Consider the following 288,358-nt stretch of genomic DNA (forward strand, 5'->3'; position numbering starts at 1 on the left):
AATTCTGGTCCCATTAAAATCAGAAGGAATTTTGTCATTGATTTCTTTCATCAGGGTGTCAGTCTTTGTTTCCGTCATTGCAAATGAAACAGGCATTTCTGTTCATCTTCGCTCCATTGCATTTCAAGTAAAACCCTAAGAAATTATGTTTGAATAGAAATAATAGCTGGAATCCCAAGTTTTAGTGTCTTACTTCGGATTTGGCCACAGACATGCAATGTTAGCAGCTGGAAACCATGTGCCATAAAATCCATGTGACTGTTTTCTTAAAGATTTGCGGATGTTGTGCCAATGCCATGCACTGCCTTGCTGTGCGTTAGCTGCTGTTGTGCTGTTCTACAGAGAGCGCAGTGCAGAATATATGCTAAGTGAAAGTGATAAGCGAAAATAGTAGAGGCATAACACATGACAGAGAGAAGCAGCTACTCGGTCATGAGGAGGAGGTGATGAAAGTAAAAGCAAAAGATGTGCCTTTTCTAAGAAAAAAAATGGGAGAATTGGGAAAGTGTAATGAATAGTAAAAGGCTGAAGTCTGAAGATAGATTTTGACTGAGGTAAAGAGAATAGAAACTGGAAGGAAAATGAGGAAGAAAAAAAAAGAGTAGGTTTTCTCACCCGTGTTACTCCCATTACATTTCCAGAAGGAGCCATTAAGAAACTGTCTGTGTGCAGAGGAGCTTTGTGGAGGGCTGCCCCACGCCAGCCCCCTTGTCTCTGCCAGCTGGAGGGATGCATCAGGCAACAGAGAGAGCAGCTGGAACAAGATCTCTTATCTGATGTAATGCAGTGAGATGCTCCTTAGCTACTCTACGTTGTATCTGAGCTGGGCAGAGCAGTGTTAGGGATCTGCAACCAGCTTTTTGGAAGCTCTCATTCCCTTCCTTTACCATGCCTCTAAGTTCATAGGGGAGAAATCCTCCTACATTTTTTAGCTGGGTGGACTTCGTTTTTTCTGCCACTTTATTTTGCACTGTTGAATTTTCCTTGGAGAGGTATCAATCTGGAGTGACTGCATCCAGCTAGAAGAATTACCTTTTGCCATTGCCATTCCAGGGGCCATTTCCAGTAATGGAAAAAATATGTAGAAATAGCCTGAATTGCCCCAGAATGGCTGTTCTCGCTGCTGTAGGGAGCAGGTGTGCTTGTTTGTTGACCGATTCTTTAAATGTTAACTTTTGTGCAGTGTTCCTAACAAAATCAGCTGGGGTCCATGTGTTCATCAGAGAAGGCTGAGGATGGTCTGAACAGTTGGGATGGTATTGAATCATCTCAGGAAGCTTCCTCACAACCCTAATTATTATACATTTAGGAGTGGATATGGAGCCTATAGGAGAAAACCAGTATTAAAATGTTTTTCAGGCATTCTTGAGTTGGCAGTTCTTAAATGTGAGTGCTTGAGCTTGTGGGAGGCAGTGTTCGCTTTGTGCTTGCTGAAAAAGTCTCTGCTTAAATCCACTTCTACCAAGTTAATGCGCTCTGTGTGTCATGAGTGGGGCAAAGAACAGCATCTTGGGCAAAAATCAACATGATAAATCAGCTCCACAACTGTCTTTGATCTTGAGTGAGTCCTGTGCTGTAAGTACAGTGCTCTAAGTCTAGCCCAGACCATGGCTGGTGTTAGTCAGCATCGAGGAGCCAGCACTCTCTAAAAAGGGGTTTCAAAATGTAATTAATTATTCCTCATAGCAATGAGCCCTTAAACATGAGGCACCTTTCTTAGCAAGTTGGGGCAAGTGCAGGTGCTCTGCAGGTCCTGGGAAGATGTGAAGCTCATGCTGGAGGGGAGCAGAGCCTGTATTTGGGGAAAAGGAAGCTGAAGTTTAAAGATAGGACTGATTTTCTGTACATTTACCTAAGATGTGGGTGTCACAGCTGGCCAAGTAAGCTGCTAATCCAGTCAATAAAAGATGATATCTCAGGGCAATCAGTCTCGCTGAACTGAGACCTTAATGTGGGATGCATTGCGCCTGTTGGGTCCCTCATTGGCACCTGCCTTGCTCAGTGATAGTATAGGGAGTTGTGTCTAAGGATGTGAACCCTGACTTTTGGCTGTCTAAGGTTAGCTGAAATCAATCCTGTCCAAAGAAGCAACAGTTTTTAATCACTTTTGTAAAGTCTAGTTGGTCATGATGTGTCCTCAGGCATTACCATACGCTAAATTAAACATTAAACTGTTACCTTACACTCCACATCTCTCTCTTCTCATTGAACGTGGAGCGTCCACAGGGTTGTAGGAATGAATAAGGAGTGGGTAATCCTTGGAGGACTTCATGTTGAACACAACCAACCTCTTCTGCTGGCTCTTCACTGTTGCTCCTCGAGATGAAGTTGGGCCATTGTGCAGCTAAAATCTCAGTCCCCTGTGCTTCCCTGTTTGGCTGGGTTTACACTTCAGCCCCATCCACGCACCCTCCCCCTGCATGGGGCAGGATCAAAGCAGCAGGGCTTTGAGCAATTTCCCATAATTAAACCAATGCAATTCTGTCATAGCAAGGCACTGCACCCTAAGGCAGATAATAGCTTCGTAAAGGAGGAAGATAGTGCTTTTCTCATTGTAAATTACATGTATCAATTTGCTTCATTTAAAAAACATCATCCTTATTTTCCTTAGGAATAGCCCACCCATTTTCTATTCCATCTCTTGGTGATGCTGTCTTATTTCAGTCGAATCAGAGTATTTCCTCCCTGAGTGTGTTGTTAATACCTGTATTTGCTGAGAGGAGTGTAGGTTTAATAGAGCCTCCCATTCAAATTAGTTGTAAGAAGGGTTCCCCTTTATAGACAGCCAATTTCGACATCCCGCCTGTATGAAATATGTGCATGCTATATAAGTTGGATTTGCACCATTGTTTAGTAGCAAAAGGCAGGAAATTAAAGAGGCAACATTTCAGTAAAAGAGTGTGTGTGCTTTCTCTTTACCTGCTATTGTTGTAAATGACACTGAAGATTATTGCAAGCTTAAGAGTGGATTTTATGCAGAAAAGATTTGCTTTTTATTTGTCAGTGAATGTATGTGCTGCCTTAGTCAGTGCTTTGTATTTAGTCAGCTTTGCTGTGTAGTCTGTTTGGAAGGGAAATATAATTATACAAATTGTAAAACCATAAATGTTTGCAGGAGATTAGAAGGAATTCAAGTTTGAAACCATTTTAATACATTTTTCAAAACTGTCTGTGTTTCAAGTTACTGTCTTTGGTTACTGCTACAGAGCCAGGTTATGTGTGCATTAAACTGAGCATGAGTCCCTGAGGTTTGACTTAGTACAACTTATGTTTAGATTACCATTAAAAGTAATGTCTCGTGAATGGTAGACATTCAATCAGTTATTCTGAATTTCTTTTGTGCAAAATATTTACCCTCTACAGAAGTAGCAGCATTTAATTACTTAAATACAAATGCTGAAGTAATTTTTTTTGTTTGTTTTCTTTTGGATGTAATTACAGAAATGTGGGAAATACTTTTCCAAGGCTTTTGAACTCAAAAGTGGAACAGAAGGAAGACACGGGGGGACATACACCGTTCAGTGTTATTTTCCTTGCACAGGAAAAGAAGATCATTATGAGATGAGCACTAAAGTCTCAAGTTTTCAAAGGTTTGCATAACAAACAAGAGACACATTGTGGGTTGCATCTTGACTTTGAAGGCTTGCCACTGTCAACTGAAATAAAATGGCAAGGTTTAAAGCCTTAACCAAGTTCACAAGGAAAATATTTGGACTAAAAGTTTTGGAAAGTTTTCTCTCTTTGAAGTAGTTTGTCATGTGTTACCAATGTGAACTTTATTGACCTTGAAACATTTTTTTTTGGAATCAAACAGCAACTAGTGACACTTTAGTAAAATCTTAAATCAACAACCATCTCCTGGCGGCTCCAGCTTCGTAGCAAATGCAGGCAAAACAGGGAATCTACAGAAGAGACCTTTATTATTCGTAAATGAAGCCTGCCAAAACCTTCCCGAAATAGCATTCAAAGACCCTTTTAAGGTCATGGATCCTGAACAAAGCCAGAAGAGCACAAAAAAGGCTGAGGAAAGTCCAAGAAAGAGGCTTCCCAAAGGAGAGGCTTTCCAAGCCAGTATTTCATCCGCAGCTACGTACCAGGGCAGCTCTGCTTCTTCGCAAGGAACCCCTCTCCGAGATATCATATCGCAGCAGCACTTTTCTGGTTCTTTGCCGATTCCAAGAGAGGAGTCTCAGGAGAAGACTGGACATCAGAAGCAACCTAAGCCTTCCTCTTTTGAACATCCTCCCCACGTTTCGCAGCTTCAGCAGCACACACTGTCACCAGCATTTATGTCTCCTGGGAAACCAGAGCATGTCCTTGAAGGTCCCACTTGGCAGCTAGTTGATCCAGTAAGACCAGGTCCCTCTGGCTCCTTTTCATCACCCGGGCTTCACTCTCACCACGGCCAGCTCTTACCTTCCCATTCACCAATCATTCCTGGAGAGGACATGCCGTCCGTTCAAAAGGTCTATATCCCTCGCCCTTCGCAGGTTTCCTTAAAACAAGCTGAGGAAGTGCACAAGAAGGAAAAGAAACCTCAGAAGCCAGGCAAATATATTTGCCAGTACTGCAGCCGGCCTTGTGCGAAGCCAAGTGTGCTCCAAAAACATATCAGGTCGCACACGGGTGAGAGGCCATACCCTTGCATTCCATGTGGCTTTTCTTTTAAGACTAAGAGCAATTTGTATAAACATAGGAAATCTCATGCTCATCGAATAAAAGCTGGGCTGGCCTCAGGGATCGGAGCGGAGATGTATCCATCGAGCTTGGAAATGGAAAGGATTGGTGGGGAGGACTTCGAAGAGCCAACAGAAGGAGAAAGCACAGATTCGGAGGAGGAAACGGGTGCGATGTCGGGCCATTCGGTAGAGCTCTCACCCAGGCAGAAGCACACCCTGTTGTCCAGTAGTTTGCTGAGTGGAGGGAGCCAAGGCTCCAGCCATGACCGGTGTTCATTGTCTCATTCCAGTATGTCTCAGTCTCTTGAGGAAAGCACCCAGTTTGTGGAGCCATCGTCAGACCATGCTCTGAGCCATAAATCTGAAGATACCCATACTATAAAGCAGAAGCTTGCACTCCGCTTAAGCGAACGGAAGAAGGTCATAGATGAACAAGCTTTCCTGAGCCCCGGGAGCAAAGGGAGTACCGAGTCAGGCTACTTCTCAAGATCAGAAAGTGCAGAGCAGCAGATCAGCCCACCAAATACTAATGCAAAATCTTATGCAGAAATTATTTTTGGGAAATGTGGTAGAATTGGGCAAAGGACTGCAGCGTTAGCTGCAAACACAACCCAGGGGTTTCCGCACCTGTCTACCGAAGAGAAACCTAGTATGGTACCATTATCTGTGCCTAGAACACAGGTTATTGAACACATCACTAAGCTAATTACAATTAATGAAGCTGTTGTAGATACCAGTGAAATAGATAGTGTTAAGCCTAGAAGAAGCTCTTTATCTAGACGTAGCAGCATTGAATCTCCAAAGTCTGGTGTATATAGAGAACCATTTCAGTTTGATATTAAGTCTGGTTCCAGTAGCCAGTTGGATGCATCAAAAGTGTTGACATCCCACAGTGAAAAAATTAAGCCCGAACAATCATTGTTGTCACTTCAGCAATCCCACAGTGCCACAGAGACAGTGCCTCTCCTAAGAAGCCACTCAATGCCTTCTGCTGCATGCACTATAAGCTCCCCACATACCTTTAGAGGTAGCTATTCATTTGATGATCACATCATGGAGCCCGAAGTCTTAAGCCGCAGTCAAGCATTTTCTTCCCATCCTCGAATGCTAAAACGACAACCAGCTATTGAGCTACCTTTGGGAGTAGAATATGTCTCAGAGGAGGTTAGCTCTGCGAACAAAGAAACTGTTTCCAAACCTCCCGAGGAGCCTGAAACCAAGGAAAGCGATCTTACCAAAAAGTCAAGGAAGGGTCCGAAAGTTAAAGGGTTCATGTACGAGTGTAACATATGTGGTGCTCGGTATAAGAAAAGGGACAATTATGAAGCCCATAAGAAATACTACTGTTCAGAACTGCAGCTCTCAAAGCCTCGCTCTTCCACTTCCCATACCTCTTCAGAGACTGAGAAAAGTGTTGCGGATCCTGACACGTGGCCCCAGATGATGCATTACAAGCTAGGGAGCAGTTTGGAGCTCACCCCACTTCGAAAAAGACGAAAGGAGAAGAGTCTCGGTGACGATGAAGAGCCTCCAGCTTTCGAGTTGTCTGACACTCCCTCCTCCAGTACTGGGCCAGGGACTCAGTTTGCAAACCCAGCATCATCAGATGTCACTTTAAACCTAACCCGTGAATCCATTAAGTCACCAGCAGATCTGGGTAAATCCGCACCTTCTGATGTCAGTGCCAGCTTTCATTCCAGGAATACCAAACCGGCTTCGAGTGTGGAGGGCAAAGAGAGAAGAACAACCTCAAAGGAGATCTCTGTCATCCAGCATACGAGCTCCTTTGAGAAGTCTGACTCTATCGAGCAGGCGAGCAGCGTGGAAGGCGAAGAGAAACCCTTGTCACAGTACTCGTCTCAGCCAACACCCCAGCACAGCCGACCGCCTCACTCCCTGCAGCCCAAGCTGGTACGCCAGCCCAACATCCAGGTCCCAGAGATTCTGGTCACAGAAGAGCCTGACAGACCAGAAACAGAGCCAGAGCCTCCTCCGAAAGAGCCAGAGAAAACGGAGGAATTTCAGTGGCCGCAGAGGAGCCAGACTCTTTCTCAGCTCCCTGCAGAGAAACTCCCACCAAAAAAGAAGAGGCTACGGCTGGCAGAAATGGCTCAGTCCTCCGGAGAGTCCAGTTTTGAATCAGTCTCTCTCACCCGAAGCCCAAGTCAGGAAAGCAGCATATCCCATGGCTCCAGCCACTCCGTGTCGTTTGATCGTGAAGATCACAGCAAGTCGGAGTCGACCAGCCAGCCCTCTGAATCCCACCCAAAGCCTCCTGGTGTAGGCTCACATATGTTGATGGTACCAAGCCACCATCATCATTCCAGGGAAATGCGGAGATCTGCTTCTGAGCAGACACCGAATGTGTCACATCCTTCCCAGATGGCAGAGACCCGCAGTAAGTCATTTGACTACGGGAGCTTGTCGTCCACTCCTGCCTCAACCCCCGGCCCCTCAGCCTCCTCGGCTCCACAGGAGAGAAGGAAATGCTTTCTAGTTAGGCAAGCATCCCTCACTAGACACCCAGAGCATGAGCCAGACTCGGCCCCAACTGGTCGGCCAGAGACAGAAGATCCAATTCCTTCTTCGAGTAAATCTCCTTCGACAAGTTTGCCCCATCAGCCAACATCTTCATCCCCTTTGCCCTCTCATGGTACTTACCCAAGTGAAAAGAGTCAGCCAAAAGACAGCCCTCAGCCAGCATATACCCAGCCATACACAGAAGCTCTGCAAGTGTTTCATCATCCCGTACCACAGCTAACGCTGCATGAAAAGCAGTTCATGTCCCCACAAGTTTCTATCTTTCCCTACCAGCATCTCCTGCCGCAGCCAGGGCAGTCTGCAGAGCTCTTCGCCGCACACACTATGTCTGACATCCTCTCTGCTCAGTTCACCATGCCTCAGATTCCTCCTTCCATATTTCAGACCCCACCACTGCCTCTCCCGCAAACACTCATCCACCCGGGTCCGCTTCATATCGCTCCTCCCTTAATGTCTCACCCTGCTGAGGTGCCGTTCAGGCAGCATCCTTCATTCCTGCCGGTGCATTATCCTGGCTCCTCACCGATCCCTTCAGCCTTTTTCCTGCCTCTTCAGTCTCAGTTTGCTCTCCAGTTGCCAGGTGAAGCTGGTGGACATTTACCACAGATCAAATCCAGTTTATTCCCAGCAGCAGGAACCTCCAGTCTTTCCCCGTGCACAGAATATGGCTCGGACAGTAGGTTGCACCCTTTGACCTGCACAACAAGTCCTTCGGTGTCCATATCCGCATCTCAGCTCGTTGTTCCTACGCGGTCAGACCCAATGGTGTCGCTTGTTGTCCCCGTTCGCATACAGACAAATATGCCGTCCTATGGGAGCGCGATGTACACAACGCTTTCCCAGATTCTGGTCACTCAATCTCAGTGCAGTTCCTCTTCTATTGTTCTCCCAAAATTCGATGATCGCCAACCCAAGGGTACCCTGGTCTGTAGCGCCGATGTTCATGGACTGGGCTTCGATCTGGCACAGATGATCACAGAGGATCAAAGAAGCATTTTCCAGAGCCCATATCTGAGAGTGCCCTTACCCTTACCAGAACGAAAAGGCTATATGCCACTCACCTCCCCATCAGACAGTGTCCTCGGACTGGAAGGAGGCCCATCAACAGTCGGTGGAAGTAAAAGGATGCTCTCTCCAGCTGGTAGTTTGGAGCTGACAATGGAAACACAACAGCAGAAGAGAGTGAAAGAGGAGGAAGTGTCGGAAGCAGAAGAGAAGTTGGAAGTGGTGAAGCCACCCAGTGCAATAGAGGAGGGGAAAAAGCAGGATAAATCTCACTTTCTTGCAGAAAGCCAAGACAGGGTTGAGCTTGAAACACCACCTAGTTTGTCCTTAGAGCAGTCAGAGCCAAAGGAAATCCCAAGTACTTTGCAGCAAGCTGTGTCCCATTCAGGTTCTCCAAGTTTTGAGGCACTGGAGGAGTATAAGCAGCCAGCTGGCAAGCAGTTCCTCAGCAAGGCACCTTTGCAACCCGTGAAGAAAGAAGACTCCAAAGAACTGGTGGAGCAGTCTCCACCAAACCCTCCAAGCCCTGCACCTCTGTCTGAGGTCAGTCATAGTGCAATGAAGTCTCGAGAAGGTACAGATACAAAGAAGGTACTTCAGTTCCCCAGTCTCCACACAACCACTAATGTCAGTTGGTGCTATTTAAACTACATAAAGCCAAATCATATCCAGCAAGTTGATCGACGGTCTTCAGTGTATGCCAGCTGGTGTATTAGTTTGTATAATCCTAACCTTCCAGGTATATCCACTAAAGCAGCCCTGTCCCTCCTGAGGTCCAAGCAGAAGGTGAGCAAGGAAACCTACACCATGGCTACTGCTCCACGTCCAGAGGCAGGCAGGCTTGTCCCGTCCAGCTCCAGGAAGCCAAAAATGACAGAGGTAATGCAATCCTATGTATTTCTCCTCATCCATTTGGATACATGGGAAGAGGGGGACGAGGGCTGGGGAATTGCTGTTCTTAGTTTAATAAGAGTTTATTCATCCCTCTCTCAGTTTAGTAAGCACTTGTTCTCAGTGAAACTTTTAGAATGAAGAAGCTAAACCCCACTGTAATAAAAAAAAAAGGCAAGCCTGCTCCAAGGCAATGGGCCATATTTCAGTTCTCCAGTTTCTACTTGCCTTGTAAGCAAAAGAGCATGTAGGAATCACCACCGCACCATGAACTGCCACTGCTTGAGCACAAAGGATTAGACTTGATTTGCATTTGTCTTGATATTTCAAATAGCTTTACAACTTTTTTTTTTTATAAATGCTGTTATAATTCCCTACATTTTGCATGTTACAAATGAAAAAGGATTACCTTGGGGAAATGGGATTCTGTCTGGTTGTGCATCTGCTGATCTCACATTAATGAACATGGAGAGGCATGCTTAAAAGTATTCAAAAATATTAAAGGGAGATTTGCAAGTGTATTTATGCCCCCAAAGAAGCATAAAGGCATGCAGTGACATTTATAAAAGTGCCTCAGTAGGATAGACATGGAGCCTTGTTAAAACACCCATGTCGGTTTGTCCACTTAGTTAACATCCTTAGCTGTCTACCTGCTTTTTCAGGTAGCTAAGGTTATTTCATACCTGGACTTTAGAGTTAAGGGGAGCAAGGCAAATGGCTTCGCAGGGGCAGAGCTCACCAAAGGCACTGGCAATATGGGCACAGAAGTCTTGAAGACACTTTGGGTAGCTGCCTAGTGTTATGATGTATCTCATTTTGAGGCCAGACTTTTCCCCCCTTGGTTAATGCGGAACCATACAGATCCCTTTAATCCAGATCATGTTCATGTAGATTAGCAAACAGAATTGCTCTAAAGATTTTTGCAATTTGATATTCATCTCAAGTCAATTTATATTGATGGATTATTCATTTTATTTCTGTATGATGAAATGAACTCTGAATATTAAATTTATCATAATCGCTGCTGCAGCTGCTGCTTATAAATACGTCTTAAAATACACAGTAGAGTCACTTTGATTCAATAAATCTTTATTTCTATTCAGCATTTCCATCATTCTTCTGCAGAAATCCACAAGACAGAATTTATAGGGATATAGGGGCAGATAATTACCTGTGTAGTGCAATAACAACGCTAATGCTTGATATTTATGCAGTCTTTTTCAAAGGATTTTATCTGACCGGTGTCGTACCATCCTTGATTTCATTCTCTAATAGAAGTGCCTGTGCTCCTCTGAGCTTTGCTCTTTGACATGGTGCTAAAACGCACACCAAGTGTGTGTTTCAGAAATACGAGACCCTCATACCCTGAAGTTAAAGGTTAAGCTCTAGACAGGAATGGTTCAGCCCTTAGCCATCAAAATACATATTTCACTGCATGCATTTGCTCAAAAGACTCAAAAATCTTTTAGACAAAACCGTATAAGCTGACTGGTGGTGAAAGTTAAGGTTTTCATGGTACAATTTGCAAAAGTAAGAGTTTGTCCTGCCAAATTCACCTAGAAAATGGTGTAGCCTTAATCTGATACTAATACCTGCTGCTTAAAGGAGTGTGGTGTGCAGAAATTGTGTTAATTTCAATGGAGATAAATTAACCTCGTGTCAAGCAGAGAAATAATTTTTGATTAGATGATCAGTGGGAGTGAAATCCTCAGGTTAGTTTTTAAAATACATATGGCTGGCACAGATTAGGAGGTAGCGTTGCTGGTTACTCAGGAAGATGCGATTAACAGGATCTGTGTAGCAGTAGCATCAAAGATTTGAAGTTCAACCTTCAGTTAATTCTGCTTTAACTATTTCCCTTAAATATTTTCTTCTTTATGTAACTATAAGTTGTCACTCAACACAACAGAAAATGTAAAACAGCTCTAATATTTTGTACAATTATGCATGCAGCAAGGTACCAGCAAGCAGTAGTACTGTGTATACTGTCTACATACTTGGCTTGGTTTTTAAATTACCAGTGGGATTTACTGAGCAGATCAATTCTGAAGTGACTGTAGGCTCCAGCGTGCATGTAGGGATGGCTAATTACACTGTATCAGGCTTGCACACTTTGTAAATTAAACAAGATTGTACAAGGGGATAGTAGCGACTGTATGATTGAGGCTCTCTCCGGTGCCTTTCATCTGTCTATGTTTTGTGCTTTCAAAAGTTGCAATAAATAAACCTCATGCTACATCTAGAAAGTCAATTGTTTTGTATTCCTCAGTAAATAAGGAACTGAACTGGGAAGATTATCACTAGCATTGTTATGAGCATGTAGCTCATATCAGGAGGTAAACTCATAACGCCCAAGGTTTAATTTTTGAAGGTGCTCGGTGTGTCTCCTGCCACTGATTTCCTCCGAGCACAGATGTCTCCATGCCTGGAGACACCAGGTTGAGACTGTTTTTGCTGTTAAATTGTTAAAACAGTTTCTGGCACAGTTCTGTCCTGGGCTGATAGCCCTCTCCCAAGCAATTCCCGGGTACATCTAGGGAGATAGGACCAGACAGGGACCATTCCCAGGAGGCATCTGGCAAGGGTGTGTGGGTCTGATCGTGTGGACATGGGCTAATCTGTGCGAGCTGGCCCTGAGGGCAGAGAGCAGTCCTGGGTGCATTTCATGCTCTAGGCTGAGCTCCTCAAATTACTGGGCAAATTTGGAATGTTTGGCCTCAGTTTTGCAAAGCTACTTTTTGGTGAGTCCATCTCTCCTCCTGCTGCAAATCTGACGGTCGTACGAGGAGCGCGCTGCTGGGGAGGCTGGATTACATCCCACTGAATTTTGCATGTCTCAGTTTGAGCTAGTCGCTGTTGGTTTCCCCTATAACCATGGGAGACAAAGAGGCACCTCTTGGGTGATTCATTCCCCCCTTAAGATAAGTGTCTAAGGTAGGGCAGGTGAATCACCCTTGAGAGCTGCCACTCTTTCCAGCAACTGCAAAGAGTCAAGGGTGACCAGCTCTGCTTTAGTCTTCTGCCAGTTCATTGGCTATGTTCAGGCCAAAATCCCTCTAATAACCCTGGTCTCTCAAACGCCTTTAGTTTTTTCCCATAAGTTGTATATAAAGCGAGGATATGGGTAATTCAATTGAACTTGAAAGATATTCTTGCATTTGTGTAAAAAGTAACCTGGGTGAAGGGCAACCTGCCTTCCTCTTTCGGAGCTTTGGAGACCCCTGTTACTTGTACTGTTAGGTTGTAAGGGGGCAACATCCCAAGATTTCATTCCAGGTGTGGGGAGCTCCCCTTGCATCATACAGAGCTAGAGAGGCAGCTCTAATGTTTAGGTCCATATACTATAACAAATAAGATTAAACATCCTAGATGAGATGTCAGTGCATGACTTAAACCTGGGTCTAAACAAGGGGTGACGAGTTTAACAGTGAAAAAGCAAATTTCACCCTGGGAACACATGGGGAGGTTGAGGATTATTTTCTCCCATTGGTTTTGTGCCTTTCTCTGTACTGCGCCCTTGGCAACAGGGTTTTGGTGAAAGGAAATCACACGAGAGCTTTGACTGTCAAGTGGTTTATATAAAGTTTAGATGGCTAAAGTCCAAATTTGTGTGAATGTGCGTGTATGTGGGGGAAACCCAAAGGTTGAGGTTAAATATGTGAATTCTACAGATGCCTCCTCTCTAGACCTTTGTAATTGTATATATTAGAGAGAGAATTATCCAAGGACAGAGCAGCGGAGTTGAGAACAGAGACCTATGGCTCCACCACACGCTCAGAGCGACCCCAGCCAAGACACTTCTCTTTGTGCCTCGGTTTTTCAGTTGGCAAGAGCTGGATAATATGGAGCCACCATATGCAGGGGTGATTTAAAAACTTGTAAGCAGTCGCTGTAAATATATCATAACCAGCAGGGCTCAAAATCCAGAAGCAGAATCCCTGTTTGTTAAGAGGATGTCCTAATTACTGCACTTAGCTGTCAGGAGCAGCATGTGCGGTAGGTTGCTGCCTCTTTCTGAGGCTGTTTGGTCTGTGTCTGTCGTAGAGTGATTTTGTATGTAATCAATGGTTGTTTTGCTCTTTTGGGGAGATAGGTTCATTTGCCTTCGCTCCTTTCTAATGAAGGTCGAAAAGATATAACTAGAGCTGAGAAGGAAGAGGATAAAAGAGGAAAATCAGAAGAAGAGGCTCTTGTAACCAAAAGAGGGGAGCCAGTCCGGATCAAGATCTTTGAAGGAGGGTAAGTGTCTCATTTTATTTCTCTTTTTGTGTCACATTGTATAGGAGTTGCTGGTAACAATGATGGCAAGTCAGTGAAGGTGCCACATGGAGGTGAGCAGGAGAAGGCCAGATGTAGTTGGATTTCAGCTTACTTTCCACAGCTACTGTAAAAACCTGGCCCTTGAGATCAGTAGAGACTCCGGACTGCATTAATTGTCTTTTTTTGAGTTGACATCAAGTTAGCAAGCACCTCGATCTCTTTTCTGAGCGGGTGGTTGAGTGAAGATGGCTGAAGAGCACAAACTCGTCCTGTAGCTCTCTCTGACGTGACGGGGGTGTACTCCATATCTTCTAAATCTTTCCAAAGCTGCCTTCTGAAAATGATGTTCTTAATGGTTGTTACCATTACAAGGAGGATCTGGGGAGATCTCTTCTGATGCCTGGGGTTTGGGTGGGGGAGAAAAGAAGGATTGTATTTATGTGATTTTAATCCCACCCAACCAAAGTAGCTCAAACCAGAATGGATGCAAGATCTAAATTTGATGTATATCTTAATTCTTGGCTCCAGGTAATTGAGAGTACTCTTCAGTAATTCAGCACTGGTCTAATACTACTGTTTATCTCTTCAAAAATAAAAAATCAGCTAATAAGTAGTGTGTCTGTGGGATACAATTAAGTTCATACTTCAAGATCATCCTTCCTGTGTGTTGCAGAGGGGGCCAAAAAGACATAAGAAATCCCTAGCAGGATGCATCAGTTCTGCTCTTGCTATTGGGTGGTCTTGTTTTTTGTGTGTTAGAAAAAGGCTTTAATTAGTCAGTGGTTGTGGTTTTCTGCTGTTACCGGTTGAAATTTGCTTTTATTTTTAAAATATTTCATTAGCAGATGATCAAACTAGCTAACCAAAAGAGTAAAATAGTGCTTTGGGAAAGGAAACCTGCTTGTTTGTTCAGGACAACTCACCTCTCACCCAGACGTAGGCAGTCTGAGCCCAGCTGAGGGTTAGATACATGTTGGTAGTGAGTGGTGAATGCAGAGAGCTAAAGTAGTGGCAACCTGTAATGGTTATGACCTGAAGTGATTTAGGGAGGGAGCCAGGGAATGGCAAGAAAGCAACAGACTGAGAAATACGATGGGTTCAGTACATTGTCATCACCCTCCTGTAGCAGACAGGACCCATGGGACTAACTGAGCGTTGGGTTTTATTGCCTTAAAGCCCACAAGAAGCCTCTGTTCCCCTCGACTGGGTTGTCCCAGAGCTGTGGCCGTTTCAGAGGGGGACTCTTGGACTCCTCCCTAGATGTGATTGAAGAGGCTCAGCGTTAACATGAATGAAAATCACCTGCCCCTCGCAGAGCAGCTCCACAGAGGATTTTTGGGGAAAGACGTGGGGGTGCTTGGTGCTGGCTGCTCCCTGACTATCCCCACCAAAATGAACCGCGTCTCCACGTCCCTGCACTCACGTGGGGAGGCTGGCTGCATCCCCGAGCCCGACACAAGGGATGAGAAGTCACATTTTCTAAACGACAGACACAAAATAAAGCAACTTTTCCAACATGTTCTGTGTAAGCCAGCATCAGGGAATGTATTAGTCATCCTGAACGTATGCTATGTTTTATTTTAAAGTTCCTGTAGCACTGACTTAAGGCAGCCGTCCTTCTGGATGTGAGACAGAATATAGTAGCTGTTTAATGCCAAGCACAGGCACTAATGTAACACACTAGGTCACAGACATAAATTTTATATCTAAATTACATGGCATACGCACTGCTAAGAGGTCAGGCAGGACAGGCTGGTCTCCCGAGGTGCGTGGTGCATACCTGGTGGTCCGTGCTTACTTGCCGCAAGGTTTCTGATGTCAAATTGTTCAGCCTCAGCGGCTTGTGTCTGCGAGGACATTTTCTTGCAGTGAAGGAACAAGCCTGCAGATGAATTCGCAGGTTGTCTAGTGCTTTGTGCAAGGTACTAAATGGATCAGACCCCTTTCCTGGCCACCTCTTGAAACTGTTTTACAAAAAGTGCATCCATTCTCAAGATGTTATTTCACCGTCTTTCCCCCCACCCCCCAAAAAAAAGTTTCCTCCTTGTCTCATTTTTCCCCTTATTTATTGGTTTCACATGGTTTGCTGCTGGCTAGACCCATCCTTCCAGTGGGATGCAGTTGGTTTCACATCTTTTGGAGCTCTCCTGTGCTTTGTTGCCTCAGCCAAGGAGGGAGATTATAAAGAAGTTCAAGTGTTCCCACAAAAGGTGAACTTGCTGCAGCTCTTTTAGCTCCTTCTTCCCCTCAGTTTGTATTTCTTTAGAGCTCGTGCCTTTCTCACTGCCATTTTCAACACTTGCTTTTCCCTCTGTACAGTCTTCTGGCTTCCCCAATCCCATAGCTGCCTTTCCCCCATTGCTATATTGCTTAGAGCACTGACAGGACTGCAACTTTCCCTGCTGCTGTCCAGCCTGCTGGCTAGAATCTTGTTTCTTGGCTTTCAGAGAAGACCAGAAAAGCTGGATTTCATATTTTCATCATACCCACTGCCCATTTTTAAGGAACAAACCGATGAACCCACCAGAGGCTCTCGGAGCATGCGGGGCAGCTTGGCTTCCCTTGCAAAGTCTCTCTCATTTGAAGATGTCTCCTCCCTAGCTATGAAAGTGCATGGTTGCTTTGCTTGTGTTTACCCACTGGGAAGTGTTTTGGAAACAGCAGCTTGCAGATTTCTTGAGCTTTTAGGTACATCATACCTGGGTTTAGGATCAAGGCTCAGTAATGCCATGCATGGGGTGTACTCGGGCTCAGTTTCTTCCCTCATCACTCTTTCCATGAGGGATGTTAGCTGGGTCCTGCGGTGCTGTCTCAGGATGCGGAGTAGTGGCCACTGCAGCTGTCAAGAGGACATGGGTGGTGGAGGTGTTCAGCTTCCGTTGAGTTACCCAGCAATTTCAGCATCTGCCTTCTTTGGCCTCCCGTGAAGAAGAGGACCTGTAGTCCCTTTGTATTGTCTCTGGGGGGTTCTTGGGGGACCACAGGAGGGACGTATGTGGTTCTGCCTTGACTTTTCCACAGTTAACTGTAGACGGGATCCACAGAGTTTTCTGTTGGGCTTCTGTTTAAAGAACAAAATCCTCTTAGAGAGCAAGTCTTAAGATCACTCCATATGTAATTTCAGCAGTGGCTTCTTACCTGCAGTCCTGAAATTTCGTAAGACTGGACATACCTCCATTGCAACCAGCCCCACGAGCACACCCCATGCACTTGACTGCAAAGAAAGTGGGAGGCGTTTAACATCCCACGCACAGGCTGGACGCTGCCCAGTCTCGTTAGGTTGTGTTTGGGAGAACCATGCCATTAAGCAGCCAGGTCAATGTTTGTACTCCTGAAGAAGCTAATAAAAATATCCATTGGACTTGTCCTGAGGGATATTGTGGTGGGTTTGAGCAGTGAGAATGATCTTTGAAGGTCAAGCTGGCCAGCACTGCTTCAGGAGAAGTGCCATGATTCCTTGGTGGCTCTGAGTCACCTTCATCAATCCACTGGTACCTTGGAGGCACTGGGCCCATTCTGAAATCTTACATCATGAAACTGTAGATTGGTATCGACCTGAATTGAGAGTGAGGTCTGTGATGGTATCATGCTCTTGTCAGGGAAATGTTGCCTGTTTACTGTGCATTAGCATTACCATGATGAAATCTGATAGTAGTGGGGTAGTTACAGTCAATATATGTTCTTCTATTTAATAGCCAAACTCTCTGTGCTTTTATGGGGTCCATCAGTTGGCTTATTACACTAGTTGATTGTAACTAGTAGGGAAAGCAAGACCAAGATATGGAAGGTTAAAGACCACTAACCTTAACTGACATACACAAACCAGTGTCATGTAAAATTAAAACTACGTCAAAAGGAAGGCTCTCTCTGGAAAACTGCATTCACACCTTAAAAAATACCTCCCCTTCACACCATCCCATGTGTATAAATCCACACATGAGCAAGAAGAACCCATGGTAGTGTAATGTAGTGTATCTTTTAACTTGAAGAGAGATGCTCATAGTGCTGATGTGACCCAGGCTGCTCTACTCATCGGTTTGGTCTGACTCAGATATGAAGCCAAGTCCTTCACTCTTTGTCCTCACCAATAAGTAACAGAGAGTTGCAGGTTCACCAGCCATGGGATCTTCTGAACTGGGGCCCTGTTAAACCCCCACCTTAAATCACTGCTCCCCTTGAGCCTGGGCGAAGCCCCTTCTGCCTAGTACAGTACAAATAACTGGGGGACTGTATGAGGTTTGACCATCACATTCCCTCGAGAGCCCTGGGGCTGCCCTGGAGCCTCAGGTGGAGGCTGCTGTGTTGCACTGCTCTTTGTCTCCATGCTGCGGGGCTGCTTATGGGATTTTAGGCAGGCAGGAAGATGATGGAGCCGGACATCTGCCTTGCCTAGCCTGCCTAGCAAGAGACTTTCCCCTGGGTTGAAGGAAAATGGAGAAGCCTTGGGACTGTTTTATCAGACTCGAATGTGGCTGCTAATTAGTGGATGCATAAGGGAAAAAAAACCCTTTGGGAGACCCATTAGCTGTATGCAAACCTCCCTTCCCCCAGTGCTCTTCCCAGTTCTTGCTGTTGTGGACTGACTGGGATCTGTGGTCGGCTTCTCCAGGGTGATCTCACTCCATTTCTATGACCAGCCACAGAAACTGCAGCTCCCACCACCCGCTGACACACACCTAATGGAAAATCCCTGGCACAGCAATGTGAGAGCTTTATTACCCTAGAGAAAGCCTCTCTGTTAAACAAGCAAAGTTCCTCAGCGTGTAACTCCAAACCCCTGCAATGGACCTGGTTCGTTCAGGGGATTTCCTTTACTGCTTAGATGAATTCTAAGAGTTCACCATGTTTATTTTGAAAGGAGTCATTTATCCCAAAGACATTAACTTGAGCACGCACATTAGCAGCAAAGGAGGAATCTGAGCAAGCTCGTGTCTGCGGTGCTTCCAGCTGCCCTGTGCACCAGTGTGAGCTGATGGCTGATGCTCCTTCATTTATCTGCAAACCCGCTGGAATCCTGGAGGTGAACTCACTTCACAGCCCCAGGGCAGAGCCTCAAATACATCTCTGCGAAGCAGGGCTGGTGTTAAATACTGATAGTTTACTCTGTTCCTAGATATAAGCAAAGAGTTCCTGTAATCTGCATTTTTAAGCGAAAGGGGTTTTTCTGAGACTGTCCGCTTTGCACGGAAGGGAGAAATTGGTGTTAAAACTTTTCGGTTAGGGCTAGTTGTGCCAGACTGACCACTCGGTGTTAATTTGAGCATCTTGTGGGGTTTGGTTGCTGGATTTTCCCTGTCTTGAGAAGTGCTGAACAGGCATTACTGTGCTCCTTTTGGGCAGCCCTGTGGCTGCACAGCCCTTCTGAAAATCTGGTCCTGCATGTGTCAAGCTGCTGTCTGAAACATGATTTTAAAGTCTCAAGTGTCAGCTTGTGCACAGGTGTTTATCCCGCTTCTGTAAAGGGCCTTAAAAAAAAAGAAGTGCTTCTTATATGCAGATTTTTTTGTTTTTCAGATAGGACTTTACAACAAATGGAGAGGAGAGCTTTCATGCCACTATCTTTGAGACTACCAGGGACAGCCCTGTTGCCTAGGCAGGTCTGAAAACAATTAACCAGCTTGTGTTGGGGATGCTGGGAAAAGGGAAGAGCATACCCTGATTTTGTTAATGTTCATATAAAAAAAGATGTGTCGTGTCACATGCTGGCAGCTTTCCAGGAATCCTCACCCAAGTAGCCAGTCTCCATTTCCCTCTAAGAGGTTGACTTTCTGGTGCTCCATACCCATGGGGTTTGGGTACAGCCCGAAGGGTCGTGATGCTCACGCTCGCCAGGATCCATCCTCGTGGGTACTGGGGCTGCACCCAGGCAGCGTGCTCCATACGGGGGGAAGGACAAGCTTCATTTCTCATGCCCGTTAAAAGAACATAAGGTCTCTTTTGAGCACCATACGTTTACACTCTCTTTTCTTTTTCATAGCACAAGCAAAGCACATTTTCTGCTTAAAAAGCTAACAATCCAAAGGAGACAAGACGCAGGGTGGCAATTTAAGGAAGGACGCATTTGTGAATTTTACCAATGCTGACAAGATGAAAGGAGAAATTGTTTGAAGAGACAGGTTTGCAGGCAGTGAGAAAGGCTGCTTGAAAGATACATTCAGGAATAGCAGCAGAGAAAAATAGCAATTAGAGAAAAAATATTTTCAAAATTAAAGGAATATGTGTTTTTTGCTTTGAAAATCATTGCATTACATTAAAATCATTGAAATCATTACATGAAAATCATTATGTTAAAATACACTTAAAATCTAATATGAAGAAAAGGTTCAATTCGACTTGAAGACATGCTTTTTTCTACCCATAATATGTCTTCATGAAAATTTCGATATTTTTTTTTTCTGTTTAATTTTGGATTTAATTAAAAAAAAATACTTTCCCCTGGTAACTTAGGGAGTAGCCAAACTGAAAAATCAGTTCTTTTCAGTGGTCTGTTTAGGAAATCTTTTCTTGAATCGGGAGCACCAAGGTAGATGGTGGGAAACAGCGCACGGAAGAGGAGGGAAGTGAGCAGATTGCAGGTAGAGTCAGTGCAGAGAGCAGCAAACAAAGGTGTAACTTTCTTGGCTCCGACTTTGGACACCTCAGACTATCTGCTTGCTTCCAGCCGCTGCTGAGATGTGTTAGATAAGAGCTGGTGTGTCTGGAAAAGCTGACAGATTTCCTTTCGGAGGGAAAGTGTGGGACGGCTCTGTAACAGTGCCTGTTCCCGAACCTGCCACTCAGCAGATGGTGCTGCGTGCCAAGAACTCTTGTGTAAGTAACCTTGTATAATATAGAAGTAACCTCGGGTTATTAACTTTAAAACAGGTTATTAATTTCTGTTGGGAACAGCTTCTGGTTGTATAACCACTATTGAAGCTTCATGCAAGATCCCAAATGTTGTATCTTTGGGACAGAGCTCAGGGCCTGAAGCACTTTATATTTTCCTTGCTTTTATGACAGTGCATGCAACCAGGGAGTGGATACCTTCCCTGAGCATTTCTCAAGGGTCTGTGCAATGCAAATCAGCATACAAGAAGGACATTGAGGTGCTGGAGCGTGTCCAGAGAAGGGTGACGGAGCTGGTGAGGGGTCTGGAGCACAAGTCTGATGAGGAGCGGCTGAGGGAGCTGGGGTTGTTCAGTCTGGAGAAGAGGAGGCTGAGGGGAGACCTCATCGCTCTCTGCAACTACCCAAAAGGGGGTTGCAGAGAGGTGGGTGTTGGTCTCTTCTCCCAAATGACTATTGATAGACGAGAGGAAATGGCCTCAAGTTGCGCCAGGGGAGGTTCAGGCTGGATATTAGGAAAAATTTCTTTCCTGAGAGAGTGGTGAAGCACTGGAAGAGGCTGCCCAGGGAGGTGGTGGAGTCACCATCCCTGGAGGTGTTCAAGGAACATGTGGACGTGGCACTGCGGGACGTGGTTTAGTGGGCATGGTGGTGTTGGGTTGGTGGTTGGACTTGATGATCTTACAGGTCTTTTCCAACCTTAATGATTCTGTGATTCTATGTGATTCTGTGATCATCCACATTCAGTCTACTCTTTGCTACCTCCTTTGGTTTCCCCTTATGGATGTGGGAACAAAAAAACCATTAAACCCTGTGTATGTTTCAGTCAACTAAGCACAGACCCACTCTCAGTTATCCTCCTAGCCCTGATACAGCTGGATGAAAAAATATTTGCAAGAGCATGGACCCCTGTGCTGTTCATGCTTTGGGTGCGGTGATGACCGGCCATCGCTGCGCCACCTCCACCTTGGCTCCAAAATGCAGGATGTCCCCATGTGCCTACAGCTTGGAGCACTAGAGACGGCTTTCCTTTAATACCAGCTGTGTTTGTGCTGAGCGGTTCCTGAACATACTGTTCCCTGGCCTCCCGAACATATCCCGGAGACAGCGAATGGTGGTGGTTAGAGCAGATAAGTGTGACTTGGGGATGGTGGACTCGTGACTAACCGTGACTCTTGGATAAGTCATTCTTCTCTCTACACTTCAATTTCCTTGTTTGTGAGAGGGGACACACAAACCTACTGCTAAGCTTGATTATATTATGCCTTTAAAATATCTTAATATTCCTCAGTGGGAATTGTTCACGTTTCCTGTTCTGAATATCTCCTCACCTCACTTGACAAATTGGGTTCATTCTGCAGCTTATTCCTGTTTTCTCAGGAAATTTGACAAACAAAGAAGGCTTTAGTCTAGGTTGTTGTCTGGTTATCTCTATTATTTTTCCTAAATTATTTTTGCCTGTACAACCAGCCTGCTTTCTTGACACGTCCTGCTGGCAGGCGCTCATAATGCAGCTTGATGCTAATTTCCCACAGCCAGTTATTAAAAAATGTTATTTCCTGTTTCCTCTCTGACCTTGTGTGGGATGCTCAACTTTCTGCAGGGATTTCTTTCCTCCTGAGTAAAGATCCCTGTAAGCAGCCAGCCAGCCAGCCCATGGGCTTCCTCAGTGTGACATGGTTACGGTGGGGCAGAGGCTGAGTGTGGTACTTGGGTGGAAGATGGTGCTCTTCCTGAGCCCAGCATTCCCAGTAGGGTTTTGCCAGCCTCTTATTCCACTCACCATGATTTTTATCTTCTCTGTGTTACACAAAGACAAGAATTACCATTTGCTTTTAGCTCAAATCGTGAAAAATACAGACTTAATAAACAGTATCAAGCAAGGAAATGTCTCTGATGCCTTGCACAGGTGCTTGGGGTGCCTGGCTAGGGCAGACCTGCCTTGCTGGCATTGTGCTGTATCTTATTTGGGGAATGAAGAGTGTTCTAGCTGCCAGGCTTGTCAGTCTCCTGTTATAGCAAAAAATGAATTAAAAATCTACTAATAATTGCATTTGTTCTAGCAGTTGCTTTGCTTCTAACACCTTGTAGATCCTAGGATCAGTCCAGGTAGATAAAGAGAAGCAGCCCCTGTTCTGCAGGCTCTGAGACCAACAAGCAGGTGGGTTCCTGGGGTGGGACAGAGCACAATTTTCCTTCCTTCTTCAGAGGAAAGATGACTTCAGGTCACTGCAAGCACAGAGGCATAAAGGGAGCACAAGCCTCGCTTAGGGTATCTCTTCCATGCCCTGCCAGAGACTTGTGACCCTGGAGATCATCTTGGCTCTTCCTCTCTCAGTCATCCCTTTGCAAAAATGAGGGCAAAGTCAAGGATGGCAGTAGTGGGTGTTTCGTTCTTAGACCTCATGTCTCTTCTTGGGGCTGGTTAGACCATTCCACAAGTCTGCAGTGTTGCCTTTTTCTGGGACCTACGTGCAACTTCATCTCATTCCTGGAACTGGGGTTTGCTCATGAAACCCTGCATGCACTACTCTGGAGTCATTCTCTATAGGGAGGGCACAAAGTGTATGGGGTCTGCGAGGGGGAGAAGATAAACACGGGGAAGATGACCCTGTCATCCCTGGTGGGGAGACTCTGAGGATGTAACCTGTGAGCTCACTAGCATACATTTTCTATAGAAGAGTTACAAAGCAAAATGGACAAACAGCATTTGGTGCAAAAAGTGCCAGTGGGTGTTATAGGTCCATGGCTGTTGGCAGAGTAGAGCTGTGCATGAGAGGTGGGAGGATTGTGATATCCAAGAGCAGATGAAAGGACACACAAGAGCATTTCACAGTGTCTTGATCGCACAGGTAAGGGGAAGCCAATGGAAAGGAAGAGTCGGATTTGATCAGACAGACGATTTTGGCAGCTGAACAGGGATGGAGAGAGGTAGAAATTCATTAGAAGGTAAGAGATTGCAATTATTCAAGCAGGAGAGAGTCAGGCTGGAAGATCTGAGCTCTCACAACAAAGAGGGAGGGTGTGGGATGGAGAGAAAAATGCTACAAGTTGGTGCCAGTGAAGAAGTGAAGAGAAGTAGAGGATGAGGGTCAGAGATAATCTCAGGATAGGGAAAATGACATACTTGTAGGAATGAGTGCATGCAGGTACAGTTAATAGTACTTGTGTGTGTGTGCATTTCTAATGTTGTATACGCCCTCAATTTCATAAGAGTAAGCATTTTTTTGCAGTTTAATAAAAGGCAAGCTGGACACTTTCCTTTGTCAGTGGTTTGAAAATGATAATGTAAAAGAATCTGTGTGAAGTCCTGAAGAAAGTCTGTGATCACCTGGGCTGTCCTTCTGCATCTCAGATTCGCAGGCATGACACAATGTCTTATTCTGAGCCGCTGTTTGATATGGGCCAAACATCTGGAATAATAAGCTCTCCATTTTAGCAGACTATTTATGAGCTTGTGGCAAACATCAAGATTGTAGGGTTTTCACTTTATTGGTTCAGTGACACAATCTCTACAATTAATTCAGTGGAAAATTTGAGAAGGCAAACGTTTTTACCAGGTTTACTTAGGATTAGCCAGTTCTTAACATCTGCATCTCTAGGCAGCCTGTCCTATACAGAAATGTACTTTATAGAAGCCCTTTAATAGATTCCAAGTACTGTGCAATCAATTAGAAACCTGATGTTCAAATAGACAGACCCAGACCTAACTGCCTATTACTCAATCCATATTCCACTAGGTAAATGGCAGGAATATGACTCTGAGAACATAATTCTGAACTGGCTTTTTGGGACTTCCTTTTCTGTCCCTTTCTAACGATGAAAACATTACTTTTGACGAGACAGGTCTCTTCTCAAGGCAGATGTTTATCTGATTCCTGTTTGGTGGTTTGTTTTGGGTTTTTTTTTTTAATCTTCCCAAATGCAGTAGTTGATTTTCAATTCTCTTTAGTATTGACTACCAGAGAATCCCAGTGATGACAGATGGGATATGAAATTCTTGGGAACATTCTGCATGATGGAAATGATAGAGGTCTGAGAGTAAAGTGTGCCTAAATTGTGCTTTCAAAAAATGACATGCATTTGGGAGCATGAACCCTGTGAAATCCATCACTGACTAGGTATTTCACCTAGAGAGGGACCATGTTCCTGAGACTGGGAATTAAGTACTCCCCACTCCCGGTTTGGATTCCAAATTTTACTTTTGCAAAAGTTTTACTTTTTTGCGTAATTTGGAAGTGAGCACGCAAGTCATACTGGTGGTAAGAATGCTTGTAAGAACTGAGTAAAACGTGTTACATCCTTAAGTAGTGGGACTGAGAGATCCAGACTCTACATTTACGAAAGATTTTCCAATTCTTCCTGGTTTTTTGCTGGAAGGAGAGCAGCTTAGCTTGTGTGCTTTGTCCTGATATAGCCCATGATGTAACTGGATCTTTGATGGTTATGAATATCATCGTTCATCTGCACAACTGAGGGAGGTGCAATGCCGTGGAAGGAAGGTGAGATCATTCCTCCTCATGGGACGCTGCTGGGCTTGCTCGAGGGGGGAGAGGTTTGAGAGGCTGTGGGATGTGGCAGGAGCAGATGGAAAGAAGACCAGTGGGACCAGAGGGAATGGGCAGAGTCTGCTGCTGCTCAGAAAGCCAGCGAGTTGCTGGAGGCAAGGATCCAACTGCAAGGACGTGGTGGGCAGGGCTGCATATAATTTATTTTTTTTTTAATATTCTATCTTCCCAAGTTGCTTTTCACTATTTAAAAGTTATGCTTCCAGTTTTTTATGATAAAGCCTGTTTACTTGCTTTTTAGTTTTAGTCTTTTTTCGAGGAGGAGCTCACTAGGGACGTGGTGCAGGCAGATGCATCTCAAACCTGTAGCCAGTCTGAGTCCCATGATCATGAAGTGCTATAAGGCGGCTGTCAGCCCAGCTCAGTTTCTCCTGGATGGAGGAGTGGGGAAAAGCTGTGATTACGCACTGCAAGTGTTTAAAGTAATTTCCCTGTCCTGAAGGACCTCCTGCTGCTCAGGCAGTTACACAAAAGCAATTGGGTGAAAAGGGAGGGTGGGATGGGGGGGTCCCTCTTTAAAAACATGTGAGAAATTCACATTATGAATCCAGACTGACTGTAACATCATTCTTCTTTGTGTGCAGAACCTCAGACAAAAGGCAATGTGACCTAATAGCGTATTTTTGCTGCTCTGTTTTGCCGCTTGTGCTGGTGCAGAGATAAGACTGAAGAATTACAAGATTTTTATAAACTGGAAGCAGGGGTGCTCCAGTGGGAGATTACAGGCAGGGTCTTGGCTAACTCTCCTGATGATGTTCAACTGGCATCTGTGCATGGTGGTTCGGTTTCTTGGAAGTGCATGTGTTTCTGAATGCTTGGGTGTTCTTGTCTCTAAACTTTATTCAGGACTTGGTATGTCAAACATGGCGGAATAATCAGATGTGCGTAGCCAAGTTTTTACAAACCTTTCTGTTTGTTGGGTGCTTTGGCTTCTCGTAGACCCCGGACATGACTGAACTGGTTTGTGTAACTCTTGGTTGGGTTAGCAGCACAGTAGCAGCACTTTCAAAGAGCAAATATTTCTTGCAGATGTTTTAGATCAGCAGTTAAACCAGTGGTTTTCAATGTTTGTGAATTTCTTGCCATTCTTATTTAAACAAACTATTTGATGGTAGAACTATGTGGTTTTCAAGGTTGCAAGAGGCTGAGCACTTACACCGCTGTTGTGAGATTCAACTGAATGTTGAATCATCCGGTCGCAAGTGGTGTTCCCCAGGGCTCAGTACTGGGGCCGGTTTTGTTTAATATCTTTATCAATGATCTGGATGAGGGGATCGAGTGCTACCTCAGCAATTTTGCAGGCGACACCAAGTTGGGCAGGAGTGTTGATCTGCTTGAGGGCAGGAAGGCTCTGCAGAGGGATCTGGACAGGCTGGATGGATGGGCCCAGGCCAATTGTGTGAGCTTCAACAAGGCCAAGTGCTGGGTCCTGCATTTGGGTCACAGCAACCCCATGCAATGCTACAGGCTTGGGGACGAGTGGCTGGAAAGATGCCCGGCAGAAAAGGACCCGGGGGTGTTGACCGACAGCCGGCTGAAGATGAGCCAGCAGTGTGCCCAGGTGGCCAAGAAGGCCAACGGCATCCTGGCCTGTGTCAGAAATGGTGTGGCCAGTGGGAGTAGGGAGGGGATCGTGCCCCTGTACTCGGTGCTGGTGAGGCCGCACCTCGAATGCTGTGTTCAGTTTTGGGCCCCTCACTCCAAGAAGGACATTGAGGTGCTGGAGCGTGTCCAGAGAAGGGCGACGGAGCTGGTGAGGGGTCTGGAGCACAAGTCTGATGAGGAACGGCTGAGGGAACTGGGGTTGTTCAGTCTGGAGAAGAGGAGGCTGAGGGGAGACCTTATCACTCTCTACAATTACCCAAAAGGGGGTTGCAGAGAGGTGGGTGTTGGTCTGTTTTCCCAAGTGACTAGCGATAGGACAAGAGGAAATGGCCTCAAGTTGCGCCAGGGGAGGTTTAGATTGGATATTAGGAAAAATATCTTTACTGAAAGGGTTGTCAGACATTGGAACAGGCTGCCCGGGGAGGTGGTGGAGTCACCATCCCTGGAGGTATTTAAAAGACGTGTGGATGAGGCGCTTAGGGACATGGTTTAGTGGTGGACTTAGCAGGTTTATGTCTACGGTTGGACTCAATGATCTTAAAGGTCTTTTCCAACCTAAATGTTTCTATGATTCTATGGTTTATTTCAGTCCTCTCACAAGATGAAAGAGCACTTCCAAGCATGGGGTTATCTGCAAAGCGTTGGTCTGAAGTGTGTCAGAGCAGCCTGTGCCTGCAAGCTGGTTTTGATAAAATAAGAACCTTTCCCAAATGTGAACTGAGCAAAGACCTTCATTTCTAAAAATACAGCCCTCTGCTTGGCAGGAGAGCTGCTGTGGAGTGAGAGACCTGGAGGCTGTCAGGTAATTGGAGTTGGTCACTGGGGAGGGACGCCATACTGCACGAGGTCCCTGCACCAGGTGTCATGGGGATATAGCACTGCTAGAGAAGTGCAGTACATAAAAGAGAGCCTTGGGGAGTTCAGGCTAAAGACTGATCAGTTTTTCACAAGAATTCAAAAAGGCCAAGTAATGTTTGGTGTGTGTTTACTCAGGAGGTGTACAGTGTGGGGGGGGGAAGTGTTGTTTTGCATGGCTCTGGTATTGCCTTGGTTTGTGAACTTTTTCCTTCTTTCCCAATATGGTATAATGCTGAGAACTGCAGTGAGATCTCCTGTGTGTGGGGGAATGTAAGGTCACAGTACAAATAGAGGATAATTAGTCTATTTACCCAGGTTGTCAATGGCTTTGAGTTTTAGAGCTGAAACATGCTAGTTTTGCTGCAAAGTATCATTAATAACAATAATTTATTACTAATTCAGCTCTTCATGTGTCGAATCTTGAGTTAAATTTGTTGACCTGAAAACTGAGCTCATCACTGAGAGAAGGCCTTAATCTTCTGAGGTGCTGATTAATGGGCAGAGTTCGTTGCAGTCATTAAGAACTGCAGGTACTCGTGCCTTTGTGAATTGGACCCTTATGTGGATGTCACTGTATGAGTTTAATAAGCTCAATTGCAGCATCCAAGAAAGAAAACTGTGGCCCTACTGCATAGTTGCACCATTAATGCTGATGGTAAATTAAGAAAGTCCTAATACATTGCAAAGGGTATCTGCAGGTGGCAGCAGCCTATGAAAATAGAAGAGCTCTGGGAGATGCCAGTCCTGTACCATGCTCTATCCGTAGGTCCTGTGGACATTTGCAATCTGCAGCTCAACTTTACCAGCAGAGAAAGTCACGGTAGTTTCTGACCCTGCACCGCTGGGCCATGGTGCATCACTGTCGTGCAGCACAGCAACTCTCCAGGGCACCTCGGCATAAAGCACGCTTGGGTGTCTGCTGAAGCTCAGGGAGTTTTTTATTTCTTGCAGTGAAGAGCAGAGAGATAAAATAGCTTCTAACTCTGCACCCCCCTCCTTCAGAAGGGGACTTCACTGTCCTCCTTTTCCTGCACAGCCCAGAAGTGCTGGAGAGCAGAGGACGTGTCAGCAGTAACGGCAGCCGGTTATTTTTGCACAGACAGTCTCTGCGGCCTTCCTGCCATCTCTTAAGAAGTGTGAGTTGTGTCACCAGAACCGCCGAAGCCTCCAGCAGCCGAGGTCACATCTGGAGCAGTGGGTTCGTGAACTGTGCCTGGGATCAGATGGCTTCAAGTTCCTCTGCAGATGGCCCCGTCAAGGGAACTCCCAGCTGGATGGTGATCCCACGAGTGCTGGTGGTTGTTGGCAGCTTCCTACCACTCAATGTTTATCTAAGAGAGGGGAAGACGAGTGGTTTTGAGGAGGAGCCACCTCGGATTCTCGCAGGGTTTAGTGTCGCCTCATCTTCAGACAGCAGCACGTCTTCCAGCAGAGTCTTAGCTGGAAGCAAGCCCACATGTCCCGCATGAATATATGTACGAGAGACCCCCAGAAGCCTGCGTGTCCCTCCCTGGCTTGGGAAAAGTGCCACAATTGTAAGATAAGCAAGGCTGGCTGGTTTTGTAACTTTCTGGAGATAAACAGGAATGTATTTTGGTCTTAGCAAAACTGAGCATGACATACTGGTACATTTGGCAGACTCCCTTGCACACATGCAAAATATAGAGAGAAAGAGTTCTGGGCAGGGATTTATGTGATGTTTCAATCACTTTTTTAAAGGGAAATATCCCGAAGTGTTAGTGCAGACAGGGGTTTCCTGAAATACATAAAGAATGGTCTTTACGCCTGGGTGTAACACACTCTGAGTAGGTTGGGTCATGTCTGCAGTAAACCATGTGCTGTTGAGCTCATCAAGATCCACTTCCAGGTTCCAGCTCATCTCGACAGAGGGAATGGAGATCTCTTTCCTGTTCCTCAGGGGTTATTCTGGCTCCTGGCACCCCAGCCTTTCTGCTGGGTGGGCAACAGCTTCTCCAGCAGCAGGAGAGGGCTGCAAGCTGCTTTCCTTTGTTGTCATGTAGCTGATCCCTCTGCGGAAAGGCAGCATGGGTGTTGCAGCCTGACTTTTTTCTTCTCTGATGAACATGTGCAAAACCAGCAGCTGTAAACAGGATGATGCCACCAGAGTATTCAGGCCTATGAAGTATTCCTGTCTTCGTGACTAATTTGGCCTGGGTAGGCAGCTTGGAGGTGACTGAGGAGAAATGAGGGGAATCCTGCCCTAAGTAAGCATCAGCTGAACTTGGCTTTATCGGACATGGGGGAAGCTTCTAGCAGCTTCTCAGAGAAGCCACCCCTGTACCCCCACCCCCCCAAAACCTTGCCATGCAAACCCAATACAGATGTCTACAGAAATGATGACAACGTTGAGGTTGCTGTGCCAGGACATCCCAGCACATCACACAGTCCAATGCTGTCCCATTGTTTTCCCATACTAGCCACCAGTATCCATCTGCTGTGTCTTCACGTATCCTTGGGGCAGGAACTCGGTAGGGTACAAAGCAGTTTTTTATTCTGTGTGCAGTGCTTGCATACTGGACTTGTAGGCACCACGTTAAGACAAATAATAAGGTTCCTGTTTTGGAAAATTTTCCTCTTTCATCTGTGCAAGGTACTGGACCTGCAGCACTGGGGAGCAAAGTCACTGTGTGCAGAAGGGGGGCTGGCGGGGCTGAAGAAGACTCGTTCTGACCTGTGAAGGGACGCGAAGAAGAGCAGCCAGTCTGCAGTGCAGAGACAAGATCCACAGGAGCTCAGCTGCAATTACCAGTGTCTTTCTCTTATGAGCTACCAGAAAACTGCTGTCTGGTGACAGCTTTCAGCCACTACTGCTTTGGGCTGAATGTTGAGCTGGAGACTAAAAGTGAAAGCCCTTCAATGTCATCAGCAGACCTCAGGGCTCTCGGGGGACTTATTTTAATATAGTTTTCATCCTGTTTAAATGCTGTCCCCCTCCCCCCAAACCTTATGATCTTCCGCCATTTGCACACACAAACTTTGGCACGTTTTCTCTCTGTGTTATCTCTGCAAGATTTCCATGGGAAACTTTCCAAGGAGGGATTATTTCACAGTCCCTTTCAACCCACAGGGGAGGTGGCCGGACCCACAGCATTTTCCATCAGTGACTTGGGAGCTGGTCTCCCTCTCCCACCAGCTCCGCATTCTTTAGTGAGAAATCCATGCTGCCGGTGTGTCTCTGTGCTGGCGATCGAGGGACTGCATCCCTGCCTTACTCATTTCCCAGCTGATTTGCTGCTTGTGTCTCTGATCTCACCCACGAGCGTGGCATAACGTCTGGGAACGGACGAACCAGCACAGTCCCGCGGCCCTTGCAGGAATGCAGGGGGGTGCCTTGCATCCTTGAAAAGTGTGGGCTCCCTGCTGGAGCGGTGAGACCTGCATCAGCCATTTGCGCTGAATGATGGTCCCGTGAGAACCACTGTGATACTGGGGCTTATGAAAACATTTGTGTGTCATAGATCTGTTATCTGAAGTTGTAAAACTGTATCTGTAGAAATGGTTTCTAAAACTAGCAGGATGTGAGACTATCCGTGGCTGAAGAATATTTAGGGACTTCTAAAAGAAATTACTTAGGGCATGCACAGATACTGCCTAAGCTGCAGAAGAGTATGCTCTTGGCATAATCGTATTTTTTATTATTATTACTATTATAATCATTATACACCGAAACTTCTGCACAGCAATTATCTAATGCACCAGCTAAAAGCAGATGCCTAAGAGAGAGGTGTTTTTGGTTTTTTTTAAATTTTTTTTAAGTTAAGTTGCAGAAAAGTGACTGGGAAAATAGCATTATGGGTTTTCCAGATTTTTTTCCTCAATAATTGTGGTATCTAATGTGCTTTGGTTCCAAGTTAAAAGATGAGGGTTTTGAACTGTAGGTCCTGCAAGCACAACTTTGGCTCTGCTCACCTCCTCACACATCATCATGGGTAATGAAGGCTCTACCCCTAGTTACCCTTGTTCTGCCCTGTTTCCTTCAATTGCTTTGCATGTGTGATTGGAGCTGCCTAAATCATTGCGTTGATTATGTGCAAGAAAGAACAGGATCCAGCTCCCTCTCTCTGGTCTGTCTTGGTTTTTGCAGCAATAGCAGAAGAGGGAAATCTCAAACTTTTTTTAGTTGCTGAAGTCAGAAATTCTGACTCTGAAGATGCCTGAGGGAGGAGCAGTGAGGTGGGAAGGCGCACTTTCTGAGGTACTCCTCACCCTGCAGTGAGTGACTCTGGAAAGCCACAGGGTGGTTGAAACTTTGCTGAAGACTGCATGGCTGATGGAGGATGGTCCTTAGGGATGTGCGATTTTGTACAGATGTGGGAATAGCAGTCACCAAACTCCTTTCAGAGTGCCTGGGCTGGAGGAGCGAGCTGCCTAGCTGGCAAGAATTCAATCGTTTGGTCAATGATGCATTTATGATACACGGACCAAGTTCATGCTGTCTGAAGCAAGCCTCCGCTCGACCCTGCCTACAGCCCGTGTCCAGGCCCTCGCACTGGCTTGAGGGCAGGTTGGATTGGGGCCCATATTTTGGCTGTAGAAACACTAGAAGAGCATCCCAGTGTTCATAGTTTCAGCTGGACTGATGACTTACTGCCTCTTGCCAGCTGTTTCACAACACAGGTCCTCCCTGCGGGTTGGTGATTCATCGTCATTATTAGCGACGAGTAGGGCTTAAAATCTCATCCTGCTAGTCCAGATGAGTGCCTGAAGGTCAAGAGACTTCACTCCAGCTCATCTGGAATCTCTTACCTGTCTAGAATCAGTCTGAAATTTGGTAGGACAAAACTTTCTTATGCAGTTCCTGGTGTTTCTGCTGTTCAGTTGGACTGATGATATCTCAGACCTCCTTGGGATTGGTCCTCATTTCCTTGCTTGGCCTTGACAGGAGACAGGAAGCACAGGAAATGAGAAATAATTGCATCATTTCTTACAAATTGGTTTGCCTCAGATCCAGTTTGAAGGATGGGTAAAGGCCTGGGACGAGTCTGAGGCTCGTGTTTCCTTGAAGCATGTCTCTGTCTCCCAGAATAATGTACAGAATTTCATTAATAATTACAGCCCCTAGGTCCTGTAGAGCAGGATGAGGGTTGACATGATAGTCTGCTTGTAGGTGATAATCTAAGCCAAATCCATTAGATCCTCTGGGATGTCGAGATGTCATAATAATCTAAGTGGCTTTGGGTATTTTGTCAGTGGTATTTATATCTGGACATCAGGAATTCATTAGCCATCAATACCCAATGGTGATAAGGGCAAGAACAGACCAGAAAGTGATACTTACTGGTTTTGTTACTCGTGGTTCTCAGCTTGTCTTTACTATGCTTTTGTATACAGTTTTGTTACCTTTCGGGAAAAAAGGGACTAGGCAGCTGGACTTGCTTTTGTTTACTACATTTCAATATAGCCAGAGGCTTTTTGCCTTCCATGCTGTAGAAATAAATCTAGTCTATTATTATTATTTATTGTTATTACTTATTAAGAGCTTTCACTGGGGAGTTGGACGTCACTTAGGGAAGTGTCAGACTCGGTGGAACCGGTCTATTCCCCTCTGCCTTCCAGCAGCCGGTGGTCAGCAGAGCCAAGGTGCGTAACTCAGAAGAGTCAGCTGGCAGAAACCCCCAGGATCCTGCTAGCAAGGAGAGGTGCTCCAACATCTTGAGGTCAGCTGCAGGTTAGCCCACGGAAACGCACGTTGCAAGAAATCTTGAGGGACTCGGCTGATGATGCCAGTCCCATCCATAGTGCCTTCTCGCCCAAGTCTTTCTGAAGGGCTTGAGACTCCAAAGGGGACCATTTCTCTTGCAAAAACACCCTTTTGCTTCCAACCAGCTCCATGGCTTCTGCTGAAGCTTCGCATGGGATTGGCAGTAGGCTTGTCTGGGCTGTCTTGTGAAGACATTTGGAAATCAAGCATTTGTCTTGAAGAAGTTATTCCATAATGCACAGGATATCATGTTCATGTCCAAGATTCTTTGAAATCAAGGCACTTCCTGTTATTTCATAGCATAACCAGGCCGCTGCTTGGATGGGCTTTGCCTTACTGTTAATGGGAGGCAGTCTTAGACATTCGGTTTTTATTGTGCCAACAGTTTATGGATGGGTATTCATGTTGCTGGTGAAGAAGTGAATGAAATTCAATACTCCCTGCAGAGCTCTTGCTGGAGCTGCTGGAAGCCTTCTATGCTTGGAGGAGAAGTGTTTGGGTTTCTATTGCTAAGTAACAAAAGAATGGGGATAAAAACAGTTCCTCAACAGTACCCCCCTCCCAAGCCCCCATACACCTACAATGACAGCTGAGCACTGTAGCATCGTCATACAAACTAGAGAGGGAGACTATTCCCCAAGGAGAACTTCTCCAATGTGTGATGGTGGAGGCGGAGAAACTTGAGAGGACGTTTTCTTTGCTTTCACCATTCATGTTGTTCTTACGGATTCCTCCTGTGATGCTCCCAAAGTCTATCGCTGACTGAGCAGTGGAAATGAAGATGTAGGAGGTCACTGTAAAAGCATTCTTGCCAAAGTCTTTCAGAAATAAGCTTACATGTAAGGAGGATGGGCTGAAGCCCCATGAGACAGCAAGAGGAAAACAGATGTGACAAAGCAGACATCCATCAGTGAACGGGTTTAGTTTGCGCCATTTTTGTGGCTCATTTGTATAGAAGAATCAGTCCTTCTTACTCTGCCTGTGCGTATCTTAATAACAACATGATTAGCATTGCTGAAGTTGGCCGATACTAAAGGGAAGCTGAAAGTAACAAGTGATCACTGTATTACATTGCAGCCTTCTCTGAGAGAAAGGATTAGCATCTCCACTGCTTGCAAGGAGCTTTTGAAATTTGCTCGAGTGAGTCAGCTGCACCAGAAAATACCTTTTCTTCATCTTGTGAAATGCTTTAAAAGTTTTACAGAAATAAGAATGGCTGAAATTTTCCTGTCTCTTACTTGGAGTACGCAGGAGATTTAAGTATGCGGCCTGGCCAAACAGTAAGTAAAGACGAGGATCCTGTAAGACAGGGCATCCATTGCCATCAGCACCAAGGATGCTAGCAATGAACAGGGGTACTTGGCCAGTGGAATTGTCTTCAAGTTGCTAATGCTAGTAAAATACCAGGTTCTGTAGCTCTGACTGCAGTTCATGTCTCATCCCCTTTGATGAATGCCAAAAGGCTCTTCGTTGCCCATTTCAGTGATTAGAAATGTTCATAATAAAATGCATTTATTGATGTTAAAAAAATGATAAAAATTTGGAAATGCCATATCACATCTCTTCCACAGCTTGTTAACATTAAAAACAAAATCTAAATGATCATCATCTATGTTGTAGTCAGACCTGTAAGACTTACAGTTAAGTGGACAAACTTACATGTAGTATTTCCTAATTTCTAATTAATGAAATTTGTAACTTTAAGTGCGAATATATTTTATTTCATTCTATGAGTTATTTATACAGACACTTTTTATTTGTAATATATACTGAAATTAGAAATAGTGCATAAGGCAAGGAGTCAAGACACTGTAGTCCTGAGGCAAGATTGGTGTGCAGACTTGATAACAGCAGTTAACATCTCCAAGATATGTCTAAGCCATGAAATGAAACCCAGTACAGAGGTGCCTAAAGTCTGGAGTGATTAAATCAGTCCTGTTTGGAGTAGGGCTGATGGACCTACTTGCACAAAGCTCCAGTAGCATGGGCAAACAGCCCTGGCCAATCCATCGCAGCAGTGTGGAAATGCTGGTTCAGGCTGTGTTCACCTTACTGATCCAGATAAATTGATCTCTGGCATTGTTTTGGTTAAAGGTTTGAACTTAGGGCTGAAAAGCTATAGATGCGTAAGTTTGGTCTGTTCAGTTCTTCTAACTCCTGAGTGTTCCTTGTTGTTACTGAGATCTTCTTTGCCATTTACTTGGTCTGTTCATATTGCAGCTTGTAGCTCTCCAGTAATGTTGGCAAGCAGGTTATTTCTAGTACGTGAAATAAGCTTAGGAACCATGAATTAACAGGGGATATTGTTGATCTCATTCTGTTTCTTTGCTGCTTCTTGTCCCGCTTAGTGAAGCGTAAAGTGGTTTTCAAACGCACCGTTCAGACCTGGCAGCGCTGTACCCCACTTCATGCTCCCACTGCAGAGGAATAAATAATCACATGAGGAATGGGACACAGCGGAGCCGGGCTTGGAGTGCCTCACTCCAGAGCAGTAGCAGAACAATGCAGTTAAATTTCCCTTGTGTGGTGTTTGTCTTAATTACTGTTTTTTGTATTGTGCAGAAATTCGGCTTTTTTAACACAACAGTGTTTTAGGCTAAAAATGTGCAGCATGGCTTTTGCTTTTTTTTTTGTTAAGAAAGAAACAACCAACCTTATTAGGTATCAGCTTTATAAGTCTCACCACAAAAGCAATTAGCTTTCAGGCTGAGCATAAAATATGTTTTCTATGTTAAAGACCTTACCAAATTGGCTGCTACACTAGAGATTTCTTGTAAAAGCCAGTAGATGGCTCTTTTTTTTCCTGCCTGCCTACCAGTAATTCCAGTGACCGTAGATGGGACAGCTCCCTTTGTGGGTCAGTGATGTCTAAAAACAGAGGAATTACTTGAAGCAGATTAAGCAATAATTGGATGAAACAATGTAAATATAATTTTAGACAGAATACTTGAAAAAATTTCCAACCCAGCCTTCTGTTAAGTGTCAGTTGAGTTTGTTTCTCAAGTGAAATGATGAAATTCCACTTTTTAATAATTTAAAACTAAGCGATGTAGCAATGGAGAGCGTACAGGGGCAGTGGTGGTTTTTTTCTGAACCTGTCCCTGTCCCCAAGACCCACCGGTGTGTTCCTTTGAGGTGTAAGTTGTAAATGGGATATTTATTCATTTCTAATAGGCTGGAGAACAAGAAGGCTTGTATCAGATGTGGTGAAAGAAGAGAAAATGCATTTCTGTAACGTAGTCACTGGAGTCAATGGTTGCTCACCTTGTCCCATGGCAGGATATTAAGTTTTTTTCACCTTGACTCATGTTAGGTAACCGGGGCCAGTCTGATAACAGCACTCCCCTGTGCTGCATCTTAATGACATGGCGTACGGCAAAAACTAAACCTGGGTCAAAAACGGAACAAGCAGAGCACCGTGAACCCCTCAGGATGGACAGGAACCACGCAGAGAGCTCGAGGAGGAGACAACCGTGTCCAGGAGACAGGCGGCTTTAGGAAGGAATCCTCAAAAATGAAATCTTCTGGACCAGCCCATGCATGAGGCCCAGAGGTGTTGAGCATCCTCCATATATCCCAGTTGGACCAGGAGGGGACTGAGAGCCAGAGAAAATTCATCCACAAATGGAATAAACTTTGAGTCACAGGGAAGTGTCACTCCAGAAAGCAGATTTTTTTGCCAGAATATGGCTATCAAGAGACTCCACTGACACATCACAGATCTACATAATTCTGTAGTGTGTGCATTTCAGCAGTTAATAAATGGACTAAATAGAGACTGAAGTATCAGTAATATTTACCCATATAAGTAATAACCGGCTCAAATGAAGATTACTGCAAGGAATGGACTTGACTTTGAAAAGGACTGGATTTCTGCTGGACTACTGAAAATTCTGCTTCTCAAATGAAAAAGTCAGCAAATGTAAAAAATGCTAATTAATAGCATCCACCTTTCAGTAAATGGTGTAGAAAAAAAGCTGCTTGAAATAAATGTGGAGGTAGATATAACGTGATGGTATCCAACCTGAACAACAAGGTGTCGTGTGTACCCTAAAAGCGGGCTTTTGTCAAAAATGGGTGGTTCTTTACACAGGCACACAGAAATGCACCAACAAAATGCATTAATGTTTATGCACCTCAGAAGCCAAATCCTCATAATAATAATTTCTTTGAATGCTTGTAACTGTGGTAAGATAAACTCTAGAGTATATTGGTAGCAGCTTCAAAATAGAGAGGGGGAGCTGACAACCGTGCAACTAGAGTAGTGGGCAGAATGTATTGATGTAGGCACTTGCTTCTTACATTGGATATTTCCATTCAGCATCCTCAGTACAGTTTGAAATAATTCTTGAGTTGTAACTGACCTCCATCCAAAACAGTTTCTTCAAGGATTTGATGATCTGTTTAGGACTAACTAGTGTTACGGACCCTAACACGCTTCCCAAAATACAGGTACTGCAGGGAGTGCAGTTGGTGCTGAGAAATAAAGCACTGGATAAGGCCATTAGACACAGTCCTTCCTCCTTGACATGAAAAGCAACAGAAGGACAAGAAGGCAGCCTATAATTAAAACGGCGATGGCATCCAGAATCATTCATAGTACTTAGAAAAATAGCTGCAGAAAGAGCTGTTTTGAGAACAAGAAGTATCTGTGTCAGACAAGAGTCACTTAGAGTCAGACGGAGTCATTAATGTCAGATTCTACGGAAATTGTTTAATCAATTCTGATGGGGGTGGAGGAGGAAGAAATGGGATTGAGACAGGTCATCTATGGGGATTTCCATGCTAGACTTTCTCTATGAATATTTTATGAATCAGCTGTATGAGTTTGTGGCGGTTGGGTTTTTTAATCTGGTATTTTATTCTATTTGTATTTGATCTTCAAAAGGGAAAGGTGGTGTTGGAGCAGTGCCCTGAGAACAGCGTGCGTGCTTACCTGTGTGGACTTTTGTATCGTGACCTAACCTGTCTGACTGGTGCTGGGAAAAAAAACCCAGCCTTGCATTAGCAGTCATGCAGCATTGATTTATTCTGATAGCATATAGGGAAATCTTCAGAAATGGGCACGTAGATGTGGAAGGCAGATGTGATGTTTTGTGATGCTGCCATCATGTCCCTGTCATTGCAAAACACCGCAGCAGCTACTTAATTTCTTTTTTCTTTCCTGTTTATACCACTGTGGTGGTGGGATGAGGTGTTCAGATAGCGTGTGTTCTGCAATAACTGTTTGACTTTTGCATGGTGTCTTCTGAGGATAGGGACACATAGCCCAATCATTAAACGAGAAGTGAGAGACTGTGGAAGTTTTTGCATTACCCCTCTGCTCTTGCAATTGGATTTAATGGAAGGGAAGCCCAGAAAGGACTAATTAGCCTGTGCACACAATCAATATAATTTCACATTTCTTCATGCTTAGGTGGCTAAAGCTGACCACCTGGCAGGGACGATGCACGCACGTTCCACTGAAATACTTTCACCTTGAAGTGAAAGTACTTTCATTTTTTCAGTCTGGTTTCATCTCTAATTGCATTTTAGTAATCAATCCCAGGTTTTCAGTTTGTATAAAGCAGAGTAGTACTATTTACATTGATTTTTTTTCTGAAATAGATGTGTTTTTATAGTGGTTTGCAATGACAATTAAATGATAAAAGCATAGAGAGGATGAAGTTGTATAACAGCAGATAGAGCCATAATAACTGTAATTTTACTTCTAATAGACTAGAAGTAGTCTGATGCCACAACCCAAAATTGAATGAAACTTTCACTCAAGCATAACGTTCAGAGAAGTAATGTAAAACTGCACTGTTTTTGCAGTTTTACATCCATATACAATGTTTGCTGGTGTTGTGCTTGCTCTGTGTTGGATTAATTTAATTGAAGGAAGTCCCATGGTCTGTCTTGGACATACCACACTGCTCGAGGGCCGGCTTCAGGATCAGGGATCAGCTACAGTTGTTGGTGGAGCAATCCTCCTGGTGCAGACCAGCTCATGCAGTTGCAGATCCTCTTGTCCCTGTAACCCACAACACTTCTTCAATCACACTAGGTTCTTCTACTGGCAAAAGGATTTGCTTTTGCTGATAGAGAAATGCCATTAAAAGTCATTCTCTGGCCTGTGTTTTTATGCTAGTAAAAGCTTCTTGTGTGGATTTGGGTTGTTTATGCATATTTTCTGTATTGCTTTCACTCTGGCTATTTGTCTACCTCTGGAGACCGCTCTGTGTGTCTTACAGAGGTGTCAACATTTCTGTCAGCTCTTCCAGTGAATTTACAGCAAGAAGCTGTGTCCAGTGAAAGGTGCTTTAAAGGCTGAGCATGCAAGAGGTGTTATACTGCTTAAATCCATGCCACGGTTTTGTGCATGGTAAACCTACTTGAAGGCATTGCCTGTCTTTTTTCATATTTAGCTTAAATTTTCCACTTCTTGTTTTCATTCTGTAGTTCTTAGGATAACTGTCAATAATAAATGTCTCTCCATCCTGACCATCACGTTCATCTTTCCAGATCATTAGCCTGTCCCTAGACCTTTTACTGTCTATGGTTCAGTATGATGTTTGAATCATTCACTTTTTATGTGCTTTCCTCTGAAATTCATCTTTGCATCCATCCTCTTCACCAGAGATCTTGTTTCCCTCCCATTTTTTCTGATTTGCTGGCACCATTTGAATTTTGAAACGCAAAAACCTGGACACAGTGTCCCAGGTGTGATCACATCAAGAGAGATTTCCTTTGACTTGATGTTTCTACACCGACCTCCTCAAATCCTGGTGGTCTGGCTGCCTTGTCAGAGGGCAATGCTATAGGAAGCAACTCTTGTGGGTTTTTTCAATGATATATGGACTGTGCCAGTGGTCATTTTTTGTAGGCAGGCTGGAGAATCACTGATCTGCTTTTGGACGGTGCCTTGACCACCCATGGTGCTAGCATCACTTCTGAAGCAGCTGGCATGTCCCACGCAGCCCCAGTGCCACCGAGGTCGTGCTGACAGAGCTGTGATCCCAAGAAGCACACTGTGGGGATACACCCACTTTATTGTTTCCCATTCAAAGAAATGTGGAAAATCGCCTTAGGTAAAATCTGAGCTGTCAGGACCCACCAGGGATATTATAAAAAGCAGAAAGGGTAACTTAGGCCTGAGCTGTCCTGTGTGATCATTTTTTTTTGCAGTGCCATTAAATTCCTCCTCCTCCTATCTATGCTTAGATTCCCGCAGAGAGGAAATGAGCGGGATGCATTTATTCCTGAAGTTGCCTTTAGAGTTTCTTGCTGAATTGATACGCATTTTGCAGTCATGGTGATCAGCATTGCTGGCAAGCCAAGGGGATGTTTTGCTCTGTGGGACACCAGCACTGCCGAGGAGTACTGGTTCCCATGCAAGCAGACACGCTGTCCCGTGCTTTACGTGTGTGAGTGACGGTATGAATGGTGCCTGTCCTCCAGTCAATGGCTAACCTCATGGCATACAGCGCAGAGGGGGTTTACATGCAAGAAACCTGATGGTTCTTTGGTCATCACCTCTTTTTATCTAAACAGACGGGATGATCATAAGCAACATCTTCCCCTTTGAGGTGCTGCACTTCAGTGAGGCTAAAGATGTTCCTGTGTAAAATGCTTTAAAGGGTTTCTTTGAAAAAGTATGATCTGCTTTTGATATGACTTGATATAGAAATAACAATATTTGGTGCTCATGTAACTTTACCTGTTCAGTTCTCTAAGCAAAATTAGTCAATTCTGGTAGATTTTAAAAACAGCCACAGGATGCCCTTGACTAGTACCTCTCCTGATGTAGGCAGTGGAGTTTCCATTTGCTAATAATGCATTCTTCTTCAGTGCTTTCCAACTATTTCATAAAGATGCCTCCTGATAAGTGACAAATACATGGTGTGCTGCTCTGTACATGGATGGGACATAAATATGAAATGTCAGCAAGTCCAGAACTGGTAACATAGAGAAGAAGATCACAAAAGTGTGTTTGTGAAGAGGTTCCCACTTTACGTAGTAAAATTAAATCTACAAAATGAGTTACCTACCTATGTAATACTAGCAATATTCATTGCTTGGTCATGAGAAGTTTTACAGATCCTAGTGCCATGAAAGCAGCTCTGGGCTTGGAACAAAAGTGCCTCTTCTGGGCTTGGCATGGCATGTTCACAAAGGGCTTGGTTTTAGAGATGATCCTCACTGTCATCTCTATGTAAAAAAAAAAATTCAGGCAAGTTTTAATGCACTGCCCCACAGTTACCTGTGACAGAATGAGATCCTGCTCACTGTATGCAGAGATGTAATGTCCCATTTCAATGGGAAAGCATGGCAAGACCTGCTCTTTGGTGCCAGTGCTGGTGGCCTGTCACACTGCCAAGGCATCGTCCAGAGCACATGCGAAAATTGAGGAATGTCTCCTTGCTCCTGCACTCCTGAGAAATCAGGTCCAGGACTTTTCAGCAGGTCCCCCAAGCCCCACTGATATTCTCTGTCAGTGTGACAGGGCTGGGGAGGATGGGCAGGAGAAGTCCGCAGCCATGTTTATTTACACAGTGCCTTTTTCCACGCAGGTGGGCTCATAATCTCACCACAACCGTTTGGGCCCAGCCATCCAGCCAGTTTTTTTTTCAGAGTCCAGGGGACACTTCTGCAGTTGTTAGCCCTAACTGCAAGTGATCCATGAAGGGAAGGCAGTAAATCCTGGCTTTAGTTTGCTTGATCTAGTGAGTACTTCCTCTGTAAAGACCTGAATCACCCTGGGACCTGGCCCTGAAAATCTGAGCAACATTTTTAATTATATTTGTTTAGTTAATGTGGATGATAGCATGGGTGTCTCCTTTTTCTCCTGTCTCCTCTTTCCTCATCTATTGCTTTACCTGCCAGTCCATACTGTCTCGTGCCAATCCTTGCTCTTCATAAACCAATCACATTACCCACATCTTACTTTATTTTAAAAACACAAATTATAGAAGCCATCAGGTGTCACCTTTTCTCAAAAGAGCATGTGGTTGTTTAGAATTTACTTCTTTCCTCCATATATATGAATATATGATCATATATGATCACAAAATAAGAGGTTTTGATTCTTGGAGAAGTAAGGAAGGAAATTAGCAGAACTGCTCCCTTGGACTTCTGGAGGGCTGACTTTGGCGTGTTTAGGAGCCTGGTGGGCAGAGTCCCTTGGGAGACAGTCCTGAAGGGTAAAGGAGTCCAGGAAAACTGGACACTCTTCAAGAAGAAAGTCTTAAAGGCTCAGGAGCAGACCGTCCCCATGTGCCAGAAGATGAGCCGGTGGGGAAGAAGACCGGCCTGGCTGAACAGAAGGCTTTGGATGGAACTCGGGAAAAAAAGAAGAGTCTATGACCTTTCGAAGAAGGGGCAGACCACTCAGGAGGAATACAAGGATGTCATGAGGTTATGCAGGGAGAAAATTAGAAGGGCCAAAGCCCAACTAGAACTTAACCTGGCAACTGTCATAAAGGACAATAGCAACAAAAGGAGGGCTAAAGAGAATCTCCATTCTTTACTGGCTGCAGGGGGAGACATAGTGATAAAGGATGAGGAAAAGGCTGAGGTGCTTAAGGGTACTGAGGGAGCTGACGAGAGTCCTCACCAAGCCACTTTCAATCATTTATCAGCAGTCCTGGCTAACCGGAGAGATCCCAGTTGACTGGAGGTTAGCAAATGTGACGCCCGTCTACAGGAAGGGCCAGGAGGAGGATCTGGGGAACTACAGGCCTGTCAGCCTGACCTCGGTGCTGGGCAAGGTTATGGAGCAGATCGTCTTGAGCGCCATCACACAACATGTACAGGACAACCAGGGGATCAGGCCCAGTCAGCACGGGTTTATGAAAGGCAGGTCCTACCTGACTAACCTGATCTCCTTCTATGACAAGGTAACCCACTTAGCGGATGAGGGAAAGACTGTGGATATAGTCTACCTAGACTTTAGTAAAGCCTTTGACACCATTTCCCATGGCATTCTTCTGGAGAAACTGATTGCTCATGGCTTGGACGGCTGTACTCTTCGCTGGGTAAAAAACTGTCTGGATGGCCGGGCCCAAAGGGTTGTGGTGAATGGAGTAAAAACCAGTTGGTGGCTGGTCACAAGTGGTGTTCCCCAGGGCTCAGTACTGGGGCCGGTTTTGTTTAATATCTTTATCAATGATCTGGATGAGGGGATCGAGTGCTCCCTCAGCAAGTTTGCAGATGACACCAAGTTGGGCAGGAGTGTTGATCTGCTTGACAGCAGGAAGGCTCTGCAGAGGGATCTGGACAGGCTGGATCAATGGGCCGAGGCCAATTGTATGAGGTTCAACAAGGCCAAGTGCCGGGTCCTGCACTTGGGTCACAACAACCCCATGCAACGCTACAGGCTTTGGGACGACAAGTGGCTGCAAAGCTGCCTGGCGGAAAAGGACCTGGGTGTGTTGACTGACAGCCGGCTGATCCGAGCCAGCAGTGTGCCCAGGTGGCCAAGAAGGCCAACGGCATCCTGGCCTGTATCAGAAATGGTGTGGCCAGCAGGAGTAGGGAAGGGATCGTGCCCCTGTACTCGGTGCTGGTGAGGCCGCACCTCGAATCCTGTGTTCAGTTTTGGGCCTCTCACTCCAAAAAGGACATTGAGGCTGCCCAGGGAGGTGGTGGAGTCACCATCCCTGGAGGTATTTAAAAGACGTGTGGATGAGGCGCTTAGGGACATGGTTTAGTGGTGGACTTGGCAGTGCTGGGTTAATGGTGGGACTTGATGATCTTGAAGGTCTTTTCTAACCTAAACAGTTCTATGATTCTATGAGCAAACCTGGAATGGCCACAGAAACTCAGGGGTGAGATGCGCTCTTTTTCCACGTGTTTCTTGTTGCTCATTGTGCAGAACAGACATAATCAAAGCTGCAGGTTTCTGAATCAGACACTGAGTACCTGTGGTTGGCAAGTTTGTCGCAGTGTCTCTCTGCTTGGCCCTTCCATCCTGCAGCCACAAGCAGCCGTGGACCTGAAATGTGTGAGGAAGCTGATCAGCAGCAGTCCTGAGAGGGAGGTCTGTTTGTAATATTTTAATCTGCTGTGCACTAGCAGCCGTAAGAGGGAGGGCTTTTGATAGGGCACATCCATCCAGTTCCTCTGCATCGGCAAAGAGCCCTGTGCACTGGAGACATTGCAGCACGTGGGGATGGGAGCAGTGGCTGCCCAGCCACTCTACCCATGCCAGCAGCATGTGTTGCTGATTGAGGGAAGATTTAATACCCCCCAGCCTCTGTGAGATTCCCCATGAGTCCAAGCCAGCTACTTATCTTTGGATCGATCCTGATTTGTTATCTGAATTAGAGTCCACTCAGAATGAGGGTCTCATTGCTTCAGGCACTGTGTTGTGCCTGTGGCAGAAGATAGTCCCTGACCCAATGTTTTACCAAGCAGAAGGAGCCCTAGGTTTGCTGCCTGTGAGGTGGTCATTTTGGATAGTGTAATTCTTCCAGTGTTGAGCTGCTGATAGCTAATTCAAGGGCAAGATGATGTTCACTGTAACGCCTTCATACCAGGCTTCTTTGCCTATGTCCAGTCTGGGTGGTGGGGTCTCATTCAGCTCAGACTCTTGTCTTCTGCAGTTTCACTGGCGATTGGCAAGTGCTGTTTGCAAAAGATCCATTACTTCAGACAGTGAAGAGGGGATTTCTGTGCCAGGTCCTCCCATATCCATACCCAGCTCTTTCTCTGTCTTGCTGTATCATTCTTCGGAAGTTCATTGTTTGTCTTGGTGCAATATCCTTGTCTGGTAAATTGGGATGCTAGAAGGTTTTATGATGCTTTTAGAAACCTGGAAATGACATTGTCTTGTCTGGATTTTATAGAGAAATCCTTCTGTTTGTTCTGCTGTAGCTTGGCTTGAGTTAAGGGAGCTCTCATAGTAACTGTCTGGCCTTAAGGACACACCTCTGTGTGTGGTGATCCTTAACACAGGCTGCAGTCTTGTAGGGTCTTGTAGGGTCTCCCACCCTGTGTTTTCCTAGGGGATGCAATGGGGAAGGCTAAGGACTTCTGCTGCTCATGCAGTTTCAGAGTGGGTATTGCAGGTGTTGCCGTGGAAGAAGAGGTCTAATTATCTACTGGGGAGCAAAAGGCAATAAACTTACTAGTAATTAGTGGCATTATAATAGTTATGCATTTATCAACAATCTGGCAAATTTTGCAGGCATAAAACATAAATTAGATTAGTTAATAGGAGGGCAGACTGTCAGGAACTTCCGAAGGATTTAGCCAAGGCAGATGAGTGGGCAGCCTGATGACAGATGAAATGTGCCATCAATAAAACCAGAAGACTTACACCAAAGGCAACAACTGGAGCTACTCAGTTCACTTGACTGTGAACTAAATGCAGCAGCTCAGGAAAGGGATCAGATATCTGATTCCTGTTACTATATACCAGAAATCCAAAAAGCAAACAAGTGAGTTTAACAAATGTCAAAACCAGTCAAGGAAATACTTGTTCAGTTGCTGCAAAACTAACCAGGGGTGTTCTTTACCATAATACATTCTCGAGCTTCAAATTCTGGAAATTCACAAAATCAGGCTGCCTACGTATGACTTGCAAATAATGTAAGTGCAGCTGCTGTGCTGCAAGGTCACATCGGCAAAGACTTTGTAGGGCAAGGTAAATTCCTGGCGGTTGTAGAAAGCAGGAGAGAAGGGGTGATTCAGCCCAACTGTGTCTCATAGTGAAGCAATGAGTCCCCCAGAAACCTGCTCTCCCTTCCTGCCTGCGAACCACCAAACTTCCTTCCGCCTCTGCTCTCCAAAGTTTTATCGTGTGGTTTTCAGCCACGTGAAGATTTTGGATGTGGCTCACAGTGCTGAGAAAAAGAAAAAGAAGTGTCTGTGGCTAAAAAGGATAGTCAGGTATTTGTAACAGCAAATATTAAGAACTAAGCCTCCTAAAGCCTGCAAAGGAATAAATGCTTCATGGTTTTAGGCTTCAACTAAGTTTAAGAGAAGGAGCCGAGACAAAGCTTTCTCCAGGTTCATGTTTTCCCATTGTTGGGTTTCTTGTGACTCTGACAGTGACGGCCTGTTTTGGGGCCATCAAGTCTCCAAATCTGGTACTGCCTACAGCAGCACCGGTGCTACCATGGCTGTGCCAGTTCCTCTGGCTCTGAAAAGTATTTGTAGTGCTTGCACAAAATTCAACAGATGTGCATTTGCTAGCAAAACACAGCAAAAAACCTTTCAAAAAATGCATCAAATAACTGGATTTTTATCTTTTTGTATGTCTGTTTGAAAGAACTATTTCCTAAATTAGTCTCTGAGCTCATAATGGCCAGTTAGCCTCCTGGGTTTCAAATCATCTTGGCATTAGATGAGAGCTGTGACACTGTAGGAGGTGTAAGTTGCTAACTACAGGATTATGAATTCCACAATGCTCTAGAAGAGAAGCCCGGATTTGCTGACACAAACTCCAACTGTGGTTATTAGAGGGATCTGGTTACAGCAAAAGTTATGGAGCAGGAAGATCCTTTGTCCAGGGTAAATCTTCACGTGAAGTGAGCTGTCATTGATTTGTCTTTCTGATGCAAATCATATGAGCGTATTAGATCCACAGAGAAACCAGTGTCATATTGAAGTAATTATCTCCATAAACTTATTATAGCCTTCAATGTAGACAGATGGCATTTGTAGCAGCCTTCCCTGTGTCATGGCAGAATTACCTCCCTTGCTTTCTTCTTCTTGTTTGGTTTGCTATTTCTTTAGGTTGTCTTTCTTTTTCTGTTTCTCTCCTCTCCCTGTGTGTTTTACGCATGGTCTCAGGGAGCTGTAGAAAAATATCTGTGTTGAAGGATGGCTCAGTCTCACAGAGTGTCAGATAAATGGCAATGTCTAATTTCAGATTAAATCATGTGTCCCTTTTTATCCAGGAAAAGCCAGCCCCAATAGCTTTAATGAGGCTGACGAAGGGACTGTTGGACACAAAGAACTTGCTTAGAGATTTCCATGTGAGAGGGTAATTAAGGGTATTGCAAGTAGAAGGCTGATAAAGGAGCAATTTCATTTTTTAAATGGCAAGGTGATTACCAGCATAATGACAGAAAGAAAGGAGGGCAAGAAGGAAGCCTCAAATACAAATTTGAACAGAGGAAAAGAAATCAGGATTCCTAGATTCCTTTTGCTCCTTCTGCTGCTTTAGCGTTAAGTCACTGACTGAATGAAGAAGGGACATTGGCCATCCCTAACAATTAATTCTGTGTACCCTGGTATCTGTACAGATAAATGGAGATAGCTGGATGTACTAGGGTGGAGGCTGGCAGTCAGTGTGTGCTCGTCGCACCAGCTCAGTCCTCTCTGGCCAAATAATGAGAACCTGTGATAAAGGGATTTTTGGGTGGGTTTGTTGTGGTTTTTGGTTTTGGTTTTTTTTTTCGGGGGGTGGGGGAGGGGAGGAGCATGTAGATGGCATTGCTGTGGCTTCAGTTACAGCAGATAAAATACGTGGGAGTTTCTGGGCTACCACATGACCCTGGTTATAGTCTGGAGAACTTCTGCTGACACTGAAATACAAGCTGTTCCTCCACATGTAACTGTTGGACACCAAGACCTGGTTATGTTGGTGCTGCTACTGGTATTTCAGGCTACATTGGGGCTATCTAGACACCCATTTTTCCTCTCTCTTCTCTAGTCTGTGTCTGAACCTGCATAGGGGATCTGCAACCTCATCACCTTAATGCATGAGCAACTCATCCTCTTTAAAGCATCTGCTCACATATCTCCTATAAAGCAAAGAAGCGGCTCAGCCTGTATCTCACAGATAAGAGCTTAAGGCAGAGACACCAGGACTTGGCAGGAGCGGACAGGTTTAGTCCAGAACTCACCTCTACCAGGTGACACCCAGGAAGATTATTTTGAATTTCATGTTGTTTGGAATTGAAATTACCCATACACTTCCTAAGTGAAGGAAACAAAATGGAGCCAAGGCCATGTGCATTCTGCCTGGGTGGGATATCAAGGGGTTCATGCAGTGTGACTTACCTGCTTTTAAATCCACACTTGTAGGTAGCTGGGATGTATTTTCTTGGATGCGTCCTGTGCAGACCGTGCCATTATCATCCTATCAGTTCAGGGCTGAATTCATGATCTTTGTGTATTTTTTACTCAGTTTTGAAGGATTTTTTTTTTTTTTTTTTGCATTATAAATACTTTATTTTTTTAGGATTTACTATACCTTCACTTAAATAAGTGCTCAAATCCCTAGTGCTGCTGTTTCTATTCAGTTTCTCTCCAGTCTGGCTGCAGTTTTCTCACCATTCTGGTTTGGAATAGGCTTTATTGGGAAGATACTAAAAGGTGACTGATGGTGGTATGTGTGTTTGGATCCTCTATTAAGATGCTTTAGATGGCCTGATTTTCAAAGGCGGGTGTTTGGAGATTTCTGAAGACCAGACATAATTCATACTGGATAGAAAAAAATGAGGTGCAAGAAGTACCACGCTTCAAAAATTTGGCCTCTTAAAGATCTGAGGGGACCAATTTCATGTTACCTTATTCTTCTTGTGCTGCAAGTACAGGAAATTACAGACTCCATTTGCTAAATGGCTGGAGGCTAAATGACTTGTCTCACTTTCACAAATATTTTTCAAATCCGCATCATGTAGCCTTCCCTATGCATTAATGCGTGGACAGAAAATAAATGAATATACAATGTGAAGGAAGGATGACCAATCTCATTCTCCTGGGTAAACCTAAGTCATGATGTTGTGCCAAGCAGAAAAGAGCCTGAAGTCTGTGGTGTTTACATTTAGTGTTAGCACAATATATTTAAAAAATGGATGTTTTCTTCTCTTTGTGTCCATTCTGGGTGTCTCATTCTAGCAAGAGTCTGTGCAGGGACCACAACTTGCAGTGTGGCATCACAGTCTTCTCAGATGGCTTTTACTGTTGTCCCAATGGGTGAGAAAGGTTGTATCACAAGAGGTTTAGCCAGGATGTATTTTCTCAGTACTTTGCACGGTGCAGTGACAGACTCTGCATGTTTTAAAACACAGCATAGGCTGAGAGAGAGATGATTCAGGCAGCCAGGCTGGACTGTGACATATCTTATACAGACTATTGCGAGTGCCTCAGTTTGTGTTTGAGGATGGGGAAAATCAGGACATTTGGGTGACCCTGTGACTTGATCTCAGACTTTGGGCTATTTGTCTGTACAGGGAAGATGATGTAGGACATAAAAACATATTCCAGAAGTGGAAGCAGCCATCTGGGCAAACGCTTTTGAAGATACTTTGAATTTAGCCTAATTACCCAGAGCTAGCAAATGGTAAATGAGACCGGTGGTGTCAATAACATGCTGAATTAATCCAGGAAAGTTGTGACTACTTTTGAGGTGGGAATCTTCTTTTTTTTTTTTTTTTATCATGACACCTGTTGCTCATAGGTACAAATCAAACGAAGAGTATGTGTATGTGCGAGGCCGTGGAAGAGGGAAGTATGTATGTGAGGAGTGTGGAATTCGCTGCAAGAAACCCAGCATGCTGAAGAAACACATTCGCACGCACACAGACGTCAGGCCATATGTCTGCAAGTACTGTAACTTTGCTTTTAAAACCAAAGGTAAGAGACAGTCAGCTCCTAGCTCCTCTGCTTAGTATATTGACTTACAAGCCTTCTTGGGGGTGCTGGCGAAGGGGAAGGAAAGGCCTTCCCAGGGTCTGGAAAAGCCCAGGAGTCGGAGGGAGGGGGATGAGGGAGTCTTAAATTGGCTGAGATTTTCAGAAGAGGACCAGCCCTGCGTTAAGCTGCTGCGTGTCACGGCGGAGAGCACTGGCTGCACGTGCCAGCCTGCAGCAGAGCATCTGTGCCATCCTATTTGTGCTTCTTAAAGGGAATGATCCTGAAACACAGCTTCACTGGCGGGGATTTATAAACAAAACCACCCCAGAATGAGAGCAGGAGCTCCTGGGGAGAGGTGAACATCCCTGACCAAGCACCTGGAGACAGTCTTTGGGTGACTTTTTATGCTAGTGCTCTCAAGATCTGTTTGCGCTGCACATTTTCATCCTTTGCAGTTGCATGTAGCTTCAACATTTTCTATATCATATCAATAGACTTTTTCTCTAAAGACCTCCATTCCAGGACATCCAGTCATGAATGATCCACAACCTCACTACCACCAGATATTCTTTGCAAGCGACCTTCATCATTGCCTCAGTGAGTGTGCGAGTGAGCTCTATCAGCAACATGCAAAACCACATGCAAAATGAAGTCTCTTCCAAGAGACTGTGGATAAAGTTTTCAGAAGTTCCAGAGGTGCCCAGGTCCCTTTAATTTCTCAGGAGAGTCTGGCACTGTGGGTTTGACAAATCCACGCTCCATCTTTGGTTGCAGCAAGTCTTGCAATAAAGATGTTGAGTTCAGTTTCTTGATTATAGTTCAACATAAATATAAAATGTCCGTTGTCTGTAGCTCCCATCATTGCAAGTCTCAGAAGATGACACAGCTGGGAGAGTTAATCACTCAAGAAGAGCATCAGCCCCAAAAAAACAGTGCTACCCAAGAAAGTGGCACAGCATGCATGTGGGGAGGAGGCACCAAGTGCTGCGTGGACCGCAGCATGTGTGCTTACCCAGCAGTGCCGATGACGGACATGGAGGGCATGTCCGTGCTAGACAAGTGACCCAGATGCTGGGTGATTCAGGATGGGCAGTGCCTGGGCTTTGTTGTTAAAGTTGGGGGGCGATTTCTGGGTAGCAACGTGTTGGTAATCACTAGGCGTATGGGAGCATGGGGAAGCGATAACAAATTTGAGGCCAAATTATCGTCAGACACATGCAGCAGATCCGAGTGACAGTTCTTTCTCTCCCTTCCAGCCTAGAGCTATTTCTGATTCATTTTCTTTCTCTTTCCTTCTTACTTTTGTTACTTTGTTCTGAGGTTTTCCTTTGAGAGGTTAATCCATTCAGCCTCTTCTGTCAGTTCACCTTGCTTTCCACCATGCTTCTGTTAGGCTTTTATTCAGGATGCTGCGATCAAACCATCCTTTTCACCATCTCTCTAGCTGCTTTGCTCTTCATCTCTGCTCCCTTGAAGCACAGGAGCTGTCAGCACTGACTGTGCCGACTGCGCATTGCATATAGACACTTGCCTCCAAGGGACTTCCCTTCTTTAGCTTTGCAGGAAACTTGCAGGAGGAATGTAGCATGGAAATGCTTCCTTCAGAAAAAGCCCTCAGTGTTGGTATTTGAATGCAAAACTATCCATTTGCCTATGGATGCATGAGGGGGCAAAACTTCCCCATCAGTGATTTCAGGACAAATAGTTGCATGATGGTAACTTGGGATTGCATGAAAATGGCTCTTTGCTGGAAGGGGGTGAGAGTCAGAGCCCTGGCTGTGTCCTGTGGGCATGCTTATACTCCACATCACTTTGCAGCACTTGGGTAAAAGCTGTTTGTTTTGCTGATGGAGACACAAAGGCCTTTGGAAGAGTTACTGGAGAGTGAGAAAAAGATCAGCCTTGTGTACTGATAAAATCATCAGTTAAAGTCCAGTTACAGAAACATTGCTGTTGGTGATGGAGTGCAAACTGGAGGTCCAGGAGGTTTGCAGAACTGGATGTTTCACAGCTTATCTTGCAGACGTCTAGAATAAGTTTGTTTGTGCCCTGATGCATTAGGATCCTCCTTCCTGGTGTGCAGTTTTGCAACCACAGTTAATTGCAGAATGGAGAAGCTGGAGCTCTCGCTACCAGACTGCACTTGCAAAAATATAAGCTGAGTTGAAGCTCTTTTAGAAATCAGCTTTCCAAAGTTAATTTTAGCCTTCAGCGTAAACTCAAGGGGGATATCTGTGGAGCTGTCTTCATTTTGGCTGTGGTAGATCTCTCCAGCATGATCTAATGCTCTAAACTCTCAAGTAGGCTGGAAGCAGTTAACGTTTTTTTATTATTATTTTTAATGAGGATCTTTATCTGGTTAAAATGTACCTCTCCCCGCCCCCCCCCCCCCCCCCCGCCCCAGAAAATCCGTATCTGTGTTCCAAGAACTGGGAAAACTTTTGCAAAAGAAAGGGCTTTAAATATTTTCCCCTTTTCACTAATTATTCTGCTTGTCTGCTTTTTGTGCATTTCTGTCACTGTAAGCGAAGCTGTTCCTTTGGGTTACAGACCTGCAGGGAAATTTTTTTATTATTATTTTAAAGCAAATCCATGAGATTTTTGTGTTCTCACTTAGCTGATGGAAAGAGCAGTCTTGGAAATTTGGTTTGTAAAGATTTATTTGATTTTACATTTCTGGACCAGATATAAACGTGCCTCTTTAATGAGGTGTCTCTACCTCCACTGTAGTAGTGCTCTCCTAAGAGGTTTGTTACCGTGGCCTCCAAGAGGTTGTTTAAAGCAGTTAAGCAGCTTCTTCACTGCTTTCTTACCAGGAAGGAAATGAAGAAAAAGTTGCAGTCCGACAATTTTCCCTTTCAGGAAGGTCAGGGAGAGCTTTTCCCTTGACCACCCTCCCAGAGGGGACATGGGAACCGCCAGCCTTCCCCTGTCACGCATCTCTAGACCCTCAAGGGAAGCGCAGCCTCTTTCTTCACTCCTCCTGGGTGACCTGGGGATGTGGGTCCGTGTTGGCACATCAATTCCCCTCCTGTGCAGACATTATACTTTTCCACAGCTATTTTCTGTTCTCGTTCAGACTCACACCAGACTCTCACATGCTGATTACTTAAGATTTCTTAAAATTTCTGGACGGAGTGTATGGAGCCGCTCACTGTGTCAATGCCGCTGCCTTTGCTTGGAGGTCAGAAGGGACAAGGAGCTTCATATTAATTTAAAAGGTGCTTGTGTAAAGGACGTCAGTGCCTGTTGGCTGAAGATATCCATTTGATAGTCTAGTCCACTCACAGTTTCCAGACACCAGACTTCTTCATGTCCTCAGCCATAGTCATCTTTTAATAAATTAGTTTGCAGTTCCTTAAATCAGCACATGACAGGCACTGAGGTTATTGAACATGTTAATATATTAAATGCATTACCCCCTTAGCCCTTAAAGGCAAGGTTATGGCTGCACAGTTTATTATTATTACTGCTCTCGCAGACTCAGCGCTCTGCTAAGCCTCCTCTGGAAACTACAGAGCAGGTCCAACTGGCGGAAAGCTCCAAAAGAATTAACTGCTGTTATAGCAGGGCAGATTGATATATAGATTTGCAAAATGTCCCTGCACCCTTTGTGTGCTGGGGCTCTTCCTTAGTGGCTGGGAAGAGGGAAAGGGTCCGAGCATCCCTGTGGAGCCACTGCTGGGAGGAGGAGTTGGTCCCCCGGCTCCTCGGCATGTCACAAACCTCCGATGGGATGAGGACAGAGTTATCCTCAAGAATGTGCTGCCTGCTCCCTTACGCAATGTGGCGTGAGACGTGTTGCTGGGAACAGAAAATGACCCAGTGGTCCAGACAGGAGGCGAAACACTGTGAGCAAAAGGGCTCTTTAACTTACCAGGGAAAGGTAAAAAAAAAAAAAAAGAAAGGGAATGAGGGCTGGAAGTCAAAGACTGGCAAATTCAAGTGAAATATTAGCTGTTATTTTTTTAAACAGTGCAGCTATTAAGTCTCAGCACAAGCCTCAATGGGAAATATGCTAATTCTCCGTATTTTGAAATCTGCAAATCCAGCCTGGGTACCTTTCTGGAAGATTAGTTTTTGGCTAATGCAAGCCATCTTCTGGATGGCTAATATTTTATAGCCTGTATCGATACAGGCAGGCAGGCTAGATGTTCAAAGTCTCTTCTTTAATCTTTAACTCAGTAAGTATAAAAGATAATAACAAAATTTTTTAAAATTGAAATCTTTTGCCCAATAAATTATATAAATTAAAGCTTTCCTTCTTATAGAGTCCCACCTGGGGACATTATCTCCAAGCTGAGACCTAAATCAAGGCCTGTGCTTTATTTAAGTCACACGTAAAACCTATTTCAAGGGTTTATCTGGGACGAAGAGTATTCGCCTGTGGCTGGTTCTCTGTGTGTGAGTGCATCTCACAGCAAAACGGGAGTCTGCTAGTTATAGAGTAGCTGTTGCTCTCTTTGCATATTATTTTAAAAGAGGAATATGAAAATAATTAAGTAAGTCCTGGAAAGCTGCGAAGGTTTCTATCACAGTGTTGCCTTGGATGCTGAGATCATGCAGTTTGTCATTTGTTGGGGGTTTTTTTTGTTGTTGTTGTTAAATTGTTCACATTTAATAGGAGAAATAGAAAACATGGTGTATGATCAATGCACACAGGATAATTTTTCCAGGAATCTTAATGTTTCCGTTCCCTATGTTTTGCTTTAACTCCACCACCTTTAAAATATGATAATGGATATTCTGCAAAATTAATTTCCCTCTTTAAATGTAACTGGGAAATCACTTCTAGTCCCTATTAAGCTGCTTTAAGTGCTTTTGGAATACTAGAGTTTCAGCTTTCTCAAAACAACACAAGTATTTAAGCTGCTTTAAGTCCAGAATAAGACCTCACAACATCAGAAGAGCTTAAGCAGCCGGTAATACATAGTTATAAGCAGGCGTAATGAGAGAACTGTGCTGATACTGCGTGTACTCCTCCAGTGCAGCAATAGTTGTGATGGGGTCACAGTTTCCACTGATTCCTGAATTTATTTAAATATAGCCAGTTTATTTCAAATCTGGGAACTTTTGGTAAACAATCCTTAGTGAGGACCACTTACCTGCTTCGGATTCAACATAACTGTTCTGCTATTTAAATCCAGCTTCCCTGCCTGCTAGTTTCTCTTTTGCTCCTTCAACTATGTTTTTTCCACTGTTTCCAAGGAAGCAATGCTATGTGGGTTTTGGGCTTTTTTTTTAAGTTCGGAGCCAGAACTCTGTAAGGCAACAAGTAGCTGTGAGTCCTTCCTTGTAGGATTCATATCCAGCTTTTACTTAGGCAAAGTGGTGTTGATTTTCCTGGAAATTTGCCGAAGGACTTTTTAGCATTTAATCCTGCCAGCATTAATTAAGGGGTCTAAAAACACAAACTGTAAAAAGAACCCTGATAAGATAAGTATCATTGTCCTCCAAATTGCTCCCAAGATGATAACTCAGCTTCTCAGCTGGTATAAATAAGCCTCGAGCTTTTAACTTCCTTAAAATGATGCAAACTTACGTCAGATGAGAATCTGGCCCACTGAGTCTCCATTCCCTAAAAGGATAGCAGAATCCCTATTTTGTTGGAATTTCCTCTTGGTGTGCATGTAGGGCGCTGTGCACGGATAGAGTGTGCACCAGGGGGATTTGCACCGCGAGCTTTGCAGCTTTATCTTGTTCATCAGCGCGGGTGGTTATTACCTTATCTAACCAAATGAGAGTGAAGGAAGATGGAAAGCAGAGTAGAAAAAAGTAGAAGGGGAAAGAAAGCGACACTCGCTATGAATTGGTCCTTTGGTATTTTGCATAAACTCCTTCGCACAGGAGGTTTGGCACTGCCTGTGCAGTGCCTTCCAGCTCACAGCTGTGCAGGCAGCCTGGGTGGGGAAGGAAGAGGAGAAGCCGTGGCGTTGCCTTGCACAAGGACAGTTGCCTCCAGTGAAAGACAATAAAAGAGGAGGTGACACTGATGGCTTCTGGCAGAGCTTGTCAACCCGAACTGTTGCTCGGGTTGCAGCTGAGTCAAAGCAGAGGTGCAGTGAAGTGATGGACAGAGAGCTGCAGGCTGGAGAAGCAGCCGTTTGGGCCCCCGGTGTCTGCCCAGATCCTGCAGCAGCAAAAGGGAGAGTGTGTTCACTGGAACAGCACTGGAGCTAAGGCAGTGGGGAGGACTTGTGTGTATAACCAGCCTTCGGACATCTGAAGTGGCCCAGCTGGCCGCTGTATGCCTCTGAGGACCAGAGTCCTTCCCTTGAGTACGGGGTGGCTGCAGCCTTGCCCAAAACATTGCGTTCAAAAGCTTCCCCCCCGAGTAATTAATGTTATGCCCTCCTGGTTTAGCCAAAGCCAGATGCATATAGGACAGTGAATTTATGAGTTTGTTTTGGGGATGTGGGAGCACCAAAATGCCTGGTGGACCTCCCCTCCCCACTCCTCCCACCATGGGGATCCCAGCTGAATTCCCGAGGTGCCACAGACCATAGATTAACCAACAACCCCCTGCTCACACCAGGCATTTACTTGGGCTTATTTTCTGTGTTTATTATCATTGGAGGGAATCCAGTTAGGGATTTTGCTGTGGTAACTGAGCAAAGATGGGTCATTTTTGCCAGCCAGGATGTGATGTGCCATGATGGACGGGCGGCAGCAGCAGGGTTTGCTTTCAACAGACTGAGTCAGTTTGTCTTTTTGCTAGTTAGGTCCAAAATTAAATTCCAGTTCCATGAGGCCACAACTTGGACTCGTTGGATACTTTTTGGTGAAACAGTTTTTCACTTTAAAACAATGGTGATTTACTGGAACCAGAGGTGTCCATGACACATGCTTTTGTCTGACTGGGTGTCTTTGGGTCCACAACAAAATTCCTCGTCCGAAGTGGAGAAAGAGAGGTCTGATTTGGAGCAAGGACCTGAGCCAAGCTGGCCTTATCCTCATACCTGAGTGTCCTAACCGTAGGGCTAAGGGTATTTAGGCATGGAGTTTAAAAATAATAAATCTCTCTTATTGGAGCTGTTTTGCTCATTTAAATTATTAAATATCCTTTGAATCCGCATCCTAGATGGGTGCCAGATACACAAGGATATATAGTCAGCCTTTGTCGCTCGGTCTTTCCTCTTGGAGCCATTCCATTTTGTATAAAATGCGCTAAATAAATAATTCATGGACTAAAGAGAAACCAACTTGGTAGCTAGATGGTTATGGCACTCTTCTGAGATGTGAGGGCGTCACGGATAATTCTCTGCTCCAATGAATAGTTGCTTATTTATTTATACTACCTGGAGCAGCAGGAGGAGAGGTTGGTTAGAGGCCCTCTATACTCCCACCCAGCTCAGGGACCGGGCGACTCTGTGGACTGCAGGATACCAGCTGAGAGACCTCAGTCCTCAGCTGAAGGTTACAATAAAGTGTGAGAATTCTTTTTTTTCCTCATTTTTTTTTTTTTTTTTTGGTGAGAAAAACAAGCCTCGTGTTCAGCACTACTCTCAAGTATTAGTGAACAGGAAGGCTGATGGCACATCATATTGCCGCAGTGAATTTGGAGTGCTCAGCCAGCTCCTGGGCTGTGCTGGGAAATGAAACAGCCCTTGCTGGAGCTTCAGCAAGGGCCCAGGTTTCTTCTCATCATCAGCTCAGCCCATAAAGAGGTGTGGGAGAGGAAAGGAAAAAATGGGACATATTATTTTTTATTTCTCTTACCCTTTATTTTTGTCTCTGTTCCACCTACCTACCTTTTCTCCCTCAACAAAGCTTCCCCTTTGTTCAGCATTTCCCTTGGATATAAGTAGGGTTAATAACTGTCTAATTAACCTGCCTGTAATTTGGGAGTTAGAATTAGAGAGGTGCCCTGTGGGGCTGGCATGCCCACGAGTTGTCCCATCACACTGTCTCAGAGCAGTAACCTATGGCCCCACATCCCCACCTCCCCTTTGCAGGGGCTGCTCTTTCCATTTCAACCCCGAGGAAGCCTCGTTAGTGCTCAGCAGGTTTTCTCAGTGCTACCAGACCCTAGTGCACAGGGCTTCAGCGGGTATCCATGACTACTCCTGCTCCAGGGAGCTGAGAACTTTTGCCTGGCACTTCGGTGCATGCCAGAGCATCTGAGCCATCCTGCTGGGGGGAGAGGGTGACTGTAGGTTTTTTCCCTACAAAATTATGTGAAATGAATGAAGTGATGCTAGATTATGTGTTTCTCTTCCCTACTTTCCTACCATTTTTCTTTGCTGCACCATCACAGCTGAAAGCAATCCAGGACTTTTCTTCCCCCCAAACCCAAATGTGTACCCCAACTGTTTTCTCAGGTTGCGCAACACCTGAAAGGTCGCACAACCCTGCCAGCACCTCCTCTTCCACCCCAGTGCAGCAGCAAAGGAACGAAAGGGAGGACTTAGCCTTGCGTCACAGGGTATTTGCAAGGCATAGTGGTTTGTGGAGAGTCAGAGACCTCCTTTGTCCAGTTCAGAGCCAAAGTATTAACTTGCTACTGCTGAGCTTGCAAAAGAAAAAAAAGAAAGGAAAAAAAAAAAAAAGAGCCATATTGACCAAAATGTGTTTTCTGCTTCTTTTCAGGGAATCTGACTAAACATATGAAGTCAAAAGCCCACAGCAAAAAATGTCAGGAGATGGGCGTGTTGGTATCTTCACTGGTGGATCTGGAAGCCGAAGAAGGTAAAATCCTTTAACATTATAAACCTGCTATTGCTGCTAAGAGAGGGCAGTATCCATTCAGGCAGGAGACGTGCTCCGCAGATCATCCTTTCAAAGATGTGGAGCAGTTTTGTTCATCCCAGGCTCCTTCCAGCACCCAAGGGGGGATTTCTGCTTGCACAGGGTAGGTTATGGGGCCATCCTGGGAGACTGCATCCGTGGGACAGTCTGTGAGCCCGTGTCTCCCTCCTGGGGATTGTGCATGTCTGAAGTATTTTGGCTGGCGGCAGACAGAGGCAGGAGTAAACAGACAGGTCGGGAGCATCCCGCATTCAGCCCAGTGCTCTGCATGTGGGCTCTATATGTAATAATAAATAGTGGATCCGTGGCGTGAGAAGGTGCTTCTTGGTATTTCGGGGTGTCTCTAGCAGGGGGTTCAGGAGCCTGACCGATGTGCTCTGGAAGAGCCTGGGTCTCTACTGTCCGTAGAGGGAGTCTCCAAAGCAGCAAAGCGAGACTCCCCAGGATGCATCGCAGGAAGCTGTGAACCCCCACTTTGCTGCTGCAAGAACAGTCTGGTGGGTGAAGGAGAACAATCAGTCCTGGCCCCCTGGTTAGGACCTGACAGCGTATTTTACTGGAGCTGAAGTGCTGAGCATGAGCGCGGGGGTGGCCCTTCGGTGCGGGGCCCGTGCAGGCTGTGGTGACGTTCTTGCAGAGGGGATGCACTCCTGAAATACAGGAGTGTTAATGATTTGGGGGATACCTTCCTCCTGAAAGGGGCTCCAGAGAAGGACTTTTCCATAAGTATCATCTTCTAGGGACCTGCCCATCTTACTGTATTTGGCTGATCCCATGGGACTCCAAACTTCCAGTGCAAACCTGGGCTGTGTCTGGGGGGACTGGCGCAAGCATGAGCCGCTCCCATCTCTGCAGGCAGACCCAGCCGGGGCCCTGCAGCGCTGCCAGAGACCTCAGCATACCAGGTTGGGGTGTGAGCAGCATGGCGGGGGCAGCTGCTTGCCTCATCCCTCACTCTCCCAGGTCTTTTCCATGTGTAGGATGAAGGGGAATCACCCGGGTCAGAAATGATCTGGAAGATTTCGCAGTAAGGAAAGAGCCAGCAAAACTAAAATAACATGGTGCTTTGACATTTAATGGCATTATCCTGAGTGCTTTACAAGAAGATACATTTACCCGGACTCACCTGCTTATTTCTTTCATCTACTTATGCACAAACACACACACACAAAGTCTGTCCCAGGCTCTGTAAATTCAGGAGTCTGTCTGTTCTTTGAGAAGGGCGCATGACTCTCTTATTTAGCAATTTCCGCCCTGGTTTACAGTATCTGCAGCTGAATTTCCCTGAAGTCATCCTGAGAAGCAGATCTCCTCCTGGGAGGCTGGGCAGCATCAGGCAGGAGTGGGATAAACATAAGCACTCCTGTCTCCATCGGAAATGTTGAGGGAACGGTGAGGAAGATCTCCAAGCTGCGAGATGAAGGAACATGGGGAAGTCTCATGTATACTTTGCTGTTTGAGCTAGAAAAAGATATTTTTACCCAAATTATTGGAGGCTGCACTCCGGCAGCTGTGAAGGGTTAGGTTATGAGTCTTCAGGGAACAGTTAGATGTTTTTACGATTGTTATTCTGTTTCCTTTAGCAAGACCCTGAGTATTCAGGGCTGGAGCCGCGGCGCAGCAATGATGAGGAAGAAGCCTTAGGCGCAGCAGATCTCAAGTCCTCCTGAAATTTTGGGTCATCTGCATTTGCATTCAGCAGGTTGTTTGCGTTTAGAGTAAACACGGCACATAGCAGCTATAGAGGGAAGAGAGGCTCTGGGAGCACTGGTCTGTCTCTGTCACAGTGTGTTTATTCCTGGATAAAACACTTAGTGCCACAGAGCGGGGCGGTGTTTTCTGTTTGTATTGCGTTGCAGGCCGGTCATGACACCATTGACCCTTCCTGGCTGCCACCCCAGAAATCCTAGTATGAAAGCCGCTCTTGTGACTGTCTTTAGCATTTTTTTTTAATTTCCTGTTTCCCCCCGCCCTTTTCTCACCCCATACAATTCCAATTCCCCCGTCCCTGGGATTCATTCTGCCACAGCCCGAAAGGGTTTTTTGACAATGGGTTAAAATGAACTTCATAAAACACATGGCGCCATGGTTATTTTTATAAAGTGAACATCAGCTGAGCAAGTTCTGGAGACGGCGCTGAGAGCCAGAGAATGTTAACTCGGCAGGAACAACAAACAGTGCTTATCACCCCGGTCCCCTGCTGAGGTCAAGTCCATCACAGGCTTTATTGGGAAAGGGGCTGGTTCCCGGGACATGGGCAGTGTCACATGCTTCCTGCTTTATAGGTAATTAACAATCACTGAGTGTGTTTCCCTACAAGCCCGTGGTGGGAATGGGGTTTGCTCTGATGCAGGCTGCAGCCCTCCGTGCCACAGAGGGAGCTCACGGTGCAGGTGGTTTGCAGGGCTGGGGACGCTGTGCCGCCCGTGCAGCCCTGGCCGTTGGGACCCTCCGAGGTGCTTTAATTCTCAGCTTTTGGATATCAAAGCTCAGAAATGCTGTCCCCCACAGTGCGCTGTACCCTTGGAATATCTCCACACTGTTTAATTAAACAGTGCTGAGGACATTTGCAGGCACTGGCACGCCATCGTCTCAACTTAAACTGCAGGAGCAGTCAACGAGACATCTGTGGTTCAGGCCATCTACCACACTTCCAAAAAAATACTGAGCACAGAATTAGCATGGCCCTGGGATTATTCCCAAGGAGGAGATTGGATGTGGCCATCCTGTTTTGGAGGTGCAGAGGTACAGATGCAGAGCAATCTGATGGGGCTGTAGGGCTTGTGTCACTGCTCTGGGACAAATGTGGCTTGGAGGGCTGATGCAGCTGTCCTGGACCTGAACAGACCAGGTCTCAACTTGCCAGCAGAGAACCTGTAGGAGATATCTGAGAAATCCCACTGGTTAACCAGTCCCACACCTCAGTGATCCCCCAGTGCAGTGGCCATGGCACTGCGGGACATGGTTTAGTGGGCATGGTGGTGTTGGGTTGATGTTTGGACTTGATGATCTTACAGGTCTTTTCCAACTGTAGTGATTCTGTGATTCAGGCTTGGGTTCTGGTTCAGGCCAGGTGTAGTCACCTGGGCGGTCAAGGGACGAGGACATGAGAGAAAGAAAAAGCCCTATGGCATTACCAGACACTCGTGCCCCCTTTGACAGTGCCTTTCCTGACACGTACAGGGATGGACAAAGGGCTCTCCCAGGCCACACAGAATAAACATCTAACCAAAGCTAAGGATGTCTGACCTGGCCGACAGTGTGCCTCAAGGGATGGCTTTCTTCCTTTCAGATCAGCTCAAACTCTTGGCTTTTCTCCAGCTTTTCAGAGCAACCTTTCGGTCAGGCAGAAGCATGCTGTGCTTGGCTGTGGCCTTTCCAAAGGAGGGCATGGCCAAAAGAAAACCTAGTCAGGAATTTTGCAGTAGCCGCCCCAAGGGAAAAGTGTTGGCGTGGTGTGAGTAGAGGGAGGCTGCTCCCGTGTGGGATTGCTGGAGAACTCCTTCAGCTCGGGAACTCCCTTAAAATAATTGATTAGCTGATGGTCTGCAGAAATCTCTCCCTGCTGTTGCACCACCCGTCGGTGATGCTTCTGCAGATCAAAGCTGGACAGGGAAAGAGGAAAGTGGCTCCTGAAATGTTGGTTGCATGACTCTGGAAAGAGCAACTGTTATTTTAAACCTTTCCATTATAGTCAATTAGAACTAATGAATCATATTAATTGAGTGTCACTTTTGAAAACCTGCAAATCAGAAGTCCTATTTATGTTACACATAATTACAGGCTTCTGAGGACAGAACTGCAAGGGCTCACTTCACCAGTCCAGGGGAATGCTTTCATTCATGATTTCCTTCAGTCATTCATCCCCGGGCTCATACAGGGTTAAGAGTAGTGCACTCAGCTGCGTTGTGCGAGCGATGTGAAAGCCCGTCCAGGTGATGAGGCTGAGCTGGTCTCAGCCTTTGGCCTCATGGGAAGGGTAGGTCTAAACAAAAGCCTGGGAAAGGTCTGCCTTGCATCCCCAGGTCAGCTGGGAGAGCACTCAGTGGAAAGGATGGGACCATCACCTGGGGACTTTTTTTTTGGCCACCATTAAATCATTGGTCCCTGACTGCTTGTGGCTGAACACATGGTGGTTGGACACCTGCTAAGCCCAGCAAGGAAGGGCCCTACCTGGACTGCAGAGGCCAGGAACCCATTAGCTTTCAGAAGGGCTGCCGCTCCCATTGCTGCTGTTGGCTGAGCGGCTGCTCACTGGAATGTGTTGCGTTGTCTGGACTTTATTGCATTATGCAAGCAATCCATGTAATTTTAGAATTACAAAAAATGTACAGTCCCCATTTCCTCCCATTGATGAAGACCATTTGCGTTTGTGTAAAGGGGACGGTCTGCCAGGAGGGAATGCAGAAAGGTGAAAACGGGAAGGTGTGGTATGGGAGGATGTGTCCTTTCTTTCCTTCCAGCTTCTTTTTCACCTGGTTAAAGCTAACACAGGATTTCTGCTGAAGTTTCAAATATTCTGCCTCATGAGTAAGGAGGCCCATTGCTCACAAATGCCAAGTAAATACTAAATAAAGCAGCCAAGAAGATGGTCAGAAAATTGTATTTTGTACTGCAATGGTTGGGGCTATTTGGATGGATGAGAAAATAATGTAAAAATGGCAGAAAGGTGCATGAGAAATCAGAGATCACAGCTGTATCCCGCATCCCCTGTTCTCAGAGTAATGGATTGCAAAGAGCCTTCCCCTGTGTAACCAGAGAGTGTCTTCTCTCTCCTTTGCCAGGAGGCTCAGAACAGAGCCTAGCAAGGACTATATTAATTAAAGAAAAAAGAAGATGACTATTTCCATGTGACACAAACCAGTGCAGGAAGATTGCCGTGCTTTCCTTTGGGGGCAGGCGGGGAGGGAGCAGCAGTTCCTAAAACTCCCTGGATTATTTTAAACTAGAGTTGTATTTCACTTGATGATTGTTTTTATTTCTATTTAAGGGGCAGGACAAAGTAAGGGGTGTTACTATAAAAGGAGATTGGAGTACAATTCTTCACTCCTGCACTGTTTTTGCTTGGTGTGATTGCACCAGTTTGGTAGAATAACCTTAGAAAAACAGACGTTTAACCCTCAGACAAAGCCATCGACGGGGCACATTTTCACTAGCTCCCTCTCCCCTTCCTTCCTCCATCTCTCCCTCCCTCTCTGTCTTCTCCTGACTTGTCCTTTCTCTGCCCATTAGCTCAGCAAAATGCATTTCAGTTGCAGGAAGCCAGGGCTCAGGTCTGAGCTCTCCTTCTGCCTGCAAGGAGCGTGGTAGGAGACCAAAGCAAATTCCCTTTGGGCTGTCCCAGGACTCACTGAAATGTTTCCCTTGGTGGCAAATGCAAGCAACTCCCCAGTGAGGAGCTGGCTTCACGTTTCCCTCGCTCCGTATGTCTGACCTTGCTCTCTGTCCTGGCCAGCGCCTGTCCATTGTGTGAGTGGGGCCAAAAAAGGAGACCACACAGCACCAGGCTCTCAAAGCCACGCAGTGGAGGCTGAGGCTATAGCTGCCTGTCCATCCCAAAGCCCATAGATGTCAAACCCCGAAATCAGAGACAGGGACCAGCTCATAGCTCTGCTAGTGAAAGGCATTCCTTTTCCAAGCAAGAAATATGCACAGTTCACCCTACAGCTGGGAGAACTGGTCGTTTGGAATAATATTTGTTCTGAGCTCAGTTCCTTTGGGAGTTTGCAAACAACCCTTCACTGGATCCTGAGTCCAGCAAACACCATCATTATACAAGCATTTCACAATGCAAGTCAGCCTCTTGGTGGAGAGCTGCTGACTCTGACGCGATGCTGTATGAGTTCTGCAGTAGGTCTCGCTTTATGGACTAGTTAACAGACTCTTTTGAAACAGGATGGGGAGCAAATGAGATGCATTTCAGGCTGACTCTTGGATGGATAATCAGCTGCGGTAAAATACATGTCTTATTTCACTGGTAATGCCAAATACTTAATGAGCATTTGCTAGTAAGGCCCTGTTATTCAAATTAAACAAAATTAGACTTTTTATCCATAGATCACAGTGACTTCTCACTGTGTGTCCGTGTCCCCTTCTGAAAACCACCCTGCCTGCTGCAGGCAGGTGTGGTCCAGCCTCAGTGTTAGCTCCATTTAATTTCCCCGCTGGCTTGTCCTGCTGACAGATGTCAGCTCTAAATGGAAAACAATTTCAGTGTTCATCAGAGGAGAAACAGTGCCCTAGGCTGAACTGACAGGGAAAAGAGGCCAGTAGTGATGCAATTAGCTAGCCAGCTTCACGCAGGTGTCAAAGGAGCATCCAGTCACTCTCCTTCCAAAGCCAGGGACCAAGCGTGTCCCGGCAGCTCTGCACCCATCGTCTTGGTGCTTGGCACAAAGTTTTGAGAAACGGGTATTTTATTAGCCCCTCCAGAGCAGTGGGGACTTGCAGGAAAGCCTCCTGATGGTGTAATTTTTTTGAGCTACAGTGACATCCAGTGGCTGTTCCCGATGGACCTCTTCAGGCTGAGCGTGCATTTCTGCCAGGATAGCTGCACATCTGGCGTGGGGAAGTGCAGATTTCTCTCAGTGCAGTGCAGAGCAGCAGGTGAGCCAGCAGCGATCTGCTTGGAAGCTTGGTACTGATCTCAGAAAGCTTCTGCTGGCCCTTAAAGTAGAAGAGAGATGCTGTATTTTTAGCTGCAGATACATTTCAAATCCCTTAGAATTTGCTCTTTGTATACTCTTCACTGTTTACAAGCTCTTATTAACAAAGCCTGTGCAAGGCCTCCCAGACAGACAGCAAAAACCTCTGCTGCAAAGAAGCATCTGCAACATAGCTAGAATTTATCAAAATAAGGGAAAATCCACAGAGGTTCTTTCAACCCTATTGTTTGCTTTTTAATAAAAGTCCTGTCTTGCCAATGTTTAACTGTCACGTAATCTAGGCAGGAAAAGCCCCAAAATGTGGAGGATGGGAGCAGTCATCCCAACAACTTTCCCGTACTTTGGCAGCTGTAGATATTTTGTAGTCACCATTGCAACAAATAGTCATAAAAAGCCCACCAAAGGATAATAGTGATGCTGTTCTCCTCATCTATTAAGGGCCTTTTTTGCATTTTTAGAGAGAGGCAGGCAGGGTGTGTGAAGGTGTACAGCAGAAGCAGGGACTGATGTCTGCATGTGTTGACAGAGCAATGGCTGGAACCAAAATTAGCGTAGAGCGGGAAGTCCCAATCGTGGGATTCACTGGGATCTACTGGGATCATCAGGAGTGGAATTGGCACAGAGGGCAAGACTGCAGGCTTCAAAGCACGAGATGATCAGATCTGGGAAACAGCCAGATCCTCTCTCCTTTTGATGCCATAGAACTTTTGAGTAGATTTAGCACAAAAATAGTCCCTGTATGTGTGTTTTACACTCTCTGTTTTGTGTTTGCCCATCCCTTCAGGAACCAGTGAAGACCTATTCCAGGACTCTGAGGGGCGGGAGGGATCTGAGCCAATTGAGGAACACCAGTTTTCAGACCTAGAGGAATCTGACGATGATGATGATAATGAAGATGAAGAAGATGAGGAGGAAGAGGAAAGCCAAGATGAGCCACCTTTAAAGTTGCCAGAAGGCAAACACACCACCCTCCTGATGCACTCTTCAGGTGGTTCTCCATCTTCTCAAGAGGAAGGCACTGAAATAGCATTGTCCCTAGCCCAAGAAACTATTTCCAGCAGCCAGAAAGTAGGTGAAGGCCAGCAGACCTCCTCCTCAGGGCTGGAAACAAAGTGGTCAGCCGACAGCAGTGACATTGCTGTGTGCCATAGCTTCTTGAGTCTCCACAGACCAGCTTTGACCTCCACCGAACAATTGGCTTCTGCTGAAAGAGAGTCTGTCACAAGGCCACAGATGTCCTTAGTTATGGACCTGTCAACCTCAAAAGACACATCCCCAAGAAAAAGGTGGTCTCCAAGCCAGGACTCTGGCAGAGGTGGTGGCAGCAGCAGACCAATGCTAGCGAGGAAGCACCTATTAACCAAAAATGAAACTTCACCGAAACGGTTTTCACCAACTGGAGAACTGTCTTCTCTAAGGTGCCTGTCTCCAGGGAGAGGGTTGTCTCCTTGCCAGCGCGTCTCTCCCAGGAGGGAGGCATCACCACTGAGATGTGTGTCACCAAGACTTGAGCTGTCGCCCAGCAGGCATCTTTCCCCCAGAAGAGAGCTGTCCCCAAGAACATACCTTCCACCAGAAGGAGAAGTCTCCCCTGTGAGGCACTCTTCTCCGAGCAGAGAGATGTCATCAGTCAGATATTTATCGCTGAAGAAAGTCTTGTCTCCAGGCTGCTCAGAGTCGCCTAGGTATCCATCCCCCGGGAAAGAGGACTTGCCTGGTACTAGCAAATCAGCAGCAGATGACAAAGTTCAAAGCTCATATCAAGCCCAGCATGGGATATTATCTTCGATGCCTCTACCTCACAGGTTTTTTGGCAAAAACGTACAGCTCTACGAGTCCAAGCTGGTAAGTTCAAGTTGCTCTTGCTTTCTAGTCCCTGCAGTATGCTCTTTGATATGTTTTTTAGTGAGGGTTGCAATGCAGAAGCACACAGTGACCTGTGTCACAGGTAACCCAGAGAAAAGTAGCAGTGGACGGCAATGGGTGTTGCACCCATTTTGGTCCTGCCCATCTCAGCTGAAGAGAAATAAAGTTGTCCCTTCTCCAAGGGATTATTTATACTCCTGACCCAATCAGTCTCCTCCTGAGACAAGCAGTAAGGATGACGGCTTAATAATGACTAGTTGTTTATAAAAGGCTTTTTTCCTGGGAATTCATACCCATTTCTGAGATTTCACCAGCGGGGGTGAAGCTGTGACCATTTTTCACTGGTCAGTGATCTGAACCAGATCTGAACTAGCCATTGCACTCTGTTGCTGACTCCTGAGCTACGTACATACACAGGCAACTCTATTAGATTAACTGCTGAGAAATGTTGTTTGGACATCTCTGATTTCATCTCGCTTCTTTCTTCAGCACAGAGAGGTGTTTCCCACTGGGTCCAGAAAATTATTTAATCTCTCTGCTGGACATATCAAATCCTATGGGTAAAGGAAAATCGCATGTTCCTCCCACTGCTACAGGCAAATTAGACGTCAGGTTTGGTGGAACGTTTCCCATTTCTACTGAAGTGCCTGGCGCTCCTGTAATTTATGCTGATGAACCTAAGATTCAGTTGCTGGAGTTACTCTGCTCTGAAACTGGTGTGAGGAGAGACTCAAGCCCTTTTGGACTGCACTGGGAAGGGAGAGGCCTTTATACAACCCCTGGAGAACCTGTCACGGCAGATGCTGACCCAGGTCTTCTCCCAAAAAGCCACGCTGCCCAGTGTGCGTTTCTTCCATGTCTATGATAATGTACCATCTTTTGGCGCTGCCTTCCTTCTGCTTTCCACTATAAGCATTTGTCTTATGTTCTCAGAGACTATCCTTTGGTTTAGGTCCAAAGTTTTGCTTGCTTTAATGCTATTTCCCTTTCCTCTCAATTAACTTGTGGTGAATCTCAGGGCTGTTGAAACCCCGGTGCTTCGACTCTAAAGCATCTCTGTCAGGAAAACTGCCCGCTGCCACTACTTGTAGCAAGTCTCCTAAGCTTGCTAGTCCACAGTAGGAGACAATATTGTCTAACCCTGCTTATCTGCCTATTCATACCTTTTAACTTGCGCTCTCACACACATACCTTTTTGCTCCATTTTCCTGCTCCTTTTATGCACCCAAAGTCACCACTGTTGCTTTTCTCATATGACTCCAAAGCAACAATAAAGACCTGAACAGGAAACTTTCTATTTATTAGCCAGATGGACAGCTGGGCTTTTGTTGCAAAATTGCGTTCCTGGTAAGGCTACAAGAGACAGAAAGATCAGAGGTGGCTTTATCAGATCCCAAACGGAGCTCTGTGCTCAAAACTGGTGCCCTATGCATTGCTTAGAATCTTGGAGATGATTATAGCTTAGCTTCAGTGTAAGGCTTTCTGCCAAGTCTGTGCATCAGGCCTGACTGTGACCATCTCTCTTCCCACTGGCTCTCGCAGTAGGTAGTCTCTCCTTCTGGTGGCTGTTGCACCATTGAGATGATTTGTTTGGGGATTTCCCAGCATCCTTACAGTGACTCTGCCAAGACTTCATGTGGATAAGTGAAATTTAGCAAGTGCTTGGGCTTGTAACTGCTGACCAAGTATACACTATCTTCAGCGGCTCTTGCTTTCTCTCTCTTCTGTTCTCTTTTGCTGCTTTCCTCTGTCACCTCTTCATAGAGATCCAGCTCTCAGGGTCAGGCAATTCTCCATAATCCTACAAAGAAATATGCCCTCCAGTGAATCCTCAAATTTTATAGCTAACCCCATCTTAATGTAGAGTTGACTTCAGCTTCTGTTGCTTCCTCTTCTTGGGAGTCCTATTTAGGGGTTTAGTTGTAATCTTATCACTAATTAATCCATTTCTGTTTAGCCACATATCTCTCCATGATGTACATTAGAAAACTATGTGAAGCACCGAGACAGAAAGAGGAAAAGGTAAAATGGTAGGGTCTTAACCCTTGATTTCTACAGACCACACCATGAGGGTGGTGGTGGGGACCACACTGATGGGTGTGCTTTGTCAGAGTTAATGCTATGTCTCACTCGATCCAAAACATCCTTGCAATTAGCAGCTGTAAGAATGTAATCCTGCTTTAAGAAAGTACAGTAAAAATAAATAACATTATTTTGGGCTCTCAGAAACCCCAGGTACCGAAAGGAATCCAAAGCGTCTTGGATGGCAGGAAATGCTGGCATCTTCTGCTGGGGTTTCAGAGGCAACTCTGATAATAGGACAAGGGGTAATGGTTTTAACGTAAAAGAGGGTAGATTTAGACTAGATATAAGGAAGAAATTTTTTACAATGAGGGTGGTGAAACACCAGAACAGGTTGCCCAGATAGGTGGTAGATGCCCCATCCCTGGAAACATTCAGGGTCGAGTTGGACGGGGCTCTGGTCAACCTGATCTAGTGGAGGATGTCTCTGCTTATTGCAGGAGGGTTGGACTAGATGACCTCTAAAGGTCCCTTCCAACCCCAACTATTCTATGACTCTATAATGATCCAAGCCTGAACCAAAGCCCTGGATCTGTGCCCAAACAGACCGTGGGCATATTTGTACCCAGAAGGCAAATGCTGTGCGTTGTGCTGCTCCTTACCTTAAAGGTTTGGGGCTCCAAATCTTCCTTGGGTGATTGATCTCCCTCAAATTAGAGTAAAACATTAACAAACCCAATCCTTATAGTGGGCGTTCATGATGCTAATGCTGTAACCTGTACATTGCACTGATTCAGCTATTTTTTTCCCCTCTCTGGTGCAGAAGATAGAACCACGAAGCCCAACATGCTCACCTGGCATCACGCAGCCCATCTGCTCCAGACCCTTGCAGGCACCTCATGAAATACATGTCCACACTCCCAGCCGAGGGGAGGAGAATGTCTTCAGCCATCTTCCGTTGCATTCGCAGCAGCTCACGAGGACCCCATATCCTATGATTCCCATTGGGGGCATCCAGATGGTCCAGGCGAGGCCCAGCACCCATCCCAGCTTGGTGCCCAGTTCAGTTGTGTCCCTGCAAGCGGGATACTTTGCCTCTGGCAGCAGTGGCTTCACGGAGTTCAGCCGGGCTCCCAAGAGGGACGAGGAACCTCAGGTCCCGCGGGAGCCGTCGTCGGCATCCGTCTCCCCGGTTGCAAAGGTTTCTAAATACACACTGTCCCCAGAGCTTACGAGCAGTGGTTACTTAGAAGAGAAAATGAGGACTAGTGAGCTTCAGCAAAAGACAGACCAGGAGGAATACAGGGTAAAAATGTTTGCTGAGTCTAGCCACGCGGAGCAGGCAGGCTGCTCGGCATCCCCAGCCAGCCCCAGCACAACCGACGAGCACTCTCCAAAGCCTTCGATAAGCGGGGAAAAACCCTTCAAAAAAACGGGCAAGAAGCAATCTGGCAGCTCGAGCACTTCTTTTGAATCATCCTGCACTTTCATCTCAGATCAACCCTCCCAGCCGTCGGACCGAAGCAGCAGCACTGGCTGCCTCTCAGAGCCCTCATCGAGCCATTCACACGCCCAGCCGTTCTCCGTCCGGAGGAGAAACTTCTCCGGAGAGCCCAGTCGCCAAGGGGGAACCTCCAGGAAGAGCAGTCCACACCTAGAGCACGCAGATTTAGGTCAAACTCAAAAAAAGGTGGATGAAAATGCGGGAAGTACTTAAGCCTCCACCATCTGTTCCACCTTTAGGCTTCCTATGTAAAATCAACAGACATTTTCAACACTATTCCTTTAGTATAATCATCGCTATAAGAAGCACTCTAGTGAATGACCAAACCCATGGAAGATTCCTGGTTTTCTTTGTCCCAGTCTGGTATTATCTCCACATGTATGCAGTTACTTGTGCCTTTTTCTATACCTTTTGTTGCTTGAAATGTACAAAAATGTTTGAGGCTGTGAATATTTTTTTAGAGTTTTTTGGAAAGGGGTTTGTTAGACCTTGTCTTTTTTGCCATTTAGGTGTGCGTAATTATGGGCCTGAGAGATGCAGAAAGGAAAGGGTTAAGCATTTTAAGAGGAAGAAGATGCACTGAAAAACAAAAACAAAACAGAAAAACTTTTTTATATTGATTAAATGATTAAAAAAAAAAAAAACAAACCCTTGCTCCTGTGTACAGAAGTTTATGATTCGTATTTATTACATGCTTTATTTAATTCTCCCACAGTGCTTGTTTTTTTTTTTTTCTCGCATCCCTCTGATTGCCTATGGTTGTGCTTTAAACAGCTGAGACTGCTTTACATTTGAAAAACGTGTTTACCCTGAACTTGTAAATGAAACTAGCACTTCCTTGAGTAGGGGGAGGTCTGTTCCCAGCGAGAGAAATTGTCACTCAAAAGAAAAACTGAATCTTGAGCATCCCTCCCTCCTGCAGAACACATTAAAGCACTTTTCTAAAAAGGGACAAAAAAAGGGTTCTTCTTCAAAGATTTAACTGCAAGAACGTAGGAATGTATCAAATGTAGACCCAGTGCCAGGAATGGTGTCTCTCGCTGGACAAGCCGGCCTCCTGCTTGCTTTAATCCTTCCATCCCCTGCCTGCTCCCCACACGTACGGCCGCTCTGCGATGCCCCCCGCATCGCCCCTGCAAAGTCATGCTTGTGCCTGAGAGCCCCTCTTTTCTGGGGTTTGGAAGCCCTCTGTAAACACCCTCCCTTGGTTTAAAAGTGGAAGTAAACCCAGCCTTGCAACCATTTTTCCTCCGTAATTTTTTAGTTGCGGACAAGCTCCCTCCATCCCATCCCCGCTCGGTCCTGGCTGGTTTGGCTTCGTTGAGCTCTGGGGATGCAGGAGTAGTTTGTGCTCTGCTCATTTGCACGGCTGCGGCTCCGTAACTCATGAGTGAGTCTGTGTCTTATTTTAATTTTATTTATTTATTTAAGCAGAACGTCACAAACATAGCCCTTATTGGGCAGATGGGCCCTTTTTTTGTGTTTTGGAAGAAAAAGGTTATGATGCTGAGTGGTTAATATTTGCAATCAGCTTGTTATGCATGCACAGTAACTTTTTCCAGAGCAAATTTTTAACTATGACCATCCATAGCGGAGCAATGGCTTCTACTGCCAATAGATATGATACCAAATACAGAGAGACCTGATGGAGCCATTCCTCTCTGTCACGTTAACACACTTTTTAAAATACAAATGTCCGAGACATGTTTGCCCTAGCAGACAGCAGGCTCTTTACAACTTCAGAGGGGTTTCTGGTCTATGGAATCTGTACAAACCTCTTTTTTTTTATTTTAACAACAAAAAAAAAAGGTATAAATATTTAACCAGTGGACCAGTTCTTTCTTCTTTCAGAGCTGTTCCAGTTTATCGGGTACGTAATACACTTTTTTATAAAAAAAAAAAAAAGAAAAAAAATTAAAAGAAATCAAATAAAACCCTGAATGAGAACATATTTCCTTGCCAGACTTGATGAGCTATGAACTGTTCCCGTTTCACGGGCAAATAATATAAATTTTTTAATAATCTTCTGTGACGACTTTTTTTGCTTTTCTTGTAAAGGGAATTAAGTATAAAAGAAGATATCATGGAAATAACATTAAGGCTGTGACACTGACCAAAACAACGTCCAGAACCCATTTATACCTTAATTAGCACTTTTATCAAGTTTCCCTTTTTCCCATCTCCCCATCTTGGCCACAAGCCTGGAAGCTGGTCCTGCTTTCAAACCCGGCCAGATCCCATGGCAGGAGCAGGAGCTGGGAGTTCAGTTCAGCATAGCAACTCCGTTCACTGAAACGCTTAAGCACCGCCTTGAATCCTACTCAGGTTTTAAGCGGGTGTTTAATGTCGAGATGACTCAGAGTGGACTGCTCAGCCAGGGTCGGTGTGAGCATCCCTGGAAACCATCCAGCAAATCTAGAGATGGTTTCGACTTTCCTGGCTTCTGCCACTTTTCCCTCCCTTGCCCTTGTCACACTCTTAACATTATTCCAAGGTAGCTTTTTGTATTTAAATTTTATATATATATATATATATAGAAATTGTACATAGAGAAAAATAATGCAGCAGTTGTGCACTCAGTGTCCTGGTTCTGTTAGGTGCATTTGACATGAGCTTTGGGCTAGATCAAATTTGCTCAGCTTCTTTCTGTAACTGGATTTTAATCCTTGACCTATTGATACTTTGCATGGGGTTTTTTTTATCCCTTTGTCATTTCTGGACAGAGGAAAAAAAAAGCCCAACAAAACCCAGACGTCCCTCATTACATTGGTTTCTTGCTTTTCTTGTTGTGGTTTATTTTTTTACTATTATTATTATTACTTTTTAAAGCTTTTCCAGCAGTTCAAGATGAGTTGAAGCTTTCTGCATCTCGGCTGCAGAGCATCTGGGCTGGCAGCCGGCGCTGCGTGGGGCAGCGGTGTGTGCGACCATCCGGATGCCTTTGCCTGTGGCCAAAAAAAAAGCTGGGAGAGGAGTTTGGGAAAGGGCCTTGCAGCAGTGAGGTGCTCCCCGGGTCATCCCTGCTTGGATCCCATACCCATCACCTGGCAGCCGTGGAGCAGGTGCATGCAGGGTCTGCTGAATACTCAGGAGATGGGAAAAAAAAACCCCAAGGCTGTGCTGAGTCTCCACCCGGTTCAGCTTCTCAGCGGAGCTGCTGCGGGCACGGCGGGGGAGGCTCTGGCTGGGGTGAAATGGTGCTTCATGTTATACCTAACGGGCGCAATATGGCCTATTGGATAGGCAAAAAGGATCACAAAAAAAAAAAAATTATCTTTAAGGGCTAATTATCACACTGACAGCTCAGAGCTCCGGGGGAAGGGTGTCCTCCTCCGTGCCGGCACCAGCATCTCCGTCTGCGGGCAGGGCGCGCGTCCCCGAGGGGCTGCCCCAGCCCTGATGTGAAATCATAGCGTGACCTTGTGCAAATCGTATCTCCCCTCTGCCTCATACTCAGCCGAGGAGCACAGCAATGCAGCTCCGCCGATTTTCGTAGAGTTGCGCGTTATTTACGGCGGGGCTGAAGACCCAGCCATCACTGGTGGCTGTCTTTCCTATCTGGAGCACCCGTTGGCTTCCCTGTGTCAGACTTGGTGAAAGCTGTTTGCAAGCCACAGCTTTTAATATCACTCTGGGTGTCTGTTCTGTCTGCAAAATAGGGGTGATAAATCCTGATTTACCTTCCACAAGGGCTGCAGGGGTGGCCAAGTTTGTATCGTTACAGATGCTTTGCAGAGCAGTTAGCAGTATTATTTGCAAGAGAATGTATTAATAATGCAAATAGGCAAATTAAAAACCAAAGCCCAGCCCTTCCTTTTCATCGGCAGGTGGAAGTAAAATCTCCTGCTTTTCTTATGGCAGAGGTTCTTGAATTTGTAGTCCATGAAGGCACGTGGCCTCCAGAGACTGTCTGCTCCTCTTTGTTATATAGCTGGTTAATCAGCCAAAACCCTACTCTGATATTTCCTTCCCTGGTAAGCTGTTTGTGTAGCTCCCATGAATGCAGGTACTCAATGGCAAACAGATGCTCGGGCATCCAAGAGATCGTTCTGCACGGAGGACTTGGCCCATGCTCTTAAATAACTCCTTGAAGCAGTCATGTTAAGTACCAAGCATTATATCCAGAGCTAATAAAGCACTTGTACGTTGGCTTAAGCTTAAGCATTTCTGGAGTTTCTTTGTGCTTAAGCATGAATTTAGCTGCTTTTATCAAGGTTACAGAGCTTGGTGTCTTGCAGGACTGAGCAGACCATGGGAGGAGGAGAGGAGGGCAGTTGGCTCCCCAAAACGCCCCTGCGCCTTGAAGCAGATCTCTGTCAGCTCTAATTATTCACAGGTTGTTGGCTGGATACCCAGGAACTGCAGCAGGAAACTCTTAAAAGTAATGATGAAGTAGCTGTGACATTACAGCTTATGACTGGGAAATGTATTTCATCACCTGCTCCTAAGGGGTGACATTTTCAACCCTGGTGTCTATAAAGTTGCACTTCTTGGCCAGTGCTCGGACTCGCTGATAAAAGCCACCAGCTGGTCCCAAACCCTGCGCTCCCTCGAGCCCCGTCAAAGCCGCTGGGGTTTGCTGCGAGTGCTGGGCCGATCCCGCTGCCTGCTCGCCTGCCGAGCCCTGGAGCTGCCCGCGGCGGGAGATGGCGGCAGGCAGAGCCGGTGGTGCCTGCCTGCAGGCAGCCAGAGAAAAGCGTCCAAGCACCCTTCCAGTCGTTGACCATCAGCTCCGTCGGAGCGATGTCAGGCGCAACTGGCCACCTCCCGTCGCTTTTTTTCATCTCCACCAAAAAATCTGCAGAAGAGTTGGCTTTCTCCTAAGCCAGCTGTCACTTTTCCCTGGTTTTTTTTTTTAAATCCACAGAAACAGCACCTGGACAAGCAATATACTTGGTCACGCAGAAGTCATTAAAATTATTCCAATTTTCATGCAAAATCCTGGACAATTTGATCTAGCCCTTTTCTGCTGTTCTTGCAATAGCTTTTCATTTGCTGACTTGGTTTCATTATGTGCTTTTCTTTTTTTTTTAGTATTTCCATCTATTGCACAGTATTTACAAATAAAACCATACTGTAAATTATTTACAAAAAATAAAAAAAAAATTAAAAAAATCAGTCCTGATGGCATAAAACCAATCTGTTTTCATTACTGAGATATGATGGCACTTACGATCACTTTAGTAAATGTAATGTAAAAAATAATAATAATAATAATAATGTGTACGCAAATTTAATATACATGGTCTCATGTAAGATAAATATTTGCCTTTTTTTCTAAAAGGTGTATGTATTCTGTAAGTGGAATAGTCTGTAGAAAGTTTCTATATGTTCTTAAAATGGCAATACATTCCAAAAAAGGTACTGTAAATATGTACAGCGTACAATGTAATTTGGTAGTTTTGCCTGTAATTTTATTTTAACTCCAGTTTCTACACTTGCATCTTGCAATGTCTGTATGGTTATATCAGTGCAAAAAAAAATGCAGGTAAAAGCACAGTCTGATGTAAAAGAAAAAACAAAACAAAAAACCACAAAAAAATGAAACAAAACAAAAAACAAAAAGAAGAAGAAAAAATACTCAGTATTTGATGTTTGTGACCCTTATTGTAAATGACATCTGTACTGTGAATGAGAAGTTTTTACAAGTATAATATTGCCTTTACTACAGCTCAGATTGTCTGCTCAATCTGAGCGTATTTTTAAAAAAATAGCATGTTGGAATAAATTTTAAAGTCCCAACATATTACTACTTGCATGACTGGCAGTCTTTAATTTTCATTTATTTAGCACAGTCAGGGACCTGGGTTGTAAAATGATGGAGGCAAATTCGGATAAACCAGTGTTAAGTTGCAGCCACCCCTCCCAAGCAATCGCTGCTGAAAACACCCCAGTTGCACGTGAAGTGCTGCCGCAACAAATGCCACGGCTATGTTTTTTTCCATATTTCCTCCTTGCAGTGCTTGTAGTGAAGCGAAGTGACATGGTGGATGCTCTGATGGGGCTCTGCAGAGGCCGGGCTGAATTCAGTGCACTGATGAGAGACCACCTGCAGGAAGCATCCCTGGGCTTGATTTTTTAGGAGGTGTCCTTCCTTGCTGGATTCCCCAAAACTTGGGGTGCTGCATAGCATCCTGTGGTGTCCATATATGCCATGGGGGTCTTGCTGGGCTTTCTGCTGCCAGGGCAAGCAGCGTGCCCTGCCAGCGAGCCGAGAGGGCTGCTTTCCTCACTCCCTCCTTGTCGCGTCCCTCCAGACCATCCTTCCCCCTCCCGGGCACCTCTGGGTGTTTCTCCCCACTGTGTCCTCGCCCAGTTAAACACATCGAGGGCCTGATCCAGAGAGGCTGCGCTCCAACCCCAGCTCTTGGCCAGGGAGATCAGGAGAGGCTTCGCAAGCCCCAGCGGTGCTCCCTCCTCTGCCCCGTCAGCGTGCCGGAGTGCGGGGTGCTGCCTGCCCCGCTGCCTGGGGCATCCACGCCACAGGACCAGCTGGGGGAAAGCAACCCTAAAGAGGGTATTTTGGAGCAGGGAGAGAATCTGCTCCCCTCCCTGTCCTCCTTTGCCCATTCACCCTGCCTGCAGGGAGCAGCTCGGGGGCTTGCTGCAACCCAGCACCCCTGTGAACCCCAACCTTTCAGACCACGCTTTCCAGCTGATGCAAGTTTCGGTGCAGCAAGCGTCACATCTCAGGAGCCAGACCTGCCTGAGGCTGGTCCACCGCCAGCGCTGCTCCTGAAATGAGCATTAGGGGGAAAAAAAAGAAGAAAAGCTTGTAATTTCCCCCTGCTAATTGTCCTTGCAAGGAAGCAAGCTGCCTTCAGCCCAGCCGTTCCCTTTATGCCTCAGTAAACCCTTCTGGGCAACTTCCCGCCTGCTCATCTTCACCCCATCGCCTTCAGCGGTCTGACCAGCCTTTGATGGGCATTTGCAGGCAAGTTCAGAGACTAATGCAGGGGGGCTGGTAGAGGGAGGCTTTGCAAAACAGGCCAAGGAAGGAAATCTCTATCTGATTTCTACCTGTGACCATGCAGCTGGGGCTGCATCAGCCAGCAGAACCAGCTGCTCCTGGTCCAAACATCAGAGCCCATAGCCCGAATATCTGGCTCCTCCGGCACTGGTTTCGGAGCACGGTGGCTGTGTTAGATGAGAGATGAGGGAAGGGGTGGGGAAGCTCATCTGGTCTCCGTTTAGTCTCACAAAAGATGCATTTCTGCATGAAGAGGAGGGAGAGGTGTTGGTGGCAGTTGTGAACCTCTACCTTCCTCCCCTCTGAGAGCTGGATGGCTTTGCAGCGATTACTGCTCTTTCATTTATTCATCACTCATGAAGAAAGAGTGTACCCGTCCCCAGCACTCAGCTGGGGAAGCAGGTCCCTGCTCCATGCCTCAGTTTCCCCAGCTGCAGACAGCAATCATGGCCTCCTCGTAAGGCTATGAGAAAAGTCCAGTGGTTAAAGCATGTGTAACAGCAAGGCCTAAAGATGCCCAGCTTTGGGTGACATCTCCCCAGGGGTTCTCCCACGTTGTAAAGGCTTAGAAAGCTTTGGGTGGTGGGTGCTATGCTCTGCATCCCTCTGCTCCAGGGCGTTCCTGCTCTTGCTGTTGTCCCTGCTCTGAAGGTCTGCTGGGTGCAGTAGAAGTGGATCTAGCATTTTGGTCTGTGCATCCAAAGAGCCTCTGTGGGCCTAGGGAGATGTGTGAGAGCCAGGGCTTGGGGAAGATTGGGTGCTTTACTACACTAATAACACCTTGTATTTTCCTTTACGGTGGTTGAAGGCACAGAGTATTGGCTGGAGGCCGCGGAATGGTGACGTTTGTTCCAGATACGCTGCCAGCCCCTCCAGTGTGTGCTTTAGCCACTGAATGGAGGAATGATTTTTCCTTTTTAAAAAATAGTTTCTCCAATGCTTAAAAACAGAGACGCTTTAAAAGCAGCCAGAGCTGTCTGGAGAACGCTGCAGCTAAACCCCGCTAATCTCCCAAACCTGGAACCAATTTGGTTTACATGAATCTCCAGAGTGGCTCCAATTAATCAGGTGTCCCAAGAAATCCCTTCCCCCTAAAAAGTCTTTGTTTTCTAGACACAGAGACCAGACATTTCCTCCCCTGGGAAGCCAAACGTAGTATCAAAATACTAAGAATCCTTTGGCTGATGTTACAGGCTGGTTCCCCCCGGGAAACGCAGTTACCAATCGCCGTGCCAAGGGGGGAAGGTTGTGACAATGCTGTAGGAGGTTCAAACCAGTGCCTCTCTCTGGCAGCCTGAAATTTCGGCTGTTCTTTTGCAATACCTGAGTCCCATGGTGAAATGGTCTTTCCTCCTCCGAAGGTTCAGCCTCAGCCTCCCAGCAGCTTGGGAGCTTGACTTGAGAACCTGGAAAGATTAATTCCTGTTATAACCAGGCCTTTATGTGCATCACAGGCATAAAAGCACCTTCAGGCATCTTCACTCCTTGACCTCTCGTAGGGCTCCTGGCTGAAGAAGGAGCCAGATTACCCAGCCGAGGGGTGGGTTTTACCTGCACTGTGTTGGAAGATGTGGCCCAGCATCGCTACTGGGGAGAGCTGATGAGCTTGTGTAGAGAGAGAGCAGGATGGCTTTAACAAAAAATCAGATTACCCACTTTCAGTCACTCCACAGTCTTGCACAGAGCTGCACCAAAGGGAGCTGCTGGCGCGGGAGGAGTAACAGAGGGGAAAGGACTGGCATGAAGTAATGCCTCCAGGGAGATGGAGCAGGACTGAAGCCAAGACGGGGTGGAGGTGGGCATAGGCAACTGTCCACACCAAGATTAGCCCTGCAAGCAAGTTTTTGGTTGGTTTCTGGTTTTGCTTTTCCACATTAGCATCAGTGCAAAGAGCCGCGCATGTTCCCGAGGGGTGGAGCTGGCAGGGCTTGCTGGAAAAGAGCTGGGAAGAGAGACTGAGGGCCAGTAAGGAGGGCGTTGGGTTTTGGTCCTGGCATAAAAGGGTCTGGGCCAAATGGAGCTCACACAAAGCTTGCAAGGAATGAATAAAGAGTAGGAAAACCTCAGATCTTTGTTACTTAGTCTTGGTGCTCTGGTTCCTGCTTACCTCTGAATGTAGCAGCATCCCCTTGCTCTGAACAGGCTGGTCTTGAGTGGTTTTGATCTGTTGCTGGCCACAGGCTTCCAGAAGGAGAAACGCCTTTGAGGCCTTGGACTGGATGGATTTTCTGGAACACAGGGTTGATGCCCAGTGCCTCCAGTGCCTTCAGGAGCAGCTCTGGCTGTGCCTGTGGTCCTGGTCCCCCTCGGAGCAGCATGTCCTAGGCCACAGGGAGCCTACGGGACTCCTTAATCTGCACTGAGCTGGTCTTGTTTGATCGTGCCCATGCCTCAGGATGCTTCATATTGGGGTTGTGTCATACAGGGAGGAGAGGAGACCCGAGGGCTGAGAGGGTCAGGGGACCTGGCTCCGGGGATATCAGGACTCCGGTGGGCTGATGGGGAGGAGGGATCGCTGGGGCAGGTTACTGATGTGCACTGCAGATGCACGCGCTGCCTTGCCGTGGGGTGCTGAGCTGGGACATGGCCCTTTCTGCACCTGCCTCACATCCCTTTGCTACGGCTCGGGCAGACAGAGGGAAGGATGCAGGCAAGCGCAGAGGGAGTGGGGCGGTGCAGCAAGCCAACCCGTGAGATGAGGCTGTGCTGCAGAGACCAGCCTGGGGACAGCTCGTTATGTGTGCCTGCGTGTCCAACATCGAGTGCTGGGGAACACGACCCGAGGCAAAATGTGTGGGTGGGGCGAGGCAGCCCCCCATCCCTCTGCCTGGGAGGAGCTCGACCTCCTCCCTACTGCAGCCAGATGGTTTGGGGCCAGGAGCCAGCGCTTTCTCCCATGAGGAGGTGTTTTTGCTGGAAGGGCTGGCATGGCCGCCACGGGCTGATGCTTGTTGTTATGACAACGGGAAGAGGCTGCTGTGTGCAGAGTGGAACAGGGGAGGAAGGAAAGGAAAAGGGATGGCAGTAGAGAAGGTCTTAGCCAGCCAGGGGTCAGGCAGAGGCATGGGGTTAGCATGCACGGTGCAGGGATGGAGGACACCCCTAGGGATGCAGCCATCATGGGACATCAGGAGGGGTTGGACTTTGCACCTTTACCATGGCTCGTGTCACCACAAGAAGGGTCTGGACATGCCTGCAATGCTGCGTGCTGGCAGCCTAAACCCTGCTGGCATCGTGCATGCAGCTGATGGGACCTGTGCACTAGGCAAAAACTGGGAAAATCATGCCCAGTGTAACAGACTCTGCTGATTATTGCAGCAGATCACTCGTGGGGAGCACTGGCAAGCGAAGCATGACTTCATTCTCTTTACAGACATTTCTTGGACCGTTAGCAAGACAAATAAAAAAATCACCTAATAACAAGCTTTGTGTCCTGCTGGAGTCACCAGTGCCCCCTCACAACCTCTCCTGCCCAAACAGGGGTCGGCATAAAATCAAGAGATGCAGGAAGCTGCCGGGGTAAGTCCACGGTGTCAGCTTGTGCTTTTCATTTTAATCAAGTGTCTCATAACGTGCACTTCTTTGTAAAACCACAGCTCCTGGACCCAGATGATTAAGTGAAAAGCTTGGCTTTCATCATTAGAAAGACGCAAACAACCATATCCTCTGGGTTATGGAGGAAAACTTGGAACTGTGGTCCCTGTGTGCTTGCCAAGAGGGATTAACACCCACGTGAAATTTGTGACTCTGACACTGCCTTCCTGTGAGACCTGGTCACATCCCTTAGGAACGTGGACCTGACTTTTCTAAAGGGAGCATAAGCAAAGTTTTCAAGACCAGACCAGATAAAACCCAGAGTAACCTCGTCTGACCTCCTAGCTGACCCTGCTCTCAACTCCCTTCCAACCCAAATTATCCTATGATCCTACATTAATGGGTTAAGGCCTTTCAGGTGTTCAGAAGCTAAGGCGAAGGCAAGACTAGCAGACATTGCTCCGGCACCCCCGTGCTCAGGAGCTTGGGAGTCTGCGAGTCAACCACATCCTACTGCTGCTGCCCTCTCCAAGCCACAGGGTTGAAGGGACACAAGTGACTTGCTCTTATGTTGCACCTTTAACCAGGTATCCAGAAAACACTTTAAACCTCACAAAAAGCCTATGAGATGAGTCAGCTTTATTGTTCCTTTAATTACAGGTCAACTACAGAAAGGGCATCTTTCAGCAAGAGGCAGCTGTGGGTGAGAGCGTATTCTATGTATTATTTATCTCAGAAGGTCTTTCCCCATTTTAGCTGCAAGTTGGAAGACAGCTTAGGCCACAGATATGCCCAGTTGCTTCGGTCCTAAAGAAATGCAGTGTTTCAGCTGAAATATTTGGGTTAGGAGATTAAATACTAAACTCCCGGAGAGAGAGTTGGATTCATGGTCTGAACATTTGGTTAAACCTTTGGTCCTATAAATGTGTGAGCACTGGGAATTCCCAGGCACACACATGCCATTGCTAGCTCTGGATTGTTCAGTCCTGCAACGTATTTCACTTACAGCTTTTTGCTCCTGGAATCAGGTTATTAACTGAGAATCCAAATTTTCACTTTAAAAATAGATTTCTAAATATTGTGCTGTGAGAAAAGGTGGAAACCATGACCTTATATTTCCTAACATAAGGCAAATATGAATAATGTAAAATGTATTATTCTTTTAACCTCATAACTTTGAAGACTTCACTTAGGACTTTTCTATACATAGTGCCAACAGTGCCATGTCTGAACACTAAACTCCAGCAGAGGAGATCTCCAGTTTTAATATCTCCGTAACCCATAAGGATGCAAATTTTTTAAAGGAGTCAGGCTAGATAAAAATCAGGCAGTCTTTTAAGGGAAGTATTGTGCTCAAGGAAGGTCTTTTCATATTTTTTGGCAAGCTCGATACCAGTGCCTTCTGGTCTGGGGCACCTATCGCCCAGCTGGTGGCTGAGCGATGATGGCACGTGAGCATCCCGGCTGCTGGCCCATCCCTCAGACAGTGCTGGCTGGCAGGAGGTGAGTTATGGGTTATGGGCAAGGTACACAGGAGATGCACAAGGAAGAGGACATCCAGGATGGATGCATGGATGGATGGACTGAGGTATGGGGGGAAGCCTCCGAAGTGTGGGTCCATGTTGCTGAGTGCAAGAGCCCAACTTCTTGATGTAAACACTGCAGTGTCTACAGGTTGATCCTCCTCTGGGACAGAGATAGACCAGAAAGTCTCCTCCCAGCTCCTTCCTGACTCTTTCTGAATGTTTGTGTAGTTATCACCCAGTTTCTGAACTCCTTCTTCAGAAAAAAACCTCATAATTCCCAAACTCTCACGTGGCACCGGGAGCTGGTGCTTTAAATTCTTCTCTCACAACCCAGCAAACAGCATGAGACTCAGGCTGCTCACAGCAGAAAAAGTAATGGCTATTACTAACAGCAAACCTATCTTCCGGGTGCCTTTATATATCTGACTGGAGACCTAATAAGCACTGAATTGGTGTGTGATTTAATGAGTCAAACTTCAAAGCTGCTGTTTCAACACCTAATTCAGTCATCTGGACTAATAACTGAAATGGGTGGCATTTTTTTTATTTCCTTCTAGCAATTTATTATTTACCCAGTTGCTTTACAGCTCCTAATTTAATAAGTGCAATAACCCAGGGGTACTGCTTCAGGAAGGAGAAGAAACTGTGAAATCCTAGTCTCTCCTATGAACTGCTTTGGTGGACACCGGCGGTCCCATTATAACATTTTAAGCCCTTTATGCCATTGGCAAGTAAGAGATCTGGAGCACTGTGCATCGTCAGACAGCCTCCATTTCCAAAATGTGCCAGCAGCTGCTGAAAGGGAAGAATGGCAGTGCTGGATCTTCTCCTGTGGATTTGTATCACGCAGCCTGGAGAGGTGTTAAGTGTGGCTGACCACACAGCAAAGACGGGCTGCTCCCCTGGATAGAGCCAAAAGGTACCTGAGGATCGCAAAGCACATCCCCTCCAGGCAGCATGGCTCATTTTTGGGCTCTTCTCTCTCTCTGCCTCCCCTTCCAAGGATGTGCACGAGGGAGCAATGACCTTGTCCTAGCCCAGTTTCTTCTTGTGGGTTAAAATTGTGGCCACAAAACCTACGCTGTCTTCCAGCAAGGCTGAGGCATAAATCCCAGAGGGTGACTTTTAGAGCTCTAGAGGACTTTTTGTTAGGGGATGATCAAGGTCGGAAGTTTCCAGGATCCTTCCAGGGACATGCAGACAGCTCTGGGTATGAGGGAGGGAGCCCAAAGCACATTACGGTTCTTAACCTCTATCTGCCCAGCAAGCAGGCTAAATAAGAGGTCTTTCTGCCCTTTCATTGCACTGACAGCTTCTGCACTGCTGGATCATCAAGAATTGCCCATTTGCTTTTTTGCTGGCTTCATCCCACCTGAAGCATCCTTTAGGTCATGCAGCTCACTGGGTCTCCTTGGATATTCCTCAGCTATATCAGTCAGGAGAAATCTCAGCTGAGCTGTCTCACTGAGATACTCTTCAGGCATGATTTCTCTGAGCTGTTGCATTCAGATATGCTTGAAGCACAATCCACCGTGTTCATAATAACTGCCGTCCCTCCTCTTCCACATTTCTCATCCCTGGGTTTCAAAGCACGTTTGCAGACATTAAAGAGCTGTTCCCCAGAACCCCAGAGGCTGCGGCTAAACTGAGCTTGCTCTGAAACGTTCCCGCTGTTGCTGTGATACCAGTGAGAGCTCGCACCAGCCACCAGCCTTTTTATTACAGCCTAAACTAGCTCAGAGGTTAGGTCATTTTACACATAAAGAACTGAGCCACAGATGTGACTGTGCTAGCATCTTACTGTTAGCCACTGGCAGAACAAGGGATGCTGCTTGGGATTCATCATCTCTTTCAGCAAACTCACATCCTCCTTTTCTGTACTTACACCAACCTTCCTCCCCCCCCGGCAACTTATTCATCCTTTGGGCACTGGCCGTGCTCTTTGCAAATGTGCAGTGTTGAAAGTATTACGGTGTTTTGTAGCCTGTCCATTAATCAGGCGGTTCTGCAGAAGGGGAAAATCCTAATAAACCTGCAGCAGGTTCCCCTGCTGCTAATTAACATTTGATCTATTTTCCTCTGTTTTTAAGTGGGAAAATAGCAGTGATCCTAGCTTGTGCTCTGAAGAGCCACATTCCTGGCCCATGAGCTATTCCCAAAAGACAGCTCTGAGAGCATCCAAGGCAAAAACGCTGCTCGGTTTTCCTGACTGCAGTGCACAATGAAAAGGGGCTGCATTTCCCATTTTGGACTGCTGATAATTGAAGCCAGCAAAAATCACAGCCAGACCTTGATTTTAGAGGTGGGCAGGCAGGGACCTGCCTGGGCTCCAGGCCACGGGGCTGGGCTAAGCTCGGTAGCAGTGCAAGCCATCGCTGGTCCTGGGGCGCATCAAGGGGCCCATGCTTGGGACTCCAGAAGCAAACAGAAGCTTCAATCACAGCCCCCTCTGTGCAGAGCAGAAGGGGAGAGGCACTGATGGTCTGCATCAGCACAGAGGGGTGTGCAGGGCTGAGCTGCTGCCATTATGTCCACATAGGGAAAAAGAGCACAGTCTGGATAGGACCAGGCTCAGCCCGCGCTCAGGCATGTGGCACACGCTGCAAGTCTGGTTATGGTCTTGCCGCACCAACCTTGAGCTGTGCTTGAGCCAGAGGCACCTGGGGCTAATGTGTGCAGTCTGAAAGTCCTGAGCACGGTGGCGGGGTGATGAACCATGCTGGTGTGGGGCTGTGCACCCCACTGTGGTCCGTAGGCACCACAATGAGATCAAGGCTCACAAGCAGTGCTTTGTAAAGCCAGGACATCCTAAGAAAGAGCTCCCCGACCCCTGGCCTGCAGCTGGAATGGGCAGAGAGATGATTCTTTTTTTGACCCTCTGCTTTTCACCCGCGGGCAGCAAAACAGTGGAGAAAAGTGTCAAATCCCACAGCTGAACACCTCCAGCTCTGTGTGTGCCTCCTGGCAGGGAAGGCATGCATCAGGGGCCAGGCTGGGGATGAAGGGGAAGGGAAGTAGCTAATGGACTCTCTTTTCTTGCTGGCACAGATCCCCACCCTGTGCCACCTTGCAGTGGGGTATGGAGAACTGTTAACTGCAGGGTACCTGTGCGTGTAACCTTGTCGGGGTGTGCACCCAGCCAGAGCTATTGGGGTGTGCATTCGACTGCGGAGATCCAGGCTGCAAGGAGCTACGTGTGACAGCTCTGTGTGCATACATGGATAAATATGCATCTGGTTTAGCTCTGAGTCAGGGAGCACCCAGGTTTGTCAGCTGCATCACTGCAAACCCTGTGGTGCCAGCACTCTGCATCACTTGAGGGACCAGCACCACCTGCCAGCTCTCCCTGGCCTGTGATGGAGATTGTCACCTTCTGTCCACTCGGGAGACATCCACCTGCATTGCTCTCTGAGAGCAATGGGCTGGGAGATGTGCAAGGGGGGCTGCAGGTTCAGCAGCCACCTGGCCAGTGGGATGCACAGCTCTGCGATGACAGAGAAGCAGTGAGGGTACCATTTAAGCTGATTGCAACAAGAATACTGCAGATGGTCAAGGTATTAGTGGCTGTTTAACTAAGCCTGGGCAGCCTTTCTAGGTGAGATCACCTGTGTGCTGCTTGGGAGTCCATCCACAGCTCTGCCTGGGAACCCATGGCTCAGTCCTGGGACCTTTGCAGTTTGGGCTGCTGCTCCCACAGCCAGTCCCTTCACTTTCATTTGGCTCTCGGCCGTGGCTGTGCCTGCTTCAGGCCTGCCAGACCATGGTAACTATGATGGCAGTTTCAGTGGCGTGGCCACCAACACAAGCCAGGCTGAACAACCCACCTGGTTCCCCACAAACCATCCATCCAGCAGCAGCCTGACTTTGCTGGCCAGGTTTGAGTGACTCCAGACGCAGTGGGTTGCTTTCTGTGATAACGTGCCTTGTCCCCAGTCTGCCGTGGCACTCAGGCAAGAGGAATCTGAACTTGGGTTTCTTAGGCTGGGACCCACGCAGATCTGGGTCCTTAATTCTCTTCATTCTCCTCCTTACTTGACTAACAATGGTCACAGATCTCCCCAATCACTCTCTATGGCCCCTGTCCCCTCAGCTATCCTGCAAGGTACACAGCCCACCAGCATCCCTGCTCTCACCTTCAGCAGCATCACCTCTAGCAATAAACTCCATTTTTCCACCAGCCCTGCACACAAAACAGCTAAAATCTAACCAGTCATGTCCATCCCCCATGTCACCAGTGTCCTGCCCACCCCTTGCAGTACTGGACATATTTGCCCTTGTTTCTGCAGAGCAGTGGTGACGGCATTGGAGCCGTTGTCATCTCAAAGGGGGGTCGGTTCCTGCTGTCCCGGGCACAACAATTCCTCGACGGCTCGGCAGGGTTTGCAGTCTGCGCGGAGGTGGCTGCCTGTACCCTCCGGCCCCGTCATCGTTGCCTGTCTAATGGCTGGATGGTCTTACAGTGGTGATAAGAGGGGATCGGATTGCTGACAGATGGTATTAAAATGAGCTTGCAGGAATGAAACATGAAAAGACTGGATTAGCACGGGTGTGGGTGCTCATGCCAATTACTGCTGGAGTACAGCCCCGCTCCTCGCAGCCCTGCATTGGGCAGGTGTGTTCAGCAAAGATTTCTCTTTAAGAGAAATTAATGATTTTTCTCGAGCACTCTCGTCTCTTTAATTAAATTGCCTCGGGAAGCTGTCAGTCAAGCCGTGCAAGTTACAGTCCTGCTGCCAAGCAGCCATTCGGTCAAATGAGCATTTTGTGCTTGTGATGCTCGTGAAGGAGCCAGAATTGCTGTTACCCCCCACGGGGGTGGCACCAGGAGCAGGGCTGCTTGGAGGTGTCCCCATGCCTCAGTAGTGGGGCTGGGAGCAGGGCCCATGATGAAGATTATCACCCTAGAGAAGAAAAGACCCTTCTGAGCTCAGCTGCTCCTGCAGGCATCCCTCAGCCTGGCACGCATAGAAATAAAGGGTTTGAGGCCAGATGGAAGAAAGGACTGGGTCTTAGGTTTCACTAGATTTTACTCTAGCCCAAGCCAGATCTTCACAGCATGCAGCAGGTTTCCCTGGTGGGGTCTGGTTCTCCTGTCTGCCCCGTTCACAGCCCTGGCACTGTGCTATGGAGCCAGGAAGCCCCCAGACCCTCTCGTCATTGATAAGTATATTCCCCCGAGCAAAACAGGAGCCTGTTCAGCTCCCTTTAGCCCAGCAGCAACCCCAGGCTGCGCCCAGCCTGTTCTTCCTCTGGCTAAGTGCCCCCCGTGGGTCACCTCAGCCAGGGAGGTGATGCCATGGGCAAGGAGGAGAGGAGGAGGAAGATTCCCTGTTCCACTGTCTCTGTCCTACAGCCACACCACAGGGCAGCTCCCTGGTGTGAGCTATCGATGGAAGGGTAAAAGCAAGTTTTCTGGTGCCCTAACCCAAGGCTGTTTGATGTTGGTTACGCTACAGGGGACACCACTGCCATGCCACCCTTCTTGGCTGGCTGAAGCTCCCTGACTAGAGTAGGGGGGCAAGAGTCACGGTTTCAGGGCTTCTCTCCCCAGCACGCTTCTCCCCTTCATTTCAGCAAATCACTTCCTTGCCTCGGGGCTCAGTTTCCCACCCATCACAGCACCCTTAGCTACATGAGGGGAAGCAGATCCCCCAAGTGATTGACACGAAGACAAACGTGCCATGATGTCAGGTCGGAGGCAGAAACAAGGCTCTGGCACTGAGCACGGATGCTCTGGACGATGCTCGCCGGGCATGCGGTTCACCAGCTCCTTGCGTTGCATCAGCCGCGCCAGGCCGCCGAGCTCTGCGGCAAGGCTGCAGCCAGCTCACGTTTGGCAGAGGGCTCTGCGTGATTTGGAAAGTGAATTATGCATGTCCACAGAGTGCCATCTAGTGGGATTTTATTTTATCATCCATATTTCCTTAAAAAACCTGCGTTTCCTTAAAAAATACAGTGTTGTACATAGGTTTGATGCATGTCCGAGAGGAATTAGCAAACTAATCAATGCCAATTTTCTCCATCATGCACGCTCCCAGCAGCTCCTTTCCAACTGTGTTTTTGCATCTCCCTTCCTTGCATAATGTCTGCATTTTTCTGGCACATTATCAGTCTCGATTTAGAGTGGAAGCTCCGCAAGGAAAATATTGCATGTTTTCACTTGTATTTAAAGGGCCCTGTAAGTCAGTGGTACTACAGGGTGGATAAGTATTGTAAGAGCTAGATCCTCTTGTGAGAGACCCTACAGAAATGACTATACTTCTCTAAACCTATTAGTACATATATACATGCATCTCTGGGTCTGACTACGCGTGACAGAGGAAGAGAGAACAAGAGACAGTGTGAGTGTGTGTTTGCACTTGTTTAAGTGCACATTCGCACTTTGAAAACACAAAGTGTGTCGCTGCGAGCACAGGTATGTATAGGTGCCTGCCCAAGGCACATACGTGGGTTTCTCCAAGGGACAGATGTGTGTTTCTCCATGCTGGTGGCACTCCACATGAAAAGCAGGGGAGAATTTGGCTCCTTGCAGTATGCCTATGCTCTGCTCTGTCTGTGTCCCCTTCAAGTCCAGGAGCCTTGCACTGGAGCAAGCCAGATCATTGTGCTCATGGTTATTCCAGTCTGGAGTCATTGGAGGGGTCACTGTGAAAATCTCTCAAGTACTTTTATAGCCTAATTGTGTCCTTGGAGGTCCCCATAAGTCATGGGAGACGCTGGGCTGCATTGAGAGGACCTGCTTGGAAATCACAAGTCTGGAAGGGGGAGACCAGCACTAGAGACCCACAACAGAGACAAGGGGAGACCAACAATAAAGGAATTGGAGCTGCAAAGGGCCAGTGCTGTGCTAAGGGACAGGTTTAAAGCTGCAGCAGACTTAGCCCCTTGGAGGCCACCTAAGCTAGGATCAGGATTTCGCTGCACTCCTCTGTCGCTCCCTTTACCGTAGGCATCCTCCCAGCCCTTCTCACCCAGCAGCTGCTCTGACAGCAACGCCTGACTCTGCCAGCTGTGGAGTATGCTGTTCTCTGCTGGCTGGTACAGAGAAGCTGGAGGATGTTCCTTCCAAGAAATGCTGGAGAACTGATGCGGGGGATGCACCTTCCAGGGATCAGCCCCTAGACCAGTGATCGGTGATGCTCTCTGCATCTGAGTGACCACCTAATCTGGTCACCTGGGCTAGGAACATACTGCAATATTTTCTTGAAATAAAATGTCATAGAGCAGTGGGGAGAGGCTTCATTTGCTGAAAAAGCCTTAGGTTTGAAAAACATTTATTTTTCTGGTTGAATAAGGAGAGGATGCCATTGTAGCTACAGTATGCTTATGCATTAAATAGAAAATAGGACATTGTGGTCTAAGCACTGTATGTACTTCTTTTTAAATATATGTATACTCACACACATATACAAATATATATACCACATATATGTATATAGGTATATATACATATATGTGTGTGTGTATATATAGGTATATATATCTATATATAGATATATCTATCTATCTATCTATATATGTATACCACATATACATCCTGCACACAGAGACACACACTCACATATATGCATACATATAAAGTACTGTTTCTAATATTTTAAAAATATATAGCAGAATAACTGCTAGAATGAATTATTTTGCCTGCTCTAAAAGTGTGGTGAATGGCTGATATATTTTGGCTGTTGAGAGAGGTAAGAGTTGGCAAAAAAGGTGCTTCCCCTTCGACCTTCTCTTTGTGCTTATAGTCTGATTGACTGAAGTCTTAAAAATTAAAAACAAAATCAGTTTATCAAAATCTATTGTCAAAAATTGACCCTAAATGTGTATTTTCTTTTAAAGTAAGATGATAAAGGTGGGGCTGCCAGAGTGGTGTTGTTTCTGCTACCTTTTGTAGGCCCAGTGAGTCTCTCCGGCAGTGTCAATCCTAGATAGCAGTAATCATATTTTACTCATTACTTACTCAAATCACCACCCACAAATGAATTCTCTGAGGAAGAGCTGAGTAAAGCCCTGAGAAGCTGAAAATGTAAAATGTTAGGTACCTAGCTATGTCCCTGGCTTCATTTGCACACTCACCATCAGGATATCCAAAAAAGACTACATCTGCATCATCACTACACCCAGGAATGCCTGCAGCATCAGACCCAAGGTACGGCTGTGTGGCAACAGGGATTGCCCATGATGTAGCTTGGTAATGCTTTGGAGGGTCGATCCAGGTCAACATGAATTGTCTCCTCTGTGGCATTTCTCTGGTCTGCCTCCTACCCAGGATGGCCCCACGCAAGGGAAAGAGAGAGAAAGGCTTCATTGAATCTCGAACCCAGTTGGAGGTTTGGATTCCCAAGTGGGATCATTGGGCTTGGAAACATTTAGCTTGGCTCTGGCTTTTGTCTCTGTACTTTTGGCTGCTAGCGGTCTCTCTTATTTGCTGTAATTCATCCTCAGATAGTCCCGGTGCCTGGAGGAGCCTCAATGTGAAAAGGCTCCGTGTTTGTTCACTGGATCAGCCTGTCGCTCCACTCAGGCAAATCCTGCTCATGTTTCTTTTGTAGGGGAAGAAAAGAGCAGTTGTTTAATTTATTCCAAGTGAGTTCCCCTTCTCAATGAGGCCAGTGCAGATAGGGGAGCACAGCCACGTACTGCAGGTGTGAGTCACCACCAACTTATCACCACCACTGCTTTCGGATGGGCCAGCAGTGTGTTAAAAGGTCATCACCTGAAATTATCCTGCTTGTTCTTAATATTACACCAAGAAGCAGTTGGTCAGTGGGATGCCACAATCAAAGCAAAAATATCCTGGCTGCTGAGGTTTCTTTTGGGATTAAGGACTTCATTGTGTACTTCATCCATGGTGGGCCCACAGCCATCATCATGGTCCACCGTCGTCTCTCCAGGAGAGCTGGGCTTGCGGGCAGGGTTTGGATTTGAGGTTGGCTCAGGCTGTTGGGCACATGCCATAACCTGACACACTGTTTATCTAAAACATATTCCAGCTTGGACCAGTCTGTTCTCAAGAGACCTTGGCCACAGCCAACATGGAAGCAGTGAAGGGGCCCCTTTGGGAATTTGGCCCAAACGGAGTCAAAACTGTTGGTGGTGATCCAAGAATTTTAATTGATTCTGCCAACACACACACACCCTCAGCACTCGAAGGGGCTCAGTGTTGGCCCGTGTGCACAAAATCTTGCCCCGGGGGCCTGCTAATGCTGTGAACTGTTGGCATGCTCAGCACCCGGCACCGGGGCTTAGATGGGACCATGGCGGAGGGGCCCTGCTTGGCACCAGCTGCCAGCATCTGCTCCCATGGGGAGCCCATCTACACAGTAGAGCATCCAGACTGGATCTGCAGAGAACGATCACAGCAGGGACACCTTTGGCTTTGCGTCTGTGCAAGTGGTGGCATACAACCTTCTTTCACCCCTGGGACAACTGGTTGGGGAAAGCTGCTCCCAGACCTACAGAGAACGAAATCACCAGAGGTGACTAATTAACATCCATGGCCCTCTTAGACCAACATCCTCAGGACCTTATGCTTCACTGGTGTTTTATGCATGCTACATGGTGTATGCAACAGGGACCTGGTACTCTAAACTCAGCACAGGAGCACTTTGCAGCCATTTTGCATTGGCACAGATGACCCAGAGAAGGATCAGCCCCCAGGCTGCCTCATAGTCTCTCCTAATTGAGACGGGGATGAGGGAACGGGGCACTGGGCCCAGATTTGATATCTATAATTAATTAACTTCTTTGACTCATCCCTGCTTGCTGGTGTGAAGCTCCAGCTGCTGCTGCACTTGCTGTCCCTCAAAAAGCGCCAGAAGAAAGCACCTTCATCCCAGGGCTGCTTGGTTGAGGGAATGAAGCAGCTCGGAGGGAAAATAGATATCGCTAATCTGTACGAAGTGGGCATGTTTATAATGGGTTAGTATAAGCAGGCTCTGTGCAGAGGATGTTTTTCTCCAGTCTCCCCTGAGAGAGCTGGGATCCCCTGAGCTCCATGGTGCTATTTCAACAGCCTTTGTCATGTTGATTCTGGTGCCAGTCCAGAATGCAGAGAAAGGAACAAGAACAGGAAAATTAACCAAACTCCTGAAAAACCTCTGATTGATAGGCTTTTGCTTGACAAGGGGCACAGGAGAAAGTTTCACTGCTTTCCTCCAGTGCAATTTTGCCGGTCTCCCAGCATGCTGCTGGGCCAGACAGATGGGGAAACAGCTCAGAAACTGCCCAACTTTCCCTGGAGGATTGCCTGGATCTTTGCTCCCTGTCCTGAGGCTGTGATACCCCAGAATGCCAACGCTTCAGGTAGCTCCTAACTGGAGACTGGAGCCTGTAGCTCTGGCGCGTTGAAGCCATGGGGCATTGAAGCTCTTTTAGCCTGCCTTACATCACCACGATAGAGCAAGCAAACAAAATGCATGTAATCAAGAGAGGCGAACGTGACAAGAGCGATAACTCACATGCCACTCTGCTTGCTCACCCAGAGTAAGTTAGGCAGAAGCTATATATAGAAGTGAGATTGCTAATAACTGGCACGGGAAAGCCTTCAGCGTCTCCATTCAGTTCATTTACACCTCCCACAAAGAAGACAAAGAAAGCCTCTTTGAAGGACTGCCAACCTGCTGCCATCTGAGTCAGTCACTCTCAGCCACAGCCTCTAGTGCAGCCTCTACTACCCGATGTCATGCACGTCGAGGGCCGGATTCACAGCTCGGTTACCTCCGAGTGAACTGCTGAACCAAGGTCATGCTAGTGTTACTAAAATCAGCATCTGGTCTCTCCGTCCCTCCACCCATTATCAAGACCCCCAAATCCTCTGGCTCAGCCAGAAGCTGGCATGGGAGAAGATCATTTGCCTTTGATTTTGGAGCTCCCTTTGCTGGTCAGACTTCACAGGCTCCTTGGTAAAGGTGACCAGCAGTGAGATAACCCCAGCAACAAGCTGAACATTAACTAAGTGCTGAAAAGGTTTGCTTGGACATTTTCTGCATGGCAGTTTTTTAATTGCTGTGTAAATAATAAATATTGCATGTTATAATAGCTTTCTGCAGTTAATTGGTAGTAAATGAATGTTTGAGACTTAAGAATGAATAGTCTCACCTGAGTTTTACTCATACGTTGTCCTCCATGGGACCTCTGTAAATGGCTCAGGCTGGGTATTATGTCAGGTATGACAAAGGTTTGGCATCATTCTGCCAATGTGTTTTTCAGGCTCTTTGTCATGGCTTTGACTGGGGCAGGAGAGCTCAGCTGCAGATGTATGGCCAGCCTGTGACAGCCACAATGTGCACTGTAATGGTGACAGGCAGACCAAGCTGAGATGCCCTGATTATGGGTCAGCAGTCAGATGTGAATAATTTTTGATTCTTAAGAACAAGGCTGGGTTTAAATCTGGTGACATAAAAACAACATGTCCATCCTGATAGCACTGCTGCAGACACTGCCTTGCAAGGCAATAAGGAGACAAATGTGAGCTATCTCCTGGTCCTGTGCCTAATAGGAAGGCAATTAATATCGGAGCTGTGATCAGTGCTGGCCATACATGTCCTGCTGATTTTGGACAAGTCACACAGGACCTGAACAGTAAAGTTACTTGAAGCTGTATGCAGTTTGCCTAATTTAGGCATCTCACTCAAGTGGTACCCTCTGGAAATTTTACATGCCTTGCCTCAGGGATGGTCAGGAGAACTAGATGGCCTTGAGTAATCGTGTCAGTCAGAGGAGAGGCCATTGTCTTGGAGAATCTGCAGAAAATGAGCCAAGCAGCCTAATTTTAGTATTCCTCTCTCTGTGGACAACTTATTGCCTAAGTGATTCCAGAAGTGGCCACTTACCCACTGAGAATATAAGGATGCTACTGGAAATGGCAGTTGTCTTCATCACCTGGGAACCAGCCTTGCTCCTGTTTGAAGATGGTGGGCAGCAGGGTGGGTGCTGGCCACATCGTATGTCACCATCTCTCCAGTCACATACTCGGAGGGACCTGGGACCACTTGGACATGGGGAAGCTGCAGGACACGGGGTGCCCTGGTTTCTATGCTGAACTGCCTGCTGGTTTCAGTGGGGAAATCAGTGCTTCAATAGGAGTTCGGTGCCTGTTTGTGTGGATCTGGACCATTACTTGTCATGCCTTTGCTCCTCAACTATGAAATGAAGATGTTGGGCCTGCCCTCCTTCATAGGTATGTGAAGATGGATCCACCACTGCCCTCAGACACACAGAAACTGCAGAAAGGTTACAGGAGTACTCTAGACAGGTCAGCTATGATCTCCCCCCTATGTTAATTCTTGTCAGCGTCTGTGGTGTGGCTTTCATTTTGTGCATCAATACCATGTATGAGGGAAAACTGTGCTTGCTAGGCTGGGCATGTGACAGATGCCATTAAGATCTCCTTGAGTCTGTGATGGTTAATCTGCTCCAAGCAGAGCTTGTTTTCCAACTCCTACATGGAAAGACAAGGCAAGACGATGCAGTCGAACCACAAGACAAGTCATGGTTTAACCTCCTGAAAGGAGCTGCCCAGGCTAGCTGGAGTCGAGGACGTGGGTGCAGCGTGCTGTGTGTGTAGGAGGTTGAAGACTCTTCTGCTCTACTGTTTTCCCCAGTGGTCCGTGGCTCCATATCACCCCAAAGGAGCCACTCTGGCTTCATTTGTGGATGCGAAGTGACAGCAAGTCAACCCTTCCAGGATGGCAAGTCAACACTGTTCCAGGGATGAACTGTGCTCCCTCTAAAAGCCCTGTACCTTGTTTACAGACATGGCCATAACTTCTCTGAGGTGCTGATTTAGGGAATGGTTACGGTGCCAGCCCATGTACAGGTGAGAGGAGACGCCGACGGTGATCGATTGAGGCGATGAGGGCAATGCTGGAGAGAAAGAAGTGTTGACAGAGACAAAACTGAAATCTGTCCAGAGCCTAACAAAGGTGTGAGGCTGGAGCCACTCCAAGGAGCCATGGGAGAGGCCACTGGGTTGAATGTTGTTTTCTCTGACCCTTTGCCAATACATTTCCCAGATCGTGACAGATGATTTGAGTTTTTAGTTGCAGCATGCACTTTTTCCCTCCTGCCTGGTCCCTCACACTTCCACACCTGACTGACCGGATTGAGGAGAGCAGTGTGCTGATCAGTATCTTGGCAAGGCGGCTCACTTGATGAACAAAGTGTGACCACATTCCAGGGCACGATGACTGTCCCAATAACAGGCTGCAAAAAAGAGCAAAGAAAACATTGGACATGCATTTATGAGACTCCCAGTGGGCTTCTGCCTCCTTTGGGCATCCCCTGGGGACTGATCTTTAGCTTTCTGAGATTCCTTCAGCTATAGCTGCTGTTCTGAGATCCTCATGACCCCAGGTGTTAATGAGGTTTGGACTCAAGTGGGGCCCATTTATCAGCCTCCAAAGAATTCCCCCTTACACTAATTCAATGAGCTGAAGAGAAGCAGTGTCTCAAGAGAACACAGCTGATTCATACCCCGTGGTTTGCATTTCAGCGGCCAGGGAAGCCCCCACACAGTGCCCATGTTAGACAAGAATACTTGCAGGAAAATGGCTTTCACCTTGGGGTGATTGTTGAAAGGAGGAAATCTGACATGTCCAGAGAGCCTGCTTGTGTCACAGCAGGAGCACAAGCCCAGAAATTCTCTCCTCCCCAGCCTGGAGAGTTATCGGGTATGGGATTCATCCGCCTGAGTGTGTTTTTGAAAATCAGATGTCTATGTCCAAGTTAGTCAGCCTTTGCTTCAGTGGTGTGCAGAAGACATCTTCAGAGAGTGGAGGCAGGTCAGAGGAAAGCCTTTCAGAGGCACATGGAGTCCTACACAGGGACTCAGCAGACGAGTCTGATCTCATGTTAAAGGGGATAATGCCCAACCTAACTGACCTTCACATTTCACTGCATTAATAATGGTGACTGCTGCTGGACTGAGAGCACAGGAAGGCACAGGAATTCCGGGCCTGGAAACCTGCTTACCAAGGTAGAACAGGCACAGCAAAAGCAAACAGCAAAGGTGTTTTCTGCACATGGCCTTATTCACATTCAAAATAGGGAAAAGGTGCTGAATGAGAATAAGAATCGGATTGAGATTTGCCACTCTGTGCAAGGCTAAAGCTGGACGGTGATGATTAAAATGGTCCCCTCCAACATCAATAAATGGGAATGGAGATCACCATTCCCTTCCCCCATCCACTAAACTTTTGCTGTCCATGATCTTGGGAAGTTTATTGCTAGTTGTATAGTGTATTGCTAGTTGTAGCACAAAAGCTGGGGCTTTTGTGTCTTGCTAGTGTATTATTGAAATTGTATTGCTAGTTGCTCCAGAGCCTCATCTCCCAGGACCCAGAGTAAGATTCTTGCACACATTTTCACATAAATGAGCCATCTACTCAAAGGCTGAAGCCACTACCAGAGGTAGAAATGTTCACTGGCACCCATGTATGAGAGCACACACTGGGAGGAGGGTGGTTTTGGTTTTTCCAGGCTGTGTGAATGGAAGTGGGTTCACAGATGGCTTCCAGGGGCACAAGCTGAGAGGTGAGCATCCTAATGTCCCTGTTGACACTGAGACTGGTCACAACAATTAATTATCAAAGCTCAGTGTAGACAACAGATACAAACCCCATAAGGACATGCAGGCCAATGGCCATCCCTGTTTTGGTTACATTTCCATTTGACATCCTCACCACTCTCCCTTGCACCCTGTGGAAAAGGGCAGTGCTACAATCCCCTCCTTGAAGCTGGGGAGCTGAGCCACTCTCCAGCAGTGCTGTGGCAGACCAGGTGAAGCTCAGTGCTCTGATTTCCTGGGCAATCTTTACTGATGTCAGTAGAGATAACTGTGAATAAAACCCAGATATGTACATTCCCAGACCTGGAAGCTCATTTTACAGGGACTGCAGAGAACAGACTGTGGGGCAACAGCCATAAGTGATTAATACCCTTTTAGGAAACAAGCCTGATCTGTTACTCATTCTTTGTGAGAACAACAAACAAAACCTTTAAGTCAGGGTGATAACAATAGTGTCCTGCCTTCCAGCCTCCCGGGCACTCGTTGCTGTAGGGACATGACTCTTCATGTCCTTGTGTGCTGCCCATTGCACAGCAGCGGAGGCAAGTCCTTCACACAGCCACAGGCTCATGCCTTCTGCAATCCACTGAGATTGTCCCGGCCTTTGAGCAGGTATTGTTCCTGACTGTGCATTCACTTTCTCTTTGAAGTATTTAGGCTAAAATAATTTCCACAGACCTCTCTGTCTTTGATAGTTTCTACAGCCTGGAATGAGAGGCTCCATGTCCAATGTGGCTGCCTGACTGAAGCAAGCAGAAGGTTTTGTCCACCTTTGTAAGGAACTGGCCAGGGAGGTCAGAGCCCAGCACAGCCTATTTTCCTATGTTTAGCAGACCTCTTGGGAGAGTGCACAGGAGTTCACATCCTTGCTCAGCAGGTAGGTGGAAGCTTTGCTCATGTAGCAGGTAGGTGGAAGCTTTGCTCATGTATCAGTCATTCTTGTGGTCATCAAAAGCAGCATTATGTCAGACAGATGACACAGATATAATTTGTTGAACCAAAGTCAGCTGCCAGTTCATTTTCATGCCTTGTTTGACAGCTTTGTGCTATACCCCAACATCCCATAGCACACAGTGGTGCCAGCTCATCTTCCTTCTACCTCCTTGTCACTTCACAGGGGTATTCCAGGCTCTGGAATAGGCAGGTCAGTGATGGTATTTAGGCGCTGTGAGCACTAAGTGTTGTAATCGCAAACATTTAGGTGCTTGGCTCCTGCCATGGGGGTGAGGGGTTGAGGACTGCTTAGAGACAACCATTGGGGAAATGAAGAGTGTGTCTCAGCTCTTGCTGCTCACTGACCATAGGGATGTAGGGAGGCTACAGGGAAATTCCTCTTCCCAAAGGCACAGCTCTGCCCTGAAATTAGGCAGACACCATTTATTTCAAATATAGAACAAGGGCTGCTCTTGGACAGGACTTTGTGTGGAGCTATTTTCCAGCTTTTAGAAGTAAATCAGAGCTTCAAAGACTTGATTAAACGCTCAGTGATCAGAAGGGGAATTCACATCTCTTCCTTCCCTAACAGCAGACTACAACCTGGGTTAAAACTAGGGTGGGAAAAGGGTACAGCGTTCCCCACTCCTCCTGCACACCTCGCCCACCTGCAGACTTTGCACCTTAACAGCCTGTTTGAAAAATCCCACCTTCAGAGCCAGCTTTCCTCCTCCTCTGAGCACGACAGAGGTGCTGATGGTCCCAGATGAGCCCTTTGCAGGCTTTGCCTCATTGCCTGGCCCCCATGAGCTGTGTTTAGTCAGCATACTGGGGAATCCATTCTTCCACAGGTGAGTGCAACACTGTGGGTAATCAATTATCTCAGTTGCACATTGTTTTCATTCCTTGCCTATGCACATTTCCCAGAGAGCTGATTATGTCACTCATTAACCTTCCAGACCTCTTTATTTTCTTTATGCAAAGAGCCGGCTTTTGTCAGGCCAGCACGTTCATATTTCGGCTGAGCTTCAAGAACAAAGAGTCCCCACTAATTCCTTTCTGCTTAGTCATACCCGAGTCACGTAGAAAGCTATTACCAAAATTGGTACAGAAAGGTTGCCAACCGCAAAGCTCCAGCCCAGCTGCGTGTGGTGAGATTTGCATATCAGCAAGCTGGGGAGAAGGCTCAGTGCAGGCAGCACTTACCGCAAAAGATGTTTTTATTCATTTCTGTGAGTGAATGTTTGTAAAGTCAGAGCCTTTCCCAAAACAGTGGAGATAATCCTCCCATCTGGCCTGTCCTCCCAGAAGCTTTTATCCTCTCTCAGCACTTATGTCAAGGCCAAACTAAGCTGGCATCTCAGTGGATTAAAATCCAGTTTTTTTGGATTGACCACATGGAGGTATTTGCTTCTTGACAGTTGAGGAATGTGGTGCCGTGAAAGCATCCCACGTCCCTTTTCACCCCTACGTGCTGCAAAGCATCATATTGGAACGGTGCTACTATGCAGCGGGCTGCTCAAGATCTGCTGCATGACTGCCCTATTCTAGCCAAGGTTAAGGCAAGCAGCACGTTTTACAGCAGCACAGCAGTGGGGCTGCAAGCTGGGGAGATATTCACGTCTAACAGGTCACGAACCACCCCTGCTTCATAATATATAGAGTGAGGTTTCTGCAGTCGTGATTTCCTAGGTAGCATCACTGCAGCAGCCACAGGTGTTCCTCCAGCAGAAAGTCAGGTCATCTCCAGGCTGCATTCTCAGCCCCTTCTCTGAAGTCATGGAGGAAGCTCCTCCACAAATTAGTTTTTTCTGAGTTAGGATTTATGTTTTCCAGTTTCACCTTAGATCTACATAGACTAAAAAATCTCCCTTCAAACCACGTAAGCTGTGATTCTCACAGCACCACATGAATCCAGAGCCCCGGATTTTAAGGAAGATTTTCATAAGATTTGCAATCATAGTCTTATGTCTGGTGCTGATGCATTCCTAAGGTGAGCCAGTATCCCACAAAACAGCGCTGTACTTCAGCCTGAGCTCTTGTTCTGCTTCCACAGCGTAGCAGGCTAGAGAAGCTGAAGTGCTCCTAGTTGTATCATCTGATGCTGATGACTAAATCCAGAAGTCAGTGGTCTAAAACTGTGGCGACACAGGATATAACAGTAATGTCTCCATGGCTGCAGAAGTCATGACAAATGATCTCAGGAACAGAGTCATTCTCAACCCTTGATTTGGCAGGGGGAACACCTTTATGCTCCACTAGAACATTTTGCCTTCTTCGCCATGTATGTAGTCTGCTCTTGCTGTGACATGGCCATGGAGGAAGTACCTCCAACAGTGACATTGTGCTTGTGGCTTCTGGTTGCAATCACCTTTGGAACAGCCCAGGACACAAAGCACTGTGAAACAACAAAGGGCTGGGTGCAACATGCCCTTCTCAGGCAAGCCCTTGTGCCTGTGTAGGTTTGTGCCTTAGGGTTGCTTTGCAGAGCTGGGTGGGGTACGCTCCTGGTTGAGCTTCTCTGCCTGCAGGAATGTGTGCTCTCCATGAACTGTCATCTGAATAGTTATTGTTAAAAGTGCCTAATGTTAACTAAGATTTGTGTTACATCATCTGTCTGTAGCATATATACCCCTTCCTTAGGTGGCATCTGTCACCACGTAGATAAATAAGATGCCTCCCAGGGCTGCCACAACTCATAATCTTCACACCTCTCTCATTATGCCATTAACCTAGGGCAGATCATCCTCCTAGTATTTCTGCTCATCCCTCTGACACAGCTAGACCAAGGCTTTGCTATATCATGTCCAGACAACCATAGCTCAATGAGGCATCTGCTGCTGCGTGCAATTAGCTGTGCAAAACAGCCTGTCTTGCTGGCACTGAAATACAAAGGTTTGAACCTAAAACCATGATGATTTAAACAACTGCAAAAGAAGGGCAGAGGATGACTGAGCCAGAGCTGAGCCTCCAAAGCATTTAACAGCCCCTCTCAGCTCATAACTTACCAGGGCAAATGTTAACAGTAGGTTCAAAAGCTGTTCCTGATGGACACCTTTCCCTCTTGCTATGCATAGGTAACAGCATTAGGTCCTGCTGAGAATATAGAGAGAGCACTCAGAGCTGTGCTGGAAGTTGCAGGGTTATCAGTGAAAGGAAAATTTACTTTCTGTGTTTTTCATACCAAGTCAGATCAAAGCTGAGCTTGGAAAAACTTTTCTGAAACTAATTTTCATAGAATCATAGAATCATGGATTCGTTCAGGTTGGAAAAGACCTTTAAGATCATCAAGTCCCACCATTAACCCAGCACTGCCAAGTCCACCACTAAACTATGTCCCTAAGCGCCTCATCCACACGTCTTTTAAATACCTCCAGGGATGGTGACTCCACCACCTCCCTGGGCAGCCTCTTCCAGTGTCTGACAACCCTTTCAGTAAAGACATTTGTCCTAATATCCAATCTAAACCTCCCCTGGCACAACTTGAGGCCATTTCCTCTTGTCCTATCGCTAGTCACTTGGGAGAAGAGACCAACACCCACCTCACCACAACCCCCTCTCAGGCAGTTGTAGAGAGCGATGAGGTCTCCCCTCAGCCTCCTCTTCTCCAGACTGAACAACCCCAGCTCCCTCAGCCGCTCCTCATCAGAGTTGTGTTCCAGACCCCTCACCAGCTCCGTCGCCCTTCTCTGGACACGCTCCAGCACCTCAATGTCCTTCTTGGAGTGAGGGGCCCAAAACTGAACACAGCATTCGTGGTGCGGCCTCACCAGCACAGAGTACAGGGGCACGATCACCTCCCTACTCCCGCTGGCCACACCATTTCTGATACAGGCCAGGATGCCGTTGGCCTTCTTGGCCACCTGGGCACACTGCTGGCTCATCTTCAGCCGGCTGTCGGTCAACACCCCCAGGTCCTTTTCTGCAGAGCATCTTTCCAGCCACTCGTCCCAAAGCCTGTAGCATTGCATGGGGTTGTTGTGACCCAAGTGCAGGACTCGGCACTTGCCCTTGTTGAAGCTCATACAACTGGCCTCGGCCCATCCATCCAGCCTGTCCAGATCGCTCTGCAGAGCCTTCCTGCCCTCGAGCAGATCAACACTCCTGCCCAACTTGGTGTCATCTGCAAACTTGCTGAGGGAGCACTCTATCCCCTCGTCCAGATCACTGATAAAGATATTAAATAGAACTGACCCCAGTACTGAGCCCTGGGGAACACCACTTGTGACCAGCCACCAACTGGATTTAACTCCCTTCACCACAACCCTTTGGGCCCGGCCATCCAGACAGTTTTTTACCCAGCGAAGAGTGCACCCATCCAAGCCATGAGCAGTCAGTTTCTCCTGGAGAATGGTGTGGGAAACGCTGTCACAATGCACTGTTTGCACAATGGACAGACCTTCAAAGGAAACAGACAACTTCAAATGTTTTGAATCTTGGGTATCCAGCACTTTAGAGGAACATGGGTTTGGATGTGCAATGACAGACCCCCTCTAAAGGCAAGTCCCTCTAGCTTCCCAGCTCTGGATGCTCAAACCAATGTCAGCCAGACTCTTCAGTCATTTTGATGCTGGAGACAGTCTTTTGGATAGAGTCATCTTGTGCAGACTCTTGGGCTCTCTTTGACGTAGGCTCTTGAAAAAGTCTTGGATTCTGAAGAGCAATTAGTAATAACACAGATCACTCTTCTCTGTACCAAATTTTTCATCTTCCTTTCACAGACAATACAGCTCTAGCTGACCCCAGGAACGAGGTGTCCTGAACATGCCATTCCAGTGGAAGTCCTTGGCTTTTAATTTCAACACTCTCACCCTCTGGTGGGACTGCAAAGGGGAATATGTGCCCATCTTTCCTCCAGAAATCAACTCTAAGGAGTGGTAACACCCAATTACTTGCAATCTGCAGTCGAATCGTGCATGGCCCTCTACAAACACCAACTTAATCCTAGGCATCTGCCCGTGTTTTCTCATGCATTCCCTCACAAGACTGACTTTTCCTTACTGTCTCTAACCCTGTGGGGACAAGGTTGTCCTCCACAACCAACCAACCTTGCATTACACATGCAAACACTAGCCTTCTACTCTTTCAGCTAAAGAATTTCTTAAGGGATTTGGAAGCAAATGAGTGCTATCATGTATGGAGCTCTGTATGTGTTATGACTGTTAATGTCTACAGCGATGTTAGATTTCAATTTAGAGACACAGGCAGCCAATTTATATTCACTTCATTGCAGATTATTACAGAGGGAGCACACACACACACACACTCACACGTTTCTCTAATGAAAACTACTTTTGTTCTTTCTTGTTTTGTTCTCTTACACAATAAAAAATCCTTCTGGCTCAAAGCACCTTTGCTCACCATGTATAGAGAAACACACATTTTGCCAACCACTCTCCTGAAGAGACACCCTGCAGGGATATCCTGTCTACACTTTTCCTATCATTAAGCAGAGGGTGGAAATCTGTATTTGGGGAGCTATCAAACACCCACTCTGTTTGCCACTTTGCCAATGTTATCACTGTTTGTCCCTGCTCTGTTATGTGTCCTTCAATGTGCTGCTGAATTCCTTTCCAAAATGTCATAAAACGAGGGGGACAACTCTGTTGTTTTAGGAAAGAGGAGAACAGTCTGAGTGCGGTAGAGAATGTTTACGCCATGGAGATGTGCACGTACCTCGTGTAGGATGTCTGCCGTGCAGCAGCAGAAATATGAGTGTCAAAAGGCCTGGGGTGTAGACAGTTTTGTGTGCACTCCTTTGGAGGAACGTCAGCACCTAGGAACCTAAAGCACCTACAGTGTTAGGTGGCAGCTGAGGTTTTAGGTTTCTCAAGGATGCCTACATGCTAGGCTTGAGCACTTAATCCCCTCTGGATTTAGCTCTTTGGACATGGTGAGCTGCTTGTGCACAAGCCCTGGAGAGACTCTTAAACTAGGCGTTCCCCACTTTCTGTTTTTTTGGCAAGACCTGATCCATTAGGCATGTGCAGCGCTTGCCAAACCCACACAAAAGACAGCAGAGACGAGCCCTCAGACATGTGTGTGTACTAGTAGACTCAAAGCCCAGTGGTTGCAGCACCTTCCTGGGCTGTGGGAGAGGCCAAGCGTGAATAACTTTACCTGGTTTATACTGTGGCTATTAAACACGGAGCCCTTTTGGTAGGAGACAGTGAGGTTATCCGGGATGGGATTTTCATATCTTCCCTTTTAGTTTGTACACCTAATTAAATACTGGCTAAAGTAGAGGCTTCAAAGTAAGTGGTCTAGTGGATAGAGTGAGAAGGGATGGAGAGACCTTTTTCTTCCAGAACCTCAGCTATCATGGGAAAGGCCTGACCAGTTCTCACATTGGACTTCTGGGGAATGTTCACAGTTAATATTCCTCCTGGCTGCCTAACTCCCTTCTTTGCATTTCCCACTAATTTAGGCAGCTCTCTGCTCAGACTGGCTCTCCTCTGAGTCCTGACACCCCTCACGCAATGCAGTGCTTTTTGGATTTACCATCTGAGACAAAAACACCTCTGAAAATTCTTGTTTCTAAAGCATCTTGGTCTTTCTGTGCTGGCAGGAAAATGCCAAAAATTTTAAAATCCATCTTTTGGCATGTCTCAGGGGTCTGGAGCAAGCTTGCAGCAGAAAAATGAGACTGAACTCAGTTTTCCAATGTAGTGGATTTGCAGTACTTTATATTCATCAATTTAGCAATCTTAACAATTTCTGTGACAGACAGATGAGTATTATTGCAGAGAGGGAAATGAAAGGGCGTGGAAATTTGGGTCTGTGGGAGGGCAGTGAGAAGCACATCTGACTTACGACTGAGCCAAGCTAAATGCGAGCCCACTGGAGAAAATGGTGAGAGGGATTGGCTCGCAGCCGCGCAGGAGGCAGAGATGCCTCTCTGAGAGGGGAAGGGAAAGCAGTGGTGGAAGGATGGGGCTTGCTGAGTCCCTGCTGTGGTGGGCAGCTGCAGAGGGAGCATGGAGGAGTGCAGCCACGGCCAAGCGGAGGAGAGCTCAGCAGAGGTTACTGGGGATTATGAAAGGGCTGGGTGGAGATACGGCTCAGGCCACTTTGCTGTCTTGTTCTTTGGTTTTCAGTGAAAGTATCCAGACCTTTCCTTAGTTAGAGCCCCAAGGACTGCTGGATTTCCTGACACCTCCTCAGGCTACGTCCCTATTTGAAGGTGAAAATGGGATTTAAGCAGGCTGTTCCCTGCATCCAGCACTCTAAGCTGCATTCAGGTTCTAAGTATCTATCCCAATCAGATGCAAGAAGCACCCCTGGGCCATCTGGATGGGCTGGGAGTAGCCCACTCAGCCATCCCTTGGCTTATCACTGCAGACCACATTGACGAGAAATGGTGCCTATGTTTGGGGCTCAGCTTTCTGTATCAGAGGAGCTTCAGCACGTGGGCCATAAGCGGACAGCAGATGAATCAAGGTGGGTGGCAGGTTTGGACTTAGTCGCAACTGGCAACATGATGTAGTTGAAGAGAGGAGTTTGCCTGGAAGTGGCTAAGAAGGTTTTTGGGTGTCCTTCCTCATGGGACCATGAAATCCTCTCTTCCCAAGCCTCCCCCCAGGGCTGGGCTCCTCCATCAGTTGGTGAGACCCCATGACCTGCGGGCAATGTGAAGCAGGAGGAATGCGCATCTCCACATGATTCATGCCAGAGAAAACCACCCCGTAAACACAGCAGAGGCTATTTTGAGGAATCCCTGAGGTATAAATAGTAACAGCTCTGGGGGAGCCGAGCCCTCTCACCTCCTCTGCTACTCATCTGCCTTGTTTTCTCCCAGACTTTCTATTATCTCCAGTAACAAAGGAGATGGTTTGTGGCATCCAAGAGATGTCAGACATAACTAACGCGTGGCCTTCAGAGCAAAACCGCTCAATGGCAACACCGCTCCCTGCTCAGCAGCTCCCGTTGGAGACCTCATCTCTGAGCTGGGACTGGAATGCTCAGAACCATCACAGACAGGCAAGGAGTTTGTAGGATGAATAGACAAAACAACCAGTGGCAAGAAAAAGGACAAGATTTCCTCCTCTCTTCTCCACCATTTTTATATTGGGAAATTGAGACAAAGTGAGTGTTCGAAATGCAACTACTTTGGGTGAATTACAAACACAGCTAGTATTGTTAAACATCCTTTACAAATACACCGATTGTACTGAAACCAACACATTAACAGCAAAGCTAACAAAATTAAGCATTATTTTGAATTAGCAGTATCTAATGTCTACAGTATTGGAATGGATTATTTTGCTATTCTGTTTAAATTTACTTTTCAAAGCGAAACCTTTGCTTTAATATACTAAAATTCTTTATAAGAGACCAAACAATTGCAATTGTTTGCTCAGAATAATACATTTCTGCGACCTGAGATAATATTGCTGATGGGATTATTTCATTTTTTAATATGAAAGTCCTAATAGTTTTATGTCATTTTATGTTGGAATAGAAAATTGCAGAATTTCTAGTGAAGCAGAAAACCTGGTTGCTACCCTCAGCTCTGATCCCTCTGGACTTGCAGTCAGATACCAATAGAGAGAGCATAAACCAGCCTGTAAGAATGAAGTTTCATGGAGAGCTGGTTAACCAGTAACTGAAATTATGGTTATATCTGTCCAAGGGCAGAGACGTACAGCAAAAAGACACTGCTAGCATAGACTGATCCCTTGCCAAGTTCGTGTTGTGATTCCTCAGCACCTAATTACTCCTACTTTAATTAAACTTTCTTGTAAAACTTTCGTTGTTTCCTTCCCTAAATGATCTGCTTCTGCAGACTGGAGTCTCTCAGCTCCTACCAAAATTGCAAATAGAGTTGGATGGAAATTATGACCTTCTTAGTTTGCTGGAAATGGTTTTTGCTTTTTTTTTTTTTTTTTTTTTTAATCAAGTATTTCTGATTTCTTTTAAAAACAAGATTTTTTAAAAGTTGCAAGTCTGATTAAAATGTTGCATTTTGACAGGAGAATTTTTTTCCATTACAATTTTGAGCCCCTGAGTAAAGAAAATGAAACCTATTCAATCATTTTGCAACATATTGCAAAACTGAGAGCTGAAATAATTTTACCGAATGTAACAAACTCTGATTCAAAAGCTCTGGACTTCATTTCTTACTCTACCCCTAATTTGGGGGGAAAACTGAGATATTCTCAGTGTTCAAATTTTTCAGTGTTCCAGCATCTGCACTTCTCATTGGAAAACCTTTGTAAACTCTTCAGACACTGTCATGGATTTGTATATTGTTCAAACAATGGGATCTGTCCTCTAGGTGGCACAAACCAATACATCAATACATCAATAAACCATATCAATAATTAATAATTAACCACATGTACAAGCGCTGAGGTTTAAAGGGCATACACTTACATTTTCTTTGTTTTCCTTGGTTTTCTTCAAACTATATTTAACTTCTACCTTATTGTCTGCATGAATTTCTGTCTCTGACTGACCTTGGCATCTTACTTACCCAAATACTTACCCCACATATGTCCCCCAAAAGAATGACCTAGAAAGAGAGATCTGGAATGGATATAAGCCACTGGGCAAATATAAAAACCAGTTTATTAAAGGGGACTTCAAGCATATGTGTCACCTGCTGGTATCTGAACTGGATGCTGGATATTGCTGTGTCTGCAACCTGGAACACCCTGGCATTTGCAGAAAGCAGCTGTTGCAGAAAGGGGTATTCGCGCCCGTCCGGGTGGTAGGAACCCCACTGAACTTGTCTCAGCTGGAAATAGTTATGTTACACAAGCTGTTCTTGTGCACTTGCTGCAAAGGATTGGTATCATAAAGCAGTTAGCGATAGAAGACAGCTCCGAGGTGGTGATTAATTGCATTACACCTATTGTAATTATAAATTCCAGGTCACTCATCATTCTGGAAATCTGAAGGAGTTCAAGCATCAGGGTGGAGTAAAGGCAGACATCCATATTAAAGTGTTCCAATGAACACCCAACGTACAAGGAATGTCTCCATGGGGCTGTTTAAACACACACTGCGCTTTTCTTGTCTTGCCCTTTGGGCACAGAAACTATGTAATCAGACAGGCACACAGGACAGATCTGTAATTGTCATTCAGTTTAACTCTATAAAAAAAAACTTTCTTACCTGCAAATGTTTTCCTTTGGTGCAACTTTTTCATCCACAGAAAAAGGATGAACACGCTTTGCTTCCCAGGTAGTGAGGAAGGAATAGGATGACTTCACAGCCTTGAGAGTCCTTACATTTTTGAAAGAAGGAATAGTTTGTGCTGAAAATATTCAGCAAATTTCCTAGTGTGGGAGAGTTGCAAGTTTTTACCGGTGCCTCTCTGCAAGAGCTCCCATAGCAGTATGGAAGGGTGTCATCGGGAGCACATTTATTATGACTTTAAAATAACAACTGTAAAACCAGACTAGATCAGGTCTGTGGCCTGTGGCAGTAACCAGCAGAAGATGCTGAAGAGGAGGGTGGACAAGTCTTGCCGTAAGAGACAAGGTATGGCCTGCTCCTGATGGAGGTCTCACCCAGGTCTAATATAATAGGAGAGCCCTGATGCATGAAGTTGAATGTCCCTTCCAAAGCTGATCACACATCCATATATTCACAATATCCCCAGTTTATCTAGTGCCTTCCTGGATTTAATTTGAACTGGTGTCCTACTGGCAAGTCTTGCCTCCTCCCTCTTTTATTTTACTAAAGGACTAGTTACTTTGCTATAAAATTAATTACACTTGTGTAACAGAGTGATAATCATCTTAGACTACAGACAGACAGCTCGCTACATTTCAAAGGTCTCTGAGACATTAAACTCATTTTTCCCCCTTTGAAATCAGCTGAGAATTGCACCTCCCTTTCGCTGCCCTTAAGTTTTCATTAGCAGCTTCCTGAATCACAGCATTGCAGAGGCCTCTTCCTGCCTGACAGACACCCCAAGGCAGTCCATCATTGCCATAACTCCAGTGATACCAAACTGGACCTCTTCAAATTACTTTTGGGACCTCTAGTTAGAGTGGAGAAGCACTGCAGAAAGGGAGCATGATTTTACTCGATGCCTGCCCTCCCCATTGCTGTCTCATAGATGCTCGTGGCTGCTGTAAATTTAAACTCTCAGGCAGAAAAGCGCTACCGCGCCCTACAGAACAAAGCCTATGGCTTTGTCTCTTCTTCAGGCAGTATAGGTCTGAGATAATTCGTTCCGTCAGTTTGCTAGCAAGGATGCCAAGGCAAGTATCAGCCTCATTATAACAGGCTGGCGCGAGGCACATGCAAGGTAGGCAAAGGGCAGCATCCTGCCAAGGGGTCAGTATTGCCATGAAGACAGACACTTTCTGGGTGATGCTACAACCAGGCTGGATGTCCTGGGTCTAAGAGGCAGCCAGCCCAGCTGCTACTGCCTTCCCTCTTCCTACCTCACTGGAAAGGATGGAGACAGCAAGCCCCAGGTTGCAGGGCACGGTATCACCTTCTTGTCTGATTCTACCTTCTCTCACCCCTTTCCTGGGGAGATTTCTGCCTCTGCAGCAGAGAAGTCTTGTGTCTGTGATATGAGGAAATTGGACAGCAGGACATCCCTGGCAGCTTCCAATGGCAGTCACAGTGCCTGGGGCCAAGTTACCTCTCCCCATGTCTGTGAGGGACACTGGGTTTCTCTGGAAACTCCTAGGATGGGGAAAACACAGAAAGAACTGGAAACTGGGAGCAGAGTAAACAACTCGCGGTTGTTGTCTGTGATCGCAAACCACAGACAAACATAGAACAGGGACAAATCTTATCAGTAAACCATGCAAACACTCGGGTCTTAATGCTTCTTTTCTTTAGGGTTGCCATTTCATGACTAGCTTAGACTCATTGAAGTCCTTTTTGCTGTTGAAAGAGCAATTCAATGTCCAGCTCAGCCAAGCAGTCCCACCTCCCCATCGTACTAACACCAACTTTCATGTAACAAAATAAAAGTGACAGCCCAGAGTTGGTGTGCTCTGCAGAGAAGCTGACTGAGGTCTTGCAGAGCAAATCTTGGAGAGGCGAGAGCAGTCTGGATTTTCAGTAATAGCCCAGTAATGATTGAAAGCCATCACTCCCTATGAGGATTGCCTGGCTATCCCAGTCCTCCCAGGAATTCAAGAACTGCTTCAAAACATGCCAGGGTGCTGCAAGTGAACTTCAGGTCACTCTCCATGGAGCTGACTTTAAGCCAAAGTAAGCAAGAGAGTCTGGGATCTGGAGGATGCCCTCATATAGCTCGTGTCATTTAGTAGGCTTAAACTAGGTTCTTCAAACACCACTGTTTGTGCAAGACAGTGTCTCCTAAGCTCCTTGCCGTTCTCAGCACCTTTGAAACTGCAAGGACAATGCTTCATAGTGATGCTGTGTCGGTTCAAAGCCCTAGATAGCTAATGAGACTTCTGCCCCTTTGCCCTTACAAGCATCCATACCCTTGTCATGGTGTGCAATATACTCTTCAGGCAGCCCTGTGCTCAGCCTCCATGTACCACCACTGAAATTCCTCATAGTCAGCAGAAAGCAGTGATTTATAACAACTGATGTGTTGATCTCGGGGTAGGGAGGGGGGACAACGCATCTCCCAAAGGAAGCTTCACTTGACAATGTCTCTTTCCTATACTTCCTAACAGGGACTCAGTGGGGGATGACCAACTGTGGAAAAATGTTGCTAATGTCCCAGGACAAGAATTACAATTATTTGCTGGGCTTCCATCCACCATGGGGAATTCTGGCTCGTGACATCACCCCATTGTTCCGGCCAGTGCCAAGAACATGCTGGGATCCCATCTTCTCAATGGTTAAAGCGCTTTCCTGTTTGCTCGTTCCTTGTTTCCAAACAGCGCGTTTCATGAATGCTGCACGGGACGTCTCTTTTCTTGAGCTGTTTTGTCCCTTTCGTCATGTCTGCCTGGAACTCTTCACAATGAAGTGAACAATGTATTCCTACAGTCAGAAACAAAAGGGAAAAAATAACTGCAGGAGGCAAAGCCCATCTTTGGCATTTAGGACCCTGTGTATGCCTTTGTTCCTTCTTTGGAAGCCGTGTTTGTGTAGCACGGACCCATTCCTCTGCTCCAGCCTGTTGTTTTTCTTAGTCATTTTAGTGTGGTGATAATGCCAGGAGTGTTGGCCCTGGGAAGCAGTGGCCCCTGCTCTTTATCAGGGGAACAGGGATAGTTTCAGGAGCAGTGCAGCTTCTCTGTGTTCAGGAGGTCAAGGAGAACCACTGCTCCCAGTCCGAGCTGAACCCCCCAGCCCGTAGTATGAAGAGGGATTGAACATTCAGCCTAAAATGAGTAGCTACACTTGAAACCACCAGAACAATACTCTGAGGGGATGGTTGATGCTGAGACAGCTGTTTTACCCTATGTCTGGATGTTCTTCTTCGCAAGCCTAAAGACAAATTACTTTTTTTAAAAGTCATCTTTTTTTTCATACATAAATTCCATAGTTCTGGACAAAGCTCTCAGAGCAGGGTCAGTTCAAAGCACTCCTGGTCGATGCAATCCCAACCCCACCTCTTCTCTGCAGGGTTCCTATATCCCTGCAACAAACGGAGACTTTCGTCCATAGCCCCACATCCTTTAAGATCTTTGAAACACTGGTGCCAAACATCCATGCCTGTGCTGGTCAGGTTTGTGCCTGCTCAACGCAGCAGGGTATTTCCTGGAGGAAAAAATTAGTTCAAACTCCATTCAGTAGGCATATATGAACAAAAGGGTGTAACACTTTCTCCATTTTCTGCGACAGTGTAAATCTCTTGGGATTTATGAGAAATGAAGAAAACAAGTGAGAAAACTTGGATGAAAGGTCTGGTTTGTAAAGAAGTTTTTGCACCTGGCATTAAAGACAGATACCTAGCAGATATCTGGGCACTTGCCTTCTTCTAGCCCCACAGTAAGAGCTCTTTACAGACACTTACATGTAGCTTGAGGTGCTTCTTGGAAACTCAAGCTAAGTGACAAAGCTGTGGCCACGAAAGGAGTCTGGTAAAGGAAATAGCTTGAACCCAGATCACCAAAACCTCAGGTTAACTTGAGACTCTTCTTCCTTCCTGGAGACATGAGAGGTCTTCATGTGACGAAGTTCTCTGCTGATCCTTTCAGTAAGTGATCCTGGAAAGCCATATTACTGTGGCTCTGTGTCGTATTCCATGCAAACGACTGGCAGCACCTTTTCTAAGAAAGAGCCCGTTCTTTAAGCAAAATGATGTCATTTATTCCCCAGCCTTTCCTCCGTGTGGGTAACTACTGCTGCATTACCCTCCCCACATTGAGGATATCTTCTTTCACCCTGCAGTGACCAGAACGAGGATCACAGGAACTGGAGCCAAGGGAGATTTATTATGTCATTAAACTGGCATCTGGAATGTCACATAGTATCCGAGCTCTGACATAACTCTGAAACTTGGCACAGCTGGAATATGGGCTGAAACAGGTAATGCCGCTATTGTATTTCCCTATTTTCTTTAGACTGATCGTTACATTGGTACAGAGGTTAAAAACTTCCCTCTACTTGTTTGCCTCTCACACTGAAGCTTTGTTTTATCAGTTATATCTTTGTTTTCTTATTATTTAAAAACAAAATTTTCACTACTCCTGATTTTCCCTGCCTAACATGCCCTCTACCCTGCGATTTTAGCTCCATTCCCAGATGTACACTTTTCATCTGCTCTGGCCTGCCTTGCCCCCTCACTTCATCCCCACTCAGTAAATGGAGCTCTTGACAGTATCTATGCTCTCGTGTGCCACCACAGTCAGAGTTGTTTGGTGAATGGAGCAATAATTTCCCCTGAGCATATCTTTTTGATCCCGCTAAGGGTTTTCCCCTGCACGTATCTTCTGCTTGCATTTTGCATGAATACGGAGAGGGATTCACACTGCTGCTTGGTCTGAGTGAATGTTAGAGCCTCTTGTCATTGCTTGCAGGAATGCAATCGTAACCTGGTTTACTTCCATGAGATGCTGTGAGCAGAAGCTATTGCTCAGATGAAAGCAGTTTTCCACACTCTGGCTCACTGCACTCTTTCTTATTTCTCTTTCCGTTCCCCATGCACGTGTTACACTTTGCATGAGACCTCACACTGATTCACAGTAATTGCCATCATCTTGAATCTGTTTCATGACAAGAGTGCAATAAAACCCTAAACTGTTCATGGTAAACAAATAAAAATACACTCCCTTTCCTAAGAACGCTTTAAAAACACCTTAAGAATGTCAAGTGCAGTAGTTGGCTCTTCTAACCTGCCGCGCTCCTAGGCATACTCCACTCCCAAGATTTACCCAAGATTTGTGAAGCCAGGAGCTGCCTCCCTGGGCTGGAGCGGTGGCCCCCGGGCACACGGGGTGCCTGGAAGCCGTTCTCCATCCCTGTTGCCGTCAGTACCCAACGCCTCTCCGGAGGACAGTTCCCTGCTACTGCATGACACACACCATGGGCAAGACGAAGCTGCTTTGCCCGTCTCCTCGTGCATGACGGGAGGTGACTTCTGTATTTTACATTCTTTGTATCCTAAAAATGTGCAGATAGGGTCGAGTATGCTGTCATTAACATTGAAGCAAAATCAGGCAGCGGTCGGACAGTTTTATTGCAAGACATTTTAATTGCTCAACCTAGCAAGAGACTTTAAACTGATTTCATGAAAAAAGGAGGGGGAGAGAAAGCAGGGACTTTCATGTAACAATTGTATTTTCTGTAATTGAGTAACAATTTTACTTGAAATTTAACTTGTCCTGAATTCTGCCCGGTTCCCCCAGGTTACATCAGCTTTGTCTGCAGCCCAAGTTAGCTGCTCGGCTGTGCAGCTTCCATGGCCCTGTTTTTTGCCATGCCCGCAGGAGCAGCGCGGGGGCTGCGGGCAGCCTGGGGGACCCTCTGCGGGGAAGCGCCTGGGGCCGGGATCAACCCCCACGCGTGGGGCAGGCGGCCGGCGGGCTCCCACGGCGGCACGCGCTGCCTGCACCCCTCCCGCTCCATCTGCCGGCGGCGGCTGCAAACTACCTCCTGCCTTCACCTGCTGCCCGCAGGCCCCGGCCCCCAGCCCCGGCCACGCCGCGGGGGCAGGAGCAGCTCCCACGCGTGGCCCTCCACGCGGTACGAACCCCGCGCTGCAGAGCAGCGCGCACACGCTGCCCCCCGCACCACCGCCCCCCCCGCCTCGCGCTGCATCCACTCCCCGCCACCTCCCGGCAACTTTCTCCCCGCACCGTCCCCACCCCCACTCCGCGCTTCCCAGCCCCGCGCAGCGCGGAGAGCTAGCAGGGCCCACGCGTGTTTTCCCCGCGGCGGGGCTGGGAGCGGGCGGTGGGCGGCGCGTGGGGGGGGGGGGGGGCTCCCCGCAGAACGCCGCCGCCCCCCACGCGTGCCCGCGCCCCGCTTGTTTCCCCGCGGCCGCTCCACGCGGCGGGGCGGAGCGGGGCCGTGACGCGGCGGCGGCGGGGCTATAAAGCACCTGCCAGGGGCCCGCCGGCTCCAGACGCACCGCGGCGGCTCCGGCTGAAGCAGCGCGGGGAGAAGCAGCGGGAGGGGCGAAAAGGGAGGAAAAAAGGAGCCAGAAGCCCCCGCAGGCCCCAGCTCCCTCCGGCCCCACGCCTGCGAGACCCGCGGCCATGCCCAGCCACCCCGCCGGCGCCGTGCTGCTGGCGCTCGCCCTCTGCGCCCTCCTGGGAGACGGTGAGCCCCGGGCTGGAGGGGGGCTCGGCGCCCCGGGGGCGCCCCCGCGGCTGGGGGAGTGGGGCTGCGTGGGGTGCCCGAGGGTGCCCCGGGACTGCCCGGAGGCTGGCTGCGGGGTGGGGGGCCGTGCCCTTGCTGCGGGGACAGCCTCTGCAGCTGCCGGGGTTATGCAAGTCCTTTAGGAGCCCGCAGCCTAATCGGCGAGGCTGCACCGCGGGTGCAACCGCCTGCGTCTTGAAATCCTCACCGGAGGTGTAACTGCAAAGGTGACATACCGACGGGCACTCCAGCACCGAGCCTGCAACTCATCGCTTCCTCCTTCTGCTGCAGGTACGGGCCATCCTCCGCCGGAGTCTCCCCCGGCCCCCGCCAGCGCTGCGCACCCCAGGACCAAGCGATGTTCCTGCAACAGCTGGCTGGATAAGGAATGCATTTACTTCTGTCACCTGGATATCATCTGGGTCAACACACCTGGGTAAGCGTGCGCGTGGCTTTCCGGGCGGGTGGCTCTGTTGATGAGTAAGTGACTGTATTTTCTGATCGAGGTTGGGGTTACGCTAGAGGAAGGTGAGAAGGGGTCCCAGTGCTGTGAGGGTCTTGTAGCACCTGCTCCGGAGAGCACTGCAAGTCCGGCCCTCTCCGACGGCTAGAAAGGGAGAAGCTGTGCTTCTGCTCAGGAGTTTCAGGATAACCCACAGGGGAGGGGGTGCAAGCACGGGGCGCTGCCTCCTCATGGCTTCACCTTTTTCTGAGATTTGCGCCTCTGCAAGCCAAAAGCAGCACCAAGATGTTACAGCTGCGAGTCAGAAAGTTACTCTGCCCGCTTGCAAACTGTAACCCTGCCTGCTGCCTGCCAGTATTGTTAATGAGACAGTGGTGGGCTGGCACTGAAGCCCCGTGGCTGCCAAGTCCTGCCCTCAAGAATGCTGAAGCAGCTTTCCAAGCAGTTTCAGACCAATGGCCATCACACTGCAGCAAAACACATGTACTCAGGTGTGGTTATAATCATGCTTGCTAACGTGCAATTACAACTCACTGCTTGCTCAGAGAATAGTTGCAGTCACTGCCAATCCTAAACCCTCTGGGAGAGTAGATTGCGATCAAAGATGGAGCGGGAATGTGCTAACAGCTCTGAAAGCATGCTGTGATCAGAAGAACCTGTTACCGCCCCAAGACACTTTGATTTGCACTGTGTCCTGTGCCTTAAAACCCATGGCGGGAGGGAAAGCCCTGACACCTCTGTGCTTGGGAAACTGCCTGCTTGGGGCTGGTGGACTGGGGCAGACGTGTTCCTCGTGTGCTTTGCCATGCCGGTGAACTGCTGGCTCACCCAGCCCATGCGTCGACCCTTGCACGGGCGCCTGGGCTGCTGCAAGGAGAGAAAATTCCACTTGCAACCCAGCACAGACTGGCATGGCAATCTTTCTGGGAGGGGTAGGGTGGGGAAAACAGTAGGTGGGAGAGGAGCTGGAGTTTAAAGGCTTAGACATATCAGTGACCTTTTCACCTTTTGTCTGTAGATGAGTCTTTTATTATCCTGGCACTGGCTTGGCTGCCTCCCAGGACTGTGTTATAAACCTGTTGGCTAATAAAAAATTAGTTGCATAGCTGATTTCTTTTGTTTTTAACAGGCACACCGCTCCCTATGGCTTGGGAAGCCCGCCAAGGCGGCGCAAGAGATCGCTCAGCAGGTGCGAGTGCTCGCACTCGAGGGACAGCATCTGTGCCGCCTTCTGCCAGGTGAAGCCTGGGTAAGTCAAGGGGGTCCTGGGGACGTCCCTGGGGGCTGCTCGGCGAGGGTGCGAGCGGGCAGACAAAGCTTAGGAGTTGGAGTAACTCTCCAGCCTCCCTGGGGATGGCTGCACAGCACTTTGCAAACAGCTGGAACTTGTCTAGTGGCTTTCATACCCCTCCCAAGAGGCCCTGGCAAAGTGTCACCAGGGTGTTTTTGTTGTACAACAGTCTCTTTACTAGCTGATGTGAAGCAATGTTACCTCCATCCCGCTGCTGCCAGGAGGCTGAGGAAGTGCTGGGTGCACTGGTGGGGAGGGAGGAGCTGGCTGCTCGCTGGGAGAGTGACAAACGGAGGGTGTGAGGCTTTGGGACACCAGTGCATGGCTCAAGTGGAAGAGGCTGCAGGAGAGTAGGACTGCTGAGAGCTGGGACTACTCTTCTGTGCCTGGGACTTTGGTACCCGGCTCTTTTTACGGTGCATGTGGGCTCTCAGTTGTCTCACTTCAGCCAGTGCTGTAGGAGTGCTTACGCTGTGGGGAGGTGGGGAGCAAAGCCACTGGAGAGATCTGTCATTAATTTCATATCAAGGCAATAGTTAAAATCCCCAATGACTAAATATGACTGAATAAAGCAAGGATAGAAGAGGATAGCGGTAAAAGTGAGCTATAATTAGCTCTCAAATAGCTGCAATTAACCCTTCAAAAACATGCATTCAACTGTCTTAGTCTGTCACTGGTGACGTTAGAGCAACACTCCCCCTGGTACTTACCATAGCATGGCTGGATACAAGTGCTTCATGCATCTCCTCTTGCTCGTTAGGTACGTCCAGACTCTGAAGCTCCCAATGAGCTCTGGAGCATCAACGAAGTCTCTGCAGAGCGGTGGTGTGAGGCTTTCCCATCACGGCTTGCTGAGAGCTCTCAGGTGAGCATGCCACTTAAACCTGCTCTGAACTTCCCTCAAAAACAGTTTAAAATCTGCGGTTGTGACCCCAGCCTGCAGCTGCCACTTGGATTTGACCTGACTTCCCCCTCTTGTCTCCCTTTAAATGAGTAGACTTGCCTATTTCTGGCCTCTGTAGAATTGAAGGCTAACAGCTGAGGGAACAAGGGTTGCTTCTGTCCTTCCAAAACTAGAGGAATATTACATAAAATGTAATTCCTGATTGGAGTGGGAAATTCCTCTGATATGGGACAGGCAAATGGCTGATGTACAAGAAGGGCGGGAGGGATGGCATCACGTAGGAAAATGATTGATTGCGCAGCAGCTTTGGACCAAAGGAAATAATTTTTCTCACATCAGTGAGTTGTGGAACTCGCTGCCGGAAGAAACCATGGACTCCAGGAGTGTAAATGAGTTAAAGGGAGTTGGCGAATGGAAGGAGGATTGGTCCATTGGCGGCAGTTAAATTGGATGCAATGGGAATGATTTCTGAAAGGCAGATCTGGGGAAGCATCACTTGGGTCATGCCCTGCTGCAGGACTCCTTGGAGCCTCTGCCACTGGTGGAAAGGGGATATTGGGCTAGGTGGATCTCCACTGTGGCTTAATACAGCTGCAGCTAGAAATTGCCCCTCTTCCTTCCCCCGTCTTCTGCCCCCAAAAAAAACTTGGCGAGGAGTAGATAAATATAATACAGGCTGTTGATGGGTAGTAGGAAGATGGACTGATGAATGAACGTAGCGTCTCTTCTGTTTACAGGGATCTTGCCATCTCCAGTCTGCGGTTCGGCAAGCATCAGCACCGTTCTCAGAGGAACGCACAGCCAACAGTTTTGCCTTGGAAGAAAAACATCTGGAAGAAGAAGAGATAAGAAACAGGTGCATACCAAGTTCACCAGAAGAATTTGGAGTCCTGTGGTGCCACTAACTCCGCTGTCGGTAGTTAGAGCTGAAGGAAAGGCCATGAGTGGAAGGGGGAAGAAGTGGAAGTCTCCATGCTCCTGTTGTGTGAACCAGTGCTGCATGCGCTCCAGAGACTGTTGTAAAGGGAAAACTGTCTCTATACAGTCACAGATGTGTTGTGGAGCTGAATTGTGCCTTTTTGGATCAGGCAAGGGTCTTGCTGGTAGAGTACTAGCTTAACTCTGTGCTGGAGTCCTAGGCAGAGGGTCAGCCCGTGCTGGGCAGCTGAATCGCTTACAAACCAGAGGGCTCTGTGCAGTTCTGGACCTGTCAGCACTGAGCCCATATCACTGGTCTGCTCTGCCTTTGAGCTGTCTTTGAGTCTGATTCCAGCTTGGCCCCATTCAGAGGTGGTTTGGCAGGGATAAACTGCCTCCAGCGTGACCTGCCTGAGCCCACCTTTGCACTTTTTTTCTCTTACTTGACAGTGTGATGTGCATATGAATGAGACTCCCATGGTAAAACAGCTCCCAATTTTTTTTATTAAAAATATATATGTCATCTAGAAGCCTGAAAGCCAACTGAGTGCTCAGCAGCATTCTTTGGCTGAGAAATTCACTGAAGGGCCATGCTTAAGTGGCTCTTGTTTAGGTGGAGGATAGTTTGCTTACACTGGAGTTTGCATCAAATCCAAGCGTGACCCCTGCCATCAGGCACAGCAGCAGCAGGGATGGGGGGGTGAAGTGGAGCTGTAATTCTGCAGCAGCCCCACATAGCCTGGGGGAGGGAGCCCTGCTGGGTCCGAGGCAGAGCCGAGCTGCTAGTCTGGATGAGTTCAGTGCTGTGAGTCTGTCTCATCTCCTTGGACATACCCTTAGTGGGGTAGAGTACTTCCAGCTCTTAACCTAATATCCCAGCTTTCTTTCAGCTCTGCCTGAAAGGAAAGGCAAGGGGCAGAGAAGATGGGTGGAGGGAAAATAGCACGCAAAGGCTTGCTTGCTGCTTTGCTTAGATCGGGTCTCTGAGTTGGACTTCATGTAATAAATGATCAGGATATGGACAGCATATCACTGAGAAGTCTAACCTGAATAGAGAATGCATTAGGCAAGGGGCAGCCAGGTGGGATTGATGTAGAGAAAAGGATTGCTGAGAAGAGAGCAGAGCACTGTCTGCACAGCTTTAGAAGAAAGGCTTGGATTTAAACTCATGCCAGAATCATGCCTGCTTGCCCAGGCCTGGAGCAGCACAGTGCTGCTGGCCCAGAGGAGGGAAGGAATAATTTGGAAAAAACACTGAGCCCAGGACCTAGAACCCAATCTTGTAGGCAAATACCATCTCAAGGCTCTGGAGCTGTATCACAAATGCACTTTTGTTTGCCTGGGCAGATTAACTTCTATTATAAATTGTGGCTGCAGCTGTCATCTGCTTCGTGCAGATAAAGAATTGCTCTCCTGGAACCACTGTTGGGTCCCCCTTGCTGCCCAATCCAGTATTACACGTGAGCATTTAAAAAGGCTGCTTGAAGTTGGTGGTGGACCAAGATCTGTGGCTGTTGCAAGCATAGTCCCATTGGACATACAAAATACTTCCTTGATTTTGCTTTAGTCCCTAGAGGGGGGAAAATGAGACCAATTGATTGTATCATAAATGAAACAGCAAACTAATCATTTGGTCCCCAAAGCTGCAGAGAAACTTTTTTATATTTGACCTTCTGAAGGTCTGAGTCATTCTAAAAGAAATCCTGAAAGGGTTTGTTCCAGAGGAAACTTTGCACATGGTTTAATGTGAGCCTAGTAATTTAAAATAAAACTACTGCTGTAAAGACCTATGTATATCTCCTTGTGTGTATAATGTCTCATCTTTAAGTGACTTATTGCACACAAGCCATATGTAGCATCCTGAAATCTGTATATTTATTTAAATCTATTGATTTTTTTAGACAGTAATTTGCAAAATTTAATTTGTAATAAATAACGACAAAAGTCAATACCATTTTTCTTCCTCATTTGATGGCTGGGGTGTGGTGGATGAAGTAAAAGAAACTCAGGTGGCCAAAAGCACTGTGAAAGTGAGTGAGGCAGCAAAGCTGTGTGAGAATGGGGAGGCTGTGTTGTCTTGTAAATGGTCTTGAGCAAATTTCAGTTCAAAGTGAATCTATCTAGCTGACTTAAACATTCCTTAACTTAAAATAAATACCTTGTTCCTTTCTAGATGCCTATGGGAACATTGATGTGAAATCATCCACAGCCCTAAGCACAACAGGTTGGGGATTCTGAGACCAGCTTGAATCCTTGTGCCATGGGATCCTGTTAATGTTTTCCCATGGTTTAGTCCTTTGCCTCAAATCCTCTTAGCAGCTCTGTGACTGACTGTGGGTGTCAGCATCCCAGGGACAGAGCAACCACACACCCTCTCCTGCCCCCACTGACTTTTAGATCTGAGTTTTGCTGATTGTTTTTAATTTTTTTTTTTTTTTTAAGTACAGTTAAAAAGTCATCATCCATTTGATGGTCATCTTTGCATGAAGACCATGCCATAGATTATTCTGGTATAGTTAACTCAGTGAATCTCATGGCACAGTTGTGAGAAGGGAATAAAAAAGAAATATTAATGCAATGGCTAGCACTGTGCGTGCTGCATACCCAGAAAGCCCAGCACTCCTTCGTGGGTTTCCATGGCTTCCGGGGAACAGTAGTTCAGAGAGCTACAGCCCCATGCTTTCCTATTGCCCAGCTTTCTTGGCTGAGCTGCATCCCCCATGGCCAAGCCTCCTCACTGTGACTTGGTGTTAGAGTGTGCGAAAATCGGATTCCTTCAGAGGTTTCTATGACAGTAAGTCATAGTTTCTATGACTTTAATGATAAAGGTCTGTGATAAAAAGGAGCTTGAATTACAGGTAAAAGGGAAAAAAAGGTACCCTGAAACACTGCAAATTTCCTATGTGTAATACGTAAGGTGCAATTCTCCCCTCTTCTGCTCCACCTTGTTCCAGAATGGGCCTGAAAATTTTGCCTGTTTGGGATAATTTCCACAGTGTCCTGCTTGGACTGATTTCAGGTGAGAATGAGGAAGCTGAGGGCTGTTGGAAATTCATTCATTTCTCAAGAAAGATTTCCCTGTCACCTGGAATGTCTATTGAGGCAGCCTTGGGCCCAGCCTTTTATTTGTCTCTCTTAAGTCACAGAAGAGCCCCGGCCTTAGTCAGCCCCTGGTCTCAGAGAACAAAGCATCCCTGCTCGGGCAGCCCGTGGCCCAGCCAGCTGCAAGAGTAATAGCACAAGGGGAGCATCGCATTTGCTGGAGGTGTGACCATAAGAAATGCTCTCCAGCCCTGCTACAGTTTGTGGACTTGAAGCAAGACATTCAAACAAGGAGAGAGAAAATTTGAACTAATCCATTTGTGGGTGGGTTGGTTGTTATTTTTTTTTTTTTTCTGACTCTAAGATCAATAAACAGAGGAAAATTTCCAGATAGGGCTGAATGACGGAAAATCTTCCAGGGCAGGCTCTCCACATTCACTTGGGGAAACTTTGGACTCACTGGTGAGTACTACAGAAGGAAATATTGGAAGTTAACATACCTGGATAACCAGTTTAAAAATACCGCAGGCCAGACATCCAGAAAAGTCCCCGAAGGCCCCGATCAAATATCTCAGAAGACTTCCTTGCTAGGATCTTATATGAGGCCCCTCAGGTGTCCCACCCAGTGCTGAGGAACAACCTGAGTCTGGCAGTAACCCCATGGTGTTGCCTGGAACAATGCCAACATCTGTGCAAAGCCCAGCCCTTTGGGTACAGTTTTAATTACAAGAGCTAATTAGGTATCACCCAAGGGAAGAAGAGAAGGGAGATGCTTTAGAGCATCTTAATTAGGGTGAAAAGGGAGAAGAAAGGACGAGCTTATTCTGAGGTTATTGAATTCAGTGATAAGGATTAGCTGAAGTAGGTTGAAGGAGCCATATTTTATAAATTCTCACACGTAACAGGAAAGAACAGAACAACAAAACTTTATTAAAGAGGAAAATCCAGAAAAGCAGGCAACTTCCAAAGCCAGTTCTAAGTGTAAGTTCTAGGGTATCTTTCCTAAGTTACAACTTTTTGACTGAGCAGTCCTTTTTGTGATCGACAATTCCTATAAAAGTGGACCTCTTGTGCCCTGCATGTGACTCTGGCATTCCTTCTGCAGCAGGAGTTCCTGAAGAAAAGACATTATAGATGGCCCACAGGCAGCTAACTTTCCTTCTGTACTGTGGGACAGTTCTGTCCTGATCAGGTTAGGTAATGGGTTTTTTGGTGGGACTTTGTTCACGTCTCACATTTGTTGAACTGTTAGGTTCTGCTCAGAAGATGTGTTGACATAAAAATAGAAGGATGCTTTGAGTGAGAGGTATTTGGGTGGATGCCTTCCAAGGCCAGCCTTCGATGCTTCCATGGAAAGAAGCAGCTGTCCATGGCAGGTATCTGCTTTGCTAGAAGATTCTTCTGCCTGGTGTTTTATAGTTTTGCCCTGCTTTGGTTTGGATCACCCTGCAGAAGAGCTGGGCCTCATGAAATAAGACCTATGGTGCAACAGGAGGGGAAGGGACACTGAATAATGGGTGCAGAGTGATGCTTTGCCATGGCTCAGCAGCTGGTCCCCGTGCCTTTTGTTTCAGCACCTCTGGCCTGAGCTACGAGGTCAGTGGCTCTGTGGAGGTTGAATATGGATGAGCAGTATAGACTCGCCAGACAGTGCTGGTGCCCTACCCCGCAGCTGCATCCCTATCTATAGGATTCAATCTATTACAGAAATTTTTCACTCCTGCATGTGACCAAAGCTGAAGCTACAAGGCAGATATTTTGCACAAGGTCTTCTCTCTGGGAAATACCTCCTGTGAGGATGTGTGCTGTAATGCCAAGTTCAGAATAATGTAGTTCAATAGAATGGAAGCTTCTCAGTGTCCTCCACCACCGAGTGGTTCTCCAGTCATCTTGGCCATGGCCAGGGTGCAGCCTTGTGGTTTGGCTTGCACCCTTCAGACTATGGCAGGATACGGCACATGTCAATGGGTGGCTTTAGCCAAGGAAATAGAGGGCTTGATTAAACTTCTGTGTTTAAAGTTGTCAAATCTTGTCTCTATCTCTAGTATCCTTGGGTATGAAGATTATTGACTTGACTTGTTGTCTTGAGCTGGTTGGAGTGAGGAACAAATGGAACTACAGTGGATGTCAGCCCCATAATTTACACCTTCTGCCACAGGCTGGTGAGCTCTCTGTGACCAGCTGCATCCCACATCTTCAGGGTCTCCTAGCTGTGGGGCAAGGAAAGCCATGGGCTTTTTGGGTGTCATGCCCCGGTCTAGGCATCACAGTAACTGACCACAGCCTGTTTTATCTCATCCAGGCAACAGTGAAGTATAAAACACCAAAATACCTGCCATGGGAATGAGATCTCAAGTTTAACCCTTAATCACTTCCTTTAAGAGGGGATTGGTAGCAAAGCTGAGGCAGGCGGAACTGGCATAAAACTGTTGGGTGAAGCACATCTCCATCCGTCACACCTTCCTCTGACACTCAGCAGGAGTGTTAGACTGCCCATGAGCCTGTTTGAAGTCCTATCCTCAACCTCACACCTGCTCAGTGGTGAGTAACTGGGTGTCTCTCACCCATCTAACTTCTGTAAGACCTTTGAGGAGATCTTACAGCCACTCCCTTGTCCAAAGGAAAGAGTGTGCTCCTCTTCAAACAGTTGCTCCATCAGGTTGCCCTGCAAAGGCGAGATGGTTTCACTGACCTCCCTGAGGGAAAGGCTTCTTGAAGTGGCGAGGTTGACTTAACAACCTGCAATAGGTCAACCCTGAACCCTTCAATCCTTATCCCCCTTTTCCCCCCAGCATTGATTCTGATCCTAGACCAAACCCCAGTGGGCAAACTGAGCTGGTAAGAAATCCAACTCAGGAGAAGCAAGAGAGGAGGTTTCTGATGGTTTGATGACTTCACCTGGGTCAGATGAGACAGGAGCTAGCAGATGAAGCCCCATGAGCAGCTAAATACCTGGCTGAGACTCTGAAATGTGGGAGGCCGCCAGGACCATCAAGCTTTTGCAGGTGGAATTTACCATAGAAATGGCTTCTAGTGATTTTGGTTTCTCATCTCAGGTGACAGGAGGCTTGTGAGAGGGTGGAAACTGAAGCAGAAAATTTAAACAGGCACAGTCAGATTAAGTAATCACATAGTTTTAACCTGTATTCGTTAGCTGTACTGGGTAATGAATACAGGCTCATGCTCCACCCTGGCAATGAGCTCCAGGTAAGTACATCCTTGATCCCACAAGGAGATTGGTGAAGCATGGGAGGTGTGAGCACCCTTAGCAACACACTGTATGAGAAGGGAGCTGAAGCCCTCAACTTGCCCCGCAGCCAAAGCAAGCGGTCAGCAGAGCCATGTCCCATCACTGGACATGCATCCCCTCCAGGAGCACGAGGCTGGTGGTTGCTTTCCCAGGCTCACGGTGCAGATTTGTTTTGAAGCAATGCAGCGGAGGAGTATCCTCCCTTTCACCTTCTGCTGTGATCCCAGAGGGTACACGCTGCTGAGACGAGGAGCACAGAGGGAAAAACTCCTTGTTTTCCGATTTAAACAAACTCTCTTTCTCCAGTTGTGTTGGTGAAGGGGAGGGAGGATGCCACTGGCTCAGTTAAAGAGTCTGCGCTGGAAATTGTCATTCCTGTAGTGCATCTGGAGCACGCTGGAAGTACAGCTCAGTGCGTAGTTGGTGTAGTCTGGAGGACAGGGTATGAACACCTTGCTGAGCAGCCTTTCCCTGTGAATTAATGAGAAAACACCCGAAGAGCTGCACTCCAAAGGAAAGAACGACGAGGCTGATCAGAAAGACTTTAATGAACTCCAGGATCTCTTGTCTGTGCTGGGGTTGTTCTGACAATATTCCTAGGAGTTGTGAGAGTCTACCAGAGGCTAGAAAATCATCCTCCCTTCCCTCTCAAAGACAGAGACCTCCCTTCAGCATAGCCATGCATTCATTTTACTATGACTCTAACAGCACGTTATTTGCAGTATGTGTTAACCAACTCACTAAGTCACCCTGATGGCTTTTTTTTTTTTGTAGTTTTCAATACACGCCATGAAAATCTCCAAGACTCCATTTCAGCAGCGAGACCATAACAGTTTAGACAAGATCTTAAATGGTGAATAACCCTCTCCCTGGAGATTTGATGGCAAATACGAGGTATGCCTCTGTGACTTTATTATTAAAACAGAATGATCTCCCTCCAGCTCCGTTGGAGGGGGCGGAGGAGGGAGCACACATGGAGCAATTAAGAAAAATGTCTTTGACCTTCAGCAACTTAATCAGATGCCAGTGTTCTTCCTAATAGTGTGCTAATGGTTAAGTTCTTCTGGATGCCATAAAAAGTGCTATAACTGGAGGCTACAATAAAGTGCTGATCAACCCATCAAGTGAGTCAATCCAAAAGTAATATCTGTCTTTGTAATGACTACAATAAAACCTATGCCAAAGCCAGGAGATGACGTGAATAAGAATGCTGCTTAATTATGCTGGGCTGCAATGCTGGGTGAATTTGCCACACTTCTGCAGACTCGCTCTTGGGTGACATTCCCACTCCTGCCTAGGAAAGCCAAACTTTCTATTTGTGTGGCCAGTGCTCCAAGGATAGTCCTAGGAGGTTTGCACAGGTGACATCTCCATCCAAGCTGATTAGAGTTTTGGTGCAGAAAAGGCTGTTGAATTTGAGCTGGGGCTGTTCATCCCGGCAGTAACTGCACTGACAAAAAGCAGGATGGAAGCATGGCTGCGATTCCTTTTTTGAGAGGTTGGGGTTGGGAAGAGGAGAAAAGGTGTTTATAAATTTTATGTATCCCAGTGTTAAAGATAGTCTAATATTTAAGGCCATGGCATTAAAAGTAGGTGAAAGTTCACTGGAGCACCCAGCACAGCACCATGGGATGAGGTGGTGGGGTGCTATGCTAAAAGGGCACATGTGTGATGAAGCAGAAAACACCCCTGGCAGAGGGGAAAGGTCTGGATGAATCAGAGAGACCCTTCCTAGCACTGGGGATGGAGCCGAGGAGCTGACAGAAGTTGAACATCGTCCCTGAGTATTTACCATGAGGGTGGCAATGATCAAGTGCCCTTCAAAGCTACCTCATGGGGTAACAGGAGCAGAGGGACTGGAGGATCCTCCCCTGCATGTTGCCTTTTCTTGACCTCCCTGAGAGCTGAGGGCACTCAGCACCCCCAGGGAAGCGCTCACCTCTTGCAAGATGGAGCACAACCCACACTGGGCTTTCTCTCTGATCCCCATGCCTTCAACAAACCAAGTTTTGCCTGTCTTGCCCTTTGCAAAGGCACAGGTGACTAATGGGGTCAGTGCGCAGTGAGTAAACCAACAGTGGGATCTTAGATCTCCCTACTTCGGGAATTGTCCGTCCATGGACAGCACAGGAATCAGATGGAGCATGAAGGGTCGGCGGGTGTGAGGAGCTGAGGCACCTGCTGCAATCGACGGAAGGATGGCAGCTGTTTTCCTACAAAACATAGCTGGTGTTTTGGGACCCCTTTGAGCACAAAGCTGCTCTCAGGATGCTAAGAAGCAGGAATCTAATTCACTAACCCAGCATGGAGCTGGTGGAAAACACGCCGCAGCCTTTCAAGGAATCGCAGAGCGGATTCCTCCCCCATCGGTAAAGAAAACAGGATGCAGGCCACATTCCTGCTCGCATAGACAAGGCTCTCCACACCAGCACAAACACATTTTCTCAGTTCCAATTAAACCCTGGCTTTATATCACCTTGCTGCTGATAAGGGTCTGATTAATGGAAGAATTGTATTTTATTTTTTTTAATAAAGTCTCTGGTGCTAATTGTTTTTTCCCTCTCCCATTTCTTGTTTAAAAGGGTCTTTCGAGGAGGGCTGCTGATTGTGCTGGAAGTTGTATGGGAACACTTAGTCTCTTCCTGGTTTTGTTTTTGGGGCTAACTGCTGCCACTGAGACTAGCAGGTCCAATAGACAAATCACCTCTGCGGATAACCGGCAAAATCCTGCCCTTGTGCCTCCCGATAAACAAGTGCAGATTCATGTGTTTGTTCATGACACAGAAAGCAGCCAGAACAATGATTTGGTGACTTTTTGCCAGTGTTGTTTCCTCTAGAGAGCCGACTTCCCTTGCGGAGCCTCAGGTGCATAGCAACAGCTCAGCAAAACAAAAGCCAACCACTGCAAGGCATTAGAAAAATATTATCCCAGTCCGAAGGGTGGGGCCTGCCTTCCCATCAGCACCCTGGTGCTGGGATCAGCCCCAACGCCAAACCTTCCCGCGATGCAGCTGCCCGCATGCCAGGCTAATTAGCTAACCATTCTTCTCCCAGGTAAAGCTGCCGGAGCGGTACGAGAGACGCCTTCTGCCCCAAGCCCACGGGGGACAGTGCGATGATGTGCACATGTGTCATAGTATAAGCGAAGGGCTGGAGTCTTACTTTAAAATTGTGGTTTCTTCGGTCATCAAAGCACCTTCACTCTCTGCCCTCCGTGGGGTAACGTCAGGTGGGAATGGCTCCATCACCATGTTTGTAGTCCATCCTCTAAGGTGCAGAGTCTTGAGCAGAGATGCAATCAGGGAGCCAGACTGTTGCTCATGCCTCAGCCCTGGTGCAGGTAAGAAGTCAGACCCTGGCTCCTGCAGAGTGGACACCAAGACCTAGCAAGGACACAGAGTACTCGGCCTCTGAAGTGTTCCTGAGCATCTCTCTTGCCTGTGCTGGAGCAGTTCAGCTCTTCATTGTCACTGTGTCCCTGGGGAAGCTCGCTAGGAGACGGTGTTGAAATGACTGATAGACCAGAAATGCCTGAGACCCTGTGCTTCTCTCCTAGACATGTCTGCAGAGGGGAAGCACAGCCAAGGAGCTCGGAGGGACAGGATGTGAAGGAGACCAGCAAAATCAGTGACTGATAAAGCAAATGGAAATTGTGAACAAAGAAGGAATCAGCCAGTCTCGGCCAGCGGGGCTGAAGGTGTCTGAGCTAGTGGGGGAAATGCTCTGCTAAAAAGTCCTGTCTAGTGTGTGGCAGGCTGCTGTCACGCTCTCCGGGCTGGTCTCACCCCTAGGAAACTTTCAGCCCTCACTGTGCTGCTGTGCCCACCTGGGCACCTGCTGTTTGGTGAAGCATTAGCTGTGGGCAGGGTGTGTGTGACCCAGTCCACACCATCACATTTTCTCCAGTTGTGCAGTACTGCCCTGTTGATTGGTCCCCTACATTCGCAGACGGATGACTGGCTTTCCCCGGTCAGGCTGGCCTTTTGCTTTCCTCTTCAGTCTCCACATTTCCCTGATGAATCTTTCCACACTTCTTCTGCACACCTTTCCCCATCTCCATCGTATGGCTGTGGTCCCCTTCTCTGCTTTTCCTTCCCCTTTCTTTATCTTTCTAACTTTTTGCTGTTATGACTATGCCATGATTCCATTTTTTCTCTTTCACATTTTCCTCTGCGCTCTTCCTTGCTCTTCTATTTTGCTTTCCACAGTAGGTGGCAGTTAGGTGGAATTAGGGGCAATTTTTAGATTTAAGTCAAAAAGAGGACATGAGGGCAAGAAAAGGGATGGGTGAGAGATCTAAAACCAGGAGACATGGAGCAATGAAAGAGAGAGAATCAGCATGAAAGGGCAGCTCAGTGACATCTTGTGCTTATGGGGTAAGCAATGATATGAATTTGTCACAATGTCTACATCCATATTGCTAAGGGCACCCACCCCACAGGCAGATTCTCATCTGCTGGCCCAGTGGGGATGAGCAGCTCATGTCCCACTGCTCAGGGGTGTTCCTCCAGGGCACAGTGCCTGGGTCCAAACAGCTCTCAGTGTGGCTCTCCTCTGAGATTTTTTTGAAATATTTTTGGTTTTGTAGTGGTTTCTCAGGTCACAATGATGGCTTTGTCACAGCGTGATGTTTCTGTAGCACAATGCTGAGGACATGTGTTGTGTGTTTTAAAACCCAGCAGGAGGGCATGGGGGAGAGCTCGTAGGCACCTAGTCTGCTGGGAGAGACTGGGATGGAGAACAGCCTGATCCATGCTGCCTGCGGGAAGCCGTCCCCAGAGCACATTGTCCCCAGAACAACATCTGCTTTGCTTCAGAGAGGGTGAGCTGATGCATCTGACAGCACAGACATAGCTGGTATAAACCAGCTAATACGGCATTGGAGGGGTGCTCTGAGGAAGAGCCATGTAATCAGGAGTCCCCTGAGCTGTCAGGGGAAGGTGACACCAAGTCTGAGCCAGCAGCCATGCCCAGCTCTGGGTGGTTTGTTGTGCACGGGAGCCTGCTCGGTGGAAAGGGACCTCACACCACGGCTACAGCCTCTCCAGCCCATGGACAGGAGACTTGGAGACAGGGGCTTCTCATGGAGATGTCTGGAGGAGACTTGACCAAAGTCTCCTTGAGGGAAAGATTTATGACAAGTGTTGGATCCAGCACAGGGCACTGAAAGGAGCTGTGACAGGGAACAGGGGGAATTCTCCAGCCTGGGCTAGACACAGTGTCAAATCAGATCGTTCAAATAGGTCCTTCCAACCTCACAGTCTCTCAGATGTCACTTCAAAGGCAGGTGAGAATGGAGGAGAAATTTTGGAGACGATGGAGTGAATTGGCAAATAAAACTCTTGGCTCCTGATAGAGGGGCACGAGTAAGAAGACAGCACACCGGGACCACAGGGGTTAGGGGTAGATTTCAAGGAGCAGCTGCAGAGCCAGGACTGTCACTGCAAAGTTTTATCCTAGTTTCTTGGGAAAACTGATCAAAACACAGCCCTTGACAGCCTTAAAGCCTGAGGGTAGGTATGGGTTTTTGCTTCCTCATTGTCATCATCTTCCTCACAGCGTTGCAGGACAGGGAGCTGCAGGCAAGAAGCTGACACATTCCCCCCATGAACCCTTAGGACAGGATGCTGCTGCCCCGTTGGGGGAAAAGCTGATTGTTCATGCCACCTGAATGATTTATTTTGAGAAGAGATCTTCATTTTTCTTAGCTGCTAGAGCAGTAATTAGACGACTTACGCCTCTTGTGAAAATGGTTAAAGGTAGGGCTCTCAGCTCTCCCGGCGAACCAACATTTGGAAACAGATGAGGCTGGCTGCCTTCACGTCTGTTCTCACTGCCAGGCAAGAGACTGAGGACATTTTTCTGTGTGTTGTGTACTTGGCCTGTGTAGAACACAGGAATATTTGCACACACGTGCTCAAGGGGATAGGCGCAGAGATGCAAAAGGGCACAGGTCCAAGCTCTAAACGCAAATCCCCCCCTCCACCAATGCACTCTAAGCATAGACAGGCAAATCTTGAACTATAGCATCATCACTCCTAGTAGAGAAACTCAGTTTGTGAACAGCTGTTTCCAGTTCCAAATACTCAGAAAGACATTAGAAGGGGGCTTTGGGTCCAGCCAGAGCTCTGCTGCATTCCCTCTGTTAGCACTAGCTAATACCAAAGGTGCAGGAGACCAAAAAGCAACACAAACAACAAACGAGTTTGATGGCTACCTGCCCTTCACTGAGAATCTGCATGGAGTTGCACAAATTCCCTTGCACAGAGGAACTGAGGCATCTGAAGGTGCATTCATGAGAAAAAGAAGGCAAAGAGCCAGAGAACGGTGAATCTCAGAGATGGGGCTGGGAACCTTGCACTGGCTGTGGAGCAAAACGGGAGTCACCATGGATCTCGGCAACGTGTAGACCTGGGGAAGGCTCCCACCAGACCTCAGAGGTGTTAGAGGGCTGGGGATGTTCAGCGTGCTGCTGCTGCAGTTTGTCTGTCCTTCCTTCTTTCTACCTAAATGACCTCAGGATTGCATTGCTGTTGCTTCTGTGTGGTTGGATGCTGCTGTTAAGCCTATAAATAGAGACAAATATCCCAGCTGCCCTTCTTGCAGGATCACATCCAAATGCTGAATGCTGGAGGAACATCCAGTATGGGATGGTGCATGCACAGACAGAGGTGGGTGTGACAGGCACTTAGAAGTCCCTTGGACAGAGGGGTATGCGTTGTAAGTGAATGGCTGGACACTCAGATTCTTCCCCTTGAGGACTTGTTCCTTCCAGCATGTTGTATGGTGTGTAAAAGCCTGAAGTAAAAGGTGTTAAGCAAATATCAAGCACTCATACACCTCCTAAATACAGGGAGGAAATATCCCTCTTTGTTTCAGTGGGAGTGCGTCTACTCTTGGGCCAGACACGGCAGTGAAGTGGGGCTAAGCACTGCCTGAAGTGTATGTGAGGGTACGCTGCTTCACACGCACCTTGTTTTGCTTGGAGATGTTGGTGGATACACCGGTGTGCTATGACCATGCCATTCCCTTGTAAAAAGAGGAGCCAAAGCGACTAAGGCTGCTACCCCTTTGCATCATCCTCTTTTCACCTTTCTCCTCAACTATACCTTAAGTTGCTCTTGCAAACTCACATCGTCTTGGCTTCTGAGAGATGAGATGGAGGGCTGCAGCACAGGCAATTGGAAAGGTTTTGGGACCACGACTTCATGGCACACAGGCATAAAGCTTGAGGAAAGGTATGGAAGTTGGAAAATAATGAAGTGCTGTCTACTTAGGTAAAGGACACTGCAAAAGTTTTAGGTACTAAGAAGTACACAGTTCAGTTACTGGTTTATTGGTCATATCCCTAGAGGGCTTAGAAATTTAAAGGATCACTAATCTGTATGAAAATTACTTCAGTATAACACTGACTTCAACATCTGGCTGTATAGAAGAATGTCAGTGTGGGTCTTTTTTAATTGCTTTTTTGATGTTGAGCCAGCAAATGTCATGTTTGCAGTGTGCTTTTCAACAGACGAGCTAGGAGCATACTTTAATCTTTGTGAAAAGAACTGAGTATCACATCACACCATGACTCTAGGAGTTGGGGATTTAAGGAAGATGTCAAATACAAGTTGTAACACCGATTGCTATATGCTGGTCTGGGGGAGGGATCCCACTTTCCAGTTAGAAACCTGGAGCTTTAGTCCAACTGGGCAGCCATTTGTATACAACTTGAAAACAGAAACACACTTTTCTCCCTTGTGAAGACCTTCAGCCTTGGATGTGTGTTTTGATACGCTGGATGCCCAATGCCCCCAACTGTCATTGATCTGCCCTCTCAGATCAGGGGTAGCAGAGAGCAGGAGAGTATGGGCAAGTTGGAACAACATCTCCACATCTGATGCTGTCTTCAAGGGCTGCTCTGTCTGTGTCACCTTTGAATTTTAGCCAATTAGCCTCTAGAATGTGATTTAAATACTGTTGCTAATTTTAATGTAGAGAGCGCATGTTTTGATATTTACAGCTTGCCTGCAGGCTGGGAATAACACTTGTCATCCAGAGAGGAGAATGAGCAGCAAGGCCTGGAGACCTGGTAATGAAGAGTAGATGTTTGCTACCCATCAGAAATGTCCAGTTCTCCATGAGGTCCTGCTTATAGCATTTAATCACCTGAATTGGTAACCCTAGCTGCTCTTTCTGCAGAACCTGTTGATAATGGGTGGCAGCACGGAACATCATGCCATATTGTGTGTTTCAAACCTGCCCCAAGCTGCCTTTGCTAGGGAAAGACAGCAAGACAGGCCTTGTTGGTGCTGGTGTCCTTTGCTGTCCTAGTCTTGGAAAAAGCCACGTGTGGCTGGCATCAGGAAGGTGATTTCTTTAGATCATTCCACACCGTGCAGTTCTTGGTCAAAGGTTTAAGTGAACCTCTATACCCAGCATATGGAAAAGCTTTCCATAGCTTGAGTGGGGTGGGAGGGGGGATGATGGGGGAGTCTGTAGCATATGCAGGGTGAATTACCCAATTTGTCTGTGGGTCTTGGCACTGATCCAGAAGAAGGCATTAGTCAGCGTGAGGTTCAGTGCTGCATTGCCTAAACAGGGGTGGAAATCCTGAGCGCTGTTTGGCACCTCGGTCCCCAGCTCAGCAAAGGGGAAAGAGGCATCTTGGATGGGGTTGATGACATTCAGCACCTGGGTGCAGAGCCCAGTCTGTAGGAGATGCTCAGGTGGGGACGGTGTGAGTGTTCTGCACGAGCCAGGCTCAGGGCTGCTTGGAGGTGCTGCTGGGAGATGGGTTTGGACCCTGAAATGGCTGTCTGTGATTCTTCGCCCAGTCTATACCTTTTTCTGCTAAAGTGGGCTCCTCCTTGTGCCTTCTCTAGCAGAAGACTGGAGGAGCTGGATGCCCTGAACCTCCAGACACTCCTCTAGTTGAAGATGTTTAAACCTGCCTCTCCAAAGGGCCTGGCATCAGACTGGGAAGTTTTCTGGGTGGAAGGGTTTTCCACCTCTCTCGCTAAAGTTTCTGTGAAGCTGGGACTCTCCTATGATTCAAATACTTAACAGTCCCACTCCCAGGGTGGGTGCTGTAATGGCTGCACATTGCCACAGACTGGAGAACCAGGGGCAGAGTTGCCTGTTTTCTGCACCCCAAATGACCTTGAGTTGTGAAGACATAGGAATGCTGTTGATCATAGGCAGGAGATGCCTAGGGAGATTTCTGCCTGAAACCTTTGTCCTCTGGGATATATCAAGGGCCTAAGATCAAGCAAAGCTTTCCTGGATCACATTCTACATTTTCCTACCTATTACCACCTGTTAGGTCCTGCCCGTTGGTATTTTCATAACCTTCTGGATTTCACTTGTTGTCTTCACCTAGGAGAAAGAGGCTGTCAAAAGCCTGGTTGGACATACTAAATCAGAACAGCCTTCTCTTCAGCCTCACAGATAGATCCATCAGCAGTGGAAGCTGTTTTGTGCTCAACTTCCCCTTGTGTCCATGCCTTCAGAGGCAGAAGAGGGATGCTGTCACTGGCAGCATGGGGAAGCCTGGTCCTGCTGTGTTGGAGGTAATTCTGAAACTGATAGGACAGTTTGAGACCGTGTTTTGCTTATGACTGTAATCAGCCAGGAATGAAGTGACAGTCAGCAGTGTATCCTTCTGTTGACCTACCTATGACACTGATTTAGAAAATTAGTATTTAAAGAAGTAATTCTGAAAGCAAGGGATGGTGTTTCCAGGAAATTTGTTATGGTTTATCATCAGTCAACCATTGTAACTCTTGTCCTGCTTTGAGACTGTGAATGATTAACTCGGTTTGCCTCGCTGTAGCATGAACGAGTTCTATGCATTTTTTTTAACTACATTTGTTACTTGAAAAGCTAGGCACCAGCTTCTTGGAGTGTAGGCACCTGCTACTACTAACAGCTAGCTGAATTGGACCTTTAACTCAACTAAATAAGCCTTGGCTTCTTGGCTTTTGCATTTATTGCAGAAGACCTGAGTTTGAACATCATTTGCAAGCAGTAATGAACTAGTCGTGGTGGAAAGCAGAACTCTGACACCTTCAAGTCCTGGTCACTGACATCTGCAGCAAGCAGACCAGGCTGAGCCAATCCTTCTTCACAAATGAAAAAGCACTTTTATTTCACTTGAAAAGTTTCAAATGTGTTTAATGAGTCTTTCTTTTACTCCCTTAAAACCTGTGCCATCACCAGGGAAGGAAGCATTAGAGGCTGTTCTCTCCTCTAACATTCTCTGTGGCTTGAAGTAAAATAAAAACATAATGCTTTTTTCTATATGGTTGTTTTGTAAGTGGTATTTGGAGATCTAACTGTTTTGTGTCTAGTACTTTCACTCTAACTTATTTCATAAAAACATACATATAAAATCTAGACTCCAAATCTATGGATTATCCCAGTGCCAAGACAAGTGCATTTATTCTGTCCTGTCCACTTTTTGCATTGGTTTATGCCCACATGATTTAGAGAAAAGTTCACTGAAGTGGTTTAAGGCAGTTTCAAGTGCAGACAACGATATGTTTTTTGGTAATATACTGCTTGGCAAGAGTGTTTAGCCATGTTAATATGTGTATGATGGTGATTGATAGAGGAAGATGGGAAAACAGAAGACAATGATAGTTTAAACCTCTTTAAAAGGTTGTAGCAGCTTTCTGCATAGATCAGAACATCATTATTTGACTGTCCCACACCTCAGCAGCATGTGCCTGAAGTGAAGAGCAAGTGGTTCAGAAGCAGCAGCATTTACATGAAATGTGTGCCTGAGACTCTTTGGGCTTCAGCCCTGCTCTCTACAGAGCCTCTTGCCATTCTGCCAGCCCAAGAAATGGGTAAAAATGGAGTAACTTCTACAGGGAGCAGCTAATCAGAGGCATCTGCTGACAGGACAAGGAAAACGTTCCTGATGATCCCCAGTTCTGTTCTTGGTCTCACATGAAATCAGGCACTTACACCAAGAATACCAGATCTGCCTTGGAAGGCAGGGGGTGGGTGGTAGCGGGGAGGTTGCAAATACAGAAGAAATGCATTCTCGGTACACAGGTTTGTGGGATACCGAGCTTTAATCCTTTCCCAGAGTCGGGATGTAAATGTGTCAGTTGTGGAATTAAGAGTGAAACGCCAAGATTCTGGGTAATCCATTTGGAGAAGAGGAGCGATCTGAAGAGACCACTTCTGTAATATATTATTTTAACTAGGCAACTACCTGAAACCTGCTGACGTCTGAGATTTAAGGAGCAGTCCGTACAGTGCTGAGGTCAATGCCTGAATCCAGCAAGGTGGATTGAGGTAAAAAAAGAGTACAGCTGTAATTTTGGAGCAGACCCACTCGGGTGGCAAAGTTTGTCTGTAGGAAAGAAATGAGCCACTTTGGAAAAAGGAGTTTTCTCTTTGATAATCCGAGAACTGAAGAGTTGACTTGGCACCCTGAGTAGGTCCTTGAACACAAGGGGATGTTTTACAAGAACAGCTTTTTGCCCTTGTTGACAAAACATACTGGCATTCTGTCTTTGGTTTGCGTGTTTTAAGACATGGTGGAGATACGCAATCCCTCCTGGAGGAAATGGGTTTTCTTGCTTTGTCTCTGGTAAAACAATGGTTCTGATCTAATTTCATGCTTCAGGGCTGATCTGTAACTTGACTTTTGCTTTTGGGTTATGAACTCTCTTTTACCCCCTCTAAAGCATCCCAGATGAGAAAGGATTTTGTACGAAGATGGGACAGAGACCCTCCAGCACCTCCTCACAGGCACAGGGCCCCACCTTTTCAGCAGGTTTGAGGTAAGAAAACTTTTCTAAGATTAAATTGGCAGGTTCACAGCTTTCCTTCACTTATTCTGAAACACAGGGAGACGTATCAGTTTCTGGGATCGTCTTTCACCCAAGCAATGTCCTGCTGTCAGAGAGGCATCAGAATCTGGCCCTTAGTCTTCCTAGTCTTTTCTGGATCAGACAGCCAGACATGCTCAGCACAGATATCTACCTAGTTGGAGTCTTTGGGTTTGCTAGGTGTTCTTATTTAGGAAATGTTGATTTAACCCTCTCAGGAATTAGCATTACTCAGGGCAGTGCTGCTTTGAAGTGGTTACCAGCCTAGTTAGAAGCAAGTGCTGGGTGTGGTATGTATCTGCAAGGCAATAGTGTCATTCTGTTTCCTGGGGACTGAACCTTTAATAAGGGGAGTTTCCCTTGTTGCAGGGGGCAGGTGTGAGGCAGCTGCTGTTTTGGGTAGCCAAGTGAGATGCAGAGTTTGGAGAACATGCTAAAATACCACCTTCTGTTAGGGCCACTTCACACGTATTCACTGGCACAAAGCTAGAGGGACCCCTGCAACTCAGTAGGAGACAACATGACTGAGTGATTTGAGCTGAAGTTTTCTGTTACTATTTAGTATGGAATCATACTTGCAAAAAACATCTCTGGTTCCTGTTAGTAAGTGGGCTGCCATGATGCTCGCCTATATCTCCAGAGTCTGCAAGGGTCACAGAATCACAGAATCACTAAGGTTGGAACAGACCTGTAAGATCATCAAGTCCAACCTTAAAAAAAAAAACCAAAACAAAAAAAAAAAAAAAAAAAACCACCACAAAAAACAAACCACAACACACCAAAAACCAACCCACCCAACACCACACAGCACCATGCCCATCAAGCCACATCCCACAATGCCACATCCACACGCTCCTTGAATACCTCCAGGGATGGTGACTCTACCACCTCCCTGGGCAGCCTGTTCCAATGTTTCACTACTCTTTCAGTAAAGAACTTTTTCCTAATATCTAGCCTGAACCTCCCCTGGCGCAACTTGAGGCCATTTCCTCTAGTCCTGTCACTAGTCACTTGGGAGAAGAGACCAACACCCACCTCACCACAACCCCCTTTCAGGTAGTTGTAGAGAGCGATAAGGTCTCCCCTCAGCACTTCACACGTGATGCTGAAAAGTGCACCAGTGGGTTATGCATAGAGATATGCATAACTCCATGGATCAGGGTTTGCGCTGGGAAAACAGAAATATTCCTGATTTGGTTTTCAGCTTTGCCCTACCAGTACTGTATTTGGTAAAACAGCTTTCACCAGAGGTAGAGCTCCAGCTCATCCTGGTTGCAAAATACCGTGCTGGTAATGTCTAAAAGATGCTCTCAGTCTGTTCTGGAGGGGGTGCTTACTCATTTTCTTGAGTGCAAAGTTGGTCTCTGGGCATTTGTGTTGGCAGCAATGCTGTAACACCTTGCCTTTTGGCACTAGTTATGTAAGGATCTAAATATGCTGAAGTGACTCACTTCGCTGTCTGAACAGAGCTGTTCAAACAAGAATAACGCAGCGATTTACCCCAGCAATGGGTGCAGAGGAATCCCAGGAGACGTGTCTCCTGGCAGGACTCCCTTGGTGGCTGCTTCTGATGAAGACCCATTTGCTCTGCATGGGGGTTCGTCTTGTCTCTTCTTCCCCACTGCTATTTGTCAAAAGCCGTTGGGCCTCCTCCAAAGCATATCAGTCATGCCACTGAATACTCTAGCAGTCAGGCTGGGTCTTTAATGGGTGACGTCCCAAGCCCTATCTTGTCTCTAGGAAACCTGCATCCTTTTGTTTTATTTGCTCCCTTTCCATTTTCCTGCTCTCTTTCTAAGGAAAGCTTCAGTCCAGAAACCTCTGCAGTTAAGGAAGTAAGCCTGGATCCAGGCTATTTTCCTTCATCGCTGTGTGCACAATATCTTACTATAGCCACTTGTGGACATCATGGTGCTTAACTCTTCCGTCCTTCTCCACTCAACCTATTCCTTGCCTAATCTGTGTCGGAGAGTCTTGTGCCCCTCTGCGAAGGAGACTCAGTACCTCATGTCCTCTTTCATGAACTATTATTTCTGACTTTTGCCCATATCTTAGTACTCAATCAGGTCCAAGATAGGTCTCTACCAAAGAGGCAAATTTGTACTTTCTGTAACTTTTGTGGACAATAGCTATTTCTCATTATTCCACTGCATAAGCTTTGTACCACTATCTCAAAAAGAGTATAATTTTCTTATAAACAATGAAGACTCGTAATAGTATCACTACTGTATTTGCACTAAAGTTTTCAGCCCATTGTACTTCACAAACCTGAACACCAGTGCTGCCATCTTCACAAACAGAAATAAGTTATGGAGCAGGATTGGTCCCTGCTACTGCTTCTTCCTTTCTAAGAGCTCTAGTCACAATGCCAGTGTCCCTCATACCTGTTCTCCTCATGGCCCCAGGAGCATTTTGTTTCTGGGTACATAGATGCCTATTCCAACAAAATGGGTGGGGAGAGACCTCATCTCACACACTGTGGGGCCAGGAGGTGGAAAAGATTCTGTGCTTCAGCTGGCTTGAAATGTATGAGGAACTGCAGATAAGAAGCCTCAGCTCCAGAGGGAGCTCCAAACTCTGCCTGCTGGTTTGATAGAGGCAGATAACCATGGTCCTCAGCGTCTGCATGCTGCAGAGGAGACAGCCAGCTGCCCACTCTCTGTGCCACTCCCTCTCGACTGGTATTGCAACACAAGGAGGTCCCAGTCCCGGTCCCAGTCCCAGTCCCAGTCCCTAGCTGTTCTCCTTCAGCACGTCTGTGACAAAGGTGCATAATGCAACACCGGGATTTCTGCTCCCGGGGCAACTTCTGCTTCTCAGTTAATGATCTCCAACCTCTTCTGTGTGTGGAAGGGCTCCAGAATTGGTCCTGGATAGAGGGACCCCAACAGAGATTTTAGGCTACTGATTCCAAGCTTGATTTTCTTAGTGACTCTTAGAAGTAGTCATAGTAACCTAGAGTAAAATCCATGTTAAAAGTGCAGGCATGGAGCACAATGCATCACTCGCCATTTCTGGACACAGTGGCATTGAATCTAGGATGCAGGTGGTTTATACAACAGCCCAAATATCCCAAACTTCTACTGGTTTCAGTAGATAGTGAATACCTACAGAGCACAACATAAGCCTCAACTTTCACAAAGCTGAACTGAGCAATGTCCAAATACCTTGGAATTTGCACTGTAGGACTGGGAATTACTTTCACCTTGTCAGGAAGAAAGCAGAAGCACTGTCTGCACTGTAGAGGCATGGATTACTCTCAAGGAAAACATAAAACCCCAACCCAACCACCCTACCGAAGTGCTGGTTACAGATTAAAAAGAGAAGGAGGGAGCTTGGAGGAATGGTCAGGCACTGTGGATTAAAAAAAAAAAAAAGAAAAAAAGAAGAAAAACACAAAGCAAAACATCTAAGACGAGAACTTGGAAACTTTCCTGAGAGTGGAGACACTTGAATTACCTCAGAACAAAGGCTGTTGACTTTCCTCATAAGGGAAGTCTTGTTTCTAAAAACCTAAAAGCTTGGTAAAGAACTGTTTTCTTCTTTATTGTTTTGTTGGAAGTTTAAAAAAGCTAAAATAGACACTTTGGAGTGAAGCAAGATTTAGTTCAGGCAAAATAAATGGATAAAAATTCCAGTTATTTCAACCATTTTAAAGTATTTTGATTCCTTCAGTAATTTATGCGCTAATCTGTACTACAAAAAAGTTTGAGACTGGAGTAATGAAGTACTTTTTTATTCATGTTTTGAGACCTCTTTCTTCCCATTTCTGTGTAAACAATTTTTGAGGTAAGGATGAAATCACAGTTGCCTCCCAGAGAGTCAGGTCAGTGGGCTTATGGACACCCAATGGTGTAACTGGAAGTCTTGATGCAGAAGTCATTGCGCAAAGTCTGCTTGCTCTTGTGCAGGACATGAGAGGAGGGTGTCAAAAGACTCCCTTTGGATTTTAAAACTATGGCTCCATTAGTAAAACTCACAAATTTAAATATGGTATGAAAATAAAGGAGGGGTATGAATAATTGTTCAAGGCATGAATAATGGTTTGAAACTATTGAGGATGGATGCTCAGTTCACTTGGAGTCCTTAGAAGGACAATCATTTAAGAAGACTGTTGAAGGCAATTCAGAACAAGGTTCACAAGTTTGGTCCTGTGAGCACGTTTGGAAAAGGCAGATGCACTGTGAGGGAGGAGCAGCAATCAGACCTGGAGAAGGGATGTGATGGAGGACACATCCCTCTGTTAGCAGGGGGAGAGGCACAACTGGGAAGGTAGAGCAGGACTTCAGCTGGGCAGATCCTGAAGAAGCACATGCATATTGCATCTTAGGGAGTGGGCAAAGGATGGCAGAAGAGAGGCTAGCCCTACTGACATATAGAGACGTAGAGAGAAGTTTCTGAATCCTGTGGGTGAAGGAAAGCTTTGGATTAAAGAGAAAAGTGCAAAGGAGGGCCAGGTTTTGTTGAAGGTGAAAGTAGCACCTGCTCAGTGGGCTCTGGTCTTTGCTTAAGTAATTCAAGGAGACACATATACAGCTCCCTCTAAATCATTCTGCACTAACCCAAACCCTGGTCCCCTTTATGCCTTCAAAGTGTAAGGCCAGGCAAGATTCAAGGGCTTTCACTTTCCCAACACACACTTCTTTCCTTGCTTTTGATTGTATGCCTTAGATCCCCATTAAATCCACAAGAAAATGCATTCCTGCTTCCATAGTATCTGCACATCACTTGTCCCACCACAACCATAATAAAGGCAAACACAAGCTTAGGACCTGCTCCAGTGATTTATTAGCTGTCTAAAGTCAGGGCAATAAATCATTGGAGACAGAGACCAAATCCTTTTCACTAGAATGACTATAGAAGCATAAGCAATACTAGAACAGCTCTCTGCAAATGCCATCTGTCTAACTCAGTACATGTGGGATGGAAAGCAGGGCTCATGGTACAGTTCTCCAACGAGTAAAATGAGCAGAAGCAGAGATGCCTTCTGCATGCAAAGGCATGTCTGTAAGAAATTAATAGCAGCAGGAGGGGGATGAGGAGGGGATCTCTCCCATACCAGGAACACAGCAACTCTCAGTATACTCAACATTTTGACCTTATGCGGAACTTTTTGGTTCAAAGATCCTCACAGTTTTTTATCCTGGGCTCTTGATCATTTTCAGGAGGGAGTGTGCTCACAGCTCTGTAGCTCACTTGTAGCGGAGGAAAGCCTATGCCCAGCTAAAGCTGCAGGAAGTTTTAGGAGATAGTGAGTGATTAGTAGGTGGAACTGGCCCAGATGTGGAGTTAATGCACAGGTATTTGCATAAGGGCTCTTTAATGACTGCCTCGGATCGAGTTTGCTTCGCATCCAGAAATGTGTCTACTGTTGCGACTTGCACAGTAAGCCTCCTTGTGCTGCCAGCTCCACTTCTTCAGCAAGTGCTCACAAGTTGTTTGGGTCAGGAACCTGGTATCTTTTTTTGTATTAATCCGGTGATCTCTGTCCTTGCTCCCAATCCCAATTCCCCCATCCCTTACTGTATCTCAGGAAAGGGAGTGGGTGTGAAGACAGGAAAAAAGAAGGAAAGAACATAGCTAGGAAAGGAGGCTTCTCATTACCCTGCCCAGAAACAATCCCACAGGATGCCTTGCACAAAGCTAGCTACTGCTGCTCTCTCGGGCAGTCCTGCCAAGGTAGTCTCTATCTAGTCTTAGCTTACCATGAGATGTTTATGCCCTTGGTCTTCTCCTGGATGCTCTTCCTCTCCATTTCTCTTGTGAGAGCTTGTTTTACCATGTTTGAAGCTTTAGATGGAGTGGCCACCAAGACCAAGCAGGTAGTGTCATTTGATGACTTCCTTGTGGACAGGTGCCAGCAGCACCAATAGCACTGTCTTGAGCACTCCCCACCAGCAGCCAGCACATTTCTGCAGGCTCAGGGTCTGGCTGATCATTTACGTTGAGGTCAAAGCACAATTGCCTTCACAAACTGTGTGCTTGCTATGAAAATGATCCTTGGCCAAGCAGCAGTATTGCAAGTAGAGCATGTGCCCAGGAGCTGCTGAGAGGGCATCTCAGCCTTCCTCCTGCTCCTTGGAGGTCCTGGGGACTCAGCGAGCACAAGTACCCCATGCACCATGAGCTGCTCCATGCAGGGTGGATCAACAAGGCTGTCATGTTGGTCAGCCTGTTTCCATCCCACCCTCCCTGCCCATTTGTGCTGTGCTCAGGGCTGTCATTGCCCTGGAACCTGCTCTGTGCAGCTGGAGACAGTTCTCTTGGGTTTCATCTGCCCCTTTCAAGAAATTCTCAAGCAGTTTTCATTGCATGTCTTACAGTTGAGACTGCCTCAAATGTGGGAAATTTAATATCTCCAACGTTCTGTGTGGATACATGTTTTAAAGTTGGCAATGTTAATATTAATTCTTTCTCCTTTCTGTATTGTAATAATATATCTCCTTGTCTCATTTTGTTGGAGATAGTACAAAAATGTTCTATCAGCTGATGTGAATTTCTTTATTCCTGGCAACAGCATCTAATCAGATACAGAGAGCAGTGCTGCTTTCATTTTATTGTCACTATTCCCCCACTGCCAGGTCTGCACACAACCTCTTTTCTTGCTTCCAGTGCACCCAGATTTGTGCAAGGCTTCTTATTCTAAAGCCACCGTTCCCAGTGGGTCAGCTGGGAGACCAATGACGCGATACCATGAAACCCCAAACAGCCATTCTGAAAAAGAAAAATTATTTTGATGGTTAAGAGTGGCGGGACGGACAGTAAACAACTGTGAGTGTGAAACAGGACTCAGCAGCATACTGCTTTACGATCACAGTAAGCAATGTATTTGCACACTTAAGCAAGCAGCAAAATTTTGGAGTTTCTACAAGCTCCACAGAAACCTGCCCAGCTTATGAACTGCCCCAGACAACTGTCAGGAGAACAGGAGCTCCCCATGGCAGTGGAAACGGCTCGAGGACATGATAGCAAGGACATCCCTCCACAAATGTGCTGACTCTGCCCTTTCATGGCACAATGTCACCTCTGTCTTGGTCTACGCAGCTCCATTAATGTAGTGTTAATGCAACTCCTTTATATGCTGATATTCTTCCACATTCAGGGAAAAAAGTAAACCATTAACCAAAAGACCCCTAAATAATTGATAAAATAAAGGATGACTGTTATATTATTCAAACGCATGCTTTTATTTTTAAGCTTCCTATCTTGGCTCTATATGCGGACATAATTTACGTTTTGGGTGAATGCCATTTTGCATTTAACTCGTGAGTCTGACACCATCTTAGGCGGCATCGTGTATGATCTTGAAAAGAAAGTGAACAATGAAAGATTTGCAGATCACACAGAATTATTGAGGTCAGTCAAGACCTTGGAAGAATGGGAAAAACTCCAGGTGGACCTACCAAAGGCAGGTGAATGAGTAATTGATGTCGGATGAAATGTAAGATGGATAACCACCAGATTAGGAGGAATAACTTGAGCTTTTTCTGTATGTGGCTGGGCAAGGAAAAGCTGCATGTGGTCAGTTGCAAGACACTCCAACTGAAAGCTTAGTGGTAGCAGAAAAGAAAGAATGAATGTGATGATGGGCTGTATAAAGAATGAGACAGAAAAATGATACTGAAAATATGCTAATATTATTAGATAAATCAATGCTGCCCTCTCACTAGCAATATGCTGTGCAGTTTGTCACCTTATTTAAGGGAAAAAAAACGTGATTTCAGAGAAAAGCAATGAAGATAAGTGGCCTGAAGAAATTTCTGTAAGAGGAAATGTTGAAAAGCCCCTTCCCTACCTCTCTCTGATATGTGCCACAGTCTCCATTTATCTTTTTCCTTTGCCTGCAAGTCATTTTGTTCTCCTTCTGCTTTCCATTATTTTGATTAAGCACTTCTGGGGGCTCTGATGTATGAAAGACTATATGTGAAGTGCACTGGACCAGTGTTGCCCCTTCAGTTCCTGCTTTGCCTGAATTGTACTCTTAGCCCTTTGTTTGGGTATCCACTTATTTCATTTGTCAGGATGTTGGAAAGTGGCCTTTTCTTTGAAAATTTTTTTTAGCTAATTTTAGTTTGTTTTATTACATGCACATTGTCCAAGAAAGTGATTAATAATACAGCATTGCCTTCATGTCTTGCTGAAAAGCTTTGGCTGAAACTTTTTTTTGACAAAATAATGAGTCTCTGAGTTTATGAAACCTTTCCCAGGAATAGTCGTAGCTTTCTTCAAAAGTTTGATATATTATTTTTTTAAAAATTCAAAACCAAAGTGTCTGCAAACTGCAAGTTTTCTTTTAATTTGGAAACACTGTTATTTTGATACCTTAGAGAAATTGTAACTTGACTTTTTCATATCTCTGATGTCTTCTGTGTAAGATTCCCCAGACAGGTTTTTGCATCCCATAAAATTAAAAATCATCACTGACTGTTTAATCCAAGCCATTTGCAGCTACCTCCAGCTAATGCAGCCATGCAAAGAGAGATCTTTACCAACTGCTGCATCCTGTGTCACTGTGAATGGATTTCACATGCTGCAAGTGCTGTAGTAACCATCCTCTTCCATCATCTTCACAATGAATACCCCTTACCTCCAGGGTAGTTTCCAAGTGGATCTAATGAACACTCTTAGAGTACTCCAGCACTGCTTGATTCCTCATTTAGGTGTATCATTTAAAGGATATGAAGAACTTTAAGGATTCACTGTGTTTTAAGTCCAAGAAGATAAAAATCATCTGGCCCTGAGCATAATGGACCAGAGGACCTCTTCCTGTAACCCCTGCATCAAGAGCCACAGTCTGTGGCTGAAACACTGTAGGGTCTCTGTTTGGTTGTCCATCTGAGCTGTCTTTGGGCAGGTGAACCCCTGCACAGTCATGGTGAATATGGGATGGGGTAGGTCAGAGCTCTGCCTGGCTGGAGCAGCAGCTCAAGGCCAGGTGTGACAGTGCCATGTATCTCAAGTGATACAGTACACTGTGTGTCATGACTGAAATGGGCTTTGAAGTGGGATCCAGGTTGCACGTTAAAATACAAGTGCTTCTATGTGAGCTGGGCATCTCCGCTCCCACCACAGCCAGTGGAGAGCAGATCAGTACAGATGGTGGCAGCTGGAGAGCAATCCCACTCATCTCACGCAGGGATCTACTGAGGGTGTGCCGAGCCCCTTTCTAGGTTTCCACTGATTGATCAGATATTGAGTGACTGGAATGGGAACCAAGATACCCACATACAAACACCAACATGTAGCTTTCTTAATCTGTACCTGAATCTCCTCCTAACGGAAGCAGAACTTACCATATCTCTGGGACATTTAATCAGTTACCTGCTTGATCTAATGCAGGTTTTCTCCCACATTGCAATGCCTATGTCCCATTTTCTTTCTTTGGCTGTTTGTATATTTAGCTGGAGGGCAACTGTGTCCTCTCTGTGGTGAATAACATATATGATAGTGGGAGAAAAATGTCCAGTTCCAACTTGGTTTGTAACCTTTCTACTCAAAAATGTTCTACATTTGCTCCTGATGAATTCATTTCTCAATGCAATGATAAGACATTTCACTGTTTCCCACTACTGAGTGGCCCAAGGTCATGGAGGGTCAGTAGTGGAAACAGCAGTCCTGATGTATACATGAATTGATACCTTTTTCCATTAAATCTCAGAGGCTCTGCAAACAGGTTATAAGATCTGGGATCACACTCAAAAAAGCAGTTACTTGTGGTGTTATTTCCTGGTGAGAACCAAAGTAAGAGACTGGAGAATGAGGCTGGTATGTGGTGGGCAGAGCAGGGATCCATATTTATTTACATGTCACTTAATCTCAGAGGTCAGATCACTCCCTGTCGGTGTTTCAGTTTGCCTTTCTATATAAATGCAAAGGATGGTGATAGTGAGAAAAACAATTGCATCATAAATGCTGACCTAGTGTCAGGCACAGTGAAAACAGGGGCGAAGTTCATTTATTATTTCCCCTAAGGGCAAGTTTAATCTTCAGTGATGTTCATTGCCTGGGATCTTGAGATGACCTCTCCTGGGCCTGGTTTCAGTGCTGCCCACCCTCAGCTTTTGATCTGGCCTCAGCCATTCCTGTGGAAGAGCTACAGACCCACCGTGAACATTGACTGAGACTTGCCTGTTGCCTATGGGATATGTTGCAGCTGGTTGCTGGCTCAGGGAATGCAAAGTATGTCTGATGCTGTGGCCCGAACTCAACCTGCCCTGGGGTTTGTTTCCTTCCCACTCGCCTCAGCTCTGGCCTTTTCAGTTCTTTAACACAGAGGCATGGAGGGAATGGGGATGGCAGATCTGCACACAACTCTTGCAGGCAAGAGGAAAGCCACTCAGGAAAAAATTACTGAAAAATGTGGAGGTCCTTCAGAAGGTATCAGCTCCACAAACCCACCCTGGCTCCAGCTGCTCTCCCTCATACTGTAACAAGAGCATACTGAGACCCATGTAACCCAGCACCTCATCTCCAACGGCAGCCAGCACCAGACTTCAAAGCAAAGCCCAAGGAGTGCTCAGAAGAGGATGATCTTCTCCCCTTGTCCCCATATCCATATGAACTGTCGAAACATCTGAACCTGACAGCAGGTTTTAGCCTTGCGTGAGCTAGCAGGAGAAGTTTATCAGCAGCCCCTACCCCAAAAGGAGGAATCTGCAGTCAATCCAAAAACATTTTTTGCTAGCACTGCTTGTCCGCTGCCAGCAGGCGTGGAGTCTCTGTGACCCTGGCTCCACAGGCTCCGTACAAGTCTTGGTCAAGCCTGGTTGGGAAGGTGACCTGCATGTCGCTGCTGATGGAGGGAGGCTGTAATGCTGCCCCAGCACAAATGCCTGGGGTTTGCCTGCCTTGCGAAGTGTCTTTCTACTGACTCTATCAAACCTGGAATGTGGCAAATCCAAGCCAGGCCCTGGCCTTGCAGCTTGGCCCAACGCAGTCAACAGCTTCGGGTTGCTCCACACTGGTGGCAGGTCCCAGGTGTCCCAGGACACGCACTGCTTTGTTTGGATGTGTTGTCTCAGAAAAGGCAATGTTAATCCAGATTTCATTGCTTCACCTAGAATTGCCTTTAATACCAGACATGCTTAAGGGTGAAAACAAGTTTATTCTGGCAAAACAAGAGTTTAAATTCCTAATTATGAAGTTTGAAAGAAGATTACAGAAGAGAAAATAAAACACAATTCTAGACCGTACTAAACAACAGGATTCCTTCTCACCCCTGGTATCTCTCCCCTGAAATCTCTTGGGTGTGTTGCAGCTGTTAGCATGATGGGAGTAAGTGTGCACAGGGCAGAGTGGTTTTGGCTTTCGGACGGGGATTGGGAGATGTGGGTCTAGATCTGAGGCTGGCTGACAGCAAACGCGAGAGGGGTTGTTTTAAAAAACCAGTAGTTTGTCTGACAGACTGGCACGTTAATGGGAAATTTCAGCAGGAGCACTCGAGAGGCCAGAGGGGGTATAATAAATGAAACTGGTGAAATCCAAGTTTGTACAGTGGTTCTGGGAGGAAGGAGGATAAACAAGAGGAACTTGAAGTCACAGCCAACACAGTGACTGATTTGACTTCACAGGCAGTGAGAGCCCACAAGTCTGGAGTGGAGGCAAGGACATCAACAGCTTGTTTGGGAAGGGCAGATGAGGGGGACAGAAGAACTCTTTGGAAGAGTAATAGCCCATAGACTTGTTCAAAACCCAACGGAAGTTAAAGGCAGGTTTGTGCAATGTGTTTAGATGGAAATAAGAGGAAAATAACAAATGTGTGGTCATAGGAGCCAGTTTGCAGGAACAGAAGTTAGTGAGGGGTTTGGGGATATCTGAGTAGCTAACAGAAGGAAGAAACTGCCTTAGAGACAAAGGGCAAAAATCCTGGTGCAGAAGGAAGACAGAAGCAACAAGGTTATCATTATGGAGCCCTTTAAACAAATATGAAAGTCAAAAAAACATTTAGAGAGACAAATCATGAACAAGGAGTGTAAAGCAGATGATGGTAATGTCAGAAACCCTTAGACCAAGTTGAGATATGGTTAGCAGGAGGCAAGTGGTCTTCTTCCTTGTTTAGCGTGATATCATATTTAGAGAAAAGATAATTTTAGTAGGCTTCAGTGTTCAGTGCTTGCTTTGCTTCTGCCTTCATGAAAGTCCTGCTAACATAATTAATTGTAAGAGCAGGAAGAAGGGCAGATCAGAACGGAGAAAGAAGACTCAGGGCACTGAGACGTTGCAAGGTTTAGCACAGAGTGCAGCAGGAACTAGTTCATGGCAGTCCCTGAACCAATTCTCTTCAAGCAGTAATGGGGGATGCTTAAGGTCCAAGAGGACTGAAAAATGGCCAACACAAAAGTACTACCTTTAAAAGCAGGAAAGGAGGACCTTGAGAGCTGCACACGAGAATAATCTAACTTGTGCAGCAGAAGAATACAAGAACAAATTATTAAATAATCAGTTTAAAGGTGCCAAGAGGATAATAAGGTGATAAAGAAACACGGACATGGATTTATGAAGAATAAATCTTGTCTAACTACTTTAATGTATTTCTTCCATTTAGTGGATATGGGAAAAGCAATAAGTAAAATAAATCTTTGGCAAAGCTTTTGAGAGTTTTCTTTGACAGGAACAGCAGTTTGATAACCATTGTCCAGCTCATAGGTCTTGTTATGAAGAAGGCAGTGATGAACAGTTTCTCATGCCTCCTTGGGAAAGAAAAACAGAAATCTGATTAATTTGCAATAAAGAGGATTTAGGTTAGATGCTAAGACAAAACATCCTAGCTAAAAAGGATGTGGAGTACCTAGAGAGGCCACACAGGGAAGCTCTGGAGCCTCCACCATTAGAAGATCCAACGAACATCTAATGGGGCTGGTCTTGGAATTCCTCAGGCAGCATCTCTGTGAGGAACGGTCTGTGGGACTCCTTGGCATCTCTTCCCACCTTCTCCTCTTCACAAAAAGGCAAGTGGCACGGTGCCTGTGGCCTTGCAGGTGGTGTTTCAGGTGTATTCCACTTTTGACCTCCCCGTTCCTCTGATCTGGTAGTGGCTCTGGTGTAGCTAGGACATACAACTTGCGTATGCTCTGCAGCTTGTTTGAAGAGAATACAGACATTTCTCATTGTGATTACAAATGTTTATTGCCTTCTTACTGTCTTTATTGGGCTACTCCGGTTTCTGAAAGACTGTCTCCTGAGTCTGCTTTCCTGAACTGGGTTCTGAGTATTTGATCCAGGTGGAACTATTAAGAGGTGTTAAGAAGTGACTGCAGAGGCTAGTGGGATGGAACAACAGGCTGGAGATGGTCTCATATATATCTGGTAGTGGATGTGGAAAGGGTAGAAAGGCTGGAACATGGCAGGGTCCAACCTCATTCTGGCAATCACACAAGAGCCATCTCTGCCCAAGGATGAAAGAGTCTATGTTAATGATGTAGGTAGCCCTGGGAACAACAGCCAATATGGGTATATCCTCCAGTATCACATATGAACTTATGAGCTTCACTTGTGCTCAGAACATCTAAAAGATGGTTACAACAGTTGCTTGGCCAATCTGACAATTTCCATTGATGATATATATGTTCCTGCTAGCATTGTGCCAAGAAGGACTAACCACCACTCTGGGCGTCCCTGGGCTGCATTGTACAGAAACAGAGAACAAGAAGATGTGCCCCAGAAGCTCTGGAGTGGCCTTGTGGCTTGGCTGTACTCCTCTCTGCTGGGAGATCAAATGTGGAGATGCCAGAGCACACTGAGTGAGCATATTGCTGTGGAGGTGTATGGAGGCATCAACAGACAGGGAAACCAAGGGTCAGGCTCCTCCTGTCTCATTTCCCATGTTCTCACACAAATGCAACATGCTCCCATAGTCTTAGCACAGTAGTTCACCTTCATGCTGAAGTCATTTCACATGAGTAACAGCTGGCAAACCATAGTCTAAGACTGTGGGAAATTAACCTCCTGTGACCATACCTAGTACTCTCCCAATGATGGAGTTACTTCTGTGTAGATGTATGTGTTCAGGAGCAACAGCTGATCAGAGCAACTGAGGGGACTTGTTGTTTCAGCTCTTAGGAGCTTGTCCTGAGGTATCCCTAAGGGGAGCCCGACACTTTGAAAGAGTCCCAGTGAGGCTGTTTAGGTCCCAGAGAGTCTAGCACTGTATGCTCTGATCACCCCACTGTCATCCATCACCAAACTGTGTAAATGAGGCCAAAATCTCCTTTCTGAGCAAAGGGGAGAGCAGGTAGGAGACTTCATGGGCAGGCAGTTTGCAGGCATAGACATGGTGCCCCTGGCAGATGAGTTACCATCCATGCCACTCTGTGCAGCCTCCCCAGCCACTGTAAAGCCCTCCCATGGGGACTGCCAGGCACAGCTGGGTGTTTGAACACAGCAGACTTCACCAGGCATAAATACTGCCACTTGCTTCCACATTTAATTTTCCCTAGAGCAGAAAACAGGCCATTTAAGCAGTTTGTATTTTTAAATGCGAAATGGATTGTATCAAGCTGAGCTGTTTGGATAATAACTCTTGTAAGATCTGTATGAAAATATTCTGACTGATTCAGCCATCACTGGCTGGGAGTCTGCAGGTACTCAATATGACTGTCATATATTGCAAGCCCAGCTCTCGCCACCTGAACTGTCTAGCAAAACAGATTCATTCTCCATGCTGCATATTTAAATACCTAATGGCAGTAGTACCATTGGAGACTGGCCGTTTCAAGCTAATCCCAAAGAGGTTTGTTGTAGAGGACATGCACCTGGTGAACTCTCTCCCTGGGAGACTTTATTGTCTTGCATGTTTGTTCCTTTCCTTTGAAACAAAGCTTGAAGTGTGCAGGTTCTGCTTCAGTCGTGGAAGGCATGTGTGGTGTGTCTGTGTTTTCCTACTCTACCAATTTGGCCTAGTGAAAGATGGGACCTCTCTCCCCCACTTTGTCTTTTTTAGGCAAAGAGGAAAGCTGTCTTCCACAAATGCCAACCTTTGCATTAAACTCTAAGTATGTGCCTCAGCCCAGCTCTCACTATTGGACTCACATTTAAAGGTCACCTGGTCATATCTTTATTAAGGAGCTTTGCAGACATCTGGACATGGCCAAAGACGATGTAAGTCAGGTACTTGCACATTGACAAAAGTTTGTCAAATATAACAGCTGTGGTGGTATGTCTGTGCTGATCATTGTCCAGCCCTCCCAGCAAGCAATGGGTCCTTTAGGCAAACTGAGGTGAACTGCTTGCTCAGAGAGATAGTGATTTTTCATCATTGTTTTTACAAAGTCTTGGTCCTGGCTGTGAAAGGAGAGCTTAGACCAGCAATTACAGCGGGAGCATGCACTACGTAGCTGAAAGTGTCTTCCTAATCCTGGAAATAAAGCCAAGCTTTTCTTCTAAAGGACTCTAAGATGATCCCACTCACCTCCTGCTTTATCCATGCCTTGTCTTCCTCTAGTTATCTTCTTTTATTTTGTTTCAGCAAGGCTGTGAGGCTTAATTAATTTAGGCTGTATTGAAACTGTTACAGGGATACCAAGAAAAGAATAGGAATAGATTTCACTTGGGTTTCTGTGTTGAAATGTTCTTGTTCTATGTGTTTCCAGTACATCAATGACATGAATTTCTAGTATCTGAAGAAGTCGAAAGGACCTACACAGTTATATAATATTTTTCATGAATGTTTTATAAAAGAATGTTTAATCACCATCTTGCACCCATGACACAGGAAACACAATGTTTGGCTGAAATTCCACCAGCAGACACTAAGCCGACCACTCTGAACTCCAGCTCTGTGTTAAAACGTGGTCTCTTTTAACTCTCAACTGCAGGCCTGGGGGCACAATCAGCTTCATCCCTGCTCCAGCTCAGCCCTACTCTGGAAAGTATAAAACAGAGCATCTCCAAGGAAAGACGCTCCATTTGCAAATGTGCATTTCCAGTCCGAGGGCAGGAGGACCCCTCCAATGAGGCGGGAGGCTCCTGAGTAAAGGAATGTACTTCTTTGACCCTGAACTCTTTCAGGCACATCCTCAGTCCCTGCTTACTGCAGAGCTGTTCCAGCACGGCTGCTTGCAATTAACTTCCCTTGGCACCGGGATGGTGGCGGGAAGGCGACAGGGCTGGATGTGTGCAGCTGCGCTGAGCGGTCCTGGACACCCTGCTGGACACAGGTGTCCTCTTTCTTTCCTACGTGACACTCAGTCTGCACTTTTCCATCAGATCCTCTGTGTGTACATACGACATCCTTAAAAAACGTTAAGAGTACAAGCTATTTCCCTGGTTGGCAGCAAACACAAAGAATTGTTCGCTATATCTATTGGCTACGTAAAAACAGGAAATGTTCTTTCCTTAGCGCTGCTTTCTAGCAGGGTGATTCGTACCGAGAGCTGTGCCTGTTCTCCTTGTTAAGGCGAATTTTTGTCATGGCACATGCTGTCTCATTTGCATGAAGTATAGAGCATGTCTCGAAGTAACTGATGTAAACAGAAAGGGTAAGTACAGCATGGAGATCAGTGGGGTGTTTTATCTCAGCTGCGGGAAACAACTGAGATCAGTCACTGCAAAACACAAGCAGCGAGTTGGTTATCTTTTTTTAAAGTTCCCATGTCAGAAAGCATTCCTCAGTTTGCAGCTTTATCTTTGGTGAAAAGGCAGAAGAAACACTCTCCAGGGTCTCTTAACTTTCTTTTGCTGCTCGCTTTTGCCTTCCACCTTTAGACACGTCTGCACATATAGATTACTATTTTCTCTTTGATCACATGCAGCTGTAGGTGTGTGTCTGACTCCTGTAATGCAGAAGATTTGAAAAAGAGCACTTGCGGGGATAGTGCTGCTTTGGAACCCAGTCAAGGGGGGCATTTCATCAACAGGCAATAGCTTTTCTGGAAGCAGCAGGAGAGGAATCAATGCATAAAGTTTCTTGTTTTCTTAATCATGCTCCTATTCTATCTTTCCTGGGAGATTTATGAGCCTCCGAATGTTGGACAAACACCAATAATAGTTACACATTTTTAGCATCTGAATGCTTTGCTTTGCCTGGCTTCATAAGGAAAGACAAGTCCAGACAAGGTGGTCCTCCAGAAAATGGTTTATTGGGACAGCATTCTGGCCCGCAGCCATGGCACCTTGGGCAGTGATCTTATCAGACCTCCTAAACAGAGCAGGGTTGGGCCTGTTTGTTACTTCAGTGGAAGACCTCCGAGGAGAACCTGGATGTTGCAACATGTGGTATTGATTGTTCTCTGGGCGATGCCTTCCCTGGAGAGGAATGAACCTGTACTGCAGGCTACTGTGCTGCTGAAATGTCACCACTTCAGGGAGATGCAAAGCCCACCTGAACTGAGAATGAAAAGCAGAAGGAATAAACAAAATCAGATCTGTATTCTCAGTGGTATTCAGGGAAGTTAGGGAGGAACTGGCCATTGATTTCCAAGGAGATCTGGGTAGCTAAATACTGCAGGTTCCTTTGGAAATCCCAGTCCAACTGTGTGTCTTTGAAGTGTACAGTTGATTTGGCAGAGATATCAGCAAGGGTTTGCTTGTTTCTTATTTTAGCCAGCTTTGATATGTGGGCTGAACTTTACCTTAACTTACAGTCCTCTGGAAGTGCTCTCATTCCATTTTCTATTGAGTACTGACTTGCCAGGCAGGTTTGATGTGATTTCAGATAACCTTCTGCTGAAAACAACCGCATCCATAATGATGACACTTTTGGCCTTGACATGACTGTACCTTTGGGCTTGATTAAGGTGCCTAAACATAGACTTCTAGTGACCTTTGAGACACCTTAAGGTATCTGAGACATCTGCATAGGGTGGCAGATATGATGGCTCTGCAGGAGACCCATTCTCTTCTTAGCTGGCAGCTGGTGGGTGGGTGGGCTGCCCCTACCCTCTTGAGTGGGGCTAGATTCTTGCATGTAGGTTATCGGACTGAACTGCCCGTGTCCATATTTTTTAGGGCCAGCGTGGACTAGCGTGTCTTCAGGATGAGATTCAACTCTTAGTTAAGACAACTAAACGTAGGTGTCTGCATCTAAGATGCTATAGCTCAGCGAGGGGTCTAAGGTCTGATTACAGCCAATGGAGAGCCAGCAAGTAAGTCAGTTGAGTCCAGAGTGATGCAGTCCACCCTAAACAGATACGAGGTGATCACCTGGATTGCTCTTCAGGCTCCATTGACCAAGGGCTCAAGTCATTTGCTTACACGTAAGTGGCTAGTGACATTTCAAATTACCTGTTTATCCCATCCAGTCTCCAGCTCCCACTGTAGAAAAGCAGTTACCCAAGGCTCCTGTGACGTATTTGCTCCTTGTGGATGTTTGGGATACCTTAAGATGTCTCATATTACAGTTGATGTCTATGTAGAGAAAAGTGAAGAGCACTCCACATGTCCACTGACTTTAATATAAACTTAGAGCTACAGTGCACATGGAGTCACTGGATTTTAGGTGTCTTAATTGCAGACTGCATCCCACCCCTTTCTGGCTTTCTGAATAATCCAGAACAGACACTTTTTCTGGTGAATACTGCATTAGATTTTATAAATTCTGGAGTAAGAAAAGGTCTTTTATAATTTTGATGTTATTCACAACAGGCTATTCTATTGCTACAACAAAAAATATTATCATTAATGCTTCTGTATAGACCATCCCCTGGATGAAATGGTAGATGAAGAAACTAGAAGGAAATGAAGCTTGTTAGATGTCTAATGTAAATGATCCTATAAGACAGAGATGCTGTGACTGTTTTTTCTTACTCTTTTTTTCCTATTTTGAATGTAAAGGTTTTGGGGTAAGGGCTTTTCTTACCACGTGCATGCACAGATTTCATTAGCTTGATATGACCTCAATGTTATGTTATACAACTAAAAAATACTAATCTTTGCTGTGTGTTTTCCAGCTCACTCACTACATAAAAGACTCAATTGTTGGTTCTTTCTGCCACTTCCCTTAGGAGACTATTGCATATTCTGTTTGCTCTCATTTGATGTATAATTCTGGCTGATTATTCTTGATGGTGTTGCGTGACTAATTACCAGTATCATAACTTGTTTTCTAGCATCATAACATTTTTTCTATTTGTATCTTTGCATCTGATAATGAGCCATTATCACCCTAAGAAATGATACTATCATTAGAGTATGATGTAGTGGGACAGAGAAGTTTTTGCCAGCTGATGGTAATACTAGATTTTTATTTTTTTTCTTACAAAGCACTTAGTCTAAAGGCCTTTGTTGTTAACTGGTATCTTTCCTTTGGCTTCAGTGAGCTTTGCACTGGGCATAAGTCCAAGATCAAAGTCCAAGACCAATCCAATATCGAAAATATTTAGGGATGTAAGTCCTCTTGATTTTGGTGGAACTTATTTACAGACCTGGCCCTAGCCTCTTCAGCACAAGTTATGGAGAAAAAAACAGCACACAGAAAAATATGGAAAATTTTAAGACTTCTCTTCAGGGTCCTGTCACTGGGCTCCATCATATTCAGTCCCTACTTGGAAATTATCTATTTGCAGCTTCTTCCTAAGTTTCTTGCAGCATCGTCCTGAAAACTGGGATAGTTAGGAATAAAGGTGGAACTGAATCTTAAAGTAGCATTTGCCACACAGACGACATGCTTTTTTGCAGCCTGTTGTCTTTAGCCTGAACACCTTGTATTTTACATGCTTCTGCAGATGATGGGGTTTCATTCTATTGATCCTATCAGAAATCAATGTTTGTGAGCATGTGGTGAGAGTAACTAGACTGGGGTAAAGAAGTTTTCTTGAAGGGACATTTGCTCAAAGTGTATTTGCGGTGGATCTGAAATTAGTTTCTAATTCAGAATGTATTCAACTAAGAAGTTTGAGTAAATAGTGACATATTGAAAAAAATTAATAGATTAGCAAATGGATTGTGATACTACGCTAATCAGTAACAATATTTTGCTGCTGCCAGCCATCTCAAGCCACTGGTGCTCAACGTTATCCACATTTTGGAGATGGATTAGTGAGACCTAGAGTCTAAAGTGAGTTTTTCTGGATCACCAAATGAAATAATAGAAAAACTATGCCTAGAAACTCACCCCAAGCTCGTTGTACTGAGTCTTTCCAGCTTGCGATGTTCACTTCTTTCCAGAGCCTGCTAGATATGTGCCTGTTATGAGAAGAAATTGATAATGTGTACCAAAGTACATCTTTGGGGCAAATCTGTTTATTTACAAGGAAGAGGAACACCACTTTATTTCCTAGAAGGCATTTGGAACAAATACTAATAATTTCCTAGCCTCTGCATTTGCCAATATCTTGCACAAATGCTTAATGCTACTCAGATACCACCATGCGGTCAGTTGTTTTGGATGTCTTTCTCTCTACCTCCTTGGATTGATCCTGAGAGAGGGGTTGATGAGACCACTGATTTAACTCAATCTTTGATCGATGATAACAGAGTCATCCTCTGGCCCAACAGGGTGTAAATATGAAAATAAATGAGTCAATTTTCTGGGGAATCTAAGCTATGATCACTATTGCTCAAGCCTCTTCCATCAGCACTCCTTCTTAGAGTCATGGAGGTAATGCTAGACCTTAAAGACAGGTAAGAAATATCCTCTGGAAGTTCGGAAGCAGTGATAGTAAGAAACTCTAGGCTGAGAGGGTATTCTTTATGTCTCTGTATCAAGACAGATATGAGCATCTTTTGTGTTGTCATTAAAATAACTCTTTATCATTAAGATGTAGCAAGAATAATCATCATGAAAAATGGGGCCACCCTGGACAGAAATGTGCATTGTATCCTGCGTATTTTGAAGGGATATTTATCTGCTTTATTGCAAGGTCACAGGGAAGTTCAGAACATTTTCCTTATAAAGCAGAAAGCTTTGGTGAAAGCAATTTGGTGATCTTCATTTAAGTCTCAGCAGAGCCTGGTTCTGGGACTTGTGTGGCCACTCTCCTTTCTCATGAACACTTCAGCCCTTTCTTTGTCCAAAGTGTTCTGACTGCATGTGGAGAGTTGTATAAACCATTTCCAAGAGTGGGCCCTGAACACTGGTTATCTGGCTATAAAGTCTTGGGAAGATCTGGTCACCAAAGAATGATGTCATCACTGGGGAAGCATCACCTGGTGTTCATCATCTCTATGGTCCTTTTATTGCAGGTGTCCTCCTTTGCTGATGCCAACAGCTGTACTCTCCAGCTTTTTTAAGATATTCCATGAAGAATTAGATTTTAATAAAATTCCTACTAAACAAATGAGTATGACCTGTGAATGGGGTAGCCTTTTTTTTTCCAAACACATCTTAAGAATTTGGCATTTTCCAGAGCTGAGAACACTATTTCCACAGAGTCCTTTGAGACCTGTTCTTTGACTCATTCTTGGCTTTTTTTTTTGCACTGCAAAAGAAGATCCCCACTGTTGTCCCAAGAGCTGTTGAATCCTCTTAGAGCAGACACAGAGACAGCTACAGGGCAGCAATGAAGATGCTGACTGTGACCATAGAATGAACAGCTGATGGAGACCAAGCTGTGACAATGTCATTGGTGTGGACAAGGTGTCAGAAAAAGGTGTATCAGAAGTGTCCAGGGATGTCCTATTTGGGACCCTCTGATAAAGTCATGGATTCTTTTAATAGTGAGGCAGAAGGAGGTGGTGCAGTATGTGTCCAAAGAGTACTGTTTAACTGAAAAGGAAAGTCTCCTATCTTATCTGGGATTAGACTAAGGAATTTACATATCCCCAGGCTAAGGAGTGCATTCCCACCCTGTACCTTGCGCTGCTAGTTGGTGTTATAAATAGGGACTTGAGTTTCATTTTGCTGGCATTCAGACATGGAGGGTTTTCTGTGGGAACACAAGGCACAAGAGCCTTGCAGCAATGGTTTGAGTGTGCTAAGCTTGTTCTGAGTGCAGCCTAAAATCCACGGAGCCGGACTGAGCAGGGTAGGAATTAGGTTTGTGCACAACCAGAAAGATCCTCAGCAGAAGGTTTGGTAGGGAAGGGTTGAGGCAAATGCTGGAGCCAAGCTTCAAGGGGTCCCCAGCCTTCCTGCAGGTCCTGTCCTTCCCAAGCACCTGACCGCTGCAGACAACCAGGCGATGTCTCTGTGTCACTGGGGTTAAGGATGGAGCGGGAAGGTGCGCACTGCAAATAGAGCAGCTCTCCACTTTTTAAATATGGTGTCCCACTGTCACAGCTGAGTGGTCAGGGTGAGCATCCAGACCTCCTTCTCCTTGGTTTTTCTTGCATTCTCCCATTCCCTTTCACCTGGAGGAGGCACATAATAAAGTAGGGATGTCTCCCATGGGATAGGAAATTTTAGGAGCTTTACCACAGCTGGGGCATAGAGCAGGGACCTCAGTATCAGGGACGTCCTGGAATCTTACTTCTTTTATTTCCTTTCTTGAGGGACAGTCAACATCTAAAAATTAAAAATGCTGCCAGGCTTGGGACACTTTCTTTTCTGGGCTTTCCTTCTACTAAGGCTTTGAACTAGCTAGCTAGGAGAGACGTGTGTGGGTAAAGAGGAGATAATTAGTAGAGGTAGGCAGTCAGTGACAAAGCTGAACGGATGGATGCAGGATGCAGAAGGCAAACGAAACATTAGGGAATTGCAGCTTCACAAGATCAAAAATATGCTGATAGGAAAGTGGGTTAGTACTTCTAGAAAGCCATGGTTAGGAAATTAATGAATTACTGAAGGTTTAACTGGGTCAGTGGGGGGAAGTAGGCCTGATAAGGAACTCCTCATACAGGAGTGTTTTGATGTTTGGATACATCTGTTTATTTTCATCAGCAATATAGATAAGATAACTTCAGGCTGTATTGTAAAGCAGGTTAAAATAGTTTAGTAAACATAGTTATTTATATGCATGAACATACTTGCATAGAAACATATATATGGTAACACATATATTAGCATATACTTCAATTCAGGAGATTTTTCAATCATGATTACAGTCTTTCTCATTAGAGAGCTCTTTTATCACTGAAAGCCAAATTTTCCAGACAAATCACTGTAATTATACTTGTGAGATAAAATAGCATTTTTTGGCCAAAACAGGTCCCTCGACCTCTGTCTCACTGCTTTGAGGGAGTCCAGCCAACCTACTGAGGCAGCCAGAAGGCTAAAAAGGAATTGGATGGGAAAACAAATTACTCATCTTGAGGGCTGGACAGACCCCATTCAGGTAGAAAATCCCAGGATCAGCACAGATGAAGCTCTGTGCTGCAACCCTGCGAGCCAAAGCTGCAGTGAGGATGCCCTGTGCAGGGACAGCAAGTGGAGTGGGGAGAAGATCACACAACCCACCCAGGAACACACCACCACTGCCTGTGGTTGTATCTAGGCAGAGTGTGAATATGGGAATATGGAGAGACAGAGAAATGAATGTTCATGTGGTCAAGTCCCTTCAAGCCAGAGGGAGAACGAGGGAGGGAAAGCTCTTCTGTGTGGGAATTGGCCACAGTGATGGAGCCGCATGGCCAGGGGAGACTAAATCCCATGGATCAGGCACAGCTGTGTGTTGCAAGCAGCACTCTTCCCATCCTTAGCACTGCTGAGTCCTGCTCAAACAGCATGTACATGTTGGGTGATCCCACCTCCCTGTCCTACAAGGGTCCTGCTGGACCTTCCAGCTAGGTTAGTCCTGGTGCCCACCGCCTCCACCAGTATCTCTTGTCTCCTCTAGGATCACTTTTTGTCATTTCCCCCCAAGGGCAAAGAACCCTGAGAGAAAGCAGGGAGAGGTAGAGGGGCTTGGACACAGGAGCTCTGGGGAGGAAGTGTGGTAACGTGGAGCAGGGAAATTGCCTGCTCCCATTCACTTCCCCTGTGACAGGGGGAACCAGGTCCCCAGCAAGATTCCCCTAATGCAAGCCAACAGTTTGCAGTGACAAAATCAGAATCTGAGCAAGTCACCTAGGGAGCTCAAGCCATGAAAGAAAAAACTTTCTCCAGGTCCCCTTCTTCTCCTTCCCCCAACCCCTGGCCCAACTCCAGGTCTCACAGGATCGTGTGGGGTCCAATCTCCAGGGCTGATTGTCCCTAAACATCCCCATCAGAGCTGTGACCCAGACACTCTGTCCTTATGGCCAGGGTGGTGGGGGCTCTGCATCATCCCCAGGAACATCCCTATCTGCGGCCCAATGAAGGCAGCCCTCCCCCTCTGCCCTGGGGTGCAGCCCCCTGGGCCCCCAAAGCCCCCTTCCCCAATGCAGGGAGCACCTCAGAAGGGGCAGCTGCAACAGCCCCTTGCATGGGGAACTAGGCAGGGCTCCTTTTCAACTCTGGGGGTCAAAACACACCCCCTACACACCCCTCTCCTGCTGCCAACAGCCTGGTGCTTTGGGGTTTCTGTTCTGCTGTCACATCCTTGTTGCACACAGGGTTCTCTGTGAATCCCAGCCAGCCTGGGTGAAGCCAGGGGATCTGTTCAAGTGTTTCAAACACTTTTAACCATTCATACTTGATGACCTTAACGGTCCTTTCCAGCCTAAATGATTCTCTGATTCTGTGATTCTCTTTGCACAAGTTGTTGGGTTAAGCATCAGTGACAATTTCCAGCTCCAGAGGTTTTACTTTGGCTCTGCTAATCATTCACTGCACTGTTTGGGTTGCCTTCCTGGGACAGGACTATGCAAGATGAACACACAACATGGGCTGCTGCTGCAGAGAGCATGACTGCCACTCATTCCTCCAGCAATGTAACAGGGACAGTGATGGGAAGGTGCTTTCTAGCAGAAGGCTGGAGTGCAGAGCCTGGCCATGTAGGGCACTGTGCAATTACACCCAGAGGAGTAATTGATCATGGACGTTGGGGCAAAGACAGGAATCTTTGCACTATAGGAAAGCAGAAGATAGATAAGAATAAAAGAAGATATAGAGGGAATCAATCCACTAAAATCTTGTTGGAAATCTGATGACACTGTTGTTCAGGCAGCCAAGTGCTCTAGGATGTCCCTAATCTTTCAGCCTTGGCAGAGCATTGGGTGGAGAAGGGCTGGGAGCTTTCCAGGCAGCAGCAGCACCTGGGGGTACAAACCCACATCCAGAACAGGGAAATCTTACAGATGTGAAGCTTAGGAAGAAGGTAAAAAGAAGTCCACATGGATCCAAACGAGGATCAGGTCCTCAACTGTACTGTGGAGAGGGTTCAGGGTGCAGATGAGACTGGAGGATACGTCCTCAATCTGGCCTGGAGAAGGAGGATGTGGGTTCCCATAGTGGCAGACTAACTTCCCAGACAAAGGCAATGGGCTAAAATAGTTAAATGAACAAATTTATTATCAGTAAGACTCTCGCGCTGGTAAAACCCTTCTTTGTTCGTTGGTATCCAAGAGCCAAGTAAAAAGGTCAGTGCACTGTGCCAAGGAGCACTCCAGCACTTCTTTGCTGATCGTCTGGAGATCTGTGGCCGCAGGAGGGACAATATACCAGAGCTCAGGATTTTTGACTAGCTGTCTCCTACTGATGGTACCCCCTCCCTCTTCCACATTGCACCAGCCAGTGCATCCTATCCTGGACCCCTCTCCCCAGCCCACAGACACAGCATGGTGCCCCATCCAGGGGATTCTTCATCGCTTGCTTGAGCTCTTCTCCTGCCTTGCCTGGCCCTCCTCATGGCTAAGCCACCACTAAGCCACCTCTGCCGTCAAAGCAATGTCAGTAGGAGCTGGCTGGTCCCCGCAGAAGTCAATACTGCATGGTCACAGTCTTTTCCCATGCACCTAAACTGGGGGTCCTCTGGGGGAGGCCTGGGTCTGTCACCTTCATCCTTTTACTCGCTGACCAGACCTTCTCTTCTCATCATTGCAGGGTTGCTCATGGCTGTAGCTGGGGCCAGCTATGGCCAGTACATGGGCAGCTATGTGAGGGACCTGGCTGCTTTCATGGAAGAAAGGATGTCTCTGGGTGAGCAGGGAAGGGTGGAAGGAGACATCTTCTGCACAGGGGGCTGGGCTTCCCCTGACAGCCTCCCAGCAGGGTGTGTTACATGGATGAGGTGAAGGAAGGTCAAACTCTTGGATGTCTATGTGGACTTGGTTTGGGAACAGAGAAGTGGAGCTTCCTCCTGGCTGGAGCCCCAGGCCAGCGGTCAGGCTGTGGAGCTGATGCTGGGCTCCTGCTGTCCTTGTCTGGTTTGTCAGAAGGAACCGTATCAACAGGGAAGTCCTGGTGGGTTTGGATGTCTGTGTTCACTTCTGCCTTTCTCTGGATTTGTTGTTGGATAAAATCATATATATGATATCTATGTTGCTTATTCCTTTTTTTGCCTTTATGTTTCCTGATGGAGGAAAACAGGAAAATTTCCAATTCAGGTGAACTGTACCCATTATGTCTTTCTTTTTTTCTGGATGGAGTCTAGATGAAGAACAGCACTAGTTTAAATAAGAGCTCAAATGAATGGCAAAAACCAGACACCGAATGGGGAGTTTTCCTCCAGTTCCCTTTCAGCATTTCTCAATGGGCTCAGCCCTAACTAGCAAAAGAGAAAATGGGAAGCAAAATCCTCATGGGGAGGCAATATTTTTTAACTAGCTCTCTCAATGAGCACTTTTACCCTCCGTGAGTGTGAGGGCATTGGTAGACCTCAATGGCCATAACCTTTCTCTGCTAGGGCCTCCATCCAGCCCCTGCCCTTGGGTTCAAGGGCCCATCTCAGCTCAAACCATGCCTGAGCTACACTGGAGGGGTGTCGATCTCCAGGTCAGCTCCAGCCATGCCCCTTGCCTTGCCATTGGAACCTGTGGATCCCAATCCTGTCCTGTAGGCTAACTTCCCAGTTTGACCTGGGACCTCCCTCATCACCAGGATCTTGTCTGGTGATCTGGACTCTTGATTGAACCTGGACATGATCTCTGGGTCTCTAAAGCTTCTGACAGCATCTCCTGGCAGAACCAAACAAGTCTGGGGAGCTACATCTTTAATTGCTGGGCAGATGTGAAGTGATGATTTAAATATCTAGTCTCTTGGAGTCTGCAGGACAGATGGATACCCCAGAGAAAGCCACAGAGCTTCAGCAAAAAAGACTGGTCCACCAGATGGGAACGAGGAGATCGCTGTCTGAGGCTGGAGGAAAAGGCACGCAGGGAGAGAGTCTGGAATTCAGATCTGACCATGCTGAAGGCACAGTGCCTGCAGAGCCAAGCTCTGCTGCTCTGTACATGCACGAATTCCCCAGAGGAATGTGTTTGCTTGGTGCCTGTTAGAGCAGAGGAAAATTGCAGATCTACATGTGAACCGAGCAAAATTGGCAGCTGAAGTTCCCCATACCACCAGTCATGGGGAGAGAGGTGGGTGAGTCCATGGGTAGTCATAGTATCAAAGTCAAATATCTATAAAAACAGCAAGTAGTTGATATAAATACCCCGGATACCCTACTGAGAAAAAACAGAGGAGCTTGTACCTGCAGCACTTTTTCACTCTAGAGATTGCCCCAATGTTTATCTCAGACTGCAAGTGTAGCAGCTCCAGCCTACGATCTTACCTCTGCTCCATGCCAATGCGTTAGCTGAACTAGGGGAGATTCCAGACTCTGTAGAGACAAACATTAATATGTACAAACATGGGCATTTCCCCTAGTTTTTCTGCAGACTGGAGACTTGTCAAGCTCTGGAATCTTTCTCAGTGCACTTCTCAGGATACACTTGCCCCTCTTGCTTTCCTGTGTTAGATAACCAAGAATAAATCACTTGCAGGTTTTGAAGAGTTCTGCCTGAAATCTGTGGTGAGTTTGGAATTAAAATCCACAGCAAAATGAGGAAGAGGGTTTTTGAGGAAGAGGTGAATCTACATTAACAGAAGTTGTGGGCACAATCTTGAGAGTGTCATTCCTCATTTAGGTGGAGGACTGGTGAGCTCCCACCTGCTTTCCAAGGCTGTTGCATGGCTGGTTGTAAGCTTATCTGAAGTTCTGCATGTTTATATCTTTACTTACTAATTGACTTCAGCACTGATGGTTTAATCTCAGCCTTTTTTTTTTTCCTTTATACATTTAACTGACACCTTCCCCTGGAAATCTTCTCCATCTGCTTTTCTCTGAAAGAAGGAGGATCGATTAGCACAGAGCCCTTGATCTTGCAGGCACTCTTAAGGGTAAGAGAGATAGGTACTTGCTAGCAGACCCCAGCCTGACAGTAGGTCATGAACTAGGGGATCTTAAAAGAAGGGCACATAACGTTTGCCCTCACCCTTCAGGTTATACTGTCAGCACTATGGCCCCAGTGCAAATGGGCAGGGAGCTGTAGGTGTAGGTCATCATGTAAAGGTAGAAAGCCAAAAGTCACTCCAAGCATGGAAGAGTGCACGTGATGGGGGTGTAGATTGGGAACGGGTCACGTAAGCACCTGCTCACACCAAGAGGTAGCACACCTCCGGATCACGCTGGCTCTTACGGAGTTGCGGACCGATGGCCGCACTGCCCTGCACTCCCTGACCCTCTGCGTTTTCCTGCTGGCTTGCAGCAGCCAGGTACGTTACATGTGTTTGGGTGAGTTTTCTAGATCAATGCTTCGCAGTCCACGCTTCGCTGCAGGCATTGTAGGTCTGTTTGCATGTTGCCCTAATAGCTTCTTCCCAGGCTCTGGGCTGGGGTGTGGGAGAACTGCCCTGTGCTCACTTACCAGTGTGTGTTGTGGGTTGCTGACTACATTTCAAGGTGAACAGGGCTGTTTTTTTCTCCAGCTTGCTTTCGTTGCAAAGCAAACTTCATCTTTGAGCACCATTAACCTCGTGCCTTAGAGTAAAAGGAAAATGACAGCTATTACCAAAAGACACAGCACGCTCCTTGGCAGAGTGTGAAGACCAACAACACCGTCAGTGCCAGGAAGTTTAAGGAACACACGTATTTCCCTGGACATGCATTCAGGTGCTGGGGGGGGGAAAGAGGGAGCGTGTTCCTGCCCCTTCCACACCGACAGAACATCCTGTTCCTCCTTCTCCGTTTTACAAAAATGTAAGTTGAGGACTGGGAAGTTTTGCCCAGTGTCACCCCTCTGCTGTGGTAGAGATGGGCTGAGGATCTTTCTTTCCCGGCCTTGTGCCCTGGACTCTAATAGTTAATGCTCCGCAGCGCTTTCAAAGGTTTCCTTCATTTCCTGCCTGACAGACTGGGGGGAGGAACTTGGTCTGCCAGTGAAGGAGAAAGATGTTTTCCTACAGTGCTCGGATCCAGCTCCATCCACACCCTCTGCTCAGAAGGACAATTGTTTCCAAGAGTAGTACAAAAACACACCATTCACATGGAAGTAAGGAAAATAAGGAAAATTGTTTTCCCGTTTCTCTCCACTGGCAGAAGTCAGTGAAGAAACTGCTGTGTTGTTCTCCAGAAGAGAAGCCTGCAGCGAGGCTTGGCGTCAGGAGAGATTTCCACTGGAGGGGTCTTTTTTTAGCATTACTGTGGAGTGTGTCGGTCAGCATAACATGCCCATTGCCACAGCGGTGAGCTCAGGAGAACTCTCCCCTGAGGCAGGTGAAAGGAGGGCATAATTCTCCCTAGCTTTCCCCCAGCATGCCAGGAAGAAGGTGGGAGTAGATGGGTCTCCTGGCTGTGTGCCTGTCACCTTTGGCTTCCCCAGAGCCAAGACAACAGGAGGTCATGTACTCACAGTCAAAACGCTCAGCCAAAACTAGCGTGCAGCCCACCTTTCTCATGCTACTTTCAAACTGCAGCCTCTGGAGTAGGTGCCACATTTCTTGTCCATAGCTTGCCAGCCTGTTATGATTTTCCTCATGGCAGAGGGCAGCCTGCTGTCCACTGTACATTTCTTTTCCTAAGGGTTTCACTCACCTGCAATTCCTAGGAATTGATAAGAGCTAAAAGTATTTTGTGGACAAAATACTAGAAGATGACACAGCTCTAAAGGGTGTTGGTCCTTAGGAGTCCTGGGCTGCAGCAGAGAATGATGAGTTGTAAAAGATTAGGATGCTAACCATTTTTCCCCAGTTAGGCGTTTTCCTTCCAGTGCTTGTTGCCCTCTCTGCTAACCAAGACTTGTTATCTTTAAGAGCTCACCCAGATTTCTCCGTTGGTCATCACCTAGGAACACAGCCAAGTGTGAACCTCAGGCTCCTGTCGGAGTCAAGGCTGGCTCGCCTGCCATCACCTCATACAGGCTGAGAGTCATGGAGAGGGTGCAGAGCTGCCCTCTCCCAGCAGGAGCTTTGCCACCATGATGATGCCTCCTGAAACACACGTCCAGGGGTTTGCAGTACAGAGAGCCTATACTCAGCCTAGCTAACTCTGAACCTCGCTGGCAGCTAGCATTGATCAGATCCCAGGTACAGCCAGCTCTGTTCAAGCTCTTCTGCAGTGGTCAGTCCCTGCTGTGTGTGAAGACAGTCAGAAGGATGTGCAGGCAACATATGTATCAGCATCTTCCATGGGATGGCAAGTGGGAAAGGAAGGCTCCAGGGACTTTCCAATTTTGCAAGGTTGGGTGGAATCTGCTTCTTAAGATTCATGAATTCAGATGTGTGATAACGCCTGGGGGCAGACACTGCAAATTCCTGGGATCAGAGCTTTGGGAAGCAGTGGTGTAATGCAACCAGATGCTGCATGCCACGGGCCACTTGGCCAGCTGCCTCGGACACTGCGGCAAGCAGCATGTCCATCCCTGCCAGAGGACGTAAGTCCTGTGTGCTCATGCTTTGTAGGCATGACCCAGGAGCAACATTCACAGTGCCAGACTATCAGTCAGGAGCCCTTTTTTAAAAAAGAAAAAGAAAACAATAGCCTTGTGTTTTCTTTGGAGTTTCTAACCATGCAGTACAGTTAGCAGCACAAGCCCTGGCTGGCAGCAAGTGCTGCCTGCTCACCCTCCTCTCCCTCCCCAGCAACAGCCTGAGTCATGGCTGTGGTCACAGACAGTGACACAATGCCATTGTCATCCAAAGAATGCAGTGTTTTCCTGCTCTGCAAAAATATTTTGTACAGTGCATTTTCCATGCTCTCCAGAGGAGCACTGTCCGGATTCTTGCTGTAAGTGCCCCCAGGAGCACTGCTGACTAACACTCCCATTTCTCTCCTCGTGTTCCCCCAAGGTCCAGACTTATTTATACTCTGCACAAAGAGCTCAGAGTCAAGGTTGGTGAAGTGGATTTCCTCAAAACAGCACATGCACTGAAGTGTGAGGAAATTGTGAATTTAATCTCTCGAGGTATGATCCATTGAGGTCACGTCACTGGAGCCAGCTCGTGGTTAAGGGTCTGGCCCGGAGGATTTGGCTTGGACATGTATAGGCAATAGCATAGCAGATAGGCAATTTGGCCCCCCTACTCCAGAGATGGCCGTGGGGTGACTCATCCTCCAGAGATGCCTCTCTTGCCATTGCCTCCTGAAGTAATGAGACACACAGCTCAGACAAGAGCCACGCTGCAGGCACACTAACCCCTGCAAAAGCCTCCTTTAATCACCACCCCTCTGTACACACCTCAGGGGACTGCAGTCTCATAACCTCTACAGAACTGTCCGCTCTACTTAGCTTGGAAATGAAATTGCAATTATTTCCTAATACTGCAGTCCTTCTGCCTTTCTCACATTGCACAGGAGACAGAGAAGGACAGGGCTAGCATTTTCTATTGCTGCTAGGTAGTTATCAGGGCGATTTAAAATCAAATTGCTTGGGAATATATAGGATAAATAAATTCAAATGCCAATCTCAGGATGTGGCAAAGACCCCATTCCCCCAAATGTCTTTGTTTTATGTAACTGAAGGACAAATGACGAAGCTGTAACAAGGCTGCTCACTGTGGTGAGCTCTTCAACTCCTTAACTAACACTGAGGGCTGGTGCGGTGCTGGTGAGCATGTAACCCTACACACTCCATAGGCGAAAAGCATGTCTTCAGTGTGACAGCACACAGGGCCTTGCTGGAGTAGGGGTGTAGCATAGCCATGGTGCTTTAGCGCATTTTGGGATGCAGCACAGTTTTGTTGGGATGAATGTGCAGAGTGGGACATGTCAGATAAGCTCTGAAACATGGCCATTTCCTCTGCGTTTCTGTACATTTAGGACAGATGACTGTGGCCATGACATAGTGGTTGCGGTGGTTGGTGCCCATTAAGTAGATGTAAACTCTATGTCTTTGTGGGAGATGTGTTTGTGAGAGAAATTAATCAGAAAAATGAGGTGATCGATTTTGCAGAAATGTGTTGGCTAGGTTTTGGGTTTCCTCAACCTTGCTCAAACCAGGAAAAAAGGAAAAGTCAACATTATTCATATCATAATAATCTACACAAAGTGTATTTCCTCCCTAAATGGAACATTTGTGTGTATCACTGACAGCATGGCAGGGTAAGCCAGGCTGGATCTGACCAGCCAGCCTGGTAAAAGCAACTGGTGGATGCTGCTGAACTCAAGCCTTCGGTGGACAGTGAAAATCCTGCATGTTGCACACAGCCAGTTGTGAAATAGCGGAAGTTTTGGAGCAGATAGGTGATGCAGAAGACTTCCTTCCTCAACTCAGAAGGCAAATAATTTGTATCCTGATTACAAATTATGAGGGTTTGTAGATTGGAAGGTCAGAAACGACCATTATGATTATGTCATTTGACCTTTCCAAATAGTGCAGTCTTGGAATGACACTTGGTGATTCCCAGACTGAGGCCAACTGTTCATGGCTGACCTACAGTGGGTCTTTTCTTAAAGACTCAGACAGAGAGAATTATCTGTCACTGACTCTGTGGCCTGCAAGGTTGTTCCAATACATAACCTTTTTTTCTGCTCAAAATACGCAGCTCATTTCCAGTTTGTATTTTGCCTGCAAGACCTTTGTCTAGAGAGATCAAGTCATGTTCATAATCACCTGCTCTATCTATCAAGTAAGCAACAGTGGATTGTGCCATGTCCCCCTGTTTCCACAACACCTCTCCCCACCTCATTACTAACAACCTGGCATGAAGAAAAGAGAAGACTGCTTAGGAAACCCAGGAAGACTTGTGGGCCCAGGGTATCGCAGTCCCACCAGTACTGTGCAGGTGTCACATGGGAAGATCATTTATGAGTCAAAAACTGAGACTTTGACCTCTGTGGGACGTAAACACATTCGAAAATTGTATCCAAATTTCTTCACTGTTTAAATACTGAAACTCTCTGGAGGCTGCAGACTACAGAGATCTGTATCAGTGCAGAGTGCGCCAACCCCTCGTATAACTGCGATGCATTCTGCTCCGTGATTGTACTGGTCTGGCTTTGGCAGCCACATTTCCCGTTTAATACAAATAACACAGAACAGTTTTTGCAAACATTAAGAAAGCCACTCACCCCCCCAGGAGACAAGTATGTATCATTATTAATTCGGCTGTTTATCGTTTATATTATGGTAGGACCCAGAGGCCCCTGGTCAGGGATGTGGCTCTCATTGCACAGTAACTCGTAGCTCAAATGCAATCGCTACCCAAAGCCCCTGCAGTCCAAGATGAGCAGAGATACTAGCTGCATGCAGAGACCAAAGAGATGCCTTGTAGGGTAACAGCAGGACAAATTCTTATCGATTTACTCTTGTGGAAACCGAAGCACATTAGTAGCAAGTCTTGGCCAGATGTTGGTGCAGAATACAGCCCAGAGACCCTGCCCCTCAGCCTCCCTGGTAGCCAAGTGCGGTGGCACTTCAGCCTTCTCTCAGTGTCTTTGCTGCTTTGTACTAGAGGACTGGAGTCGTGGTTTCCATTCCCAGTTTAAGACTTTTGAGGCCATTCTCTGTAAAGTAGGAAGCCAATGCGGTTTCCTGTCTCACAGGTGTGCAGCATGTTTTACCCCACACAGTGGGACTTGCAAGTTAGGAACTTGATTGGAAGGACCTGGAGACCTTCCAAGCACCGTTATTACATTATTATGTCACATTCATAAAGCAACCTATCTCCCATCCTTTGAGGTGTTCAGCATACCTGGCTGAGAGTGGGTCTAAAGTGCTGTTCCAAACTCACACAGCAGACCCGTGGCAGGGCCAGGAACACCCCAAAGACAGCCCGTGAAGAGGACTCACACCTATCACAGTTCAGGCTGCAACACGAGTGTGGGGCTTTGCTGCAAAAGATGCACAGGCGGTGCAGGAAAAAGTCTACCGAGCACATCCAGAGATCTCGAGGCATGACTCAGGCTTTGCCTTGTCTTAGGAGGGTGCATGTTGTCCTGTTTTAGCCAGGGAGGGCGGAGCACAGTGTCAGCCCCTTCCCCACCACTGTTACCCACCTGGCACTGGCACTGCGCTAGGACAGGTCCCAAGTGCGTTGCAGCTCGGGGTGCTTTTACAGGCTTGCGTAGAGCCTAGGGATGCTGTCTGGGATTTGCATGACCGGGTTTACGCATCTTCTCAGCTCTGCATAAGCTGGCAGTGTTAGCCCTGCTAACTTGGGCAATATTTCAACATGAGGACAGTCCTGGGTGGAGAGAAGAAAACAAAGCAAACCAGCCATTCCCTGTTCCCTGGGGCTGAGCTAGCGAAGGGTGGCAAGGAGATAGCAATAGGACAAGGGCAAGTGAGTCAGGCTGCCCGGGCTGGCAGGGATAAGCGTGCACGAGGAGCTGCTACCTCCCTCCTGCCTGACTCCCGTGCTGCTGACAGCCCTCTTACATCACCCCGTGCCCTTGGCCGTACGGTGACCGGGCTCCTCGGGTGCATCCACCCCAGGACACACTGTTATGTTTGCATGCGTCCTCCTTTTCCCCATGCACAGGCGCTGCCTCATAGGCTCAGCCTGACAGGTCCTTCCCAGGCTGGTGCGAGCCGGGGGGGGGACACGGGCTGGTGACCAGCACTTCTGGCAACTCTTCAATGTGGGACACAATGAGGATTAATCACAGCCTGTCAGAGAGGCTGCTGTATTTTTCTTCTATTCTTATTTGCGTGCTAGAGCCTGGAAAACAGGATGGCGATGTTTTCCTGCCACGCATTCACCGAGACTAAACAAAGGAGGTTGTATTTCCAGTCCCCCCTGCACTCTGGTAACTGTGGAGCTTTCAGGAATCGCTTGGGGAGACCAATAGCGGGGGGTGTTCAAACATCTGCCCCTTCTGCTGGCTGCATAGGAGGGGGGGGCACAGATGTGAGCAGAAAGCCTCTGACATCTCTGGTGAGGGTGGAGGTTTTCCATCTCACTTTTGGGGAAAAATGCATTGCCCCAAGAAAGGCCTGCGTGCAGAGCCTGTCTGGCTTGCCACAGCCGTGCTGGTTTGCTCTCATTAAGATTTGTTACTCATAGTTTGTTAAGGTCTCATTAGTTTTAAGTCCGACCATGCTAGGTGCTTTACAGTGTAGTACAAAAGAGAAACCAGGCCGTTACAGTCTAAAGAGGGAGGAAGTGTTTATTTCTAGTAGCGTAACCATCAGCACCACCCAGGCATGAGTTAGATGCTGGGTCCTTATGCCAACATCTAAAATGGGAACTGAGCTCAACTGGGACTGAAACTCTGCCCTTGCATGCTTTGAAAGCCCAGGCCTTTTCTCTACCTGTTCCAATGCCTTTCCCTCATCCCAGTTTAAACAGGATGCAATGGGTTTCTACTTTTTACCTGATGCTTCATGGGTTTAAATAGTTGCTTTCTCCAACCTCAGATGAACTTTGCAGAGTAAGCAATAACTGGTGCTTATGCAGCTTGTGTGGAACTTTTGGAAGGTCTTAAAATGTTCCCTGAATTGGGAAAATGAATGGTGGAAATCCTAGTTCTGAACTCATTTGGCGAAATTACCCCCACATGTACAATTTCTGCATGAGCAATGGCTCCATGTGTAGATTCCCATCACCAGGAGCAAGAAAACCAGCCAGAGGCAGCTTCTGGGAGAGCAGGACCAGGGAAAAAGAGATGAGCTGAAGAGAGAAAAGCTATGTTAGATGCCTTGGAGAGGGGCTCTGAGTAGCTGTGGAGGTTTTCACACTGAAAATATCCCAATTTCAACTCAGAATTCACAGGGAAACATTTTCCACCTATAGATCATCCTTCTCACCTGTTCCCGTAAATGGGGAACAGTTTTGTTGCCAGGCACTTTTGCTGATATGGAGGACAAAGGCTCAACCCCTTTCCTGGCATTAAATTGGGAATACCATCTCGATTTGTCTAACTCAAGGGGAAGCAATCACAGTGTGGGGCTGATTCCTGTTTTTCAGCTATGCTGTCTCTGGTCAAAAATCCCATCCCCAGAGCTGACATGCCTTAATGAATGCAGGGTGTTCGTGCAAAGGTTTCAGCCAGCTAATATAAAGAAATTTCTCTCTTTTAAAAAAAATCTTCCTGGGAAAACTCTGTTTTCTGAAGTAGCATTGTGATATATATATATTTTTAAAATCACTGCTTTGAGGAAACTGCTTTCCCCTCTTCATGGCTTAGGAAAAATGTTGGGACAGCGCAATGCGGGTCTGACTTTTGATGTCCGCCAACGTGTGATATGGGGACTGTGCTCGCTCCTTCAGGAGTGCTCGACTCCAGCTGGGCTGCGGGTTGTGGGAGGCCAGGCTAACCACAAGCAAGTGGATTCAGTCTGTGCTGCACTAGGGTTAAGTTTTCATCACTTCATTATATCTCTTGGTTTGGCCCTGGATGTTCTGTCCCTGGGGAACTAAAATGCTGAAGAAATCCCCGCCCCCCCCAACATTATCTCAGCGGATTAAGGCTTGAAACCTTATTATAGTTTACAAGATAAAAGTTTATTAAACAGCATGAAAGTAACCTTGAAAAAGAGGATTTCAAAATCTTTGGTGCAAGGTCCTGAGATTTAAATGCTGAGAAATCTGGTTGCGTTATTTTATATTCCTTGATGATGCTTATCTCTATTATCCCCAGTAATTGTCATACGGGAACCTTACTGCATCAAGGACCAGGAAAAATGGGAAGGGCTGAGAGGAAATTGTTTGCATATGTGTTTTTCTTTTGCGGGTGACTCAAGCAAGGAATAAACTGTACTATCTATAAAAATATCTGCAAGATCTTGAGGCAGGGATGGTATCTCAGGAGCACTCTTCATGTCCAAAAACACCCCCAAAAACATGCATCCTACTGAACACTGGCACACCACAAACCACAGGTTTAGCCAGCAGCAAAGCCGCAGAGCACCTGTGCTGCAACCAAGAAGAAGCATCCGGAAAAGTTAGAAGGGAGTTGGAGAGGGAGAAAGCTCACCTGGAAACGGCAGCAACAAAATAATCCCAAACTTTCTCCCTCCTTCCGCCCCCCCACATTTCTCAACAAAACTTGTAAGTAACAGATTTTAAATATGTTACAAATGAATAAAAACTTGCCATATTGCCTGAGGTATGGCAAGAAAGCACGTGCTGTCATGATTGGAGCACTCGAATAGCACGCTAATTACATAACACCCTAGGAATTTGGCAGCACTGATCCAGAAATAGGGCAAGTAATCATGTTTCCCCCACCACCTCCTTCCCCAATTCTCTCTGCTTCAGTTTTCCTTGATTGAAAATTTAATTTTCAAACCCTTCCAGACAGCTCTGTAACCTGGCAAAAGTGAGAAACAACTTTTACAAAAGCTTTGTCATACCTCAAGCAACCCTTTTTTTAAATAGAAAAATCTGCACTAACCATTCAGTAGTATTTTGCTTTAGTGTTTAAGAAGTGCTTCCAAACTGTGGTATAAACTGGTATTAGGGTTGCTTGGCCCCACTTTGCCTTTAGGCAAAGACTTGGCCCAGGATAATTTAACATTCCTATCATTGTAATAATTCAGCACTGCATAAACATGAGGACATTTGTTCTATGTCACTCATGTTTAGCAGGGAAGGAATTTTCCTATTTGATGAAGGAAAAATGGAGACAGAAGTACCGCCCGTGCTTTCCAAGCTGGCATAAACAGATGTCAAGTCCTTGAGGCATGCTCTAGTCCACTTCCACACAATAAGCCTCGACAGCTCTGTGCTTTTGCATTCCCAGGTCTGGACAAAGGAAAAATGAATGGCCTTCAAACACTGCCGATGCAGAGCAGTGATGGGAGTGGGACTGGCACCTCCAGAGCTCTGTGAATGCAGGTGGTCGTCTGTTCACCAGCTTCCTCCTTTCCTTTGGGGTGGCGGCAAGGCTTCTCTGACGTCCAGCACTAAGTGCATATGGGGGAGCATCTTTCTCAAGCTCTGGGAACTGAATAATCATCATTAGTCTAGACCTAACTATTGCAGAAGGTATAATAATGCAGTTAGAGTATGTACTTACAGAAAAAGTCACTCTAATAGTAATAATGGAATTAAAATTGCAACGCACACATGTCTTAGTTTCTGTGTGTTCTCTTGGGGTCATGCACCCTCTTCCATTGCTCCTCTGGGTCTTAAAGTCAGTAGCCTCAGAGGCTGGAGAGGATAACGCCATAGTCTTCAGTTCTCTTTTGGGATGAATTTGATGTTCGTGTTGCTGCTTTCTTCTTTTTCTCTCCAGGATCCACTTGGAGACATTTTTATGTGTTCATTAACATGCTAATAGCTAACATTTATGTGTTAGCTACTAAGCTAGCATGTAACATTTGTTTACACCCAAAGTCAATGTATATGGTGTCCCTCACATACATTAGATGCTACCTCCTTGTTCTCTTTGTTGTCCTTAAAACCAGTTTTCTCTGACTGCAGATCTCCATTTTTTTAACTGACCATTGGTGAATTGCTCATAGCTGTGGGGTCTCCTGTGCCAGCCTATGCCCCTGGCTCTTGTCAGTCCTTGTTTTGTCATCCCATGTCTTATCAACCCACCTCTACGCTGCATCGTGTGCCTCCACTTCTCAGGTCCCCTGCTGTCATACCTGGCTTGTACTTCTCTACTTTATTTATTGTCTGAGAGCCATAAACATCTTATTATGCCTAGAATAAGCACTTGTTAATGCCATCTATAAAAAAACCTCTGACTGTAACACACAAAGGCAACAAAAATAAAAACCAGTAGCCATAGACACCTGTCAATTAGCTAAACTGACATCACAGCAAGACCTGGTGAAATAAAGGTCCAAACAGATCAGGAAAAGTTCAGACAGAGCAGCCCTGAGCAGCCTCAGCCCTGAGATCCTGTGGACTCAGTACAAAGCCAATGTCCCATTGCTGGCAATGGCAATGCCACGTTACAGGGCTACCCTGTTACGATGGGCAGCATCTCAGTGCAGGAGTATTGAGCAGAGGCAAAGAGGTTACAACAACCCAGCATTTGTGACTGCTGCTTTGTTTCTGCTGATGGCAGTTCAAGGAGACTGAGAGCATCCCAGCGAGGGCTCAGAGAAGAGCCTCCCACACAGTGACCGAATAGACAGGAGTGTCTTTGTGGATATCTCCGAAGAGATGCGATCTCTTTGAATATGTACAGCAGAAGTACCAGATGCCTTCAATTGCCAATGAAGGTGGAGTGAAAGTGGAAGGTAAGACCTTACAGCTTCACATGAGCAAGAAGGGAAGGACTGAGCACCAGGAGGGAAACTGCTCATTGGAATGGCTTGCAAAAGGTGTGGATTTCTGGATTCTCCATCACTAGCATTTTTAAAATCAAGATGACAATTTTTTTCAGGATAGTCTCTGCCTCACTCAGGAATTAATCCCCTACAATCTTGATGTCCTTATTACTCAGGAAGACAGATAAGATTCTACAACAACTCCTCCTTTACAATCTGTGAATCTCTAGGCAGAATCCAATGCTTCAGATCAGTGTCAAGAGTGCTGCAGAGAGGAAATCGGCAGTTTCTTAGCTGCTCAGCCAGCCCTCAGTCCTGCTTTTTGGCACAGCACACATACTTCCTCCAGCAGGTAGCAAAAACATCTCTTGTAGTGCTCATCACAGCCATGGGCTGGGATGTGTGGAGAGGAAAGGGATGCTCAGAGGGCAAATGGCACTCATCAGTGTAAGGTCAATAAGCCACTGCAGTAAGCTGTCAAAATTGCAGGAACTCCCCAGTCACCGTCCCACCCATCCAACAGAGAACTGGTTCACCATGCAACATGGATAACTGGTGCTGTGGGTCTCCATAGTCCTTACCCTGATTCATTGGAGCTCCAGGTAAACTGAGACCTGCAATTTTTAATTAAAACTGAGCAGTGGGTGTGTGGAGAATGTTAGATAAGTGAACTTCTCTGCAGTGAAGCATTCCTGGAGCACTCTCTGTCAGCTTCGCAGCCTTTGTCTACAAGGAAGGACAAACCTTGACACCAAAATATATTAGAAAACAAAGCAAAACCAAACTAACATTTTTTTAGGGAGAAATATGCTTTTTATTGTGAAAATGTCAGATTTCTTTCTCACAATCTCCTTCACTTGGCTTCCCAGAAATCTGTGGCAATTTATACTGGTTATTGCTAGGAGCTCAGGTGTCACTCTTGTTCTTGGTGGAGCTGCCATTACAATTGTTATTCCTATGTAAATGCATAGGCTTAGAACAGGCTTCCTGTTTCCACCCAGAAAGATGATCCAAATTCCCTGCGAAATAAGGCTCTGCACCTCAGAGATTTTGCTGTCTGTGTCTGAGTGGCATCAAGCACAGGTAGCAAGTAGGCTGAGGATGCTGCCTTACAATGAAACTCAGACATAAGGATTCTTCATCATATACCAGCTTCATGACCACTACAGATCACTTAGTGTTACTTGAACCTCAGTCTGCTCCCAGGCAGTGAGACATCTGTTCAAACACAGGCAACTACTCTGTATATCTCCAAGGCAGGTATGATGAAGCCACCCCCTCGTGTTTGGGCAGATTTGGATCCACAGATGTTTTCCTCCAGTAGCAGAGTCCACAATATTTTTGAAGTAGGCAAGAGTGCTCTGCCAGACTGCAGGAGTGAGGGGTCCATCTTGTAGCACAGGAAGATTTGGAAAGCTTTTCTCCCAGGCAGATAGCACAGGGTATGTGGAGAGCACGGAGGCCCCTGGAGTTACTAGCAATTAAAGGAATGCCTTCTCCAACACAACCTCTTCTTCAGTGGGCTTTGGTTCAAGCTTCTCCATCATCTTTCCATCATCTCTGAATGAGAGCCAAGGAAAGCAAACAAGGCCCATGTTGCTTGTTGCAGAAGTCAGTCATGTAACTGGCAGCTGGTGATAGCACTGTTTGTATCTACACAAGAAGCTTAACCTGCCCTCAAACCCCAAAAAAGCACCTTGACATGCTTGGCATCCAAATGTAAAAATATCTAATGTTCTTAAAGCTTGGGTTCAGACTGGCCCCCAGGAATATTGAGCTCATGACAAGACTTCTGGCATCCTCAGTCAGGCCATGTAGGGCTAAAAAGTAATCAGGAGTCAAGCCTTGTACAAAAGCATCGCTCAGCCACACTGTCTTCATGCCAGTACCAGAAACAAGCATATGCAGATAAGCTATATCCATAAATCTAGTTGCTTAATACAGGTATTAACTCCACTGTATTCCCAAGTGATTTTCGTCAGGCTACTATTGCTCTTCTGTCTGCCCATCACTAACATCACATCTACAGGCAACTACCACACTTGCCTGCGCAGTGAGGAACTGCAAAAAGTAAAAATATCATCTCCCAGACTGACGGAGAGCAGCTCATTTTCCATTCACATCACTGTCATGTAAGACAGACCCATATTTTTCTGTGGATCTAGGGGATTGATCATTAGCTTTGCTAGTCTGTGTGCAAAATGAAGGTCTTGGACCAATGCTGCAGCCTCCTGGCTATGTCCAGGGTTATTTCTGGAGTGACCAAGCTCTTTGCTGCAGTTCTGAGTTCACTGCACTTCATTGCAGTTTGGCTGAGTCAAAATTCAGCTGCATCCAGGAAAAATTGCTTTCCAAACACTGGGTCACCCAGTTCAGAGATGTTCTTCCCAGCCACGGCACCCACAGGCTGCTTGCCCCCTGTACCTGCTTGGTACAGTAGTCAACATGTATTCCTCCTCTCTCCTCCATCACCCATCTGCTTCCACCCATCTGTTGTAAACTGGATGTCAATATTTAACAAAACCTGTAATGCTCTGGGTTTTTTCTTGGCATCTGCTGGCCCAGCCTTGTAGCAGGGGAGTGGAGCTGCTCCGCTCCGCTCCACACAGTGCAGCAGCCTGGTTAAGAGCTGCCTTTGCAGCCCCCTTGCCCTGCAGGTGATCCCATTTTCCACTCGTACTTGCAGACTCAGAAAAAAACGCAGGGATTTACCCCGAACATTCACGTGTGGGATGGGGCCAAACACAGCTCCAGCAGAGCAGGCAAGTGATGGCAGGGAGTACCTAATGCTGTTATAAGGAAATGCTTTGTCACCTTCATCTAGTCTCACAAACACTGTCCCTTATCACAGCAAATCCTTTATAGAGCATTGTAACTAACCACAGTGCCTTAAAACCCAGCTGGAAACATGACCCTGCCCTGAAGAACCAACAATCTAGTCACCCACTTTATTAGGTAGTGCATTAATATAAAACCAGCTGGTGAGTGGTTGCTGAGGCATGCTAACAGCAAAAACATCTCGGGGACTTCCAGGTAGGACCTGGCCAGCACTGACTGGGGACACTGGAAAAGGGTATGCTGGTGCTTGGATGTGCGGGGTAAAAGTCCCTCATGCATCAACTGTCAAACAAGGAGAGGAGGGGCAGAAGGCTCCAGGTCCCTTTGCCAGCAGCATCCAAGGAACCTTCTCTGTCTGGAGCGGGGTGGAAAAGACTGGAGCACAGAGGGACCAGTGTGCCCTGCGGTCATAGAGGTTCATGTAGAAAGAGCTGGAGCTCAGCAAGGAGAGAGAATGCCAGCAGTGCTGAATGCTGAGAGCCCAGTCTCTTTCCTGTGTGAACCAGGAGAAGTGAGAAGCTGATCTGTGTTATGGGGATAATATGGGGCTCTTTACTGCTCACTTGCTGGTGGTACCAAAACACTCAGTCTACTTGAGGCAGCCAGAGATTTCACCACCCATCTTCAAGTACTCATCTCACAAGGCACCTCAGCAGACATTGGACAGCAATTTAATTCTCTACCATTGAGCGGTAGGAAAACACTTATGTGTTAAGCAAACAGTATTGCAAAGAAGAATAAGCTTATGTATATACAGATGGAGAAACTGAGGCACAGAAAAACAGCACAGAGAAAAAAACAGTAGTGCAGATCCCAAAAGTCCTCTCTGCCACTTGTAACTTTGCTTCTGCTGGCTGTGCCTGGTGAGGAGGAAGGCTGAGCTTGTCTGCAGCCCAAGCCCTTTGCACTACTTCCCCAAATGGCAAACTGAGAGAGAGCAAAACTCGCAGCATTCATCAAAACTGCCCGTTTAAATACATGGGAGAGGTTGCGATTGCTATCTGGGCACGCTCGTCAGGTGAAGGCGTCTCAAGACAGATACCGCAGGAGACTTCCTGGTAAATTGCAGCATCGCAGAGGAGTCTGCAGCTACTTGTACCCAGCCATCATCGGAGCAAAGAACACTCCGATTCCTGGCTGGTACCTGAGCTGATAATTGCTCAGAAAAATTAAGGGTTGGGTAATTCCTCCTGAAATTAATTACCTTGCTAAGATGCCGCAGGGCAGTTACCACAAGAGGGTTTGAAGCAGATGATATAACCATTTCCCTCTTCAGGATTAAAACCAGGAAACAGGTCACAAAAGTCCACCTTTGTCACAAAGGGCTTTTAGCTTTCTGGATTTCTCTTCACTGGAAAATTTTTGGGCTTTTCAGGTGTTCCTGAAACAGATATGAGGGTCCCAAGGAGTTGCAAACATTTATGGACACTCCTATCATCTGCCTTATTTGACATTGACAATTCAGTTCTCTTCAGCAGCTTGCTTTGCTCCTTTTAACACTTTTTGTTAAGCAGCCACTACTCCTTGCAAAATTTTTTATAAACAGAGGCAGTAAATTAGAAGACACTCAGAATATTCACAGTGATCTTCATTCTTCAATTAATTTAAAGGCAGTCCTTCGTTCCCCTCAGACAGTCTGCTTTCAGTTACCTCTTCTCTCTCAGACTATGCAGCTGACTTTGGGCAAAATCCTTTATTTCCCCCGCATCTGCCTTGCCTTTTGTAAAGATTTATCATCCTTCCTTTTTGTGTCTTGGCTCCCTAGAGAAAGATTTCTCTGAGGCAATGGATGGCTTTGCCTGTGCATGCAGGCTACCCCCTTCCTTCACCTCCTTTATCTAAAGAACATCCTCTTCCAGTAAAAGAAATGGTAAAACCATTGATTCAGAAAGGAATGGAGCTGGCATTCCCTGTCCAAGGCAGATAAATTAAATTTGTGTCTCTGTCCCTCTTGAATACCCCCAACGATGAAGTCAATATTCCAATATGCCACTTTTTCACCCATGGAAATTTTCCCTTAGTTTTCTCTTTATTACCAGCCCAAATTATATAGTCTTTCCACACAGTTCATGTCTTCCAGACACCTCCCTACTTCTGTTGCTCCCTGTGGATGATCTCCAACTGGTCCACAGCTCTCCTGAACTGTCACGGCCTCATGGACACAGGACCCCTTCTGAGACCTTGGCAGGGCCCTGCAAGGCTCTGCACGTCCTTGCATCTCTATTTCCATTTATGACAGTACAAATAGGACATTTGCCTTTACCATAGCTGTCTGATGCTCGTACCTTTGTGATCTACTGCAGCCTCCAGAGCCTTTTCAATATTACTGAAGCTCTTTACTCCAAAGTATGAGTAGGATTCCCACCTAGACATGCATTTGTGAGATGTAACTCTGAGTCAGTTACTCTTTGGGTCCCTCCAGTTACCCAGGAAATAAAAGCATCTCAAGATGACAGTTAATCTCATCCAGGCAAATTTGTCTAAAGGCAAATCTCCCTCTGGAGGCACTTTCCTTTGTAGAACAGCACCCAGGGCAGTTTTTGGTTTTGTTCATTGGTTGGTTTGGTTTTTTTTCCCAAAGAATTTGTTAAGCGTTTTGAATTTTGATTTAATCTTCCAACACATTTTCAATCCCCTCCCAAATTCATGTCATCCTCAGGTTTGCATATTCTCTTCCTTCATTGAGGACACTTATGAAAATGCTGAACTGAGCCCTGGCAGCTTCTGGTTGTTAAATCCTGTCATTTTGATAGTCAGCCTTTGGTATGTAATTACAGCAAAATGGTCTGCTAGCACAAATCTAGATCATGTTTCCTTGGCTTGCTTATAAGGATGTGCTGTAAGACAGTGTGAAATCCTCACTACAGACAAGACATAACATCTTATAACCATGCGATAGACAATCTCACCTGAAACTCTCTAGCCAGTGTGTTGAATCTCTGCAATATGTGTTTCTGGTTTCTCCTGTGTTCCTCAATGGAGAAAATCCACAGAAAATACCATTTCCATGAAGTTTCAAATCAGCTGTAACCTCCCTAAGCAATATCACAGTAGGGAACAGCCCCCTCACACAAACTTTCTTTAAGGAAGCTCCCCATGACGTTCCCCATCTTTCCTTCTCCCTCTCCCTTCACTCACGCAGAGTGTAGGAAGTATCAGAAAGCAGTCGGCTCCTGGACTCTGAGGGAAAGCCCACACAGTCAGCAGAAGAGTGGGAAAAGTTGGTTGGACTGATGTTTGGATGTTTCCTATAGGGTCTGGAATTGGGGTCAATTTGGACCCCAGCTGGGAACTTTAGGGGGGAATCTCAAGCATTGCATGCTTCAAAGAGAGCAGGTGAGACAGCAGGGAGCATCGGAGGAGCCTGTCACCTGCCTGCCTGTGTATGCATGTGTAAGTACCTCCTCTTCCTCAGTGCTTTTGAATTAGGAGTCTCTTCTGTATTTCAGGAAAAACTAGGAATTCGTAAACCTTAGAAAAGAATTCTTGTGGTCAAATACTGAGCTGACAAAGAACAGACGCCAGGTCTAATTGCTGTGATTCATTGCAGGTACCTGGTCCTTTCTTCAGCAAACTCCAGTTCCCTCTGGTCTTCTAGCATCCTGACTTATAGATGCACTTCAGAGAGAGCAGGAAATCTAACACCACCAAATAAACACAGCGGGGGGATGAACGCCAGCTCTTCTCCTGGGTTGCCCTTGTTTTGCTTGCTCCTGTTTTTGGCTTAACCCAGGGTTAATCACCAACGGTTCCGAATTCCGCTTGTGAAGAGGGGAAAGGGAAATGAGCAGGAGGGCTTTGATTCAGCACCAGGGCGCTGCATGCTGCCTTGAACCCCTTGCTGCTTCATTAGTTGCTTTTCCATGTTGGGAGATGGAGGCTGCATGAAAGACACGAGAGCTGCCAAGGCCAAGAACCAGTGCCCTTATTCAGAGCACACAAATGCACTTTGCATTGTTCTCATTTCCCCTCATATGAATAATAAAAGCTGTTTGACAGCATGATGAGTAAAACTATTTTCTGCCATAGCTAAATCTCCATAATTTGTTCCCGTTTAAACCCTTAAATCCCCTTAACCCTTCTCTGTCCATCTAACTATAAGGAGCATATAGGTAGACCAGAGGTGATGGACATGGCATCAGCTCCTAAGACAGAGCTTTGATGTCTGAGAGCACGTTGGAGGCATCTCTGGTGTTGCATGCTGTCTGGAAAACTGGAAAGGACGGTGTGTAGAGTCTGGTGGCTGAGCAGAGCCCCAGGGATGCAGATTAGTTTTTTCACTATTCTACTCTGGATTTATTTTTGAAACTAGAAGAGGTTTTCTTGAAGAATGATCTGTTTATATAAGAAAGTTTTTAACCTCTCCATTGCAAAAAGGTCCACTTCAATGTAAAAATGAAAGTACTAGCACCAAAGTTGAATGTTTGCCCTCTGTCTACTTAACATTAAGTGGAAGAGAAAAGCAGAGAATGTTTGAGCAAACACTGTTCCTAATAATGCAGAATCCTTTAAGAAATCTTGGAAATGGGAAAGTAGTGTTTTCAAAGGTGAATGAGTGATAAAGGCACCAGAATCTTATTTTCTACAGTGATTCAGGATCTATGGTCCAGATTCTCGGAGAAGTATAGGTGTCCAGCTCCTGTGAATTTAGGGGCCCAGCTACTTTGAAGTACCTACACCAAGAAGCTCCGTCAACAACACTTTGGGTTAGCACCTTAGTGAATTCTGCAATTGGACTTAACTTCCTAAGTCACTAGTGCTGTTCAGAAGACTGTTCATATGGTCTTCCTAATGTGACGATAGATTTTTAGAAAAATCTTTGAGTTCTTTATAGGCAATCACTGTACCCAACCACTGAAAAGGCATTTTCAAATTAAGCATCAAACCACCCTTATTAAGGCTACTACAGGACTCATTTTTTGAATACCAAAAATCAAGCTCTCTCAGGAGAGGACAACAGGTGGGTAACAGCATGCAGCACGACTGTGAAACAGGTCGGGAAAAGGAAATATCATTGTTATGGGACTAACTTAAAGTAGGATGCTTGTAGCTAGGAAATTAACTGTCTGGAGTAGTCTGCTGCCTCTGCTGTTGTGAAATGCAACATCTTTAGTGAACATATGTGAATCACGGTGGCTTGTTGGTTTCACAGCTGATCTGGAGAAGAGCAGCTCTGTACTGTGTCTCCTGGAAACATGCCTCATCTGTTGGGTCTGATGGTACTGACAGCTCCAGTGTTTGTAGCAAAGGTGCGACTGTAGCTCAGAGGCCCACACACGTTCACATGAAGTGTAGTTTCCTCGGTTTGAAGCAGCACAGATTTAGATTTTAGGGTCAATCAACTTCATCTGTTACCTCAGAGATATTGGGAAGGAAAAAAGAAATTAAGATCAAAGAAGATGGAGATACAGAGCAAAACTAGTGCAGACTGGAGGCAATTCAAACTGAAGAACAGGCATTTTCTGCAGTGGAGAGGGCATGACCTGTCCAACAGTAGGGCCAAAGGGACGGGTTTTGAGTGGACTTAGGTGCCCACGCTGCCATTACAATGTCCATCAACACTATCTGTCAACTAAGGAGTAGGAGTCAGATGCCTAAGTACCTTTTTGACTTGGTTTCACGGTAGGTCATGTTTTCATGCGTGAACTAGAAAGGGATTGGGTTGCAAGAAAAGAATCCTGCTAAAAACATGCTGGATGGTGGTTTGTGAACAGCTTCACTGTGCCATTCCTTCAGCCCAGGATGCTGCTCATTAATCCATATGTCCTGCTGAGCAGTCCCGAGGCCATGCTGGAGCATGTTGTGGCTATTCTACAATCCTGATGTTTCCATGAAACATGTACTTCAAAGCTCTTGGCTGTCTGGGCTGAAATCAGTGGAACTGCCTAGGGTATTCAGATACATAGCTCCAACTAATCCAATGAAACCTGGATGTCTAATTGGTTTTCTCAAGTTTAAATACCAGCTTTTGCATATCGAGGAATCTTTTTACCCATCACAGAAAATGGAGCACATCGTGCTAGGACTTAAGACATCAACAGCAAGGATGCTGCATCCTCTGAATAAGCCAGAGGATTCAGGGAAGAAATCTGCAGTTTGTCAGACTTCTCCAGGCATACCAAGGCTAATTGCTGTCAACAGAAACTGGAGTCCATCAGGAGAACCTGGTTGTCCATTTTTTGTCAGAGAAACAGCTCTCCTGCCAGCATGGGGGCTCTGGTACCACACTGTGGCTCAGACCCAGTGCTGTCTTGCAGGGAGATCATCAGCATTTGAAGCCTGAGCCAACCTCCCTGCAGAACAAGGCCTGGTTATTTTCTCTGAGCATCCTTTCAGGGCTCTTGCTTGGCCCCAACCTGCTGATTCTTGGAAGACCAGTGCAGGAGGAACCCTAACTGCTATGGCTGCTTTCCCTCGTGCTGGCTCTCAAACAATGCATACAACCTGGCACATACAAAGTTTCTGCCCTGGATTTGGTGTGGGGCTGCACAGAGAGATTTGATGGTATGGGGCAGAGATTTTAGTGTGCTCCCAAGCTCACCCTCTTTGCTCTGATGTCTCTGACTGCAGCAGAGTGGCCTTTGCATGTGGTGAAGACTAGAAGAGACAAATTAGTTTCACTGGTGAAACTAGAACTGAGAGGAGATTTTAATTTTCACAATGCTGGGCTGCCTTCTCTGATACGGAGTCATTGAGCCTGTATCTGCTGTCCTGATGGTGTTGCCATGCACCTCCTTTCATCAACAAGGGACAAGGGAGAAAGCACCGCAGGTGCTGGAGCTTCCTCCACAACCTCTCCAGGATTCCTCCCTGGCATCCCTCCCAGCTACACAGCCTTACCTGTGCCATGCAGTGAGTCTGTCCTAAAGTTGGGCTCAAATAGGAAACCTGACTTGTCAGACACGTTGCATCTTCCTACAGCTGTTTTCTCCCATCCCTGCTCCGCTGGTGCCCCAAGCTTTGTGAAGAGTGCAGGCATGCCCCAGTGGCTGCCCAGGCTGTACCAGCCAGTGGCAGTGACACTGGCACAGCTGGCTCCCATGACAGATCACCCCATCTTTGAGCTGTTTCAAATAATTTTGGGGTGGAATAATCCTTCTCTAATAGGAAGAAGTCCCAAAAATCAGAGAGGTTCCTGTGGTTGTGGACAGTCAAGTTTTTTCCTTCTTCTACCACCTTTGTGACTTCAGGTAACGAGATTTTGATCACTGCAGGGTGATTTTGACCTAAGATTCATGATTTTGATCTAAGATTAGGCACCTAATGCCTGGGAGATGGGAGCCTTTGGGTATGAGCAGCAAGTCAGGGTTAACAAGAGGTGCATTCATTGAGGAAAAGGGGTGTTGCTGAAATGCAATAGGTGACAAGACCATATTAAATCCTTAGGTACACAGTATTCACAAGGGAAATACAGACTCTTGGTCAGTGAAGTGCCATATCTCCCTCTTCAGGTTCCTGTTCTTACCTCTGAAAAGTCACAGTCTATCAGACAAATGTCATTCTCCCTCAGCAATAATGTCTTTGGGAAAGAGAGAAATATTATTTTTGGTAAAAAGCATTAACTGAATTAAGTTGCTCTGGGACTTTGGAAGTCTGCCCTGGAGAAGGCTTGCAGGACAAAGTGCAGAAAAAAAATGGGAGATAAATGCATTTTATCACCTAGGAATCATGTAATAAATAGATGTATTGCTACCTTTGCCTGCCTTGCACCCTGCCCTTCTGTTTCTTTCTATAGGATTTACACCTTCCCACAGCTTTAACAACTCCAAGAAGTGGCCAGCTTTGCAAAACAACTCGAACTCCATGTGCTCCTCTATCTTTCCACAGAATTTACATAAAACATGCAGACCAATATCCCAGGTAGGCAGGTGTGCATTATAATCCATTGATCTAGACAGCAAGGCTGAATGTTTTGCTATGCAGAGTCTGGGAGCTGTGCATTTACCTATTATGCCATGTGGCCAGTGTGTCTCCTCTCTCTCTCTCTCTCTTTTGTGTTTTAAGAAATATTTCTTTCTGACAGACCGTAGGTAACCCTGGGCTGGGGTAACCCCTGAGAGCTGTGACAGCTCAGTGAGTCACCCTGTAGGAGGTACTACACCTTGCTGTGGTAATTGCATTTGTGCAAGAACAATCCCAACCTTGAAGAACAGAAGGACATTTAAAGCCAACAGGGAAAGCCTGCTTCATGCCTTGCAACATGCCCTGTTGTTACATATGAATATATAAACCTGGAATGTTTTGAGATGACACCCAGCAAAGATGAGAGTGGGTGGAAAAAGAGGTGGATGGAATTCCCTGCCTGAATGCATGGTCTGCTGAGGAAGGCTGGTGTCCAGATGTTCCCAAGCCATCAGAGAGGATGGTGCCTGCAGAGAGCTACATTGGGGCCAGACGATGTCTGAGGGAGTGAGCTTTGGCTCACTTCTCTCTTTTTACCCCAAATCAGCAGTTTGAAAGAGGGAAATTGGATAAGGACACCAGAGATGGTGCTTCATGCCAGGATCACTGTGGACACAAGAGGTCTGACTCAGGTGAAGTCTTGCTAGATTCATGCAAGCTGTAATTATATGAGGGAGGCTCTACAGCCATACAGGAGTGTCACACAGAGCAGACCCACAGACATGAATGGGAGAGGTTTTGCTGCTGTAACTAGCTGTGTGTCAGCTCCCACAAGCCAGCCAGGACTACGTGGGAGACCACCAAGGGAAGCTGTGATGCTGCAGGGCGAGATGCTGCGTTCTGGCATGTTGGTCTGTGAGTCAGAACTAAGTCAATGTATCTTGGATCTGGAAAGAGGCTGTGACAGGTTACGGTCTCTGAAGACCCCTGGCTATATTTTTTATATAAGGGTACTGAATTAATGTTATCCCAAATTCCAGCAGAGGTTACTATACCTGTCTGACAATTCTGCCCCAAGGCTCCACTGGGAGCCAGGGCCAGGCTGCACTTTTGAAATGACAGCATGAAGTAGTGGAGCAGGAAAAGTTGTTCTGCCTTTTGATATCAGTGGGGGATCTGGCTCCAAATGTATTTGTCTTTTCCTGAACTTTGTAGATTATCTGTGCCCTGTTCATTAGCAGCTGTCTTCTGGCCCGGAAGCCATATCAATCCAGAATGAGATATATCAGTGACTTATGCATTGGAAACCTTGAAAATTATTCTGGAAATATTTTATTGTCATTATTGGCTAACTGTTGGAATGTTTTGGGTTCCCTCATCATCTTTGCTCAGTGTCATGTTGTTTGTTGTGATCATTCAGGGGAATGTCCTGTCACCAAGGTTGAAACTGCATCTTCTGTGTTAGTTGAGATATAGGTACCTATGTAGCTTGGGTAGGGTTTGCAGCCAGGGCTACTCTCACTCCAGCTGTACGCAGCCTTGCTAATACACCTATATGACCTCCTGTAGCCATGGTGCCACCAGGTCTTACTCACAGCTTTCAATGTCAGCCAACTGGAGGAGGCAGTTCAAGTAGTATCTTCGATCAGCAAGGACTTGAGGTCTGAGCTGGACTTAAGGTCTAAGCCGGATGAGGACATTGGCAAAGATACTGCAGAAGAGATTGGTTACTGGAAGAAACCAAAGGATCCCCCTGTGATATTGATTCTTTTCATCATTTGTCTTGTTCAAGGCACTGGGAGTAGAGTCTGGGCCCTTTTTTTTCCTGGAATCTCTATTTCTGATGGCAGTTTGGAAAAACAGCAAGTTAACTGTAATCATGCATTGCGTGCCAAAGGGGAGTGAACTGCACTCAGTAGAGAAACAGCTTAATTAGGGTGCCCTTGGCAGAGGCAGGACTCAGTTCTGGGTATATTCTGAAAAGTAATTATAATTAACAGTTGACTTTTAAGGGTGCGAGAAATGGAAAGTCAGTCTAGGATTTGAGTTCACTGCACACAAGAGAGTAAAGAGACTTTAGGTAGGATAAGGGAAAAATTGACGGCGGCAGATCCTTTCATATCTGGGAATGAGGCAGATGGAGAAGGAATCACAGAATCACAGAATTGTTAAGGTTGGAAAAGACCTGTAAGATCATCAAGTCCAACCATTAACCCAACACCACCATGGCCATTAAACCACATCCCGCAGTGCCACGTCCACATGTTCCTTGAACACCTCCAGTGATGGTGACTCCACCACCTCCCTGGGCAGCCTCTTCCAGTGCTTCACCACTCTCTCAGGAAAGACATTTTTCCTAATATCCAGCCTAAACCTCCCCTGGCACAACTTGAGGCCATTTCCTTTTGTCCTATCACTTTTTTTTTTCTTTTCCAGATCCAGTTTAAGGAGACAGTGGGTTCCTCTTCAGCTCCCAACATGGGAAATGAAAAGGCAAAGCATCCTTTTGGAAAAGGTTATGGTTCTTCCCAGGCAGGTGGAAGAAGCCCCAGATTGAGCAAGAGCTCAGCTGTGTGCCAGCCAGCACAGGGCACCCTGGACCTGGCCTGCAGATGAAAGCATAACTGCTGATTTCTCAGTGTTGCAGTAGATATGAGGGCATGGTACCTTAACAAACCCTCCGATGGGCTGTTCTCTAAACCACCAAGGAGCAGCACTTGCCTTCACTGCGACTTGCTCTCCTATCATTTGTTCTAATGTTTTGATAAGTGGGAAACATATTTGAAGCTTTTCTCCAGCCTGCTCCAGCTATATATATGTGTGCTGGAAAGATGATTTAAAAAAAAAAAAAAAGGACTATTACCTGTAAAACCCTAAAAGAAAATAACTTAGACAAAATAAATGTAAGAAAAGGCTCACAGAAAATTTTGTTAAAAGAATTGAGGCTGGGATCTGGTGAGAAAAAACACCTGTACGTGATGACATGGGAAAGATATAATCATGATACCACTGGCAAGGGACTCAGCTGTGGTTGTGCAGGAACCCACAAGCTTTCTTGAATGTTCTGAGTTTGCAGCCTTGATGTTACTTCAATTTACTTTAACAACCTGAAAGTCCTGCTTCAGGAACATGTTAACTCTCCATCCGGCATTGGAAGGCTTAGCTCTCAGATTGGCCCAGGGTGAAGGATGAGAGAAGAAGAAACAGTCGAGTTGGGCAGGGCTATAAGCAAGAGTTTGGGAATTACAGATCTTTGCCGAGTGAGGGTAGATGGGTTGCAAGGAGCCTCAAATGAATTGTCCTTCATTTCTCTTCGGGTCATACAATAGACAGTTATGACTTGGACTGACCAAGCTGACTGAAACAGCTCAAGGAACAACAAGAGTTAAGAGCTTTCATTAATGTGCAATTCAAGGGTGAAAGTAAAATCATTCTTGTGAACTGAACTTCAGACTTTTGCATATCATGGACAATGGAGAGGTTATCAATCAGAAACTCCTTTCAGTGTGGACCTTTTGCTGCCAAACTTTATTCTGTGTTCAGAATAAACAGATTTGTTTATCACATTGCCATAAAAATAAGTTGGAGGGAGAAATAAACAGAGGAGGAAGATAGAGATGGACAAAGTAGGACTGCAGAAAGGTTAATGATTTTAATAGTATGAGAGTGGAAGTAACTAGAGGTTACTTAGAGGCTTAGAGGGAAAACAAAGTTTTATGAGGTGTGATGAGAAATTAAATATTTTAATTCTGTCAAACTTCTGTTGCACTGGAGCTGGATTAATGTGTTGATGTCTGCCATTAAGATCCCACAGCCTCTAAGGAGATGGGTACCAGCATAGCAGACCATGCACTGAGGCATAGTTGTGTGCTGATTTTTACGGCAGAGGCACTGAAGTCACTATCAATGGTGTGGCGAGTGCTCAGAGGGATCAGTGAGGAGGAGCAGTGGGATTGCTGTCAGACACCTAACGAAACCAGTCCAACAGGAAGAAGAGAAGGAGGAGATGGATGTGAGAAAGGTGACATATTAGAGAGCAGCAGCTGGGAGGGTGAGTATCCAGTCCTGTGCAGCGTGAGATCAATTCCTTCAGCAGCAGTTCACTGAATCACTGACCGTGGCCCATTTCAAAGCGCTGGACAACTGCAGAGCTGCAGCCTGTGAAATATCTGCAGATGGAAGAGCTGAGATAATGACAAAGGTGACTGCCAGAGGGAGTGTCACCTTCCGCTCTGGGGAAGAGCTCACGGTGCAGGATTAGGACAGAAAGATCCCTTTCCATGGCACCACGGACCACTGCCCATTAAGTTTGTGGACTGTTGCTGTGGCCCTGGCCATTGCCAGAAATAAGGTGCTGGACCAGACAGACTAATGAGCTCAAAGATGCAGTCTGAAATACAGCATCTGAAGCAAAACAGGCAGCTTGCCTCCGAGACAGACACACACAGCCATTGCTTTAGTGAGCAGATGTTAGAAATCCATCTGAGGTACCTCGTGAGGATGCACTGTCAGCTTGCAAGGCTGGGGAAGTTTAAATGGAGCTATAAAATGAGGTCAGACTTGATAGACACCGCTGCCAAGCAAACTCATGTGGAAGGGGAGAAGAAGGAGACCTCCTGCTTTCTTGTACCAATCTGTGAGGACCTAAATATAGACAGCTCTGACAAGCCTGCCGCCACTCCCCGCCCTGTCAGCTGTACTTCGCAATCCCCACCGCACCCTCCCAACACTCAAGGAGGGCAAGTTGCAGGGCAGGTGCTAGGAATGGCATTAATTTTTTAGCATTTGGAGCTACACATCCTGGAGCTACCTTTGGTCCTCAGTCCAATTTCCCAGCAGCAGGATTAGTGTGATGCTGCAGTGGGAGGCAGGAATATTGCTGAAACAGGGATAGTAGCTCTTTGAAGGAGACAGTGGGGCAGTACTCCCACGTTTCAGGAACAGATCTTAAAGATGTAGTGCAGGGAATAGAAAGATCTTCAGCAAAGACCCAAGGCAAAATAATTTCTTGCCTTGACTGATTCTTCAAATTAATCTGGTGCTGCTGCATGGCCAAAATCGGTCAATCCACAGGATGCAGGGGAAGCTGAGTGACCTGCTATTCCCATGAAGGGGGAGACTCTGCTTGAACCCTACTTGGATTTACAACAGGAGGAACCACTGTAATATTGCAGTTGACTGGAAAGGTTGAATGGATCTGTGAATTTCAACATAGCACTGTCTGGAGCTCTTCCTATACTGTCCAAAAAGCTTTTTTTTTTATATTGATCTGTTCTAGCAGTGTAGGTCTTGGTAAAACAGCAGCAAATTCACTGCAAAATGTTGAATGCATTTTCTGTAGAGTCTGCAGGAGCCTACAAGCTGATGTTGCAGATCTGTAATGCACACTGTGCTGGAAGGCACACCGATTAAAGTGCACTTTGGGAAGAGAGTGTTATCCTTTGCATGCTGTCTGCAGTTCAAACCCTGAATCCTTCCAAAGACAGAAATTTCTCTTTCCAGCTATGTGGTGTTTTTCCATGGTTTGTAGAAGCAAATAAAATCATGATGTCTGCAGATATCAGGTTGTGTATAAGTAGACCCTGTGATGTCCACAGTGCATGAATGCATATTTATTTACCCTGTCTGCAAAGCTTAGCAGGCTTCACAGCTAACACTGTGGATATCAAGAGGGTTATGAACCAACTTGGTCTGTGATAATGCATTTTAAAGGCTGGGGACACCTGAGAAGCACTGAGTGTTTCTTGGCTTGGTGGCATGACAAATGTTGGTCACAGCCACCTCCTCTACATTCATATGCAGTATGTGAGGAGTGAGCCTCACCCTGATGCTGTTCTTGGGGTGAAGAGGCAAGGCAAAGAAGCCATTTTCTCGAGATGATGAGTCTGAAAGTTTACTAGGTACATTTGCTATCTTAGCTGCTCTGTCTGGCTCTGTCAGCTATTTGTACTGACAGAGTCCCTGATTCTCATGTGCCACTTTAATGGGAGTTAAATGCCAAGCAGAGAAGAACATACCATTTTGCTCCTGACCAATTGTTCAGGTGTAAGCTGAATGGAGAAGGAGCAGCTCTGCAAAGCTGGAGCTTGTCTCCCCTGACTTTAGATGTCTACACTGTAGTCATCTGTGTCTGCATCAGTCATTGCACTCAGAGAATAGAAATTGGCTCTTTCAAGCCTTGATCCACCCGACCTATTTTAAGTTTCTGCTGCAGGATGTGTCATGCCCTCAGTGCTCCTGTTTCTTTCCATTGACAGTATAGGGACTTGAGACGTAACTCAACTGAATCTCATGCTATAGTACACATATTCTCAAGTCTGATGTTATACTACAATTCCCTTTGGAAATACCTGGATGATATAGGTGACTTGTTGCAGCCATCCTTGAGAAGTTTATTCAGGTCTCATTTCACTGCTTCCTGATACACCAGAGGAATGCAGAGTAGAGGCTGCCTGACAAGAACATCCCCTAGGTAAGGATGATCTGATGTATCTGATTATATCTCTTAAGCTCATTACCCTTGGGGAGCACAATTGCATGCTGCAAAGGCAGCTGTTCTCATAGCTTCCTTTCTTTGCATTCAGTGGATACTTCTGTCAAATTGTCAAATTAACCCCTACTTCTTTTGCAGCTAGAGCTGCTCCATAGCTCTTGAATTCTGCCCCTGAAAAGGGCTTTCAGTCATTCAACTCCATCACACCCAGTCTCTATCAATCAGCTGATTTTTTCAATAACTGTACCTTCTGGCCAGGTGCATTATTTGCTCTTATCTGAAATTCACCATTTGTCTGAAACAATTGAATCAAACCTGCTCTACTTTAGCTCTGCCTGAATATCTGCAGCTCTGCACAGTCCAGGTGGTTCCTCTGAAAGCTGCTTCCCCGCAAGGGCATTACGGCATGGAGACCTGCTTTTGTCTGTACTTATTGTGAGCCACCACAAGGACTGATTCTCTTCAGCCACCACGTAGGCAAACTAGAGACACCACCAAACATCCCCAACTCATCGCTTAGGGTGCACACATGTGGCTTGAAGCTTTGGTCAACCACTTCAGCTGGCCCGCAGGAGGGTATCAAAACTAGGTCTAGTTCCCCTTCATTACCACAACTGCAAATCCCTGGCTCAGCTAACTCTAACCGTTCTGAACTTTCCACATTTCCTAGTGACTGTGGGGTTAAAATTTACCTTCCCCCAGTCACCTACATACCTAAGCTTTACCTTCAGAAGTGACATCAATACTTAGGAACCCAGGACTATCAGAACCAGTAGGACTCATGTTCACGTTCCTGTCTCTGAACAAACTACAGCATGCCAGGGGATGACAGTAGCTGTCTGTGGATATGCTCCTAGTCCGTGGCAAATGCAAGGAATGCACCTTCTTTCATGGTGGGTTAAGCTAAGTCATATTGCCTCAGATTTGCTGTGGGCTAAGAGCATACATGAACACTTTTCACAGCTCAGTGCATGCACTGCGTCTTGTTAAGCCATGGTAGCTTGATCACCCTTGTGCAATCCCCAGGCACCATAAAATCACTCTTTTCATGCGGTGCAGATGCTGTCTGCCTGCTGTGGGCTGTATGGTCCTGTGCATTAGCCACAGATAAATCACTTCGTCTCATGCTCAATAAGGAAGGAAAAGGAATTAAATGTGTTTTGTATAGTGAACCCAGGCTTTGGAAAGTAACAAATGGAATCCCAGAGAGAGATGAGTGTGGAAGAATAAAGTCGTTTCTGCATCTGTACAGAAACTGATTATATTAGGATTCCTGCTGAAGACGAGGTATGCCCTGTCTGGAGGAAGAAGGTGATTGAGAACAGCAGCACTCTTAGTTCAAGGGATGCACACTTCCGATCACTGAATTTTCCACCATGTGCCCACAAGAGTGCCGTTGGCAGTGCTGTGGATGGCAGATCTTGTTTCAGCTGCTTCTGGAAAGCAGGGACCTTCTCACTGCTGCTCTGATGCCTTGTGTAATGCAGGAGTCAGGCAGACAGCCCTCTCTTATTGTATTCCTGAAGGCACGAGGAAGCCAGTTGCTCTCCCATCGCTGGAATAAGATGGTCTCAGCCCTAGGCCAAATTCTGAGCTTCCTATTCATACCTTACTTGCCCTTACTGGAGCCAGACCTGGCTACCTCTACACAAAAAAGGGAGAAAACTACCCCAGTCATATCCCTATTCCAGCACAGCCAACCTGAAGGACCCACAAGTCAGACACTGCCTTGATAATAAATCACAAAGGGTTAAACATAGAGGGTTTGGGGTGGGGTGGAGGTGTGGGTGTTGAGCCTTTGTGTAATACCTCAGCGCTTCTCTGAACTGCTGAAATGTTCAAGAGATTACAAGAGATCCAATGGGGGTTTGGAAAGACTGTGTCTCCCAAACCCTTAGACCCTCCTCAGTCAGGGAACAACAGAAAGAAGGTTCAGCATGAGAAGTCTCCTGAGGTATGCTCCCCCTACCCCCTGGGAAGGCTGTTCTTGGGGCCAAATTCATATTCAAACACCCAATGGGCTGCAGGTAAGGTCCCAGGTGTGCCCAGAAAGGATCCATGGTCCTGGAAATGCAGTGTGGCTTAACACATGGTCAGGAGCCTGGCCAGCAGGTTGGTGGCTGTTCCTGCAAAGATGTGGCAGAGAAGGAAGCACAGCCAATGTAAGGCTGCTCTTTCAGAAAATATTACCATGTTTCTTTTCCCAAGGGTGGTGTTGGTTAAAATGTTCTTCAGGTCAAATCTAAGTTGAATTAACACACTATGACTCACTTCATGGATGCTTGCAGACCAGTGTATGAGATGCTGCTATTCAAACTAAGTTCTGCAGCTGTAAAATTCACATTATCGCTGCAACCAATATAGCAGAACGGCATAAGTAAAGCTGCACTGAGATATCACTGGGAGGGCTTGAATCATGAAGGACTGTTGCCAGCTTTCCTGACTGTCCTCAACTTCATTTGACTAGTGTTTTACACCTTGTCCTGACGGTATTGAACTTCTGTTTTTAGAAATCTTGACCCTGAATTTTATCTTCACACAGATACCGCAAAGTCCTGATATCTCTGAAATATGCAGTTTGCTGTGGAGACCTCCTGAGGTACAGTGATACAGGCTGACCAGGACTGATACTGGACTCTTGCTCCAGGAGAGGACATCTTTTGATTGGCATCTTTTGAGACAATAACTAAACAAATCAAGTCTCACTGATTTGCCTATTAGGGATGTTTCATCTAATTAAATTAAGAAATAATTTCAGGGAAAATGAGACACAGCTATTCTTGAGTAGAAAGGAAACACAAACATGAAAATGTGCATGGACACAGAGACAACCTGTGTAGCTGGAGGAACATATTTGGGGAGTGGAGCTATAGCAGGGCTCACAACAAAAGGCTGTTGTTTTGTTTTTATGATGCAAATTCCTGGTTTTCTAAACTTTGATCTGTGCTAAACATGCTACCTGTCCATCTTCTCCAGGAGGCCTTGTCATCTTGATGGGGATGGGAGAAGGACCGTGGAGAGACTTAATGGGTACATACAGATATTGCTGTTTTATACTTTTGGTTTCCCATGAGTCTACTCAGTGCCTCTTCTCCCCTCCCCTTCTCCCTGTTCTGAAGTGTCCTTGTTTGAACAATGGACCTGGTGGGGGAGAGTGTCTCCTGCCAAGTGCACCCAGTGGACATCGAGCTTTCATAGGTCTCTGAGGGGAAGCTCAAGATGGCATTGTTCTGCTCTAAAGAAGAAACGTCATGAAGTGGATTGAGCTTTGGGCTGTCAGCAACCCCTAGAAGTGTCTGAAGTCAGAAGATTTCATCTTTCATCCAGGTACTGTCCTACAACTTCTTCCAGCAATTGATGGCACATCTGTACACCCAGCCCTCTTCACATTTGGGATGCTTGTTGCAGTCCTGTTCTTTAGGCACCCGATGTAAAGGAAAAACATAGACCTGAGCTCCTTATTGCATAAGGGTTATGGGAGGCCTTGCTGAAGCTGGCTTAGCTGTCTCAAAGCATGATTTCTACTATTTGGTTCTACAAAAGTTAAGTAAAGCCTCTGCAGATTTTGTAAATCTCTCTCCTGAGAATGTGGCTACTTGAACAGGCCCCTTGTCCATGATCTGCATCGCTTTCTGGGTTGCTGACACAGGCAAGACTTGGTCCACATATTTCTGCTGGCCCCTCTCAAAGGATTTTAATGCTGGGATTGGAGTTGTCCTGTTAGGGTTGGGGCAAAATGGATCCTTCCAGGATCCCCATTTCCCCATCAGATTTTTTGTCTTTACACTGTTTTCCAGCACCAGATGGGAGGGAAAGGTATCAAGGGGTGGAGGTCACAGTCCTGGGGCCCTCCACAGCTGCAAGGCAGTGTATTTAGCCTCACTGCTTTTTAGGATGGAGTCTTAGTCCCGGTCTATTCACAACATTAGTCCTAAGCACTCTATAGGATCCCAACCCATTCCTCTACCTCAAAGGCTCTCTTCTGTACAATGCTTTTCTTAGAAATCCCTACTCTGCATCCAAATTCTGGCACCAGTCTTCACTTCCCCCACACCTTTTCCACCCTGCCACAGCCCACAAGGAGCTAAGTAACTCAGGGCTAAATGCCATGTTCACTTTATGTGGTGTCACAATAACTGACCTCTAAAAGATGATTCCCAAGGGTGAATTGCAACTGACAAAACTGAAGGAAATAAATACATGAAAATATCTACTTCCTATTGCACTCCTATAACAAAATGAGTTGCCCCTCTGAAGCATAGGTCCCACTTCTTTCCACTTACGTATCAAGAGTTTGGGTGTTGCACCTCCTTCCAGTTTGGGGCACAGGCAGAGATAAGATCCCAGATGACATAGAATACAAAGCAAGTCTCATCAGGCAGCGTCATGGTGTTTGCCATCCCAAAGTTTCTCAGGTAAGTTTACTTATTGACTAATGCCCATTTTGCCCCAGTGAGACTTTTTATTCTCCTTGCAGGAAATTCACGTAACTAAATGCAGTGCGAGACCTTAGTGAAAAAGATGGTATTCATTTGAAGCAAAAAATGACTTCACTTGCTCCCACTCTCAGCACCGCTCACCAAGACACATGTCCAAGAGGTCTGGTCAGGGTCACCTGCATGTGGCATAAAGGATGAGGGCTATTGGCTGTTAGGTCTTCAGTGTCCCTTTGGTTCTTCTTGATTGATGACAACAAACTGGCTATTGGCCACATCTTTTATACTATTTAGGAGCCAACAGTTCTTACTATATAATCTTGTGTACTTCATCCTCCTTAGGTCTTCCGCAGGCTTGCTGCCCTTTGTTTGCATTTCCTTGTTTCAGGTATGTTCATGGCTAATGAGTGTCTTCTGTTGGGATAGCAGGCAGAAGAACGTCACACACGATATGCTGCACCTTGTTGCCGTCCTCCAGTTATCGACCTGATACCATCCTTCCATCGTTCACCTGGTGACTCAGCAGTGCCATGGTCTTTATGCAAATGACACATTCCTGAGTGCTTACCAGTCTGATTGTTGTTGATCCTGTCCTTGTTTATCAATAAATGCCATTCTTCTAACCCTTGCTCCAATGTTTCTTCCGGTGCTTCGTCACAGATATTTTCATTTATGCTCCGTTCAGAGCAGTTGAAACTCTTCTGTTACAAATTGCGACATAATCATGAAACCTTGTGGGGCATTGGATACAAATGCAAAATGACAAACCCTACCCTGTGGCTTCCTCCTAGGAGCAGGTGAATGATTTATTGGTCACCTTCCTGAAACCCAAAGCTGTACCTCATTTTTTGTCACCAAGACTGCAAGAGAGGAAGGTCAGAGAGCCTCAGTTTCTCGTGCAAGCTGGTTTTCCCATTGTGCAATCACAGAAAATGTGGGGGCTGCAGCATCACCTTCCCCAAAAAGCAACCTGACCAGCCCCTGCCTCTGCTCGAGTGGCACTAAGACTGGAAGAGGGAGGGAAGTTCTCCGTCTGACATGCCTGTCCACAGAGGGAGGACTCAGGCCTGTGGGGATCAAGATGCACTGGCAAAGCTGAGAAGTGGGCATTTGTAGGGTACTAGCATGTCCTTCTAGACTATCAGGTCCATTGCTTTAACTATCACTAAATAAATACCTTCGTATCAACAGATAACACGTGGCTGGGCTTGTTCTTGCATCAGAGTGCCCTACTTTGCTTGGCCTGACCTACAGTGAGTGCAGGCTTGGCACACTGGTGCCTCCTGGAATGGGAACGTGTTTTACTTCATCCTTATGGGTCTATCAGATCACTGTATTTTTGCATAGGCATTAACAAGGCTACTGTCGGAGGGCCTCTCCTTGAGATAACAAGGCATTGAAAGGGCTGAGCAGGGATGGAGAGCAAATAGTGTGCAGGGTGAACATTTGCAGAGTGTTGGAGCTGGGAGTGATGGTGCTGCTGGGGGCAAACTTTGCCCTAGTGAATCTGAACTTGCCAAGCAGAACTCAGGACCAACCCTGACTTGCGTGTGTCATTTACCATGAGATCTGGACTTGGTGCAGGCAGAGACTGACAACTGCAGGAGGAACTTCAGGTGTGAGTTCAGAAAGTTTCTTCTGCCAGTTGAGTGATCACCACTTCGTGGAGCCCTGTGTGCGACATGCTGAGCCAAATATTCCTGAGGGGAGACTTTGCTACGCGGAGAGAGCCAGGTTTCTGAGTGCTAAACACCTGACATCTCCTTCTGCAAAAATGCCAAGCGCCAGTGAGGTTTCTCTCTTGACAGGTGCTGAAGTGTCTGACTCTCTCCCTGTCTTGAAGGTACCATGGAGCCAAGCTGGTTTTGGAGCCTGTCTGTCGGTTCAGGTGCTGATTTCTGCAGGCATTCATGTGAAACACAAACAAAGGCATATTACTGAATGCATCATTTCTAAAGTTACTCTAAGGAGACAGGGCATAGGAAAAGAAGTCTGAAGCTGAGTATATTTATCAAAATACAACTTGGGAAGGTTTGCATGAGCCCACAGTACTGCAGGGTATCCAGTGCTTTGGTGCAAGGACTGGGGGGAAATTCAGAAGGAAGACATTAAGAAGCAGGTATAGCTTCTGGAGATAGGGATAGGCTGCCCAGTGTGACTGCTCTGACCGATACTCATCGCCAGTTTTTCAGTAAGAGCAGGAAATATCCATCTGTAAGAGCTCTCCAGGGCTTGCCAGCCCAGAAATGCGTGGCAGAGACTTCAGCCACTCTTATAGACTAGCTGAGATACAAGAGTTGTTAAGGAAATTCCTTAATTTTATATGCAAACATAATAATGTGTTTTATTGTTTTATATTTCTGTAACTTTGTTCCATTAATGCAAATCGATGCTTTCAGGTAAACACATTCTTCAGCCTTTAAATCTCTGCTAGTGATAAAGCTGATACAGCCTCACTTTCTGGTAAGCAAGCACAGCACTTCTGAGGGTGTGGTGGTTCTTAAACCTCGTGCTAGAGGACTCCTGTAATTACCAAGCTCTCAGCAATTTTCTCATGGAAAGCTGAAGAGCAACAGGGATCCTCCCCATGTTTCTTGGACCACCTTGGAGCTGGTCTGACACAGGGAGTGAGTGCAAGCCAGGAAAACTCCTTGTCAGGTGCCAGGAGAGCAGGCTCGGGCACTGGGGTTCATGCAGCAGCTTCTGGCATTTATCTCACTGCTCCTGGCCTGTGTGGGGACACTAAAAGGTGCTGTCAAACTCACAGCTTTATCATCTGAGAGTGAAAGGTCTCCATTTGGAGATTACTTCCTCTACCCTCCATGCATTATTAGCTGGTTGTGTTTTTTCTGTATTTTTTCTTAATTTCAAGAAAACTGCATGCGAGTGCAAGCAGAAGGTGCTCTGTGAGTCTGGAAATAGTTGCATGTTCCCACACTCACTGAGATGGTGTCGTCTCTTCTCCAGCTCAGGACTAGCTGCAGTTAAAATTAGCAATTAAAATATGTAATAATGTGAGAAAATAGTTCTGCAGATTTGATACTCCATCATTTCAGTGGGATTGGGAGCTGCTTCTTCATAGAGGCGCAGTAGGAAGTTTGTTTGAGGAGAAAAAAATGAAAGATAGACCACAGGAAAATGTTTCATTCGCAGTGGAGATCAAAAATCTGATCTGTTCAGGGCAGCATATGATAGTACATACCCAGAGTTGATAGTTCTTTGGAGATGTCCCAGCTATTTACCATCACCCATCTACTAGTACGGGGAAATCAGGCCCGTGTCTTGACAGCAAAGGGTTTGGTCCTCAGCATGTGGGAATGGAAATGACTTCTGCTGGCTTGAGGTTTCTGTTGAGGCTGTGAACTCCAGCCTTTAGGTTGCAAACATTTGACGACCTGATGGCTGCTGAGCAGCCCGGTCTCTGCGAATGACCTGGCATGCAGCCTACGGCAGGATCGCAGCTTGGGTGAGGGTCCAAACACCTTGAGGCTGCCGGGACACTGTAACCCAACTGGTCCCTTTCATGGGTGAGCTGCGGGAACTCAAACTCAACACTGACCACAGTGTCAGTTTGCATTAGATACCCACAAAAGTAATTTTATCAGGTACGTCAGGGTTGTATAATGTCCCAGGTGCTGCACTAGGTCAGCAAATATTCTAGATTAAATTTAAGTATCCAAAACACCCTATGCAATTGTCCCCTGTCTTGTTGGCTGTATTCTTGTCATGACTTGGAGCAAGGCGTCTACAGTAACACATTGAACATCTATGTTAAAATCCTGATTATGTAGTACCACAAATGAACAAGAAAGACTATGGAATAGATAAGATTTAATAAGTGTGTGCAAATCATATCGCTTATGAGATACAAATTAACAGCTTAGAAAGACTCAGAAGCTCTATTACTGCTATCACCAAAAAGAGTCTGGCCTTCCCAAGGCTAAAACTTACCCGTGTTGCAGCACCAAGTTTTTAATGAGGACTGGGAGCAGATTGCAGCTGTAGTTAAGGTCAGGAGGAGCTCTGTCGCTGAGAGAAGCTCCTCTTTCCTTGTCACATCGCTGGTGTAAAACCATCTCACACAAGACAAGCAGATATACTTAATTTGTTATCTGCAGTTAGAGTTAATTTGCTGTCTGCACTTCTGGAAAGTCCCAACTTATTTTTCTCTTCTGACACATATGACATTTTTCCTGCTATTCTGTTTCCTGTTCATGTTCCTTAGCCTAATTTAAGTCAAGCCTACACTATTGGCAGATACAACACTTCTACATTTATGAGCATCTGTCCTATAGATTTAATTTTCATTTAACCTACCCTACTTTAAGGCTTAAAGTATAAAGGTCACAGTGATTACCTACAGCAAGCCAATTTATAGGTGTTGTGAACGATTGGGAGTTTATGCCTCAGGCTGCTATCACAGCACAGGTATGGTCCTGTTGTGTACCTCTGTCCATGTAACAGAGAAATCAGCACTGTGCAACGAAGAAGTTGAGAGGGTCAGATACATTCCCCAGCACCACTGTTGGGCCTAGTGGAAGCATCCCAGTAGCAGAATGAAATCTAATCTCTTATTGTTAAATATAACTCGGGTTTTAAAATATGTTTCTGATGTTGCGTGAATTTGCATGAGGTTAAATAAGGAGTATTTAAGTGGAAATACTTTGGTGTGGATTGTGCAATGAAGGTCTTATGATTAGTAATGGTAAACGTGTGGTTTGCTAAGGCATGGACACTTTCTAAAAGCCGCCGGTGGGGCCATGGCCATTCCAGAACAGGGGGCAAGAGTAAGTCCAGTCTTGCTTGATGTGAGTCTACATACATGCATGTCACTACTCTTCCCGTGCTCTGCTACCTTTGCAAGGACACCTGAGCACACAGGTGAGGGCAGCACGTATGCCACAGCATTAACACACCGTTATCCTTTAGACCAGGATATGCATTTCCCAAGGTTGAAGCAGCTTAAGGAGCTCAGCAATCATGTGCTACATTCACTGAGGCTGTGGCTGTGTCTCTGGACCCAGCAGATGCCATCCCCCTGGGGTAACTGATCTGCCGGTATAGGAGAGAGACTATAGAGACATCCTGTTGCTGTGAGGCATGACTCACCCCCAACTAGATATTGAACTGCAGCCCTGGGATGCTCACTCACACTGGTCTGGCTCCACAGGCGTCGATGCAGCTGCTGCATATTCACACCCCTGTGAAAGGAAAATGATGCCCAGGTCGTGTCCGTACAAGGACAGTTCTCTGTAGCCCTTGAACGAGAAGAATTGCTTAATGAGGGAGCTTGTTTCTGGTATTAGAAAGCTCACCTGCGTTTGCCCTGGCAAGATGCAGCTGGTTGCATGGGTTGGAGATAGCACACCAGCCTCCACCTAGTTGTCCAGCCTCCTGTACCAGTGTCAGATGTGGTGACTCCAAACCTAACATGCAGGGCAGGGGAGGAGGGCAGAGGCAGAAAAACAAGTTGGGAGAAAATTGGTCCTTAGCCGAACTGTTTTTCTTTACTCTCCTGTTTTCATATGTTCCAAGAGCAGCAGGGGTTTTAAGTCTCTCCTCTGGGGCAGGAAAAGGATAGAGATGGCAGCAGCCTGAAGGTGCCTGACAGCACCACAAGACTTCTCAGGTTTGAAAGGAGAAAGGCTTCTTCCAAGGAAGCAGAAACAAGGAGAAATGTCTAGCAGGAACCTGGATCCGTGACTCCCTTTGTATATTTATAAGACTGAGGGGGAGGAAAGTGCCACAGCCTGGGAAACTAAGCTGGGATACCAAAGGAGAGGCAACTCTGCACCCAGAGCAGGTTTCAAAGTGCTAGGCCAGCTGGGATGTCTCAGCCACCAAGGGTCATCATTTCAAACACTTCAGCAGCAGCTTTTTCAAGGGCTCGGCACCTGAGATGCCTTTGACAAACCATGCAGTTCCAGCGGGTGCACTTAATCAGTGGGTGCAGCCCATGCCACTGAAGGCTGGCTGCTCAGGGACAGCCTTGCTGCTCCCACCGGACGCTGAACAAAAAGCCAAGTCATTGCCAGGCTGCAGGGTGAGGTTTGTCTTCATGAAATCTGAATTCCTGCTTTACTGTGCTCTAGGAGAAAATGGTCCTGCTAAGCTTAAGAGCTCTTCTGCTGGCCAATGACATGGAGGGACCAGGAAGGATGGATTCAAGGGCAGAAGTCAGATAAAGCACCTGGCTCTGTTCGTTCCTTTTTCATTCTCTCGCAATGACTCATTTTCAGGATTCGACGTAGTGGCATGAATGACTGCTGGTAACTACACAGGAAACTCTTTTCGGTCCTCACTGCTATTTTTTCAGACACCGTCCTCTAGAGGAAGAGTACTGTTCTGCAAGGGAAATGGAGCAGGGACCACATGCAGACAGAGTTCAGTTGCACACCCTAATTCACACAGCATGGGCTGCAAGGCTGGGTTCCTATGTTTAAAAAACACGTGGGGATTAACAGGCCACAGGTTTTAGAGCTGGATGCTTTCATATCAAGCACTGGAATCCAAATGGCTCTGATCTCAGAGGAACCTGATATTAGCCCTTGATGCTGATGGGATTTGGTACTTGGGAAATGCAAAAAACAGAATTAATTGCAATTGCCTAAATATGGACATGGGAAATTAGCTGTGGACACTCAGAGAGGTACTCAATGTCACATGCTTTGAGACATCTGGAAATAAGATGATTTAATCAGCATGGATCACCCCCGGATTCCTTTCTTGAGAGTCAGGCACCTGTGGGACAGAGTCAGCACAGTGGTTTAGAGGTCGCATTTGAATGGGTACACCTTCTGGAGGAGCTTATTTCCCTCCAAGTGAACCAGAAGGGACCAATGCAGAGCAACATCCAACTCTGAGATGCCATGTCTGAGCAGAGGAATCCCCACCCTCGTGTTTCTTGTTCTGTGGAGTGGCAATAACACAGAAGGATCCTGTCCTTGCAAAGTCAATCTAGTTGTTCACAAAGTACCCAGTCAGCAGAGTTGTGGTGGCAGTAGCGTGTGGTCCAGCCATCTGCATCTTCACGTCCATTGCATCCCAGGAACAGGGGACCCTCCAGCAGAGGCTGCTCGGCCAAGATAGGAATTCAGGCCTAAAGAAATTATAGTATGTTCTGGTGAAGTTTTGGGGTGCAAGACAAATTTCTAGCTATAACCCAAACTCCAGTGATTCATTGGTTTTGAGGCCAAAAGAGACTAAATGATGTTATCGCTCCTCCTGAGACATAAAACACCTGGAATGTCACCAAGTGATTTAAGTTCATAACCCCAGTGATGCTGCAGAAAGCTGCCCGGTCTTGTACTCAAAATCTCCAAGTGATGGAGAATCCACCATACTCTGAAGTTGCGTCAATGATTCATTAACCTTGCCTCAGCTTCCAGCAGCTGTTGGTTTAGTCTGCCTACTATCATCAGAGATCTACTTTTCCTCTGGCTAATTATAGACTGTAATCAAGTCACTTCTTAGCTAGTTAGTCCCCTTTGTGAGCACATACTGCATGCCTAAATTCCCCTTATACCTTCAAACTGGAAGCATCACTCATAGTTATTTCATGTTTTCTGGAATGCTATTGCCCCAGAAAAGGCTGCGTTCCACTGCTGGGTATTTGCATTTTTGGATCAGTTCGTGTTTTGTTGTAGTCAGATGAAGGGTCTCCCTACCAGTGTACAGACACTGCTGTTATTTGTTATTTTAGTAGCTTAGCATTCCTGAAAAGAAGTGATGGAGAAGAAATGCTGTTGTTGGGCAGCAGCTTTCTCTGGAGGACTTGCTTGGCTTCCGGAGAAGTTCCTCCACGTGGCATGGCTCCTTTGGCTATAGACATATGGCAAACACAGAGGACAATCGATTTCTTTTGGAGCTGCATCCAACAGCAGAATGTCACTTCATTCTGGGATATTTGTGGTGGTTTGACACCTCTGTTGTCTCTTCCATTGAGCAATGGAGATGGTGAGTGACAGACTGGTAAGTACTTTAGGATCCTAGCTGGGGTCAGACTCCAACCAGTTGCATGCTATATACGCACATGGAGAATGCAAACCTTTGCACCTAATTAGTTTATAAGCTGAATGCACCAGGGAAACATGTTAACAGAGAGGGAAAACAAATTGTTTAATATTATGTAGTGACTGAGGTTTATAACTTGAAGCATCACCATGACGTCCAGATACTGAAAGCAGAGTCTAGTCCCTTTATCTTCTCACAGAAGGGTTTTGCAACCAGCCTGGTGACAAACTCCAGTGGACCAGCTCCATGCTGCTGAACAGTGGCATTTTCAACATTTGCTTCTGTGCAATTAATGGCTGGGATTTTCTCTTAATCAGCAAAAAAGAAATTAAAACACTGTCTGAAGTCTACAGCAATCATTGGTTACTATCTTCTACTGGGCTTGCCTTGCTGTTTACCAGGCCTAGGATACCTAGCTATTTGTCCAGAGCTGGCATTGTGGCCTGAAAAAATACTTAATTCCTGCTAAATCTCTCTGCCTAACGTGTCTTAGGGCAAGAGAGAGACAACATGCCCCATGGTGAGGACAGAGCCTGTAACAGCAGCTTCCAGGCTGCACCGTAGCTGAAGCTCTCAAACTCCTGGTTTCGTCTACTAGCACATAATAAAAAAATTAAAAACATAAAAACGGGAACTTTGGTACAGTGCTAATTTTAGATACAGTTTTCCCAGTTCTGCAAAGCCCACAGTGATGGGGGGGATTCGCATTTCATGTGTATCATCTATCTGTGTAAGTAGCAGTCTTTCATAATGGGCAACGTTAGATGTTGTAAGCCACATAAAAACATTTAGAGAAGAATTATGCAATTAAACTATGGCTTTTCTTCCTAAACCCAAGAAGAGAGTGCCCAGTGTGAGCCTAGCTGGGTGCTAGGGCCCAGCAATGATGCTGGAGCATAGCAGAGAGGGGGATTATTTCAAGAGATTTCTAAATCTCCTCGCAGTTTTACACCTGTGGCAATGTGGACAAGCCAGAATCTCACCCAGTGAATTAGTATTGATTCACTGATTTCTGGCCCCAAAACTAGCTCATATGCTTCAGTTTTTAAGAGAGATTTATCTTAGTTGCAAGTATTAACTATATAGCACATGGCAGCCTTGTTAAGTCTGGGTTACTGAACTAACTGCAGGCTTGGCAAGAGCTGGCCTTTGCTGTAAGCATGAAGTGTATGGACTACAAATGAGCCAACAGCTTAAAGATACTTAGAGAAGGTAAGAAAAATAAAAGTGTAATTAAATAAGACCACAGCTATGATGACATGTTTCAAACTGCAAGTGGAGAGACAAATCACTCAGAAAGCAGTAACCAAAGAGGCTGTGTTGCTGACTAACAAGTCTTCCAAGCAGTGTCAATCCCCGCGGATTAACCTTGTGCTGAGGACAGGTCCGTTGACAAGTCTCTAGCATGTCCCAAGTCTTTTCTTCCAGAAAAACTGGGAACTCTATCCTACTAAGCAGTTGTTGTTTCTGTCGTCCTGAGAGGGTGCTGGGTGAATCAGTCCTCTCCTCTCAAAGGGCAGCTGTCCTTCCTACATCCCTTTCCCATGCAGGATGATGGGTCCTTTGTTTGATAAAATACTTCATTCCTCTCCCATGGCTAAGTGGAAATTCCTTGCTAGTGATGGTGCAGTGACTCTTTGCTACCGTCTTTCCCAGTGATTTACCTGCATGGGTTGAGCCTGACTCATCTGCATGTATGTGGCTTTATTACCACTGTGTGGGCTTGGCACCCACCAGCTCACACATGAAACTCTTCTCTGAGGGGTCAGACCAGGGCCAGCAGGACTCAGGAGCCAGGCTCTGTTTGTCATGGGATCCTGATGCAATGAAGGGCATTTGATCTCCCTCAGATCTCCTTATTTCTTCCATAAGATCTTCTACCCCTTCTCAAGTTATCACCATGGATGTTAAGATGCAAACACAATAAATCCAGACCTCTGTAGTGTTCAAACACTACAAAAAATGTGTCTTGCCACTGAAGCTGGTGTAAAGAGCATCAATAACACTATTTTGTGATAGCCAGCACAGCAGGGGATGGAAGGACGTGTGATACAGTGCTAGCATTAGGATCAAAATACTTCAGCAAGTGTTGGAAATTAAAGAAACTGTCATGCCAAGCCTTTTGTTTCTGCCTGAAGCCAGCAGATCCCATGTTCTCAAAGCTGTGTCTGCAGCCTGCAGACTCCTGAGCGGAACCAGCCTGGAGTTGCATAGTTTGATTGCGGAAACCAACCTGGATATTAATTGGTCATATCAGTAAGCTCTGGGCTCTGGCATCAGGTCCCCTGTTCAGCGTCAACTTAGCCCAAGGCATGTTGTAAATGCCAGTGGGGTCCATCGCACTGGCAATTCCAGCCTGAGGGAGTGCATCCAGCCTGCTTGCTGTGGATGGGATGATTTGTCCCCTCTGAACTACAGATATTAGGAGCTAATGAGAAATGACATGTCTCCAAGCTCTGCATCCACAGTGGGTCAGGCTTGGTCACACTCAACCCCCTACAAGCATACTTGGTCACAGTTAATGTGGATGCACCTTTCCTGAGGGAAGCTGGCCCTGGTAAATGCTGCCTTTGCCTCTGGAGTGATGGAGGTGGGATGGTGTCCCAGAAAACTTGAGCTGCCTGTCTCTGCCTCCAAGGTCAGGCTCTGGGATTCTTCTGTGTTCAAAGGAAACAGTAGAAAATTTCTCACACAGACACAGAAAAATGACCTAAACCACAGATCATCTCTGTTCCCAGGAGAGGGAGATCTCATTCCAAGAGGATGTCTGGAGCGGTCTTTCTCTGTCCCACACCAGTTTGTTATCCTTCCCATGGTAATTAGAATTATAGAGTTTCATCCTCTGAATGTCATTTAGCATTTGTAATCTTTTATAGTTACTGATTTTGTTCTTTTCTGCTCCTTTTGGTGTGCATCTTAGTCTTTAAGCTCTCAGACACAGCTTGATGTTCTTTGGCAACATGACTTACAACACAGCACTGCATTTTAGGTGAATGGTGAGAAATATTTTTAGGGAAGTTTAAATTATTTTATTTTTTACGTATAATTGAAAATGTAATCTGGGAAACATATGGAATCTGACAAAAATCTGGATTCTGAAAGTCCATTTTAGTTTAAAAAATCTGTTAATTATGATGTCCAGTATTTTTATTTTTGTAAAAATACACATTTTGGAAAAAAAAACCCACTTTATTAAACTTACCATGTTGAGGTAATAGAGTCAAACCTGGCATTTTGCAATAAACATTTTTCTCTAACTGGAAGATTTTTCGTTTAAACTGTGTTTTGAAGGAAAAATTGAAGTGAGCTCATGGGCTTCTTGTGGTGGTAGGATAACAGCAATTTACTTGTGGCTTGGGGACGCTTTGATCACATCTCTAACACCACATATATTTATTTCAACAGGGTGGATCTCAAATTGGTGTTGATGTGCTGTTTCACAGAATCACAGAATGACAGGAGTTGGAAGGGACCTCTGGAGATCATCTAGTCCAACCCCCCCGCGCCAGAGCAGGGTCACCTAGAGCAGATTACACAGGAATGCGTCCAGGCAACTTTTGAATATCTCCGGAGAAAGAGACTCCACAACCACTCTGGGCAGCTTGTTCCAGTGCTCTGCCACCCTCAAAGGAAAGAAGTTCCTCCTCATGTTTAGATGGAACTTCCTATGACCAAGTCTGTGTTTGTTACATCTTCTCCTGTCACTGGGCACCACTGAAAAAAGAGTGGCCCCATCCTCCTGGCACCCACCCCCTCAATATTTATAAGCATTGATAAGATCCCCCCTCAGCCTTCTCTTCTCCAGGCTAAAAAGACCCAAGTCCCTCAGCCTTTCTTCGTAAGAAAGATGTTACAGTCCCCTAATCATCTTCGTAGCCCTTTGCTGTACCCTCTCCAGCAGTTCCCTGTCCTTCTTGAACCGGGGAGCCCAGAACTGGACACAGTCCTCCAGATGCGGCCTCAGCAGGGCAGAGTGGAGGGGGAGGATAACCTCCCTCGACCTGCTAGGCACACTCTTCTTGATGCACCCCAGGATGCCATTGGCCTTCTTGGCCCCAAGGGCACATTGCTGGCTCATGGCCATCCTGTTGTCCACCAGGACCCTCAGGTCCCTTTCCACAGAGCTGCTCTCCAGCAGGTCAGCCCCTAACCTGTACTGATGCATGGGGTTATTCTTCCCCAGGTGCAGTACCCTACACTCGCCTTTGTTGAATTTCATAAGGTTCCTCTCTGCCCAACTCTCCAGCCTGTCCAGGTCACGCTGAATGGTAGTGCAGTCTCCCAGTGTGTCCGCCACCCTTCTGTGTCGTCAGCAAACTTGCCGAGGGCATGCTCTATCCCTTCATCCAGGTCATTGATGAATAGATTGAACAGGGCTGGACCCAGTCCTGACCCCTGGGGAACACCACTTGTTACAGACCTCCAACTAGACTTTGTGCCACTAATCACAACCCTCTGAGCTCTATCTGTCAGCCAGTTTTCAATCCGTTCATCTAACCCACCCTTCCTGAGCTTGCCTATGAGGATGATGTGGGAGACGGTGTCGAAAGCGTTGCTGAAGTCAAGGTAGACAACATCCACTGCCCTCCCCTCATCTATTCATCCAGTTATGCCACCACTCCCTCTTTGTTTGTCAGTCCTAGGTCCAGCAGAACACCTCTCCTTTTTGGCTCCTCCACCACCCGAGTCAAAAAGTTCTCATCAAAACACTGGAGGAACCTCCTGGACTCTACATGCCTGGCTGCGTAGCCTTCCCGGCACAGGTCAGGGTGATTGAAGTCCCCCACGAGAACCCAGGCCTGTGATTGTGAGGCGACTCTCAGCTCTCTGCAGACGGCCTCATCAGCTTCCCTATCCTGATCAGGAGGCCTGTAATAAACGCCCACAACAGTGTCTCTCGTATTAGTCTGCCCCTTAAGCCTTACCCACAAGCTCTCAACTCACTCTTCATCTGCCCCCAGGGAGAGCTGGGTACATTCCAGTTGCTCCCTCACATAAAGAGCAGCTCCGCCACCTCGCCTTGCTGGCCTCTCCTTCCTAAAAAGAACATAGCCACCCATGGCAGTGTTCCAGTCATGTGAGCTATCCCACCACGTCTCAGTAGTTGCAATGAGATCATGGCCCTGCGACCGCACACAGATCTCCAATTCTTCCTGTTTATTCCCCATGCTGCGTGCATTGGTGTATAAGCATTTCAGAGAGGGAGTTGAGCGTGTAGTTTTCTCCCTTGAGGGGTGGTAGGCCTTCTGGTTCTCAAAAATACTAGCACGCTGCCCCACAAGCGCTGAGCTACTACACCCAGGCGCCTCTCTAGCAAGCCCTGTTACCTCCCCGTCCCCCTTCGAATCTAGTTTCAAGCTCTCTGAATGAGCCCTGCTAACTCTTGTCCTAGAACCCTCTTCCCCCTGTGCCATAGGCTTTTCCCGTCTGTTCCTTCTCTTCTCCCTTTTCTTCTCCTCTTCCCGTTTGTTCCTTCTCTTCTGTCACACACCGCTTGGGAGTCCACTGTCTCCTCATTTTTAATGGTGTATTTTATTTCCTGGTTTTGAAGGCTGTAGACATGGGAGCCCACAGTGACCTGGTTCGCTGCTGTGCTGGAGCCCTTCATCTCCTCCTGAAGTTCATGCAACCCCTGACAATATTGGGCAGCCACCTAATTCTCCATACCTACCCAGAAGTGATTAGCAAACGTTTGCAAAGTTTGTTCCTTAGTTCTCGTAGTTTGTTAGTTCTCGTAATACTCTGGAATAGAGGTTGTCCAGACCGATTGGAGTTTGTTGCACAAAGTGCTCAAAGTCATTCCTGTGTGTGAGGCTTTACTTCCTGATCTGCACATCTCACTTTTTGCCAGTGATGAAACTTCTGGGCATGAACTCTTTGGGTTTTGGCATATTCATGTCATTTGGTCCAGTTTCCTGCCATTACATGGACACCCATAGTCCGTCTGTGTGAAAGGCTATATTACATGCAAACATAAATCCTCAGCTGTAAGGAGCGCTGGTTGCTCAAGCACCTCTTCTCTCCATGTACAGATTGCTCTACCATGCCTTAAAGTTCTCCTGGATAGACAGATGCATTGCAGGTACAAGAAAAAAAGTTCTCACTAGCACCAGTGTGCATTCCCATGGCTCATGGTGCTACTCACACCACTGCAGGATTTGGCCCTTTACTGCCACTCCTGTGACAAAGGTGAGACCTGAACTGCTCAGGGGTGAAAAACGAATCTGGGGTCAAGCTCTTAACTGGGATAAAATAAAGCACCCCATTCAATTCCAGCTCGCAAGCACGAGCCGTTGCCAGGGCAAGGTCTGGAGGTGAGGTGAACGAACAGCTCCTGCAGTGAAATGGAGCATGGAGACTGCAGTTTGGGACTTGTTGGTTTAATGAATGAAGAAGCAATTTCTTTATAAGAGGAAAGGACTTACATTGCCTGCTCTACACCTTTCCCACTTTTCCTCAGGCTGTTTAGAGCATGTCCCAGACACCAACTTGGGGTGTGCTAGTTTCTCAGTGAGTGACCAAGTGACCATATCTAGTTGTCCTCAGCAGAGCGAAAATGCGAAGCAAAGGTGACTTTATTCCTCTTCTTTTGTCCCTGGGACTGATTCCTCTTCTTTTGTCCCTGGGACTGCTGGAGCCCAAATAGACCCATAGCACAGCCTGGAAGGTGTCTGTAGTCACTGCAGTGCCCCAGCCTCTTGATCTACACTTTCCACCTCTGTGGTGTTTCTACCTTGGTTGTAAACCAATGTGCCTCCAGGCATCCAGAGTTGAATTGACAGAGGCTTTTTTCCCCCTGCAGCAACTTCAACCAACAGCATGAACTTCTTGGAGTAGCATCTCATGCGCTAGCAGCACCGGAGTGCCAGTGGCAGAAGGGCAGCGAGCAGCTGATCGCTGGCTGGAGATTGCTTCCTCCAGTCTGCACGTCCCTGGTTCCTCTCTCCTGCCAGACAGGCTGGCTGGGGAGGGTGACACAGTGAGCAGGAGCACAGGACATCTCACTTGCCTGCGGCACCTGCCCAAAAAAATTAATCAGAGTCACTTGGTGGCTGCCTTGGAGGAGTCACCTCCGTGCACCCTGCCAGGACCCGTGGAACTTCAGACAAAGAGGACACTCTTCGGGTAATTTGTTGATGCCAAATGCATTCATTATCCGTCTCTCAGTATCAGATAAGCGTCTGGAAGAATTGGTCGGCAGCCATGGGGATGGTGCTTTCTGGGAGTGTCTGACTGCCTGACGAGGGCAGAGAAAGCCCTGGGAAATTGCTGCACAATGAAAAGAGGAGACATATCGAGCGCAAGGCCAAGACTCTGCCGAGGATCACTGTATTTGAAACCCACAGTAACTGAGCCTTTCTTCCCTCTTGCTGCCTGGCAGCAGGAGTTCTGACAGTGCTGTGGGATGTCCCCTGTTCCAAGGGGAGGAAACATGCTGTCCTCTCCACCTCACCTCCCTGCACAGAAGCACTGCAAGAAAAGCACCTTTGGAGCAAGAAAGGGGCAGGCAGGCCAGAGCAGTGCATGTTCCCGACCTGCATCTTTTTATTGTGGTTATCTTATCAGCCCTGGGGCTCACAGATGACTATACCCAGCAGCCTGTAACCATGGCAGACTGGCTGGGCTACAGGCAATGGTGTTCTGTGAGTTATGGAGTCAACAAAGGCAGAAAAATATAAGGATTCTCCCGAAGCCTAAGTACTGATTGCATATAATTAAAAAGGAGGGAGTTTAAGCATCTCATGAATGCTCAGCATCAGCAGTTGTGCTTTGAAACCTACCCGTATTCTGCCTGAATGGTTGCCCTGCGGTTGAGCAACTGGTCAAGCATCTGGAGCCCAGGACTCCCACCTCCGCTCTGTCCACATCTATTTGTCCTCTATCAAATGAGATGGCATTTCCTTTGTCTGTCTAGTCGTTTGGGTGTAGATTAGAAGCAACTGGGACTCTTCAGAGGAGAAACTGTTGATGTTGAAAAGTGTTTGCTTGTCAAAAAAAGATCCTAGATCCCGGATGGTGTCTCCGGTAGGGTGTGGAGAGGATTAGTCACTCCAAAACAACCCAGAGGTTAGGGCATTTGCAAAGGCTGAGGCACATCAGTTTCAAGTCACAGCTGAGCTTCATTTAAAGCAGGAACTGGAATTTCATCTCCCACATGCCTGATGAACATCCTAACCACAGGACTATTCTGGAAAGGACTTACGTTTGTCCAGAAAACGTTTCCAGAGATCTCAGTTATGCTAAATACATATTAAAAACCAACCCTCTATTGTTTCAGGGCTTCTTCTTTTCCCTAAATAAAACTCTTGCTTTCTGTCCCTGTCTTGTATGGATGCTTCTTTGCTGTATGTACATACAGCTCCAGGCACAATGGTGACCCTTCAGCTGAGCAATGTCCCAGTGCCAGAGATAAAATAGGTACGTGATGTGCAGGCCAGACGAGGTGCTCTCTCCAGTTACAAGGCTGGCCTGGATGCTCTCTGGCTTAAGTACCAAAGACCTATCCAATTCTTCTGACAGTGAAAGAGTGCAGGAGCTGAACTGGCACTAAATTGCTATTCCTGGGAAGTGGAATTGATGCTGATATTCAGTTCTTTATAGAGCAAATTCCCAGCTTCACATGCAAAATGTGACTCATCTGGATGAGAATATACAAGAGGTTTTCTGGTCCCCCTGCACCTGCCATACTTTCCCATCTTTGATAGCATTTTGTATCGTAATCACACTCCGTTTTTTGCCCATGCTACACACCATGGTTCCCACCTCTGGGATTCACCCATTCATCAACCATACTGGCTAGATCTTGCTTCTTGGACACTTGGGTAGCTGTGATACTGATACTGCTCTTCATTTAACAAGAACTGATGCCTCAGTGCAGACAGCTACGTCTGTAGGTGAGCAGTGGCAAAACAAAGGGCTTTGGCAAGTCCAACATTGCCTGTCTAACATCAAGTACCCAACACGGGAGCTGGGTGACCACAGCCTGCAGTCAACAAAACACAACATGGCCCAGGCAGAGCTCTGGTTATGCTGGCAGGACACCAGCTATGGTGACTGAACCCTCAGCTGCGTAAATTGCCCAAGGTCTGCAAATTTCCAGGACAAGTTGGACCACCTGGGACTACTGAGAGAAGCCAACAATAGCTCTCTGTGTCTCTACTTTTTGCACCCATCTCTTTTTTTCAGTGGTCACTTATTTGCTGACAATTTTCTGTTGTTATTCACTGACCTGGCTACCCCCTTTGAATCATTCTCACTGGCCAGGAGGGATCTCCTGATAGATACAACCATTTAAAATTGTGATGTCTCTGGGATAGCACTGCCGATCTTTATAAACATTTCAGGAGTTTCACCATCAGTCTCCTGAAATCTTTAAATTGGAATTCTCATGCCCACTGAACAACAATGCGTCATTGACTCAGTCACTGCGCCCAAACCACACCTCGAGCAAAAACCTGAGTGAACAGATAGGCTTGTAATGTGTCCTTAAAGCCAGCACATTCCTGTCTGAATTTCACGTCTGCTCCACTGTCTGATGGAGGAAGTGAATTCCACAGCTGCTGCCCCTGCTGAAAATACTCTGCTCCAGCCACCCACATCTACAGCCAAGTTTTTCAGACATGAGGGGCTTGAGATGCCTTATTGCTGGGAAGCGCAGTTCATCTGCCTGTGGGAAACTTGTTTTCTCTGAAAAATCTCAGGTTAGGCAACCAAAAATGGACCTTCTAGTCATGCATGTAAATCTTAGCTAAACCCTGGGTGTTGCTACCCAGCATTTTCCAAGACGGTATCAGCTGATGGGGTGATGCATATGCAGGGTCTCCAAAATAGCTCGTCTCATATCATAGAGGAAGTTTTGTGCAAATTCCTTTGAGACAATGTACTTCCAAAGTAAAAAGTCTTCCAGCCTTGTACAGAATATAAATCCCCACATGCCCTTTAACTACTGACAAATACAGTGGAGCCGACATACTTTGTATTCACTCATAGTGAAGTTTCTTTAGTGAGAACAACATTCTCTGGGACTGTAAAAGGAATCACTCGACTGATGTTAATAAACTGACAGATTAGAAATTGGAGGAAATAGGAGGCTGAGGCACTGCTGCTGAAAATGCTCACAAGGCTGGAATAGCTCTGCACATTGTGTCAATCTAGTCATTTAACTGGAAGGAAGAATCCAATTTATTCTGAGGCCCAACATGATGAATAAGTCATTTCCCTGGATGGGAGCAAGAAGAACTCCTCGAAACACATTGGACAATTCAAAGAGAGCCTTTTGAAATTGAGTAATAAGTGTGGAGAAAAAAAGAAGGAAAAACAAAAAGGTTCCCTTTTGAGAGTGATTTTCTCCTCTCTGTTGAGGAATTTCATTTTATCTTTACACTTAGAAGCCTGTAAGACAGAGAATTTCCTTTGTCAATCCTCAGATGTTGGCCATTTGCTTGATAAAATTTACTAGAAGGAAGTAGCTTTTAACCCTTAGTTCTTGTTCTCATCAAAAAGGTGGAAGAGCATATGGGACTGCTGGCTTTAAATACCACTGTTCTATTTCTGCGGATAAGATGTTTGATACAATGGGACTTCAGATTGGAATGACGTACGATACTGCCTTTTCAGGGCTGTGAGAAATGGTGACCTGTTCAAACAGGTGTTGGCCCAGAGTATGAATAAGGACTTCACCATCCACCTGAGCATTACATGGGATTTGTCACCCATCATGTTCCCCTGAGGGAGTTGACAGTCTCTATATGCTCTCTACACCTTGGCTTGCATCCTGCAGAAAGAGGGAAGTGGGCTGTCCCAGATGTCCAAATGCCCTTGAACATTAGGAAGTTTTAGTGCTGGATACAGACGGATCATATGCATGAAGGTCAGGGCACTAGACATTGGGATCAGTGTAGAGGTCAGTATATTCACAGAATCACAGAATGACAGGAGTTGGAAGGGACCTCTGGAGATCATCTAGTCCAACCCCCCCGCCAGAGCAGGGTCACCTAGAGCAGATTACACAGGAATGCGTCCAGGCAACTTTTGAATATCTCCGGAGAAGGAGACTCCACAACCACTCTGGGCAGCTTGTTCCAGTGCTCTGCCACCCTCAAAGGAAAGAAGTTCCTCCTCATGTTTAGATGGAACTTCCTATGACCAAGTCTGTGTTTGTTACATCTTCTCCTGTCACTGGGCACCACTGAAAAAAGAGTGGCCCCATCCTCCTGGCACCCACCCCTTCAGTATTTATAAGCATTAATAAGATCCCCCCTCAGTCTTCTCTTCTCCAGGCTAAAAAGACCCAAGTCCCTCAGCCTTTCTTCGTAAGAAAGATGTTACAGTCCCCTAATCATCTTCGTAGCCCTTTGCTGTACCCTCTCCAGCAGTTCCCTGTCCTTCTTGAACCGGGGAGCCCAGAACTGGACACAGTCCTCCAGATGCGGCCTCAGCAGGGCAGAGTGGAGGGGGAGGATAACCTCCCTCGACCTGCTAGGCACACTCTTCTTGATGCACCCCAGGATGCCATTGGCCTTCTTGGCCCCAAGGGCACATTGCTGGCTCATGGCCATCCTGTTGTCCACCAGGACCCTCAGGTCCCTTTCCACAGAGCTGCTCTCCAGCAGGTCAGCCCCTAACCTGTACTGATGCATGGGGTTATTCTTCCCCAGGTGCAGTACCCTACACTCGCCTTTGTTGAATTTCATAAGGTTCCTCTCTGCCCAACTCTCCAGCCTGTCCAGGTCACGCTGAATGGTAGTGCAGTCTCCCAGTGTGTCCGCCACCCTTCTGTGTCGTCAGCAAACTTGCCGAGGGCATGCTCTATCCCTTCATCCAGGTCATTGATGAATAGATTGAACAGGGCTGGACCCAGTCCTGACCCCTGGGGAACACCACTTGTTACAGACCTCCAACTAGACTTTGTGCCACTAATCACAACCCTCTGAGCTCTATCTGTCAGCCAGTTTTCAATCCGTTCATCTAACCCACCCTTCCTGAGCTTGCCTATGAGGATGATGTGGGAGACGGTGTTGAAAGCGTTGCTGAAGTCAAGGTAGACAACATCCACTGCCCTCCTCTCATCTATTCATCCAGTTATGCCATCATAGAAGGCTATGTCATTGGTCAGACAGGACTTCCCCTTCTTGAATCCATGCTGATTACTTCTGATAACCTTCTTTTCCTCCAGATGCTTTGAGATGATGCCCAGAACGAGCTGTTCCATCATCTTTCCAGGGATGGAGGGGAGGCTGGCTGGCCTGTAGATTCCTGGGTCTTCCTTCTTGCCCTTCTTGAAGATTGGTGTGACAATGGCTTTCCATCAGTGCTCAGGCACCTTGCCTGTTCTCCAGGACCTTTCAAAGATGATGGAGAGTGGTCCAGCAATGACTTCTGCCAGCTCCCTCAGCACTCGCGGGTGCATCCCGTCAGGACCCGTGGACTTGTGGATATCCAGTTTACTTAATTGGTCTCTACTTTGATCCTCCTCAACCAAGGGAATGTATTCCTTCCTCCAGACTTTCTCTGTTACCTCCAAAGTCTGGGACTCCTGAGGGCAGGCCGGAGCAGTAAAGTCTGAAGCAAAGAAGGCATTTGGTAATTCTACCTTCCCTGCATCATCTGACACCTTGGCAGCTGTCTCATTCGACAGCGGGCCCACATTTTCTCTAGTTTTCCTTTTGCCTCCCATGTACCTGAAGAAACCCTTCCTGTTGACCGTGACATCCCTTGCCAGGTTTAATTCTGAGGAGGCCTTGGCTTTCCTCGTTTCATCCCTGCATACTCTGACAGCATTCTTGTAATCTTCCCAAGTGGTCAGTCCCTTCTTCCATGTACTGTAAACTTCCTTCTTCCACTCGAGCTTTTTCAGAAGCTCCCTGCTCAACCATGCAGATCTCCTGCTTCCCTTGCCTTATTTCTTGCTCTTAGGGATACACCAATCCTGAGCTTGGAGGAAGTGGGACTTGAATATCACCCATCTCTCTTGAGCCCCCCTACCCTCTAGAGCCCTAACCCATGGGATTTCTCCAAGCAGTTTCTTGAGGAGATCCAAATTAGCCCTCCTCAAGTCCAAGGTTGCAATCCTACTTGTCGATTTGTGCATGCTGCACATGATCCTAAACTCTTATCTTCTCATGATCACTACAGCCAAGGCTGCCCCCAACCTTCATGTCCTCCACCAGTCCCTCTTTGTTTGTCAGTCCTAGGTCCAGCAGAACACCTCTCCTTTTTGGCTCCTCCACCACCCGAGTCAAAAAGTTCTCATCAAAACACTGGAGGAACCTCCTGGACTCTACATGCCTGGCTGCGTAGCCTTCCCGGCACAGGTCAGGGTGATTGAAGTCCCCCACGAGAACCCAGGCCTGTGATTGTGAGGCGACTCTCAGCTCTCTGCAGACGGCCTCATCAGCTTCCCTATCCTGATCAGGAGGCCTGTAATAAACGCCCACAACAGTGTCTCTCGTATTAGTCTGCCCCTTAAGCCTTACCCACAAGCTCTCAACTCACTCTTCATCTGCCCCCAGGGAGAGCTGGGTACATTCCAGTTGCTCCCTCACATAAAGAGCAGCTCCGCCACCTCGCCTTGCTGGCCTCTCCTTCCTAAAAAGAACATAGCCACCCATGGCAGCGTTCCAGTCATGTGAGCTATCCCACCACGTCTCAGTAGTTGCAATGAGATCATGGCCCTGCGACCGCACACAGATCTCCAATTCTTCCTGTTTATTCCCCATGCTGCGTGCATTGGTGTATAAGCATTTCAGAGAGGGAGTTGAGCGTGTAGTTTTCTCCCTTGAGGGGTGGTAGGCCTTCTGGTTCTCAAAAATACTAGCACGCTGCCCCACAAGCGCTGAGCTACTACACCCAGGCGCCTCTCTAGCAAGCCCTGTTACCTCCCCGTCCCCCTTCGAATCTAGTTTCAAGCTCTCTGAATGAGCCCTGCTAACTCTTGTCCTAGAACCCTCTTCCCCCTGTGCCATAGGCTTTTCCCGTCTGTTCCTTCTCTTCTCCCTTTTCTTCTCCTCTTCCCGTTTGTTCCTTCTCTTCTGTCACACACCGCTTGGGAGTCCACTGTCTCCTCATTTTTAATGGTGTATTTTATTTCCTGGTTTTGAAGGCTGTAGACATGGGAGCCCACAGTGACCTGGTTCGCTGCTGTGCTGGAGCCCTTCATCTCCTCCTGAAGTTCATGCAACCCCTGACAATATTGGGCAGCCACCTAATTCTCCATACCTACCCAGAAGTGATTAGCAAACGTTTGCAAAGTTTGTTCCTTAGTTCTCGTAGTTTGTTAGTTCTCGTAATACTCTGGAATAGAGGTTGTCCAGACCGATTGGAGTTTGTTGCACAAAGTGCTCAAAGTCATTCCTGTGTGTGAGGCTTTACTTCCTGATCTGCACATCTCACTTTTTGCCAGTGATGAAACTTCTGGGCATGAACTCTTTGGGTTTTGGCATATTCATGTCATTTGGTCCAGTTTCCTGCCATTACATGGACACCCATAGTCCGTCTGTGTGAAAGGCTGTACAAGAGGTTAACAGTGAAGAAAGTCCAGTAACTCCTGGAGCCAAAGTCTGGGAACAGAGGTAGATCTGCTGAAAGAATGAATTACTGAAGAGAGGAATACTACTAACCCTGATCCGTTAGAGAAAAACATTTCAGAAAGGAACATTGGGGTTCCCTTGAATCGGGCTAAAGGAAGTGCTGCCTTCCCCAGTCCCTTAGCAGCGTAGCTACATAGCACAGCGCAATCCTGCAGGGCATGGGCTTCCTACATGATGTGACTGCATTGGCACTGCACTGTAACCTGGTTAGTCCTTTTCACTACTTGTTATCCAGTGTAGAGCACTGTGCTAGCCCAACAGAGCCAGCTGCACATGCACAACACACTTCAGAGATTATTTGAATTACCTGACCTTTTTCATGTCACAGAAATTATGCAGACTAGCTTTTTAATGCGATTACTGTATCTTCTGTTTCCCATCATGCCTGGAAATATCACAGCAAGCAGAAATGCGGTGAGGACCAGAGTCTGCATGAATCAGGGCAGAGCCTCTTTGTAAAAACAGAGAAAACTTTCTCTGTGTCAGGAAGGAGGGCGAGTTCCAATTTCAGCTCATCTGACGCTTTAGCTCTTTTCACATACACGAAAAGGGAACACTGTGAAATTCCTAGGGCCCAGCCTCCTGCAGTGTTCGTGCACGTTTCCTGAAGTACAGCCTTACTGCCGCTCCTGCACACCTTGAAGTTTGGGCTTGCTTGCAAATGAACACCCAGCTGTATGCACCAGCACGGAGTCCTGGCAACCTCAGGGGTGTATGGGCATGTTCACTCATGCACACTCTAGGGTGTTTTCATCAGATCCCTGCAATGCTTAAAACTGCATTTTCTCCAAAATGACTGGGCCAGGTCTCTGTGTGCAGAACAAGCTTTAGCTCTGTTCTCGGTAGTGCTCCTCACTCATGGTCACACAAATGGGAGGAAGAGCTGGTTTTATATGCATAATTTATTCTCTTTATTGTCCTTCAGATACACTAGTATTCAATTTATTGATGTATTATATAATGTAACCTTAGCTTCAGGCATTGTCTGTCCTCATTCTATTTTTAACAGCCAACCTGATCTTTATATGTTATTTCCTGAACTAAAGGCTCAGGCCTCTTTGCTGTCATATTTGTGAGTATTTTGCAATCTGCACTTGAAAGATAAAGCCATTAACCCAAGTCCTGATGATTTAATGATTAACATTGAAGAATTATGGGCAATGCATCACACTGCATCTCACATTATAGATATGGGAATGTTTTTCCCCATAGCAGAGTTAAACACTTATATTCAGCACATCAGCCCTGATGGCAGCTCTCAGCAGTACTGAAGGATTCAATATAGGCATGAATATTTTTTAAGCATTAGTACTAGCAATCTTTTTGGATGAGACATGCTTTTCTGCACAAATGTAGTTTGCTACAGGCACTTGCTACACTGAGAAGATTAGACTCCAAAGCAAAGACTTATGCTGGAGGTGTCATGTAACTGATTGCAAAATATCATTAGTTTTTAAAATAATAAATGATAATGTACTAGCACAAAAGAGATTGTTGTCAAGAATATGTAACACAGCCCTGGATGGCCATCAGATGGTTAAAGAAGAATTAATCACCAGTTGACTAGGGTCCAGTAATGGTCTATAAACTCACAGTGAAGGTTCTGGCATTTTTTTGTCCTTTTTTGAATGCCGCATGTTACAATATGGGCTGGCCCTTTACAGAGGCTTGGGAGTACCTTAAAGAACAAGTCAGTGACCTACCAAATGCTCCCCCACAAACCAGGGGCAATTGATTGGAAAGGATAAATAGATACAGAAAGCTGAGAATGAAATTAGGAAGTTCTGTAAGAGTTCATTAAAACCCCTTAAAGCCACAAATTCTCAATGAAGAAGGATGCCACTTTTTGCAGAAACACTCCTTTTCTCACTGACGTGGAGAAGCCTGCAACTAGAGATAAAGTACTATATTACTGAGGAATAAAGGACAAATAATGATGAATATCCATTGCATGATCTACTTATGAAAAAAAATGCCAAAGGAAGCTAAAGATAGTGGGAGAAGAAGCAGTGCTTAGGAAAGACGGAAATCTGTTCAGGTTTTGAAAGCACCTTCAGAATCAAAGAATTGAACAGGTGTTACATCATTGAAACAATCTTTAGGAAGCGAACCAAGTGAAATGACAATTATTTTCTTTTTTCTCCAGAAAATATGTCAAAGTTTTCAGGTGCAATTTTTGATCTAATAACCCAAGAGGTGCTCCATGAGAGATATTTACCTGGGACACTTAAGACCAAGAGAAAGTCCCAGAAAAAGCCAAGGAACTCCTCACCCACTTGCTCATTAGGCCATCCCTTTGTGTTTTGTGAAAAAAATGCCTAAGCTCTTAAATTCCTCCCGCTGCACAATAGGAATACATTCAACCCATTTTTAATGCAGTCAAATGTGCTCCAGGAGAAAAGGACTGATACCTGTGGTTGAGACAATACAGGTTCCTGCATTGATGGACCAGAAAAGGGGGGAGATTTTAACTCCGTGCACAGCATAGGTGGGACCAGTATGGAAAAATGGGGTGGGATTCCCCTCGCGTTATGAGAGGTGTCTGCAGAGTAGGTGTCTCTGTGTGCTAAGCTCCCCTCAGAGTCAACGGAGAGCTGGTCAATACTGTTGGTGGAGCTCAGAGAGTAACTCATCACTTTCTGAAGCAGGCACTTACCTTCTCCAAGTGAATTGCATAAATCAGCCCTGTATAGGGGATGAGCAAACTGTGGACTGGGAGCAAAGATCCCCAGTGCCTACAGAGACACCTTTGTGGATGGGACTTTAAGGGAGATGCTGCTGCTGCTGCCATACTGCCTCTAGTGCTGGTGTCCATGGCTCCAAAGGATGCTGGAAAATGGACTGCACACAGATGAGAGCTAGAAAAAAAGACTTTAGAATCAGAGTAAATGCATTTGTTCTAGGGAGAGGCTTGAGAAAGCTCATTTATTTAGCTTCTCATAAATTAAGATTGATTTGATCACGAAGGATGAATACCCTCACTAGCAAGAAGCACTGTGGGGAAAACGAAGGATGAATACCCTCACTAGCAAGAAGTACTGTGGGGAAAACCACTTTTCAAGAAAGGAATCATGTCTAAAAGTTGAAATAAGAGAAATTCAGCTGAGGAGGAGGCAGAAATTTTAATGAATTGTTGTACACATGCGATTTAGATAATTCCAGTAGAAGGCAATTCCAGTCAAGGCAATGTAAAACCACAGAAAGTGCAAATAAATGTAATACGGTTACAAAGGCACACCACCCAAAGAGAAAAGAATTTGCGTGGGGTTGGGGGCAGAGAGGATTGAGAAAAGTAGATTCTTTAGGGCAACTGGGCAGACTCGTTCTTGGAGATACATCACAACGTTATGCATGTCGTATGATTGTGCACAGGATCATCAAAAGCTGAAGGTACAGGGAGGTGAGTGACCTTCCTCCTTCACTGGGCAGGGCAGGGCAAGGTGTATCATGTAGGTCTGAATCAGTTTAATTTCATTTAGGCTCCTCTAATTGCATCCCATTTCATTTCCCGTTTATCAACAAACTTCACTGCCAAGTTAGGGGAAGTTACACTCTTTATCTAATTACTGTTGTGTTTAAATATTTTTGTCTTGGAGAGCTGAGTACTAGGAGGCATAGGTGTGGGTGTGGGTGTAAGTGCTTGTGTGTGAGTGCAGTGGGGAAGAAAAGTTGTCAATCTTAAGTGTCCTGTTTGGGGAGGTGGGTGGGGAAATAAACAGATTTATTTTCAATACAGAATAGTGTTTGTCTCCAGTATTACAGGAATATTTATAGGGAAAGCTTGTAAGAGAGGTGGCATTTAGACCTCTTGCATAGTGTTCATGCTCACACTGTCACTCTGCACCAATGTGAAAAAAAAGTCAGAATTACTCTATTTTTAAGGCTGGCACTGTCAGAAGCAGGCACGTAACTCTGGACTTTTGGAAACACCATCTGTATGTGTCTCTAGTTGAGTCATGGGAACATTTTTAATTAGCTGCATCATTTTATCCCTAGTCTCTCCACGATCCAATAAAACATCAGGGAGAAGCTGAGGAGCCGGACATACTTCTCCTCAGTCCCTGTGGTCCTGACAAGGCGCTTGTTAGTGGCTTTCTGAGTCCCTGACTCTCACGTTCTCGATTATCAGTAGTTCAATAGGAGAGCTGGAGGGGAACTTAAGCAAAAACCTCCCCTAGTCCAGTAATTGCTCTCTAGGCAAACAATGCACTTGTCAGTGAATCACCACAGATTTTTGGTGTATAATAAGGGAAAGACAATAATTTATTATCAGAACAATTCCTTTTGTCTGCACGATGTCATTATTTTCCAGCAATATTTATAGCTTAAGAATGTGTATATTTGCTCTGTGGTTTTTGTTGTAACATTATGTATATCAAAAATATAAATAGACTGTGGGATAAAAGGAGATATGTATGAGCGCAGCAGTGACTGATGAAGAGTGGGTTTGAAACTGGTGGAGCCAGTGGAGGCAGGCATGGCAGTGTCTCATATCCACTACCTCCCCTCTAAAGCATCCCAGTGCATTTGAAGGAGGCTGTCACACTCAGTGAACAAGATACTGTTCTCATTCTTATTTTCCTGTGACTAGGTTTTTTTCAGTTATTAAAAGCTCCAGACCTTCTAGCCCAGCTTTCTTGATCCTATTTGGAGACCACATGCCCATACTGCAGAATTCCTCTTCTCTTCTGAGAAAGCACAGAGCCAGCAGAGCCTGGTCCCAGCCTCCCCTCCTGCTGCAGCCGTGGAGGGTGGAAGAGCTGGGAAGGAGGGGCTGGAGCAGGATGAACCCTGGCACTTCCTACCGGGTGAAGAGGCACTTGGGGGCTGCTGTCTGGGGCAGGCTGGACTGCCGCCAGACTGGAGCCGACTTCTTGAGGCACCTTTTGCTGAGCTGCCAAGTAAAATCTTGGTGAGACATAGGGATCTGAGTCCAGGAGGAAGCCTAGTCTCCAAGAAAAACTCTTTAGGGAGCAGGGTTTTGGATCTCCACATCTGGTGCCCATCTGTTTGATAGGGACAACTCCCCCAGAGAGCAAGCAGAGGCACCTCCCGGGAGCAGTAGCATGTGGAGCTCCAGGTACGCGTGTTACTACAGTATCACGAAGCGGCCCAGCTCAGCATCTTGCTGCAGTCGGATAATTGGGCCCACGGGTCAGGAGGTTGCTGGAAGCAGCATTATTACCCAGGTATGCTGGCTGGTGTAGCCAGGAGGTAAGGCGCAGTAGCATTAGTTCAATGAGAAGGTATGATTAAGTCACCCAGCTTTATGAGAAGTGAACGCAGCCGTGAGGAGTGAGTCATGACTGCAAATGAAATGCATCTGAACTGAGTGAGAGACGGCAAGTTACTGCCTCTGGAGCCCAGATCTCTGGCAGAGTACTACTTGAGACAAAGGTGAACTGAAGCTCAGATACCAAGAGAAAGCACACCAAGAGATCAATAGCTTTGAGAAGACATCTGAGCTCAACAATGATGATAACTTTAAATCCAGACACACTACTGGCTCTCTTCTGTAGCAACCACATGGAAAGCAAAAAGGGTTTCATAGTCCATTCAATAACTGGCAAGGGTGGCTCCCAATGGCTTAAAGCTCCAAGCTATAATGATTAACTAGCAAGGTGCCTCAGCCAGAGGTGTGGCCAGCTTCCATCATTTAATGCAAGAGTCTTAGCCTTCTCTGGCCCATAGGTTAAAGTACTGGGCAAGTAACATGCTGAGGGCCCGGCTGCGTTTGGGTTTTGCTGCCAATCTAGGTTTTAAGTGGTGGCAAATTTGGTGTGTTCATAATCCTGTGGTTATGAGTAACAGCAGAGGATCTTGTGGGCAACATGCTGGGAACCTATTACTTAACTTCAAACCAAGATTAGGAGGTGTTTCTACAAAACAGTCTCACTCAGCCAGAAGAAATGGGATCACCTGTGACAGTCTGTGGTCCTTTGTTTTTTTTGTGTAAAAGCTAGGGATTTCTGACAACGGTTGATCAACCTTACTGTTCACTCATTTCCAGTGTTTCCGAGCTTTGATTTTTAGCTTCCAGCCACTGGAAATTTGAACTGCACAGTCATTTGCTCTAATGCGTCACCAGCCACGCCAATCAACATCTTAAAAAAGACCGAGATCTGGGGTTTGCTGGCAGCTGAACCTCCTCACATGGAAGATGTCACTGGAAAGTGCCTCATAGTTACTTAAAAAATAAATCTTTGAAAAGTCTTTTGAAGGTCTACCCCAGCAGTTTTTATTTGAAACAACTGATGTTGCTTGCAGTTTCAAAAACCCATGTCACAAGATTTTAATAGCCTTGGGATCCCTCCAGCATTGTTGGGCAACTGAATCAGCATAATCTTATAAAAACTCACATATGCTTATGTGTGAGTACCTTGGCATGAGAATCAAATCCCTGGCCACACTGCACCCTTGGCAGATGCAATCCTGACTGGAGCTCAGGGGCTGCACGGGCAGCAGAATCACAGCACAGAGGAATTGTCCTATATGAAAGACATTCCAAAGACCTAAAGGTCAAGTGAATTTGTAGAGCAGAGTGTGCATAGTAGCTGAAAGAAATAGCTTTACAGAAGGAAAAGGAAAAAAAAAAAAAAGGAGGAGAGCAATCCACTGAAAACAAGCTCACTAGCACTGAAGAAAATTGAGGTTGTTCCCTGTTTTGTTGATATTATTTTTCCTAGAATGATCTCATAGCAGTTTGACAAATAAAAGCCTCGCTGCTGGAGAGATGACCATCTGTCTGCCCCTCCCTGCCCTCCTGCTTGTTCTGTTTTTCCATTAGCCCTGGTGCCTTCAGGGCCTCTTAAAAAAGAGAGGCAAATAAGTTACATAACCACACGTGCTGCACACCGGGTGGGACACGATCAGCAGAAGCCTTCAGAGGCATCTCCAAAGGCATCCCCATGACGTGTCTGCTAAGCGATGAAATGGGAAGCACTCACTTCGTGGGCACAGAGATCATATCTATCCCCTTTGTGCCACTTCCCTCTAGGTCTCAATGCTTTTTTTAAGGTGGGAGCGATGTTCCTTTTCTAAGACAGTGAACCTGAGGCAGCAACTTGTCTGAAGTCACCTGATGAGACAGAGCCAGCAGGTGATAGGAGAGGGTCTTCCATAACGTGAGCTGCAGCTGCCTGGGGCCACACCAGCCTGTGGCTGTGTATGGTTAAGGAGAGAGTGTTCGTGGTTTGCCCTTTGCTCTGTCATGATGGGGGAGGGAGGAAGAAGTTTCCTTCCTCCCACAGAAGAGGCTATCTCCCCTTTCCAGAGAGACTGCTTGCAGGATAGAGGTGAATCCTCTTTTTCTTGCATGTCTCAGAGCACAGATGAAGTCAGTGGAGACAGCCTTCCTTCCTCTCCTACATCTGGGATCATTTCTGAAGGAAGGTACCAAAGTGTCACAGTGTCTGGCCTCTTTAGCCATGCCATACGTGTCCCATGGCTTCTTGGTGGAGGAGAGAAAGCAGAGAAACTAACTCAGGATGAGCCCCAGCTGTGCCAGAGGACAGCTGCTACTTGAGGTGTAAGCTCTCTCAGGAGCAACTTCTTGACTTGTGCCCTATTTAGATAGTGGGAAATGTTTGTAGGAGAGAGGATGTGGGATAGGACCTTTGTAGGTGAGCTGCTGGGAAACCAGATGACCCTCCTAGGAGCTCCACACAAAGAGAAGTCAGCCAGTTAGGATGCTGTTTTCTGTCTCGGTGGTACTCAGGGATGAAATACTCCCTGGGTGCTTGGCCTAGATTTTCCTTTGCACCTTCAGCTCCCAGCAAGCAGTGTATCAAGGTCTCTTCTGAAGAGGTGATGATGTGCCAGGAACCTCAGTGAGCTTTTGTGAAAAACATAATGGGCAGAGTGTCCTCTCTGATTAAACTCCTGTACAGTACAAAGCCCTGATTAAACTCTGGTAGTACAAAGCTAAGGCAGTTCAGCAAGAGGCAGGATTTCCAAAGAGAACCCAGCAGAGTCCTTCAGAACCCGCTCTGTACAAAAGCATCCCACAGAATTTAATAGATAATAACCTCCTTTCTTTAATTTTCTTTCTTCACCAGTGTTTCAAAGAGATTTCTAGCTCCATTCCAGGCTTCAAAAAAACATAGAGAGGATCTCATCTCTAGTAAATTCTGGGGGTCTGCAGAGTCTTCATATGTTCCCAAGAACATGACTGACTTCATCCTTATTAAATGCTCTGGGACATTTCCCCCATCAGTCCTGGCCTCCTCCTGCCCAGACATCCCTACAGTTTTCAGTGGAGGCTTTGCTTCCAGACGACACTGCCCTCTCATGGAACAGCAGAGATTTGTCACTGCCGAATTTCCCGGTGAAAGGGGAGTAGGGATGGGGGGATATAGCCTATGGTGGGATGCAGGGAAGTTGGTTTAGAAATGGAGGGGGTTCTTCCCCAGGTTCCCTCAAGAGAGGTGATTCCTACAGCACGAGGCTCATGTCTCTACTACAGTTCCTTCACCTATTTTTTCATCTGAGAACAGGGAGACCAGATGACCAGGATCACGAGGATGGGAGATACAACTGATACATGTCTAGGGCTGATACAAGAGAAGAATCATGTGGAAGATGGAAAATCTTGAGGAGAAAGGGCCATATCCTGGAAAAGAGAGGCAAAGGTTAGCAGGTCTGCTGCTGGTTTGCCAGGCTGGAAGTTGCTGGGAACTACAAACATGATGGCTCCCCTATTCCAAGAAAAATACTTCTGTGCCAGGCATCTGGAGATCTCTGACCACAGAACAGATGGCCAGAGACAATGGTGTAGGTGATGGCATGTAACAACTGAGCAGGAGGTTGGTCTAGAGACATCCTAAGGTCCCTTCCCACCTGAATTATCCTGTTTTCCCATGAACTGTGTTGACTGCCCCTGGATTGCAAGCCTGGGATGCACATTGCAACTGTGCTGGCCTCACACTGCTGGTATTGTAACTATTTTCTATGGGCAGTGGTTCACCTGCCTGATGTTTGAGAAAGTGGGAGGCTCTGCTGTAATGTGGAAATAAGGACTGGCACCAGGTGGTATCTATGCTGCTTAGAGAGAGCAGGTGCTGCAGGAGGGACAATAAGTAAAAGCAATTTGGCTTGTTGGTTCCAGCTGAACAGTTTGGTCTTGGGTAGGCCGTTTCCTTTTGCTAAGGCAAGACAGAGGAGACCTGGCAGAGTAACGGGGCAAAAAGAAGACTCCTTCCACCCAGGACATGTGTACCACTTTTCATTTGAATGGGAAGTGTTCAAGAAGCTCAAGTTCCCTAGAAACTCTTGCAGCCGACAGCAAAGCAACCTCTGTTTTCAAAGCCGAAAGCTCCGATTGTTGCCTTGACTGTCAGCTTTTGCAGCTTTACATGTTGTAAGGAGAGGAGTATCAGCTGCTCAGAAGACAGATTTTATTAAGGCTTCCAGGCTGGGCATCTTTGACAGCCTCCTCCCGCTGGGGCTAGTATTTTTTATTGATGTAATGGGAAAGCTTTTTCCCTTCAGATGTCTTTTTAATGCCTCCCGTCTCATTCTATCATGGAGTCAGAGAAATGAGAGATGGAAAACACCTATGAGGTCATGAGGCCTCTGCCTGTGCTCACCGGTGCTGAATCAAGACCGGCAGATCTATTACATTCCTGTCAGATTTCATGCAGTGGCCACAAGTCCTGTGTTTGCAGTCAAAGAAAATAGTTAACTCAGGCACAAGCCAAAATATCTTCCCCTTTCATCTTAGTCTTCATTTCCAGAGAATTATTAAAACTCCTAGCATGATGAGGTGGTTCCCTTTTCTTATTATAAAGCATCTCATAACATGGCAGCTAAACCTCTTCTGGACATCTCAGAAGCTGTCCTGCTTTGGTTCCCATGTATGTCACTGTCACACATATTCACATTTCTGCTCAGCTGTCAACCCAGGTGGTGTTGGAGGAGTCCACCCAAGAGCACATCCTTCCCACACCTCCTTCTGTCACTCATGGACATTTCCCTTCACAACAGCTCTCCTGGCCCACAAATGTCTCTCCCTCAGAGAAATCCTCTCTCGTGCCCTATTCTCCAGCATCATTTTAATAAACTATAACCAGCCCTAAAAATGCTTGAATGGGTTTTGCCCTCCTAAAGGTTGAAAGCTTGGGAGGCTGGCTGGCTTGATGTCTTGTTAAGGTTATGTACTGCCTGGTACATGAGATTTCTGGCTGGTGCATATCAAATAGCCAGGGAGCAGTGACTTTGTCAGGGAGAGGTTCACGAATGCCCATATGAGAGCATGCTCCAGTTTCAATGCCATTAAGAAGGTTTTCTAAAATGTATTTTCTTTCCATCCTTGTGGTGCGACAGGATAGTAGATGGCTCCTTCATCACCTTGTATGAGTTTCTCTCCCCGTAAGATGGTGAAACTTTTGGGTACCCTCTCATGTACCAATGCACATCAGGATTAAGTGCACTGAAATCAGTGAAACCTCAGCAGTGCCAGGAGGAGTGTGGAAAACGTGAAGGCCACGGCACCAGAGCACAGATTGCCACTGCTCTGTCCAAGCACAGTAGAAGTGCTTTATTCTCAGCTGACTGCAAATAATTCCTGACTCCCTGTGGATCTTCTGGAAGCATTTCTACCCCCATTTCACAGAGGGACAGCTCAATGGGTAGCATGGTGACAGCTCACCAGTCCAGCAGTGTGACCCAAGGAGAGGACAATGCTCCAGGCTATGCTAACTCTGCTTGGCTGATGCATAAGATCATGGTGATGTCATTCACCAGTTCTGCTCCTGAAGTCCTGGGCAGTGTAGCCATGTGCTTTATAACTACAGGGAGGTCTCGTGTCCCTGATAGTGAAGAGGTTCCAGTGTATGAGTTTGTGATCTAGGAATTGATCTCCTATATATCAGGCACCGATCAGGCTATGAGCACTTCTTTCGACATTCAGGGAGAAAGAAATAAAAAGAAGCTTAAAAATCACAAATAACTCTATCCCAAAATTTTCTTGTCCATTTCCCTGGTACATAGAGTCAAGACAGAATAATAATGACAGCTCTGCAATGTGAGTAGACAGAGAATGACATAATTCTGTGTTTTGCTCTAAGTCTATGATTATAAACATACAGGTATGTACATGACTAGTGCCAGGAGATGTAATTCAAGTCACCTCTCCCACTCTGAGGGCAACAGAGACCTGGAGGGTTCATCTTTAAAGGCAGTTCTCAAAGATTTGTTTCAAACACTGTTTGTTGCTTGGAATTCTGCCTCCACACCCGGATCTTGGAGCACCTCTAAAAACTACAAATACGAGTGAAACCTAGTTCAAAACCAAATTACTTCTATGCACGCTGTCCCAAGCCTTTGGGCTAGTTTCTGTATTTGTCTTTCATCTGAGATTCTCTCAGGGTCTGAAAGAATTTCATTTTCAGGTTTCCATGGGAGAAGGGGGTGCATGGGAAGCACATATCTTCCATGGACTGCTTGGCCAACTTCTGTCATCCTTGGGCTAACCTGTTTTTGGGAGTTTGGTGTAGAAACCATGGAGGTGGTAAACCAGGCTACAGGGGGTCAGAGCTGTGGGAGGACTGCATGAGAAGGGGTCTCTGGGTATAGCATGTGGAAGGCAATATGTTTGGGTAGTTGTTACTGGTTCTTATAAATGCTTTAAAAACACCTCTGCAACATATTTTCCCCCTACTATCCAACCTAGTTGTGTCAGTGTCAACATGGCTTGTCTTGCACCAGCCCTTGTATCTCAGTGCAACAAAAATCTGCAAGCCCTGCCTAACCTTTCAGGAGTGCTGGACTAACACTGGGTCAGCAGAGTGTTAGGCAGGTTCCAGCCTTCTGTTCAGTAACACCTGAATGGCTCAAATCAGGTAATTTCACAGGTGAGTTCAAAGGTGAGGTTGTAAAGGAAACCTTTGGCTGAGACAAGATGAGTACCCAAGAGCCATGTCTTTCAGGACTATGTCTGGACAGTAACATGCTTCACATGCTGTTATAAACTCTTCTCTGGAGAGGAGATTCAAAGAAAGGATCTAGAAAATCAAAACCAAAGCAATATAGGTTGAACTCTAAATGCACACTGTCCCAGCGCTACAGCCTTTTCTGTGTGCAGAGAGAACAATCATGTTGAGACATGTTAAGGAGAGAATAAATTAATATATTGTCTGCACTCTCCCCTACATCCCCAAAGGACCCCTCTTGTTAACTCAGAGGAAGGTTGTGCGTGCACACTTAGAACCAACACAGAGATGTCCAATCTAAATTGCTCCCGTGTCCTCCTCCGTTTACATCTCACTGGTAGCTTTGCCCCTGCCCACCCACTCCCTTCCCAACTGGCCAGCTCGGTGCTTGCTCCCTTTGCACTCTGTGGGAGAAAGTGGGATTCTTCTGGAGGGTTGTCCAAGACCTGAGCAGGTCTCCCATTCCCCGCTGCCTCTGCCCGTCCTCGTCTCTCTGTTGACTGCAGCAGCAGACGCGGGACAAGGTGCCTGACTTAGCAGCTTGTGTGACGCAATACCCCTCCAGGGCTGGACTCTGCACTGTGCGCTTCTTAGATTATGCTCTGAGCAGGTCCCAGCATAATTTTGGATGCCACACATGTGAATGAGTAACTAAAAATACCAATATATTCAAATGTGAGATAATTTCAGATGGCATATCCAACTGGTATTTTAAAATCTGAAGCCAACATTGCTGAAAGATACACATTTGCTGTCAGGAGAGTAGGGACTGGAGTCTGCTTCCTGAACTCCCACAGAGCACAGGGAAAGCAAAAACCACTTCAAAATGCCTTTCCTAAGAAGTCCTTCCTATAGATGAAACTCCATATTTTCCAACTCTTGTCCTGAAGCACAGACATGCTGAATGTTTTTTTCAGTGTGCAAATTACATTTAGCTTCCGGTTTAATTTAAAAAAAATATATATTTTGCTGAAGGAAACAGAAAATGTTGTTTAAGGGCCTCACCAAATAACCATCCAACACCTGGATGCACAGTTGAACACGTATGGCCATGTAACTTCCTCACAAGCAGACACATATGGTACCCCACATAGCTCACCAATGTAGGCATGGGCATACACACATTAACATGGACTCACCACGCTTCTTAGCAGATGCTTCTCACAAACTGATGCACCAGAAGAGATTAGCTACACATACACAGCACTTGTGCATAGATACATCTTTGTCATCTGCATCATTTACTGGGACATTTACTTGCCCCTCACTACAAGAAGGACATTGAGGTGCTGGAGCGTGTCCAGAGAAGGGCAACGGAGCTGGTGAGGGGTCTGGAGCACAAGTCTGATGAGGAGCGGCTGAGGGAGCTGGGGTTGTTCAGTCTGGAGAAGAGGAGGCTGAGGGGAGACCTCATCGCTCTCTACAACTACCTGAAAGGGGGTTGCAGAGAGGTGGGTGTTGGTCTCTTCTCCCAAGTGACAAGTGATAGGACAAGAGGAAATGGCCTCAAGTTGCGCCAGGGGAGGTTCAGGCTGGATATTGGGAAAAATTTCTTCCCTGAGAGAGTGGTGAAATACTGGAAGAGGCTGCCCAGGGAGGTGGTGGAGTCACCATCCCCGGAGGCATTCAAGGAACGTGTGGACGTGGCACTGCAGGACATGGTTTAGTGGGCATGGTGGGGTTGGTTGATGGTTGGAGTTGATGATCTTACAGGTCTTTTCCAGCTGTAGTGATTCTGTGATTCTGTGAAGAGCTTTCTTGGTGCCAGGCTGGCAGGTTGTCTTGCTTTCATATACCCAACATCATTAGTGGTGGTAGGTGCAGTGCTATGCATAGCGCTCCATGTACCAGCTGGCATTGTCACCAGGGCCTGGCCCAGGGTGACACTGTGACATGCACCGCCTCAGCCAGACCTGCAGAGTCCAGCACCTCCTTGTGAAGGAACCTCTGGAACAACTACCAGTGATGGGAAATGTGGGGCTGCAGCCCTAATGCAACACCATTGTGGATGCCTCCCTTCCCATGGATTGCACAGAGCATTCAGGTGCCTGAGAGGGTTGTTGAGGGGTCTAAATGACTTGATATCTGAAATGAAGATGACCAGAGCTTGCATTTGGGGGTCTCCTGTGAGTTGTTCAGAATGAACATGTCAACATCCCGTGGGGCAGGCAGGGCAGAGAGCCTGTCCTGGGGTAACTGTGTGCCATGTGTGCACGCACTCACACTGTGGAAGAGGAGAGGGAATGTGGGGAACACCCCACCGGGGCAGCTTTCTCTTCAGCAGGAGGGGCTGAGCTCACATTTCGCACTAGATAAGATTGTGCTCATTAGCAGCTGCCAAGGGTGGCTGGTATGCCCTCTGTTCACACCCCTGCTTATTCCCTGATAACGAGCCTGTGCCCTTTGTCTCCCTCCTTCCCTTCATATTCACTGGAAAAAACATGTCATTGTTCTTCCTTCCTAATCCAAAAGGGTGTTGAGAGCTTCTGTTCTTCTCAGCCCTATTGCACGTTCCCTGAAACATTGTTGATGTTCAGGCTCAGATCTGGATAGCAGATCTCCATCTGAGTGTCCCTTGCTGGGCTCTCAGTCCCAGGTGCTTCAGGTTACTCAGCCCTTTTCTCATACCTTCGGAGAGAAATGGAGGTCAGTTCTGTGGCAAAAAAATGCTGTTCTAAAATGAAACATTAAAGTATTTCACTGACAAATACTGGGCAAAGTATTTCAGTATTATAGAGGATGCTGTGCTAAGCTGGGTCTCAGAGTCCACCAGCACACAGTCCCCGTGCACTGTTCTCTACAGATCCAAAGTGATGCTGTCCCACTCTTCCTGAAGAGAAAGAGTCATTGAGGGACACTGTAGGTTTTTAAAATCTCAGCAGCATTTAGATACCAAACTGAAGATGGAAAGCCCTTTGGGGTTTTGTGCCAGGGATATTTGAAAATGTCTTGTAGGTCACTGTCTTTGGTGCCACTGAAGTCTCTCTCAGTTCTGGAATTGGTGTAAGAGCTAATGGCTTACCTCTGAATTTTGAAATTACTCCTGCAAGTGAATCCTGCCATGACAGTGCTGCAGATATACTCTGGTTTCTCTTCAGATCATATAAATCTTTCTATGATCCTATGAAACATTAGTAAGTTGGTAGTAGTCCATTATCTTGAGGGAAGTTGTCATTATGTAGTACCATTCAACCACATCTTGTATTCTGAGCTCTCTCTATGCCCATTCCAAGGCATAGCTGGAGGTGATACGAATAGACCTATTCCCTACTGACTGTGACTTGCTGGGTGGTGAGCTGTAGTGTGTCTACTTTGTTTCGACTAGGTTCTCAGATAAGTAATCTCTCTTGAGACCTGATAAACACGAGAAAAATGAAGGAAGTAATGTAATATCTTTTCTATTGCTATGGAGTTCAAAGGGTTTGCATGGTACCTAGAAGGTACCGCTCAATTTGATTTGCACTCCCATGAACCAAGAATAGGAAACGCCAAAATGATCCCATGTTTAATATCTTGAGACTTTCTGACTCCATCCACTCTACAGGTTGTAGAGTGGCTGGAGACACCTGAGCTAACTTAAAATGAGCAAACTGAGGTAGTTCAAGCAACATTTTACAAGCATTTGGAGTTCAAGGTCACATTATTCTGCACTGTGGTTAGATGAATTAGCCCACACTGTGCTGTAGTTAGCTCATTTTAGGCTAACCCATCTCTGCCCTACACTGGAGCCTGCCACATGAGTAAAGTCTTTGGGAATGGGAAGACACAGAGATGACATGGTTTTTAGATCTAAATCCAAGATTTTATGAAAAGTGCTGATCTAGGCAAAGAAGTAACTACATGCTATGGAGACTTTGTTAGCCCTTGTTGGGTTGTGCTGGAGCAAGTTCTCTGGGGGCTAGACTCTGCTTCAGCCTCTTGTGCTGCTCAGCGACAGAGGTGTACAGATAATAGCCAGAGAGGATTGCTTGGGTATAGCTTGGGTATAGCTCAGCATGCTAGACTTTATCGTCAGGTTGCTCAACTCTTTTCTCACCCCTTTAGAGAGAAATGGAGGTCAGTTCTGCAGAAAAAAAAGGCATTCTAAAATGAAATATCAAAATATATCACTGACAAAAAATGGGCAAAATATTCTAACATTCCGGGGGTTATTTCCTCTGCAGTACCTTTGTCTCCACCAGAAATATTTGCAATCTTAATTCTAAATTCAAGTATAGTTTTGGTTCAGCCCAGATTCCAGGGTCTTTTGTGGATTCACTGGGCCATTTTCCTACTCAGGAGATGAGAGTGCCAGGGAACCTGATTTTTGTAGAATCATGTTTGAAGATTTCATTTTACACCTTCCTGGACTGAGAAATTAAAAATAAGGCCATTCATTTCACCCAACATAAGAGAAATCCTGCTGGGTCAGAGTGATGGGCCGTGTAGCGCAAGGCTCTGTCCCTCAGACTTCAGACTGAAGTAAGGACTTTTTCCACCTCTCCTCCTAAGGCAGCTTTTCCATCCCCTCCAGTATTCCCATTGCCTTTCTCTGTCTCAGGGTCAACCACTCTGTGCTCAACCAGGGAAACCTGCTGCCATTTAGGGGACAGTGCTCTGCCAGGTCAATTCTTACTGTTCTGGCAATATTTCAACTCTTCTAGGGAAATCTAGGGCCTAAAAGGTCATCTCACTACTACAAAGGGGAGATGCTCCAAGATGGAATGTTTCTCTTCTCTCTAGGGTCTGTTGTCTTGGCAAGTTGACCTTGTTCTATGTGTAGGAGCATTACTCACTCATGCTTTTGTTGCCCAGCATTCGCAGAGATAATACATTGCTTTCTGCTGCACAAACACAGAAGCATTAAAAGTTATTAGTACCAAAGATGCCCCAAACGCTCCCCTAGCTGACATTCAAATGAGACCTGGTCTAGCCTGTCAGCATCCCTTGCTTTTCAACACTTTCTGGCAGATGGTGCTGGCCCCAGGGAGCTCATCAGCTTGTCACTGTCCAACAAGAGGTGTCAGCAGTGACCACCCGCAGCGAACCAGCCAGCACCCTAAAAGCTGCTCTCCCCCATGCTGCCGTGAGTCACAGCTGGATGTGTCACACACCGGCTGATGACAAGGAAGCGAGGAGGACTGTCTGCAAAAGGTGGATGCAGGGAGATTTAAAGGAAGACTGAATGTTGTATTGCACATAGAAAACAGCCCCTGTGAACAGTGCATTGTGATTTTCATCAACCAAAAAAGTGGTCAGGGTCTTGTTGGGTAGCCAGCTTGCCTGGGCCCTGAGGACACTAATTGGCCCTAATGGCCTTGACCGAGCTGGGGTCCCCACCCACACCCCTGACCATGGGGTCCAGGGACCCATTTCAGCTCAGCCATGGACCTTCAGTTCTGGCCTGAGCTACATGGTAGGAGCACTGGTCTCCCGCTTAGCCACAGCCATGGCCCTGCCTGGATGTGGGACCCTGGCTGGTGAGGTCCCTTTCGGGGATGCTGGCAGCGCTGGGGGCTCAGCCTTGGCTCTCAGGGAGGTCCTCGGTGCAACTCAGCCAGGACGGGAGGCCACTGCATCCTCTCCCAAACCATAAGCAGTTCTGGCCGCTTCTGCTCTGTGCTCTTTTGTTGTCGAATAAGCAAATTTGCTTTAAAAACCCCACATTGCTCTTTTTTTATATATATCCTGAGGAGGCAGAAAAGCAGTTTTCTGGCCTCATCTACATTACGTTACTTTTAATCTAATAAGGTTTACAGATGGATCTTCCTGTGACAGATGAAAATAAAGTGGCTGAGAAACCAAGGCCAAAACACACAAGTAGAAAACTTTGGTAGGCATTTCAAAATACATGGTCTATGTTTTCTGTGGCTACCTGTTATCTTCACTTAGGACAGGGGATGCATGAAATACAATTTCTTAAGTGCACTTTGACACTGTCCCCCAACAAACTCTGCTCTGCTCTGAAGACAGGAGACAGCTTTTCAAACTCTCTAGGACTCTAGTCTGCTACTCTCCATAGACCCATAGACTCTCCTTAGAAGTGTGCCTGCTCAGACCCATGTGTGCAAAGAAAGGGCAAGCTGCAGCATCGTAGAGGAGCTTGCCTGGGATGAGGCAACTTGAATCTCTTGTTTGTATCCCCACTTTGCTCTCAGATCACCAGTGGCACAGAAGGACCCCATGTGCTATTTTTTGCTACCTCTTTACGGCTGGCTCCCTTTGAAAAAGGCTTTGGTTTGTACATATAAAGAAAGAGGATTGAATGTGGCTTAGATCTCAGAGCAGTCATTTCTCTCTGTCAACGACACCTTTAATCTGTCATTCTTGGGTTTAAACTGTTTCTTATAGCTACCTGAAGGAATATGAATAATCCTCTGGTATTTCTATAACCTCCTTCTGACCCGCTTGCTATTTTTACCAGAGTGCATCATCTTCCTTGGATGATGCAGATTACCAGGGCTATAATTGTCAGGGACTGGCAACTTGTTCAGCCGGGAGCAGTCCCATCATGCTGATACAGATGCAAAAGCATGAGATCTTCCTTGTTTGCTTTTCAAGTGGGAAACGCCTCGCCATGTCCCTCATGCTGGTTTTGTACAGTGTCCAACTTGGCAGCCCTTCTCCTCTCCCTGTTCCACCACCGCCTGTCCCGCATGCGATGGAAATCTGTGCTGCTGTGGCTTGAGGTGGCCACCCTGCAGTGTGCTTGAAGCACGATTTCACACATCTTCCCTGCTCTCACCAGCACTGTGGGTGCGGTGGAGATGTGGGAAAGCTGTCAGTCATCTGCTAAGTGAAAGCTGCCCACTGGTATGCCAAAAATACAGTGTCAGAGACCTTCAGGCTAACTGCAGTCCACTCGTGTGAAAATAGTGATGCTTACTGGGTTTGGGGATGAGTCTTTACAGCTCAGTGTTAGGACACTTGTGTAGCTGGAGAGAGAACTGGATATCAAACTGTGCATCAATGAGCATCCGAGTATTTTGCTGAGGAGTTGCCTCAGCAGGAGAGATTGAAAGACACTTTCCTGCAATCCCGAGTTCAGGAGTTCAGGCCCTAGCTGGGATGTGTGACACATGGTCCATGTCCCATTCAGCAAAGGAGAGGTCTGAATTCACCGTTAGTCAAGATGAACCCTAACCACTGGGTTATTCAGGCAGGATGGTGGAGACTTTGTGTGGTGACAGGCAGCTAAATTCCTTTGGGACTCTGACTGATATTATCATTCTCACAAATTCCTACTGTCAGGGTTGGGCAAGCTCAGCGTGACAGTGTTTGTGAACCTCACTCTAAGGTGTGTGTCCACCTCCATTGCCCATTGACACGGCACCTGACTCAGGCTGGAGCCTCCGTGGGGTGGTGGGATGATGAAAAGTTGAATACGGCACTTGTTAAATTCCTGCGATTAATTTAACACAGCCAGTTTTCTGGATTTTCTAGTGACTAAGCAGCTTCTTACCAACTCCACTGGTGGGCCTCTAGTTTTGAAAATCCCAGTCATGAGCTCTGCTGTGGCCCTGTTCTGGCAAATGGTGAAAGGTATGAGATGGGGAGGACGACTTCACTGCACAAATTCACATGTCTGATGTCAGCCCTGGCAGCTGGCCTTATTTTAATGAACTGCTTATATACTTACAAATGCAGCACAAAGCAGCAGCCACATACTGATATTTTGCTCTTTTATTTTGCTGACCACAGTATTTTGTTACTACCTGTCATCACCTAGCAGATATAACCCTTCAGAAAATCCCACCTGTCTGTTGTACTCTAAAAATGAAGTATACATCTACTACAACTGCATGAGAGCAAAAGTCTTGCAGAGCTGAGTGAAACGCCGGTTCTGCTGGCAGGGCAGAAGTTTCAAGGAACAATCTGTTCCATCTGCATCTGTCATAACGGAGAGGTTTGATCATCCTTTGTAATTATTAGAAACTGGATCTGGCCTTATTGTTTCTTATGAGCTCTGTAGCCAAATAATTTAGCCTGTTGGAATATTGACTGACATTCATTACTTGATCCTGATTTCTAGGAAATCATTTGTTACTCATAACTACTTGATGATTATTGGGAGTAAAATGATGTTTTTCTGGAGAAAGATGCCAGATTTCAACAGTGCCAGAAATGTTGCCTTTCATGTTAGGATTTGGACTTCAAACTGTCAGAAATCCTATTTCACTCCAAGACATTAAAGGCAGATCTTCTCACCCACATGTTCAGAGGGAAACTTATCCCAGTAACTGGATCATTCAATAATACCGCTCTGGTACAGTCAAACACAAAGATGAAAGTTGAAATAATTTTAGCATAAGTGACTTGGCTTTGGTATCGATAAAAGCAAAAGGTTGCTGTTAAGCAGTTCTATCTGACTCAGAAAACAGCAAGTAATTCACACTGTGGACGTATTCATTGTGAAACAAGTCTGCCTTGTTTCTTTCTAGCTTAATCCACTTTTAATGGGCATTAAACTAAACAAAGCAAGGTTTTTAGGGAGGTGTGATATCTTCCCTGTGATAAATGGGCAGAAAAAACCTTGTCAGCTACTGGACACACGGGCTTCCTTCGCGTCTGCTTCCGTGTCTGAATTTTCTAATGCTGGTTTTGGTCTGAAGATATTATCTGTCCTGACAAACCTTGCCTATCTTGTACCTTTTAACCTTCTTATCTGTAGAACAACTTGCACTTAACAAGAACAAGAAATATGGGCATCCATACCTGGCATTCCCAAGAATAATAATTGCACTATCTAGACAAATATATTTTTGGATAAAGGACTTTGCTTGGCCAAAGTCTGGTACTCTCTAGGCAAGACTAGCAAACCTTCTGTGGTGGCTTTGTGAAAACATAATTAATCAGCAGAGATTAGCAGTCAGCAAATTATTTCTTCATATATAAAATCTGGATTGTAAAAGTGCCCATTCATGGCATGGGGGAGCTCTGCTCGTGGCGTGCTAGCAGGACTGTGCCTAAGCACACTCTTTCTGAAGCTTTCTAGAGATCAGCAGCTGTTTAGAACCATGATTTAAAACCCAATTACAGGCTGTGTAAAATCCCTCTTATTTAACTCAATAACGTGTAATGGGCTCAGCTGGGATTTCTTTTGTTTGCCTGGGCATTTTTTTAAATATCATCCTCTTCAAAATCCATTTAAATCCATTTTCAACAAAGACCCGGTGTCTGAGGAGACACAGAAGATGCTGGGGGGCAGGGAAGGGCTCTGTTGACCCACTGAAGCCATGGGAAGTCTCAGAGCTCACAAAGGTGAGAGGAAGCTCCAGGCAGGAGTAGGTTTGGTTTGAGACCATGCCCTGATTCCTCTAACAGCAGCGTGGAGGTGGTCTGCAGAGGGGATGTATCAAGGGAAAGGGTATTTGGTTTTGGTTTATTCTGGTTTGTCTGGGTAAGACAAATGAAGCTCTTTCAGCCTGAAAACTGGCCTTAGATTTGGCAAGGCAGCTCTCAAAGCTACACCCTCACAGCTGTCTCCAGAAGAAAAGTCCAAAAACTTGACTCCTGTCATCCAGCAGAACGAAGAATAAAATCTTCCATAAACATACCAGGAAGTAAAAGATCAGGAATGTTGACAAGGTGTTTAAACTTAAGGACCATGGTGATGCAAGGAGATGAGTACAAACGTGTCATGAAATTACAAGGAGGTTTCTAGGACTTGGGGCAGTGAAGAGGTGGGGCAGGAGTTGTGGGACCCACCTCATTTTAAGCCAGAGCTTGACTGGTTCCTGAAAAGGATCATGCAATATAACATCCTGGAGGGCAAGGACCCAAGAGGAATTGGGAAGGTCTTTGGAGACTGGAGATCTCACATGAGAGGGGCTCATATCCATGTTGGAGTGCTGATTTGTACCTTCATGTTGAAGCTGTGTTAATGTCTCTGTGGAAATCAGGGTTGTGAGAAATGAGGCAAAGCCAAATGACTTGGATGTGTCTGCTTTTCTCTTCTATTTCTTTCTTTTTTTTTTTTTAATCCCCCATCAAGTAGTTTTATAACATAGAAACAACAGAGCGCTCAGCTATTTGCACTACAGTAGGTGAGAACTGAATGTAGAAGACCAGAAGTTGCTTACAAGGTATTTATCTCTTTTGCTGCCCATTTTGCCCAATGCAGCACTGAAACAAGCATTTAACACATCAACGCAACTGCAAGTTACAGAGAGTACATGCACTGTAGGTGGAGAAGCCTTCCCTGTTGTCTTTCAAAGCTGTGAGCTGGCTCAGAGATTTCCTTCTCACACCAGCCAATCCACCCAGAAATGGAAATGTCTCAGGGCCACAGACACATAGTAGGAAAGAGGGTGTTTCAGGGAAATTAAATGCTAAATCGATTACATAGGCTTAGCTGATTTCCTAGGGCTAAACATGGAAAGAGAAAAAACAAAGTGGTTTTAATGACTTAACTGAGCAAACATAACAAGAAAGTGATGAAATGTGAGAAAGATAAGACAGAATAAACAGAGAGAACTAACAGGAGCTTGCTATGCAAAAGCAGCATTGCACCAGGGAGTAACCTATTACTCATACTGTCAAAGGTACAGTATGTGATGCGGAGGCTGGTCATGTAGCACCAAGGGGTTTTTTCTGCTACAGTTTTTCTTTTAGAGAAGCAAATACAAAAATGCACAAAGCTGAAAAAAAATGTCTAAAGGAAAGTGAACAGGATTCTTTTCTCTTTTCTGTAAAAAGAGCTTTGGGTTGGCATTTCAACATCAGTTTTTTAACTTCACCAAAAAAAAAAAAAAGACTCTTCCAAGAATGTTTTCTGAGGTCCACTGACAGCGGAGCACTCCCTGGAAGAAGGGGAGGCTTTTTCTTGAAATCCCAGTGGGGCAGTGGGCAGCAGCATATACCATTGGGAATTGCTGATTTTATTTCTTTGTCACAGGAGTGTTCTTCCCTCAGCTGGGACAGAGGAATGCTCCATTTCTGCATGTGACTGCTGATGGCATCTTTATTCTCCATCGCAGCAAGATGGAGAGCCAGGTTGGACCAAGGGGCTCTGTCTCGGACTCTGCTCTGAAACCCTTCAAGGTGTAAGTGACTTCCTGTGATGCACAGCTCTCCAACAGAAAATTACTGTCCACTTAGCTCTTGGCAATTCATGCATGATTGAAAGTATTTAAGGTATAGGCACATTCCAGCAGAAAGTGATTTAACTCTTTTAATAAAATATTCCTGCTTATATGGGTGAGACAAACCAGCTAGGACTCTATACCTGACCAATCATCTATTTCTGGACAGCAATACTTTCTTAACTGTCCTTTGATATATTGCTGTTTCATATTCAAGATAAAACTTGTATAAGACAAAGAAAAGCACAGGGCAAAAAAGGAGGTCCCTATTAGGCAACTTTATACATAGTAGAGGATGACACAGCTTCACCAGAGCTCTGCTTTCTACATGCCACAGGGAAGAATTTCAACATGACAGGAGTTACAGAGAGGTCAGTGTGGAGATTTACACTCCCAGAAAGCACAGAGTGCAGAAGGCAAACCAGGTGAAATTTGTGTCAGTGCAAAACAGTTATTCTGTTCCTTCAAAAGTGGACAGTAGGCACAGGGTTCATTTGGGGAAGGGAGATGCTTCCCCCCCCCCCCCCCCCAAAAAAAAAAAAGGCCAATCAATCAGAACTGAATTGTTCTGATTTCATCCTTTCAAATCTTTAAATTATATGATGTCAGTTTGCTTCCTGGGAGTTTCATTGCTCCCATTCTCTGCACACTGGTCAGCAGCGACTCCCTGGCCTGCCACTGTGTTTCCAGCTCTCATCCTAGGCTCTGCACAGCTCCAGAAGGACCTGTTGGTCTGTGTCTGCTCTGCTGTCCTGGGTAAAAATAGCTGGCCAGGACTCCTGTGGCCCTTCCTATGCTTGTGTGGGAGCTCTGTGGGGTCTGCCCATCCTTCTTGGTGTATCCAGGGAGTACAGAGCAGGCACCCCATGAATAGCAACCGTGGTAACATTGGGCATCTGGCAGTTAGACAGGCAGAAGAGGACAATTTTAGCCCCTTTGCCTATGCACTGCTTTATAAATGTGCATAAATTTCCTCCTCCCAGTCTTCAGGGAGATCTGGAGACAGTCTGAAGATAAATGGCCTAGAAGGGAGAAAAGAAAGAAGGAAAGAAGGAAAGAAGGAAAGAAGGAAAGAAGGGAAGAAGGAAAGAAGGAAAGAAAGAAAGAAAGAAAGAAAGAAAGAAAAGAAAGAAAGAAAAGAAAGAAAGAAAGATGGAAGGAAGGAAGGAAGGAAGGAAGGAAGGAAGGAAGGAAGGAAGGAAGGAAGGAAAAGGATCTCCCAGCAGAGGAAGAAGAGAAAACTCTAAAGCCAAAGAGAAAAAACTGTGGGGATTGAGATGAGAAATAGGCAGGGAGAAGGGGATGAGGAAAGGGGCACATGGGAACTTTGGGAAGTTTAAAACCACTTCTTTAAAGGCTTTCACCCATGGAGTGAGGCTAGTCAACCCAGGGGCTGTGGTTGATTAAAACAAACTGCTCAGTGGGGATGCAGACACATTGCTCCCAAGAGACCAAGACACAAGAGATCGTTGGGGCGGTCAGAAAAGTGGAGGCGGCATTTGCAGTGCACAGTCAAGGGGACTGTTGTGATACCAAAGGGCCTGATATGACCTGAAGATCTTATCGAGACCCTGCTATAGGTAAAACTTTCTCTGTAGCCTCAGTTCCTGCTGCCAGACAAGGGAGTCTGGTCTTAAAAAATGCATTTCAAAGATGCTAAACATTTTTGTGTGTATCTTTACCACAGACTGATAAAGAAATTCTTCCCCTGAAGTGACTCCTGATTTCTAAAGCTTCTGTTGTATAGATAGTAGCATTAAAAACAACATCGTGTTGCCCCCAGGGCCAAACCACAGTCAGCGATGAATAGCTCCTTTGAAAGGTGTTAAGAACAATCCCAGGAATTAGAGATGTGCTAACCTTGGTTTAGGATCACTAAAAACAACTGAGGCAATGACTGCCCTACAGTGAGCCCTATGACAGGGAAAAATGAATGCACCTCTAGGCAAATGTTACTTATTTAGCCTGTCTGAATTCTTAAAGCACTAACGAACTGCAACATGGCTTAGAGAGGTGGAGGGAGTGCAATGTTTCAGATTTCCTAAAGGTCTTCACTAGGTGCTTGGCCAGGTGGTCAGAAATGCTGGATAACCACAGGTTGAAGGAGGAAGCCCCGTCATGCATGTAAATGGTTAGGAGAGAAAGGGGAGAAAGAAAATCCTGATTCCTTTACATGTCCCAGAGGCAACCTCAGAGTTTGACACTTGGCTCTGCCAAATACTCAAACTGCCTTAGAAAAGAGTCATTGCTGTGCTGACTTCTGTTTCCATCTCTGGTTGAAGTCCTTTTGTATTGGTCATGTCTGCTCCCTTCCTTCCCAGAATTCATAGGAGCAGGGCCAAAGGAGGTCATGAAAAATCAGCAATTTAATGAACTTCATTTGAGTCTTGATTTTGCAAATATTTCTATGTTTTTCTTCAGTAGAATTATGTATATGCATAAAATCATAAGAAGATAAGAAGTGGATCAGACTGATGGTCCATCTTGCCCAGGGCTCTGTCTCTGGCAGCAGCAATAGAGTTGCTATTTAAGGAGAGCACATGAGCACAGCTGCTTTCTGCTGTCTGTTCCCCTTGTATTCACCCAGCATCTCGAACTATTGGATTAGAAATACCTGACAGGACATCCCTGCCTTGTCCCTTTAAATATGCGTTTATGGACTTGCTGCCCATGACTATGTCTAATGCTTTTCTGAGCCTGCTGAAGCTGTCTGCCTGCACAGCCTCAAGTGACAGCAGGCTCCAGCAATTTGATCCCCACCAGGTCAAGAAGCTCTTTCTGTTACGGCGTACACCACTCCTTTGCCAGTTCCAATGGTGCTCCCTACTTCTTGTCCTGTAGGATTTGGTCAACAACCCAAGTCAAACATTACTGTTAATCTTCACAGAGCTGAGCCCTTGACTGGAAACCTTTCGAAACAAAATGTCTTCTCTTCACATGTGTTTATACAGTAACATGCAACAGGATGCTCTGGCTTCCGTGGAAGATGGTAGTGATACGATATGTTTCTCCTGGGGATTTTTTTGGAGCACAGTTAGTATTTTTCTATGTATTCAACTGAAACAGTAAAGCAGTCCACGAGCTTTATATGCTATCATAAGCCCTCTGCCATGACTGCAATGTGTGTTGTATGGCTAAAATTTGAAATCTGGCTTTCTTTACTAGTGTTAATATTGCATAGTGTGCATCTGCACTCTGGCTGGCTGTCAGAAATATAGGAGAGAGACGTCTCGTGAAATATGGCTTGAGTAAGCACATAATTTTGGCTGAAAAAGTTTGTTTTGTCATGAATCAGAGCTGAAGACTGTGGACATCATGTTCCTATACTTGAGTCTTCATGACATACACTATAGAAGCACCAAGGAGCCACCCAGGGACCAAGAACAAGTCTGGTCCACTTGGGACTGCCAAGGCAGAGCAGAAAGGTAGCTCATCTGCTACCCACGGAGCAGAAAGGTAGCTCATCCCAAGAAGGTAGATCAAAAGGTAGACCACATTTTCCAGGCAAGAACTGATCCAGCTCCAGCTCACAACTCTGGATTCTCTTTCCCTACTTATTGCAAGTAGGTTCATGGTTTTCATGGATATCTCTACCCCAGAATTCCTTTGCTCCAGAATGTGCTCTCCCAAGGGACAAAACAGCCACATTAGAAACTACTTTTCTGTTTGCAAATTTTCTTTAGCATTTGCATGGTCTATCTGGTAGTAAATCCACACAATTACATGGACAAGGACAGCTTTAGCAGGTCAGATCCACTTCCCATAACTATGCCATAGTATATTTTTTTTAAAAAATAGGCCCATATGAGGGTCTGGTTTGGCTCTTCACCAAGATTAAGCCAAAGTAAGTAACCAAGGCAGTCAAGCCCAGTAAGTCAACTTCTCTCAGCTAGAGTGGAAATCACAGAGAAAAACTCTGGTGATGCTTTAAATAGAATACATGGTGACAGAGGGGAGTATTGGTGAAGGTAGTCAGACCCCTTAGCATACAGCAGTAAGGAAAAGTCATCAAGGGTGACGGTCTATTAAAAACTGCTGGACCATGAGCCAGAAAATACTGTGCTGATGTTATCTGGTGTGTCCTCATTCTTCCATTCAGCATTAATCATCTCAGCTCTAAACCAATGAAACAGATGTAGAAAATGTCCTATGAGGGGTGAGATTGGCAGAGGCACCACAGCTGGAGGGAGAACAGCTGTCTGCAAGGAGAACCTTCAAAGCCTGGGACCAGTGAATGGGGAGAATATAACCCAAGTATATTCAGAGTGATCCGTAAAATAGCAAATGCTACAGAAATAAACAACTGGCTGCTCCCTACTTGCCTGGCAGAACAAAGGCAACAGGACATCGGTTCTGTTAGAAAGCAAGCTGTTCAATGGGTATAAAAGAATGACATTATTTGTGGAGATTTAGTTGAACAGCACTTCTGAAAGTTTGAAGTCTGGTGTGCAACAGGCAGCTAACATTTTGCTGAAGATGTTCAGCTTCTGTCTGGTTGTGAACAGTCTCTGGATGTAGGATGTTTTAGCAACCCTGAGGAGTGAGGCTGGAAGATGATTACTTATCAGTCACCTTTGTCCATGGTTTTGCATTCTTCCCCAGAGCATCCAGCCCTGGATGCTGCTCAAGGCAGGCTGTTGGATTACATGTCAGCTGTTCAGACAGCATGAACACCACTGAAGCATTGGTCTGTCCTGATGTGGCAGGAGACAGGCTCCCACACTCAGGGGCCATAGTAGGAAGACGTCTGCTGGATTTCAGGTTGGTCTCTTCAAGTGCCCCGTGAATCCTACCTTCCTGCCTCAGGTGAAACTTCACCTGGGGTCCCAGCTCATCACATCTCCAGCACCCTCAGGTGGGAACAGACACCCAGCCTGGCTTGCTGCTCACAAACATCGCAAGCAGCCTGGAGCAGCACAGGAGAGACCCTTTGCTCCTGCCACTCAGCCAATCTCATCTCAGGTTGGTGATGTCACTCTGGACAAAACCAACCTCTCCCCATCAGTTCAACTGATACTGTCATTAGGATGAGCTTAATATTTCCCTCCCTCCTGTGCAATAAAATGAAATCCCTCTTGTATTTACACAAGCAGTGTTAAAAGTTACAGTTAAAGTGACTACCCAAGGGAAAGACCAGAAGGTACATGTTACAAGATGCCTCCTACCACGCAATTAAGTGAGAAGAGTCAGAGATAGTGTGTGTCTGTGATTAGCTGTTATTCCTCTCAGGCTGTTTGGGGGGTGGAGCAGTCAAGGAGCAATGGTTGTTTCTGACCTAGCTTGAAAGTCCTAATGAACGTGTGACTCCAAGTAAATCAAAGCACTTGAGCAAAATAGAGAAATAACATTTCCACCCTGTATGGCTGGGATCCAGCTAAATCCCACTCCCATTGAGACAAATGGCTGATGGGAGGTTTGAAAAGAGTCAGAGGATTTCTTTAGCGTAAGTGGGCCCTTAGTAAGGCTTCCTGCAGGCCATGAGTCATTGCTACCACATCATCATCATTATTATTATTATTATTATTATTATTATTATTATTACTATTATTATTATTATTATTATTATTATTATGATGCTACTACTACTACTGTTAGGAATCTACAAGCAAGTCATGAGCTGGAAGCTCCCGGTCAGGACTGTGCCTCTTGTTCATGGGGTAAGGCTGTTTGTCGGCTGTGTTTTCCTTCACATGTGTGCATTCACTGAGAGGTGCCTGGCTCCATCTGTGAGACAAGAATAGATCGTGTCTTCTACCCTGAGTGTTGGTCATGCTATCTACAGGCTGCAAATTACACGGTAATTCGTCTTTGAATTACTCAGTAACTTGAAAGATAATTACCAGGTAACCAGCAACAACCTGCCCTAGCTACTGCATGGACAGTATTTGTATGACATTCACTATGTAATTAAAGAGCAGGTCGCTAGCTGGATGTGCTCCGGGAAATAAAAGGATACCTGAAGTGTGACTAAGAGGAATGCAGAGTTAATGATTAGTGTATTTAAGAAAAATACTCTATGTGTCATCTTCCTTGACTTCAGGCCAAATCAAAACCATTTCCAGTCTGCCCTCTGAAGCTGCCTGAGTGAAAACCGCATTTCTATCAACCGTACCTTTGAGAACCGAAAATTTCTTTAAGAGGCCTGTTGAAGGGAGCCATCGAGGGAATCACCTCAGCATTACCTACCCCTCATTACAGGGGAGTTACCTGCCTCCACCACCATGCACACAAGCTGAATTTACGTAAAATATCACAGCTCCTGCAGAGTCATTTCTGCAAGTCCTTCAGATGGAATCCTTGTTCCATATTTTATAAGCTCTGAAAACCAATCATGACTTCACACTTCACCTCGATTGGCATCTTTGGTTCATCTTCTTCCTGCCTGCTTGTTGGAGTCTCCAGTAGAGAGACCCTTGTAAGGGTCCCCAAACCACTGCCCTCCCAAAACCTCCTTACCTGCAATGCTGATAAACAGTCCTCCACAGATTTGTTGTTGGTGTGCTAAAAAACTCAAGGAACACTGGGATGAACTGAACTGTCTCCTGGCTTCCCTGTGCTCTTTGCCAGCCCAGGTTCATCTGATGTCTCTCTTTCACATGTCATTTGTAAACAATTTGAGGCAAGGACCACCCTGGTGGTCTGTATCTGTACAGCACCTAGCACATGAAGGTCCTTGCTCATGCTAGAGCCCACCTGTGCTCTGACAATACTAAATTACTAAATACAATTTAATAGACAGGGACATATTATCTAAGTTTAACAGCCTGAACTAGGAAGACATAAGGATTTTCTTTATGCAAGGGAAACTATAGAAATTATTTACTACGAATAAATACCGGCAGCCCCTTATCTAGGTGCTAGTTCAGGAAACCGTATACGTACATGCTTTAGTCATGATGACTTTGACAAATGACTTGGAAGGGAACATTCTCCTGAGTCAGACTCTGATCTGGAACCACACAGAGCAGCACACAATTGCTTATGCTGTCTTTTTAGAGGTGGACTTCAGAAGAAAATCATGTTAGTTCAGCTCTCACCAAGCCAGCTGATAAGACACCACCTCTTCCACAGAAAGGGCCGTGCATCATGACATCCTGTGATGGTTCCCTTGTTCCTAGAGGAGGAGCTGGAGCTGCAGCAGTCAGTGCGGTGTTTCTCACAGGGCAATGTATGAGGCATGGAGATCCTTATTGAATCAATATGCCAGCAAGACGCTTCCCAGACTTGTTGTGAGAAGGCATGTGTTCCAAGGAGTTTACGATCCACTTAGCTCATGGCAGGCAAGCAGGTGAGTGTCAGTTAGGCCCTTGGGAGACATGAGCATGGTCAGGGAGAGCTGGGAGACATGAGGCAAGCCACCGTCTCTGTTTAGTTTCTGTATCTCTAGGAGGGAGAGGGGAGGCAGTGCCTCCCACCGGGACTGAACGCAGCGTCCAGCACAACAAGGCTGTGGTCTGAGCTGGGAACTCCAGACTTGGCCATGACAAATTATACAGTGAGGGGGCCAGAAAGGGATTGATGAAGGTCATTGGCAGAAGCAACGTCTCCAGGTTTACAGTCCTTCCTTTACTCTGTGCGTTGTATGCTTGTTTGTGTCTCTTCCCCTTGCTTGGGGGATTTCTGCTTTAATAAAAAATATAATATGGAATAAACCCTTTTATATTCATAGATAAAATCCATGCTTTGTTTCCACTGTCTCCTAAGCTACTGAGGCTGCAAATGATGCAGTGCCAAACTTTTCTTCAGTGGCCACACAGCAGTCAAAACTCAGTATCATTACAGCATGATCTTCTAATAAGAAATGTGAAGATTTTTTTCAGTGACATTTGAGTAAGTTTATAAGCCAAGTATTTCTCTGGGGGTCATTGATCCATTGTCTTCTTTTTTTTTTCCAGAATTTTTAGTGTGTTTTAAATTTTCCTCATTCTCAGTAGGAATTTTTCTCTCTTCGAATCCCACCACTTAGCTAACCAATATTAATCAATCAACTTCTGCAACAGAAGATCAACCTAAAAATAAGTAATGATAAAACCAACAAATTACTGAGCAAAAGGTATGACTGGAAAAAGAAAAAAACCAAGCATTCTAATTGTTTGATTAACTCAGTTGTTCATTTAGTTGAAAGGAAAAAAATCAAGATTCTGATTTTTCGTTGTGAAATATCTGATTTTGAAAAAAAAAGTGTCCAAACTCTGTTAAAAATTGTTTAAAGCAAACAGTTTCAAGTCTTTCCCTCCAAGACAAGGCTGCAGATGTGACCAGAGACAATGTGAAACAAGCTATTAGGATCTTGATGTTTTCTTGAGTTCTTCAGTTCACTGGCTAAAAACTCCCGAAAGAAATTAGGTGCCTTTAACAAAAATTTAGAATACTTCTTCAGAAGACAGGGCTGCAGTAAGGGACAGGCCCTGGCAACATGCAGCTCCAGGACATTTTCCTCCCATTTTCTGTAGCTTAGCTCTCTGCTGTCTCACCTGCCACCCAGGCACATTTTCATGGAGGGAAAATATGAGCTGAGCAAGCTCTGGGATTTCTCAATTGTATGTTACCTCAGTGCAAGGGAGAAATGAGTCCCAAAGCAGAACTGGCCAGAACGAGGAATTTTCCGCCGCTTATTTTGAATGAATGATTTTTTTGTTTTGTTGGAAATCTGTCATGGAATTTCTTCATTCAGTGCCCTGAACTGGATATTTTCCAGTTATTGTCTCTTATCTCAATCCCAGAAGTATGAAAAGAAATAAAAATATCTGTAACAGAGAGTTTTTTTGATTCCTTACCTTGAAAATGTTTCAGCTAGGCTTTTCAGCTTGCTCTGCTATAAGGCCATGAGGTTTTCCTGGCAATACCCCTTGCTCATTTGCCAAAGACATCCTGTTAAGCTCCAAACTGGTAATAGTGGATTCACTGTATTTGGGTAAAGCAAGTACACTTGCTCAGTGTAAGGCATGTGGCGTCCCCAACCCTTTCACTCTCCCTCTCTCTTTTGCCCTTCACCTTTTCTCTCTTTTCCCAGTGCACTGGAGTACACATTTAGTAAGTACTTGGGAAGGTTGTTCTGGAGAGTATTTGCTTTTTATTTCTGAAAGTGTCAACAAGCACGGTAGCAACTTGATTTGAGGCAGCAAAATGAAAGCAGCCTTTAGGGAGACAAGGACTTATTTTCTGTGTAGCCAGCCTTGGAAGGTGAAAGAGCTCTGCAGCCTCCCCTTGTTTCTGCGCATGCTTTGTATGGTCCTTTCAGGCTGTGTCTAACTAGCCCTATATTCATCCCACTAAGCAAAGGTTAACCTGGTATAAATGATCATAACAGCCCTTGCCCTGCAGAGTATGGCCAAGAGACTTGTGGTACTAATTTATTGACATTTGGACCTGCAAATCCAAAAATATTTGGGAATCCCATTGGCTCGGAGGCAAGGGATGGTGGTGCTCCCGGACGCCACTCTGGTTCTTTCAGATGCCTCTGGAAGAGACACAGAGACCAAGTGAGAGGCATGGTGCTATTTTACAATAAGGGTGCAAGTGGCCTGGGCACAGCATCATTCTGTTAATAACAATAAAGGTGAGAGATCTAAGCTGGGGCTTCCAGGTCTTTGGCAGAACATGCTTGCAGCTCTTCTTTACCATCGTCCAGATGACTTGTCCTTGTCCTGTACCCTGCTACGGTCCCTGGTGGTCTCTGCCAGCAAGCCTGGGTTGTCAGGCAGCATCTTAGTCCAGCTGGGGACCAGTTTTTCCTAACCTAGAACAAATTTCTGCACAGTGGGAGTTTGCTTGAGCCTTTCCTCTAGCTCAGCAGCTATTTCCTTATTGTAACATTATTCCAATTCACTCAGTGAACAAGTATATGCAGCACCTACCTGAAATGCCGTTGCAGCTGCAATGCAGCACAGGGATGTTGCAGATGCTCAGCTCCAGCCAAGCTGGTTCCCCACCCTGACCAGATTAAGGCAGTGATGAGCAGTGGGGGAGTTGTGCCCTCCAGAAGGACATGCTCTGTGGACACACCAGGCATGCAACTTCTACATGGCTCCCAAGCTTTCTGCAAGGTAAGGTGTGTGAGATGTTTTGTACTTGACCCTTTTGCTTTCTAGGGAATTTAGAGATGAAAAAATGCTGCTTTGTTGCTGCACCTCCAGTCTGCTCTGGAAGGACAGAGCAGAGGCAGCTTTGACAGTGCAGATCTATTTGGCCACTGGTTTCCCTGCTAAGACTGAGGTCCAGAAGTGATTCTTGCAATGCCTTGACACACACACACGGGAACACTGAACAGAAGAAACCACACATCTCTAGTGTTTGCTTGGGAGTTTTCTTGGAGCAAGTGGGAAGGTACTTGGTCAGGCTCATCATCTGGAAATGAGATGTTCAGTGAAACACTGGCCACCCTGAGAGATGAGGCTTGGGCTTCTCTGGGCCATGGACTTTGACTGCCCTTGTGTTTGCTTTCTGCACAGGTTGGACTGCTGGTCCAGCTGGTATAGCCACCTGTGTGCTAAATACTTTTTTGTGCTTTTGTCCTCTTCTAGGAAGGCGTCACTTCTTCCCAGGGAGCCAGAACCTCCACACACATCCTCAGACTGGGAATGTTCATGTTCACCATGGTCTGAAGTGTTTTTTCAGCTCCATTCAAAGCTGAAAAATACCCAAGGCAGACATTTACATCATCTGTGTTTGCAGATACTGGGAGACATTTTTCTGCATGTGCACTGAGAGTTGGGGAGCCCTGGTTTCTTATCAGGCATGCCCAGGCACTGAAAAAAAACCCCATCCCTGATGCAGGTTTCCTTGCAAGGTGTGTAGCAACTGGCAAAAAGCCCATCACACGCCACAGGGGCCTTTGCAGAGCTGTCCTTGTCACCAAGGAGTGTGAACAGCTACGGGAGATGACTTTTAGAATTTTCCCAAAAAAGAAATACAATCCAAGGCATCCTGGCATGGTGCTTACAGTAGGTTTTCTTAATTGCTGGCCAAATCTTCATTCAGTTCCTCTTCATTTGTATGCAGTATTTGATCAAGTAGCTTCTACTAAAGTTAATGGTACTTTTGCCTTAATTAAAACCTAAATGAGGACTCCAACTGGTCTTGTTTCAGCTAATCTGTACATAGTGCCACGACTTTCTATGATGTTTTACAGTGAAGCTGCAAAATCCCTGCTGGGAGCTAGTGAATCAGTCAAACATTAGTGAGTGGAGGGAGCTGTAAGGAGGAAGGGACAGGAGGATTAAGGGCTGAAAAACAGAGATTGGGTGAAATTCTTCAAGTTGCTGGGAGTGTCTGCGTGTTGTCCACTATGGTCAAGGCAAGGTGAATCCTAAATTGTTCCTGAGGGATCCACATGTTCCTAACTCAGAGTGTTTTAGGAAAATTTTGACAGACTCCATCCAATTTTGAGATCTTTACATCCTACCAGAAGTAAGCATACAGCTAAATAACTATCTATTTGGGTTTCAGGCTTCCAGGTGATATGAGTGGCAGATTCCTACAGACACAGGCCTGCCTTGGGGAGTGTCCGTTGCTTCTCCTCCTTCTTGGTGGACTTCCTCACCACATGGCTGGGGTGGGTATGGGCCCTGGTCCTCAGGGCCCTGGGGCCTCTGTGAGATGCATTCACTGGCATGAGAACCAGGGCTGGAAAGCCAAAGGCAGAGGGAGCACCTGGCCATGGAGCAAGGCTGCTCTTTGGCTCAGTGAGCAGAAATAGGCTTTGAAAGAGCACAATTCAGCTTATCCTGGGGTCAGCAGGACCATGGACATGCCCGATGCACCCATGTGGCTCTTGCTGGTTAAAAGACAAAATAAAACCTAATGCAGGAGGAAATACAAATGCTCCGAGTAATCCTTGCTGCTCCCTTGCACAAAGGGGCACTTGAGGATTTCTGCGTGAAGTCATTTGCTTGGCCTCAGGCAGGAGGGAGCCCAGCCAGGAGCAGAATGCTGTTTGCTTGGCCTCAAGCCCCCCCTTGCACTAGCCAGGGCTTTCACTGCAACAGGAAGAACGAGCGATAACACATCTCAAGCTCAGCAACACGCAGAGCCCAACAGCTCAAATCTTTGATATGTTGCATGCGAAATACAATGTTTACAAGTGTCTCCATCCCAGGTGCAGCGCCAGGTTACACAGGCGATGCCAACAGCCCCAGGACACCCGACTTCTCTCTGTGCTGAGCTGGGCTTCCCACAGGGTCCCAGCCTGCTGGTTGGGGCTCTTTCAGGTGGCAAACATGGAGCAGTAAAAGAAAGCGGAGGTGAAGATGCAATTCCAGTCTTGACACACACTCATTGATTCTGTACAGCACAAAGGCTTGTTGACCCGCATTAAATGGCTCCCATGGCATATGCTGGAAACCTCACGTCTCCACTGGCACCATTCAACACTTGCTGATCTAATTCTCGTAAGTGTCCCTGTTTCTGCTGGCTGGTGACCACCCTCCAGACAAGGAAGCCAGCTCAGCAATCAGGCCTTTGTCTCTGGGGAGCATCAGTTCCCAGGCAGGTCGGGGCCGGCAGGAGGCATAAATGGAGGTGGCATTTGGAAAGGTCAGAAGCAGCTTAGCAAACAAAAGCCATCGCTGGGAGAAATCAGGAAGAGAAAGCAAGTATCTCTGCGATTGTCAGTTGCTATGCACAATGGTGTCAATGACATCTGAAAGCTGAGACCAGGAGGCAGCCAGGGTGAAATTCAGTCATGCTATGGGGAAATGCCTCATGCTCCTCCTTGGGTGATGTTACCTGGGCCAGGAAGAGACATCCAAAAACCTTTTGATAATGTTTCTGTTTGTTTCCCTGCACAGCTCTGATGTGACATATTGGCTCGGGATTAATGTCTTGAGAAATGCTCTGTCAGTGCTACAGGGCATCCCCAAAACTGGACACAGTCCAGACACCACAAGGACTTCATTTCACCGGGGTGCACAACCAGTGTCTCGTCCCTTCTGTCTACAGCAGCTGGCTCCCACCATGAGCCTCAACTCACTCAGCCTGTGGGGAGCTCCGTTCAACATGAATTATTTATGCTTTCTGCCTTCCTTGCTGGGCTTTGCTGGGGAGGTTCTTTCCCTTTCTGTGCCTCAGTTTCTCCAGGTGGTAACAGGGATGAGCCCTTCAGCTCTGGATTACTTGTTTTGCAGAAATGATCTCTGAGTTCTCCTCTGGGGCTTTGCTTGTTCTCCCCTCCCCACCACTGAAAATTGAAGTCATTTGGTCTGAATGCAAATAGTTGTTCCATGTGTATGAACAACCCCCAATTCTTGCTGCAGTCGTATAGGAACAGTGGATTCTTATTTCCCCTTCTGGTGTCAAAGAAAGTAGGAAAGATATAAATATGCTGTGAAAGTTAACAAAAAAAAAAAAAAAATTGCCTGTTCAGCTTTTGGTGGAAAAAACCTTGACTTGTTGTCCAAATACAGCAGAAACCTGAATCACCCTAATTTTGGGGGAGATGGTGTCTAGGTAAAGACTGACAGGTCTGTGCAAGGTGTTTGTTCTCTGGACTGCCTGTCCAAGGACATAGAGTTCTGCTGCAGAGTGACGTTGGCTCAGGACTTGGCACCTACAGCAGGCAAGATTGCTAGGAGTAGTTGCACAGTGCCAAACAGCTGGGATCCATACCACTGTGCCATCCCTCCTGCTGTCCTGCAAGCTGGGCATGCATGGGAAGGTAGGAACGGGCACAGCTAGCAGAGCTGTATGCTTAAATTTTGGAGCAGAAACATCCTGCTCATCACCTTGCACAGCCTGGAACATGGGTCCTGAGGGAGGGGAAGGCAATGTCTCTGGTTCCTGCTCCTTCCTCTTCTCCAGTCACTCTGAGCATGACCCATCCACCCTCCATCTCTGCCTTTTTGCAAGTCATCCCCAGGTCTGGGCAAGCTCTCGTGCAAGGATTGGTGCTATGCATGGCTGTGCTGCTGACCCTCCTTAGCAGTCAAAGAGCGTTTGTCCTGGTGGCTTTTTAGTCTGGCCTCAGAAAGCCAAAACCAGCTGCTCTGAGTGGCTTTTCCCTGTCCTAAAAATGCCTGGAAAGAAACGATGCCTGCAAGAAGACTTAGCAGAGCACCATGAACAGGCACTGATGGTGATGAGCCTTTTGCAAGGACAAATGACAGTTAAAGTTTGATTGATGGTTTAGAGCACATTTATGCTTGTGCATGTGAGGGGTATGTGTATGTACATGTGTATGACCCGGAGCTTTTCTGTCATCTTTCTCCTCTGTCACAGTATGGTGTTTTAATCCATGTGGTTAAATGAGTTTCAAGATTGCTAAAGGCACGCTTCACCAATTGAAAGGAAAGTAAGGAAATGGATATGAAATCCTGCCCTGGGGTGAGAATTACATCCCTGCTTTTGTACAATGTATAATTAACCAGTGGAACTCATTTCTGTGATATATTATTGAGGCAAATCACTGTAGTAAGCTTCAAATAATGATTAGACGGTAGTGGGGAAAGAAAAGTTTCACAGCGCGGTAATGTCTGCAGTTCCTGCTGCTTGGAGTAGAACACAGCCCAGCTCCTCCGCATCAGGGAAGCCAGAAAAAAGAAACTGCAATGCATCTTTGTCATGAGGCACAGCACAAGCGACTTGCCAGCTGTACGGACCAGCAGCTGAGCCTCCTGTTTCTGCAGACGTCAGGACCAGTGCAAGGAGGAGAGGATGCTCTGGGCCGAGGAAGTGCAGTAACCAGGGAGCTAAGTGAGTGTGCAGGAGAGCTGGATCCTCAGGCACTCCACGGCACATGTCCATGGCATCTAATGCTAGGCATCACCGGGGTATGCCCCACGGTGAGCCTGGCAGGTGCTTAGGGTAAGTCTGAAAAACCAAAGCATGCAGTGAGTGCTCCATCCCCGCATCACCCTCACAGAGATATCTCAGCCCCCCCAGGGCTACTCAAATGATGAGGCAAATGAATTGACAATAATGTGTCATGTGTACAGACAGATGCATAGAGGTGTCTTAATTAGGAGCATCCTCAATGGCAAGATATTTAGGGAGTGGAAAAAGCTCCTCAGTGCCTATCCTCTTGTGCTATAAGAAATAAGTAAGAGCTGCTCCTATCTCACTTTTGCCACAAATGCTCAGAGACCAGCTCTTTTCCAAGCTGAGGTATCCTGGCTGTTTGAGGCGTAGTTTACTGAACATCTCAACTTATCAGGAGTCAGCATTATGACTGATAGAAGTAATCAGACCTTGTCCTACATCTCCACCTTCAGAGTAGTCCTCCCCTCTGCCAGCACACGTGTTTGTGTCATATTCTGAACTGGACTGGGATGGGGACCCAAACCTCTTTTTTGACCAAAACTGAGCTGATGCTTTCAGTTAATGCATGAAGCAACAATTTCCCAAAGAGACAATCACTCATTAAGCTCTATTTTGGAGGATAACAGTTACAGTTCCCCAATTTGTACACACCACTAGGGTTTTTTTTCCTCCCATAGACATTACTTTGCATTTGCTGACATTGTGTTTCACCTGTCAATCATGAAATCTCTTTGCACTTCTCGAAGATCTGTATTCATGTTACCTCAGCGCAGATTCTTGCAGGGTCCTACCAGTAATGTCCCACCGTGAATACGTGCCATCTATTTGTAGGTTCATTTCTTGCTCTTGTTATTAATCCTGGAACAGACCTTCCTTCTCACCTCATGACAGGTTAATTTTTATAAGAGCCTTCCATAAGAAACCTTCCCAAAAGATCATTTAAGAAATCCAGATGTGTTATCTTGACTAGATCACCGGTCCAAAGACTGATTACTTCAGAGAGCTCTAGTATATCTGGGAGGCACAACTTCACATTGTGAAAGCTGTGTGGTTTCCTCCCCAGTGCATAATATTGATCTGAGTATGCCTGTGTCTTTTCAGTTTCCACCAACTCCTTGATTAAAAAATCAGACACGCTGGTCTGTAGTTTCCTAGATAAGCTTTGTAATCTTTTTAAAAGGTGATGTTGCATCTTATCATTCTTTTACTAGTCAGGTCAATTTTAGTCTTGGATTGCACATTTCAGGAGTTGTTCAGCAATTTCGTATTTGAGGTCCTTCAGAACTTTTAGGCTAGTATCATGTAGTTCTGGTGAATTGGTTTTGAGCATTTAATCCATTCAATTGATAAATTAGGTTAAAACAGTCCTTTAATTCATCTCTACTAAAGGAATGCCAGGTTGTATTCACATCCTTGAGCTTCAAAAAAGTAAATAAACAACAATGTAAATAATTAATATGTTTTTTCTTATAGGAAAGTGTCTTCCCTGAGTGGTCCTTTTCTACTTCAATCATGCTTACTTAAACCAACCCATTTGCAGACTCCCTGCTTCTGATGTCTTGGAAAATGTTTTTATTAGTGGGTTTTATATCTTTAGCAAGATGTTTTTCAATATATCTTTTGCCTTCTTTCACTGGTTTTACATTTAACTTATGAAAGTTTGTGATCTTTCATGTTTTCATCATAGAGGCACAAATTCCACTATTGAAGGGTTTTTTCTTTCTAATAGCCTCCTTCACTCTGTTCTTCAACTAAGCAGACTTCTTGTTTGTGTGTGTGGTCTTTCAGCATCCTTTTTAATAGTGATATTTATTTACTTTGAACAGATTTATGAGGTCTTTAAGCAGTGTTTCTTGTCTGCAAATATTTTACTCTTTTAGCTGCACCTTTTGCTTCCCTCTGAACTGTCATCCTCATCTTTTCGTATTGCCATTTTTGAAAGTTAGATGATATAGTATATCTCATCCCTACTCCTCTTGCAACAGTTTAAATCAAGCAGTGTAAAAAGTTAAGATGAAATGGTAAAAACTTCTCCGTGACTCACATGGTAGTGTAAAACTGCTCAGGTCTGTACAGTTTACCCTTCTGGTTCAGACCTGGGGACTAAACTGATTTAAGTCAGATAAACGGATTTTAGGTAGCCCCTGTGACTTCTGCATCAGTGTAGCTAAATGTTTAGGATTGCATGCTTATTTCAAATTATGTAAACCTGTACATGGACCAGGACTTGAAGAGTAAGTGTGATAAGTGTTAGTGCTTTTTAAAAAGCCTATTCAATATCTGTCTACCATGTCGAGACCTAAATAGCCATGCAGATTTTTGCCCCATGGTGAAAAGGTAAGCTAAGCCCCGTGAATTTGTCTGCATGTGAGTGTGTGTGTCTGTGCACAATCACTGAAAGCTTATTTACACTCAGCAAACAGCTGGCTAATTGATGGTTAGGCGTATCTGCCTCTGCCCCAGTTGGCAGGCTCATGGTGCGTTCTTTGCTTTCCTTTTTAAAATCATAAATCACATTTCCAAATGAAATCTCTGTTAAGAAAACAATTGAGAATCAAGGCTGTTGTGCCAGAAATCACACAGCCCTTGGAGCTGATGCACATGCACATGCAAGAAATACTGTCTGCACTTCAGCTATGGCTGTCCTTGTTCTTGAGCATCACCTTCTGGAGAGGATTCAAAGCCCTCATCACACAGAGGCCAAAGGCCCCATGGCAGAGAGTGAAGCAAAGCATGTTAAAAACATCAGCAGGGTCAGAAGGAGGGTTGAGAAGAGTTGGCAGAGCAGGGATCCAGCACAGCAGCTACAGAAGCTCATCAGATTATGGTGCTGCTGCTAGAGAGAAGGAAGCCAACAGGAAACAGAGGGGAAAGGCCAAAAAATACAACTGTGCTGACTGGGAGGAAAGTGCTTGAAAAGGAGAAATCCAGGTCTGCAAGGAACGTGCCCAGTGGCCTCCATGACTTCAGAATTGCAGTGCAGAATTCACTGACTTGGCTAGATACTTTATCCCTGGTGAATTCAAACAACACATGGCTTCTTTGTAAGCAGAGCAGATGTGAGCATGAGCAAAGAGCAGTTATGGCGCATTCATTTTTCAGAAAATAGAAGGAATATTGCTGTGTATGCTTCCATTTTTATTCAGCATTTTTGACCTGAGATGTAGGAAGGCACAAAATGTCATGGAGAAAATGAAAGAATGGGTAAACCAGTGCTGTTTCTTCATTTACTCCCCCAGTCCTACACCAATTTGTACAAGCTACTGAGCTTTGCTTTGGGCTGGTTATCCTCTGCTCAGGGTCATCATCTGTGCCAGCACAAAGGGAGAGAAGGTGGCTCTTCTAGCTGAAGAATTACACTCTTTTCTTCAACCCCTATCTGGGATTTTCACTGCTGGAGGATGGGGACAAACTTCTTTGAAACATCTTTGCTTCCTCTACCAACAAAAGCCCTGGGCTCTCAAGGCTGTGCTACTCTCAAGGTTGGCAAGTACTCTTGTCTGGGCTCCCTCCCTCGAGTGCATTATGGCAGCACAGGAGTTGGAGAGGGAATGACAATGCTACCTGGCGCTGGTGACCACCAGCATGAGATCCAGTGATGCCCTTCCGCACTGCCTGTTGGTATATCAACATGTCCTAGATCATAACCATTGCTTAATCAACAATTACAGTGACAGGAAAGGGCCAAGTACCCAATGATAATGAACCTCATCCTTGTCCAAAGTCACACCAGACCTCCCCAGGATGCTCTGGCCATTTGAACTCCATCTGTATTTGGTTGACACGTTCTTTGGAAAATGCCATGGTCTCTTTGAGTCTCAGTTTCCTTGCCTGTGGAGAAGGCAGTATTCACCACTTGCTTCATATGACTGCTAGGCATTGGTTAAAAGTCTCATCATCCAGGTTGTGTTATCTGTAAGATCTAATTTTCTGGCCCGGTTGCATGATTGGAGGCAGTTAACTGTGGGGTTGGGTGGGGATTAGTAACATTACAGTTATTAACTGAGGGGTTAACAGGGCTGAGGCTGACAGCTGCTGCATGATCACACCTCCCAGTGATACAGATGGATACCCTGGGAGAGCTGCACACATGGTTTTACTTGTGCATGCATCTTTGTCCTACTACCAAGTAAAGTAAAATATGAGCCAGCTCAACAACATCCTTAAAGACTCCTGGTTCCTGAGTGTGTTTTACTGTTGGAACATTAAACATAATAGCTTGTTTGCAGCCGGAACTGGAAACCCCCCCACTGCGTTGTGAGCAAAGTCCTGGCTGGTGAGTCACAGCAATGATCACTGATGCCTCTTCCATGCTGCTTCCAGGCCTGACCCTTGTCATCTCTGCATCCACCCACCCCCTCCACCCTGAGCTCCTCTCCGCTGTCTCTCTGTGCTGGAAGCTGGGGCAGGGTTGGCTGAGTAAGATCTTCCACTGGAGAGGAGAAAAGCCAAAGATAGGGTCCTACACACAGGACTGTCCTACAGGAGGGGAACTGTAGTCTGGGACAAAGATGGAGAAATCCTTGGGGTCTGAGCTCCTCATGCTGAACAGGCAGTTGGGCTGCATGAGCAGGGAACAGAGAGACTGAAATCCTCTCCTTGTGCTACAGCTGCCACCGGAGTCTTGTGCTCAATCCTCAGTTCAGAGCAGAGCAATGTACTTTGAACAAGCAGGCTCAAGGAGCTTTGTCTAGACAGCTTACCAGAGAGGATGGTGTGACTTCTTTGCTGTCTGCGGACCTACGCATTTGCTCATTAAAAGCTCTGCAATCCATCAGGCATGAGAGAAAAAAGACCAGAGCGGGTGGCGCTGGGAACGGGACCAATCTGGAGCAGGCACAAGGCACACCTTTTTATAGAGAGAGGAACTGCATGTCTTTAACTAACAATTTGGGTTTTGGACCTAGAATTTCAGAAAAACACTTTGATTTAAGCTCAGCCGTTGCCCAGGGAGCAGGAAGGACCTCGGGGCAGTTGGAGTACCCAGGAGGTCGGAAATGATGCTCAAAACCTTCAGCCTGATCTCATTTTGGAGGAGAAAACCACACCCAGGGCAACTCCCTGCCGGTCCTGTGGTGATGTGCTGGGAGCAGGCCACCCAGAGCCATGGCGTGAGGACACAAATGGGCAGGTTTTTTTCTCCAGCTTAGGTCTAGCCGTGCTATGACTCTAGATCCTCAGGAAAGTTTCTGTCACTTATCCTGGGATACACTGAGTTGCTAATGGTTTGGGAACTGCTGGTTAATCTTTGGCTTTGTGAGACAGGGAGGCAGCAGAGACCACCAAAGCCAACATCAGCAGAGCCTGCTGAGACCCAGCTACCTGCCCAACCCACCCTCTCCCTCACGACTTCTGATTTGGCAGCTCACGAGCTTCAGGAGCATGCTCGACGCCCCTGATGAAAGCATTTTCAAATGTATGAGGACAGTGCAGTCCAATTTTCCACCACTAGCAGCCAGTTTAATGACAGGCACGTGTCAGGGTGGTGGCTCCCAGCCCACAGGCGCTCTGGCTCACGAGGACTGCCCGGCTGCTGGACTCCTTGCACTGAGAGTTGTTATTTGTCTCTTCTAATGCCAAGATACTTCAGCCTACGGGTTGCTCTCAGCATCTTGGTGTTAGTCCATCAAACAGAGAGCTGTAAGGTTGGAAGAGATTAAATCATGTTCCTTCCTGCAACTCAGCTGCTAACTGTAGGGCTGGGAGGCAGGGGAGTAGGTCCTAGGGGAGGGCCCCAGCTGGCCAGGGTTCAGGACCTTTCTCCACAAGGAGTGTGGGACCTTGGGCAAAGCCTGTGCATGTCTTGCTTCTCCATCAGTGAAAGGGCCACTGTAATTTCCTGCCATTGGATTTCAACAGTGGCTGGCTGCTAGGGAGAACCAAATCTGGTGGCTTTGGATCAAAACTTCTCCCAGATCTTGTGGACAGCCTCCACAGTTCCCAAAGCACTGTCCATGAACAGGGACCTCCACAGCCCCTCAAGCTCTTCCTACTCCTCTGCAAGGCAAGAAATAGAGATGACTTTGTTTACTTGCCACGTTTAAGTCTCATTCCCTCCTTAGCTTCCTGCTTGTTCAGACTGTTCCCTCTTTATCTTCCCAGACAATCTCCTTTGCCTTTGTTTGGCTTCCAGAAAATCCCTGTTCTAACTGGGCAGGAGGAAAAGCAAATTCAATGGCTTCCTCTCACAAAGGAGGAGTTTTGGGAAGGCAAAGCCCAGAGCAGTGCAGCATGTTTTGCTCATGCCACAAGCCGCGTGAGTGGGTAGTGTTCAAAACTACCTGTACTGCAGTGGGAGGGGGAAGAGAAATCAGACCCGTTAAAGACTGCCTGGCCAGTGTGTAAAATTAATGCATGCATATACTTTTTAGAAGAAGGATCATTTCTTTGTCAGTTCTTCTGAGTGACTCTGAGCAGCCCAGAAACAGATTCACAAGTCACACCAAAAGCTTCCCCCTTGAAGACCCTCACCTTCTCCTCACCACACCGGCCATTGCACTAAGTACTGCACCAGGCACTCGTTACCTCTGTAGTGGAAATTCATGAGTGCCTGGGATCACCCCTACATGCTGGCACACAATTTATTGGAGTGATTAAATGATAACAGCTATTAGGCCATTCTGCCCTAGAGCAATGAGGTCTCTCCCAAACTGTTCCTGGGCATGGTTGGGAGTTAGTCCAGACCAGACACCACTCCCAAGAGCAGCCTGGATGCAGCCGCCTTGGTTGGGGCTAAGAGAGGTACCTGTATGGCCTCGCTGCAAGGGGACACTCCCAGGCCTGTGTCCTTTTCTGTTACTACATGGTCTCTGTGTCCAGATTTGTTCCTTGTCTGCACCTTGTTTCTCCTTTAAACCGTGGACTCTCCTTGTCTCTGACTCCTGCAGCCAGTGCTCTTCTCTTTGTCTAAATTGTCCGGGGATAGACTATCCTTCTTATCCTTCAGCCCTCCTTGTTGGACCATCTTGTGCCCCACCATACCATCAACACTTCATCCCATCATCGACGAAAAGAGCTGAGTCAATGGCAGGAATAGATCCTGGAACTGCTTTGTGGGAAGAGAAGGGGGTAGGATCTATGAGGATTGCCTTGCTGGAGGGTTGGTAGGTGGCTGGGGGACAGGAAGATATGCAGGGGTATTCCGACATTGTAATCATTTTTCTATCTTCCTCCTAATTACTGCCACATGCCCAGTGCTTTTGCGAGACATTCATTACCACTGTGTTTGAATCCAAATAAACAATCATCTGCATTTGCCCCTTCCTGGACCCCTACATCTTTTTCTCCGTGAAAATTTAGCCGGCAGGAAAAGCACGAGCCCTCTGCTCTGGGGGAGGCTGCGATGTCTGAAGGCGAGGCTTTGACTCGCCTGTTAGCCCAAAGGAAAGAAATAATGATAGAATTTAACAGAGTAAAATGTGTTGAGGGATGTGAAGTGAGATACTTTGTAATACAGAAGCAAATGGGGGCAGAATTACCATCTTAATTGTATTAATGTTGCCAATTAGAGACAGAGCCCGTGTTGCTCAGCAGGAGTGTTCTGGGATAGAAGGGAAGACAAATTATCTGCAAACTCCTTATTTTGTCTTTGTGAATTACCACCCCAAGGTACTTAATTGAATCTCTGGTCCTGATCGGTGAACATTGTTCAGGGAGTGAATTAAGGAAAGACCCCACAGGCCTGCTCTGTTTTGTCCCAATTAACAGAAACACTAGGTTTCTTTTTTTTTTTTTTTAAATCACTACATGGCTAAGAGTTAAACAGGAAAAGAGAAGCTGGGTCTAAGTCATTTCATTTCTGCACAGAGCAGAGCTGGACAAGTGTATTGGGTGCATGCATGGCAGTCTGCAGGTGGTTCCACCCCTCTAAGCACCACTCAAATGGGAAAAAGGAGCTGGGAGCCCCGTTCAGAGCATGGATCCCCTTGATACCTCTCCTGGTCACCCTCCCTCTCCTCTCATGGGTAGCACCTTGCTGTCTCCCCATGTGGAGTGGAAATTATAGAGAGCAAGTATCATCACTTGTGTAGGACAGCATGGTGCAGGATGGGACAACCCAGACCAAGGGTGGTAGTGCTGCCAAAATTATCGTGAGAGTGGAAATGCTGCCCTTGGCGGAGCTCCATCAGCTGTGGAGTTTGTTGCTGGTGGTGTTACGAGTTTTTTTATGCAGTAAAAACATGTTGGGGATGTAACTGTCCATTGCTCTGAGCCATTATCAGGGATAAGCACCCGCCTGAGCCAGTTTGTGGATGTGCACCCAATGTCCTGTATACTTCTGGGTCTCCTGATGTGTTAATTTTAGGCAGTGTTTTGTTTAGAGTGATGTACTTAGAGAAAATTCCCAAAGGGAATATGCTGACCAGTTCTTTTTATTTTATGGCATAGATTATACTTTGTGTATTTCCATGATTAGTGTATTTTAAAGTCTTCGAGCCTGTTTGTTCTCTTATTCAGTAAAGAAAGGAAGCAGCCACAGGTGAGTGTTCCTGCATGGTACTGGATCCCTTCAGACACTGAAACACTTCAAGTGTATTGAGGGTTTTTTCTGCCGGAGCAAAATGTAATGTTTCAACTAATCCAAGCCCTATAACTCAGGGTTAGCCCATTCTTGCATTGCTTAAAAAGTATAATGTTTGAGGTGAAAAAAAAAATAATCAATAAACCAGATGGTTTACAGAGACTAATTACCCGTATTTTACTTTGAAAAGATGAGTTGGTTCTGATCCTGGTTACACGTCCTTGAAAAGTGGAAAGGGGGGATTTGGGATTAAAAGGAACTGACTGTTCTGATGTGGGCTTGTTTTTATTATGGGGATTTCCTCCTTTCACCCACAGGGTCTCGAGTCTGTCTAGGAAAAAGCTGCATATCTTCTGGAGCTGCCCTGATCAGAAGAAAGCCTGGCCTCTGCTTGGCTGGCAGAGGCTGTTCCTCTGAAGAAAGAGAAGTGCTTTACAGCTGTGCAAAGATAATTTCAACTCCTGCTCTTCATGTTCCCTTCTGTGTCCTCACGTGCCTTGTGCATTGTGCGCGTCAGCTTTAGGAGCAAGGATCATTCCTCTGTGTACGTTATCCAGCACGTCGTGGTCTTTGGCAGATCCTGAAGTTTCATTTATAGTAATAATAATGAAGTGTTCAGCAGCTTCTTATTGAATGCCAAGGAAGAAGTGACCTACAGGAGAACTCTGAAGGGGATTCCTAGAAAGGGAGGAGATGATCCGCTGGAGTTGAGCTCTTTCAGCCTGGCTGCAGGCACATCTGTGAACTCTGCTGAGGGAAAGGAGGCTGTGTAAACAGGCAAGAAGGGGACTCATTTAAGTCAAAATAAATGCCGTGAAATTCTTTCCATTGTATCTCACTGAATACAGAAGCTTGGATGATGAAGCCATGAATTCCAGAGCAGGGGCACCTGGAACAGGGCCTGTGAGGAAGGGGAAAAAATATTGTAAAACATAATGATCAAACAGTAGGGGAGAGCAAGGACCATGAAAACATCAAAAGTCATGGCAATTGTTTTGGATGAGAATGTTTTTAAGAGTCCCTGTTTATGTTGGACAGGAGAGTTTGCTTTGAACAATAGAGGAACTTTTGCAAAGCAGGCAAAATCCACTCTACTCACTACTAGGAGTTGCTTTTTCTTTTCTTGAAAAAATGTATGCATAAATTTATAAAAACAGTGAAAAATGAAAATGTGTCTTACTGTTTTGCTGTCTGCTCCAGGTCTTCCTCTCACACTGTTCATGCTGGACTGTTAGGGGTAGGACTGGACGAGATGCAGGGGTAACTTGCCCTGGAAATGCCTGTGTATTTGATGTGTGGTCAAATTCATTGGGTTCATGTATCTCCAGGTTCAGGCACAGACACAAACACAAACACTTGTAACTGGGGTCCAGACACCAGGGATTTCTGCCTGTGCCACCAAGTTTACCTAAGGCACACTTGGGGCACCCCATCCATCTGACCCTGAACTATGAAACTTTATGGGAGTTTGAGCCCTGTTTTTATGATAATTTTTGATATTATGAAGGTGTCTGGGATACTTCAGAGTTGCATTTGTGTGTTACGTTGTGATTACAAGATATTGGCACATAGAGATTCAGCTTTGCGGGTCAGGAATGTGGATGCTGCAGGCTACAACAGGCTAGAAGAGGCAAGTGTCATTACACCAAGGTTACAGCTCTTGCGCTGGACAGACTGCTGGCTGGTTCTCCGGGGATCTCATGAAGGCAACTGCAGTCCCCACTCCATAAGGGTGGCTCTCACGACATGGCCAGGGGAATCCTCTCATCCCAGGTTGGCACTTTCACCTCTCTGCATGCCTTTGGCTTTGCAAACTGGTCTCATCCATCCCGCTTCACAGAGAACAGCCATTGCTGCTGGGCTCTTGAAGCCCAGGTTTCCTTGTCTGGCGCAGAAGTGCATAGACAGCCGCTGATGCAACATGACAGAAGAGGAGATGTTGTTTCTCCCCCTTCAAGATGAAGTCATACAGCACTGGGCAGCATGAGGTACATCTGCCTTTAGCAGACCCATGACTTGAATCTGGATGGCCAGGGTGGCATCTTTATCACGGCCAAACTTCTAGCAACAGCTAGAAGCTCTGAAGGAGCACCAGTGGGCACAGATGCAACACTAGGAAGCTGGTTTCAGCAGGAAAACCTCTGAGCTTCTGATTTGAGTTTTGTTGGAGGTGTGACTTAGGTGCCAGGAGCTGGAGAGTGACCAGAGGTCTGAGAGCAAGCAGGACCAGTTTGGTGAGGTCACAAAAAGCTGGACAGGTTTCTGTGAACACAGAGCTTGGATGACTTCCATGGGAGCTGCCTCCAGTGCTTTCCCGATTAGTAGGGCTCTCGTGGTACACACTCGAGCTGCTTGGTCCTGAGCATACAGCAGGACCATGTGTAGCATCTTTTGCTTTTCCTTGTGAAAGAGAGAATCCATGAGAGGCTCCATCAGCTAGAAAGCATTATCTAGGTGCTGATAAATGTGGAATGTTTGCAGCAGGAGCCAGCAAAGGCAATGAAGCAATTTCCAGAACAGACCACACAGAAATTTGTGACTATTCTCTTGCACACATCAAACAGAAACACAGCAACACCATGCTGTGCTGCAGTGTATACAGCCCCTGAATTGTACCCGGTTCTGACACCCTTCATGGGAAAACAGCCTCCCCTTCACCTCTGCAAGGACCTCCTTACCTCCTGCCCCAGTACAAACACTGTGGGTGACTGGGGCACCTTGGTGGCCCTGCGGGACATGGCCTGTTTCAGAGGGCTTTCCCCTGTGGCCCCTGGACAATGGCTATCTGTTCCTGGAGTGCCCCATACATTCCAGGATGCATTGGGCCTCACAAGTTAAATATTTAGTCTTTCCTGAATCCGAATATTTCCCGAGCTCCTGGTTTTGTTGTTTTCATACATTCAGCTTTGTTTCGCTTGATTAGAGCGGTGGGGTTTGTAGATAGGGACTCTATTCTTGGCAGAAAGTGGAATATTATTAACATTCCTTATCGCGGGAGTGTATATTATTGTGTGACATTGCACAGAGTAACCTTAAAATGAAAGCCCTCCTCTGCCATTCTGGGCATTGTTTTGACTACCAGACGCCTCCGCAGTGCTCTGAGCAGAGACACCGCTCCCCGGGTTATCGGCTGCGACTTCCACTCCTTTCCTAAATCTGTGCCATTCACTCACAAAAGGACACATCGTTCAGCATATCTCTGGTGGCAAGGCAGCACGGCGTGATTCAGAGCCTGGTTTCTAGCAAACGAGGGGTTAAAGCCAATTTGGCTGCCTTATCCAGCTGCAGGCTTGCTTTGGGGAAGGGGTATAAATTGAGGGCTTTGGAGAGCGATAAGCAGTTTGCATATCACTTCAGAGAGTGCATCATTCAGAGTGTCTCCTAATCCCTATGTCACCTTTCTGACACTCGTTAACATTTTCTCTGACCAGGGGCTTTGGCAAGGACAGGGCATGATGCTTTCAGGCTTCTCTCTAGAAAATTTGCAGTTGTCTCTGCAGAGTCCTCTTTCTAGCTTAGCAAAAATATGCATGCAGGAAGGATGGAGTAGGCCTTATGGTTTTCAGGTTTCCCCCTTGAGTTTTGGTACAATCCATAAATCAGCTTCACATTTTAAAAAAGTCTATCTTTTCCTATCACAAAGTAACTGTGATGCAGTCCTGTCATCCACCCTGTCAGAAAATTGTCTCCAAGCAAAAAACAGCAGCACAGGCAACAAACAGCTCATGCACATCTATCCCGTGACTAATTAAGGCTATTTAAATGCTAACATTATTAAACAACAGTAGTTTCTCTTTCTGTCTCCTATTTGTAAAAAAAACACAGGAAAATTAAATGTCTTAATAGAGGAATTGGGAGTGTGAATGTGCCGGCAGGAGCATTTGCTCAGCCATGTTAGAAGAATGCAGGATTTTCTCTTACTGTTTTTCTGGGTCAGTGTGCAGCTTGATAGATTGCTATTTATATTATAAATTGGGTGTCCCAAAAATATGCAGAAAGTGCAACCCAGTTGAATAAGTGCTGTTGGAGTTGGCTCACTATTTGCCCAACCTTAATGCTGCACTGTAACAGGCTTTGCATTCAATAAAGGCGCAACTTAGCTGGGATCATTTCTACTCCAATTCTGTCTTACCTCATACTGACAAGCTAATTACAATACATGGTTGCAAAATATCTCAGTTGCACTGTCACCTGTCTCATCAGCCTCACTTTTGCCTGGAATTGAGAAACTGGAGAGTTGCTTCTTTTGGATGGTGGAGGAATGGAGTCAAGAGCCGTCTGCAGCAGAAAACACTGAAGGAAGCTGATCTTCATCCTCAGTTCCATCCTTCTTCATTGTGCTGCTGTTTGTTAGTAAGAAGTAAGATACCCTACATTGCAGGTGGATTTGATAGGAGCAAAAGCCTTCTCCAGACCTCAAAGCCAGCCCAAGGGAAGATTTTTCTTTGGTGATTTTCAGAGATGCTGGTCAAAGATGGATAAACATTGAACTTGGCAGGATGTTTTCTACAGCATTTCTCATTGGAGAAGTTATGACCTAATAGTTGAAGTGTTTCAGATTTTCACAGACTTTCACAGCTGGCTGATCAATATATACAGGGAGGTTTTTTTGTCTTTTTTTTTTTCTCTGAATAGGATTATTACAAGGGTTTCCAATAGCTCCAGTCATCCTTTCCTAGATCATCATGAATTTAGGTGCTGCAAAACAACCTAGAAGGAGAGAAATTGCACTGTATGTGCAGGTCACTGCCACAAAGCGCGATAGATAAGTAAGTACAGGAGCATGTTGCAGCCTGCATGCTGGAGTGTGGTTGAGGTGGCCTTGAAAGAGTGGGAAGATTGTTGTGTACAAGCCTAAAAACCACTTCCTTGGTGTAGCAGCTGGTGCAACTTGCTGCCAGATCTCCTTCATACTGACACAGGCTCTAGGGAAGCAGCAAAAGGCTTCAAGGCAGCACTACAGAGAGATCTCAGGAGCCTCTGTGATGGGTAGGTTACTCCCCAAGAGCCGTTGCGTGCCCCAGGGCAGCGAAGGTCCTGGTGAACCGTCTGTGTGACCAACAGCAGATATTAGGAGCAACAACATTGAAACACACTCTCTTGTCAACACTGTCCCTGCAAAGCTCCTGAACCTTATCTCAGAATAAGGAAGTCCATGCTGGCCAACCTGACTACCAGGCTGAAACACAAGGTAGACAACGACACCTGAAGGCAGCAGGCTCCAGTGCCTTGCAATCTTGGCAATGTTTTCACTTAGTCATCAGAGCATGTTTACAAGTCTCTCCCACTATTCTCTTCCTGCCAGCAGCTGACAAGCACGTCTAGTTAAGCTTAACAGAAGTATGTTTAATAATTAGCAGAGCTCAGGAAGACCTTGCTTGCAGCTCTGTTGCATGTGGAGGTGTTAATAAGAGCACATGAGGAATGAGAAATGTTTGGCACTTGGAGCAGCTGGAGGATGCTTCCACCCTCATTCCGTGAGCAGCATCTCTCAGTGGCTCCAGGCTGATGTCATCAGCGCCCGGAGGCTCCTCCTGGTCTCCGCTTCAGCATCTGCCTTTCCACTCCCGGGAGTGAGGGATGCCGAGGACAGCAAAACGGGCTCCAGTGCATGGAGCTGACAGTCCACCTCAGCCAGGGAGCCTCCTGCCCTTGCTCGTGCTGGCTCAGCCTCACCTGCTCTGTGCAGGCAGGAACAGGCAGCCTCCAACCACGTCCTAACATGGATTGCCCACTGCCCTGCTCTTGTTGAAACTTTCCTAGCAGGCACCATCTCCTCCTTTGCACAGGCATGTATGACAATTTAAGCAGGGATGCCCTGAGCCTGTCCTCCCCACCTCTGCCTTGCCCCCCACCACATGGTTGCTGCTGTCCATGGGAGCTCTGGCCTTCCCCTTTCCCCCTGCTCTGCCCCTCCTCAGTCCCACTCACTCAACCTTCTGTAAATGTCCCTCACCAGGGCATTTTCACGAGCTCTGTAGCTCTTGATTGCAGCTCTCAGTGACGTTATCTAGTCTGTCAATCTATTTCCTTGCTCATTTTCGTCTCAGCTTCATCTATTCTCCATTTTAGTCCATCCATAACCTTCCTTATTTCTAGACCGTTCCAGACTGGCTCCTTCTGTTTATGTACATTTGCTGCCAACCTTCAGTCTCCTTCACACTTCCCTTTGCTTTGCTTTTATAGCCTTTTATGATGTTTATGTTACACCAAGGCCCTTTCCCTTTTTATTCGCTTCCTGCCCCTGGATAATTATTCTTCCATCCATGGCTTTTACTGCCTGCCTTTATCATGAATGTTTCTGTGGGTGACAGGAGTGTCTGGAGCACATAACCTCTGTCTGCAAGCTGGTAGGCAGCCCAGATATGGGTCTGCCCATTACAGAATCACAGAATGATAGGGGTTGGAAGGGACCTCTGGAGATCACCTAGTCCAACCCCCCCGCCAGAGCAGGTTCACCTAGAGCAGATTACACAGGAATGCATCCAGGTGAGTTCTGAATACCTCCAGAGAAGGAGACTCCACAGCCTCGCTGGGCAGCTTATTCCAGCGCTCTGCCACCCTCAAAGTAAAGAAGTTCCTCCTCATGTTTAGGTGGAACTTCCTATGACCAAGTTTGTGCCCATTACCTCTCGTCCTGTCACCAGACACCACTGAAAAAAGACCTGCTGGACCTTCCCTGTGCAGATCCTGAAGCCTCTTACTTGAAGCTCCTACATCCTTCCTAACTTGGCCTCCTCTGAAAGCCAATGGCTAGCACCTTCATGTGCCTTCTTGTCTGTCACAGTCATGGTCTGGGAGAGGTGACAACATCCCCTGCCATTCCTGCAGCCTCACTCACTCAGGAGAGTGCCAGTCCTTTGCATCTAGTAGAGGCACAAGGTTCATTTCTGCTGCATGTGCATGGTCTGAGTGAATGGCGATCTGTATGGGAATGCTGTTTTCTCATGGCCCCTATGAGACAGCCTGTCTGTAGAGCTCAGACAGCATTGACCCACATCTGGAGGTCTCTGATTCAGTCCATGGGTGATTTAAATGTCTGCTCCTGTCCACCCACCCTGAAAATGGGGTAGTGGCTGATCCCTGGGCCTGCAAAGATGGGCAGCAGAGGGGAGGGCTGCTCTCTTTAACACTTAGTGTCTCAAACACTCCCACAGCTCCCTCACCCAAATCAGGAATGAGGAGATACCATCACCACGACCAATTAATTGATGTGCTTCTAACCTCAAAGTCTTGCTCATTTCCAGAAGAATTTAGCCTGAGGAAACAGTGTGTCTAGCTAATAAAGGAACTCTGTGTTTGTCCCTCCAGGAAGGGTGGCCAAGCAATGGACTTGTCCAAGTGAAGTTAAGTTGGAGAAGGTACAGGCCAGGGTACTGTGCTGAGAGGGAGTGAGTCTATGTGGTCAGATCAGAGCAGCTCCACTCCCCAATCTGGAGCTGAAAGAGGGAAATGATCTTGGCAGGACAAGGAGCACTGATAACCTGGGAAGAGAAGTACAGGCATGCCACCATGAAAAGCTCTCAGCACAAAGACTAAGTAGCCCCTGAGGCAGGACGTGTTGAGAAATCATCCCTGCACAGATACCATGAAAGGGAAGAGAAATTGCCAGGGCAAAAGTGAAGTGTTTCTCAGGTTAGAGCATGCAAGTGGTCTCAGAGATGCTGGGGAAGTCAGACCATATTGCATCCTGCCAGGATGCCACTGCACAGAAAGCAACCAACCACCTTCTCATGAGAAATGGGACTGTCCACTTCACTGTTTCCAGGCCTTACCACAAAAGCATGAACACCACCCTCTGACTTCCAGACTATTTCGTTCAGTCTTGCCACAGAACTGCTTCCCATTTCAGTCTCTGCTTTCTTTTCCCTTTCTTTGTTGGAGTGCTGAAATCCCATCTCAGTGCATCTAAAATCCTTGCTGTTCTTGTTTATTTTTTCTTCTTATCAAGAAAAGCCCATTTTCCCCAGTGATGTTAAAGCCTGTATGATGATTTCAGTCTAGTACACAGCTCTGGTGTCCCGGAGAGCTGTGCCAGCACCAGGCTGATTTGGAGGACGCAGTGCTCCAGCTGTCCTAGGGGTAAAGGACCATACAGGGATCTTCTCCTTATAACAACACTTGTGTCCCGAGCAGTAACGTGTCTTTTCTCCCTGGATATTTTGGTGAGCACATGCGGAGAGAGCTCCTTTGGAAAGGACAGCAAGAGCAAAAATCTCCAAGCAGGAGGTGATAGCACTGACACATAAATCTTCAACAATTTAGGAGGCTCACGGAGAACACAGAGGGATTTAGAGGACGAAGGGAAATGAGTAGTGAGGTGTGGGGCAAAGGGTCTGGTTTTATTGCTAGATCAACTGAGGAGCATGGGGATGGGATGTACTGAAGAAAGGGAGGAGAATTCCTAAGAGGATCTCTCAGGAGCAAACAAGGAGGGAGGGGGTGTGTAGCTCTTCATTTTTTCTCTATTTCTTTGGCTCTCTATGGCTATAGGGCACCTGGACCTTAGCCCCTTTGCACAGCCGGTGGTGTTTGTTGGTAGGGTGGTGCCTGCTGTCCATGTCCAAGGAGAGCTGAGCTGTAAGGCTGGACCCAGACAAGGGATCAGGCTGAGATACAGGTCTTCTGGATGGGCAGAGGGAAACGTCTGACAGCCTTGCTCTGGGCCTAATCAGGACTGTGAGGGCCCCACAATGGTGTCCCCAGTCCCAGGGGGAGCTGAGGGAGCCTCAAAGATGTTAAGCCCTCCTTCTGCCCCAATGGTATGATACGGGATGCATTCAGGAGAACCTCACAGCTCCCCCCTGCATGCTTCCCCCTTCCAGAGGGTAACAGCCAAACCCTTGTTTTTCTTTCTCTCTCATGTTCAAGCTCTTTCCCTTGCAGCTGCTGGACTAATTTAATTAAATTGTAATGCTGCGAAGCTGGCTCCTCTCCAAGGGCAGGAGCAACAGCTTGCCACCTCGAGGGCAGGCAGGCTCCTGGGGAGCCAGTCACACAGCACCAATAACACACTGCATTTGACTCATAAGTCTCCTGATGACAGGTTTAAAAGAAACCCCACCCTGCATAAGCACTGTGCTGCAGAGCAGCCCCAGAGGCAGCCCTCTGCACGGGGCCCTGGCACCCTGGCAGCTTCGGGCACCATGGGGCCAAGGCAATCCTGCCCAAGGTGATGCTGAACTCTCTGGAGATGTGCTGAGCTCCCTCCTGTGCCTGGCTCCAGCCACTAGCCAGCAAAACACTGTGCCAGCTGCAGGGCAGCTTCTACAGGAGTGGAGCCTATGTCCAGGTCTGTGCTGGGCAGCCTGGGGGACCCTAGAAGCATCTGCTCCTGCAAGAGGGACTGGGGAAATGGGGGTGATTTTCTGGCCTTGGCAGGGCTGGGACAGAGCCAGAAAAACTGAGCAACAAATCCTGGAGCCAAAAAGAGTCCCTCTGCCCAGCCAGCTGAGTGCTCTCTTGATTTTTTGTCCTTTCCTCCCTCTCCTCCCCTCTCAGCATCTCCAGCCAGCAGCTCCATGTCTCTAAAGACAGGCAGAAATCATTGCCCTTGTCCTGTCTCCAGGCTGAGACAGTCCCCATGACCCTTCCAGAGCACCCACCCCTCTACTTGCCAAAATACCCACCATGCAATCTCCTCTCAATCGCCCACAGCCCGTGGCCTCCCCCAGCGCCTTTCTCTCATCCTCCTGCAAGGGACCTCTGCATGTCAGGGTACACGTTGCCCCGCACTGCAGAGCTATGCATCGTCACCACCCTGCACACCCTGGGGCACAGCAGTCCTTCCTCTGCCAGCCAGCAGGTACCCAGTACCCCGTCCTGCCAGCTGCAGCCAAGCCGTAGACCAAATGCCATGTGCTCATTCTCCCCAGCATCTCCCACAGAGAGGCCTGGAGTGAGCAGAGGACACAGCATTCCTATTCCCTCCTCTCTGCTGCTTCCCCTATTTCTGCTGCTCCCAGAGGCAACCTGTGAACAAATGCAAACCCCAAGGAAAGTCTCAGATCTTTTAAAATGAAAGAAATCCCCTCTGGAATAGAAAGAGGCACAGAGGAACAGCTGCTGCCAGCAAGGAGTTACTCCTCGCGAACATCTCTGCTCTGAAGGCAGATTGCAGCAAGAATAATTGCTGGCCTTGTGAGAAGCGGGCTGCTGTTGGCACTGGGTGCATCAGCAGCATCACAGGTCAAGCAGGGCTGGGCGGGCAGACAAAGGAAACATTCCTCTGCTATTCCTCGGTAAGAGCTAAACTCCGGCTATTTTCCATGCATTCCTTGGAAAGCATATCCTTAGCAAAGCCCATCTCACCTCCAGGAGAGATGAGCTCCTCCCAGCAATAACCAGACAGAGACAAAGCCCATGAGAGGCAAACTTCCACTAAAACCTAAAATGTGAGTGTACACTGGTGGCAAACATATTGCCATCGCCACACTGCGAATGTTGGGGCCAGGGAGAAATGAACTTGCTGAGGCACTCTGGGCACAGCTGCATGCCCCAGGCAGCTCAGTCCTGTGACTCCCAAGAGTGCCTGTGCTTGAGGCAGAATACAGAAATCATGAAAATTCTGTCTGCAACACCAGGAACAGAGATAGGGAGAAATGTCAGGATATTTCCACACCTCTGGGAACAATCAGCCTCATAAATCATGACCTAGTCCCTGCCAAAAGGGTAGTACAGTCCCATGGCTACACAGCCCAGGAGCTCTTGCTACCAACCCCTCATAAAGAGGATCGCCCAAAGGAAAAGCAGAGCTCCCAGGTCAGCTTGGATAAAATCCCGCTCCCAGCAAGACAACAGAAGAGGGCGTGGGTCAGGATGGCTGAAAAAGCCCTGGTGTCTAATGTCAAATGAATGTCCACTTGCACACAGATGAATGTGTTGCTTCTGTATGCATGGGTCGGTGTGCATGAATGGGTGGAGGACGGTGTCTATGGTGGGGAGGGCAGTTTGGGAAGGCTGGTTCTTCCCCCAGCTGTGCAAGCATCCTTCTCACAAAGCACCTCACTGCCCAAGGACATCATGCCCAGGCTGTCAGGTCCTACAGGGGAGGATATTACAGCAGGCTCTTTCGAAATATTCCAGGGGAATGGTTGGGAAAATCCCTTGAGCACCTTCCTCCTAGGTGCTATGGCTGCTGTTTATTTCATGTCACTTTTAATCTGTTGGGGAGGAGGAAGGACAGGAGGATGCCATGTGCTAGGGCACAGGACTGGTCCCCCTGCCCCGTGGAGAGGTCCCTCCTATACCTGTCCTCCCTGCCCTCCAGCACCTTGCCTGTGGCCTCAGCCCTCTTGGGGACAGCCAGGTCAGGGGCACCCAAGAGGGAGCGGACCAGAGGCTGCTCCCCTGGGAATCTGTGCCGTCTGGGATCAATGCCAGCCAGCAGCTCCTTTACAAATGTAATCCTAAGTGCACTGGTTTTATTGTCATGTGCTGAGCACAGGAGAATCCTGGGGCAGGTGCAAGGGACCCATCAGAGCCTATATCCCATTCCAAGGAACAGAGGTACCTTATTTTGAAAAAAATCTCACCCTTTTTGATGGTATCACAAAATTTATGCAAGTTTCTGGACAGCTTTCCTGTATTCCTGCTGGTGGAGAATGAGTAGGACCTGGGTGAAGCCAATTACCAGATGCTTAGGTAATCTTTTGAGAAGCATATACTATGTAAATAACTCAATAAGAATTTCTCTCTTCTTCAAAATTCAGTGACACTTACAATGCAGAACACCAGATAATCTGGCCTACAGTGGATATTAACTTCTGAATGGATTTCCTTGCGAGGGATTGTGTTGATTGTACTATAGAAGAGTTATCCTTAGTTTTACACTTATTAGAATATCGCCCATAAGAACAAATACATCCTAGAGTCAGGCTCATGTTGAAAATTCGGGGTTAAAATTCAATGTTACCATGGTGGGATCCTCTTCCCACCTCTAAGCAGGCTGAGAGTAAAGGCAAGGAACAAAAAAGAGCAAAAGGGGACTAGACCATGGAGAAAATGTCCCAGAAAGATTTGAGGTTTTATTTGAGTCAGTGTTAACCTGTCATGGCAGAACCCTGGCAACCAAAAGCAGCAATTTGACTTAACATAACAAATCCGAGGTGCGCAGAAGTTGCGTCTTGATTTATAAATAACAGTAGTTCAAGAAATGGTTCTTAGCCATCCTCTTACAAGTCCAAGATTTGATGGTTTTCCCTGGGAGAAAGCTGCCCGTGGACCTGATCTGAAAGTATTTCAAACCTTGTATGGCCAGCTCTGCTGAGCCCAGGATCAGTGGGGGCTCTGGCTGTTTGATGAGGCTTCTGTAGAGTGGCCTGTTCAGAGCAGAAGGTATCTCAGTCTTTCTCTATGTGCTTGCTGAAACACATGGTTGGCCAACGCTCTTCTAAACGCTATGATGAAGTTCGAAATACATGGTTCATTTCAACTCTGACTCCAATTTGCCTAAATGTGAAAAAACTGCTGGAGAATCCCATGATCCTTCAGGTAATCCATGTCTAATGCATTCTCTGGGAAGTTATTTCAGTAGTTAATTACTCTTGAGATGTTAAAAATTTGCATCTTCTTTTAGCTAGGATGTGTCTAGTTTCATGTCAGCCAGGGTAGCTTGAGTTATGTGGGCTGGATGTATTGCAGAGTGCTCTACTCTGAAATATTTACTCAACCTTAGAATTAAATATATATTCAGCAATGTTAAAGTCAAGATTTTCAACTCTTGATCTTTGCTTTGACGTACAGGTAGTATGCTCTCTCTGCTTTTTATATGCAGTGAAAGAGAGGCTCAGAAGGAAGCAGAGTGCGTACGTGGAGGGGAAAGGGAGACCTTACTGAATGAGCATCATTAATATTGCAAAATCAAGTACTCAGATGTTAGAAGCTTTAGGTTGCCTTTCTCATGGAGTTGGCCATCAAAGATATATTAGTATAGCTTAGAGAACTGCATTGTTCCCAGGACTGTGAGATCTGTCTGAAACAGAGGATTCATTACTGTGCAAAAAGTTTTGAAGTCTCTTCTTTTTCAGAACTGGAACAAATCAGGCAGAAAAGTGACAGGGGACAAGTGACCTGCCCAGGAGGCCTTTGGATGCAAATGGCTGTATGGCCTTCCTCCTTTCCCAAAGAAAGCTTCATTTTCAAAAAACTGCCTTTTCTGGGGGAAGAAGGGGAGCAACCCTTTAAGTGAAAATCTTCCATTGGCTCAAGTATACACCCCAGATAATTTTTTTTTCCGTGCAATATATTTCACCAAATTTGGCTGTCAGTCACATGGCCACAAATCTAGAGTAACTAGCCTGAAATTGAGATAGACATATGCCTTGGCACCATGGTGATAGTTGCCTTAGAAATAAATAAACACCCAAGGCGGATGGATAGATTTCTGCCTGCGTAGCAGGGAGCTGACTTGGGCCAAGTGCTCACTGCATGGCACATTGATTTCCAGTACCATCCGCGGGCTTCTCCCATCTCTAAGGCAACTCTTTGGGCTTATTTATATTCCTGCCAAGATGTAAAAACAACAGCCTGCAAAGTTATCTTTCCTGGTTATCTTTATTGTTTGCATATCAGAGATTTCCCTTGATGCAAAGAGTGGGAGTTTTATTCTCCCTTGAAAACATCCTGGACTTAGTTTAGGGAACAGAGGAGCATACCAAGCACTGAAATACATTTATGAAGCTTGTTAACCTCCAAGTGCACTGCTTTGTCCTGGTGACCTCTCTGTCATCACTGTGGACCCCTGTTAACTATGACTATAAACCTGGGGCATTTCTTCAGTGATCTGACCAGGATTTGCTTTGAAGTCCGATTTCCTATTCCACTGGCATGGATTTCTTTTGGTCTGAATTGAAAAGAAAACAAAAACACAGGAAAAGGTCCCACATCAGGATAAACGAAATACTCCATTTTGATGTAATCTAGATGTTTGGGCCCTACTGCAGTTCTGTGCTTCATCATAAAAGGAAATTCCATCAACTCTGAAGTGGAGTCCTCTGACCTCACTGAAATACTTTGGTTCAATCTTTTTATCCAGGCTGAAGTTTGTCAAAAGCAGCGCTTCCCTGGAGGAAAAATTCTGCTTTGATGAATCGGCATTTTCCAAAAGAGATATACTCCATCCACAAACATTCCCCAACTCTAATAATGGTGCTTCAGAGGATGTTATTATTCAAGCCCAACTTTGCTGGCAGCAGATATCTGTCACTGGCCTCTAGATAATTTGAATGGATGATCACAGAAAGGCACAAATGACTTGTGCACAACAAGTTTTGAGAAGATCAGATGTTTAGTGAAAGCCCCAGGCACCAGGGCAAGGTCCAAGAGGGCCAGGCCTCCTATCAGCTTCTAACAAGGGGAAAAAATTCCCTGACAAATTGGGGGGTGAATGCCAACCACTCAGCAGGTACATTGCTTCATCTTGCAATCCATAGTCCAACAAACAGTGAATAACCTCACGGTGAGTCTAATCTCAGGTCCTGATCTAGGAGCTCTCCCAGTGCAACCTCAATGAAGCCTTCTCCTCTTACTGACAAACTCATCATGTCTGATTTTGGCAAAGGATGGCTCCAGCATTTGTTCGCTGACGTCCAGTGCCGTTCTCTGTTTCCCCCGATGCCTCATGTTTCCTGTTTCATGGGCTGAGCCCTGATGTGTGGCTCTCTTTTTGTATGCAATTAAAACCTGGAGCCAAACAGCCAATTTCCATTGGCATCATCATATTTTGCTCTTCCAGAGATGCCTCATCAGAGGATCTCAGAACATTTTGCAACCATTCATTAATAAACCAGCCACCTGTCTTGGAAGACAGGCAGAATTACCCTTTAACTGCATGTAAGTAAAATCAAGGACACAGGCATTAGCTGGTTTGCTAGAGGTCATAAAAAGTCTTTATCCTTGGATAACCCTGTACTTTGCAACTGATATCTTGAGAGAGGTTTCTGGACCATTATGCAGGTGCAGCGGCTGACAGTCAAATAAAAAACAGCCCTGTGACATCTAGTTTGTCTTCTGACATTTCTTACTACTGTTTTGCCATCTCATACCTTGGGGAGAGCATTAGGTCTTTGATGAGATGGTCTCTGTGTCCATCAGACCTGTTATAACCACCTGCAAACTTTTCTTCAGCCTCAACAGCAAGAAGGGTGAGTGTCCCCAGCAGATGCTTTCCATGGGGAGGGAGGGAGCCAGGTACCAAGCCCTGTGTGCACCCTCAGGCTGTGGGAAGGCTTTGACCTCTGAGGGCTTGACAGTGGCTTGAAGAAGTGCATCTTTAGCTGTGCTAAGAGTCTGCTCTTCCTTCCCCTACTCAGATGTCTGCTTTGAACAGAACACCAAATGATGGTCATCAATATCAGGGGATAATTAGTTTCCTTTCTCTTCCAAGTTTGAGAGCCATAGAGAAGACGATCCTTTCAAGCTGCTCTGTCTCTACCTTTCCCATGAGAGGGCTCCTACATCGGTCATTGGTGCGTCTTACTGAGACACCGCTGGGCTTGGCAACCCGTTACCTTCAGTAATTCATCTCAAATATTCCTAGTGCTGCTTTAGATTGATGATGTTTTCCCCTTTCCTTTCTCTTTATATTGTCACTTAACTGCTCCGACTTATAAAGCTGTTAATCTTTCACACACATGCTTACGTTAAGCAGCTTAAGAGCACTGCAAACACTTTATTCTCATAAAGATTGAACTGCCCTGATATGAAACTTGTAGCTCTGGAATAGAACAAAATTTACGTACGCAAATAAAAGCTGAAGGTCAGGGACAGACAGAGAGACTGTAAATATTTCTGGGTCCATATTTCAAAGAATTTGAAAAGAGGAGACAGGGGTTGATAGGCTCCAAGCTGCTTCTGTGCCCTGAGTCAGCAGGAGCTGAGAGGAGAGGCAAGAAGGTACAAAGAGGGTGGGCCATGCCACAACGCTATATGGCCCAGACGGGTGACCTCTAGACTCCTGTTGACTCATCCCATCCCAGCCTGGCAGGACTGTGCTCTGGGGGAGTCAGGGTTAGAGAGGCTCAGGAAAATCCCTGAAGTTTTTTCTCCCTGGGATGAAAACTAAATGCATTCTTTCCTGATGAAAGCTCCAAGGCGAAAACCGTAGAGTGAGCAAGATGCTTGACTGAGCAATTGGCTATCCCTGTGCAAACACCTTGGTGGGCAACAGACAGAGCACTGCACTGATGTCCTCTGCCTGGGGTGCAGATCCTCACTGTGGGTTAGAAGGAAAGAAGGAGCTGTGGCTATGGCTGGAGGAGGCTACATTGGAGGTGGACAGTGCTGGGAACTGATGTTTAGGTTATGGCCATACTTGGCCATATCTTCTCCTAAGGACATCCCCAGGAGCACCAATCCAATTGCTTTAGCCAGTGACCCAGCACCCATACAGAAACCCTACAGGCACAGCCACCCCTGCAGCAGGTGGGTCTCCATGGCCTCTGGTCTGTCAGTGCCATCAGGCTGTCCCTCCCCGTGTGCCAGGAGCCCAGGCTGCTCTGTGTGTGCTGGGCTCTGGGTCATCAGCTTGTACCTCGGAAAGTGGGATCTGACATGCTGCCAAGGTAACCAGAGACCACCAGAGGCAGGACCAGCAGAAGGCTTTCCACAGCTTTGCTCTCAAGCTGCTTGGATTCATCAAGGTTTTTCAAGTGTCAAAGGCGGCTCAGTGAGACTAGTTTGGGGATTAGTGGGAGAAGGATGTAGCAGGATGCAAGGGTAGTTCCATCCTGGGCTTAATTATGGGCCATTTGCAGAGCAAAATCTAAATGGTGTCATAGGAAGGATTTATGACTGAGGTGGATCCATACACCCTACAGCACAAATCAGATTTATTCCTAAAGTGCTTTATTAAAGATCCCGCTTATTTACCAGGAGAGCTGGTGCATTTGTTGGGATTTTCTAGTGGTCTTCTGCAGAAGACCTGTGCTTCCTGGAGCAGAGGAGGTGATCAGGACAGGCAGCTGCTTCTAGTTCCATTTCAAATTACTTAAGTGAAGTCAAGACATATTTCTTTCTTCTCTATTTTTGAAAGGGAGCTAATCCCATCCTTGAAGGCAAGAGAGTCAGTTTTGAAATACCCCTGGCTGAATGCATGGCAGTGTCTGTCTGTAGCTGCGTGGGGTTTGCACCCTCTGTTCCCTGTTACATTGCTGAAGAGAAGCAGCACTAAATCCAGGCAGCCCTTGGGGATGCAAGGATTAGCGATAGGCTTGGCCTGACCTTGGTGCAGGACTTAACCCATTACAGTGGCTGGACACACTTCAAGTACAGATCAGGATGCCTTCGTGTTATGTGCTGCAGAAGCAGTTTGCTGTTACCTGGTCCTGCTGCACCTCAAAGACAAGTCCTGGGCAGCAGAGTGAAAGACGCTGAGACACCCCTTAAAGTTGAGAAGAAGTGCCTGTAGGCACTGTGACCCAGGTGCTCTGAGAAATTATTTATGTGGGCTGGGCTGGTATGCTGCAGTTAATTCATCACATTTGGTCCTCATCACAATACCCCAAGGCCCATGGTCTTTTGTGCCGTGGGAGATGCTGCACCCTCTGAGTCATTCTGGTTGTGGGCTCTGTCTGCACTGGGAGTTCAGTCCTGGTGATATTTGCTTCCCAATCCCAGCTGTGTAGAGCTGAAGTGGAATAGCATAAAGACCAGCTCTGAGCAGGCCACCCACCCCAGTGAAGGGTTTGGGACCACGGTGGCTTCAGCAGGGCTGGGATTGTGGCATAACCTAGCCCATGCAAGGCTGTAAGATTACTAGATGGCCAAATGTAGTGGACCTCCTGATACCTTTCCTTGACATGCAGATCTCCTGCCTATAGACACTTGGGCCCATTCCTGTGTGTTGGAAACACACAGGTAGCCCTGGTGCAAATAGGAACTAGGCCAGTACATCCCTCTTTTCGTCTCCATTACTTTTTACTGTTTCTCTCTGAACTACTCTGATTTCTTTCTCCTCTTTTCCCTTCCTACATGGGGAAAGAAATGGCTGTGAAACCTGGTTGCCTTGAGAACTGCAGTGAAACAGTTAACCTTTTCCAGGGCTTGTGGCGGGGATGCAATTTATAATTGTGTTTTCCAAGAGAGCTATAAACTTGTCTCCTATCAGTTTTCTGGCTGAGACGGAGAGTCATCAAGAGTTGCATCAGGGATGAGGTATAATTCAACCAATTATAACTGGCAGGTTATGCTGCACTTGTAAAGTACAGATTTTAAAGCCTGCAATTGCTGATAAACAGTATTGCAGGCACAGCAGAGCAAAATCTATTCGCAGCGAAAAGGCGAATTGTATCATTTAACCCTTTCCTCCCAGGGGACCATTGCGTCCTTGCCAGTGATGCTCGTCCGCCTCTCTGCAGCAGGCGTCACGGGGAGGGGGTACACGTGGCGGTGCAGGGGTTACGGCTGTGCGGGCACTGGTGGAGGGGCTGCTCTGGGCAGCGGTGCTGGGAAGGCAGAGGTGTTCAACTGGGTCTGGAGTGCATGGAGCCACAGCAGGCTGGGAGGCAATGGGCTGGGAAAGCCCATCTGCAAAGGAGGTGGTTTCCTGCCCCATGTGTCTGCAGGGCAGGGGTGTTCAGCCCAACACATTCAGCCCAGGGATGCTGCCAGGTCATGCAGCACAGAGTAGCCCTCAGGAAGCGCGTGCCCTCTCCCTCCGTCTGTAAATGTTCTGCCTTTTTATACTCCATTTAGATCCAAAAGGGTAATTGTTTCCCTTTAGCAGAATTAATTGTAATCGCACTATTAGATAATTGTCCTTTAGTCTGAGTGCAGCTGCTTTCGAATTACACAGTTACATCACCAGCGAGTGGGGGGGGATCCCTCTGAGACAGCAGCAGTCTCCTGCAGTGGGAAGATGTCTAACTTGGTCAAACTTCAATAAATACCGGGGGGGAGAGAAAAGGTTGCCTGGGCTGCAAAACAATTCCCTTTTCTTGCTGCTGCAGATGCTCCCCTCACTGCTCCCAGCCTTCCAAGACACCTCCTTGGCCACAGCTAATTGAAGCTTCCCAGAGCCACCACAGCCAAACCACCACGGGAGATGGGAGGAGGAGGAGGAGGAGGAAGAAGCAGCTCAGCTGGGTACCAAACACAATAAACTGTGCGAACACAAGTGGTATTGAGTCCCCTTGTGAAAGAAGGGGAAACGTGCTGGGCCTGATTTTAAGCAGAGCTGAGCAGATGCACCTCCCATTAACTTCACCCCCAGCTGTGTGTCCTCAACAGCTCTGGAAAATCATTCCTCTTCGACCAAACCACTCTGCGGCTTCGTACCTGGAGCTGGAGGGACGTTTTGGGAGCAAGGCCACTAGAGGGCATTCTGGGATTCCCACAAACCCAGGCTGGCAACGGCAGTGCCTTGCTCCTTTGGAGGGTTTCTGAGGCTCCCTTCAGATCGGCCATTGCAGTCAACCCACTCAGATGCTTGGGAAAGAGGGAGGAATCTGGCCCTTTTGTCATCTCCAGGCTGCAGTGAGTTTGGACCATTTCACTGCGTGTTCTTGCAAATAGCTGAACCTTTGGGGCAGTTTTGTGACTGACATGGGCTGCAGGAAATCCACTTCCATCTTTTGCTACGTGAAAAAAACTACACGCCATGGGCACTTGGTCATTTTTGGTCTGATGGTCCTGGAAGAGATATCTAGGACAGCAAGTGATGGGCTGGTGTCTACTCCCAGTGAGGGAAGCAGGACTGCAAGGAGGGATCTGCCCATGCTATATCTGCCCATTTGGAGGAGGTGCAAACATCACAAAGCCAAGCTTCAATGATGTGCTTTTTGCACCCTCTTGTTTTCCCCAGGCTGGTGGCAGGGAGTCCTTTTGCCATCTTTTATTCTGTGGACTTTCTTCTCAGTGTTTCTGCCCACAAAGTATCTCTATTCTTGTGTTAATTCCATTTTATTCCTCTTGGCTTGCTGGCCAGTGAGCAAAGAAGGGACATTGTGCTCTTCCCTTCCAGCAGCAGTCCCTGTTCTGGCTGGTGGATGGTACCTCAGCCAGGTCCTGCTTCTGGTGCACCTCCATGGAAGGCAGTGGGTTCATTCTGGGCCAGACAGCCGTGACAAATGTAGTTACCAGTGCAAAAGGGATGCTTCTGATACCCCTGAGAGGCGTTTCCTTAACTTATAAGACTCCCAGTGATGGAAACTCCACATCTTCCCCAGGCGATCTATACCAGTGCTTCATTATCCATCCTGCTAGGTGGGCTTTCCAGGTGCTACCACGAATCTCTCTTGTGCAACTTAAGTTAATTTCTTCCTGCTTTATCCACCCCAGACATGGAGAATAGATTACTGTAGCAGTCCTTTACATTCTTGCAGACCAATACCATGCCTTTCTTTCTTCAAGCTAAACATGCCACCTCTTCCTATCTTTCTTTGGAGGACGTGTTTCCGGGCCTCTGATCATTCTTGTTGTTGTCCTCTGGGTGCTCTCCAACTGCTTCACATCTTTCTTGAAGCAGAAGTCCTGAGCCTCATCAGAGGTGGCTGCAGGCAATGTTTGCCCATCTCATTATGCTGGTCACCTTATTGCCAGCGAGCTGGTCACCCCGATCAAGCCAGGTCTTTTGCTGCAGAACTGCTATCAGACTGTTGTTTTTTACCCCAGACCTTTCTTGTCAGTTCCTGCCTCATTTTGCATTTGTCCCTCTTCAACAGGGACAAACCAGCTTTGTTCCTGCATCCCTCCAGGTTTCTCACTGGCGAGAACCCTGGTGAGGGGAGGCAGTGGACTCGTGGTGTGACCCTCTGCTCCACCAGGAAGGGCCGGGAACACAGAATTTTTCATCTTGGACCAAATAAATGCAAAACAAATAGACACAACTGGTACAAAAGCAGCATCTGTGTAACCACTGGTGCTCTCAGCTGTGATAATGCTGTGAAATGACATCCGCTATTGTGAGCTTAGAGAAGAAAGGTCTGGGTGGCTGAATAAATAAAAATAACATAAAAAGGTGCTGCAAGTCCTTTTCAGTTAATAATCCCAAGTATCCAAGATTAGGCATTTCCCATAAAACCTTCATGTTTTCAGTCATTTTATGAAATGACAATATAACAATAGCAACATGACAATGGCTTTATAATAGGACAATAGCATACACATCTTACCCATAAGCAAGAGCTATTTTTTGCCAGTAAAGTTGCAGTGAATTGATCCATAAAATAAATTAAAAAAAAAAAAAAAGATAAAAGCAGGGTTGTTTTCCTGAAGACTTTCTTAAGTCAAAAGCAAATGACTGGGTTCATCAAGAGAGTCCCTGGAGTATATTCTGAGTGTGGATTACGCAAAACCTTCACTGGTGTCTCCTGGCCTCAAAATCTTTGAAACAATGTAGTACTTAGAGGATTTGATAGTGTCTGTCCACATTTTCAGTGAGGTTTAGGAATCCCAGCTAAGTCCTCTGTCTTGGGAATGAGCCCAGCAGATGGGTGATGTGCTACAGACTGGAATGGTATGAATAGGCTCATGGTTCCTCCATCCCACCTGCATCTGAGTGCAACCTCGCGCCACATGGGTCTGATGCAAGACCCAGTCCTGCAGTCCCGCAGGCTGCTTCTGGGACAGAGGCTGGTACAGGATAGAGTTTCATGTGGAGTTAAGCAACTGCGTATCTGCTCTTGCTCACACTGCCTGTATTTGTTTTTGTACTTATAACCGGCAATAACATTTTGGCTCTTCTCTGTTTCAGATACAAAAGCAATACTGAGGCTCCCAAAACATCTTTATATTGGCCAATGACAATAATTGGTGGGGCATTGAATTGTTTCTAAAGGATCAAAATACATAAAGAAGGAGCTAGATCATTTAAGAACTGAATTATTTGAGCCTCACGCACAGTTAGAGGTGGAAATCCCATCTAACAGAAGAACTCAGTCTGGGCGTAGAGGATATATTAGTCTTTGTCTGAGGTGCTTTTTGTGACTTGGGGAGAACAGCAAAGGCAGGAAACCCAAGAGGAGATCTTCAGGAAGAGGGTGCCTTCTGGCTGGCATGGCTCTGTTCATCTTTCCTGGCCAAAAAGGACATTGCCATGAGCTCTCCCAGAGCAAGGTGAGGGTAAAAGCACCAGTTTTCGCTCATGTCCTCTTCTCTCTCCCAGGTATGATGTAGGAGGCACACCAGCAGGAGATGGAGCTCTGGGGTTCTTCACACCATGGACCCTCCTCAGAAATGATGTCAGGAACAACAAGTGTCCTCATAAACCATAAGCATCACCTCCATTTCCATAGTGAGGACCTGGTCAGGCCCTGGTTTTCTCTTTGCATGGATATTATCTTCACAACA

At 46.4% G+C, this 288,358-nt stretch overlaps 2 protein-coding genes across 2 annotated transcripts; both read left to right on the forward strand.

Annotated features, from left to right (window-relative positions):
• The first annotated feature begins 3,983 nt into the window (after positions 1–3,983).
• HIVEP3 (HIVEP zinc finger 3) lies at positions 3,984–70,544 on the forward strand. The gene is made up of 6 exons (XM_059830795.1): positions 3,984–9,104; positions 13,210–13,355; positions 49,351–49,526; positions 58,116–58,214; positions 65,724–66,784; positions 69,651–70,544. The coding sequence occupies exons 1-6, from the start codon at positions 3,984–3,986 to the stop codon at positions 70,542–70,544; spliced, it is 7,497 nt and encodes a 2,498-aa protein (XP_059686778.1).
• A 43,920-nt stretch (positions 70,545–114,464) lies between these two features.
• Positions 114,465–118,097, forward strand: EDN2 (endothelin 2). The gene is made up of 5 exons (XM_059830964.1): positions 114,465–114,528; positions 114,859–115,003; positions 116,160–116,279; positions 117,082–117,186; positions 117,963–118,097. The coding sequence occupies exons 1-5, from the start codon at positions 114,465–114,467 to the stop codon at positions 118,072–118,074; spliced, it is 546 nt and encodes a 181-aa protein (XP_059686947.1). The 3' UTR covers positions 118,075–118,097.
• Positions 118,098–288,358: the final 170,261 nt, after the last annotated feature.

The sequence above is a fragment of the Gavia stellata genome, chromosome 29, assembly GCF_030936135.1.
Source record: "Gavia stellata isolate bGavSte3 chromosome 29, bGavSte3.hap2, whole genome shotgun sequence".
NCBI classification, from domain to species: domain Eukaryota; kingdom Metazoa; phylum Chordata; class Aves; order Gaviiformes; family Gaviidae; genus Gavia; species Gavia stellata.

Coding starts and splice junctions, on each gene's coding strand:
- EDN2 (XM_059830964.1), top strand. CDS start 114,465: ATGCCCAGCCACCCCGCCGGCGCCGTGCTGCTGGCGCTCGCCCTCTGC. Junction 114,529..114,858: donor CTGCGCCCTCCTGGGAGACG/GTGAGCCCCGGG, acceptor CTTCTGCTGCAG/GTACGGGCCATCCTCCGCCG. Junction 116,280..117,081: donor TTCTGCCAGGTGAAGCCTGG/GTAAGTCAAGGG, acceptor CTTGCTCGTTAG/GTACGTCCAGACTCTGAAGC.
- HIVEP3 (XM_059830795.1), top strand. CDS start 3,984: ATGGATCCTGAACAAAGCCAGAAGAGCACAAAAAAGGCTGAGGAAAGT. Junction 58,215..65,723: donor GGATCTGGAAGCCGAAGAAG/GTAAAATCCTTT, acceptor CCATCCCTTCAG/GAACCAGTGAAGACCTATTC. Junction 66,785..69,650: donor AGCTCTACGAGTCCAAGCTG/GTAAGTTCAAGT, acceptor TCTCTGGTGCAG/AAGATAGAACCACGAAGCCC.